Source organism: Euleptes europaea, chromosome 1, assembly GCF_029931775.1.
Source record: "Euleptes europaea isolate rEulEur1 chromosome 1, rEulEur1.hap1, whole genome shotgun sequence".
Classification (NCBI taxonomy): domain Eukaryota; kingdom Metazoa; phylum Chordata; class Lepidosauria; order Squamata; family Sphaerodactylidae; genus Euleptes; species Euleptes europaea.
Window position 1 is genome coordinate 100,305,665 of NC_079312.1, and position 288,358 is coordinate 100,594,022.

A 288,358-nucleotide genomic window follows, 5' to 3' on the forward strand; every position below is an offset into this window, starting at 1 on the left:
TTATACTTCAGTGGACGTTGTTATTATATTTCTACATTTGGTCAGCTGAATAATAGTGAGGCAGAGTACATGTGCAGCCGATTTAAAGGAGGTCAGCTCTTACAAGTAAACACCACTTATGAAAAGGTCAGTGAGCAAGGCACAATACAGTTACACAAAGACACTGTCATTCTTAAAATTGTCTCAAATACCTCTCTGCAAAAATTTTGTATAAAGAAAATCTCATGATGGGGAGGAAAATAACTAAGGTTCATCTTCAGTCATTCAGTGCAGCCCCACATTGTGCAGGGGGTTGGACTGGATGGCCCAGGTTGTCCCTTCCAACTCTATGATTCTATGACTGCTTCCGAGAAGGCCTGCCTTCGATAGACTTTTTTTTAGCAACAGCAGGGGCCGCCCACCCCTTAGCTTCTATTGGACAATTTTCCTGCCCAAATTTTCCTATGACCCAAGGGGGAGCACCCCCTCTCCCCTCAGTTCCTTTTTTTGCCACCTTTGTGAGTAGATGTGTGATCTAGCATTTCTTGTGGACCCACGGGCAAGTGGCTCCAAGGAAGTAGGGGAGTAAATTCAAATAAACACACATACACTGTATTCTTTGGGAAATAAATGGCCAGTTTTATTGATCAAACCAGAATGGAGCGTTGACGGAAAATCATGGGGGCGGATCCAAGATATCGGGTCACCACCCTGTAACCCGATAGTATCGAACCACTCGATAACGCCCCCCAACACCCGTGGGCGGTACCACACCGGAGTAGCGCTTAGGTGGCCCCACCGGACGCACATCTCTATGTGGAGCCAGCGCCACCTGGGATTGTAGCTCCCAAACAGGTCCCCGAGCCGGGCAATGCTGTTGAGCTCCATCCCAAGACCCCTTATGGGGGTCCCCACAAACGGGAAGGAAAAGCCCATCTTCCCTTCTTGGATTAGACCCCATGCAAAAACCGCCCAAAAACTGTGACAAAAGAACTAACAACACAACAACGTAACATAGGGTGGGTGGGCGGGATCCTCGCCGCCCCCTGGCAAAGAGGATGGCTGCCGGGCTGGGACGCATTAAATAGGCGCGGGGGCAGGGCGCCTGATGTCACCTCCCCCCCCCCGCCCTATCCAACCCCAGGAGGAGAAGGAGAAACGCTGGCCTCGCGAGACGGCCCCACGTGCCGTCTGGCAGAGACCTCCCCCCCCTTCCTCTTCGCCGCTCGGTAAGCCCACAACGGGGCGACCTGTTGAATCAGGTCGCCCTTTTTGTGGACCCACGGGCAAGTGGCTCCAAGAAGTAGGGGAGTAAATTCAAATAAACACACATACACTGTATTCTTTGGGAAATAAATGGCCACAGTTTTGTTGATCAAACCAGAATGGAGCGTTGACGGAAAATCATGGGGGCGGATCCAAGATATCGGGTCACCACCCTGTAACCCGATAGTATCGAACCACTCGATAACGCCCCCCCCCCGGTACCACACCGGAGTAGCACTTAGGTGGCCCCACCGGACACACATCTCTATGTGGAGCCAGCGCCACCTGGGATTGTAGCTCCCAAACAGGTCCCCGAGCCGGGCAATGCTATTGAGCTCCATCCCAGGACCCCTTATGGGGGTCCCCACAAACGGGAAGGAAACGCCCATCTTCCTTTCTTGGATCAGACCCCATGCAAAAACCCGCCAAAGAGCAGGGCATCTGCCCTGCTCCCGCCAACACTCCTACTACTGTGACCAACAAAGTAGCGAGCCCCGAACAGCATGCAGCCACAAATCGTGACCCCAGTCCGACAAGTGCACACCATCAGGGCAATACAGCTCCTGTAACCGGAATGAGATCTCTGTGTGGGGAATCACGACGCCCTCAAGTGACTCAATGAAATGGCCCACTGCACGGGACAACTTCCGTCTGGCAAAATCCACCCTCGCCGGCTCCTTCGCGCCACGCCACACCCGCCGTTGCAACAGTTCCGATAAAAACAGCCGGGTGTCCGGCAGCTCTGCATGCAAAGTCCCAAAGTCTCTGAACATCCAAGAGCATAAGTCCATTCCGTTCTGAGCCGGCAGGTCGTTCTCCCCCAGCTGAACCACTATGGCATCTGGAGGTCCAAAATGGGCCACGGACGTCCTTATCACTTGCGAAAAGGAATCCCAACACATCCCACGTCGCCCGATCCACCTCACGGACAAGAACTCCTGCAGTCCAAGCGCTCTTCCCCAACCCGTTGACTCGGCATAGCGCCCGGCCCAGTGCACTATGCTATGGCCCAGGATCCAAACTACCTTCCGATGCCCTAGAAAGAGAAAGAAAACAAACCATCGCCAGGACAGCATCCAGACAAGTCACTTACGGAGGTAAGTGCGAAAGGCCCCGGACCTCCACCGCCCAATTGAGCGGATGACCTCCTGGGGTAAACCGCAATCCACGGCGTAAGAGGCTGCCCCTATGCGGAAGGAATGCATCCCAAATTCCCCAGGGGGCAAACCTGCTGCTCTGAGACAGGACCGTAGAACTGCCATGAACTGGTATCTGGTCAGCAAAGACCCATCCTCATGTAGCAAGAGGGGGTCACCGGCAGAAGGACGAACCCTGAGGTAAGTCCTAAGCATGGATACCGGGCAACATGGCCCACCCTTTACTGCATGAAGCACTATCGTAACCCCACGTCCGGACTGGTCAGTCTTGGACTGTCTTACCGTGATCGTAAGAGAGGATGCACAGATAGTGACATCCGCCAACCTGATGGCACGACCTGAGACATCCCGAGCAGAGGCCGAGACAATCTCGCTGCATCGAAAAGCCCCGTAAAAACCCCGCACAAAAGCAGCAGAAAACAGTTTCACCTCAAATCTCGAGTGACACAGTGAAGGGAGGAGGCCCGTTAGTTGACGTAGGATAGGGAAAGTGATGGGGCGTCTGGCATCGGGAGGGCGGGGGTTGGTCCTCTTCCAACCTTTTATTACTCGTGGTATGGTGAAACCCTGGCAGGGATCATCGTGGCCGTATGCCTTACTAAAAAAGGCCATGGCGGCCATATGCAGGGACATAGTTGTTGGAGCCAGGCCTTGCAGCCTCATCCCAGCAAGATACCGAAGAACCGTGTCCCGAGCCAGAGGCAAGGACCCGTGTCCCCCAATACTCTGGTCAAAGGCCATTACTTTCTCAAAGGCCCCCTCGTAAGCCCGCAGGGTGGAAGGAGCGATGGAATTCAATACTCCCTGCAAAACTATGTCCCTCCAAGTGTCCACAGGTCTGCAGGAAATGGGTCCGATTGAGGGTTCGCCTCCGGGGCCAGCGTCCGGAACCTCTCCTCCTGAAATCGAGATAACACATCTGCAACCTCGTTATTAACGCCCGGAATATGTTTGGCGGAAAAAGAGACATTGTATGTAAGACAGGCCAACACAAACCTGCGCACCAGGCGCATCACCCGCTCAGAGCGTGAGGATTGATGGTTGACCACGCGAACAACAGCCTGATTATCACACCAAAAGGTGACCCTTGAATCAGCAAAGAAAGGACCCCAAATCACCACCGCAACCAAAACAGGAAAAAGCTCCAAAAACGTTAAATCCCTCAGAACCCCGGAGCCCTGCCATTGCAGGGGCCAGTGCTGAGCACACCATCACCCATTAAAGTAAACCCCAAACCTGATGCTACCTGCCGCATCGGAGTGAACCTGCAGAGCAGGACTAAGTGCCTGGGGAGTCTGCCACAAGGAAACTCCATTGTAGCTGGCTAGGAACGTCTGCCAAACCCGCAGGTCAGCCTTAATGCCTCGAGTTACCCTCACCCTATGGTGCGGTGACTTAACCCCAGCAGTCGCCCTTGCTAGCCTGGCGCAAAAGGCCCTGCCCGGACGGACCACCCCGCAGGAGAAGTTCAAGTGACCGAGAAGAACCTGTATCTCCCTCAAGGTGCAAGAGCCAGGAAAGAAGCGCCCTAAGGGCAGCTAACTTATCCTCTGGCAGGCTAGAAGTCCCTCGAACCGAATCCAGTAGGATGCCCAGGTACACCAACTTAGTGGCGGGGCCTTCCGTTTTTTCTGGGGCCAAAGGCACCCCCAGCTCCCCAGCGAGCTCCCTGAAAATCCTGAGGCCATCCGCGCAAGCCATAGTCCGGCATGGCCCAGCGAAAAGGAAGTCATCTAAATAATGGGTCACCCAAGAGGTGCCCGCCCTTCTCTTAAAGGCCCATTCGAGGAAAGTACTAAAAGTCTCGAAGGCTGCGCAGGACACCGAACAACCCATTGGCATCGCCTTGTCAACGTACCAAGCCCCATCAAGTTTAAAGCCAAGCAAGCAGTGGTCCCGCGGGTGAACTGGGAGGAGTCGGAATGCAGATTTAACATCACATTTCGCCATAAGGGCCCCCACTCCGCAAGCCTTTACTATGTGTATGGCCTGATCGAATGACGCTTACTGCACCGAGCAAAATTCAGTGGGTATGGCATCATTCACGGAGGATCCCTTAGGGTATGACAGGTGGTGGATCAACCGGTACTCACCAGGGGCCTTCTTAGGAACTACCCCTATCGGAGACACTCTGAGATTGGGAAACGGCGGGGAGGGGAAGGGGCCAGCCACTCGGCCCGCGTCACACTCCTTCTGAACCTTAGCTGCCACTACGTCAGGTAACTCCCGAGCTGAGCGCAGGTTAGGTGCATCAAAAGGAATGCGAAGGCCACTAAAGGGTATCCTGAAACCCGCAGAAAAACCTTCCAACAAGAATTTCGCCGCTGGACAGGAAGGGTACAGTGCAAGCCATTTTTCAAAGGGTCGGAGGCGAACAGGAGTCGGGCAAAGGGGCAAGAAACCAGTGATACCTGATGTGCTATTTACTGGCACCGGCATTGTCAGGTACTGCGGGCCCCTTTCCGCCCTCTCCCCGGCCAGCAATTGGGAGGGGGCAGGAATGGCGAAAGGGCTGCTGATTATGCTGCTCCTTGTTACAGGACAGTCTGGCATGGGGGCCAAAACAAACCTCACAGTCATGTGCATATCTGCACCGCACACGGTTGCACCGCCCCTGATTAAACTCCCAGCACACCTTCCGGTTGGGGCCCCCTTTAAAACCACCCTTGAACGGTCTCCGACCATCCAACCTGCCCTTCATCCGAGGCCCCACCAAACGCAGCCACAATTTATCATTCACTAGATCCCACCTAGTGTGCTGACTGTGTGAGGCTCGCTTTCTAAACGCCTCATCGTAACTAAAGGCCGCAGCCTCACCCGCCAGCTCTACAGCGGACAGTACATTGGCCATATGATTCGTCAAGTGCCAGGCTCGCTCCGGGAAAGCTGCCTCGACCACCCCACGAAATACCGCGAACCCAGCCATCCAATTAAGCAAGGTACTCTCCGCCCCTCCAGCCTTGCCTCTCTTCTTACCGGATTTAGGCCCGTCCTGCCCGTCATCTGACTCGGGTTTGAGCAGCGAGAAGACATCTACAAAGTAGCCTTCTAAAATCCTTTCCCGGACCTTTCTAGCCAGGTGAATGCCCGGGGGGTCCTCTGAATCTAAATAAGCCGATGAAAACTGCCTCGATCCAGACAGAGCTTCTGGGACCCAACCCGCCGCAGGGGAAACCTCCTGCGCCAACCTATGCCTCCTAATCACCCATCGGGGGAGCCCAGGAACCCGCGCCCCCGCCAACCAATACCGGCCCCCAGTGTGCAGAGTCCTCATCCGAGGAAGACTCACCAGTGGAAGACCCATCCGTAGACGATTCCCTGGTTCGCCGAGCTCTGCGTCTCCGTCGCTCTTTCTTCTTAGCCGCCGCCCGTACCTCGACCTCAGGCATCACCGAGCCATCGGACGAGTCGGACGACTCGCCCCTCCGCCTTGCCGCCGACCTTGTCCTCTGCACAGCCCTGGGCCCAGGAACGTCAGACGAGCTGGAAGACTGATCCCGTCGCCGTGCACCAGCCTTGGTCCCAAGTGCGCCCGCGCTCGTGGAAGGAGCCTCGGTCGAGGCGGAAATTGCAGACCCTGGCAACCCCTGTGGAGATTCCCATCTCTCCATCCTCTCCACCAATCTGGCTACAGTAGTGGTCAAACCAACCAGTATATCTGGTGCCTGTTGAGCAGCAGCGGCCGCCGTAGGGGCAGCAGCCCTGGAACCAGAACCCCGCCCCCCCATGGAGGCAGTCGCCTTACTGGACTTGGCCGGAGCTTTCGCCCCTGCAACCTTAGGGGCCGGCCGGGCCGAAGCCTTAGCCAAAGTAGCTGGACGTGAAGGTGCTGTAGTTAGGGCAGACTTCCGTGACGGCCCTGCAGAAACCGCACCTGGTCCAGGCAGGGCCCTCTTTGGCTGCGGAGTAGCCTTGCCCTTCCCTTTGCCAGCATTGGCCTTGCGCTTAGGCCCCCCAGCTTGCGTTGGTGCCATGTGGTTGCTATCTATGTATGCGTTTAGTTAAAGCGCAAATAGCCTCTGCAAACAGTGCAAGCAAACCCAACTAATCAAGTGCCAAAAGAACAGGCTGAGAATTACCACCCCGGCCCCTAAAGGCAAGCAAATCAATCAATTGAATTAAACAAAGTGAGGTGCCCAATGAATTCACACTCCCAATTGATTACAAACACAGAGACTACCTTGATAAATAACCAAACATAAGCTATCACCCCCCCCCCAGAAGCAAGATCCTTTAGCCTACAACCAAGTAAATCCTGCTCAGAAAAGAATGGGTAAGAAGAACAAATTAGCAGCAGCTCAAGACAAAAGTGGGAGGGGGTGGGGGGGTCGGCGATGAGTGGGGATATAAGCCAGCGAGACTGCTCACACACACAGCTGCAACCACCCGGGTAATAACGGAGACCAACCAGGAGCCTAGGAACAACATAGGGCAAGTAAATCCCTAACAAATAGAAGGGGGGGGGTAGAAGGTTGCTGACGCCCAAAAAGCTATCCAACACCAACCGGAAAGCAGGGGCAGACACACCCAAGCCCCAACCGAGAAGGGGACCCACTGGTGCCGAGGGGGGGAGCTTCAAAGACCACCCGCACTTGTTCCTCAAAAAACTGGCAAACGCCCTTAATCAGACCCAAACGTGGAGGGAGGGGGAGCTTTATTGCGCAAGCTACTCACCCAGCCCTGGCCGCGGCAAGGAGAAAGGGAAACAAATCCTTCCCCAAGGGGCTAGGATCCACAGAAGGGAAACCGCAGAAACTGACCAGCAGAGCCTCCATGCAAGCCTCAGCACCGCCCAGCTGATCCGTCCCGCGCCACGTGGTCCCTGCCCGGCTCTGCTCCGTTCGCTGCAGCCAGCTGCTATCCTCACCGTCCCCTGGCAAAGAGGACGGCTGCCGGGCTGGGACGCATTAAATAGGCGCGGGGGCAGGGCACCTGACGTCACCTCCCCCCCCCCACGCCCTATCCAACCCCAGGAGGAGAAGGGGAGAAACTGTGAGGCCAGCGTGGCCTCGCGAGACGGCCCCACGCGCCGTCTGGCAAAGAGACCCCCCCCTTCCTCTTCGCTGCCCGGTAAGCCCACAACGGGGCGACCTGTTGAATCAGGTCGCCCTTTTTCTATCCAGCGTTGAATTGACTGTGAGTTTGAACTGCTCCGTTGGAAATATTTTGAATTCGGGTGAGGTAGCTCTGCTGGACTACCCGAAAGGTCTTTCATCGACCTCCGGAACAATATTCATTTTACAATGGCTTCTGAGGCCCTCTTTAAAAAGTGCACCCATTGCTCAACAAAGATACCGCACTTCGATGAACACCAGGAGTGCTTGCTATGCCTGGGCAAGGCACATAATGTGCAAGCCTGTACTATTTGTAAAAACTTTACCGCAAGGGAATTTTCCAATAGGGCTTTTAGCCTCAAAGCAGTTCTGTTGAAGGAAAGCCCTCACACTCCACTCCTTCAGATAAGGAGGTTAGATATTTGGATTCAGTTGGCCAAAAATTGTATTCATCTGCAGCCTTGAGTTTCCACATCGCCAACTACCAGACTATTATGAAGGGGCTCCCAACTCTTCTTGTGGGAGAAACTGGCCTTCCATGTCACGCTACGGCCGCAAGCCGCAGTGTCACGGGCCCTTGTCCCCCAACACCACTTACCGGAAGAGGGCACAGCCCGATCCCGGGAGCCGCCAAGGGGGCTGCTCCCCCGCCGTCACAGGCAGGAGAAGGAGGGCCAGCCTGCAGCAGGGATGAGGAGCCTCCACCCACTTGTCCTTCCCTGGAGGTCGGGGAAGGGAGGGGCCATTTGGGAGCCAAAGAAAGTGGGCGGCCGAGCGGCATCTTACAGCCGCGTCCTCTCTCCCCAGCAGGAAGCCCTCCAGGAATAGGAAGAGGAGGGCTTCCTGCTGAGGAGCCTCCCCACAACCCACAGGGGAGCTGGAGCTGAGCTGGGCAGGCCTCGGCAGGGAGACGGCGCAGGTGTCGCCGCTTCTCGAGCAGCCGGCCAGCTGAGCAGCGGGCGGGCTAGGCGGGGAAGGGGGCGAAGTGGCTGGGTGCGGGCTGTAGCTGCCGGAAGCCCGGACCCGGCCTTTGTAAGATCGGGGGGGTTGAGGGCAGGGAGGCCTATAAAAGAATGGTGGGAGTAGAGGCAGAGGAGGATAGCCTTGGGAAAGGCGCGCTCTGAGTAGCCCGCAACCCTGGCTGACTCGGAAGGAGAAGGGAGTTCCTACTTTCCTAATGAGTGGTCTGAGGCCGAGGAAACCCCACTGGAGCGAGGGCAGACCAAGAAGCCGCCACAAGGGGGCGCTATAGGGGACCTCGGGCCCTACACTCCATTTTGATAGCATACCTGAAGAGGCTAAAAAGGCCATTCAGCAGGTTCAGTCTTAGGCTTCCAAGCTCCAAGAGGTCGCTGCAGGAAAACATGCTGTGGATATAGGTACTAGGTAATTTGCATCATCAGTCATCCTTAGGAGACCCTCCTGGTTGAGGACCACTGTCCTCCCTATTGAAACAAGGGCTAAAATTGAGGGCTTGCCCTTCGAGGGCCTTATTCTCTTTGTGTCAGGGACTAACAAGTTCCTCAAACAAAAAAAGATGGACAGGTGAAATCATATGGGGTCTTCCCCTCTGCTGCTGCTCCAAGAGACCATTATCAACCACGTCGCCAGGGTTTCCATAATCCCTACTACCAGTCTCAGGGATACCAGCCCCAGTATTCACAGCAGTATTCATACCAGCCATATGGAAATAGGCATAGGCCCCCTAATAGGCCTATACCTGGGTCTATACCTGGCCTATACCCAGGTATGCTCCCTCTCAGAATGTGCCTAAGGACCAGCACCAACAAGAGAGAAAGTTCTGACTGTCCGCCTACGCTCAAGAATCTTCTCCCTTTTTCCATGACAGATTAGCCCTTTTTTTACCAGGAGTGGGAGCAACTATGTCAGGATTCTTGGGTGTTACATATTATAAGTTCTGGTTACTCTTTAGTGTTCACCCAGTTACCCCAGTGTAACTTCAGTTTTTGCTGTTGATAATCCCATGGCTGAATTATCAGACCAGTTACAGGAGCTCCTCCACAAGGGAGCTGTCCAAAGGGTCTAATCCCTCAGGATGATTGGGGTTTCTAATCTAGGTTTTTCCTAGTAGATAAAAAGGATGGGGGCTGTTGCAAATTTGATTTGCGTGGTTTGAATATTTGATAGTTAAGAAATTCAGAATGGTTTCTCTCCCTTCTATTATGGAATTACTACCACCGGATGTGTGGTTCAGTGTTATGGACCTAAAAGACGCATATTTCCATATCTCTGTCCACCTGAATCACAGAAAATTTCTGAGGTTCAGAAGGGCCCCTAACATTTTCCAATATACTTCTATGCCCTTTGACCTCTCAGTGGCTCCTAGGGTATTTACTAAGTGTGTAGCGGTGGTCATGGCCTTAGGCTGTACTGTATTCCCATATTTAAATGATTGGCTTATCTCAGCCAGATCCTGGGACATCGTGGAACAGCATATACGCTTTGTGGTGACACCTGCACTAGGCTTGGATTGTTGATTAATTGGGAGAAGTCCCACCTGGTTCCTTCCCAAAGAATTGCCTTTGTTGGGGCCATATTGGACTCCACCTCTGCTAAAGCCTTCCTTTTTAAGGATAGAGCTGTATCTAAAAGGGCTGCTGTCCACACTGTTCAAAGGATGAGATGACAGTGAAATCAATTCTGCATCTCTTGGGTCTCATCGCATCCACTATGGCAGTGGTACCCAATGCCAGACTACGCATGCAGCCTTTGCAGTTGTGGTTTTTCAGAGGTTTAACCCTCACAAACATCCCCCTTTTCATCATTTCTCAGTCCCTAGAGCAGTCATAGTGGTTTCATGGTGGTTACTTGATGAAAATCTTTCCCCAGGTATTCCCTTTGGGTCACCTGAAAAGGGGGTGTCCAGTGATGCATCCCTGTTAGGTTGGGGTGCTCAGTGTGCTGGGTTCTCAGCTCAGGGGTTGTGGGTTGGTGCACAAGCCTGTCTCCCTATTCATGTATTTGAAATATTGGCCATCAGGTTTGCCCATATCTCCTTCGCAGATGTTCTTCAGGGATGCAGAGTACTTATACAGTCAGGCAAAATGAGTAGTTTTCTACGTAAACAATCAGGGAGGAACCGGGTCAGTGTCCCTTTGTCAAGAAGCCATCAGACTTTGGAACATTGCATTGGTCAATGGAATTTCACTCAGGGCTATTTATGTGGCAGGAGTACTAAACACTCTAGCAGACGACCTCAGCAGGACATATGCTACCAACCATGAGTGATCCATACACCGTTGTGGGTCTTTGTTTACATGCCCATTACCTTTTTTTTCTTTCTGAGTACCCACTACATTTAGCACAGAAGGCCCATCTGTATCCTCTGTAAATGTCCATTTCATTGCATTTCATTGCAAGGTCCCGTTGGTAGACATCTGCAAAGCTGCAACCTGGTCGTCTATGGATACCTTTGTGAAGCACTATGCCTTGGACCAGCAGGCAAGAAAAGAGGCTGACGTGGGGGAAGCGGTCCTGCAGTCCTTGTTCCAGTAAGGTCGCCTCCCACCTCCTACAGTGAATAGCTTGCTAAAATCCCATATGTGGGATTGCACTGAATGAATGAAGATGAAAACAAAGTTGCACTTACCTGTAACTGTTGTTCATCGAAGTCTTCAGTGCAGACACACATCCCTCCCATCCTGCCCCGTGGTGGGCTCTCTTACTGTCTTTACTGTTTTGCAGTAGCTCACTGCAGCAACCAGGAACTGAGGGAGAGGGGGCGCCCCCCCCTTTTGGGTCATAGGACAATTTGGGTGGGAAAATCATCCAGTAGAAGCTAAGGGGTTGGTGGCCCCTGCTGTTGCTATGAGGCTAGAAAAAAATTACTGAAGGCAGCCCTGCTTGGAAGCAGGCACCATATGTGTGTCTGCACTGAAGATTTCGATGAACAACAGTTACAGGTAAGCGCAATTCTGTTTTGCGGTCCTGAGACCTCTTGGAAATAAACCCTAATGAAGCCACTGGGACTTGCTTCTGAGTAAACATTCCTTCTAAAACCACATTATTCAACCAGCTAGAGATTTTATGTTTTAGCACTGATAATTATTAATAACTAATAGTTGATGTGGCCCCATCTGCATATAATTAAATCCATAGTTTGGGCCATATTTCTACACACTGGGGGGACAGGTTTTAGCTTGGAGTTGGGTTCTGATCCATTCCTCCCTGCCCCCCCCCCCCGCAAAAGTAGCAATACAGTGAAGTTGGAGCTAAGAAGATCAGCTTCTGATTTTCCCATTGCAAAAAGAGAAGAGAGTTTCTCTTTCATCCACTATAAACTGGCCAGTGACAGAAGCAATGCCTCAGATTCCCCCCCCCCAATTGCAAAAGGGAGAGAGGAAAGAGATTATTTCTCTTTCCTCTCCTCCAAGCTGGGCAAGGACAGAAGCAATACTTTGGATCTCCCCACTGTAAATAGGAGATGAGAAAGAGATACTCTCTTTTCTTTGCATTTCAAGCAATCTGTTTGTTTTCTCTGCAGCATAAGCCAACAGCTTAAAGTAGGGAGAAGAGAAACAATATGTTTCTATTCCCCACCCCAAAATCAGAGCTTGGGCTGCAGAGGACAGGAGCAATCCCTGGGAGTAGGAAGAGGGGCAATCAGCTGAGTTTCTGATTATGACACACACACACCCCAGCTAAATTTGCTACATCTCATAAAGTCTGGGATGCAGTTAAGTTTCCAGGATGGGACATCAGAAGAGCTGGACCTTCATCTGATCCCCACTATCAGCTGGAAGCTCCTGATCCCCGTTTGCTAGGTACAGAGCATAATTTTCCCAGCATGGAATCAGAAGCTGACTCCTAGCTGATGAAGAATCTGAGGCAAGTAGCCTGTTCCTGCAAATAAAAGTGAACAAGTTGCAAACAGCCCACTGATTAATTTGCTGCCTGATCACTGCTGGAGAACTGGCAGATGTTCGAGCAAATTAATGAAAGTTAAAGTAGTACGTCTTTTTAGGAGCTTGTCTGTTCACATGTTGCTTGTTGTTAGGGATGTAACAGAACCCTAAAGCCCTTTAAAAAAGCAGCTTTGGAGGGGGCTATGAAGTGGAAAAGTAGCTGAGAGAAGGGGTTCTTCCTGCTGTAAATTACTGTCCATCGGTATCTCTCTGTATGTGCAGATGATCAGACCCATATATGTGTACCTTAGCCACAAAAAACAGCAGTGGGGTGGTGGATGGCAATTTGGGGTATAGCACTACAAGAGGGAAGTTTAGGTCTTTCTCCCCACACATCATTCCTTAATTTCACATTCTGGTTCCCCCTTCAGAAATGTTTCTTTAAACCCTGGAACAGGGGAAAGGGCACAATATGGGTATCTGTTTTTTCCCCTTCTTGATGTTAAGGCAGCCTGGAGGAGGACATTTCAAATGGTGAAAACAATGCAGGGGAACAGTAGCCCCCCCTTGCCCAGTGCCATGGGCTGATCAATATAAAAAAAAACCTTCCGGGGCATGCTGCATGAGTATGCATGTGGAGATTTAGTCACAGATCTGCAGTCACAGATCTGCATGGTGACATGTGGCTTGGCCCTCTGCTGCTCCTCTGCTGCTATTTTTCTCCCCTCGTTCCCTAACTTGACGTCGTATTTCTCTTACAAGCATTGTAGTTAGTACCTAAGTCACATCTTTAACTGGTTGAAAATATACCAATTTATGAGATATATGTAGTATATGTGCTGAAAGAATTGTGTCACTAGATAATAATAACAGCTTGGAAGAGACTGGATATTTTCTTACAATAATGACTCTCTCAGTTCTCTGTTAATCTTTTGTAGGATTGGTTACTTCAAGTAATCTCTAACAAAATCTGGATTCGGGACAAGAGTCCAAGTCTCCAGGAAAAAAAGCAGCAGTTTCCCATGAAAGGAAAACTAGAGCCAAGGTAAATTAATTTAAGCAATATTCATTTAACAGGTTCTTAAATGTTCTTTTACTTTTAAGAGTGATGATGTCAAAAGCAACTTTAATGTAAGCCATGTATCTTATTAACCCTAAGGGTTGCCTTCTTCCAGATAAAATCAGAGTGAGAATATGCAGAGTGCTTTCCAGTCAAAGTTCTTGCATGTCTGTTTCAGTTCTCCCTGACCCAACCAAAGATATAGCCCTCAGTTGCTACTGTCTAGGATTTCATGCTGCCAGAACACCTTTTTCTGGACTACAGGTGACTAGCAGTATAGTCCTGAGCAACTAACTTCAGTGGACTCACAAGGGTGTAGTTCTGCCAAAGATTGCACTGTTAACTTATTAAAAGCCTCCTATACAAGAAGCAAAATAAACTCAGTATTAACAAGGAATCCGCCTGGTATGTATATGTATAAACGTGAATAGGTGCAAGAAGGCAGGACAGCATCCTAAAAATTCTGGCACGTAACTAATAAAATTTAAAAAGATTTAAAATAGAAGGAAATCAGAATTTAGATGGCATTTATAGGTAGAAAACAAAAACTGTTGAACATTTTAAAAGGCAAAAGAGATGGAAAAATACATCCACATGCTAACTGTTGTCAAATGTAAGACCAACAGGCTCTCAAAACTTAGTTGTATTATATTACAGTCTTTTTTGGGTTAAGACATGGTTCAAAAGTCAAGTCAGACCATGCAGCTTAAATGAAGAAGCAGGACATTTATTATTGCGGGCTGGATCTTCTGAAGAACTCATATGGCTTTAAGTCCCCATGTTTCCCACATTCTGACTACTGGGAAGCTCTGAAGAAATTTGTTTTCAAATTTGCTGGGTCCTTGGGGGAGGAATGCAAGGTTGTGTGCCCAGTAAGGGAACTAGCCCTTATGCATTGGAAAGTGACTTCATTAAAGCGTCTGAAAATGATGGAGTTATTATTTTGATGAAAACATGCCCATTCCTTCATCTGGGCATGGAAAATGGAGGCTTTCTTCCTATTCCCTTTCAATTAGCAAAACATTTAAACTAAAAAGGAATTCTAGGTTGCCTCTCTGAGTATTGGACACAAAGGAAATTCCCCATTCCCATACCAGTATACAGACTACCGTATTTTTTGCTCCATAAGACGCACTTTTTTCCTCCTCAAAAGTGAGGGGAAATGTCTGTGCGTCTTATGGAGCAAATGCCGGCTGGGCGCGTGTGTGTTGGGACGGCGCAAGCCGGCGTTCCCCGCCCCGACGGCCAGCTGGGAGGCTGGTGGGGCCGCACAGAGCGAGCCGGTGCACGTGCCCAGCCGGCTCTGAGCCCCGCCTGCCTCCCAGCTGGCCGTCGCGGGGAACGCCGGCTCGCGCCGTCCCAACGCGCACGCTCCCAGCCGGCTCTGAGCGCCCCATCCGACTCCCAGCTGGCCGTCGGGGCGGGGAACACCGGCTCGCGCCATCCCGATGTTCACGCGCCCAGCCGGCTCTGCCAGAGCCAGCTGGGCGCGTGCGCGTCGGGACGGCGCAAGCTGGCGTTCCCCACCCCGACGGCCAGCTAGGAGGCGAGCGGGGCCGCACAGAGCTGGCTGGGCACGTGCGCCAGCTCGCTCTGTGCGGCCCCGCCCGCCTCCCAGCTGGCCATCTGGGCGGGGAACGCCGGCTCACGGCGTCCCGACGCACACGTGCCCAGCCGGCTTTCACTCCATAGGACAAGTTTTTAGAGGAGGAAAACAAGATTTTTTCTTGTTTTTCTCCTCTAAAAAATAGGTGCGTCCTATGGAAAGGTGCGTCCTATGGAGCGAAAAATACGGTATTTTAAACTAAGTCAAAGGGATGGGGGGGATGTCCTTGGCTTGTAGACAGAGGGAATTTGGTAGAAAACTAACAGTGCTTATCTTTAGAGGTAGCACATCTCTGACTGTCCCCACTTTCTGAGGTATGGTGAGGGCATTTCGAGAGAGAGAGAGAATTCCTTTTGCGAATCCGTACCATGACTTTAGATGCCGTCTTACCCCTTCTCAACATTGTGCACAAGTTAAAAACTCTGTTTTAAGATTTAATCACAGTACTCTTACTGTTTTAGAAACAATGTATAACATCTGTTTCTCCATTACCTTTTAATCTGGTATTATACCTTTTCTGTGGGAAAACAATACTCTGGAGATTATATTAAATGATATCAAATTAAAGATGTTTAATAGCCAATCCAGAGCTTTAATTGATAGAATGGATATTTATTATGTTTTGTATTTAAAACATTTTTATGCTGCCTTCTCAAGGTACACAAAGTGGCAAACTTATAAATATTAAAACAATTAAAATACAGTTAAAATAATAAAATTCAATTACAAACACAAAACAACACTAGAAGGGGGAAATGTTTAGGGTGTTAAGCCATATGATTCATGTTGTTATACCACCTGACCTTTTGGTAGCATTACTTGCAGGGCAAGTAGAGAGGCCAGAAGCAGAAAACGATAAAGCAGAATGGAAGAGAAAAAACAGAGGTGCAGGACTGTCAGTAGTGTTAAGGTTGATACAAATTTGTGACTATTGCTGTATAACTATTACAAAGGACAAGAGTTGTTTTTTTCAGAGGAGCTTTTAAATGTTAGAACAGCATGGCATGATAATATTATAGTCCTGTTTTCTGCGGCATACTAAAATCTTAGATTTTCCAGCATAATCAATATCTATATGAAATAGTGTTTTTTATGACCGCCGGCTTTTACAGAAGCTATTATTTCAAAGATAAATTCTTTAAAATAATAAAAGGTGATTAGACAGATACATGGTCCATCAATGGCTACTAGCCATGGTGGCTGAAGGGAGCCTCCATATATAGAGGCAGAAAACCTCTGAATACCAGTGGTGGGAGGCAGCATCAGGGGAGGGCCTCAGCCTCTAAGTGCTGTATGTTTGGCCCTCCAGAGCAACTGGTTGGCCACTGTGTGAAACAATGTGCTGGACTAGATGGGTCACTGGTATGATCCAGCAATCTTTTCTTCTTACATATCTTTGTTACAAGTCACACACCCAAGAGCAGGACCAAGACCTTTCTAACTAAAGGATTTGATGTAGATATACATTGAACTGTACAATATAATATTAGGACTAGACTGTCCACTGATTTTACAAAGTATAAAGTGGGTTATTTGTCCAGCTACGAGTAGCTTAATCCTACTTTGTCTTTCAGTCATGATCACGAGTTTGAGGAACCATGTCTGCATTTGGATCCGAAGACAAAACATTTTGTGTCATCTCCATGTACAGATTCTGCTTCATGGGTCTGTGTGGCCCCATTAGGTATATTAACTCCTTGCCTCCAATTATGAATCTGAATGTTTGGCAACATACTGGCATCTGGAAAAAGGCTCCTCATGTTCTTTTATACTTCCAACAGTGATTGTTTTTCTGCTGCTGGTATTAACCTGCACCAGGTCAACTTCTTGTATTTATTCTAGACGTACATGAATGGAGATGTAAAGAGTGAATAATTTTAATTACTGAAAGTAGCACTAAAGCAGTATCTATAAGGCATTTTCTTATTATTGTTCTTGTTGTTAGCCAATATTATCAGAGCATTCTGTGGGTTAATTCACAACCCATTGACAGGCATGAAGCATCCACAGGCATACAGTGTAGGCAGTCACTACATGTGATAAATGCCCTACATAAATACTGGGTTACACCATTCTCAAGCCTATTTTATAAACCCAGTGAGATGCTAAAAGTTTATATCAAATTTCATTTTTAAAAGTATGTATCTTACAGTCATGGTGATAAAATTAATGGCACTGTGAATGAAAGATTCAAAAACGAAAAGGCAACTCAAAAGAACCTCAAGTTTAGTAGGTATGCATTGAAATCTTACAATATTGAGGACTTTGAACACACAAAGCTGCCTTATACTAAGTCAGCTTTCAAGGTCAGTATTGTCTACTCTGACTAGCAGTGACTGTCCAGAATCTCAGGTAGATGACTTGCATATCCTACTAACTGATATTTTAAACTGGACATGCTGGAAATATAAAATGAGACCTTCTTCAGTGCAAATCAGATGTTCTACTACTGAACCATACCCCTACACCAAACATTTACAACTTTTTGCATTAAAAATAGAGGTGCTCTTGGTGACCTTCTCTGAAAAATTGAATCTGTTACCCTCTCTGGTATGGCAAAAATTATTTCTTTTAAACAATTAATTAACACTACAAAGATATAAGTGGCTGTAAAACCTATAAGCAAAATCAGATCAAAAATATGTCTGCTGAGTAGTTATGTTTCAGTCAATGGAATTGGAGGCCCTCAATCAACTACTGATTTTAGATATACTCTGCAACATGCTGCAGGCTTAGCATCTTCCTCTTTCCTTGTTTTTACAGCTTCGGAGCCAGTGGAGGTTTCTTACAAGTGGTGGATGTCAATGGCTTTATCTGGTACAATAACAACAATTGTCGTGATTGTGACTGTGATTTTAACATATAAAATTGGACACTGGATTCCAGAAGCAGCAGATAAATCAACTCAACAGTCAGTCACATTCTAAGAGCATGGGTTCTGTAATCAGAAAAGCCTTCATATGAAGATCAAAAACTAGTATACACTGGTGGCAGGCTAAGCAACAAAGTCCTGAGTTTTTATTGCCTTGCTGTTAAAAAGTTGTGGGCCATGGAGTTAGGAGTGAGGGTTTTGAAGGAGGAGAAAGCATATGGAATAGTAAATGGAAATGGCGTTTGTTCAGGGTCTTCACAGAGTTTAGATAGTGTGTAGCAATACGAATAAGGTTGTATAATCTTAGGTGAGCCTGCAGTCGTTCAGAAGGAACGGCTGTCTGCTTCCAGTACTGAACTGGCAAAACAGAAAAATACCAGTCAGTACAGAATTAGTCTAATTCGCCTAACATAGCTTTTAGGACTGTTTTGCAATTATCAAGAAATCTTCCTTGCGGTGTTATTGTTTGTTAAATGGTTAAATAAACATGTAAATGTAAAGTATGCATGTGTTCCATAGTAGCTTATTTGTGGATAAAGAATTATCAAATTTCTCCTAAAATTCGTAGCAGCAAAGAGACTGGGTCTGTTATTTCATGCACTCATTGGCAGGAATAGTTCTCAACACAAGCCACCCAGATGGACACTTGGGCAACAAAATAAGAGGACTGTTGCCTGGAACAAGCAAGTTGGTCTGTGCCCGCCTTTGCCTCTTTTGTCTGTTCTTGCCTTTGCATCTATAGTCCCTACCTCCTTCTCCCCCTCCATCAGGCCCCCTCTAGACATTTCTTCTATGCTTTTCCTTTAGTTTTCCTTCCAGTTTCTGAAGGAAGCATTCCCCCTCCATAGCTTCGTTTTTGTGTGCTTCTTTTGTGTATTGGTATGATTACGGACAGACACCTTTTATTTGTAGCATAAAAGGTATATGAAAGAGCAGGACTGCAGCCACCAATATTTATCATCAACCAATCAGCACAGGAACTTAATGGCAGGCAATAATAAGTCTTTCATACTTCTTTATGTCCAGTAGAGGGCACCAAAGATTTCCAGAAAAAGCAAAACTAGGGAAATTGCATTATCACAAATTACTCCTATGGTGTAGTTTTGTACTACACAACTGTTATGAAGATGTTTACTTCATTGCATTCAAATTTTATCTAATTATATCTCACCATGTACTTCCTGCATTTCAGTGCCCTTCGATCCAACTATTTACAACTTTTTCTTTATACCCTCTTTTAAGCTCATAATTTGGCTTCTACTTACTTTCTGCCTTGTGCACCAACTGAAATTAATTTCCAGCATTGTCCGTACAAGGACTACCACATTTTCCCACTGCTCTCAGCCTTTAAAATGATCCATGTGTCCTGTCTGGTGGTAGAGAGACTTTGACCAGCTACTGGCTTTTGTATTTTCAATGGGATACTTTCATTTTTTGTATACCAGGGGTGCAGTCGGTAACCAGCTAGTCACACCCTTGAAGTATCCTAGTGACATCCTACATGACACACAAAGACCTACCACATGCATCTGATCAAGTGAGCTCTTGTCTAGGAAAGCTAATGCTCCTAGAATGAATACTTATTTATCTTCAAGGTGTAAGAAGACTCCGGTTTAATTTTAAAACTGCTTGGGATGAAGATTCTCAAAATCTTGTTTGGTAGAACTTTTAATGTGCAAAATACTTGACGTAACACTCCTGTGAGGTAGATTCTTCTTATTCCTGTCTTTAATGAGTCACTTACACTGCAATCCTAAGAATACTTTTATAGGAGTACGCCCCATTGAGTAGACTTTAGTAAGATTCTGAGTAGACCTGCTTAGGATTTTGCTGTAAGGCTGATTGTCAGGCTCTCCAATAATGCACACATGGCCAAGTAGGCATGTGTGTTGGAACTGTGCCAGAAGAAATCCAACAGGATATTCAGCAAATCACACTGGTTCTCTTTGATGCACCCTTTTGTACAACCAAGCTAAGGAAAATACTGTAGTCTTATCTGTGAGCTGAATCTAGAAGAAAGGACTGAACTAGTTCTGAGTCAATCTTTGCATTGTCCATTTTCTTCATCTATGGCAGGGGTGAGGAACGTCAGGCCTGGGGGCAGTATAAGGCCCGCAAAATCATTTGGTCTGGCCCTTCAGGGTCCTGGCAGATCTCTAGCTCAGAAGGATCTAAGACTGGTGATCTGCCCCCTCCCACAGACAGGAATGGCCTCTATTCAAGGCAGATGTGAGGATGTTTTGCAGAGAAAAGGAACCTATGGAGCTGCTAGGACCGCCCAAGAAACTGTGTTAACCCTTTCCCCCTGGGCCATGGAGAAACATATTCCCTCTGTACTACAAGAGGGCTGGGGCGGAAGGGGCAACAATGGAGGGGTTAAAGGGGGCAGGGCCAGAATGCACGGGAGGGGTGTTCTTAGCCGGTGTGTCCTCATTTCATCCCTGCAGGCGGAGGTAGCAGGAGCCGGCTGTAGAATCTGGTCCCGACCATGCAGAGCAAGAGCAACTCTGGTGTGAGGTTGGACGGTTACGCCCAGCTGGTGCAACAGACCATCCTGTGTCACCAGTTGGATGCCTGCCTGCTTGCCCGCACCGGGGGGGCTGTCATCTGGAGTAGCTGCCTGCTTGGGGCTTGGTTGGCTAATTTTTAAGTTGATAATTTTGTATGGCCCGCTAATGAAGTTATAAATATCCAAATGGCCCTTGGTGGAAAAAAGGTTCCCCACTTCCGATCTATGGTAACAGCTGTGAACCCATGAAACTGCCTTATATTGAATCAGATCATAGCTCCATCAAGGTCAGTATTGTCTACTCAGTCTGGCAGCGGTTCTCCAGGGTCTCAGGGTCTTACACATCACTTATTACCTGACCCTTTCAACTGGAGATGCTGGGGATTGGACCTAGGACTTTCTGCATGCCAAAAGATGTTCTATCTCTGAGCGACGAGCCTTCCATGCCTCTCCAAAGGCAAGCCTGTCATGATGGGAGAGAGGAGAAACAACCATTCCTGTGCCCAGTATTCCAGTTTCTTGTGCTGAAGCACAACAACTTGGAGTTCTGAGGAGACTTTCTTGAAATGAGCGAGCCCTTCCTTCTCAGATTCACTTGGGGCCTGTGTTAATATCATTTAGATACCAGGTAAAGCCTCTCGTGTTCACCTATGTTTGATATATAGGGGTAGCTGTTTTCTAAAATATATGGTTTTATGCTTGTTTTATCCTTTCTATTTTATACTGAACAGTTGTTTTTAATTATTTTGATTACTAGCTGCTTTTGAGTACATTTATAATAGAAAAGCAGGATAGAACTATCTTAATAAATTCTGCAAAGACATGACATTTTCTTTAATGTTACTAGAAGTCTCCCCCCGCCCCCTAAATCTGAGGCCTGGAATTCAGTGGTAGAGTGCTGAGGCAATAGAATGGCATTTACCACACTGGAGTGCAAGTTAGGCCACATTTTTAGTATACCATGGCACTTTTCACACACACACATAAGACTTAGGGCAAACTAGCACACCAGTGAGTAGATTGGTTTTAAAATGTTCTCTCTAGTGTGTGGTTCTTTTACTTAGAGCAATTTTCTTTCTATACACACACACACACATTTATATGTATACTGTACCTCCAGTATGAAATGTTCCTGATCACTTTGCTAATTCTGCATGCCTAACTCAAGCAATTGAAGAAATGTTCTCTCTAGAGTATGGTTCTTTTACTTATAGGAATTTTCTATATCTGAAATAAATAAATAGATCCTGTACCTCCAGTATGAAGTGTTCCTAATCACTTTGCCAATGCTTCATGCCTGACTCAAGCAATTGAAGAGGTGACAGGACTCACATTCCATCCCAGCGTGGAACACACAATGATGGACACACACACAGTGTCTTGTATCAACAGAGATCAGTTCCCCTGGAGAAAATGGCTGCTTTGGAGGGTGCAGTCTATGGCACTGTACCCTGTTGAGGTCCCTCCCCAAACCCTGCCCTGGCTGCACTCCCCAAATCTCCAGGTATTTCCTCAGCTAGAGCTGGCAACCCTAGACACCATGCATTCCATTGTTCGGTGCCACACTGTATTACGATACACCCTACATATCTAACACCACGAAGATTTACAGAGAACATTCTTAAAACTACAGTCTCTGTCCAGTGAAGTGTGTGTGGGGGGACAGATTCACAAGGCCTAGTGATACCCTGGGATAGACTTTTACAGGAACAGGTAACAGAACACCATTTATTATCTACACTTCCCAACTAAAACTGCTGCATCATATCACCTGCCCATTCTGAACAATGAAGTTTGACACCCCTGATCTAGATTCTATAACAAAGGAAATTTAAAGGAAGACTGCAACACAATATCACTGAATTAAAATTTATCAGTAGATCTGACAGCACCGGCCAGGGACTCGTTGAGTCATAATTCTTTGAGGAGTCTAGTGGCACGTTAAAGATTAATATTTTCTTCCAACATAAGCTTTCTATTCTCCAGATTCAAGGAATGGTTGCTCATTTTTATGTAGGAGGTATGAAAAAGAAATGCAGGATATATAAGATGATGTGTATAATTCAAATCTAATCAAGAAAAATGCAGGAACCATTCATTAATTTTGATAAGTTAGTGAATACATGTAATGGGTTGGGAGGACCAGATTTTGCTAACATAGCCTTCCTATGTAGTCAGGGTTTTTTTTGCCACTGTGGTTGATTCCATATGAGTGTTTAGTCTGGAATTGCTATGATTTGTTCACACTGGCCATTTATGCAGGGCTGTTTCCCCATAGTCACCCTGACGACTGCTCTGATGCTTAGGAATACCTTTCCTGCCTGTCAGAGGTTGCCTCGCTCTCCCCACGCCTTTCTGCGCATTTTGCCCGTGTTTTCCAGATTCTCACTAAAATATAATCCGGAAAACATTGGGTGCCCCTGAGATCTAGTATTACTGGAGAGGAAGAAAAATAATAACTGTCCACTTCCTCTACCCCATGCATAATTTTATATACCTCTATCATGTCCCCCCAGCTAGGGTTGTGCATATCGATATACCCAAACTGAAAATAGACCAAAAATTAGCCATTTTGGCAATATTTAGGTTTTGGGTAGACAGAATACCAAACCCTGGGAATCTAACCGAAGCCGAATAGGCGATTCCCAAAGGCTATTTGCCTTTGCTCAGATGCACAGCTCTGTGCTTTCTCCCATTTTTCTATCTTTGACTGGTTTTGTTAGGGCCCCAGGTATGTGGCCCTTTTGAGGTAGGGGGTTGTGTAATCGGAGCCAACTTGGTCTGATCAACCATCACCCATTCAGTGGGTTAATCTGGATCAAGCATAAGGGTTATTTAAAAGATGGGGCTCACCCAGTCCTATCCGGAGGGATATACCCTCCAACTAAAAAGAACCGGCTTTGACAGCTGCTCACACCACCAGGCTTCCAAAGGAGACTTCCTCATCAACACATGAGCAATCTCCTCCAGAACAGCCCCTGTGGTCGAGACTTCAGCTGGCTCCGATATCACACACCCTTGAAAACCTGCTTTCAAAAAGAAGGTTGCCTCGAGTAGTGGCTTTGTTTCCCCACACCATGACCATCTCTTGAAATCAGATTTTTTATGACTATAATAGAAGACTGTTCACAGGATGTCATTTGCCACCAAAAGGAATGTTTTCTGTGCCTTATTTTTCTTGCATTTAAGCCCTTTCCCTCAGTTTGGAAGCTAATTTGCATGGACATCATGTTATGTGCCCCAGATAAAAGGGAGCCCCAGACTTTGAGGTGCCAGCCTGCCAATCGGCTCTTTCTGCCAGTCCTCAGCAATGGTGAACTTCTGAACCTGAAAACTGATGGGCAGCTCGGCTGGCAAATGCCTGGAGGATGGGGGAGACCCCTTTCCTGGCCCATAAAATTGGACCCCCTGTCCCAAAGTTCACCAAACTTTGGCAGGCATCTAAGGAGAGTCCCTTGCAGCCACACTGCAAATTTGGTGACTCTACCTCAAAAAATGCCCTCACTGGAATTTTGAAAAAAATCCCCATAGACTACAATGGACCCAATTTTTTTCAGTAAACCTGGAAATAAAGCTGAAATACCTTTACTGGTATGGGTATCCAGCTTATTCTGAGTTTACTGAAAAAAATTGGGCCCAATAAATCCAAACCCAACATTTAACCATTATTATTTTTTGCATGACCCTACCCCCCAGCTGTATTTTTTCTAGACTGAACAGGCCCAGGCTTTCAGCCTTTCCTGATAAGAAAGGTGTTCCAGCCCCCTTAATCATTCTGGTTGCCTCTCTTGTGTTCTTCTTCCAGCTTGTCAATATCATTTTTTGGGATATGGTGACCAGAACCGCACACAGTATTCCAAATAAGCCACACCATAGCTCTATACAAGGACATTACATTTTTATTTTCAATCCCTTTCCTAATAATTCCTACCATGGAGTTTGCCTTTTTCACTGGTGCTGCACACTTGGTCAATGTTTTCATTGAGCTTTCCACTACAACCCCACGATCTCTTTTCCTCACAGGCTTAGCCAGTTAGGCTCTCATCATCTGCTATGAGTAGGTGTACATTGCTTCCCTGGAGGAGGGAAGAAATTTTTTAGCATTAGATCAAGGGAAGTGATCCAAATTATAGCAGCATTGTAAAACATAGGTAAGATGAAATGTAGATCAATCTTCCAGCACGGCCATCAAATCATTTCAGAATCGCAGTAAAAGCAGAATACAGAGCTAGTGAAGTCAACCTTAAAGATTTTCCCAATCATTTGGTTATCTGGATTTTAATTGATAAATCAATTATCTGATTAGATGTAAGTAAATATACACATTTCAACATCTCAGTGTGCCTCACTGAGGCTTATAAAGAAACATTGTGGTTTCTCTGAGGTTTGCGCAAACCAAACCTTTGCAAGTTTACTTATCAGTCTGTCTCACTGAGGTGTATGGAAGTTACTCCCAAGTAGCCCAAAGTTACCCAGCTTTGACCTATTGAAGTGATTATTGTTGTGGCATATTTCACTTACAATTAGCTCTTATTTTCAGAAGGAAGCCCACAGTTGCGTAACTGTCTGCTAGCTTGCTGTACAAACTGGAAGAAAAAAAGAGTAAAATGCAAGAACTGAAGACACTGATTTGTGCTTAGCTCAACCAATTAATGAGAGAATAAATTTTAATCTGCACCTGCAGTTTTAGCTGATGGATCGCATGGATAAATTGATGAAACTTTTTCAGTCCCACAGAAAAGTGAACACTTACAAAATTAGTGTAATAAATGTTCATCTTCGTGGCTTCTGTGCAGTCCCACATGGGAACTGCCCTTGCGGAGGCCAGCCGCGGAGATTTTTAACAAGCTTCTTAGTGAGGTATATCTCTTTAAGAGCAGTCTCCCCCCCCACATCCCCTCGCTCCATGCCCGAGCCCAACAGCTCTTCCCGCCCAAATAGACACGTGACCGGGGGGGGGGGGAGCGCTCTTCCTTCAGTTCTTTCTCTGCCACCGTGGAGTTAGGACGAATATTATTGAGCTTCGTGAGTTTTTCCTCAGAGAACTCAGTGAGGTAAAATATTTCCATTCTTCGACGAGCCGGTCTTCAGAGGCATGGCCCTCTTTAAGAAATGCTGCGCCTGCGGTTCCAAGATGGCTCAGAGCGATGAGCACGAGGACTGCCTTTTTTTCCTGGGCAAGGGCCATATCCCCTTTTCATGTAAGGTGTGTGGCCTATTTACCCCCAAGGCCAGGCAAGAGAGAGCGGCCCATCTAAAATCCTCCCTATGGGAAAAGACCTTGAAAGCTCTGGATAAATCGACACAGCCGGGCAAACCCAAAGCCCCGTCCGTGGTATCCACTCCGTCCTAGCCAGGTCCCTCTCAGGACAAGCCCTCTGAAACATGGGCGACATCCGAGCCTTCGGGAAGAAGGCAAAGAAAAAAACTAAGCATCTTTTGCCGCCAAAAGAAAAATTGGAGCCGAAAAGGGACAAGAACGACAAGGCGCCAGTGGGCCGATCCGGTGACGTTGTGAAAGACGCGGACCCAAGCTCCATTTCTCAGGTTACCTCCGAAGGGGCAACAATGCCGGTCGAAATCGCCTTGGCGTCGAGATTCTACTCCAGCTGGCTCACCTCGATGTCGGTCGTAGGAGCCAAGGGGCAGGTCGCCTCCGAGATCCCCTTGGCGCCGTGCTTCAGATCCGGGCGCACCCTACTTGCCTCGGCTGGAGGACGCCCGTTTTTCATCTGAAGAGGAGGAGGACATCCCAGTGAGGGATGGGGGTCTGGCTTCGGGTGACGCGTCTGGTGCAACCACGTATGGCCCGTGGGCCCATCACCACCAGTTCTGGCCATGTTGTCCTCAGCAGCTGGGCTATGACTACGGACCCTGGTCCCCTTCTGCCAAAGCGTCCCGTCATCGGAGGGAGTGCGACTGTTCACCGGGACTGTCCACTTTGGCCCCTCAGAGGTCAGCTCTGGACATTGGTCAGGGGTACCCTTCAGATGGGGAGGACGGGGATTATATAGTCTCATGCTAGGCTACGCATGAGACCTCTACAGTCTTGGTTTCTGCGGAAGTTCACACCTAATGTGGACCCACAGTACAAGAAACTCTCTATCCCTCGGATGGTCCTCGCTCCTTAACCTGGTGGGGAGTGGAAGCCAACCTTAGAGAAGGTGTCCCATTTGGAGTATTCCCACATGACATCCAATTATTCTCTGACGTGTCACTCACAGGATGGGGGGCACATTGTGCGGGAGAGAGGGTGAATGGTTTTTGGTCTGCGCATGAGTCCACGCAGCACATTAACCTTTTGGAGCTTTGGGCCATCAAGTTTGCCCTTGCTTCTTTTACAGAACTCGTGTCGGGGAAGAGTATGCTGGTTGCCACCGATAACACGTCTGCAAAATATTACATAAACACAGGTTCACAGGTTCTTCGAATCTTCCTCAAGTCTGCGGCCATATGGGAATGGGCCATTGCTCACAGGGCCTCCCTCACGGCCATCCATATTGCGGGCACTTCCAACATAGAAGCGGACACCCTCAGCAGGGAATTATCTTCCCATCACGAATGGTCCCTCAAGGACCATTACCTGTCACCAATTTTCCAAGTCTGGGGTTGGCCTCAGATAGATCTGTTTGCATCTCAGCAAAACAGGAAATGCAAGTCTTTCTGCTCAAGGGCAGGAATAGACAGGGGATCACTTGGGGATGCATTCCAAATGTCCTGGCGAGGCCTGAAGATATATGCATTCCCTCCTTTTCCCCTGCTCAACAGGGTAGTAGGGAAGCTGAAAGGGGAAGGGGCTTTGGCTATTCTCATAGTCCCATACTGGCCGGCCAGGCCGTGGTTCCCAGTACTGTGGAAACTGGCGAGGGGTCGGTTCATCCACCTCCCCTGCCAGGCAGATCTGATCTCGATGGGTCACATATTACACCACAACGTGACCTCTCTGCACCTGACAGCATGGTTGGTAGGTCCCTGAATCTTTGGCCCCAACAAGTGGTGGAGGTTCTGTTGGCCTCCTATAGGCCATCTATGAGAAAATCATATGGTTATAAGTGGAGTAGATTTTCAAACTGGGCAAAAGACGGGGCCTATGCCTGGAAACCTGCCCACTTCCACAGGCCTTGCAACATTTGGTTTCTGTAAAGCAAAATGGACTGGCCAATTCCTCTGTGAAAGTTCATATGGCTGCGATATCAGCTTCTCACAGGGGCATAGATCAAGGGTCCCTTTTCTCTAATATACACTGTAAAATATTTCTGAGGGGTTTGAACAATTTGCACACACACCCGTCAGGCCCCTAGTTCAATGGAACCAAAGGTGGTTCTACAGGGCTTGATGTGCCGTCCCTTCGAACCCATGGCCACCTTCTCAGCTAAGACTGCATTCCTAGTTGCCATTACATCGGCCCGTAGGGTGAGTGAACTTAGGGGGCTGAATCACGACCCTCCGTTCCTCAATTTTCATGACAACAGGGTGGTTTTAAGACCCTGTATTTATTTCCTACCCAAGGTAGTTTCAGATTTTCATCTGAGGCAGGATTTGATACTGCCAGTGTTTTTCCCCACTCCCCAATCGGACGTGGAGAGGACCTGGCATACGCTAGATGTCAGATGAGCCCTTCTGTTCTATTTAAACAGGACACAAGAGTTTAGACAGGATAAAAACCTCTTTATTTGTTTTAGGGGAGTCAACCAAGGTAAGGTAGTGTCCACCCAATCATTTTCCAGGTGGGTGGTAAATGCCATTAAAATGGCATATTTGGCCACAGGGAGAGACTGCCCTCTCTCCATCAAGGCACACTCCACCAGGGCGCAAGCAGCTTCTGCAGCGGTGAGAGCCCGTGTTGACATCAGGGACGTCTGTAGAGCAGCCACCTGGTCCTCTGCTTCCACGTTCGTCAAGCATTACTCGATGGACGTTGTGTCAGCAGCAGAGTCATTTGTGGGAAGAGCTGTATGGCAGTTAGCGGTACAGTAAACAGCCTCACACCCGCCTCCATGGTAAGTGAGCTTGCTATTCTTCCCATGTGGGACTGCACAGAAGCCACGAAGATGAAAACAGAGTTGCACTTACCTGTAACTGCTGTTCATCTGGTGGTCTTCTGTGCAGGCACACATCCCTCCCTCCTGTCCCCGCTATGGGCTGTTGGATGCTTGCATTTGACCTCCACGGCAGCAAGAGAACTGAGGGAAGAGGGCTCCCCCCCCTCGTCACGTGTCCATTTGGGCGGGAAGTGCCGTTGGGCTCGGGCACGAGCAAGGGGAGGGGGGGAGACTGCTCTTAAAGAGATATACCTCGCTAAGAAGCTTGTTAAAAATCTCCGTGGCTGGCCTGCGCACAGTTCCCATGTGTGCCTGCACAGAAGACCACCAGATGAACAGCAGTTACAGGTAAGTGCAATTCTGTTTCATCTGACCTGGATGGCCCAGGCTAGCCTGATTTCTTCAGAAATCAGAAGCTAAGCAGGGTCAGCCGTGGTTAGTATTTGGATGGGAGACCACCAAGGAAGGCCAGGGTTGCTGTGCAGAGGAAGGCACTGGCAAACCACCTCTGTTAATCTCTTGCCATGAAAACCCCAAAAAGGGGTCGCCATAAGTCGGCTGCAACTTGACAGCACTTTACACACACACAATCTACAAATGGAACGGTATAAATGGATCCTTTAAAAAGTCCTCCAAAATCTATACAGTCTGGCTTCCTTCTCTAGATCCAGGACTGATCAGTTGCAAATAGGGTTGCCAACCTCCAGGTGGTGGCTGGAGATCTCCTGCTATTATAACTGACCTCCAGAAGTGAGTTCCCCTGGATAAAATGGCTGCGTTGGCAATTGGACTCTATGGCATTGAAGTCCTTCCCCTCTCCAAACCCCTCCCTCATTCTCCAGCCCCAAAATCTCCAGGTATTTCCCAACCAGGAGCTGGCAACCCTAGTGCGGTCCCACACTGGGACTGCGTGCACAAGCCAAATGTGTGCCTGCACAGAAGATGCTTGATTCCCTACAGTTAAAGGTAAGAGCAACCCTGTTTTATCATATGGCTAAAGCAGGGGTGGGGAACCTTTTTTCCTCCAAGGGCCATTTGGGTATTTATAACATTCGCAGGCCATACAAAATTATCAACTTAAAAATTAGCCGACCAAGCCCCAAGCAGGCAGCTGCACCAGAAGGCCCCCCCGCCACATGTGCGGGCAAACAGGCAGGCATCTAACCAGTGGCACACTCACCCACGTGGTGGCACAGGATGGTCTGTTGCACCAGCTGGACGTATCCGTCCAGCCGCACGCTGGAGTTTCTCCTGCTTCGCATGATTGGGGCCAGATTCTACAGCTGGCTCCTGCTACCTCCGCCTGCAGGGATGAAATGAGGACACACTGCCTAAGAACTCCCCCCCCCCACACACACACACACATTCTGGCCCTGTCCTCTTTAATCCCTCCATTGTCGCCACTTCTGCCCCCAGCCCTCTTGTAGTACAGAGGGAATACGTTTCTCCACAGCCCAGGTGGGAAACGGTTAACCCAGTTTCTTGGGCAGTCCTAGCAGCTCCATCACTAACAACTCTTCTGCAAGGGGGGTGGGGAAGGTTCCTTTTCTCAGCAAAACAAACTCACATCTGCCTTGAATAGAGGCTATTCTATCCATGGGAGAGGGTGGATCACTAGTCTTAGATACTTCTTAGCTAGAGATCTGCCAGGACCCACAAAGGGCCAGCCGAAATGATTTCACGGGCCTTAAATGGCCACCGGGCCTGAAGTTCCCCACCCCTGGGGTCAAACATATGCTTTGGCAAATATGTGTTACATCAATGAATGGTGAGACAAGCTGGCTGCTGACACAGACTGGGCCTTAAAAAAAAGAAAGAATCTAAAGCCCCTTTTTCATTACCCCCTAGGTTTATGTAATTTTTTTCTGTTGGAAAATAACAGATACACGTATAACTGTGTGTGGATAAAGCATTCACTTGCACAGTACACTACTGGTTCAGCAAACTGCTTCCATTTGTAGTGGCCTCGGTGCCTCCAAAGTAGTAGAATTTGAGGGTGGGGAAACACTTCGCACCAAAACTCGAACTGCCCTTGATTGGGACGATGGAGTGATCGCTCTGCCCTCCAGGCGCTGGGTGTTTGCCTGGAAGGCGCGAGGAAGAACAGGCAAAAATGTTCCAGACCCCACACAAAGAGCAGGCCCTTCCACTAAAGGCAACCATCCAGCAAATGAAGTAAGGGGCTAACTCGTAGTTCTAAAATTAAATTTACTCCTGGTTCTGAGCTCTGTTCTGATTATTTCAGGCGTTGAAATAAAAATACTCTTTGGCCACTTCTGCACGGGAGGTTTTGCCTTGGACTTGCCTCTCTCTAGATGCACATTTTCCTCATCCGAATTCTCAAAACTCTGCATGGGGGTAATTCGCAGTGGGTCGCCGTGTTAGTCTGTCTGCAGTAGTCGAAAAGGGCCAGAGTCCAGGTAGCACCTTCAAGACTAACAAGAATATTTTCTGGTAGGGTAGGAGCTTTCTGCATAGGGGCTTACTGTTGAGTTTGGAGAATTCGGATGGGGGAAAACTCCATCTAAAAGTGCAAATCCAAGGCAAAACCTCCCGTGCAGAGACGGCCTTTGATATGTTGATGCGCCTCCTCGCGCGCGAAGCAAGCGACCCAATTTGCCAGAAAAAAAGAGCTGCGTAGAGTTCATTCGGGGATCCCTCATCCCCACAGCTTTTAGTCCCGCCTATCTTCAATGGCAGAGCCGGTTTAGTGACCCCGCAAACTTGTGGGCTCGAGCGCATGGCTAGACCCACGCCATCGAGCTAGCGGAGTTGCACCAGAGCGGGTGGGACGAAATAAGCGGCGCATTAAATGCATGAATTTAATGTAGGGGTTTTTTTGGGGGGGGGGCGCGGAGGGTCTCGTTCTACCACACTGCATCTCCTTTCATTTGAGAACCAGTAAGAGTCTTTGCAGTGTCGTTTGCATTGTTCCATTTGTCGGGGGGGGGGAGGGGAAGCAACGCTCCTACGTTAAAAAACAAACAAACCCCGGGTCAGAAAGGACGCTCCTTGCGCTGGACGTAACGCACAGAAACTTGTTCAGGGATCTCCGAAAAGTGCTGATCTGCATAAAGCCCTGAAGCGACACGGGCCCTTTATGCACGGGAGGTTTTGCCTTGGGTCTGCTGCTCTTTAGATGCCCATTTGGCCCGTCCGTGCAGAGTCCTGAGCATTTGGATGGGGAAAATGTGCATCTAGAGAGGGGGGGGGCCGATCCCAGGCAAAACCTCCCGTGCATCAATGGCCAGGGTGTTTGAAGAACCAGCCGGCGCGCCTTGGGTTCGTCTGCAGTTGGGAGAAACGCTGCCAACTCGACCGGCGTGGACGACTACGGCTGCAGAGGCTCCCCGTCCGCCGCTGGGCACAGTCGCCTCCCGCTCCTTGGTGCCCTCTCCCCTCCGACTTTACTCCCTGTCCTCCGGGCGCGCTGGCGTGCGTCTTTGCGACCGCAGCTGCTTGTCTGGTTTATGCCCAACCGCCCCCCCCCCTTTGCGATTGCTGCAGGCTCCTCCTGCAATCTGCAAACGGGAAACTTCGCTGCAATAGAGGCTCTCGGCTCTTCTCCCAAGTGTCCTTGTCTCCAACCGGCAGCCTGCAAAAAAAAAAAAAAAAAAGAGGCACCCTGACGTACAAAACACACACACACACACACACACACAAAGTGCAAAGCTTGATGGGCGCACTCACCCCCCGACGGGTTTTCTCTCCCTCCGCAGCTGCAGGTTGTTAGGGCTGTTTGGTCGTGGCTGTTGTTCTGCGTCCCGGTCGCTGCCTTCCAAAGACAAGGTAAGAAAAGGTGGTTTCGTTCCTTTAACCCCCTAAAGGTTCCCCCAGCAAATCGCGCGCCCTCTCTTGCCTCGGCTCTGGCGCAGGAGGCAACTTTTACTTTGGGTTCGCAACTTCCAGGGTTTCACATCGCCCAAGCGATGACTCCGGTGTAGTTAGCGCAGAAGGACGAACGATTGCAGCTTGTGCGTGTGTGTGTGTGCGTGTGGTCGAGGGGAAACTAGAGTGGATCCAGCCCACTAAAGCAGCGTTTTGAATTGCTTTCCTCGTAATGCAGGGGATCCTCACGACAAGGTCACGAAGCAGGGGGACACAGCATGGAGCTGTCTAGGAGGCGAACCCCTGAGTCCCAAATGCTGTGGGTCGTCCAGATTTAACTGCTTTAGAAGACTGAAACAAAATTAATCAATGACCAGGTTTCTCTCTAAGCTCCGGCATTCAGCATTTACGAATATATGTATACTCAGCTCTTTCAGAAATTTGCTTTCCCCCCCCTAGATAGGCAAAAAGTGCGTTTTTAACGTTACTGGAGTTGTTTAAATTGCGTTTTCCCCTCCATATAGCATGTTTGGCATGGCTTCAGAGCCTGTGGATGACTATTTAGTCATCTCATCATATTTGTTTCTTAGTTTTTCACTTCAAGCACTTGAATAACTTTTTTTTTTTTGACGTAGGGAATTTATTTGCCCTCTTGGCATGAGATCTCAGTAAAGGCACCATCTCAAAAAAATTGTAGTGATTATGTCAATAACTTGGATTGATCCGCTCCATGCTAAGTCCCCCTGTGCTTTTCTGTATCTCTCCTAACTTATTAGTCTGTTTATGGTTCCCTTAATGGAGCCATGAATATTGTGATCGATAAAAGGATAGTGTGGGGAGGACTAAACAGCTGGAACCCTGGGGAGCTGTGCATTGACCGATTAATAAAGTTCAACAAATGTTTTGAAATGGAATAAAGGGCTATAGCAAAGGTCAGAACAGCTTATAGATTCCTGTCCCACAGTGACTTGAACAATGTATTATATTTTATCCAAAGAAACACACGGTTTAATTTTTAAGATTTGCAAAACCCTGTCATTTTACTCATGCAGTCTTGGCACTGGTTTCACACCTCCATGAACCATTTGCTTTTACGAATAGAGGAGAACGTTAATCTTTCAACACATTTCTTGTTCTCAGCCCCTTTGTGATTTAGCTATTTTGATTATCATTTTATTCAATAGAACAAGCCAGTTCTCTAAAAAAAATTTTTTAATTATTTGAGCCAGGGTGGTGTAGTAGTGAACACATACATGAAGCTGCCTTATACTGAATCAGACCATTGGTCTATCAAAGTCAATATTGTCTACTCAGACCGGCAGTGTCTACTCAGACCAGCAGTGTAAGCCTCATGGAGAGAAAGGAGGGGTATAAATGAAGTAATTAAAATGAAGTAAATAAAAATAAATAGTGGGTAGTGTATTGGCCTAAATAAAGAGACCTGGGTTCAAATCCCCTTTCAAGCAGAAAGCTGACCTTGGACCAGTTGCTCTTGGTCCCATCAACCTCACATGGTTGTTGTGAGGATAAAATGGAAGGAGGGTGAACCATGTATACACCACTCTGAGCTCCTAGGATGAAGATGGTAGATATTTCCCAGGTTGAAGCATCATAGAGAACATGGTAAGTGGCAATGGGTAAATTTGGTTGATAGGAAGGAGAGGGTTTTAACAAATGTGTGCGTATTGGAGTTGCATGAGTTGCATAGGGGGATGCTCGCTACCCTTAAAACTATCCAAGCTTGGTGAAAAACCATTTGGAACCTCTCTGAATCCTTTATTCAACATGTATTTCATTGTTATGCCAGTAAGGACATAGGTTTCTATATAACAAGTTGTGCAAATGATATGGTAAGTAACTTTTATAGCTGCTTATGGTGAGGCATAATTTTAGCATCTTGGGTTATGGGTTTTATCACCCAAAATGTCATGCTTGCTGTCTGTTCCCCCCCCCCCTTTTGGTTATCTGAGTAAGAGAAATACCAATCTTCATTGTATCCTTCCACTGCAAAGAGAAAGTGTTGTTCTTCCAGTTGCTTGTTTCTCACTATGAAGAAGAATATGTTTGTTAAAAAATGCCTATATCATTTTGTTCATGTTCCCCCGTGTGACACTGCCTTAACTCAAGATACTGCAGGTCCATCTAGGGTAGTAGTCTACTATGACTGGCCGTGGCTCTCCAGGGTCTCAGACAAAGAAAGCAAAGCCTTGGCAAAACTTGTCTGAGATCCTGCCTCCTTTATTTTATTGAAATTAACATACAGATGTTTAATCAATGCTTAAGACTGTTTTTACTGAAACCACTTTACAAAAAACAAACTTTGCCTTTCTCTGTTGAGTCAGATGCATTTTTAATAGGGAGCTTCATTATGGACTTAATAAGTATTTAACTGAAGTCTGTAACATGCTTTCAAGAGAACTTGCTGGTGAGTGATAGTAAAAGAAGATTTGGCGTTGTACTGAGCATCTTTAGCTAGAAGTCAGTTTTGTTCTTTGCGTGGTCAGGCCCTGTGAAAACAAGGCGATAGTGGCTTTGTTTTATTGCTAGATCAATAATGAGCGTGTTTTATGCTGCCATAATCTTTGCTTCAACAAATACGCCTTGTTAAAGACGTTTTAGGAAATTGCTTCAGCGGTACGTTTTCTTTTTCACGCAAGCAACAGTTTTTCACGCAGCAACTGACTGTTACTGGGTATGTATTTTTTTATAGGCAATGTAATATGGGAAATGGGAAATGAGATTATGGACACAGCTGACCGCAAGAAAAAAGAACACATATAAATTCCTTTGAGTTCCATGTCTGTGATTTCCCATTGGTATATGCCAGTGGTGGCGAACCTATGGCACGCGTGCCAGAGGGGGCACTCAGAGCTCTCTCTGTGGGCACGAGCGCCGTTGCCCCAGCACAGAGTTCGCCTGAGTTCGTTACTAGAAAGCCAGAGGGATGTGGGGCCGGGCTGCTCCCCTCCTCCTCTCCACACGCACCTGAGGGCATTTCTCACATCACCCGCCCCTCTGCCCAGCAGCCTACTGGGAGCGCTTCCTCCCTCCCCTGTCACATGCGGCAGGGTGGCTCACATGCCGGGTGGCTCACATGCGGCGTGAGGGTGCGGCATGGACGGCAGCCTGTTGAGTCTGTGCCGAAGGTGATTCCCGTGGTGGGGTTGGAGAGGAGCTAGGTTGGAGGGGAGCATAGCTCATAGCGTGGCATAGATGGAGGGGAGCAGAGCGCTCAATAAAAAGTTGTTTGTATAATTGAAAGCTCTGTTATTGTGTTTTTCTTTTAAGACAAAAGATGTTAATGTATGACTTGTTTTTTCTAACTAAAACCTCAGTATTCAGGTTAAATGGCCGTGTTGGCACTTTGCGATAAATAAGTGGGTTTTGGGTTGCAGTTTGGGCACTCGGTCTCTAAAAGGTTTGCCATCACTGGTATATGCCAATGGTGAGGACTATCTATGTGCCAAGTACAGGAATTGAATGGATAGCCAACAAATACTATGGGAGCCCCTGTTCTTGGAGTAGATTTGATCAGTCCCTGGATAGACACCCCCCCCTAAAAGCTACTTTGAATCTTCTACAGAAAACTTACAAGTATAATAAATAATGTATTGTGCAAAGACCTGGTCCTCATTGTGATGGAAATCGTGACTGAAAGGAAGCACAGTCAACCCATCATGAACAAAAAACATGTAGTTTATTGTCTGGCCTCACCACAAATTTTGGACATTATAGGGGAGACTTTTCCAACTGCATGTCTTTTTTTTGCTAATATTTCTGCAAAGATGTCATGTGGAAAGTTCCAGTTTCTTTAGCCCTCTTAATCCTCCTTCTGATCCAGGCCTCCATAACCATCAGCTTCTGACCCAAATGTCTAAACATATCCAGGAGTATGAGCAGTCGTTCACCTTCCCTCTGACTCCCAACACAAGCTTCCCTGGGAAAAGCCAAAGAAACTGGATGAAGAATGCTCCCTTATACTTTCATTCCATCCAGTGTTAAGGAAGGAGCAGTCCCTTCTCTTTGAGTGGGCCTACATAGAAACATGCTTGGCTTACTGGCTGGTACCTTTTCTCATTTTCTGGCCGCCATCTATTGCACCATTATGTACACAGTCAATATACAGTCAATATACAAATATAAATAGCAGCCAATACAAAAAAAATCTAAAAATCAGAATCTATAAAACAGTACAGTTGGAAGCAGTAAAACAATGTCTGTCTACTCATATTAAACAAGTAAATAACATGCACAGGATCTAAATGTAGAAAAGAGCAAGAGTCCAGTAACACCTTAAAGACTAACAAAATTTCTGGCAGGGTATGAGCTTTTGTGATACCTGAAGTATCTGAAGAAGTGGCTCACAAAAGCTCATACACTGCCAGAAATTTTGTTAGTCTTTTAAGGTGTTACTGGACTCTTGCTCTTTTCTACTGCTAGTGACAGACTAACACGGCTACCCATCGTGATCTGTCTCCATGGAAGGATCTAAATGGTACAATTTATCTTGGTAGACATCTGCAAACTTTAGAGTTACTTAAACCTGTTCAGGAGAAAGGTACTTAGTTCATTGTCTAGGGATAAAGTTATAGATAGATGCACTTTTAACAGCCCAGTACTGTGCAGAATACAGTCTAAGCCCACTGAAATTATTGACTTTAGTCTGGAATAGCTGCATAGGATTGCCCTGCAAAATATTTGCTAGTCATGGTCTAGCAAATAAAAGTAAATTGAACTGAAACATAGATTTGATTCTTTGTGATCCTGGAAATCTGGTGCTGGATTTGAAACCTTAATTTTGCAGGTATGGATCTCTGGAAAGATCGCTAAGGTTATATCCTATGAATAGGAGATATTTATATTACATTTGGCAATATATGCTTATCTATCTGTTTGTCTATCATTTATCAATCTATCTATCTAGTATTGCTCATACAGATATAGACGAGCAGAAAATAAAGGAATAAAAAATGCCTTACTTATTATTATTGTTTTGGTATTTAATTATTGCCCCTATAAAGAGTAACAGGATCATTTGTATCTGATAATAGTCACATCACCTGCACCCTCGTATTGCCAGATGCCTCGTTGAACATTTCCATATTTTTAAATAAAGGAGTAATTAAACTGACCCTCAGCTCATTAAATATAGGACACTCCATGATCATATGTTCGATAGTTTCAACTTTGTCATGTGAACATCTACATGTTCTATTTGAGTATGACATTTTTTAATATCTGCCCTCCAAAACTGCCGAAGGAAGGGCATTCCTTTTTGCAAAAGTAAAAGCTCTTCTGAGCTTTGGTATTGTCAGGCGATAGAAATACTTTGGCAGTTGCATCGGAAGGGCAGTACCCAAAAATGAAGCTGAACATACCCTACGGGGCCCAGAGATAGTATCAAATGCTGAGTTAAGATCCATAAAGGCAACTGCCTTCTCCAGAGCTCATAACAAATCTATTTTAGCAAGGTTTTCAGCCAAGCTGTTTGTTTGTCGTCCTGCTTTGTTTCCTATTTTCATGTTTTATACTGAAAACTCTATTCATTACTGCCTTTCTAACTTTGTAATGATTTTCAGCAAGCTAAAGGAAACCACTGTCTGAACTTCCACTAGTTTTACCGTAATCCAACCTTTTTATTTAACTTTCTGTATACTGAATAATGCCTCAGAGGGAGAAAGAAAGGGAAGCGCCTGAGGTCCATTCCTGATACCTTAAACAGGATTACGAACTGTGCATCAGATATGCTTCCAGCTCCTGCTGTGCATACTATACCAGGTTCAGTGTGTACCAGTGCACTGAGTCATTGTGTGTGTGTTAAGTGCTGTCAAGTAGCTTCTGACTCACAGCGACCCTATGAATTAATGTCCTCTGAAACATCCTATCGTTAACACTGTTGCTTAGGTCTTGCAAACGGAGGGTGGTGGCTGTCTTCACTGAGTCAATCCACCTTATGTTGGGTCTTTCTCTTTTCCTGCTGCCTTCCACTTTTCCTAGCATTATTGTCTTTTCCAGCAACTCTTGTCATCTCATAATGTGACCAAAGTACAATAGCCTCAGTTTAGTTGTTTTTAGCTTCTAGTGAAAGTTTGGGATTGATTTAATCTAGACCCCCTTATTTGTCTTTTTGGCGGACCATGGTGAAACTCTCTTCTAACACCATATTTCAAAGGAATCAACTTTTTTCCTGACAGTTTTCTTCATTGTTCACCTTTCACACCCATATGTAGTAATGGGGAATACTATGGCAAGAATTAACTTCATCTTGGTCACAAGAGACATATCCTTATGGTTAGGAACCTTTTCTAGTTCCTTCACTAAGTCATTACCTGGGCAAAAACCTTTCCTTCCCATTCCAGTAAAGGTTGGCGGCCCAGGAGTAGTATAAGAAGAGTTGGTTTTTATATGCCAACTTTCTTGGCCAGTTGAGGAAGAATCAAACCAGCTTACAATCACCTTCTCTCCCCCTCCCCACAACAGACACCCTGTGAGGTAGGTGAAGCCAGCCCAAGGTCACCCAGCTGGCTTCATGTGGAGGAGCGGGGAAACAAATCCAGTTTCATCTTCCCTAAAAAGTAGTGGCAGTTGGGCAAGGCATCCCTTCTCCTCGTCACTGGGCAAACAGTTCCTTTTATCCAGCCAAGACGTAGGGGCAGAACGAACTTTCTGTTCCTCTTTGAGTGAATGCATCATCGTTTGCATTGCATACGCAAGGTCAAGACCATATTCGTTATATTTACACTTAAGTGCTTTAAGTTCTAGTATTGCTTCCAAGCGCAGTAACAGACAATCCTGCAGCCCACAGACTGCAGGAGGGACAATGAATCAGCCCATCCTAGTGAGAGTATTAAGTCTGATAACGAATTCCTTCTGCATAGCTATCTCGTAAAGTAGTTACTAGATGTTTGGGTAGTAGAAGAGGGGGGGGGAAGAGGCAAATATGAGGCAACTGTGTATTGACATGCCTGGATTTGCTGTCTCTCCTAGGGGAGTTTCAGGGAGGTATTATTGCCACAATGGTTTGATGGGCTTCCTTTCAAACAAATCTTTATTTTTCTGTAAACTGAATTCTAGTTCAGGATTGCAGAGGGCAGAGGTGGTTTAATAAAAAGTATCGCACCCTTTACCTATTACAGTTGGTACCAAGCTGTCTCCAGGTTTTTCATAATGAGATAAAACTTGTACCAACTGGAGAGTAGCTGTTTTGAAACAAACCAGGAAAGCCAAAATATTAGCAGCAGCATGTGATGAGGCAGAAGTAATTTTACTGCTGTCGTCAACTGGTCTGTTTATAGGGGTAAGGGAAAACTGTTGAGTATGCAGTTGTGTATCCCTTAAGGATCTGTCCAGTTTTCCTTTCTTTGTCAAGGTGTGACAAATGTGTGATTTGTTTATTTATTTACTTGCTTCTTTTAGACTTATACCCCGCCCCTGGGTCAAAGGGCTCAAGGCAGCTCACAACATTGAAAAACAGTATCAATAGATATAAGGCATAGTTACATAATCTTAAAGTACAACCCGAATAAAAGTATTCTAACTCAGGCATCTCAATAAAACATGATCAATTGACACCCAACAACCAACATCCTCGACTGATGTCAAAAACAGGCGACACCGCTAATAGGTGGTAGAAGACTAGCCTTGACTGTCCTCAATGGAACACCTGGTGGAAAGACTCCATTTTAGAGCCAGCGTGGTGTAGTGGTTAAGAGCGGTGGTTTGGAGCGGTGGAGTCTGATCTGGAGAACCGGGTTTGATTCCCCACTCCTCCACATGAGCGGCGGAGGCTAATCTGGTGAACTGGATTTGTTTCCCCACTCCTACACAGAAAGCCAGCTGGGTGACCTTGGGCTAGTCACAGTTCTATTAAGACCTCTCAGTCCCACCTTCTTCACAGGGTGCCTGTTGTGGGGAGGGGAAGGGAAGGTGATTGTAAGCTGGTTTGATTCTCCCTTAAGTGGCAGAGAAAGTCGGCATATAAAAACCAACTTTTCTTCCTCCTCCTCCTCCTGATCCTACAGAATCCAGAAGGATACCCCAGGGCCTGGGTGTCATCAGACACTGAGTTTCACCAGGCAGGGACCACTACTGAAAAAAATCTTGCCCTCGTTGAGGACAGTCGAGTCACCTGTGGGCCGGGCACCACCAGCAGACTGCATGATGGAGAACAAAGCATTCTTAGGTGGGAAATATAGGGAGAGGCAGTCCTGTAGGTGGGAAAGACCCTGACTGTTTAGGGCACTGGTTCCCAACCAGGGGTCCGTGGACCCCCAGGGGTCCGTGAGAACTAAATTAAGGTCCATGAAACAAAGTTATAAACCCATAATAAATTAATATTTTCAATTAAAAGTTCTCTATTATAAAAATATATATTCAAATATTCTAAGTTTAATGTTTAACTAACAGTTATGATTAAAGTTTATTTTCAAATTCTCAGAATTTTTATTTTGAACCTTGGGTCCCTGCACCGAACAAAAATGTCCTAGTGGTCCCTGGTCAAAAAAAGGTTGGGAACCACTGGTTTAGGGCCTTAATGGTGACAATAGATGATTGCTAGCTGTTGCTGGTGTGAGTCTGTTATTAATTATCGTGATCTTCACATACTGTAGATTCTTACTTGTGACCACAGCCTTGATCCTGTTTATTCCTTTATTTTTTCTTTCTTCAGGGTCCACGGTCAGAGATTAACACTGCCCTTAGTGCTTTGTCGTACAGAATGATGTAAGTGCAGAAGAGAGTTTCCAGCCAAAACCAGTATGGGTGCAAACACCTCCAGCAAGTCACCAGCCTTTGATGAGAACGAAGAAAGTAAGAACATTTGAACACAGCTGTGTTCGGAATAGCTTGCTCAATTAGAAGAGAGATGTATGCCTATCTGTGAAACTGTGTGATGCAGTTCCGGTTGAAGAATAACCCCTTGGCCCTTCATCTTCACAGAACAAAAGTTTCCTTCTAAGACAGAGGCAAGAGATAACAGAGGGCATGGTTATGCTGTCACTGTTATCTGATGGGCTCTGCCCCGAGTGAGGTTTTTTAATGTCTGTCATGGCAGCATATGTACATTCCTACAGTAGTTCCCCGTTCTAGGGCTTCTACTGCTTTTCCCAGGTGTCCACAATGTGCCTTGCAGTAGCAGTCCAGCTTAATCCTGGCTTTCCAAAATTTTTCCATTGAAGTGACTCATTTGTTTAATGTTCATTACTAGATTAGATTCCTCTCTGTTTGTTTGCGGAATTTTCTCTCTCCTTATTCTTGTGCCAAATGTATGGGGACCCGAGCATTTGTTGTACCTTTGCAAAGAGGCTTTTAAAGTGTCTCTATTGAGTGATGCTCCTTTTCAGTACAAGTTCTGGCTCCGTAGGGCCCCTCCTCCTGCCAACAGCGAGGCAGCTTAGGAGTTAGCCGCTCTTCACAACAAAGTCACAGCTGACGCTGCAGTTTTTTGTCCTCAGTCTAATTGAAAGGGAGTGGATAATGACTGCTTAGGGGAGAACCCACACGTCATAGGCTCACTGTGCTGGCTTAGAGGTCTAAGCACCACCTTCCTTACAGCTCATGCGGCGAGGTGAGACTGAAGGGTCACAGCAATGATCTGCGTACAGTTTGACTCAGCAGATAGTATTCCCGTGCGCTTTGGTAGCTTCTTGTCCTGCAGAGCCCCATGTAGAGGATTCTGATTCTCCCTTTCGGTGCCTTCGCTGCCTTGGAGAACTAATCAAGAAAGTGGCCTTCCTACCCGATGACAATTCATGAGGACGGGTTTTCATGGAATCCAGGGGTGGATGTGCGCTAGAGCTTCCCGCAGTTTAGCCCCGGAACCAGTTTTGCATAATGGCTCAGCCCTGGAAGATAACCATAAAAGCCTCAGAGCATGTGCAGAGGAGTTTTGCCTCATAGTAATCATAGTCAGCATATTTTAAGGGAAAGGCTTAGGCCCTGATATCTCTTGTTATTTTTATAAATGACCAACGAGATCATTTTATGGCTATCTTGTGATGACGGAAAGTGAAATTGGAAGTGCCCTGTGATCTTCGATCCTCAAAAGGGATTTTTTTTCCTAGCAGGAAACTGTTTCACATCTGACAAATTTCCTACGTTGATGTTGCTTGCTTGTAGAAAACTGTGTGGACCTTGTAAACTGTGATATGTGATAAATACTATGACTGTATTCTGCTACACCTTGAAAGCAGACAGCCTGAGATAGTTAGAAAAATATGATGAAGCAGAGCAAGGGAGATTAACAGTCACCCCCAGCCAGGAGACAAAAGGGATTTGTGGTTTTTCTTTTGGGGCCAGCAAATTCTTTTCTCCCAAACCACCTTCTTATGATGCTGTAATAATCGTTGCCGCCAACTGCCACTCCATGTTCCTTGTATCTAGGACCAAACTTCATTCTGAAATACTCTAATCCTCATTACACTTAGTAAGAATGAACCCTGGTTTGTTTGTTTTTCAGGCGGGCAGGTGCTGACACATATTCTTTAAGGATTAGGTTCATTGTGTACTTAGGAAATTTATGGTGATGCCCTCTAAACGACGTAATTTCCATTACTGCCTGTCGTTCTGCTGGACCCCAGGCCAAATGCTGAGCAAGTTTCCGGAAGGCTGTAATGGTCACATTTGGCTAGAATGCCTGTTGGCCTTGTTCCAAAATGAATATTGCTATTGTTTGGGTTTTTTTTTTGGTATGTGTGTGCATTAAAGTAATTGAAAAATATGATGTGAAAATGCCACCCTGAAACTTTCCTGGAGACTACAAATTACAGTCTTGCATGCACAAGCACTTTGTATTGACATCTGTCATAAACAATCCCTGGTGTTGCCTCAGCAGTATTAGTAGCTGGTTTTAATTCTGCCTCCTCAAAATGGGATATTTATAAGGGAAACTATGTAATCTTTGTCAATCTTTCTGCCTCTGTCATATATATTATCATAGATTAATAGGGTTTGTCAGCATAAACGTTATAGATCAGGGTTGTTGAGAAGATTACTCATCCTGAAATATGGATAAAATATGAGCTGAAGACTGACCGTATTTTGTGGTTTAAAATCATATTTCTTTTGTCCCGTTGTCACCTTTGGTCAAAGAGTTGAGTAGGTTTTTGAAACAGTGTTAACCCCCCCCCCCCCGCAAAGCCTGTTTTCCAGTGCTAAAAGTAGGGTTATAATTTATTTATTAACACATTTATACCCCACCTGTCCTCATGGTTCAAGGTGGCTTGCAATAATAGTTAAAAAAACCGAAGGATGAATGCACACCATGAGCAGCAATCCCTCTTTCAAACTGCCTTCAGTTGTCTGAAAAAGACAAACGTTGTCTACCTCTAGCCATTAGTGCCTGGAGATAAGAAGATGGTTCAGCAGGAGGTCAAGCAAGGATAGAGAGTCCATAAGCTGTTTGATCTGTGCCTGAGCAAGAAGCTGCTCTGATTGAAGAGGACAGAGCTTTATAGGGCCAGGACTGGTTTCTTGTATCACCTGATCTCTAATGAGCAAGTAGCTGCAATACCAGCCCCTGGCAATCTGCATTTGCAACGGCTTTGCCATGCAGGGATCACTCTCTGCCTTCTCTCCATCAGCAAGTTCCATCATGGAGCAGGAAATAAGGTTTTATCAGGGTTGGTCTTATTCTTTAAAAAAAAAAATCAGTGCTACAATATTGTTCTATCGTTGTATTATAATACCAGTATGTGTACCAGGTTCTCTGAATAGCTAGTTTGTTTGTTTTTTAAATCTCTGGACCTTTCCATTGGGGAGATATGCCTTTCTTCTTACATCTGCATAGGGAAGGAGCTAGAGACTTGAAATATTGGTACGACATACACATATTGCTATAACATTATATTGATATAGTCTAGTATTGTTGTTTTTCAAAGTAGAAAGCCCCCCCCCCCACAAAAAGTGAGGGGAGGGGGGCTTTGGCCCCTACTCCTCAGTCTTCTGCTTTGAGACTTCCTAGCACCTTTTGCAGAGCGGCAGTCCCTGGATAAAATATCTGCTGATACGTTTACTGGTCTTGGATAAGCTTTGGGCATTTAGCTCCATCTTTCTGAACTGGAGCTTTGAAAAAAATCTGCAATATTTCACTCTCAGCATCAGAGGTAGTAATACCAAAATTAAAATGTTAAATATTAGGACAGGTGGCATTTTAAGAAGAATCTGTTATGTGGTAGGGGAAATGATACAAATGAGGGAAATCCATAATGTTTGCTGAGTCAGTGATCTTCTGGATAGAAGGGATATTCTTTTACAATAATTCACATATAAGCAACTACTTCGTGCCTCTTGTAATATGTGACCTGTATGGCAATGGTATTCAAGATTAATCTTCTACCAGGGCACCATTAATCTTATCCCTTGAAAAGGGCTAGCTCTTTATCTGACATGTGGTTGATTTTAGCATACTTCAAGGAATCATAAAACAAAGCCTTTCTACCAGCCTTTGTACTAAACAGTGCTTTTATGATGCCTTTGAGCATTTGTTTCTTGATCAGTAGAAAAGACAGCTTGATCGTGGATGCTTTATTCTGGAAGATGTGCAGAGCAACTCCATATTGAGTGGTGCATACACCATAGGTGTGTCACCACCAATCCTCTTGGTTTCTTCTCCATCCTACAGGTTGTTCAGCAAGCAAGCACTCCTTGCCCTGTAGTTTGTTCCTAAAGATCTTGTCTCATCTTTCCGTGCCCTTTCTTGTCTTCCTGTTCCTGTCATGATCCCTCCAACCAACCTTGTCGTTATTCTGCATCTACACTGATATCAGGCTGTTAGAATCTTGACACCTGCTGTGGCTCAGTGGTAGATCATCTGCTTGGCATTCAGAAGGTCCCAGGTTCAATCCCCGGCCTCTCCACTTTAAGGGACTAGGCAAGTAAGTGATGTGAAAGACCTCTGCCTGAGACCCCAGGGAGCCGCTGCTGGCCTGAGTAGACAATACTGACTTTGACAAACCAAGGGTCTGATTCAGTATAAGGCAGCTTCATGTGTGTGTTCATGTTAAATTGCCATGGAGCATTGCCCAGTGTGGTTCCAGACTTGTATCCAGAAATCCCTGGGCAATCTTAAGATGGCCAGAGACATTCATTCTTTCACCCTCCCTACAATTCTTCATAGACAGATGGGTTTTAGCTTATGAGTAGTTGTAGGATCAGGTTGTTGCTGTGTCTGACATCTTTCAAGTGAGAGACATTGATCCTGGATAATAATATACCACAAGCATGACAACCTAGAAAACACTGTTACATATGTAGCTGTGATGTGCTCTTTTTTTTTTTGGCCAGTGATCCATTGAGCAGCACAGCATTAGAAAGAAGCAGGTTGGAGCATCTGTGCCATTGGCCGAGTGACCTCCTGTCCAGAAATGACACAAACTCTGCCAATGCACCTTTGGCACCTGCTCGGCAGGTGCCAAATCCATACTTTACAATATTCAGTAGTATTTTATGTGGCTGAAAAAAATTCTGGTAACACTTTGTGAGTCTCTTACTCCTGTTGTCTAGAAGCCACAAGGTGTTTTCCAAATATGGCTTTATTTTAGATAATAATGGCTGTGTAATGTATAGCTGGGAAAACGGGAACACAGAAAGTGGGGCATTGATTTTTTTTTAAAGCTTTGTCAGTAAAATTAGCATTTCAACAAAACAAAAATCCAAACCCCGACTACCTGTGTTTCTTCTTTTGCTGTTAATGTAACAAGCACATACTATGTCGGACTCAAGCAAAAATTAATATCCTAGTAAAATGTTTTAAATTTAGATTTACCGTTGAATTCACAAGTGCCCTGTCTTCTTTCAACATCTTGGCAAGGCAAGTCATTATCAGCATACATTTATCACTTATGTCAACGCTGATGCCCAGGCTGCAGTTATCGATGGATTCATTATTCATGTCGTTTAGGTCGGTATATTGAGGGGAGACCTGAAATGGAGATGGAAACTAACAAAGGAATGCATTCCTAGCAGAGCTTAGAAGCTAATGAATTCCGTTTTGCTTTCTCTGCCTGCTCAAATCTACAAAAATAAACTTTGTTTCAAATAAATGATTACAAGCAACTTTGCAGGTATGCTGCTTGTCTCTGTGCTTGGAGGAGGTCAGTAGTCATCTGTGGGGGGGCATGGCAGAGGGTGGAAGTTGGACTGGATACCTGGGCTCAGATCCCTACTCAGCCACAAGGCTCATGGTGTGTTCTTGGGCCAGTCACTGTCTCTCAATATCACCTATTCCACAGGATTACAATAAGGATACAATGAGGTTTTCCTTCCACCCATACCAAATATATGTCACCCTGGGTTTTTTGGGAAAAGATTTTTTAAAAACAAATTTAAGAAATAACAATGCCATATTTAAATCCCACCCGTCCTCGAAAGGATGTAGGAATTATCCCATTTTCTCCTTCCATTAATGAGAGAAAGAGCTAACCAAGGCCAACGAGTCAGATTCATGGCTGATCATGGGTAGGAAGAACCAAAAGGGCACCATCTTCCATAACTTCCTTGTCATTTCATGAACACATGAAGCTGCCTTATACTGAATCAGACCCTTGGTCCATCAAAGTCAGTATTGTCCACTCAGACCGGCAATGGCTGTCCAGGGTCTCAGGCTGAGGTCTTTCACATCACCTACTTGCCCTGTCCTTTTAACTGGAGTTGCCGGGGATTGAACTTGGGACCTTCTGCATGCCAAGCAGATGCTCTACCACTGAGCCACAGCCCCTCCCCAAATCCCTCCCCTTCATCTTTGTCTTCTCAGCAGACTGCAGTTACCTTGTTTCAGTGTCTCTTCCCAGAGGTCATAGATGATGCCAGGAGGGCATAATCCGCTAGAGCCCTCCTACCATTCCACTGATGCTACTCAAGATATCTTCTGGCTTCTGATATATCCCAGAGGAGCCAGGAAGTCAAAGCCTCCTCTGAATGTTTGGCTTGAGGGGCATCATATATGGAAGGGACTAGCCAGACCTTTTCCAAAATAGCCCTGATTTCTGATGGGATTAGAAATTCTCCTTATCGTTCAGGTGTCTGCTAGGAGTGTTTCATTTAGTGTGCGAGGGAGGCTTTGCTTACTGTCTACCTTTCATGCCCTCGATCTGGAGAAATGCATAGTAACCCACTCCTGCCTGCTAACTCCAAGGCTTTACACAGACACAAAGATGGATTCCAGGGTCCCCTGGAAGTGTGGTTCACCCTTGTGCAGCAGTTCCCTGCTTTAGTGTCAATCTTGGTTCTATACGCCTTTATGGCATACCAGGTAGCTGGGGCCATCCGGGCACCAACAGTATTATCTTGGATTACATGATCACTTCAGTGTTAAAATGTCATCCTATGGTTGCCATCCCTCAGAGCAGTGGGAACATCTAGTCATTCAGCATTGCTGATATAAGGTATCAGTAAAATTGTCAAGCCCACAGGACCAAATTCATTAGAAGGTGCTTGTTACCTGTGGTAAATAGTGGCACTATATTTCATGAGTGCTGCTAATTTCCACAGGCCACGGTACTTGGGATTACCCTGATTATTAATATAATTGTGCTGCTCATCAGCCTATAAGTTTCTGGCCTGGTTAATTACGAAAAGGCAATTTATAGTGACATTTCTAATTACTTGCCAAGAGTAATTTATCTCACTATTGACAAGTCAAGACCTTTTCACTGTTTTAAATGTTTTTGTTTTCCCACTGATTGAACCCAACAATAATCAGTGTGAAGATACATTTGCAGAGGGATTTACCTAATTCCCAGAGGGTATTAAAGTCCAGTTATGTGCAATACCGAACATCTCTAGAAAGTTTGTAGGTTCTCCATCTTGTCAGGAGCCTGCTTGATATTGTGAGCAGGTCTGAAGCCTGAGTTATAGTTGTTTATGGAGGGTCCATTGTGTGGTTTTTAGATCTGGGCAAAAGTAGACAGGCACATAAGACAGGAAGAGTAGGCAATGAAAGTAGCACATGAGACAGTGTGAGTGGAGGTGCAGCAAAGCCAGAAGTGCTAGAATTGGGGGTTGTCTTGACCCACCGAATTGTTGTAGATTGTTGGCCTGCTGTCTGCCGTGCTTCACTACCCATGTGCAGATGGTGTAGGGCATGGGTGGGGAACATCAGGCCCGGGGGCAGTTTAAGGCCTGCGAAATCATTTGGTCTGGCCCTTCATGGGTCCTGGCAGATCTCTAGCTCAGAAGGATCAAAGACTGGTGATCCGCCCCCTCCCGCGGACAGGAATAGCCTCTATTCAAGGCGGGTGTGAGTTTATCTTGCCCAGAAAAGGAACCTTTTTTCCCCCTTGCAGATGAGTCGTTAGCTATGGAGCTGCTAGGACCACCCAAGAAACTGTGTTAACCCTTTCCCGCCCGGGCCATGGAGAATACGTTTCTCTCTGTACTACAAGAGGGCTGGGGGTGGAAGTGGCGACAGTGGAGGGGGTTAAAGGTGGCAGGACCAGAATGCGCGGGGGTGGTGGTGGTGAGTTCTTAGCCAGTGTGTCCTCATTTCATCTCTGCAGGCAGAAGTAGCAGGAGCCAGCTGTAGAATCCAGCCCCAGCCATGCAGAGCAGGAGCAACTCCGGCATGCAGCTGGACGGCTATGCCCGGCTTGTGCAACAGATTATCCTGTGCCACCAGGTGGGCGAGTGCGCCACTGGTTGGATGCCTGCCTGCTTGCCCGTGCAGGGGAGGGTCATCTGGGGCAGCTGCCTGCTTGGGGCTTGGTCGGCTAAGTTGATAATTTTGTATGTTATAAATATCCAAATGGCCCATGGCGGAAAAAAGGTTCCCCACCCCTGGTGTAGGGTGATGTTCTGGCTGCGAGTTGACTCAAGGGGTGGATGTATTTTAGTTAGTCCCATAAACCTTCTGGCAGCATGATGGCTTTTCATTCTAAGCCATTTAACATTTATTTATATAAAATGGAGCGCAATCTTGAGAATTCTTACATCAGCTATGTAAAGCAGGCCGTTGTAACCATGCCCATATTGTAGATAGTGGGGGAAGGGGATGAGGCTAAGAAAATACCTTGCCAAACATCACCAAGTGAGTTTGTGGGTGAGGTGAGATTTGAAATGAGGAATTCCAAGTTTACAAGCTATATAGCACCAGCTCTGCTGGAGATACAAGCAACTTTTCCAGAGGAAGGATTAGCAATCCCACAATTATTCCAAGTATGCTTCTGTTGTGTACTATCATATTTAAAAGGCTAACCCAGAAGGCCTCAGCACAAGCAAAAGAGATTCAGCTCACTTCCCTGCTAGCAAGCTGCAGGACTGCTGGGCCTGTATAAACTGTTTGAGAATAGGCCAGCCACTGCTTGTAATCAGAGCAACACCCACAACTGAGTCCTTGTCCTTTTATGATGAATGCCACTGTTTGGTTTTGGGTAGAGTTGCCAACCTCCAGGTGGGAGGTTTTTGGGGTGGAGCCTGAGGAGGGCGGGGTTTAGAGAGGGGAGGGACTTCAATGCTGTCGAGTCCAATTGCCAAAGTGGCCATTTTCTCCAGGTGAACTGATCTCTTGTCGGCTGGGGATCAGTTGTAATAGCATGGGATCTCCAGCTAGTACCTGGAGGTTGGCAACCCTATACCTTGAGAAGGTGGCGTTTGGGAAGGGCAGAGCTCAGTAGGGCTGTTGAAAAAAAATTCAGTAAAATTCTGATTCGGCAAAATTCGGCCCGTTTTTATTTGGGAAATGCCGAAGTCCGAACTCCCCCACTTCGGGTCCGTGCAATTCGGCATGAGGCCCGGAGTTCGGGGAAAAATTCGGCCGAATAAAGCCATTAAAATCACAACCTTTCTGCGGCTCCGGGGGGCATTTATGGGGGTAGAGGTCCCAAACTTTCAGCGTAGCTTCAAAGGACCCTTCTTGCAATAACCCCCAAGTTTTGTAAAGATTGGATCAGCGGGGGCTGAGATATGGGCCCCGAAAGGGGTCCCCCCTTCTTCATGTACATTTGCAATTAGCAGAGCTTGCCTCCCACTAAAAGCTCCCAGTCCTGACAAACAGCTGAGCTGCTGGGAGCAAGGGCGGGGCAGGTGTGAAGAAGTTTGCAAACCATGCAAAGCAACACAACCATGCAAACCATCACGTTTGCAACCATGCAAAGCAACACCTGACGCCTGGGAGTTTGCAAACCATGGAAAGGGACAGAAGAAGTTTGCAAACCATGCAAAGCAACACAACCTTGCAAAGCAACACCTTTGCAACCATGCAAAGCAACACCTGACGCCTGGGAGTTTGCAAACCATGGAAAGGGACAGAGGCATGCTAGCTAAGCATCAGGAGTAGGAGGGGTGGAATTTCCCCTTTTGCATCGGACTCGGGACCAGGAAAATGCATTCTTTAAGTCACAATTTGAAAACAATTTTTGAGCAAGCATCAAAATAGACCTAACCGATCTTATGAATGAGGGAAAACCTGAGGACACACAACTGAAGCCCCCCCTCAAACCAGGGAGAGAGAAACTCGAGGGGGCACACACACCCCAGCCAGAACAGGCGAAAGCCCCCTTTGGCTTCCCCCCCACCCACAGAAACTGCTCCCTCCCCACACACACACAGACTCTGCTTCCCCCCACCACATACACACAGAGGAGAAAAATTATAGATTAAAGCTCCAAAAGGGGTCTTACTGTGGATGTCTTCTGTTCCATCAGGAGGGACTGGGAGGACTGGATAATCCAATATAATTCCATTTAAGCACGGGAGGTTTTGCCTTGGATTTGCTGCTCTCGAGATGCACACAGGATTGGCTGATCCCATTCATCCCAATAGGGAAAGGGGGGACCCCATATCTTGGGACCCCCTGACCCAATGTTTACAAAACTTGGGGGGTCACACAAGAAGGGTCCTTTGAAGCTCCGCTGAAAGTTTGGGTTCTCTACCCCCAAAAATGCGCCCCCTGCAGCCACGGAAAGGAGCAAATGTGTGCTTTAAATGGAATAAAAATGCACATTAATGGGAGGACCCCTTTCTGGCCCCATATTTCGGGACCCCCTGACCCAATGTTTACAAAACTTGGGGGGTCTCGCAAGAAAGGTCCTTTGAAGCTCCGCTGAAAGTTTGGGTACCCCAAAAAATGCGCCCCCTGCAGCCACAAAAAGGAGCGAATGTGCACAAGCACCCCCCCACAGGGATTTCTCTCTCACACACAAACAGATACTCTTTCTTTTCCCGGGCCGCGCAGCAGCTGGGCTCATGCACTCAGTCGCTCAAACTGATTGGCCAGAAGAAGACCCAGCTTGGCCTCCGATTGGCTGCAGGAGAATGCTGCTTACTAACTGACGGTTATGCTGCTGCGCCGAACCCCGAATTTGCCAAATTTATTCACTGAACACCACGAATTCACTGAATTCGGCTCCCCGTTTTCCCGCCTTTTTTGAGTTCAGTTCCTTCCGAACTATAAACCGCCAAATCAGGGGAAATTCGGCTGTTTTTCGGTTCGGGACGAACCGAATCGACAGCCCTAGAGCTCAGCAAGGATGCGGAACCCATTTGTGATGTTATGTCCTATGATGTCACTTCCAAGTTAAAGGTCAAGTGATGGTACATCATGGTATCACTTCTGGGTGAAAGTATAGGCCCCAAACCCCTTCCCTTCCTATGAGGTTACTTCCTCCTTTTAATATTCAAGTTTAAATTCCCTGTCTTACATCACTTCCTGCTCACCTTACAGTACATGTATTCTAGGGAGTTTATGGCTGCAGCAAGATTTGAACCCAGAACCTCCCTGATTGTAGCTCCGTTTCTACATTCCATTATGTCCCATTTCAGAAAGCATATTGCTTCTGAAGCCTTAATTGTAGGCAAGGTGAAGGCCTGTTTTTCATTGCCAGGCTGTAGCCCTAGAGCACAGGATGCGTATAACATGAGTGAGTGAAAGCTAGTGGTTAGAGCTCCTGACTAGTAACTGGGAGTCCAGAATTCAAATTCAGTTCCATTCCGAATAGATAGACACATGCAAGAAGAAAGGAAAATGGACATCTCTCTACCCCGGAGAGCCTTGCTTTCTCTCCCTTTGGGTCCTCCCCCTGGGTCTGACTGTCCTTTGGGGACATGCCTGCCTTTGAGCCAAATGGATAACACAGGGTCACTTGCTCTCTTCTTGAAGTCACAGAACACTTCCCACCACCACAATCTTCAGAAATGACAGTAGTTGGCACTTGGGCACGGTTGCTTGAGAGGAGGGATGAGCAGTGGGGACAGGGTGGAGGAGAGGCAAACGAGCTGTGCCCATCTCCCACAGCAATACTCCCCTCACTGCTCTGAAGCCAAACTACCACAGTCTCCATGACTATAGGTGAGAGGCGACTGCCCCCGGGGACTGTCTGCCTCATTTCCTCCTGGCGATCATCAGAGCCTCTTCCTGGTCCTGGGTTGGCTGGCTTGATGGTGCTGGCGAATGGGGACAAGTGTCCTTGCATAAAGCACCAAACACCCCCTTCCTACCACCACCTCTCCATGGTGCCGTGCCATCCTTTAAGGAAAGATGCTGTGGGCAGTGCTGTAGATTATCATAGAGACTAGGAGGGGAAATTCCTAGAGCATTGTTTTGAGGGTGCCATTCTCTCCCCCATACCATATTTTCCTGTCACTCCTAGATTTCCTGAGGATAGGAGTTTGGGCCTGGGCATAGACAAATTGAAGCCTTAAACCTGAAGATTGCTGGTATGCCAGTCACGTGCACTACGTAACAGGCCTGCTGAATAACTCAGCTGAATCGCCCCTGGTTATTCCTTCAATGTATATGCTTAATTCTTAAATGCTGCTTGATAACCTTTGTGATACCTGTGAATCAATACAAAATAATAAATGGCCCTAAATTGCACTGTAGTGAAAGCAGGTACTCCCAATTATTAAAGGTATTGAAGAGCTGTTGTCTCACTGTTTTCTGTTGTTGTTTTTTGCTTTTCGGTTGGTGAACAGTTTTGCTCAGGCTGTTATCACTTGGGTGCCAAACTTTCTGGGGGATAAAATTGTAATATAGTATTAATTGTAATATTGAAATGTGTACTATTTTATAAAAGCATCCCATAAATTTAAGGCAGTTAAATCATATATATGCCTATGGATTCTAGGAAAAAGGAATCAAATCTTTTTTTTGTAATCCAGCTTCCTTCCAATTTCCAATCTCATTATTCATCTAGAACACTTTCTGGAATTATGCAATGCCATAACTATTTAAAAAGATAATTGCTTTCTTTTAAATGGGTGTCTCAAGGGCTTCAACTGCCTGCAAGTGGGGGAAAAAACAATGATGGCGTTATTTTTCCATGGTATTTACTCAAAGATGGCACAGCTGCTGATTTACAGAAAGGTTAAAATTAATAACTCAAGCAAAAGCATATCTTACAATATGATCTCAGGCCCCATGTTATTGGAATCAGGAGTTACAAGATTATTCCATTGTCTGACACAATATTCCATATGTTCTACTGTTAATTTACACCTACAGAATGCTAGTTAGTCTGGACTTCATGGGATTTAATGGACCTGAATGACTATAACTGAGGAACAGATAAAATATCATCTTTATGAGTTACCAAAAATTAACTTCAAGTCTACATGTTTCATTCTGCCCGAAGAAACACAGTATGTGCGATGCTTCTGGAAATCTTCAATCAGCTCTTTCCCGTTCTGAAGGAAGGTCATCTTGGAGCTTTGGATGTTTCTCGTCCCATTGCTTGGAGAGGCAGGACTAAATTTTTTTTTAAAACGACTTCCTATCTCTGGGCGAGAAACGCCCATACTTCCAGTTACTCTCCTGCCTTGCTGGAGAGAGGACGATCCAGCCTTAGCTGGAATCTTACCAAGGTAGAAGATAGTCTAGCTTTGCCTTCTGTCTCTTTCATTTCGTTCCCCCCCTCCCTCCCACCGTCTCTGTTCGTGTCCGTGTTGGACCTTTCGCTGGCCGATTAGCAGCGGCTCTGCCGACTTGCCTCAGGCTGAGAGCGATAGTGAGAGAGGGAGACGAGCCAAGATGGCCGCCCCCGTTGTTCTTTCAGAAGAACTTCTTTCCGATACGGACCACGACGCTACCTACCACAGGCAAGCACAATTGGCCCCTTCTGCTAGCCGCTCCAACAGACCTTCGGAGAAGGAGTTAGGAGAAGCTCGCCCGTCCCGTTTCCCCAAATCCGAAAAAGACGGCGCGGCAAATGGCGCGGCAAAAAAGAGCAGGAAAAAGACGCGCAAACGCCATAATAAACAGAGTGCTGCCTCGATGCCGGTTCCTCTGCACATCGGTCTAGCAAACGAACACACAAGACTTCTAAGGGAAAAGTACCTCCACCCTCGACTGGGAGTGGGGCCCCAGTCCAACACACATTAACTGAGGAAAGAGTGAATGCCTTAATTGAGCACACCTTTGAAACCCATTTTCAGAATCTGCAAGCCCTGATATTGACAGCCCAAAGGCCAGGAGGGAGCACCACTGGGGGGGCCCATAACACTGATTCAGCTTCCCAGTCCTCCACCTTGTCTGAGTCTCTGCAGGAGGAACCAAGCTGCATTCATGCCACTAGGCAATGGCTAACCAAGGCTGCTTTAAAATCACAGTCCAATAGGACTGACTTGACCATCGGGGATGATACCTCTTCAGTCAGCTGGACATCCGTGACTGACGAATTAGAGGAGGGAGAGTTCGTTTCTGATGAAGAACTACCTATTGTGCAGGAACAACAGCCTAGGCTGTTTAATAAGGATGATTATCAGTCATTTCTGGCCAAGGCCCTGTTTGCCTTGGACCTTTTAAGTGAACCAGAGGTTGCAGAGGAGCCCAAACCAAAGTTAAAGCGCAAGGGCTCCAAGGACTATTTCCCTCAGGGCGATGCCCATGTACTTAAGGTCCCCCTACCAGAGCACTTTGAGAATTTAATAAGATCTGAGTGGGACAAGCCCCTACACAACAAACAGTTCTCAGGTGCTGCAAAAAAGCTATATGACATGGTGCCTTATGCTATGAACATGCTAGAGCTACCCGTGGTGGACATCATTGCTCTCCAGTCCTCCGATTTCTTCACCGAAGATGGGGGAGGATTCATTAAGGACATGCTAGACAGGAAAATGGACTTTTTATCAAGAAAAGTACATGAAGCCTCTTCCCTGGCTATCCAGGCCAATACAACCACTGCTCTCATTGCCAGAGCCACTAACGCATGGACCAAAAAACTTATAAAACTTCTCCCAACAGCAGACAAGAGGGTAGCTGAAGGACTATCTTACAGGCCTCTTCTTTTATGGCCGATGCATCCCTTGATGCTCTGTTATTTGCTTCCAGAGCAGTAGCCTCCAACACAGCCATACGTAGAGCCCTATGGCTAAGGCCATGGCAGGTGGACTATAGATCCAAGGCCATACTGCTCGCCCACCCATTTAAGGGAGGGAAGCTCTTTGGGGATAGATTGGATAAGATGTTGACTGATACCAAAGATAAGAACAAGTACATGCTCAAGAACCAGAGGAAGGAATTCCGACATAACTAATATCCCCAAACCTTTCGTTCCTCCCACACCCTGTCTAGGTTTAGGCAGGATCAGAGGTGGCCATCCTGGCCATCACAGCGAGGTTCCTTTCGTAGGTACAACAGATTTGGCCGTCCCCCACAATCTCAGCCCTTTAAAGGGGATAAGTTCGACAAGTTTCCCAGAGGGAACAAACAGTGACGCCAAAATCATCATAGTGTGGGGAAGGCTCCAACGGTTCCTCCCACAATGGATCAGATCTCAGGCAGATGCCTGGGTTCTACAATCAATCCAACTAGGTTATTCAAAATTTCAGTCAAAACCACCAAACCGGTTTCTACCCTCCCCTCTATACCGAAGCACAGTCAAGCACAAGAGAACTGTGGATGCCATCTCACATCTCGAAATAGGGGCCATAGAAGAAGTGCCTGGAACAATACACCGGAACGATACACCGGAGTCTACTCCGAATTCTTCACTGTCCCAAAGAAGAACGGGGATTGGCGAGCGATTCTAGATCTAAAGTTGGTGAATCGTTTCGTCCAGAAGAAAAGGTTCCGTATGGAGACCCTCAGATCCATCATAGAGGCTCTAAGACCAGGCACACACATGACGTCGATAGACCTCACAGAGGCATATCTACACGTCCCCATCTACACCAACAACAGGCGGTTCCTTCGATTCAACTACATGGATCTCCACGTGCAGTTCAGGGCCTTACACTTTGGACTTGCCTCTGCCCCGTGTGTATTTTCCAAAATCCTAGTCACCCTAGTGGTGTCGTTGAGGAGGGAGGGAATCCAACTGCACCCTTACCTCGATGATCTGCTCATCTGCACCCCTACCACCGCGCTGGCCAAGACACACACTGCCCGTGTCATTCAGACCCTCGAGAGTCATGGGTACCTGATAAACAGAACAAAAAGTTCACTGGAACCGACTCAACACATATTATATCTGGGAGCCATCATCGACTCCACACAGAACAGAGTATCCCTTCCCCGGGACAGGGCAATCAAGTTGGCCAACACAGCTAGAACAACGGCCAAGGCTCTACATCATTGACTCATGGCTCTCACGAGACTCCTTGGCTCAGTGATTTCATGCATCGGCTTAGGGCCTTGGGTCTGATTCCACTCCAGACCGCTTCAAAACGTACTGCAGCCCTTTCAACTTCTTATATCTCACAAGATCGACAAGCGCATCACTCTGAATGCGGAAGCCAGGGCCAGTCTAGCTTGGTGGACACACACAGCAAATCTGACCTCAGGACAACCTTATTTGCACGAGATGCCCATACAGGTATTCACCGATTCCAGCCTAGAGGGATGGGGTGCAACGACCCCAGGATCCTTTGCCCAGGGTACATGGACCCCCTCGAAGACCAAACTACATATCAACCTTCTGGAATTGAGAGAAATTCACTTGGCCCTCCTGAAGTTCCAACACATCCTGCGGAATCATCATGTTCTCATACAAACAGACAACGTGGCCTCCAAGGCCCATATCAACAAACAGGGCGGGTCGAGATCCAAACGACTAAACCAGGAGGCCATGATCATCCTAACATGGGTGGAGAAACACCACCTCTCTCTTAGGGTGGAGCACATACGAGGCATTCACAATCTCGAGGCAGATTGGTTGAGCCACCAAGCGATCCAGGAAGGGGAGTGGACGCTGGACCCACACATCTTCCAGACAGTAACAGATCGATTCGGAGTTCCAGACGTCAATCTCTTTCATCCGCGCAGAACCGACAGGTACACCGATTCTTTTCCAGGTTCTTCCACCCGAGTTCGGAACAAGTGGATGCCTTCATTTTGCCATGGCCTCAGGGCCTCATGTACGGTTTTCCACCTCTGCCTACACTTCCGAAGGTGATCAGAAAGATATGATCAGAGGGGGCGGAGATCATCCTCATAGCTCCGAACTGGCCTCGCCGGCCATGGTTCCCGGCCCTGATGGAAATGTTCATGTGCCCACCATGGCAGCTGCCAATAACACCGAACCTCCTGAGACAGGGCCCGATAGTACATCCAAATCCAGGATGGTTCCAGCTGACCACGTGGAAATTGAGAGGACTAGGCTTTTAGAACTCGGTTTGTCTCAGGAAGTGACTTCTACTATTCTACAGGCTAGACGTCCCTCCACCAGAAGAACATACAACTACACATGGAAGGCCTATTATAGATGGTGTAACCGTAAGTCTGCCAATCCCACATCCCCAACCTTACCACAACTCCTGGAGTTCTTACAAGACGGGGTACGACAAAATCTAAAGGCCTTCACTCTTCGAAAACAGATTGTGGCCATTGCGTCAATCTGCCCTACCATAGATGGGATCTCACTGTCTGCACACCCACAGGTTAGGGCTTTCGTCAAGGGAGTGGCCCAATCCACTACTCCCGTAGTACACCGTTTTCCCACCTGGAGGCTCAACACAGTACTGTTGGCCTTGACCAAGAAACCCTTTGAGCCGATGAGAGAAGTACCCCTGCGTCTCCTCAGAATGAAAACTCTTTTCCTAACGGCTATCACTTCGGCCCGACGTGTCTCAGAGCTAAAAGCTCTTTCCATGCATAAGGACTTATGCATTTTCCATAAAGATAGAGTGGTCCTCCAGACTGATCCATCTTTCAACCCAAAGGTTAGGTCTCTATTCCACCAGGCCCAGGAAATTAACTTTCCTTCCTTCTGCCCCAACCCAGCCAACCCTAAGGAACGAAGCTGGCATACATTGGACTTACGCAGGGCCCTGCGAATTTACATTTCAAGAACAGCCACCATCAGGAAGACGGAATTCCTGTTCATATCCATAGCAGCACCCAACAAGGGGATGCCAATGTCCCGACAAACAATCAGCTCGACCATCCCCAGCTGCATTAGGGAAGCATACACCGCTAGTGGCATACCAGCGCCTTCAGGCATCACAGCCCATTCCTTACAAAGCGCTGCCACTTCGGCAGCCTTTTTCAAACAAGCGTCAACAGAAGAAATTTGCAGGGCGGCCACGTGGTCCAATCCATCCACATTCATTAGGCATTACTGCATCAATACCATAGCCTCTGCAGAAGCCATTTTCGGCAGATGCATTTTGCAGCATGTGGTGGAAGATGAGTAACAGATTCCCACCCAAAACAATAGCTCTTGAACATTCCAAAGCTCCAAGATGACCTTCGTTCAGAGCTGGAAAGGTACATTGTTTACTCACCGAGAAGGTCCTTTCCACTCTGAAGTAGAAGGTCATCTTGCCCACCCGGAGATGTAACTCATCTTCCAAGGGTGGCTGCATACGTTCCTCAGCCAGAGGGACAAGCTGATAAATTATACACTACTCACATGCTCTTATTTACAAAATTTTATTAAATTCAAGTTATTAATACATTCTTGTTATAAGGTTTATACAGTTACTATGTGGTTAGCTGTTGTGTTGTTTTTACTTGTTTTTACCTGTCTCTCGTGAGCTCTTAGTAGAATAACTGGAAGTATGGGCGTTTCTTGCCCAGAGACAGGAAGTGGTTTTTAAAAAAATTTTTAGTCCTGCCTCTCCAAGCAATGGGACGAGAAACACCCAAAGCTCCAAGATGACCTTCTACTTCAGAGCGAAAAGGACCTTCTCGGGGAGTAAACAATGTACCTTTTTGAACAGCCTAACCTGTTTTTCCTTGGAACTAAGTCTCAGCTCTCACAATAGTGGTAACCTTGGGGTCTGGGCTGTACCACATCACACTGTAAGAGGGAGTTTCCCTTCTCCCTCCTCCGCAAAACACTAGAAAGCTTTCATGTTGGTGAGCATGCTGGGCTATATCCATTCTCTCTTACATCTAGTTTTCAGTGTGCTAGGAATTGTATTTAACTATGAGCTCACATTTACAATCTAAAGTGGAACTGCCCAGATACAGGTTTACTATGGCCACTTCCATGTAGGTTATTTGCTCTGGGTTTGATGCTATGCGTAGAATTATGGTACATTTGTGTGCCTCTTGGGATTTCCTTGGCTTTCCCCAGATCTTTCCCAAATCTGCAAAGTTTTAGGAACAATCACAGAAAAGCCTGTATGGCTGCTGCGTGGATAGGAAAATTTGTACTTTTTCGGTCCCACTCACACAGCAGTGATATCCCCACAGTGGGAATGTTGTTTTATTGATATAATGTTATAACAATATATATATAAAATAGGTTTTCCTGATTCCAAGTTTTCATAATAAAAAAGTAAGTCTAACTCCTTTAGTTGTTGAGTTACAAGGGGCAAGGCATATTTGCTCAACTAAAGGGGCTGGAACAGTGATCCCCAACATGGTGCCCGTGTGTGCCGTGGCTCCTGCAAACACCTAACCTGGTGGGGCCAGATGGGGCTTGTGCCCAGCAGAGCTTCTGATTGGCTGTGCTGATTTAGAGGCATCTTGTTAAAGAGAGCTTTTGTCAGAAGAATTTAAGAGTTGCTATTAGAAGGATGCACGTCTTCACTCCCTAACATTTTGTGGTTATCTCCGCCTCCTCTGGCAGCCATTTTGTGGTTTGCTCCTCCTCCTGCAGCAGCCATTGCATTGATGGTACTCATTTAGTCCCTGGCTATGCTCCCTCTAGCTGTTAGAATAAGCAACAGTGGAGGAACTTGGCTGATATTTCAGTACTGCCATATTCTGTGAATTTAAAAGTTGGCTTCAACAACTAGCGTCTTCATCCTGACATTCTCCCATGATTTGAGACTTGCTTCACTAATAAGTACGTAAGTAGTATTTTAGAAATTTAGAAAGGTTTGATCTTGGTGCAGGAAATATTACTTTTTTATTCTCCAGTGGGTTTAGGATAAATCACGTTAGGTGGCTAGGAGTACTACAGCTCCATACTCTGTTGAATGTACAATAAGTTGTTTTGCTTGCTGTCACTTTGCGTCCATCATAGATATGTTGCATTGTTCCTTGCAGTAGGGGGTTTGGCAAAAAGAGGTCAAACATGTGGATCGTTCCCTTCCGCTTCTTAATTGGTTGGAAATGAGTGGATGAATGAGGCAAATTAACTCTGTAATTTCAGGTCCTGTCACTTTGTCAGTGCCTGACAGTTTGGGGGTCATGTTAATTAAGGTCGGTGTGTTGTTAGCAGTCTGCATTCTTGATTTGGTGCCTGCAATCAGCCCCCTAATGAGATTTAAATACCATTAAGTTTGTGTCTGTTGCGAAAACTGGGCTGCTTGTTATGATCATTTCTTGACTAACTGCGATATAGTTTTAGTCCTTCCTGATTTCTGTCTCATTCAAGGCACTTGAACTGCTATAAGCAGAATTCAGAGAGGGTGAGTTACGAACCGTAGTGATCATGCCTTGATAGAATTGTTTCCGAAGTCTTGGGAATGCTGGATTTTCAACTGGTATTTATTTGTTGAGTTATTTATACCCTGCTTTGCTCCCCAGTGAGGATCTAAAGCAGCCAACATCATTCTTCCCTCCTCCATTTTATCTTCACCACAACCCTGTCAGATCAGTTAAACTGAGAGAAAATGACTTAACTACATTCATCCAGTGAGCTTCTACAGCAGAGAGGGGATTTGATCTTGGGCTGTCTGATTCTAGTCTGACACTCTAATTCAGGGGTGAGGAACCTCCGGCCCGCGGGCTGGATCCGGCCCGCAAGATCATTTTATCCGGCCCCCATGCTGATTCCAGGAGCTCCAGGGCCATGCCGCTCCAGCTCTCGCTAGCTAGGCTCTCTCCTCAGCAGTTGGGGCTTTGTCGATTGGGTGATTGTGGGGCCGTTTCTCCCAACTCTCCTTGCTTCCTGGAGAGACTCACAACTTCTGCCCAAAAAGTGCGCCTGGCCAGAAGCCCCCCTCCCCTTTGTCTAACCTGCTGTTTGCAGGTGAGTGGGTGGCGTGCCCTGCTCCTCCAGCTCAGTGGGCCCCTACGTGGCCTTCCCTTCGCTCTTTGGCTTGAAGCTGCTTGGTCGCCCGGAGCTTATGCCACCATCTCCCCCCTCGCCTGCCTGCCACTGGCTGCTCCCTTCGCCGGCTCGGTGGGCCCCTACACGGCCCTCCCCTTGCTCTCCCCCGGGCCGAGGGCAAAAGGTAAAGCGGGCTCTCCAGCCATGCCAGCCTCAAACTTTCCTCCCCCCCCCAGCTTGCCTCTGACCAATGCAGCGGGGTGATCTGGTGAGAGCGTGCATGCGCAAGAGAAATCCCCGGGCCGCTGTGCAGCCCGGTGAGTGCGTGTGTGTGTATGTGTGTGCACGAGAGAGAGATCCCTGGGTCGTTGTGCAGCCCGGTGAGTGTGTGTGTGTTTGCGTGAGAGATCGCCGGGCCGTTGTGCAGCCCAGTGAGTGTGTGTGTGTTTGTGTGAGAGATCCCCGGGCCGCTGGGCAGCCAGGTAAATGTGTGTGTGTGTGTGTGTGTGTGTGAAGCCTCTTTCCCTCCGTCTCTTTCCTTCCTTCCTTTTTTTTCTTCCTTCCTTCCTTCCTTCCTTCCTTCCTTTCCTTCTTTCTTTCCTTCCTTCTCTATCTGACTGAATTGCAAGTTATATACTTATCTCGGGATAAGCAGGTTTTTTCCTGCCTGTGAAGCCACATAAGCAGTGTTGCTGTTGTTTTTATAAAGTGGGTGCTTATTCCACAGTGGGGAATCTGTGTATACAAAAGAATATGGCGTAACAATCTAGCTAAAGCAAAATGAACAACTAGAGTCTACAACCTAGCATATTACAATAAAATGGGCTTTCCTACAATGAAACTGTCATTTTGAATGTTGAATGGCTAAGGCTTTCATTTTTAAAACTTTTACTCTTCCTTACAGTCACCTTTGACCATTTTGAAATTTTGAGAGCCATTGGAAAAGGCAGCTTTGGAAAGGTACGTTTTGCAGACTAAACTAATGGTTTATATGATGGAGACCAAAGTGCTCCATAACGAATAAACTCTTAAGATAACTCGGTGGAAACACAAGAAGCAGTGTTTATAGAATATTGCATCGCCAGTGGTAAAACCTGAGCTTTATCTTCTGAAAAGCTAGGACGAATTTAAGCCCTGTTCCTTACAGGCTCAGAATCTTCAAATTATATTACAGGATATTAAACTTTTCTTATTGATAAACCAGAGCTGCTGCTTCAATTATATGTAAATATCCGGTAGAGAGAGACCTTTTGCTAGGGCAAATCAGGACATGCTAGCATTCTGCCTCTATTCTTCCAGCCCCATGACTTTGCTCTTTGGGAAATGGTGTTGTGAGGAAAATGGAATTATTCTTCAGGAATAATAATATACAGCCTCTGTATTTTTAGCAAAGCAGAACCTTGACTGTATTAAACAGTCACTATTTCAAGGTCACTGTATTCTCATAAGCTCCCATTTTTATAATTAGAAAGCGCCAAGGCAAGTTTGCCCCGAACACTATACAGGTGTTTGGTGCACATTGTAGGGATGCCAGCCAGCGGCCAGGTTTCCCCTGGAATTGATGTAATGCTGTCATGGTGTTGGCAATTTTAAATATTTTTTTGTTCTCCCACTGGCCACCAGAGTGGTGACAGGTTTCATAGGCCATTTATGCAGAGTCCATTTTGATGCTCGCTCAAAACTGTTTTTTTTTTAATGCGACCTTTAAAATGCTTATTCACGGTCCCGATGCAAAAGGAGAAATTCCACCACCCCCACACACATTCACCTGCTCCTTTGTTCCTTCCATTAATGGCCTCCGTTTGCTTAGGTAACACACCGTTGTGAACTTTGCATGGTTCCTTAAGGGGATTCTTCGCGGCAAAGGCGGAGCAAACATAAAAGGTCACATTAAAGGGGCTCTTAAGAAATGCGAAGCAGGTCTGCGCCGGCTTTGCAGTCACTTCCTAAATGACGTTTTAGCGTGAAAAACTCATAAAAAGCTGCAGCGCACTTCAGCCTGGAACGTTCTGCTAATTACCAAGCATAAATGGCCATTGAGTTTTCAGCAAGTTCTACAACAACCTAACATCACTTCCCCCACCCCCAGTAGGAACTTACCATCCCTAGGTGTAGGCTGTTGTGTAAGACCTCTCAACATATATCAGGTAAATCAGTTTGGGATTAAAAAAATAAAAATAATTGGCTTACCTACATGATATTCATTTACAGTGGAAAAGTATCATTTTATTGGTTCTTGTAGGTTATCCGGGCTGTGTGACCGTGGTCTTGGTATTTTCTTTCCTGACTTTTCGCCAGCAGCTGTGGCAGGCATCTTCAGAGGAGTAACACTGAAGGACAGTTTTAGTTGCTGACTCTTAGGATAGTTGACCAGGGGCTAGCTTGTGCTAGAGAAGAACAGGGCCTTTTTAATAAGGCAGAATCTTAGGGAATATAAAATTTTATATTTAATTTTACATTTAGGGCGCTTTCACACATGCCAATTAATACAATTTCAATCCACTTTCTGTACACTTTGCAGCTGGATTTTACCGTGTGAAATGCACAATCCACTTGCAAACGATCGTTAAAGTGCATCAAAATTGGATTGAAAGTGCGTTATTCAGTATGTGTGAAAGAGCCATGTAACATTGAATTGAATCTTCCATTCTGTAGGATATACTGTCTTGATTTCTTTCTACAGGTATGCATTGTACAGAAGAACGACACCAAGAAAATGTATGCAATGAAGTACATGAACAAGCAGAAATGCGTCGAGCGGAATGAAGTGAGAAACGTCTTCAAAGAGCTGCAGATCATGCAGGGCCTCGAGCACCCTTTCCTTGTTAATCTGTGGTAAGCAGAGCATGTCTCCTTGCAAGCATGTGCCTGCCACGTATTTCCAAAATGTCATTCTGTAATGATGTAGCCATGGCTTCTCTGGAAGCCTAGTCCTGTTTGGTTTGTTTTATTTGCACCTTGTTGCAATTATTTGTTTGCACAATGCTGCTTCGTTTACCTTTTCCATCAAGCACCTGCGAGTGCTCAGACAACCTCGCTTCCTTTGAGAGAAACAGCAGGTGCCAGGACTACCTGCCGTTTCAACTTGGGTCTTATTTAGCCAGAGCCTTTATTATAGAGTCTCTGTTCAGTTCTTTGCCTAGCTTCAGGCAGTAAGTGCCATGCTGATTGATTTTATTTCTTTCAGAATAGAAATTGTAGCATGTTGTATAAACAGATGTGCTAGTTCTTGTGATGGAACTGCTTTGGCCGGGAAATAAACTTCGGTAACAAAAGGCATTCATAGAGACTCGATAGATAAATGAACAGTCCCTTGTGAAAAACTATTCCCAGAACAAAAAACAATCTCGCCTCAGAAAGAAGGCTTGGCGCCTTCTCCTGTTTTGATGGGCAGGAATATTTTGCCATGCAGGAACATGTAAATGTTCTGTTTCTAGCCTGCAGTATCAAAAAGTGTGGTCCTAGGTAGTCTATATGATAGATCACAATGTGCAAATAGGCCCTTGTACAGAACTGGATATCTGTGTAGAGTCTCCTGATCTGCCTCAAGCATTTCATCATGTAACATTATCATCATTATTCTCCTGTACTGATATGATTGATATCCTTGAAGAAAGTAATTTGCCATTGTTCAATCTAGCAGCAGTTCCCTTAAAAAAAAATCAAATATTGAGAAGAGGAGCAAAATATCACCCTATTAAGTGCTCCAGGAAACCAGCCATAATCACAGTATTACTCGTATCCTTGTGCTTTGCAGCCTCGTTTCCTTTATTGTTTCTGTTTTGTGGTGTTTGCTGTTTACCAGTTCAACCGAGACAGACGTGATTTTCAGCCCTCCACACATCGGAAACCCAGCCAGGACAGCAATGATTTTAAAACATCTGCTGTATTTCTGTTTTCTTGTAATTTACATGACTCTGCTAGTTACAGGTCAGGGTGCGGGTATCACAAAACAGCTGCCTGACAAAGTTGTATATCATTTTTAATGTGTATTTTAACTTTGCTGGAGGGGGGAAGTGAGCAGAGGGCGACTGGTAGGGTTGCCAACCTCCAGGTAGTAGCTGGAGATCTCCTGCTATTACAACTGATTTGCAGCTGATAAGAGATCAGTTCACCTGGAGAAAACGGCTGCTTTGGCAATAGGACTGTATGGTATTGAAGCCCCTCCCCTCCCCAAACCCCACCTCCTCAGGCCGCACCCCAAAAACCTCCCACCTGTGGCGAAGAGAGACCTGGCAACCCTAGCAACTGGCCATTTAACCTGTTAAATGGAAATTTCCCTATGGGCCACTGTCCTATAGGGCTGCTAGTGGCCAAGCACAGTCGGGCCCCAGCAGCTTTGCTAACCTCTCGGGGTGCACTTGGTTCAGAACATTCATCAGCAATGACCATTGGTGTCAACTCACGAATGGGTTTCCTCCTACACTGCTGCCAATTTGGGGGGAAATGTAACGGGCCCATTGGGGCCCCCACTCAGCTAAGTAGCCCTGAAGCACTGGCTTGTCGTGCTGCTTGGGGTCACTCAGCTGGCCATTGCTCTAGACCATTTTCCAGTCCATTCCTGGAAGTGAGAGGAAAACTAGGAATGGAGTATGTGGGGGGGGGGGTGCTGGTGCTTTAATCTGTGTGGGAGGAATGCCGTTGTTCTGTAGGCCCTGTTTCGCCATTCTAAGCGTGTGGGAAAAGAGAAGGCTGTAGTTACTTAGTAGTAAGTAAAGGCACTTTTCATTTGCTCCGATGCACAGTGCTTCTTTAAGTTTGTTAGTATGACAGAAGATGCCACAGTTGCTCACTGGTAGTAAAAAAAACCATTTTGCATATGGTCAGAGGTATTATTATCTACCTATGATTTCTTTTAAAGAATTTTCTGCCACAATCTTTGGCTAATTACTTATGAACATGCCTTAGTGTTCCAAGGTTATGAAATGCAGTCAGTGCCTTCGAAGTAGTATCAACTCAGTATAGTATATGACTTGCCTCGCCTGCTTTTTATCTTCTAGAGTCGTTTCTTTGCATGCTTTTGCTGCTTGAGGCTAGATTGTATTGGCCTTACCACTGTCAGTTGAACTACATTGCTGGGTTGCTGGACTCTGCCACTAGTAGGCTATGAGCCTCAAGGCTGGGGGCCTGAAGTTCTCGTAGAATTACAACTGATCTCCAGACTAGATAGAGCAGTTCCCTTGGAGGAAATGACAGCTTCAGGGAGTGGATATCCCTGCTGAATTTCTTCCCGTCCCTGAACTCTGCCCTCCCCAGGCTTCACCCCCAAATCTCTAGGAGTTTTCCAAGCCAAAGCTGGCAAGCCTAGGTCACCCCACCCACTCATTTCTGTGTTTACGAAGGGAGGGGAAAAGGAATTTCATTTTATTGCTGAAATCCAGAAAGATGACTCTGGAAAATGTGCATGTGGAGTAGTCTTCTTTCTCTGATTAATTGGTAGGTTCAGTGTTATGCACTTCATTCATTTTGTGTAGCTTTCTGGCTTATCAACATGGATCGATTCACAAAATTATAAAACATGTTAATCCCTCCATCTTTGCTTGATTTAGTGTTTTTTTATTCTCCTGAAGCAGGAAGGATGAAATAAGTCTCAGTTAGCATTGAGCACAGAGCATAATTATATTAGACTCGCAGTAATCTTTCAAGTAATGGAGACTGGGGTTATTAGGTAATTTATCTTTCATTTTTTAGTGTTTTTGTGGGAAGCCATTGGTAAACAGTCTGTAGCAAGAAGCTCATTCATTGTTAAGGGATAATGTAATGACTTTAACCAGACGTATGTAGTTCAAAACAAAAGCTGAAACTAGAAGGGAAATATCATTATTTATTATGGTTGTTGCTCCCCAGCTCCCTGGCCCAAATTAATGGGAGAATACCCAATATTTGTTAAAAATGCTTTATGACTTTTTGATGAAATCTACTGAGAAACACGATGCGAACTTATTAGGTTTCTGAAGCCTTTGACTTTAGAATAACCTTATCATGGCATGTATACATTTCCGTTATTTTTTTAAAATAAGCCAATAAGGCAGCTGTCATGTAAGAAGTATGCTATTTGCTTCATTTTATGCACCATGGTGCCGACTGTTACTCCGACTGAAGACTGATAAAATATTTTATTGGCTTATCTATTGGGGAAACGAATATTCAGATGTTATGACACAGAACTCTTTTGTAAACTGGAAAGCTTGTTTATTCCTATCCTGAAATAGGTTGGTGCAGAACAAAATGGATCACTGAATCATTTTCTTAACGTTTGCTCTTGTTCTGTGTGGGCCATGTGCATGGATTGCTTTAAATCTTCCATACAGTTCCCAAATGCCAGCATTGCTGAAAGATTTCCCAAAAATTCTTCCCAAATTCTGCTTTGCAATTTTTCGTTCGATTTTCCAGACATTGCCTTCTTGAGGACTTGACAGATGTTTGCTCTCTTTAATTGTTGCTCAAGAGATTTGTCATGATAGTCAGTTGACCCGTCAGATAGTGACAATTGATTCATTTATTGACCGCTCATTAGTTGAATGCAGTTAAATAATGCAGACAACCAAGAGAATCACTATGTAGGTGTCAGATTAACTTTTAAAAATGTCATTATTGGATCATTTGTTAGTAGGGCATGAGCCAGGGCTGCTTAGCCCTGCAACAGTCAAGGGCTGTAGCTAGGGTTGCCAGGTCCCCCCCTCTCCTCCCGCGGTGGGAGCTTTTTGGGGCAGAGCTTAGGCAGGGATCACGTGTGTGTGGCTGCGTTGACGCAACTGGGAGCTTGAGTGGTAAAAAGGCCCATTGTGATGTGGCGCTTCCAGGTGTAAACCGGAAGTGACGCGATCATGTTGGCGCGGGTATGTGATCCCTACTTCCTTGCCGGGCAATGGATTGGCGGGCAATTGCCCGCCAATCTAAGCAACTTGATAACCCTAGCTGTAGCATAGCAAAGCTTCTTCTCCTGGCCCCTTAGAATTAAAGAGATCTCAGATAGTTCTCACTTTGTTTTATTTCTGTTTTAAGTTCATTTTTAGAAAACGTGGAACTGTAGATTACGATACCACGATTAAAACCAAAAGGCGAGGAAAAGTTCAGTGAACCACTGACATTTAGGGAAACCTAACAGAACTTTGATAAAAGTTCAGCCAATTTATGATAATTCACAAAAAATTAATTTCATTCTTTCACAATAAGAGTTAACTACTATAATTTGGATTTGTAATTTGCACTGGTATCAAACCTGCTGATTTAAATATCCTTTTTGTTCTGATATTGTTAAAATTTGTGACTGTATTTAACCATCAGTTGACAAAATCTTTTGTGCTGTCATTTGGCCAACCTTAATACCCAAATTAGATATTACCGCGATAGTTGTTATTTGACAGTACTTGCTAGTTGACTTGCAATATGTAGTACTATCGATAGCTGATAATGCTGTTGCATATCACAGTGGTGTTGAAACTTTCTTCCTTCAGAGAATACTTCCCACGTTGACTTGACTGCCAATAAACATTTGTGCTCTGTACACAACCCCTGAACATTAACTGCACACTCTGGGTCATTCTGTAGGATCCTGTTCATGAAGGGCACTGTTTGACCTCACTGTCATCCATTGTGAACTGAGTGTATGCCATAGAACGCAGCATGACTGTGCATTGCAGAGGGAGATCATTAGGAAAGGGCAAGCTGTCAGTCTTCTCATTGCCATGTGTTTAATAAACTTGCAAAGAGACAAAGGTTCCCTGTAAGAAAGTTTATAAACCATATTTGATAGATGACATGTAACCTTTGTTTTATCTGACAAATTTTGATAGAGCATATGCAGTAGTATTTGTTTTACATCATTTTACAGATAATAACACGCAATAGTAATTTCTGTTTAACATTTAACATCTTACCGTATATACTCGCGTATAAGCCGAGTTTTTCAGCCCCAAAAAAGGGCTGAAAAAGCCGAACTCGGCTTATACGCGGGTCAATACGGTAAGGTAGGGGAGGGGGGAGGAGGGAGGAGGGAACTTACTGCTGCCGCCGGTCCCACGCCGCTTCCTGCTGCCAAGAGCAGCCTGGGGTGGCCTCCTGCAGCTGCAGGGAGGTTGCCCCGGCCCTCGCCCGCCCTCGCCGCCGCTGCTAACGGCCGAGGGCGGCCTGGGGCGGCTGCCCCGGCCCTCGCCCGCCCTCGCCGCCGCTGCTGGCGGCCGAGGGCGGCCTGGGGCGGCTGTCCCGGCCCTCGCCCACCCTCGCCGCCGCTGCTGGCGGCCGAGGGCGGCTGCAGGGCGGCTGCCCCAGCCCTCGCCCGGTTGTGTCGCCGCCGCCGCCAGGCCCGCGCCGCTGGCTGCCGGGAGCCCAGGTAAGCCTGCGGGGGGGGGGGGAGGGGTTATAAGCCGACCCTCGGCTTATACGCGGGTGCCTAATTTTTCCCCATTTTTGGGGAGAAATTAGGCACCTCGGCTTATACGCGGGTCGGCTTATACACGGGTATATACGGTATATTCTAATTGAAGCTTGCAGAAATTGAAATGACAGATGCCTTGAATGTCCAAATGCAAAAAATTTTTTTTAAAAAAAAATTGCAATTGAACGGCAATTTTTTTTTACCAAATTAGAATATGTTCAAGTATTTGGTTCAGTTGTAGTTTATTGATTCACTTATTCCTAATGATAATCCCTCATTCCAAAATGTCACAACTCTGTAATACAAAAAATGAATGTTCCTGTAATGCCTGTGTTCTTACCACTGGGCTTCATCTGTGAAAGGTTTTAGTTAAGCTTTGCTAGTTTTGTTGTTTTAGTCACTGGCTAGAAGGTGAAATGGAAAGCAATGGCCTATCATGAAAGAGGTGCTGTCTACAAGTGTTCCCTGAGAGTTTAATGTAGGATGCTTGGGAAGCAGATTGCATGATAAATGAAGGCATTTGATTGATGGCTCTCGTTGAGCTAGAGAAATAAATGACATCTGCAATCCCTTCCTTTCTGCGCCATGGAGTCTAGGCTATTAATAATGTATCTTTGACAGCCAATGCTAAAATAAGGGAGGGGGGAATTAATTTTCTTGGCGCAAACAGCACTGAATAGGAGATTAATTATGATTTTGAGTGCATCACACACATCACTTTAAATTTTAATTCCTGCTCAAACTAAACTCGTGGGGGAATGCCTGGATTTCAGCTTCCCCAGTCTTGCAGTTGTTTTTTTTTAAACGGAACACTTTAGGTTCAGCTAGGAATTTCTTGTGGAGTAGGGCTGAGTAGCCCATTAGGCTGGAAGTACACTGTTAACTCAAGTTTCCATTGTTGTGAAAGTGATCCAGCAATAAGCTTCCAACTGGGCATTTGTTCATACTCTTCTGGCTCAGGCTTATTCGGACATCACAATAATAGGTGATTTATAAACAGTGGCTTGATTAAACTTCAGTTCATTGTTTGGGTACTAATATGGGATTCTTGGGATGTGGAATGGTATAGCCCGATCTTGTTGATCTCTGAAGCTAAGCAGGGCTGGTATTTGGATGAGGGACCACCGAGGAAGACTGCTTCTCACTTGCCTTGAAAGCCCCTTGCTGAGGTTGCTGATACGTTGGTTGCCACTTGATGGCACATGCATATATATGGGATTCTTAATTATGATTTATATTGGGTTTCTAAGTACTAACTGAGGTTTGTGTTCAAAAGCAAATTCTAGTTTGTTTGCTAGAGACGTTTCTGAGAGCTGCTGAGCAGCATTCAGATATCACTGGCACTTCCTCAGGACACATCCCTTCCTTTTGTCTTCCTCTGAGTCTTCTCTGCATGCTGCCCTCCTAGTAATGGCTCACCAGGCACGATTGCAGTGGAATATGTTAGAGAAATTGCTCCATACCAACAGTGACATGAGCAGATCCTCTCAGAGGTCCAGAGAGGCCTGAATCACTTCCAGCTTTTGAAGCCCCTGGCCATAATACAAATAAAAATGACAACTCATGATACATGTAAAAAAATTGAGCTTGAGGCCCAGGCCAAGTGATCCTCCTGCCCTCCCACCCCTCCCCAATTGGCCTTGGGCAAGAGTATTTCACAGCCCTTTTACTGACATACATTCTTCATATACAAGGAACTTCATGTTCTGGGCAAGGAGTCGCATGTTGGCAGGGGAAATGAATTATGGGAGAGAAGCTTCCTAATCTGGCTATAGAAACATAGTGTCAAGTAAGAAGGGATGGCTCTCAGAAATGGTCAAACTAGTTGTATTGTGGGGAGGAAAGGAGGAGGTAATCAGATGGGGCAAATGAACTGATAATATGGGTGTGCTTTTGGTTTTTGTATGCTGTATAGTCATTCTTCAGAACCTAGGTGCATAGTCTCAATCACAGCTCTTCTCTTTCCTATACCATGCTTGTTCTGGCCTCATGTAAGTGGGTCATACTAAAAAGGTATATATTACAGTCATGATTCAATGGCCCACTATGATCATGTGTTTATTTCAGCAAAAGGAAATTTAGAAAAGACTATGATCCCCTATTTAAACAGAACAAAGCCCCCTCTAATTACCTTAAGGAGCTGGTAGAACCTGAAAAGAGGAGAACTTTTGCAGCGGCCCGGTTACAAGTCAGCAATGCTGATTCTGTAACCTTAGGCAGATAGTGAGAGGGAGGGCATCTTGGCCATCTTCTGGTCACTAGGGATGTGGAGGGGGGAGGTAGTTGTGGATTTCCTGCATTGTGCAGGGGGTTGGACTTGATGGCCCTGGTGGTCCCTTCCAACTCTATGATTCTATAAGTGTTTCCATCAGAAGTTATTAAAGGTAGACATGGTAGAATTCCATATGGTCAACGGTTTTGCCCCTGCTCTGCTGACCAGGTAGAAGACCTGCCACATGTTCTTTTTTACTGTGCCCTGTACACCACGATATGATCTAGATTGATTCAGTGCATACCACAGATGTTGGTCTCAGAAGAAGAGCGAGTAAGATTCTTGCTGGCTGATGTAAATTTATCGATTACACAGAGAGTGGCCTCTTTTTTCGTTATAGCAATTAAACTAAGGAAAAGTTTTAATAGGTCTGATACAGGAAATAGAATGGCTTGATATGGTCCACAATATCCTGGTAAACGATTTTGATGGAGGGGGGGAGTCTTTATCTCAATGTGTAGTAGTAGATGTTATTGTGATATTGAACTAATACAGCTGTGGGTTGAATTTTATTTTATTCTATTTTATTTTGGGTGTAGTTGGATTGTTAAGGTCTGTGACCACAACATGAATAAATCTGACTCTGAAAAGATTATGAAATTGCTAGTCAGAAAAGGGAAGGAGCCAGCTGAAGGCTATGAAAGATACCTGTGAACAAAAATGGAATGGGGCTTATGATTGGCTTTGTTGAGGGTGCCCAAAAAACTATAAGAAGGCTAGCTTTGTCTTCCCTGATCATTTGATGTAGCCAAACTATAGCAAACAGCTTATACATGTAGAGACACTGCAGTAGATAGGCAATCGGGGCACTTAGGCAGCATCCAGAGGTTCCCCAAGATATGGGCGAGCAGTGGACTACTAACCAGGTTTTATTGACACACCGTGGTTTGTTATCTTCATCTGCAGCTAGACCAATCAGGGTTTGTGCAACAAGACACAGTTTATCGTGACACCTGAACACAGCCCGAGAATCAAACTGTGTCAGAAAGAGTTTGCAAAGATATCACAGTGGAATCTACTGTCTTTCTAAGGATACAAATGAATGAATATTCCTCTTCATGTCTTCTGGGCAGTCCAAATGATGCCAGGACCGGGTCCAGACTTCACTTTAAAACAGGCTGCGACCTGTAAAACAGGTAGACTTTTGACAAAATCCATTCTCCAGGGAAATGGTGTCCTTAATCAGGTTCTCTTAAGCACTTTCAAAAGAGGAATATATGTTTGGGAAATAAAAGCAAGGGTGTTACCACCACTTTCCAAAATGCTATCAAAGTAATTGAATGGGTGAGTTGTTAGAGGCACTTTCACTGTGACCTGCAGCAGTCCTGTGTGTAGGTTGTTACATTATCCCCTGCTGTCTGTCCCTTGCTAAAGTGTGTTCAGAATAATAACTGTAGAGTTTCCCAGGATGGCATTCCTAAGTGGAAACTATGTATTAGCAGATATAGATCTGCTGGCACCAGTTGATGAGTGGTAAACTGCCGAAGTCAGCACTTATTTTAATACAGGGTATTGGAGAAACACTAGCAAGCTAGTCCTTGCAACATAAAAGTGAAATTTAGAGTTCTGCTTTGAATCAGTTATATTTGCGATTCTGTGGGTGCAGGTTGTATGTTTATGATTTTTTTCCCCAGGCCAAATGGCTGCATTGCAAGTCTCAGTTGCTTCTGCTACTGCCAATCTAAGTTTTTCGTCAGCATCACTTTTGACCAATTCTTGTATTATACATGAGATGGTCTGTAACTCAGCTGATAGACTGAACTCATCTAAACAAACTTCCTACACTTCTGGTTTGTCACTGAAGGGCACAATTGGAAGTATAGAAAATACGTGCAGAATATTTTTTTCCTTTCTTGAGAAATCATTACAATTGCTGTAAGCAATTCAGAATACCAGGCCTTGTCCTTGGTGTGAGTGAGCATGGCATCAATTTATACAGCATGCCAAATCAGATGAGAAACTGGGCATTAATTTATTGTTAAGTAGTCTTAGGGGGGGAGCCCAGTTGAAATGAAGAAGATTTCTGGTTAGGTTTTAATAACAGTTAAGTATAGGCAAGGGTTTAGAGATTTAAAAAAGACACAAAACTAATTTCAGTTTAGGTTTCAGTTTGGTTAGGGTTCCCCAAAAAAGTAAGTCCAGTATTAAAAAAAATTACTTGAAACACAGGTTTTACTTTAAAAAATACAACACAGCTTGGCTTGCTGTGAGCGTTGCCACTCTTTTCCTGCCTCATATAGTTTGGCAAGCCAGTGGCAAGTGGGTTGCTGATGTAATGGAATTTTGCCAGGAGAAGGGAAGACGCTGGTTTTTACATGCTGACTTTCTCGACCTTTTAAGGAGAATAAAACTGGTTTACAATCTCCTTCCCTTCCTCTCCCCACAACAGACCTTGTGAGGTAGGTGGTGCTGAGAGAGTTCTGAGAGAACTGCGACTAGCCCAAGGTCACCCAGCTGGCTTCGTGTGTAGGAGTAGGGAAACTAACCCGGTTCACCAGATTAGAGTCCGCAGCTCATGTGGAGGAGCGGGGACTCAAACCTGGTTCTCCAGATTAGCGTTCACTGCTCGTAACCACTACACCACAGCACAAAGGCACTTCACTCAGGGATTCTGCATGGTGATGGGAAAGGAACCATGCCACTGACAAACAGAGCTTTCTTGTCTAGTTTGGTCCTGATTTAACCCACCCAGTCCGGCCTCTGGAGGGAAGAAGTGCCTGAAGCAGGACTTTGAATCTCCAAAACTTAGCAACATAAATACGTCCCTGGGCTGATAGAGTCAGTGAGAGAACTTGGATGTAAATTATCTGATTTTCTGAAGTTAAAATGCTGATGCTCAGGAATTGTTCCAACTAGTACACAAGAACGGCAAATGCTTAAGGCCTGGAAGGATGCAGTTCAAGAGCTGCTTGAACTCTTTCTTCCTAAAAAAAATAAAACAAAAACAGACCACCTACTCTTTGAGAATTATGGTGAACTCTGTAGGGAGCATTATTACCAAATAACAGCTCAATTGGTCACTAGATTGATTTCTTGCATCCTTTCGTCAGCAGGATTTTTAAGTCACTCCCCAAATCTAAATTGATTCACACTCCTAGAGCTGTAAGAATGCTACATTCCTTGTGGGCAAACTGGTATTTCTTAATATTACTACTTGCACTGTTAACTAAGATTTTAACCCTAGCACTGCAGAGCCAGTACATCTGTTTGCTGACATAACTCTTCCAGACATTTGGAGGAAATATTGTACTTCTTGCTGCATATCCGGTCACAATTTGTCTCTGACCTGTAGCCTATCTAGAATTTTTATGCTCTTTGAAAAGGAAATCTGTTCAGCTGATATTTAAAAAGGGCTTGCACACATTGCAGCTTAATACCCCTGAATAAGAAAATTTTGCTAGGGCTAATTTTTGCATCTGCAATTTCGGGGAACATTGATAAAATAAGGGTTTTAGGCTAACTACTCACTCGCAGATGTTCACAGTTTCAAACATGGAGGTATCCTCGGGTTCCACAGTCCCTTCTTTTATATGGGAGTGATATATTAAGAAGTATATTTGTGCCTGCTTGTGGTGTTTGTGACAATCGTCTGTTGCACCAGATAGAGCGACTAACACTTATCTGATCGCGTTGGTTGCTTCTGCTTCTGCATCTTGTTTTGCCCATTGACTTAGAGATGATGTGATTTTTCCTGGTATTTAATTATGCTGGTCCCTCAGGGAAGCTCTTGGCACAAAAGCAGCTAATTTTCCTTTCTGTTTTCAAAAGCATTGACTTCTCCAAGTCTAAAACGTATTGATTTCTTGAGCCCACAGTTAACTCACTGTTATTTAAATGAAGGCAAGTAGAAGTGGCTTGTGAAGAAAACTTAAAGTGATATGAAAAGGGGGTGTGAGATGCCAGCAGCAGGGTTTAACTTGAAGAAGAAGTCATCAGAGCTCTGTTCCGGCATCTTTTTTTTTTTTTTTTTGATGCCAAGGTTTAACTTGGTATTTAGGAAAACAGGAATAGCTGAAAGCACTTTTGAGTAGGCACAGGCTTCATTTCCTCCACATGTCAGAGATTATTAGGAAGAGCTCCTAAAACAGAGGGTGATGTCTCCAGACAAACTTCATACTTGGATTCCCCCTGGCTAGAAAGCAAAGCATTGGCTAGAAAGCTTTTTTGTTTTTGTTTTTAATAAATTTTTTATTATTTTTCTATAGTGATCAAACAGAGTATTCAACAATCAATATAAGTAAACATCAGAGTATAGATTCTAATTAATAATTGTTGAAAATACATCCATATATAGATAATAAAAAATAAAATATAAAAACTTCCCCTACACCTCCCTCAATCTTGCCATTTATTTGTTATCTCCTTTGTTTAAGATTCTAATCCTAATATTATTACAAACTTTTATAAACATTTACTATTTCATTTACCTATTTTAAAATAAAGAGGGAAAAAATAAAAAACAAAGGAAAAAAGAACAGATATATAAAAATTAAAAAAAAATGGATTAGATAATATGTAACATTTTTAACCTTTAGAAATGAATATTCTAATTTCTCCATTTCTCCCACATATCTAATGACTGTCAATTATGTTAATGTCATTAATTATTCTGTTTTTATGAAAGACAAACCGTTTAATCAGACCTTTTTGGTTAAATCCCCCCCAAAAAACTAAGCCCTCTGACCCAGTCTCTTTATCTTAAATTTCCAGCATCTTCCTCTCTTTCCCAGAAGCTTTAAACGATGAAGGGCATCCATGGAAGTTGTTAATGTAGTTCCCTCTGTGAAAATTGATGTAAGATCGTGAATCTGCAACAGATTTTCTTCCATCCCCAAGGCGAAGAGAAAAATCCCGGTGTTTCCAGCTGTTTGCCCTTTTAAATTCTCCCAGTTAACTTTGAAAAGTTCCTCAGGTAGTACATACAACCAAAAATCCAAGTTGCTTACATTCATCTCCATGGTTACCAGTCGGGTTGATTCGGTTTCTTCTTGCAGGTATATATCCTTCGGAAATCCTTCGTAGCTCTCCATCTCCTTTGCAGTGTTTAATTCTTCATTTAATGGTTTATCATTTGGGGAGCTTCCTTCTCTCATCTCAGATCTCATTGTCATAATCCAGACTTTAATGTCCTTAAGATCTCCCAGAATTTCATCCAATTTCCGAACAGCAAGTTCATAGGTGTTGTTTGTCAGAGAGAAGAGACGAACCATGTATTTAATCTCACTTTCCATGGTTGCCACTTCTGGTGGTTAATTGAAGTTTAAAGCTTTTGTTGAAGGGCTGGTTTTTGCTGCCTTTTCCCCCTCTTGTTTCTTTGTCCAATCAGGTTGTTCTTATTTAATCTAGTTGCTTTTTTTTATTTCATGCAAGTGCCCTTCTTTAAATACTCTTAATACTCTTCTATAAAATATATTGTCATAGGATCAGTTATCCAGTTCTCACCAGACAATTGTCTGCAGAGATAGCATGCCTCTTCTTCACTGCAAAAATGTTATAAAATAAACATACAGAATTAAGAAGAAGACCTTAATCTCATTGTTCCTTTGCAAATCTATGTACACAGAATCAACCCTTTTCCTCTTAAGGGCTAAATTTGAAGAAGTTTAATGAATAAAACATTGTTTGGAGTGGAATAGATTTGCACAAGAGCTAAGTGTAACGAGGGAGGGGCAAACAGTAAAAAAGTGAACCCTTTTGAGCAGAATACTCCACAAGTTTTGGAATTTTTGTGTGGATAGTCTGAGGTTTATCATATTATTCTCTCCCTGGAGGAGAAAATCTATGATGGCAGCAGGCCTTAAAAGAGACCCAGTTTTTCATGTGTGGACCTGGCTGATAGTCTAACAGCACAATCCTGAGTGGGGGGATAGTTGGGTCCGGGGGCTGTGCCACCACGTCGCCTCCTGAGCAGCTTGCTGGCCCGAAATATTGTTTTTGAAACTCCTCCATAGAGTTTCACGGGGCTACTACATCTGTTTTTTTGCTGGTGTAAGTTCTCACTGGCTAAAGGGGGTGTTCCTGGGGCAAAAGGGCTTTGGCAGCTGACTAAAGTCAGCTCCACCCCAGGAACGCCTCCTTTGACGCCCGCACAAGCCCTTGCACTGGGAAAACACTGCTACAGTGGCAGCACCAGCAGCAGAGCATGACACTGCTGCACCGCTCCCCGTAAGTGATCCTGCACCGACATAAGTGGTCCTGCACCGGCATCCGTGCCAGTTTAGCTGGCACAAGGGACACTTATGTCTGCACCTGGGTTGGGGTAGGCTAACCTCGCAATAATTTCATAATTATCTGTGTATTTCTAATGCTATAACCAAATCAATAATTTTTGATATAACTACAACTAATCTGAAAAGTTATTATTCTAAAAATGAAACTTTCATCTGGTTGTAAATATTAAGATTAATCAAGCAAAAATGAGTCTTTATATAGAAAACCATGATTCAAATCCACCTTGAGAGGAAGTATAATCAGAATAGTGCCTAAGAGAACCAAGTTTGTTTACTATGCAAATATGGCACAAATCCCTGTTAACCCCCCCCCCCAACACACAGCTGTTTCGGTACTTGAAAAGACGCAAAGGTGGGACAAGATCTCCTGGTGCTGCCACAGCACAAGCCTGATCAGGCTCTTGTGGCATTTGTTAAACAGATAAATTGTCCTCTGAAATGGCATCAGCAGCCACAGGTCTGACCCATGGCCACTGTAACATGTAGTTCGGTTCTTAGGGTTGTCCTAACACTAGAATCAATTCCTCATACATAATTTATGGTATTGTGTTGTTCTTCCATGCTACTTTGTCCTTGTGTTGACACAGAGAGGATCTTAGTGGCAGAATCATAGCTCTCCTCGCATGTACTCTGACCACTGCACTAACCAAGTTGCACCTTCTGTGTGCCATGCATCATTTCAGGTACTCCTTCCAGGATGAAGAAGACATGTTTATGGTGGTGGATCTACTTCTTGGAGGCGACTTGCGTTACCACCTACAGCAAAATGTCCGTTTCCAAGAGGATGCTGTGAAACTCTTCATTTGTGAGCTGGCCTTAGCTCTGGACTACCTCCAAAGCAGATGCATTATTCACAGGTGAGCACGGGCTTGGGACATTCATTGATATTGTTCACATGTACTAATGTTACCGTGATGAGCTTTCATGAAGCTTGTAGTGCCAAAGCGTGATGGCACTTAATTGCCTGTTGTGGTTTAACAGACAGTGCTAACTTGACTTACCAGTATAAAAGAAAAATGCTGGCAGCTTGAGTTACTATTTGATAGATAAAGCGCTAGTATGTGTGTGTGCCGTCAAGTCACAGCTGACTTATGGCAACCCCGTTGGGTTTTCAAGGCAAGAGACATTAGGAGGTGTTTTGCCACTGCCTTCCTCCACATCTCCTGGTGCTAGTAGAGTATGTGATATAATCCAAACTGGATTTTGAGATACAGGGGTCTCGCCCCGAGACCATATTCAGCCAGTGATCCACCAACAGCACTGGCTCCAGATGGAGTATCAGATCAGGTTCAAGGTGCTGGTTTTGACCTTTAAAGCCTTACATATCTTCGGGACTGCCTCTCCTGGTATACTCCCCAAAGATCATTACGATCATCTGATAATAATCTACTGGTGGTCCCCAGCCCTAAGAGTGTGCGGCTGTCCTCGAGGAGAGCCAGGTCCTTTTTGGCCCTGGCGCCGGCCTGGTGGAATGTTCTGTCTGGTGACGTCAGGGCCCTATAGGACCTTAAAGAGTCCCGCAGGCCCTGCAAGACCAAACTATTCCTCCAGGCCTATAGTTGAGGGCAGCTGGAGGTATTAGGTTTGCTGGACTCCATACCCCCCCCCCTTCTTGTATGTTATACGCTGTATCGATCTGAAGGGGTAGCCTGACTGTTTGTCTTGGTCAACACAATTGAAATTGGGTGCCATTTTGGGATTTTAATATTTTTAAAGTATAGGGTTTATTATTAAATGTTACTGATTTTAATGTTATTAATGCATGGTTTTAAATGATGTTACCCGCCCTGAGCCTGGCCTGGGCTGGGGAGGGCGGGTTAGAAATTTCAAAAATAAATAAGTATTACCAGAAATGTTTTTTACCTAATCAAAATTTATGTCTGTATCTGGGATTCCTTGGGAATGGTATTTCTGGAACATACAAGAAAGACATTAAAATAAATGTAATCCCTTCAAAAATAACCCTGTGTAGGTCCAAAAACAGTTACATTCTTCTCCAAATAAAACAAACAACCCTCTTATTTTTTTAATTTTACTTCATTTATACCCCACCTGCTTCCCCAATAGGAATGCAAAGCAGCTAACATTGTTCTCCTCTCCTCCATTCTATCCTGACAACAACCCTGTGAGGTAGATTAAACTGAGAATGTGTGACTGGAACAAGATCACCCAGTGAACTTCCACAGCAGAGTAGGATTCATACACTGGTCTCCCTAGTCCAGCTCTCTAACCATTATACCACCCTGGTTTATTGATACAACTATAGCTGTACAAATTCATGTGGAGATGGGTGAATCTGAAAATATGTTTTAAAATTATCTTTATGTAAATGATACTGTGCTAATATTATGTCACTAAAATGATGATTTGAAGTTTTATTTAAAATTCTTTATCAATTCCATTTGATCTTGAGTTACGAAGTGAAGTATAAAAAATTGGTTGGATGAGATTAAAGATGCAGAGTGCTGAAGGATAAAATCACTAGAGAATATTGATACCCAGGATATCTAACCTTATTAGGTGTCTTGCGATCTGGTTGCAGGATATCTCACTATAATCATATGAAGTTACTCCTGGAACTTAATTAGAGAGATGCAATCGTGACTGAATTTACCATTAACTATGGACAGCCTTATTTAAAATGAATTTAGGATTTTATTTTTATGTATGAATGTTACTCTGATCCCTCATTTTATTTTGATAAGTGATGGAAGATCATAAAGACGTTTGTGTGGCAAGATAAGCCTCTAAGAACAGTAGCAAACTCTGTACGTAAACATAAACTAGAGGGCAGTGGATAGGATTACTCAATAAGATTATATTACTAAGCATCTAAACTTACTGTTATAGTAGATTGGTTTACATTAGATAAGACATTTTCTCTGAACAAGAAGAATTTGGTCTGCCACTTATAGTTAGACAGGTATGTGTGCATCCCCCCCTCTTTTTTTTAACAAATTTTGTACCATGTATTTGTTAGACTGCTGATCTTTCAGTATATTGAAATAAGAAATATAGTACCTTGTTTCATAAGTATTTTTTGGTTCAAGTCCAAATCATATTGTGAAATAGTAATTATTAAAAATACACAACAAGGGAAACAGCATTAAATGCTGTTTATATCTATAACAATTTCAATTTTTTATTGTCAACCTTAAAATTGCTTAATTCCCCAGTAGTCATTACTTTTGTCTTCTTGATGTTCAGCTGTAATCCTGCTTTGGCACTTCCTCCTTTAACCTTCATTGGTAGTAGTTTCAGGCATTCACTATTTTCTATTGTCATTTGCATGACATCAGCAAAAAAATCTTCATGTCATCTGCAGACAGAAAAGCTATTGGTGATGGAGTGGCACCTTAGAATCCAAGTCCATGTTATTAGATTATTTGAAGAATATATATAATGCTATATGGTGACAGCAATTGTGTGTGTAATGTGCATCATGCCGTTTCCAACATATGGCGACCCTATGAATTAATAACCTCCAAAACATCCTAGCGTTAACAGCCTTGCTCAGGTCTTGCGAACTGAAGGCCATGGCTTCTTTTATTGAGTCAATCAATCTCATGTTGGGTCTTCCTCTTTTCCTGCTGCCACTTTTCCAACATTATTGCCGTTTCCAGTGAGTCTTGTCTTCTCATAATGTGACCAGGCACAGAGCTGGGGAAAGGAGCACCCGGGGCAGGGGGGAGGGAGGGGGTGTGCCACGCACATGTGCACGTGCTGGAGCCAGTTGCTGATGGCCCCAGGAGCAGTTGTCGCGCCACCGCAACAGCTCGCCCACGCCCTGGCCTCGCATGCAGCTGCTGTAGGCATGGTGCTGGCGACGAGGAAGGGCGGGCGCATCAGCCAGGCCACAGGCAGGCAGCTGCGCTTGTGCCACACCTCTTCTCCATGCCCTCGCTGGCATCCCCTCCTTGCACCTGGGGCACTTGCCCTTCCAGACCTTCCCCAGGATCCAGCCTTGAATGTGACCAAAGTACGATAGCCTCAAGTTTAGTCATTTTAGCTTCTATGAGGAGTTCAGGTTTGATTTGATCTAGAACCCATTGAATTGTTTTTTGGGGCGGTTCGTGGTATCTGTAAAACTCCAACACCACATTTCAAAGGAATCAACTTTCTTCCTCTTTGCTTTCCTGCTTTCACACCCATACATAGTAATGGGGAATACTATAGTATGTATTGAACACATGAAGCTGCCTTATACTGAATCAGACCCTTGATCCATCAAAGTCAGTATTGTCTTCTCAGACCGGCAGCGGCTCTCCAGGGTCTCAGGTGGAGGTCTTTCACATCACCTACTTGCCTGGTCCCTTTAACTGGAGATGCCGGGGATTGAACCTGGGACCTTCTGCATGCCAAGCTGATGCTCTACCACTGAGCCACAGCCCCTTCCTTGATCCCTTCAAGATCATTATCTTGGTCACCAACAACATATCCTTACACATAAGGATCTTTTCTAGCTGCTCTTCCTAGTCTTGGTGGAAGGAGCATTAACAATTTGAGATATGCAGATGACACCACATTACTGGCAGAATATAGTGAAGACTTCAAACTACTAATGAAAGTGCCAAAGCAAGATTTCAGCTGAAGAAGACAAAAGTAATGACTTTTGAGGAATTACACAACTTTAATTGACAATGATTACCTGTCTTCTAATAGCTGTAAGAATATGCATAACTCTTTACTAGAAAGTGCCATTATCACTACCTTTACTAGACTGTTAAAAAAGATTTATTTTAATGTGGCCTTTTAAGGAAGAATGAAATACAGTAGAAGAAATACGGTAGAAGAATGAAATATGGCAGAAGAAATACCTTCCTTACGTATTTGTAGAAAAATGGATTTTACTTAAAATGGAACAATAAGTTTTATGATAACATGCCACCATCTACTTTGTTTTCTTCCATAAATGATATCCTGTATTTATTGATGTATTGGGTTGGGACACGACAACCATGAGTGGAGCTTGTGGAAAGACACTGCTTCCCTCCCCTTCTATCTAAAATCTCCCGCGCCTCAAAAAGCCACTCTAGAGATTTGGGTGATCCTTGAAAATAGCATTGGACAAGTGGGGACCCACAAGGAACTTGTGGGAGCAGCCATCCCATTTTCCTACATTTGCTTATTCCCCTCTCTCACCACTCCATCTCTCAGTCTCTCTCTTTCTCTCCCCTCCCACTCCTTCTGTTACTTTTATGTTTCTCTCTTACTTATGACTTTCTCTTTCTCTCACCAGTATGTCTACCGTCACTCCTCTCATTTTCTCCTTCTGTCTTCCCCACCCATATAAATCTCTCCCCCCCCACACACTTATTATTTCCTTTTTCTTTTTCTCCCCATCACTTGGATCCTGCCTGCTGGCGACCCCAGCGCTTTCCCCCTCATGCTTTCTCCCTCATCCTTCCCCCTTCAGACGCCCTACAAGCACATATTGGCTGGGCCAGGGAGCTGGCTGAAGTGGTCCCAAGACGCCTGCCTCTCTCAGGCCCAGCCTCCGCAGCTCCCAGCCTCCCCCACACATTTCAATTTCAATTTGAGTTTCAACCTTTAATGGCATCAGTAATATTACAATTGTTACAGAAAGTTCAAAAAATATGAAGTCATTAAGATAAAAACATAGACCAATAGAATCAAATAATAGAAATTACAAACTTTGGGCTTTTTGAACTTTCATCACATCCACTAGAACATTGGCAACATCTACAGTAACCTCCGGATCGGAATCATTCAGTAAGAATTGACGTTTTACGTAGGTGATATTTAGAAAGAAGGTGACGTAGGTGATATTTATCACCTATTGATGTAGGTGATATTTAGAAAGAAGCCAATTTTTTAACCATTTCCCACGGGGTGTTTCAGAATATGATCAATTGAGTCCAGGGAATAGGTATCACAGGGACAAATCCTTTCCTGGATTGGTATTTGTTGATACCTTCCATATAGCATCCTTGAAGGAAAGGCATTAACCCTAGCAAGAGAGAAGGCTCTGCGGAGGGATGGGATGTCCAGAGTATAAAAATAATGGGGAACATTGTCGGTTAAAATCTTGAGACCCAACATTGCTGGGGAGCAGACCAAGGGTTGAATGGGAAGTAACTTCTGACGCTCCATGTCCAAGAAACGCTGTTTAACAATTTTAAAAATATGGGCCTCAGTAGTTAAAAGCCAGGTCTTCCACAGAGACTCAAGGTGATCTTAATTTGGACAGAATTAGACAATCCCAGGAGGTATTATGCAGTTCTTTTAGCAGCAGTGACATCAGAGAACCACGCTCTGTTCTAAAAAACAGTTTAAGCCAATAGCAAATAGTTAGCAGCCAGGCCTTGGTTTCACACAAGCTTTGACCAAGTTCAGAGGTAATAGCATAATAAGAGACATGGTGAGGGAGACCAAGAATTTTTCTTTAAAAGTTTGCTTGAATGGATTCTAAGTCCCAATTGAACGCATTGGCCCAGATAGGTACACCATACAGAATCTGGGGTAAGATTTTAGAGTTGAATACCTTAACTGCAGCGGGGACATACTGATTACCCTTATAGAGTAAGAAGGACATCAGTTGATTTGAAGAGATTCTCCCTAGTTTGGTAATCCTAGTTCTATGAACTGCCCATTTAAGGTTATAATTAAAAGTAATGCCGATATTTAAAGCTCTTCACCTGTTGTATTTTGGTCTGACCAACACGCCAGCTGGTGGGCGACCATTTATTTGAAAAAACCACGACATTGGACTTAGAGTAATCTCCCCCACACATGAAGGGTGATGTTGCCAGGACTTCCATGGCTCCCGGCTTCCCCAACACATGAAGGCCTTCCCCTCACTGCCAAAAGAGGAGGTGTGTTGTCTGCCCATGAGCAGTCAATGCTTTTATTTTCAGGGGGTACATCAATGTATTTTTGTAGCTTTTCAGATTTTTCTGCAAGCTTGGGGAGTCCTCTAAATTTGCAGAACTATCTGTTTTCTTCCCGTATGGCCCCAATCCATGAATTTAGATATCCACAGATATCTGCAGATGGGGGCCACACTTGGGATATAGATATATAGACGTGGTGTGGAATGCTGCAGTGGGAAAGAGGAATCAGCAGAAACATTCTTTGTCTCAATCCCTGCACTTGTTCTAAGTCTTGCACAAATGGAACATGAACTAATGCAAATATGGGGGGATGGAATGGATTTCCACTCATTTCTCCACTACAGTGGGCTACAATGGAAAGGAAGAGGCAGTGGAAATCTTGTCAGGATATGTAAGGCCTGCAGGGAAAAAAATGGCACATGCTTTATGTGAGTTAACCTTCTGAAATGTTAAGTTACAGTGAATAATCACATCCATGTGTTACTTGTGTTTATTACAGGAAAATGTCATTTGTAGGAAAAAGGGTTTCTGGCAGACACATATAGTATAAAATAAAACACATTTACAAAATTGGTGTGAATATTCTAACTCAACTAATATAGCTGTTTTCTTAATGGTTGGGAAAGACAATGTGTTGTTAAAAGTAGAAGAGACTCCTGCTAACATAGCATACCACGTTTGTTACATTTTGGCACTTTGCCAAAATGATCTGTAAATACAGTTAGTATCACACAGGTTTATTTATTTAAAACATTCATATCGTTTATTTCATAATCCAAGGCTACAGATATGTGTAAAAACTATCCTGTCTTTCAATATTAATTCACTGTTGAGCTTATGGGGGGTGTTGATGGTTGGGATAAGGGGGTGCTGCTATTTTAACTGCTGGTTGAGCTTAGCTAGTTAGGTAGTTCTCTAGTTTTTGACCAGTATTAATAATATATTCCTTTCAAAGTCACCAATATGTACAAGGTTGTATATCGTCCCAAGGACAAGTTCAGTACAAACTCTTTGGAGGACTGAAGTTCAGTCAAAATGCATCTGATAGAATTATGGCTTGAGTAAATACTGAAGGATTCAGATCTAAATGGATAATTGCATCACATTAAAATGTTATGGCTTTCCTCTTCATCTGTTTTTATGCGGTATGATTGCCATAATACCCTAGAGCTGTAGGAATAAGAATCTTTGTAAGAAAAATGCAAATTAAGAAGTCATAAAAGTGATGAAGTTTGAAGAACAGAAATACTGATATACTCAGTGTATGTAATATTGAATGTATCTATAATCATAAAAGGACCCCCGTGGCACAGAGTGGTAAGCTGCAGTACTGCAGTCAAAGCTCTGCTCATGACCTGAGTTCATTCCTGATGGAAGTTGGTTTCAGGTAGCCGGATCGAGGTTGACTCAACCTTCCATCCTTCCGAGGTCAGTAAAATAAGTACACAGCTTGCTGGGGTAAAGTGTAGATGACTGGGGAAGGCAATAAACGTAAACATAGTCTGCCTAGTAAACGTTGTAATGTGACTTCACCCCATGGGTCAGTAATGACCTGGTGCTTGCACAGGGGACTTACCTTTACCTTTTAAAAAAATATCACAAGACCATTTCACCTGTTTCAGTTGGAGTGCCAGCTGTGTGTCCTTCTGCACAGAAATTATCCCTAGGAAAATGATAATGGTTTAGCACTTACTTCCTGTGTCTCAGCCAGAAAACTGGTTCCTGGGACAACTAACTTATTAAAACAAGAACAATCCCTATAAAAATACAATTCCAGTTTAAAAACATAAAACAGCAGAAGAGTAAAATGATACGAAAAGGTAAGCTGCAAGACACAAATTTGGTGAAACCAACAATTAAGTAGAACTAACATGAAAACTGAAACAGAAATAACTAACTACAGGTTGAGTATCCCTTATCCGGACATCCTGTATCTGGACTGACCCGAAAACCAGACTGTTTGAACTGGCATGCAGGCAGATCTGCAATGCCCGGAACAGGGGACAGAGGAGACAAGAAGGAGGAAGGGTGGGGAGATAAAAAAGGGAAGCCAGCTTTCCTTCTGGGGAGGAGGAGACTACCACTGGCATGCCTGCTAGAAGCTGCTTCACTCTCTCTGCCTCAGGCTGGGGACCAGATATTCCAGAATATTCCAAAATACGGAAAGATTCGAAATACGGACATTTGGTCCCAAGCAGTCTGGATAAGGGATACTCAACCTGTAATAACCATAATCAAACAGAATGTAAAAGCACATACGCCAACACAATGCTTCTCACTCAGAAGTCTCTACAGGGGAAATGTGTATTCAGTCAGCATCAGAAAGACATCAGATGTAGTGCCAGGCAATCTGCAAGGGGAGAGCATTGTAAAGTTGGGGTGCCACAACTGAAAAGGCCTTTTCCTTCCCTGAAGCCATCTGTCTCCCTTCCAAAAAAAGGAAGGAACTAAAGCAGGGCTTCAGCTATTGTAGGATAGGCAGGAATGTGTCAAAGAAGACCCTGGTCCAAAGTCATTTATGGCTTTAGAGATAATAATCAGCACTTCAAATTATACCCAGAAGCAAACAGGAAACCAGTGAAGTAGTTCTAATACCAGTGAGTTATGATCTCTGTAGCTGGAACCAACCTTACCATGACATTCTGTGCCACTTGAAGGTACCAAATTGTTTCCACAGGCAGCCCCATATAAGCCCTGAACAAATTAGCATAATGCTTTATTGGGAGGGAAATTGTGATGCTTAAAATTAAAAAGATATCTCAATGCATCATTGCCTGAAATTTCTAAATATAAGAAAGAAAAAATTGATGTAGAATCCTTTTTGCAAATTTCATTTACTCATTTTCTGTCCTTCATAGCCTTCCTTTTAAAATTTACACCTTTCTATTCTTCTAATGTGTTTAACTTTTGCACCTAGATGAATTCAACTACCTATTTCATGCTTGTGTAACCAGAGAAGCCTTCAAGGCAAAACAGTGTGGTAATGAAGGTATAAGGTTAGCAATTTCTGCTCTGCACCTGTTCACACAGCCACCAAATAATGAATGAGGATGAATTACACTGGGTGAAACAGGGAATGGAGTCATTTTGTATTGGATAGCAGAATGCTGGAAACTTTATTGGTTGTATACTCAAAGATGGAGGGATCCTCCTATTTCAACGTTAATTGCTTTCATTTATATCCTGCCTTTCTTCTGTCATGCAATTCAAGGTGGCCTACGTGGTGTTACTAGGAGTAACCACTGACCATTCTTAGATTTGCTTAGTTTCAGCAAAGTTGCTGCATCCTATACCTTCTAACCATACCATGAATGCACAAACTTCTGGTTGGTCAAAATAGATTTATAAGTGTCAAGGGCCAAAATCCTTTGTGGAGATGGTAATTATTATGCAGACATTGATCAAGCAAGCTGTTGATAGTGTGATCAAGTGATCCATCCAACTACCACCCAGTGTCAAATCTTCCTTTTGTGGGTAAGGTAGTTGAGAATAGTGGAATAGCTCCAGGTTTTCCTGGAGGACATATCGGCTTTGGATCCATTCCAGTCAGGCTTCCAACCTGGCTACAGGATGTAGATGGTACTGGTTCCCTTCACAGATGATCTCTGGAGTCAGCTGGATTGAGGCAGGTCAGTGCTGCTGGTGCTTCTGGACTTAACAGCAGTGTTTTATGTGGTCAATTGTGAACTACTGTTCCACCACCTTGCTGATATTGGTATATGTGGGACAGCCTTGAAGTGGCTGATCTCATTCCTCCAAGATTGGGGAAAGAGGGTGGCGCAGGGGGACAAGGTGTCACCTCTGTACCCCTTGGTATGTGGAGTCCCTCAAGGGGCAATCCTCTCCACAATTCTATTTAACATCTATATGCATCCCCTTGCCGAACAGGTCCGGAGTCTTCAGCTGGGTTGTCATCAGTATGCAGATGATACCCAGCTATGTCTGTTGATGGGGAGCCATCCGGATTCTGCCATAGAGGTATTATACAGGTGTCTAGTGGCCTTGGTGAGACAGTTGAAGCAGAACCGGCTGAAATTGAATCTGTCGAAGATGGAGGGTCAGTGCCAAGGAGGTAGGGGGATAGGATGCCAGCTCCCGGCTCTTGACTGTGTGCAATTAACATTGGTAGCATCCGTCAAGAGCTTGGGTGTGATTCTGGATGTCTCCTTGTCAATGGAGGCACAGGTCACTAATGTGGCCAGAGAGGCATTTTACCATCTTCGTCAGATCAGGCTACTGGTGCCCTACCTCTCTTGCCCAGACCTAGCTACAGTTACCCATGCAATGGTCACCTCCAGGTCAGACTACTGTAACTCGCTGTGCGCAGGGCTTCCCTTAAGGCTGCTCTGGAAACTTCAATGGGTCCAGAATGCTGTGGCATGGGTCCTTACGGGGGGCCCAGATTGAGTACCGGATCAGGTTTAAGGTTTTGGTGTTGACCTTTAAAGCCCTAAATGGTCTGGGACCATCGTACCTGTGGGACCGCCTCTCCCAATACACCCCTCAAAGAGCACTTTGCTCAGCAGGAGAGAACTTACTAATGATCCCTGGCCCAAACAGCATCTGACTGTCTTCAGCCAGGGCTTTTTTTGGCTCTGGCCACAGCCTGGTGGAACGCCATGCAAGTGTGATCAGGGTCCTGTGGGACTTGAAACAGTTCCACAGGGCCTATAAAACTGAGCTGTTCTGCCAGGCATATGGTTGAGGACAGCGACTGTTTCCATCCTGCTGGTCCCCTTCCCTTTCCCTCCTTTCTGGTGATTTATTCTGTTGAATTATGTGGTTCCCTTCTCCCTCTGTATGGTTTTCCTGCCATTGTTTTATGCTGCTTATGGTCGAGGGCGCCTGGTTTTTTAACTTATGTAATTTAGTTTCAATTGTAAATTATGGTTATTTTAATTGTTTTCCCCCAAGATATTTTATTAATTTTTTAACAAGAAAAAAACACCACATACATACATTTACAATCACACAGATTCTATTCCTTCGGGGAATAGATTTCTTCTTACATCTAATACCTCTTATAAGATTATTTCAGTGTTATACAATATACTTAATAAATCCTGTATCTATATAACCTAATCATTATCTGTAGTATCGCTATTTATGAAATTTTAATCTATTCTTTCCATTTTAAAATAACATTGCCATTTCTTCCGTGTTTCTTCGATTGGCTTTTTTTCCCATCATGTTGGTTAATCTGGCCATCACTGCAAATTCTTCCATTTTCTGTTGCCACTTTTCCAAATCAGGAATGTCTTCTTGTTTCCAAAGAGCTGCCAATACTAATCTGGCCGCCTTTGTCAAGTATCCAAATCGTTCTTCATGGTTACTTTGCAGATTCTGTGGTTCCATCCCTAACAACATAGTTTCTGGACTCAAAGGAAATTTGATTTTGAGTATTTTCTGTATTTCTTGATGTATTTGTATCCAAAACTTCTTGACCTTTTTGCATGACCACCACATATGAAAATAAGTTCCATCTTTATCTTTACATTTCCAGCAACGGCCATCATAAGAGTCATCCATCTTTTTAATGTCCATTAGAGTAATATACCATCTGAAGAATTGCTTATACCAGTTCTCACGTAGATTGTTGCTGGCTGTAAATTTAATTGACTTAGTCCACAGTCTTTCCCATTGTTGCATAGTAACCTCCTTTTTAAAGTCTTCCATCCATTTTATCATGCATGACTTGACTTGCTCTTGCTCTGTTTCATATTTAAGTAGTAGTTTATATATCTTTCCCAAAATGTGGTCAGATTCTTTGCTAATTAAATTTTCAAACTCAGTATTCTTCTTTATAGTCCCCTGTTGGTAGCAGTCTTGTTGTATTTTCATAATCATCTGGTTATACATCAGCCATCCAATTTTCCTTGTCTTCTTTATCGCATTCCAAGATTTTATTTCTCCTTGATCATTCATCATGTCTTGATATGTTATATAGTCTATGTCTTTTTTCTCTCCCTTGCTTAAATAAGTATCAATTGGAGACATTATCCATGGAGGTGAGGGGCTCAATCTACTTTTATTTCTTACCCAAATCTTCATCAGTCCATCCTTGATTATATGCTTCTCTCGAAAGATCTCTGAATTCTTTGCCTTCCAGAGGTAATAATGAAATCAACTGTTCCACAGTCCTTTTTCGATCTTCAGGCTTTTTTGCTCGGGGTTCTTTATCCAGTCCGCTATCCATGATAGTCCTGCCGCTTGAGAATATAATTTAATGTTTGGCAATGCTAATCCACCTCTCTTCTTCTCATTTTGCATGATTTTGAAGTTAATTCTTGGTTTTTTCCTGGCCCACACAAATTTGTTAATTTGTCTTTGCCAATCCATCAACGTCTTAGCTTCTATTTGAATTGGAAGCATTTGAAAAAGAAAAGTTAATCTTGGTAACAAGTTCATCTTAATTACTGCTATTCTCCCCAACCAAGACAAGTTTAGTTTTGTCCATCTCTTCAAATCTTTCTGTATCACCGACCATGTCTTTTGGTAGTTGTCCTTAAACAGTGTTTGGTTTTTCCCAGTAAGATAAATTCCCAGGTATCTAACGGGCTCTTCTGACATCTTACATCCTGTCAACAACTGAATATTTTGTTTTTCATAGTTATCGACATTTTCCAGTATAATCTTAGTTTTGTTTTTATTTATTTTATATCCCGACAGTCGACCATAGTTTTCTGTTTCCTCCATAAGATGCTCTATCGATTCTGCTAGATTCTCCAAGGTTAACACCACATCATCCGCATAACATTTCAATTTATATTCTTCTCCTGAAACTTTCAGCCCACCATTTTTTTTATCTTGCCTTATTCTGGTAGCTAAAACTTCCAGTGCCAAGTTGAATAAAAGCGGTGATAGTGGGCAACCTTGTCTGGTTCCTTTATTGATTTCAAATTTTTCAGATAGTTTCCCATTGATAACTAGTCTTGCAGATTGTCTCTGATATATGCTCTGAATCCATTTAACATACTTGTTGCCACAGTTCAGGTTTTGGATCGTCTTTAATAAGAAGTCCCATTGAATATTATCAAAAGCTTTTTCCGCGTCCAAAAAGATAAAAGTTGCTTTACTTTTCTTCTGTTTTACATGTTCTATGGCATTGATTACAAAACGTACATTGTCCCGCATAAGTCTTTTTGAAATAAAACCTGTTTGGTCAGGATGTATTTCTTGTCCGATTTTCTTTTTTAATCTATCAGCCAAAATAGAAACAAAAATTTTGTAATCCACATTTAACAGAGAAATCGGTCTGTACAAAGCTGGAATTTGAGGGTCGTTTCCTTCTTTATGAATTAAAGTGATAAGTGCTTCTTGCCACGTTTCTGGGCATCTGCCGCTTTCTGGAATGTCATTCATCCGTTTTTGCAGGTGCAAAGCTAATTCTTCCTTGAAGCATCTATAGTATCTCGCTGTTAGGCCATCTGGTCCAGGCGCCTTGTCCATTTTCTGCTTAGCAATAGCAGTAGTTATCTCTTGCATAGTGATATTCTGATCCCACCATTTGTCATCTTTTTCAAATACATTTAGCTTGGAATCCTTGATAAATCTAACTCCTCTTCTTGATTGTGTCGATTTTTATGAATTTGTTTTATAAAATACATACATATTAAATAAAAAATAAAATATAAAGACTTCCCCTACACCTCCCTCAATCTTATCATTTATTAGTAATCTCCTTTGTTTAAGATTCTAATCCTAATATTGTTTATAATGTTTGCTATTTCTTTTACCTATATTAAAATAAAAAGAAAAGGAAAAGGAAAAAGAAAGAACAGATATGAAAAGCATTATTTTTATAATATAAAATGGATTAGATAATAAGTATCATTTTTGACTTCCTTTAAAAATAAATATTCTAATTGCTCCATTTCTCCCACATATCTAATAAGTATCAGTTATGTTAATGCCATTAATTATTCTATGTTTATCAAAGCCAAGCCATTTGATCAGTCCTTTTTGATTAAATCCCAAGAAAAACTAAACCCTTTGACCCAGTCTCTTTATCTTAAATTTCCAGCTTCTTCCTCTTTTTCTCAGTAACTTTAAACGTCGAAGGGCATCCATGGAAGTTGTTAGTGCAATTCCCTCTGTGAAAATTGATGGGAGATAGTGAATCTGCAACATGTTTTCTTCCATCCCTGTAAGAAAAAAAATCCCGGTATTTCCAGCTTTTTGCCCTTTTAAATTCTCCCAGTTGACTTTGAAAAGTTAATCAGGTAAATCACACAGCCAAACTTCAAAGTGGTTCAATTTATTCTTGCAGATGTATATCCTTCGGTAGTCCTTCACAACTCTCCATCTCCTTTGCAAAGTTTAATTCTTCTTTTAATGGTTTATCGTTTAGGGTGCTTCCTTCTCTCATCTCAGATCTCATTGTGATAATTTGGTCTTTTATATCCTTGAGATCTCCCAAGATTACATCCAATTGCCGAATAGCCAGTTCATAGGTGTTATTTGTCAGAGAGACTAGTCGATCCATAAATTTAGTCTCACTTTCCATGGTTGCTACTTCTGGTAGTTTGTTGAAGTTTAAATTGTAAAATTCGGACAGGTATACTTTGTACGTTGTAAAATGGTATTACGGGGGGCAGGATAAAAGGTCGCACATCTGCTATTCCTTCCTTTTGCCTAGGAACTTGGGAAGTATTTGCCAGTTACACAATGGTGCCACACATCCGGTCTCAAATCCCGTAGTATTCTCGCGTTGGCAGACGATTGCTGATACTTCCGGGTAAGACGTGGCATAGGAATTTGTTTACTCAGAAAAGCCTCCTCCCAGAAGTGGAGGGAAATCTGCTTGTCCCTCCCCTTTACACTTCTGGATTTCTGATTGGTGGCTATAACGTCATTCAAAAAGTCCCAATTATTATGTCTATCCACCGATCAATTTGATTAAGATCCTGCCGGCTTATCCAATGTTTTTAAATGTCAAAGAGTCATCCAAACCTCAGATGGGGAGATAGGGATTCTACAGATATTTTTTTCCTCTCCTTCGGAACTTCCAATTCCAGGTAAAACAAAAGAGTTCTTGTTACTTACTCAGATAAGTAGGTACCTACTCTAGAAGAGTAGGTATTTTTGCTTGTGTATCGTTGCTTAGATGGTAATAGGTAGGGGAGAGCTGAGCCTAAATCCAAAGAGACGTTCACGGCAATGGTTTCCCCTCAAGCCAGACAGGACCTCATCCAGGATTCCAAGAGTCGCCCAATGGCTCTCTCGGCAAAACTGGGGGTCAAACCGCACTTCTTGGGCAGCAGGAGAGATCCTGTTTCCCAATCCACTATTTAGGATTGGGTAGGGGTGCAAGATTACACCCCAGATTCGAGACAAATCTTGGTTCTCTTGGGAGCCCCCAAGAGACGTGGTGCTCAGCTCAGCGTCCCTAGCGGAAGTCTGATTTTTATGAGTTTTGTATTGGTTTTCAAACTATTTTACAAATTGATCTGTTATGTCTCTTTCCTTATAGCTGACATTATGCATTATTTTGACTCCTGTTATTGTCTTCTTATCCAGTTATCTCCTAAGAGAATATGCTAAGCATTTTCCAAGTTTATTTGCGTGTTCAAAAAACTTTTGTTTTGCAAATAAAATTTTCTTTTGCATCTCTTCTGTATCAATCAAATCAATTTCTGCTTTTCCCCTCTTGATCTCTTTCAGGATACTCCTTTTTCCTAATTTAACATGCTGCTCCTCTAACTTCTGAAGTTCTTCTGTAAGTTGTTGTCTCCACTGTCTTTTTTGTTTTTTAGGTTTAGAGTTAATGGCAATCAATCTTCCTCTCATAAAAGCTTTACTTGTATCCCATACTGTTGCAAGGGAAATCTCAGGTGATAGATTTAGCTCAAAAAATTCTTTCAGATCTTTTTTGCACTGAAGTATAACTTCTTTTTTCAGTAAAAGGTTATTATCCAGTCTCCATCTTCTGGCCCCTGGTGTACCATATTTCCATATCAATTCAATTGGGTTATGATCTGACAGTATCTTCGGCAATATTTCTACAGTTTCTAAATTGATTAACAATGTCTTTGAAAGCCAACACATATCAATTCTTGAATACGAATCATGCCTTTGAGAATAATGCGTGTAACCTCTTTTTCCATTATTTTTACTTCTCCAAGCATCTTGAATCTGCAATAAGTCTATATATTGTTTTACTGATTTTGGAAGGCGACCTCCTTTGGGATTCTTAGACCTGTCAATTTTAGGATCTATGACGCTGTTCATATCTCCAAACATCATTATTTCTCCTTCCTGCTCTTCTGTCATTATTTGAAATGTTTTTTCAAAAAATTCTTGTCTACCATTGCTTGGTGTGTAAATACACATCAAAGTCCAAATTTTCCCCTCCATCGATCTTAATTTAATCAGAAGGTATCTACCTTCGGGATCCTTGATCTCTGTTATTATTTGAAGCTGTAAGTTCCTTATATAAATCACCGCTCTTTTTTTTCCTTTACCGATGCAATGACTGCATGACCTAATCTTTTATTCTTTAATAAATGGTCATGGGCTTGTTTGATATGTGTTTCTTGGATACATATTATATCCGCTTTTTGTTTAATCAGTTGGGGAAATACTCTGTTTCTTTTGGATCGTGAATTCAGTCCATTTATATTCAGTGAGACTATCTGTAGTTTCTCCATGTTGGAAAGTTTTCTAATACGCCGCCGCTTCACTCAATTTGGATGACTCTCCGCTCTCTGTCTTCTTCTTCTGTTGCTGCTCGTCACCGTTTTTCCTCTTAAGGCTGGTTTTTGGTGAGTCTTCTTCCCTGGGGATCTCTCTCTGCCGTTTCAGTCTTCAGTTTGCAACTCTCGTAGAAGTCTGTCTGCTTGTTGTTGATTTACAATCTTCTTCCTTCCTGTAGGTAAAGATATATCCAGTCCTGCAGGAGCAATCCAACAATATCTTATACCTCTGCTTAGTAAGAATTGTCTTAATTGATTAAATTCCTTTCTTTTTTCCACGACAGAACTCGGTAAATCTTGGAATATCTGAATTCTCTTGCCTTTATATTCCAATGGCTTGTCTCTTTGCAAACTTAGTATCAAGTCTTTCGTTATTTTTTTGTGTGAATCTTACCAAGATATCTCTTGGTACATTGTTCCTTGCTGCGTATCTGGAATTGATTCTATAAATATTGTAGATTGAACAGGGTTCGTCTTCTAGCTGAAGATAATCTTGAATCAGTTCAGTAAAAGTCTCCAACAAGTCTCTTTCCCGAAATCTTCAAGGCCACAAAAATGTAGATTAGCTTCCCTGTTCTGAATCTCTAAGATCTCAATTCTAGTTTCAGCATTAGATTTCTAATTTTCATGTGCTTGAACCTTATCAGCGATCTGGGAATTGGATGCTTTAAGATCTTTGATGTCTTTGGCGTTCTCAGCTATCTTCACTTTAGTTTCCGAAAGCACACAGAAGCGGCGCGGGAGGCTGGCTCAGCAAGCCCCGAGACCTCACGCGCGGGGAGGGCGCAGGGGAAGGGGGGGTGGACACACAAGGTAGGAAAAGCAGCCCGATACCTCTGGATGGGAGGGCCGGGCAGGCACTTTGCGAGCCGCCTTTCCTCCTCCTCCCCCCCGCCGATCAAGTTTTTAAAGGGGCGAGGGAGCGGCCGAGGTTTCCCAGTTGCACGCTGTGAGGTTGGCCATTGGAGTGATGCAGGCGCAGGTCCGGGTAGGAGCCACGGCGAGGCAGGCGGGCGCGCGCGGCACCTGCATAGCCATGCCTATCACCATGTCTTATTTTCGGGGTATGGCTTATATTGCACAAATGCTTAGAAATCCTGCTACGGCTTATTTTATGGGTATGTCTTATTTTCGGGGAAACACGGTAGCTGTCAACTTAGGCCTATAGTGTTAAATAGAATAAAAAAGACTTTAGGATGTTGTTACTTCAGTGGCCAGTAGATGGTGCTCTTGCTTCAAAATACTCTTGCTGCTCAGTGTTCTGCATCATGGTAAGAATCGATCTGTTCAATGGTTTGGGGGGCTTGCATTGTAGATTTGAGGTTGTAATCAGTGTTCTTCTAGGGTGGGGGGAGCCCAGTTAATGCCTTATGAGTTAAGGGATGGGGGTCTTTGGTAGCCTGGATTTTTAAACTGCGCAATGTTTTAACAATGGCGCCCGCTGCCCGGCTCCCCATCCGCTTTTACTTTTGATTTTGCAGCCGTGAACTTGAGCCTTATTTTGCTTATTTCCGCACCTCTTGTCTTCGGTGTTTACAATCTTCCCCTCTCCCCTTTGCTCCAAGACCGTCTGTCCTTATATTCAGGTTATAGATCGTCAGGAAAATCTATTTTTAAAGTGCTTGTCTTCAGCTCCTCTCCCCCCTTCCGTCACGCGCCTTCACTTCCCAATTCCTCGTTCTCCGATTGCCACTGCTAGACAATTGCACAGCCACTGCCTCTCAGGGATCTTCACACACACACCCCGATCTGTATCCCTCGTATCCCTGGAGGACGCCTTGTTTATTTCTTAAAAAAACTAGCCCATTCACTCTCCTTTCATTCCACACTCACACAAAGATGGTGGAGGCCAGCCTGGTCGGTCTTCGCCACCGTCCCCCTCACTGAATTCACTGGATCGCGCCTTGTCTGCACGATTGCCGGTACACTTGGCTCTCCAAAGGAGGGGGGAGTCCCCAAAGGGGGTTTTCTCCCGGCCCCGATGCTCGGGTGGGTGAAAGTAACCGGTGGGGGGTGAAAGTAACGGGAGCGCTACTGGAGTATTCTCTCTGGCTCGCCAAGCTCCACCGGAAGTTCTTATTTTAATTGTTATTGCAGTGTTTGTGAGCCTCTCTGAGCCTGACCTGGTCAGGAATGTGCGGCATAAAAATCTATCAAACAAAGAAATAAAAACTGTCATATGACAAATATGTGCGTGTGAACTGCCCCCTGGCAACCAACAAAAATCATCTACTTGTGTTGTATACTTCAGAGACACTTGTGATTTTTTTTGTTCAGATATACGTGTCCTTTTTTGAGCGCACCAGTGATTATTTTCATGAGCTGGCAGTTGACAACTTGAAAATGGGTTCGAGGCCGTGTAAAATACTATTATATCTTGTTATATGCTCCATTCTCTCTGATTCATTGATCCCATTTCCAGAATTGTGAGCAGTGTTAGCTAATGCCATGCAAAACTCCGCATTCTTTCCCATACCTAGAGGTATTTTGAAACATATGTTGTTGATGTTGTTTTGCCATCAAGTGGCTGCTAACCTATGGTGACCCCACAGGCAAGAGCTATTCAGAGGTGGTTTGCTATTGCCTGCCTCTACAGCAAATTGTCTTTTTGATTTATTTGTTCAAGTTTTGTGCTGTAAATTGCAGTGATGGGACCCATCCATTCTGGGTTATATAAGGCTGAGCTCCATTTGGAGAATATGTTATTTACTGTTCTGTATTCAGTATACACGTATATGTACCCACAGATCCAGTAACTCTGAACCTTAAATAGTCTCATACTTTGTGGATATGCATCACAGTATGTATGTATAAGAGTTGCTATTCTGACTACAGTCCTAAAGTCATAAGTTATAGAGTCTTCCTATCTATTTCAGTGCCCAAACTATATCAGGATTGTATTTGTTTCCCAGAGTACCTATTTTCCCCACCCCAATGTCTCAGATTGTCTCATCATAGGGTTTTCAATGAGAAAACCCAATAAGAGATAGTTTGGCAGAGTAAAGGAAGCCACAGCTCTCAATTTGCAACATCTGAGCAAGGCTGTAAATTTTGGAGGACATTGATTCATAGGGTCGCCATGAGTCGGAAGCAACTTGACGACACTTAACACACTGGAATGTCTCAGATACTGTTTTGATCACAGCTGAGACTGCAGGTACACTCTAGGAAATAGGCATATAATACCAGCAACAAAGTAAGCACAATGGAAGGGGTGGGGGTGGGATGGTATAACAAGAAATTCTTTGGCTCAGTTATACAAACTGAAAAAAGAGAAGATCTCTTTGAGACCCTGAGCTTTGTGTTCTGAACTCTGAAATGACAATAACACCACTGGTTTTTAACGCACATAGAAAAACAGTAGCCTACCTTTCTTGACATGCTGAGCAGGGAATAATTTTGACGTGGAGTGATATGTGAGCGCTTCACCTGCAGCCTGAAAATAGAGTTCACCACCTCCTTGAGAGAGCTACACCTCAGAATACTGCGCTCTTAATTCTGGTGGCAGGAGAAGCATCCAGTCAGAATCTGAACGTACAGTAGCCCGGCTGCCTAATCCAATTTTTCAAAATACCGTTTCAATATGCTTAGTGATTCTAGGCCTGATTTTACAGAGTGTCCTGGTGAGTCATGCCCTGAGTTTCTCCAACTTTCAAGGCCAAGTTCCTGGCCTATGATATTTTTAAAGAAACAGAAAACATCTAGGCATTCTGAAGTGTTTCCCATAGTGGAACTTTTGCATGGTCCTCTTTATATGGTGTCAGCTTTTTTTTTTTACTTGTTCACCAGATTACTGTGACTTTATAATGGCCTGATGTGCTAAATAAATAAATAAAATAGCAGGTGGGAATTCCCCCCCCCATTGTGCTATGCAGATGCAACTTTATGTGCTAAGGTTACACAGGTCAGGTGGTTGGTACAAGCACAGGAACTGTGCCAGAAACTGAGTAGGTAACCACATGAGCCCAGCTCTCTAATAGTCAGTCAGGTTATTTCTTCCCCTGAAGGCACTATGTATTAAATACATTGACCCAGATTAATGCAATTCAGCAGGTTTAATGAGTTGGGCCAATTTGTAAGGCAGTATTTCCTGCTGGAGGTTAGGGAGGCTGCTTCATGTCCTTCCCAGGTGTAGCTTTTGCACCTGTGTGTGGAAATAGGCATTGTTTTCTTCATTGATATCTGTAGACCTTTTGAATTGTAGTCTATACAAAAGAATTTGGCCTACAAGCTTAAACCTTTGGGATTGGATGACGTTTCAGATTTCTCTTTTCTGTACAAAATGAGCTTCTCTGGGAATTTCTCACAATGTGTGTCTTGTTAGGAGTTCTGCATGTAGCCTGTGTGAAGAAATTATTGGGGTATGGATGGACAGTGGATAATGCCTGTAATATTCACATTTGCATAACAGTTCTGTTCTTAGGGTTCTGATCAGGGCAATTGAAGAAGAAGGGTTAGTTTTTATATGTCGACTTTCTCTACCACTTAAGGAAGAATCAAATTGGCTTATAATCACCTTCCCTTCCCCTCCCCACAACAGACACCCTGTGAGGTAGGTGGGGCGGAGAGAGCTCTGAGAGAGCTGTGACTAGCCCAAGGTCACCCAGCTGGCTTCATGTGTAGGAGTGGGGAATCAAACCCCATTCTCCAGATTAGAGTTCACCGCTCTTAACCACTGCACCACGCTGGCTGTGTCATCCTGAGTAAAATTAGAAAAGAAGGAATGGAAATCAAGTTGGTCAGTTTAAAAGGCTACTGAAATCTTGGCGACTAACTCCCAAGGAGCTGTGCATGGTATTGCAGCCTCAATGTCGCTTTTACTGGTTATGAGCCCATTACGTGACCTTCAAATCAATACTGACCTTTAGAAGCAAAAGGTTTTGTGTTTAGTGCAGAACAACTGCCAAAGTTTCAAGGTCTGGAAGTAAACTGAAGAACCTCTCCTCATACTTGGAATGTTTGCTTTCACCAAAGAATAGTGTACTTGGAGTAGGGGAAGGAGGAAACAGAAGCTTGCTATCTCTCTCTCTCTCTCTCTCTAGCTTTGTTTCAAATGCAGAAAGGCAGGCAGAGCAGATGAGAAAAGCCTCTCTTTCCTGGCATGAACAATCTTCACTTAGCTTTCCATTGTACCTTCTTCAGCTTTTGTGGTACGTGCCAGGAATATATAAATCAAATGGTAGAAAATACCCAAATTAATCTGCTAGATTTGTATAATTAGCACAGTTTTGCATAATATGAAATTAGACTGTCCAGATTTGGAAAGCTACAATAGGACAATTGTTTTTTTTTTTTTAAGTAAGTCCAGTGCTTCCCCTAATGCCAATGTCTAATTGTGTCTTTGCTCCACTTCACTGGGATGGGAGGTGCTTCAGAAGGGACCAGCAGGCATCACCTTCTTGTCCATAGAAGAAATGTCAACTGGGGGCAGGGGGAGCCAGCGTGGTGTAGTGGTTAAGATCAGTGGACTCTAATCTGGAGAACCGGGTTTGATTCCCCACTCCTCCACATGAGCGGCGGATTCTAATCTGGTGAGTCGGGTTGGTTTTCCCCACTCCTTCCTACACATGAAGCCAGCTGGGTGACCTTGGGCTAGTCACAGTTCGCTCTAAACTCTCCTTATCTCACAAGGTGACTGTTGTGGGGAGAGGAAGGGAAGGAGATTGTAGGCTAGTTTGATTCTCCTTTTTAAAAAAAGGTAGAGAAAACCGGCATATAAAAAACAACTCTTCCTCTTTTCCATATGCACTGAAATCAGTAATGGGCAATCTTGATAGATCCCGCTTGCTCGTTCAGGCATACCTCATTTTATTGCACATGGCTTTATTGTGCTTTGCAGATATTGCCTTTTCAAGCCAGTCTATCAGCGCCGTTTTCCCAACAGCATGTGCTCACTTTGTGTCTGTGTGTCACATTTTGGTGTTTCCCCCAATATTTCAAACCTATTCATTATTATTACAGTACATTTTTAACGCATAATGCTATTACCCACTTAATAGACTACAGTGTAGTGTAGACATAACATTTATATGCCCTGGGAAACCCAAAAAGGTTGTGTGACTTGCTTTATTGCGGTGGTCTGGAACCAAACCCGCATTATCTTCTAGGTATGCTTGTATTATGGTCGCTTGCTCATAGTAGCTTTGGTAGAATGGTCATTTTCTGCTTTAGCTCCCTGGTTATGTAACCAGCTTCTACCAGGGATCTATGGGTTGACTGAAGACATTTCTGTTTGCACAGGGCTTTTGGAGTGTGGTTTAGAAATGAAGACTGTAGGTGCTGATATGGCCTTAAAATGTTTATGTTTATGTGGAATGATTGCTGTTTTATAACTGTTCTTTTATTTTGCTTTAAGAACAGTTGAAAAACAGAGTTAAAAATCAGATCAATTGTTCCCCAGGACAGGTATATTACAGCTTGGTGAGTTCTTGTTTCTCAGTAAAAAAATTGCATTATGCCAATAAGATGTCGCCATGTTAGAAACATTCAGCCAACGAAACAGCAGTTTTGATTTCACTGCATAGGCATGACTATGTTGCTGGACAATCTAACACAGAGTTAAGCAAGCTTAAAGCCATTAAGCCCTCTGATATCCATTAACTCTTTGCTGGATTGTAGCCTTGGATGTCAAGTTTAAAATGCTGAAATACAAAAGTTATTGGTAGTAGAACCATTCTGGAAACCTTGACATTTGGAAAACAATTTGTATAAATTAGATAAATGTAACATGATGAAATGGCTTTGACCACCTGGAAGGTTTTGCTAGTCTTATAATTACCAGTATTCCCAAAAGGGGTGGCATTAAATTGATAATGCAACACTTTTACTGAAGAGTAGAACATCTGTACTTGAAATCCTCAGGAGATGTGCAGACAACTGTTTACTTTGGAAGAATAAAGCTCTGTGGAGGCAGCTCTGTTTTAAAAATATCGGAAGACTTATGATCAAGTGAAGTCACTGGAAAATCACTGAACAGACTGGGCCTAGACAATAGATGTTGACATGTGGCCGCAGTTCTCTTGCTGGTACAATTGCTTGTACCTTGTTGACTGGTAAAAATATTGACCCCCCCCCTCCTTTTATCAGAGAATGGGTGTCAATATGTTTGCATGGTGTTTTCCATGCTCTCTGTACTCTATTAAATTACAAGGCACTTGGCTAAGTCCCATGGCAGGTGCTAGGAAGCGATGTAATTAGCCTATTAAGCTCAGGTAATGTCTTGTAAAGTCAATCAAGTGTACAGAGTAGGCATATCAGTTGCAGACCTACTCCAACAAAAAAGGATAAAAGGAGGAGGAACCTTAGTTTTCCTCCCTGATTTTGGAAAAATGAGTTTCCTTCCCTTAATGAGAAATAAAATCTTACTATTTAAAGAAAAACTCAGGTTGGCTGGTATATCTGTGGCTTTTAAAAACTTATCCAAATAAAGGAACATCATACTATTATCAACTGGAATTTATTTCCATATGCTATCTGCTTCGGGAAAAATTAACCAAATCAACATATCTAGTTTTCAATGTGTCCAAATCTGTGGATACTTAAATCAATAGACTGGAGTCATAAACAGATAAGACAGATATTTTTACAAACTGAGAAAAGCCCCAGGTTTGCAAAAAAATCTGAAATTAAAAAACACACACGTGTGTGTGTGTTAGAAACCCCTCAAAATAATAGAAGCAGCACCAGTAGCTTTTAGAAATGAATGCCCTCTGCAGTGACCATTGTGGGGCTTGCTAGGCACAACATTATTGCTAGCCTTCAAGCCTTGGTTTCTGTTAGTAAAAGGCAGGGGGCATGGCCCTTTCCAGGGTTGTTTTGGCCTTTGAGGGAAGACTCATTGTTCTTTGGTCCTCCAACATTTTATCTGCACATCTAAATATCCGCCCTCTGGAGACTTTGGAAGTTGTGTGTGTGTGTAAAGTGCTCTCAAGTCGCAACCAACTTATGGCAACCCCTTATTGGATTTTCAAGCCAAGAGACTAACAGATGTGGTTTGCCATTGCCTTCCTCTGCATAGCAACCGTGGTATTCCTTGGTGGTCTCCCATCCAAGTACTAACCAGAGCTGACCAGGTTAGATCAGGCTAGCCTGGACCATCCAGCTCAGGGCCTTTGGCAGTTATCCATAGGAAAATTAACTCCATTTTTTTCTCTTTTTCTGCGTTTCACTGTGCAATTTTGTTACATCCCAAAGATGGCTTCATTTCAAAGCTAAATGAAATTACTTCTGCAGTTATTATGTGAAAGTTCTAGATTCATATAAATATAAATGTTAATTTTCTGTTTTTAATTGGACAGTTCAAAGTTGATTAAATTACCACCCAAGGTTGCGTAGAACAATGGCAGTGACTTTTTTCTTGCTACTTATCATAGTTGAACCTACTTTATCTTATCATTGTTGACCCTACTTTAGTGGATTGATTATCCTAGCAAGACCAGGCTAGATGGGAGATCTGTGACCAGGAGATATATATCTTACTTATTCTGGGCACCTGTGTGTGTGTTGGGGAGGGGGGTGAAGATTAAAACTGGTTAGTTGGTACAGTTCTTGAGCCAGTGCCAAACTGAAACTCAATCCAGATGAGACAGAAGTGATACTGGTTGGAAAGGACATTGGGCTTCGCACTTTTGACGGGGTTCAGCTGACTCTGTTAAGAGCCTAGGGATTATACTGGATCCAGCTTTGCTATTGGAGAAACAAGTTAATGCAGCTCCAGAAAACACTTTTGTCCAGCTCATTCTAGCCCAGAAGATGGCCCCCTACTTTGACATGGCCACCTGGATCCATGCCACAGTAACATTGAGACTAGACCACAGTAGTGCACTGCACATGTCTCCCCTTGAAGTCAACTCAGAGAATCCAGTTGGTGGAGAATGCCACAGCTCAGTTATTGGAAGAAGAAGAAGAGTTGGTTTTTATATGCCGACTTTCTCTGCCACTTAAGGCAGAATCATACCGGCTTACAATCACCTTCCCTTCCCCTCCCCACAACAGACACCCTGTGAGGTAGGTGGGGCTGAGAGAGTTCTTAATAGAACTGTGACTAGCCCAAGGTCACCCAGCTGGCTTCATGTGTAGGAGTGGGGAAACAAATTCAGTTCACCAGATTAGCCCCTGCCGCTCATGTGGAGGAGTGGGGAATCAAACCCGGTTCTCCAGATCAGACACCACCTCTCCAAACCACTGTTCTTAACCACTACACCACGCTGGCTCTCAGGAGCTAGGCAGAGCAGTCATATGACTCCCATTCTGCAGTCACTCCATTGGCCGTCCATCAGTTATTGAGCCCAGTTCAAAGTATTGACTGTCGCATACAAAGCCATTCATGGCCATGGTCCCTCATATCTCAGGGCAGCCTATGCTCTGCTGTGACAGCTTCGCTTATCAGAGCAGGACCTTTTGCAGAAGCCACCCTGCATACAGGCAATATCAAGAACTACCTGTACGTGAGCATTCTCTGTTGTGATCTCCACTTCGTAGAATGGCCTGCCTGATGAGGGTCAGGAAGATTTCAACCCTCCTGGCTTTCCACAAACTATGCAAAACTGAATTATCCAGGAGAGCTTTTTCACACAGGTAATTTGGGCTGTACTGTCACACAAACGTTTCAGAAAGATACTATGGTAAAGGGATAGGGACTGTGGACTGTACTGCTGTGTATAGTGCATACTGTATTGATGTAAGTATGATACTACTATGTAATTTTTGCATCATTTAACACGTCATGTTCATGCTTGTGCTTTGTGTCAGCTTTGTTTTCAGATTTTCTGCAATCCAAATGTTAATTGTATTTGACCTACACTGTGTAATCTCCCTTGAGTCTCAGTAAGAAAGGAGGACTATAAATAACGCAAATAACTAACTAGCTAACGGAATAAAATAACTCCTTCAGAATTTCTGAAAATGTGTTGTTTACACTTACAATCCTAAGCATATTTACTCAGGTCTATTCTGTAGAGAATTAATGCTCATGGGTATCTGTGAAAATGTTTTCAGATTCCACCTCCCAACACACATTTTTATGTACGTTTTGGGGTGGAGGTGAATGCCATTTACAAATATTTAGCCTCAGCTGTCCTATAGATTCAAGCTCTTCCTGCACGTAAAACATGAGCATGCAATATGTGACTAAGGAATACTTTCTTACTGCTGAAAAATTATTTTGCCATCTGTCTGAAAATCCCCTCCAGCTGTTTCTCTGAATAAAGCATTTATGGACAGTTTCTAGGCTGTTCATTTGTAGGAGGAAAAAAGCTAGAGACTAGTGGAGAATTCATGATCTGAAATTATTTGAAAGGGCTAAGTTTTGAAAACTACCCTAGGCAGTAAAGTAATTAGTTACATGAGACTAACAGCCTATAACAAACCTCTCTGAATGGTAGTGAATGCGGTGTCGTTTTCTGTACCCTCTCCTTGCCCTTCCTGTAATTTCAAATTCCTATCAGGTTTCCCCCTTGGATTTGATGGTAGCACAAAAAAGCCTCATGAGCCTAGCCTTGACTGCTGCTTCAGGTGCTGTGGTAGAACAAACAAAAGGCTGCTTAAACAGCTGCATGGAAGAAGGGCAGGGAGCAGAGACAACCAGCTGTTCCTTTTAGATGCCCTGCAAAAGAGGTTTTTTGAATGCTGCTGTGAGCCTTTCCGAAAGTACCTTTTATAAAAGCACCACTTATATGTCTCAGCCGCTGCTGCAAGTAGGGTTGCCAACCTCCAGGTACTAGTTGGAGATCTCCTGCTATTACAACTGATCTCCAGCCGATAGAGAACACTTCACCTGGAGAAAATGGCCGCTTTTGCAGTTGGACTCTATGGCGTTGAAGTCCCTGCTTTCCCCAAACCCCACCCTCCTCAGGCTCCGCCCCAAAAACCTCCCACCGTTGGCGAAGAGGGACCTGGCAACCCTAGCTGCAAGCATTACAGCAGTAGTTGGGGACAGAGGTGACTTACCCTCTTTCAGTGGTAGGAGCCAGTCATGTGAGTACAACTCATACGATTTCCTGGAGATAAAATTGTGATGGGGGGTGGGAGGCAGTTACCCTTATTTTTTTATTTTAGGCCCTACATAAATACACCTCAGAGTCCTCTGTATCTCTAGCGATTAGGGCTTTCATTTTGCAGCTCAGCCATGAATATATCCAAGACCAGGACTTGCTGTGAATCTTCCTGCCACCCTCAGAATTAATTGCCTTAGGCATTAATTTAGGTGCTGGAGCTCCTAGGTACTTTATAAATGGAGGCCTTTAGTTACCAAACCCCATAGGGATGAACTGGATCTAAAGCATGCATATATTCAAATTTTGAATCTTTACAAATCCAAAATATTGAGACGTTTGAGTGAAAATGCCCTTCCCAGTTTGTTACAGCTCTACCTAAATTCTGTATAGCAACTTACACTGCCACACTGGGTGTTATTTTATTATTTTCATTTATCGTTCACCTTTCTCACTGGGATCCAGGGTGGATTACGAGAATGATTTTAAAAAATAAACTATTCAGTCAATCAGTAAACAGATTACAAAATATAACATCAGGCAATCAGTGAGCAGAATACAAGAAGGTAGTATAATATCAATATGACAGCAAAGGTTTCTGTGTGTATTTTAAATGCTGTCAAGTTACTTCTGTCTTATGGTGAGCTTGTGAATTAATGACCTCCAGAATGTCCTATCATTAACAGTCTTGCTGAGGTCTTGTAAGCTGATTTGAGACTCCTTATGGTAAAGAAAATAGGGTATAAAAACCAACTCCTACTCCTCCTTTTTTGATTGAGTCAATCTATCTCATGTTGGGTCTTCCTCTTTTCCTTGTGCCTTCAACTTTTCCTAGCATTATTGTTTTCTCTTGTCTTCTGATAATGTGACCAAAGTGACCAAAGGTTCCTAATAAGACAAAATAATGTAGTTGAGCTGGGACTGTAGAACCCCACCGGACCAGAACAACATATGCAAACATATCTGTTTAAAATAAGACCATAAATGTAGGAAAAACGTTATCCCTAATTAAAGTCACCTTCTGAGTTGAACCATTTCTCTGTAGCTTTACTCCTACAAGACTACCCTCTTGAAAAATTCTGTTTTGCACATTTTGCAAAATGATAGAAACATGGGGGTCTTCCTAATAGCTTCAGTTAGACTGTTCCACAAGGTAGGAGCCACCACAGAGAATATGTCTTGGCCATTTGTAGAGGTGTGGGGAAAAGGGGTGGGGGGGTTTGCAGCTGGCAGAAGGGAGAGGGGGCTAGCCTGACACTGCTTTCTTTGTGTATGGAGTCAGGGGAAAGAAGGCCATATAGGGGCTGGCATGTGCCCCACCTTGTGCTGCCATTGGTGCCAGAAGTGACTTCAATCCCCTCGAGGAATTGCTGGTTTTACCATAGAGTTTCCATCAATTCCTAGAGAGGCATAACATCACTTCCATGTTTTCCTGTAACAAGTCATGCCGTTGCTGTAGGGCACCTCCTCCATGTCTCCACCTCTCTGGCCGAGGCAACCCTAATTGCACCCCCATTTTTTTTGACCATCAGCAGGGAAGAGAAACAGAAGATGGCAAGGAGCAGTTGGAAAAGGTGAGGGGTACAGCGAGGTTTTAGCCCTTTGGGGGGAGTCTGCCCAACCCATCATTCGAAACCAGAGAGCCAGTGTGGTGTAGTGGTTAAGAGTGGTGGTTTGGAGTGGTGGACTCTGATCTGGAGAACTGGGTCTGATTTCCAACTCCTCCACATGAGCGGCAGAGGCTAATCTGGTGAACCGGGTTGGTTTCCCCACTCCAACACACAAAGCTAGCTGGGTGACTTCGAGCTAGTCACACTCTCTCAGCCCCACCTACCTCACAGGGTGTCTGTTGTGGGGAGGGGAAAGGAAGGTGATTGTAAGCCGGTTTGACTCTTCCTTAAGTGGTTGGGAAAGTCAGCATATAAAAACCAACTCTTCTTCTCACTGCTCCTCATCCTTCTCACTCCTCCGGTCCTGTGAACCACCTTCTTGCTCTTCTCTTCCTCCCACTTACTTAGTGCTGGCTGCAACTTGGACTGTTTAGCTGGTTGTAATAAATAAAAGGTAATTAGACTGCTATTACGCTTGAATTCATTTTCTGTTACGTCAGTACAGCACATCCCTTATTCCCTACTTCTATCTCAAAGCGTTTTTAGTGGGGTATACCTTGTATTGAGTCACAAGATCTCTCTCCACAAATGCGGGGGCAGGGACTGAAGGGTTAACCCCCCCCCTTCCTCCCCACAGCTCTGATTCCAATTGTGACTGCATGTATGCACAATTTATCTTTTACAGACTGATGATCTTCATCACGTCTGTTTTGGCCCTTCATTTTCCAAGTTCTAATACATGGCAGTGAATGTTGTCAGAAGGTTGTCAGAAGGCACATACGTTGTTTGTATGAAAGCATTCAAGTTAAAAGAAAAGGATACTCAAACTTTGTTCTCTATACTCTTAGTTTTGTTGCTTTGGAGTCAGCCTGGTGTATGCCAATCGATAAGTTTAAAAAAAATAAACAGAGCTTTTTTTTACCGTTATATGCTTCCTGTGATTGCACCTTACATGATGGAAGCTTTTTACCTATTGTTGTAAAAGCTCCTTCAGTAGACTAAGCAAGTCCTAAATGCGTCCCTAAGGGTATTTCACTTTTGGCTTAAAAGAGTGCGATGCATTAAAGAAAACAGCTTGAAAGTCAAAGACAATTGAAGTGCTTTCCTGTGGTGTGTTTGGTTCAGGAAATTGTTGCAATTGGGTTCTCTCTCTCTCTCTCTCTCTCTCTCTCTCTCTCTCTCTCTCTCTCTCTCTCTCCACACTCACACACACACACACACACACACAAATTCGTATTTGGAGAGAGAGAGAGAGAAAGATGTACATTTTCTGGAAATTTTGAAGCTGTGGGGAAAAATAGACCTTTTTTGGGAAAATTGAGGTATATGCAATATTTATTTTCTTCTCAAACTGATTTTACTACTTGAATATAATAAAGGTCATAACTTTGTTGGCATGTTTGTGAAATTTAAAAGTCCAAATGCCTTCATTTTGTTCTACCAAAATTGCAAATATATGCAATACTATGGTGCCTGAATGTTAGTTTTTGGCAACTGAAAAGTAGGAGAACATAAAAATTATGAAAGTTGTCATGAGGGGGAGGTGCTGTGATTCTGAAGTGGAACATCTGCTTGGCTTGGAGAAGGTCTCAGGTTCAGTCCCTGGCATCTCCACTTAAAAGGATCAGTGGGAAATGATGTAAACTCTGAAGCTCTGGAGAGCTGCTGCCAGTCTGAGTAAACAATACTCACTTTCATAGACCAATGCTCTGATTCAGTATAAGGCAGATTTATATGTTCATATATGAGAAAGTCATAGTGAATGTGTTTTACAGTTATGGAAACATGGTGGGGGGGGGAGAAGAAAAGTTATCTATAATATATGGAGAGTCTTTGAGATTAATTCTTAAGGTACCGGTAGTGGTTCTTAAACTGTGTGGGTCAAAACTGGTGGTGACGCCTATGTAAAATCACAGCGGAAGCTTGATTTGGATCAGGACTATGTCACGGAGGGAGGGGCTCAGGACTTCTTCCTGTGTCATTTTTTATTATTATTTTATTATTAGCTGAAATGGCCCAGGGGCTGCAGGGGCTGCTATTTGCCCCCTTGCAGCTGCCGCATGGCTGTCAGTCCCTCATGCAAACTCGCCTCAAGTGTTAATGTGTACTTTGGCCTGGTATCTACCACCTTTCATGTTACATGTGGCTGGGAGCAGGCTGAGCCCCTGGAAATGAATGGGCCTGCAGGGTGAAGGAGGAAAAGAGAACAGAATACGGCAGCTCTGCCTTGCCTTCTCCTTTTCCTGCCCAAAGCCTCCTCTACCAATGCAGAAGTCTGAAACTTGTGATTCACAGCCGTAGTATGCCTGCAATTTCCTGTGGCCAACTCATGCAAAGCATAATATGTAGTTTAGCTCTCAGTCAATAGCCGTTGCTTAAGTAAGTCTTAGTTCAAAAGCCATTGTCTTAAGCCCTTTTAAGTATGTTAATGTGTTAACATGTTTTATTGAATTATTTCATATATTATTTTAAATGCTGCTTTAATGTTCAAATGTTTGCATGTTCACCAACGTGCGGACCCTACTTTTGTGGAAAGGCATCATAAAAAGTTTTAAATAAATAAATACCTTGTTCTCCAGCTTCTGACTCATAGGATGATTTTGCTAAAGGACTGAATTTGAGCACACTTGAGACCGAAAAACTACCTTGTAATTTCCCACTTCTTAAAAAGCAGTTTAGCTTTTAAAATCATAACCCACTCATAATTTACCTCAGTTTCCATACAGTGCTGAATTTATGGTGTACACGAGAAACATGCTGAAAACAATCCACAGTGTTTTGTTTCAGGTCTTTATTTGTTCATTCCTTATACCCTTTCCTGTTTTCACTTATACTAATTATTGATAATATCAAGTTCTATAATTTCATTTTGTTAGCTAAAAGGACTTAGAATTTTCATTTATGATTAGCATTTTAAATCCAGCTTTTTGCCCTTAATGAGACTTTAAAAATATGTATATAATGTATATCTTATGTTGTCAATACATTTCATCATTATAAAATTTGTTCTTGGTGATAAATATGCAGTGAACTATGACTTGAGCTTGCCCCACACACAAGAATTTGCACTTTAATGGTATAGAAAGACTTCTTTGTTCTCAGGGTAATTTTTGCTTGTGGAATCCACCATTCTTTAATATCTTCAAGCACTGTAAGCTTGGGGAAGGCCGTAGTATTTCTATTGGAATTATCAGGTGAGTCTACCTACCTGCATAGAGCATCAGTACTAATGCCATGCCTCAGTTGGCATAGAGACATTCCACACAATTATATTGATTAGCAAGTCTAATGAATGTTATACCCGTCACATGGAGTGCTAACATGATGAAGCATTTTTCAGCAACTTCTTTATGGAGCAAGTAGTGTGTGCATTACCCCAAATGAGAGTTCCTGTGCATAGCTGTTATTGAAGAGAAGCTATAATTGCCTTGACCTGGATGGGCCAGGCTTGAGTGATCTCATCAGATCTCAGAAACTAAGCAGGCTCAGTCCTGGTTAATATTTAGATAGGAGACCACATAGGATGTCCAGGATCGCTACAGAAAGCTGGCAGTGGCTAACCACCTCTGAAAATATCTTGCCTTGAAAATCGTATGAGGTGACCATAAGTCGGCTGCAACTTCCATAAGGTATAATTATTCCAGCTTAGGAGTGCAATGTGTGATCATGTATTATATTGTTACATTTATTCAAACAGAAAACTTTTCTGAAGAACTTGGATTTACCAGCTAATGACTTGTTTTTTATGATTGAATAAGAAATGAGAAATATAATTTGTTTTGCTTTTATTTGGTTTTTATATATATATTTCATGTAGCTATGGCAATTAAAATAGATGGTGAATGTTTGGCCAGAATATTTTCCACCTCTACTAGTTTAATCTTCTGGCCAAGAGAAAAGGGCATAGTTTTATATGTCAAAACTGTCTTAACTTCATACTAAAATCTGGAAATGCTGCTACGAAAAGACACTCAACATTCTAATTTTTAACACATTTCAATCTAATTATTTTGAAAATATTATTCATCACATGTTCCTTGGGATGTTTAACATTTACCAACACAGTGGGTAAAACCAAAAAGGACAGCCGTATTGGTTTATTAGAAAAAAGTCCAAACAGGGCCATACCACAGTGCATTTAATATAATCTGCTAAACACCGCAAAAAAGGAAGCTAGCCTTTCATAGACCTCTTTATCAGGAGCTATGCTGAAGAACAGAAGAGGGGTGATAGAAGGTACGGTGGAAACACAGTTTGCACTATATTACAGGTTTTAACTGGTAATTGTTGCAGACCTTTTCTATTACATTTCCCCCAGTACAAAGCATTAACAGGTTAAACCAAAAATACAGTGGGACAAAAAACGATGACCAATCTCCCTTTTGAAAATATAAAGGCAAGTAGTTAATTCTGTTAACTAGTATTAATTCTGTTTCCAGCATTAATCCGAACTCTTTTGTGTCCCTTGATGTTTTTTGTTTGCTGTTTACAGGTAAGACTGCAACCAGTGGGTAGCATGAACAAGAAGCTCTTGGGGACTGTACTAAAGATTTAAACATTATGAGGGAGGTGATCATTCAGCGGTAGCCTTTTACAGTCACGATACTGACTTTGTTTTCTACTGGTCTCTTTTCTCTCTCTTTCCAACCTTTACTTTAGGGACATCAAGCCTGATAACATCTTGCTGGATGAATATGGTAAGCACTCATTGTTCCTGGCTACAGTAACGTGCATACAAATACAGCCATACCACAAAAGGTATCTGGGACAGCATAAATGAAATATAGGTCATTTATGCATGGTCGCTTTACCCTCCTTTATTTTGTTTCAGCCAGGATCAAATTTTTCAGTATGCACTTCAGCTCATTCCTTGGAAGCTCAACGCTGTTTCAATGCAAAACGAGTACTGTGAAGTCAGCCAATTACAGAGCAGCATTTAAAGGAGTGGGACTTGATTTGAACTTAGGAGACCTCCATTAGCACACAGTTTCGTCTTTAATCATTCCTGCCAATGCATACAGTTTCCCCCAACCTGGGTCACTTTGATCCTGGCTGAAACAGGGAATAAAGGAGGTTAAAGCGACCATGCATAAATGACCATAGACTTCTGGGTGTTTGTCACAGGCTTAATGAAGCCTTATCTTTGTGTGACAGAAGACAAGGCAAAAACCTACCCTTAGCTCTGTGCTGTTCAGCAAAGGTATGTATCATAGGTTTTTACATTTAACCTAGACATTTGTATAAATTTTAATGCATCTTTTATAAACTGACATAGTGCTTATGTCAATAAAAATCTCAGAATAATTTTAATATATTTTTAATTGTAATTTTGAGGTGGTGGTGGAAAGTGCCATCAAGTTGCAGCTGACCTGTTCGTGACCCCATAAGGTTTTCCAGGCAAGAGACGAACAGAGGTGGTTTGCCACTGCCTGCCTCTGTGGACCCCCTCGGTGGCTTCCCATCCAAGTACTAACCGGGGCTGACCCTCAGCTTCCGAGATCTGATGATAGCAGGCTAGCCTGGGCCATCCAGATCAGGGTGTAATTTTGAAAACCTCTTATTTGGGGCATGAGGGTGGGATATTGGTGGACATTGTATGCATTTCCCCTTTTGCAAAAAACAAAAACCATTACCCCCTCCCCCATACAAAACATGGCAACTGCATTCTGTTGGATCTATTCTGTAACCTCAATACACAGAGGATTTATTGGAGGCGTGGTACATGGTAACTCCCAAAGACGCCTTAAGATTCCTCTTTGCCATAGGCTAACCAGGCAGGTAGGATTGCCAATTCTGTGTTAGGAAATTGCTGGAGATTTGGGGGTGGAGCCTAGAGAGAGTGTCGTTTAGTGGAGGGATGGGACCTCAGCAAAATATGCCAAAGTTCACCCTCTGAACAGCCATTTTCTCCAGGGGAACTGATTCTGTAGTTTGATGATGTCGTTCCGGGAGATCTTTAGCCCCTACTTGGAGGCTAGCAACCATGCAGGCAGACAAGCTGCCAAGTTGGCTGGTCTATAGAAGATAAAAAAAGAGAATGCTCTCAACTGTAATCCAGTTTGGAGTGTTGGGCTGTACAGAAGGTGAGCTTGCTCTTGGTCTCAGACATTTTTCCCCAGGAACTAGCAAAAGTGCCATGCAGCCTGATCCTGATCATGCTCATTTTAAAGTAAATTCCACTTACCGGTAGTTCAGTAGGTCTTATGCTTAGGTGCACAGGAGAGCAGCCTTAGTTTCTCAAATTATTGAGTCAAGGGTTGCATGCCATATTCCTCACATTCCTTTCTCAAGATGTGACCATCCTATAAGTTGTCTTCTACCCACTATTTCTAAAGCTCTATTCTCTGTGGTGGATTGAGGTGCTCTGAGAGGGAATGTGGAACTTATTTTGTTAACATTAATATTAATGAACGTTGTGAGTTGGGATCCATGTTTCCATTCCACAGTACGTGTCCAAATGTTATGGACATTGGAGCGTGCACGATCATTACGGATGTATCCTGGTCCTAGGCATGAGCTCAAGGCAGCCTTTGTTGAAAATAAGAATTCCTTCAAGGGTTTTTCAATTTGCAGTGTGGTTTATGGGGTGATAATAGAATTTATTTGGAGTTCTATATGTGTCCTTGAAGTCTGTGTCCTTTGGACTGTTTCCTCTTTGCATTTTCCCTGTGTGTTTCTCCAACCGTGGCATGGGAGGTGTGCGATTCTATTCATGCGTGTAAAGAACCTTTTACCTTTAGTTCAATGTTGGCTTTTCCGTGAGCCATTGTTTTTGCAGCATCTCTATATTTAGACTGTACTTGTTTTCCAGCAGCTTCCCCTCCTTGGGGATAGTGTTTCAAGCTCTCCCCCATTCTCTTGCACTTTAGCTAAGTTTATGTCCAACTATATGAGAACTAAAAGAGCTTAATAATGACTTGATTGAGGATTAAGTAGCCAAATGGTGGACAGAAGAGCCTCCTTTAAAATTCAGCTACTTTTGCAAATTTTCCTAGTGCGATTTATCTTTTAACTTTTGCTTGGTAAACTCTTTGTGTACTTCAATAACACACTGAATCCATCATAGGAGAAAGACAGGTAAAAATTTACTTAAGTAAAATAAATGTTTCAGTAATGTCCATTTAAAGTTGAGACATGCACATGTGAATGCTGGCAATCCTGGATTAATTTTGTGAATGCCCTCAAGTATATTTATCCAAGTTTTGGACTAGTGACTGCAAGCAGTCTCACTTAGGTGACTGTCAGCATTCACAGCTGTTATCTCTGATTTTTCTGACATTTGCAAAGTTTGCCTGCAGTTGTCTGTATTGCCATCTGAATGTGGAAATTCACATATGAACATATGTGATCCAAATTCTAGACATTTGTTATAACATTCACAAACAGAACCAGTGTGTTTTAATGGTTTTAATGTCAGACTAGGATCTGGGAGACCAAGGTTCAGCCCCCACTCTACCATGGAAGTTTGCTGGGCATCCTTGGGCTAGTCACATACTCTCAGCCTAACCTACCTCACAGGGTTGTTTTGAGGATAAAGTTTAGGAGAGAAAATGCAAGCCATTTTTGTCCTCATTGGGGAGGAAGGCAGAGTATAAATTTAAAAAAATGAAATAAAATAAGCATCATATATCTAATTCTGAACATGGCCCTGGAATTCAGATAAAAACCCCACAAAATAGGGCCATGTTCAGAGGTGGGGGATTAAAAACAAAACAAAACCAAGGAAATCTTCAGGTTTGCAGAAAAGTCCAAAAACTTTAAAATAAAAATCAGGGATTTTTAGGAAGGCCTCAAACCAGAGAAACAATATCTGTGCTTTTTTGTTTTGTTTTTGAAGTTTTATTTTTAACAAACAAACAAACATGCAAGCATTAAAACATGAACATAATATAACAATATACATGGAGCTTGCCATTCAAAATTACAACTCAATTATCAACTTCTTTGAATTACATTACTCTTTGTTCTCAACATATTCTTCCATATCTGTCAACATATTTGCCAGACTAGTGCCTAGTTGTGTAGGGGGCTCCCTGGCCTGGCTCCTAGCCCCTGTTCTCTGGAGACCCTTGGAGACCCTTCTTTGTATGCAAAGAAGACTCGGACAACCCAGTTTGGATGGGAATGGCACAACTTTATTGATTGCAGCAGCAAGGCATTGGCATGGCATGGGGGCGTTATCCTTCCATCGACCTGCCACCTCTGCAGGCCGATGCACAACTCCCAGCACCCCTGCTGGGACCAGCTTGAGATGGCAGTTCCTGGGACCCACGAGGACGGCAGCCAGCTGTGTGGCCCCCTGCCACTTGGAGGGAGGCCATCCTGACAGACCATGGCAAGGCATGCCCCCTGACAGCCCGGAGCTGGGCTTGTCCCCGGTAGCCCTCCATCTTAGCATGTCCCCTTCCAGCCTCCCCCAAAATCCCTTATTGGGATCCTCCATGTGGGGAAAAGGGGCACGCAGGCCGGCTTTCCCCTCAAAACTGGATCCAGCCCCGATTCCAAACCGACAGAGTTGTGACGAACCAGCATAACATTCAACCAAAACAAAGGTGTGCCGAACCAATATAACATTCAACCGACAAACATATTATCCAGCAGTGGGTGGGAGGGACAAACTGAAGCTGACTGAGGGCCAGAGCAGGCGAGGCCTCCTTCAAGCAGGGAAGCCGGACCTGAGTGAACACCCAGGTCTGGCCTCAAAGAGCCCCCCCCCCCCCGGGAGCCTCGAGCCCTGTTGGCTCATTCAAACTGAGGCTCCCAGCAAACGGGGCAGTCACGTGGCCAAGCACATGGGCGTCGGCTTGAAACGCCACATCTGCCTGCTGCCGCCACCCTGAACAGACACGGGGAAGCCCGCTCCAGCCAGCCTGAGCTCCCCACACCCCCGGCAGCCGCCGGCCCCCACAGACTCCGGCTCACCCGCGCCCTCATTGGCACACTCCGGCAACCTGGGGCTCTGGAGGTTAGCCGGAGCCGCGTTTATTACTGGTTTATTACTCATGTATAACCTAGATCTTTCTTGTTCTGGTTTAATTTAATTTTAATTCTGTTCTTACATCTATGCTTGTGATGATGTAAGTTAGACATAGCCAGTCTTACGACAAAACATCATGAGATCATGACCGCCATTTTGGAGCAAGCTAGGGATTCAGGCAGGCTGGTAGCAGTGGCCAGGGCTGTAGAGACATCAGAAAAGGGAGGACCAGGTGGCATGGATAGACGAGTGAGTGAAGCAGTGGGAAAGTGAAGAGAAGCCTGGAAGAGCAAGGAAGTGGCAGTGCTGCAGGCAGGGGAAGGGAGTAGCTGGTGGTGTTGCAGGTGGGTGGGTCAGGCAGTGGGGAAGGGAAAAGATGGCAGGGAAGGAAAGGTGGAGGAGAAATATGAAGCAGTGGCGGAGGAGCAAGAGGAAGAAACGCAGGAACTGAAATGCTGCAAAAGGAAGCGGGAGCCAGCAGGGTAGGGTTGCCAGCTCTTGGTTGGGAAATACCTGGAGATTTGTGAGTGGAGCCTGGGGAGGGCGGGCTTTGGGGAGGGGAGGTACCTGAGCAGGGCATAATGCCAAAGAGTCCACCCTCCAAAGAAGCCATTTTCTCCAGGGGAACTGATCTTACCTGGAAGTCAGTTATAATAGCGGAAGATCACCAGGTGCTACCTGGAGGTTGGCAACCCTACAGCAGGGGTGGGGTGGGATTTCCCCTCCCTTGCAGGTTCCTTGCTGGTCCCCACTTGGATTGAAACAAAATTTCAGATTATCTAGAAACAAAATTTCTGTTATACATTTGTGCATCAATGTATTGGAAACTTCAACCAGAATCAGAATATGATACTACCAACCCTCAACTTAATAGTGACTTTAATAAACGTAAACAAAAGCTGATTAGTGTGAGAGCATTAAATTGGGCATTTTGATCACTCTTCCAATTTGTGTGTTTATTTCTAAAATGTAGTTCCAGAAACTACATTTCGTTTGGAGCAGGGATGGAATGGGAATGTTTAACTCTTTGCCCCATTTCCCCAATCAAAACAGTCTTCCTACCCCTATCTCTTGGCTGTTGGGCCATAGGGCTAAGAATTCTCTCTCTCTCTCTCTCTCTCTCTCTCTCTGTGTGTGTGTGTGTGTGTGTGAGTGTGTGAGTGAAGTGGCATCAAGTTGCTTCTGACTTACGGTGACCCTATGAATTAATGCCCTCCAAAATGTCCTGTCATTAACAGCCCAAAGTTCAGGCTTGATTTGATCTAGAACACACTGGTTTGTCTTTTTGGAGGGCCATGGTATCCGTACAATTCTCTTCCAATACCACATTTCAAAGGAATCAACTTTCTTCCTGTCAGCTTTTTTCATTGTCCAATGTTCATACCCATACTCAGTAATGGGGAATATTATGGCATGGGAATGTTTAACTACTAATACTACTTCTCCAAAATATTTGTTAAAAGCCACTCCTTTTGAGGCAAGCTGCACTGATGGAGGGATTTTGATTGGGAAACGTGTGCAGGAGGAAGAGGACACGTGTATGCTGCCTCTCCAAACAAACTGGTCCTCCTCACACAGCTGCACTTCTGTGTGTGTGTAAAGAAGACAGGAGGTTGATCCCGGATCTTCTGTGTAATGTTTTGCAACTAGGGTAGCTAATGCTGGGTTGGGAAATTTCTGGGATTTGGGGGCAGAGCTTGGGAAGGGCGGTGTTTGGGGAGGGGAAGGAACTCGGCAGGGATGTGATGCCCTAGAGTTCACCCTCTGAAGCTGCCATTTCCCCCAGGGGAACTGACCTCTGTACTCTGGAGATCAGTTGTCATTCTGGGAGATCTCCAGGCCTCACCTGGGGGTTGGCAGCCCTAGTTGCAACTTTTGCTCTCTCTCCTCCTTCTGCATCTTGTGTACAGGCTGTGTTCTAGGGGGTTTACACCATAGGGATGTGCCGTGGCTCTTGCTCAGACTCCATTCACCTAAGGGCATAACCCACTCAGTGGGTGCAAGCAGGTGACAGCAATAATGGGCATCCCACCACTGCGTCTCTGGCGCAGCAGCAGCAGCCGTCAGGACGGCTGTCCTTATGGCTTCTTCCACTACCCCTTGTGAATGTTAAGAACATAAGAAAGGCCATGCTGGCTCAGACCAAGGTCCATCAAGTCCAGCAGTTTGTTCACACAGTGGCCTAACCAGGTGCCTCTAGGAAGCCCACAAACAAGACGACTGCAGCAGCATTATCCTGCCTGTGTTCCACAGCACCCAACATAATAGGGCATGCTCTTCTGATACTAGAGAGAATAGGTATGCATCATGACTAGTACCCATTTTGACTAGTAGCCATTAATATCCCCCTCCTCCATGAACATGTCCACTCACCTCTTAAAGCCTTCCAAGTTGGCAGCCATCACCACATCCTGGGGCAGGGAATTCCACAATTTAACTATGCTTTATAATATAATATAAAGCTACTTTATATTAGTTGGCATTAAGTGGAGCTACAATACAAGAGAGGGGATTTGAAACAATGGCTTTTGTGCTCTTTGAAAGAGCTCGTTGTAGCCTGTTTTGAAGCATTTTAATCCTCATGGCTCCCCTCAAGAAATAATAAGCGTCTCTTAAAATTGTTATCCTTTTACAGGGATCCCTCCTGTGTCTAACATTCTTGGATGACTTTTTCAATCTTTTCAGTTCAGTGTGCCAATTAATTCAGTTCTGTAAGAAACTTGGGATGGCATTTGAATAATTAACTTCTGATAAATGATACATCCAGATCGCCAGTGGATTTTTTTTTCTTTTTGCTTCAAGTAGCAAAGGCTGAGTAAAAATACTGGCATCTATAATTCATTATTTTGTGAAAGTGATTTCTCTTGAGATGAGCAATACAGAGGAAATGAAAACGGATGCAAGAATGGGATATTGACTTGTCCTCTCACTATTTTCTCTTTAAAGAATTCTCTGGAGTGTCACTCTTTGCAGGGGGGGTCACTATAAGGTGAGAAGGGATATAGCAGGATGCCTTACACAGTTTTAGGTTGAATGCTGAGTAAAAGGATGTATTTTTTGCATGTAGTTTCCCCCGACTATTTCCACGTTTAACTCTTACTCTGCATCCCTTGGTATCTGACAAAGAGAGCTTTGACTCTCAAAAGTTTATACCCCGGAAGTCTTGCTGGCATTCAAAGTATTACTGTACTTGAATCTTGCTGTTCTATGGCAGGCCAGCATAGCTACCCACCCAAAATTATCTCCATGCCTTCTGCCGTGTCCTCTCCACCTCCTTTGCTCTCGCAGGGTTGTTTATACTATGTGAGGGGCTGATGTGTAAACTGGCTTACTTACCTGAGCCATCTAGATTGTTTTACTAATCATTTGACTGATATTTCTCATTTTTCTTCCTACCAGAGCACAAAAGGTATGAAATTCAACAGGAGAAGCTTGCCATTACTGCATACCTGGAAAAGCTGCTTCTGATGAATGTCTGCCATGCAGCTATGAAATGCAAGCCCTTACACCAGACAAATCAAGAAGACTTTGCATTATTTTTTTCTATTCAGGAAAAGGCCCTGCATTTTTAGCTGCACCTAAAGTCTGCAACTAAATGATGGATAAAATAGTGTATTTAAATAGAAAGTTATGGCTACTGTTCTAGGCATACTTGGATGTACATAATAGTGTAATCAGTATAACCTCTTTCTGAGTAAATATGTTTAGGACTGAAATGTGAAATATAAAGATATTTCTTTTGGGGAAGATTTATATGTGAAATACAATCTAGTCTGGCGCCTCAGTGTCTGCTTCACCTAGGGTTGCCAACCTCCAGGTGGGACCTGGGGATCTCCCAGAATTACAACTGATCTCCAAACAGCAGAGATCCTTTCCCCTGGAGAAAAGGATTGTTTTGAGTGGTGGGCTCTATGGTAGGGCTGTTGAATTAAAAAAAATTCGGTATAGTTCGGATTCGGCTGAATTCGGCCCGTTTAAATTCGGGATATGCCGAAGTCCGAACCCCCCCCGCTTCGGGTCCGTGTAATCGTCAGGAATTCAAAGTTCGGGAAAAAAATTCGGCCGAATAAAGCCATTAAAAACACAAGCGCGCCTTTCCGCGGCTCTGGGGGGCATTTTTGGGGGTAGAGGTCCCAAACTTTCAGCGGAGCTTCAAAGGACGCTTCTTGAAAGACCCCCCAAGTTTGGTAAAGATTGGGTCAGGGGGGGCTGAGATATGGGCCCCGAAAGGGGTCCCCTCCACCCTTAATGTGCTGCTCACGCACAAAGCTCCCAGCCCCGACAAACAGCTGAGAAATTTGCAAAGCATTGCAACAGACTGAAAAGCAACACAACTGAAAACCAACACAACCTTGTAAGCAACACCTTTGCAACTGTGCAAAACAACACCTGACACCTGGGAGTTTGCAAACCATGGAAAGAGACAGAGGCAGCTAGCTATGCATAATGAGCAGGAGGGGTGGAATTTCCCCTTTTGCATGGGACTCCAAATGCATTCTTTAAGTCACCATTTGAAAACAAGTTTTGAGCAAGCATCCAAATAGACCTAACCGCTCTTATGAATGAGGGAAAACCTGAAGACACACAACTGAAACCCCCCCTCAAACCAGGGAGAGAGAGACTTGAGGGGGAGCACACACCCCAGGCAGAACCGGCAAAAGCCCCCTTTGGCTTTCCCCGCACCCACAGAAACTGCTCCCTCCCCACACACTCACAGACTCTGCTTCCCCCCCACACACACACACACACACAGGAGAAAAATTATAGATTAAAGCCCCCAAAGGGGTCTTACTGTGGCTGTCTTCTGTTCCATCAGGAGGGGCTGGGGAGGACTCGGTAATCCAAGACGATTCCATTTAGGCACGGGACGTTTTGCTCTGGAGATGCATACTGATCCATTCATCCCAATAGGGGAAAGGGGAAAGGGGAAAGCCCATATCTTGGGACCCCATGACCCAATGTTTACAAAACTTGGGTGGTCTCTTAATAAGCCTTGTCTGAAGCTCCGCTCAAAGTTTGGGATCTGCACCCCCAAAAATGCGCCCCCTGCAGCTACAGAAAGAGAAAAGGGGGGAGCCGATATTTCTGCCCCCACTGAACCCATCTTTACAAAACGTGGGTGGTATCTTAAGAAGGATTGTCTGAAGCTATGCTGAAAGTTTGGGGGCTGTATCCCAAAAAAAGCGCCCCCTCCAGCCACGGAAATGGAAAAGGGGGGAGGGAAAAGGGGTAGAGCCCATATCTCGAGACCCCCTGACCCAATGTTTACAAAACTTGGGTATCTTAAGAAGGCTCATCTGAAGCTCCACTGAAAGTTTGGGGTCTGTACCCCAAAAATGCGCCCCCTACAGCCATGGAAAGAAAAAGGGGGGAGCCCATATCTCGGGACCCCCTGACCCAATGTTTACAAAACTTGGGTGGTCTCTTAAGAAGGCTTGTCTGAATCTCTGATGAAAGTCTGGGGTCTGTACCCCAAAAAATACGCCCCCTGCAGCCACAGAAAGGAGTGAATGTGCACAAGCACCCCCCACACACACAAGAGGATTTCCCTCTCTCTCTCTCTCTCTCCCCGGCCGGGCCGCACATCAGCTGATTCCTCCAGTACTCAATCCTGACTGATTGGCCAGAAGAAGACTCAGCTTGACCACTGATTGGCCGGGGAAGGAGAATGCTGCTTACTGACGGTTATGCTGCTTACTGCAGCCCCAAATCGGCCGGATTTATTTGTGAACTCCCGAACTCGCTGAATTCGGCTCCCCGGTTGCCGGCCATTTTTGAGTTCGGTTCGTCCCGAACTAAAAACCACCGAATCAGGGAAAATTCGGCTGATTTTCAGTTCGGGCCGAACCGAATCAACAGCCCTACTCTATGGCATTATACCCTGCCAAAGTCTCTCCCCAGGCTCCACCCCCAGTTCTCTAGGAATTTCGTAACCCAGAGATGCCAACCCTCGGTGAACCCTAAGAGTTCAGTCTTTTCTTTCCTCACACTCCGAGATTTTTCCCCCCTATACGTTCACTGGCCAAAACATTGCACACACACATATATTAAAATTAATTGTTCAAGACTGCAGTTGTGCTCTTGTGTATCTTCTATGGCAGGGGTATCAAACATACAGCCCAGGGGTTAGATCCAGCCCCTTGAGAGCTCTTCTGGCTCGTGAGACAGCTGAGACAGCCACCCCCACCCCCCAGTCCCAGTCTGGGCTGGCGAACCCAATGCAGGCTCACCAGCTGAAGCAGCCACCCCCACCCTTCACTCTCGATCTGGGCTGGCGAGGCATGGCCCCACCAAGTGACATTTATGTCATATCCGGCCCTCATAACGAATGAGTTCGACACCCCTGTTCTATGGTTTTCTGTGAGATTGCACACAAAATTATCTTGGTGGATTGTGATGTGAAACTTCAGAACATTCATTAATGATGGAGTGGAGTTAATAGGCTTACAAGTGTATAAGTGTTTTACGCCCTTCATTACATCAAATGACTATTGTCAGCTTTGGGCCAGCCTGGCTGATGATGAAAAGTAAATGTTGCTGGGGGGGGGGGGGAAATACCCCAGAAAATTAATCTTATAAATTCTTTTAACTTGCCTGAAAGGGAAGAGCTGTTTCATCAGTTGATAAAACTTCCATATGTTCAATATCTTTTGTCCCCTCATAAAATCACAGTTCCCAGAGTTTCTTGGGGTAGAGAAAAACTTTTACAGTGTAGTTAGGCATGGTTGCTGGATTTTGCTGTGCACTTTAGCAGGAGCAGCCCACAATACAGAATCCCTCCTCTCTTCTGTGTATATTACATGACCTGCCACCTCTCCTGGTTCCATGATCACCTGCTCATTTGTAAACCTTATTTCTACTCCTCTGTTGGGCAAGCAGAATACTTCCGTTGGATCAAGATTTCAGTCTGGATTTCTTATCAACAGTACTTACATGGATCACAGTCCAGTTAAACAGGGTTCACTGTACTGATTTTATTACAGCTTCTCCCCAAGCCCCATTTTCTATTTATTATTATTCATTTATTACTTCATTTATACTCCACCGTTCTCCCCAGTGTGGACCAAAAGCAGCTTATATCCTCCTCCTCTCCTCCATTTTATCTTCACAACAACCCTGTGAAGTAAGTTAGGCGGAGAGTGTGAGAATGGCCCAAGATCACCCAGCAAGTGTCCATTAGCGAGGATTGAAAAACTGGGTCTCCTAAATCCCAGTTTGACACTAACCACTACACCATACTGGCTCTCATTTCTCCCATGGCAGTTCAACATGATCCCTTGTTTATATATGCAGTACTTTATGAAATCTGCACCACAGTATTTAACAGGGGAAGTTAAGAAAGTGATGATGACCTCTTCAAGTGATGTGAAAATGATTGATATTGTTGCTCAAATCCTTTGCTTCCCTGTTTCTGCATAATTATTCATAATGCTGTAAAAGTCAAAAGAATGTAGGTGATCATAGTGTCTAATAACCATCACCAGAATGGAGTATTACCTACAAAGTGAAACATTGGATTTTGGTTTTTTTTTTACAGCTACTGCTTTGATTCCCATGGGTTGGGCGAAAAGTGAAATAAAGTTTGAAATAAATTCAGTAAACCATTTTCTTTACTTCTCTTTTAGGACATGTGCACATCACAGATTTCAATATTGCCACAGTGCTAAACAAGGACATGCAGGTGACTACTATTGCCGGAACAAAGCCATACATGGGTGAGTAGTTAAAAGCTGAGATCTGGGTTACTTACTTGTCCATAATTTATCATATATGTATCTCTTTGGATCTTAAACCGAGGATATAGAGTGTCAGTGCATCTTTGAACTATTATGCTACACCTCCTCAGTCTTTTTAAAACGCCAATTGCAACCGGAACAATAGATATTTTAAGAAGAAGGAAAGTGCTAACTGATAGCATTGGTCTGTCAGGTGTGATAGCCATTTTAATGTCTACTCGTTAATTTGCAGTGCATTCCTAAGAAGAGTTACCTCATTCTAAATCCATTGAAGTCAGTAGACTTAAAAGGGTATAGCTCTGCTTTGTATTGTACTGTAAAAGAATGAGCTGATACTGAGGATAAACATGAATTTGTATAAACAGGTCTTTTTAAAATTGTCTACATGGGGGCTGGGCTTTTGCTTAAGATAATGTTATAAGGTCACTTGGTGGTCTTCTACTTTAATCTTCCACTTTAGATAAGGGTACCATTTCTGTGGGCCAAGTTGTTAAATGTAGCATTTCCCCTTCTTCCAAAACATATGCTGCTACTACTAAAGATTCAGATATCATGAATTATGGTACTAGCAGCTGTGTGATTGCACTTGTTCAGTACTTGTTCTGCAGGTGCAAGCGTTACGTTGGCGACAAAGATAAATACAGAGAACAGTTTTCATGCTTGATTTTTATATCGATGAATTTGTGACCCGGTTGCGTCAGACAGTTACTCAACATGTGATCTGGAAATTGTGTAAGAGTAAAAGCTTGTAATGAACAGGAGAAGAAGAGGAAGGTGATTAGTCAGTTCCCCAGTGCTTGGTATATTTGTGCAGTGACTTTTTGAACTTCCACATATACCTGTAAAACATGTCTCTTGGCTCCCATTTTCTTGATCATAGTCTTAGATACCATGGTGACAAAAAAGTAGAACAATATGGTATTACCTTCATCTTTCTTTTAGTTAGGTGAAAATTTATTCTTTGTCTAGTTTTTGAACAGGTCTCCTCTAAGTCAGAAATTCTAACCAAGTTAGCTCAGTAGCATGGTCTCTGTCTGATTAAAGAATTAGTGGTCCGATAATCTGTTGAAAGAATGTTAGTCTTAGACCAGGGAGGTTTTGATTTGGGCTCAGGTTCCCTCTTTGTCCATGAATAGCTTTCCGTGTGTAAAAGGGAAACAATGGAAACCAATTTTAAAGTGTAGAAGTGGGGAAATCAACACAAGAAATATTGTGAAATGCTTCACAAATGTAAAACATAGATCCCTGGTAGTAATAACAAAAAAGAGTGGCTAGATTATTTAGAGTGTGGCTAGATTATTCGCACTGCCTAATCCCTTCATACACAATAATGGAAAAGGCCATTCTGTACCCCTCTCTTGTAGAGACAGGGGGAGGGGTGGGGTATACCATGGCCATGAGAGGGGAGAGAAGACCTTCACGCTGCTGCCTTGTACTTGCTTCATCAAGGGTATGGCAGGGGAAGGCTATCTAGGAGTCAGTGGTCAACCCCCCCCCCTGTGGTGGCAACAGTGCAGGAAAAGTCACGTGAGTGGGCATGCCAGACACCTTAGGTCAGGGGTGTCGAACTCAATTGTTTTGAGGGCCAGATATGACATAAATGTCACTTGGTCAGGCTGGGCCATGCCTCGCCAGCCCAGATTAAGAGTGGGGGGTGGCTGCCTCGCCTGGCTCGTGGGGCAGATAAGAGCTCTCAAGGGGTTGGATCCGGCCCATGGGCCTTATGTTAAACACCCCTGCCTTAGGTGAACAATCTAAGGAATCATTTGGAGAGTGAAGTATTCCTCAGACCAGGCATGGGGCCTAAGTGCTGTCATGGACATGGGACAGGAACCCTTTGAAGGGTGTCATTATCCTCAACCCATAGAGCCAGAGGGCATACCTCCCTCAGGCGTTATGAAGGTTTGGCAAGAAGGACCCTGAGCCATACACATGCGATGGCTCAAGGCTCAGAGCCAGGGTGTTGTCTATAAAGTTGGGTTTGCAAGAACAGAGGAGGCCAGGCTGCTCTGCATCCCCCCAGCTGCCTGTGCTGTAACTGGGTGTGCCAGTGGGGCTGGCCTGTGGGTTCTGCAGATCCCCACCTTTTTGGTTCAATGCAAAAATGAATAAACTTGGCCTTCTTAATTATCTCATATGACAGTGTTGGCTATCCTCATTTCCATGCCCACGTGCAAAATATTTGTGATTAAGAGGGAGGGCTTCTAAGGCTTCCTTTGCTTCTCTGCTGGGAAAGCTGACCAGCTCCATTTAATGTCATCTCCAGTCTGCTTCCCACTGGAGTTTGTGTTCATATTCCAAATGCAGTTATCACAGAGAGGTTTGGTAGCTCCACGTCTCTCCCCTTGTGGCCCCACTCCATTCTCAACATATTCAGCCCCCAGATATACGGGAGAAGAGTTTTTCTTCCCCACTCTCAGAAGTCTAAAAGATAGAAATGAGTCCATGGGCTAGGTGGACTGAAAATACAAAGTACTAAGAACATGTGAGGGAGCCTGACAGATCTGTTTTTGCATGTAAGGTTTGATTACCTTATTTATGATCCAGACGGTATTAACTGTGAGTTTAGACCACCCAAGTTAGGGTGCTTCCAAACTTTCTCTTCTGTGGGATAGTTTGCTTGGTTGAGCCATTGTGTAATGTTTTATGACTAAAATTATGAGCAAAACTCAAATACACACTTTCAAAAGTCTGAATTTAAGTGACTTCTGAAACAAGGTACGTTAGTAAACTGACCGGAACAAATATTTTCTAAAAGAATTTTAGTGAATGCTTGATGCCACAATGGATCTTGTCGCGTTTATTACAGAATTGTGCAAGTAAAAAGTAAAATTCTAGCTCCCCTGCCAGAAATGTAACTTTCAGAGGTCAATAGAAGGGGCTAAAATCTAAAAAAAAAAAAATTGTTAATGTGTACTCACTAACAGTGTTTTTAAAAGGTATCTCCAGTCTCCAAGATCTTCTCGAAAGACAAAGCAAAATGTTGTGCAAGTAAAATATTCAGTAACATTTACTGTCTAGAGAAGAGATTACACAAAGATAAAAGTGGAAGAGAATTTCATTCACGTTCCCTGAGCGTGCATTTATGTGCAGGTGCCCTACATGTCAGATTTATTTATTTTACATTTTTATCCTACCTTTCTTCCACAGACCTCACATTAGCATGCATTGTTTCCCCATTTTCCATTTGACCATCTCGACAACCCTGTTGAATAGGCTAGGCTGAGAGAGAACGACTGGCCCAAATGATCTTCCTGACAAGCAGGGAATTGAATCTGGGCCTCCCCAGTTAAAATTCTGTACTCCAACTGCTGTACCATGGTGGCTTTCTCCACACCTGCTCCCCTGCCAGAAATGTAACTTTCAGAAGTCAATAGAAGGGGCTAAAATCTTAAAAAAAAAAAAAAACACCTTTGTGAATGAATGTGCATTCACTAACAATGTTTTTAAAAGGTATCTCCAGCCTCCAAAATCTTTTCAAAAGACAAAGCAAAAGCAAAAACAGTAGCAGTGATTGACCATAATAAATTAATAAAATAAATGAATGAATACCACATACATATAGCAGAAAAGAAGAACTGTACCTGGTAAATAAGAACAGTTTAATTATCTCCTTACACTATGGAATATGTGTTTATTTTCACAAGGGAAAACAAAGCCAGTAGTGTTGATTATTAAGATTGCAGTTCGAAGTAAAACTTTTTTTTTCAGCGCCTGAGATGTTCAGTTCCACAAAACCTATTGGCTACTCCTATGCTGTTGACTGGTGGTCATTGGGTGTTACAGCCTACGAACTTCTTAGAGGCCGGGTACTGTACCATTTGTTTACGTATGTTCTATGTGTATCGTTTTTAGAGCGTCCAGAAATCATCTGTATCCATTTTATGATGTACTCATTAAAATTCCAGACAGGCTAACTTGAGTCTAGCAGGGAAATTGTCTATCTGATACATGTCAATTTCAAACATCGAAGTTGTCATAAAACTTCAGGAGTTTATAAATTGCAAGGGGGGGAAAATATGTCTTTAAAAAGACATCGTACAGTCGTAGAATGTCTTTGCCTGTGGTTTGAGGAAGAAATGGACCAATGTGTGTGAATTAGAAATCTAACACATTTCATGCTGTGACATGTTTTGCTTGTGGGTAGTAACTCATTTGCAAAGTTTGCTGTGTGTTGTCTAGAAGAGTTTAGAAGTCTGGTAGGCAGCAGTGGTGAGTTTCTTGTCCCATGAGCTCCCAGAAGGTGTGGGTTTTGGGGTTTTTTTTGAAAGACTTTTGTTGACTGTAGTGTCACATTGAATGTCTACTCCTCCGGAATATTTGTGGTGATTGTGTGATGTTGTATGCACAGGTAGTTCCTTTGACTGGAATCCTAGAGAACCACATCTGCAAGTGTGGGAGAAGCACATGTGCCGCTGAAGCTGTCACTCAGCACAAATTGCAAGCTGATAGTCAGCTGGATGAGCAAGGGCAGTAGAAACCTTTCAAAATGTTTCCAGCTGAGTGCAAGCTTCTCCCCTGCTTCTTCGTGTGGCTGCCTAGAATTGTAGCCTGGTCCATCATCTAGCCTTTTTTTAAATAGGTGAAGGGTATTTGTGTGTGTATTTGCTGGATATAAATAAATATAATCAATAATCAATGAAATTTGAGGCAGAGCAACTCTTGACGTTGAAGATCTAAGGTCCTAAGAAAATGGGAATAAAGAGCATGTACCACCCAGCAATTATCATTCCAGAACCACTAATGGAGTAAGATCTCAAGCAAAACATGGTCCCTCATGAGCCACATTTTGTGAATCGTTTTGGACTATAGCGAGAAGGGAGAGGCAAGTCCCATCCACTGACGAATTGCTTCGTCATTGACAGAGCCATTGACAGAGCTATGTCACAGTATTCAACCCTATATGTCCACAAGGGTTTTAACTACTTATTTTGCAGTCTTTTCTGTCACGCATAAGCATTATTAATTGCCTCTTGATAACATTGTTAACTGCATCTGTCAGGTGTGGGCTACTTAAAAAACATTACTGAGTTTCAGGGTTTTGGTGTAATACAAAACTCAAATGTTCACAACTAGCCTCTGGAGAGGAATTATAAAGTATTCAACAGTCATCTTTGTAAAAACAAAAACAAAAAAAAAGTTCCTGGGAGTAAAGGTTGCTAATAATTCTGAAATGTGAATATCTCTAAAACATTCCTTCCTCTTCCCTGGCTCTTTCTGCACCTCTTTCTACCATCCCTGATGATTTAGAGATGTGGTAGCCAACCTTTCTGGCAAATGGGCCCGCATGAGAGAGTGCTGCTCTGTTGTGTGTTACAGTACATATGAAGCCTTTCATGTTTACAATGTGTGCCTGTAGTCTATTCAGTGAGCTCAGTGGAGGAAGTCCCAAATGCCTATTGAAACTGTTGCTGCTCTTGTCACAAATTCCCATAACGAGGCCCGGTTGTGGTGCTTGGGTGGCCCCCCATGGCCTTAGTAATTTAACTTGCTCTTCTGGAGGCTGTTGACTCAGCCACAGTATACTAAGTGATTCTGCTTTAATGCTGCATTTAGTGACAGTTCTTCCTGCTGGAGAGCCAGTGTGGTGTAGTGGTTAAGAGCTGTGGTTTGGAGCGGTTGGCTCTGATCTGGAGAACTGGGTCTGATTTCCCATTCCTCCACATGAGCGGCAGAGGCTAATCTGGATTTGTTTCCCCACTCCTGCATACGAAGCCAGCTGGGTGACCTTGGGCCAGTCTCAGCTCTCTTAGAGCTCTCTCAGCCCCACCTACCCCACAGGGTGTCTGTTGTGGGGAGGGGAAGGGAAGGTGATTGTAAGCCTGTTTGAGTCTCTCTTAAATGGTAGAGAAAGTCAGCATATAAAAACCAACCCTTCTTCTTCTGGAGCACCCATTCTCAAGCTACATTTTAATGTTTTCATGTTTAAAATTATGTCTATTGAGGGGTCTGTCACTGTCTCAAAGGAGATTAAAAAGTGGGAGCATATCTCTGCGCTAGTTAGAACTCTTAACAGATGTAGCTCCAACTCTGGAAATAAATGAGATACTTGATATTTAAATATTTCAAGGCACATGAGAAGGGGTTTGTTTTGTTTTTTTTAAAAGAACCCCAGCAGTAAATTGATTTCTTATGAATGCAAGCGGTTAGTGAAGTGCCAGTAGGACAACAGTGCCGATCCATTTGGTTTTTGGTTTTTTTAAAATGTAGCTTTGTCGTTGTTGCCAACCTTTCCTGCACTGATCTATTTGCTTCAATTGAATTAGGCTCCCCAGTGACAGTAATTCAAATTGAGAACGGAAAGGCCTGGGGATCTTAGGGTGGGAGAGTGTGAGCTCTGCGTAAAGCAGCACGGTGAATGTCTGTTCGGGGATCTCTTTCTAAAATAGCTCTAAAATTGAGAGATTTGCGTTGCTGGATAAAGTTCAAAATTGGGGGGTGTTTCTTTTTTTTTCTTTCTCTTTTTTGCTTCTTTCCCCTCACAGAGGCCATACCATATCCGCTCCAGCACTGCTGCAACGGAAATTGCCCACGTGTTCAAGACAGCCACAGTAATGTATCCTGCTGCCTGGTCAAAAGATATGGTGTCATTAATCCAAAAGGTGAGTGTACTTTGGAGACAGGTCAATCCCAAACAGGGGTTAGAATTTTGTACTTGAATGGAAGCCCAATAAGGCAGGAGTGAGACATGTTCAGGAGTCACAGGACTACTGTTAAAACACTAGTCTTGCATCTCCTTTTCCTCTTCTTTGGCAATGCATGATCTTGTAATACTGAGTTTCTTCATTGGCTCCCACAGCTAGCAGCACAGTTACTTCACATCATGTTACTTCACATTGTGATTCTGGGCAGATGATGAGAGGGAGGGCATCTTGGCCATCTTCTGGGCATGGAGTAGGGGTCACTGGGGATGTGGGGGGGAGGTAGTTGTGAATTTCCTGCATTGTGCAGGCGGTTGGACTAGATGACCCTGGTGGTCCCTTCCAACTCTATGATTCTATGTGTATTACTAGTCATTATTAAGGAAAGGGGAGGAAAGGGACTGGGCTGTTCTTTTCAGTGGTTGCTTTGTGTCTCCTGTAATATATAGTTCCATCATGAAGTCTACAAGTCTTTTGGAGACCTCAAAAGGCTTTCCACTGAGGGGGAGCTTCCAGGTATCACACTGACCCTGTGGTAAAGTGGCAGTGAAATCTCTATAGAGATATTCACTTGACATCATTTATTCATAACAGCTGTTCACACAATTTTACATGGCGATAGTACTCTGGCAGGTTGCCAGCAACGATATTTTCACCAAGATAAGAATTCTCAGATAATATGCCAAAAGGCATTTCTCATTAGAACAAGAGGAAAGATTGGAATGAGAAGCAAATTTGAAGAGGTCTGTTCACTTCTTCATAATTGCTCGGAGGACCAGATGTTGACCAAAATCTTTACAGAACCACTTTTCCAGCCTATTTTGGGAATGGAAATACGTTAGCAGTGATTGAAAACATAATTTAATGAAAGCTGATGTTAATTTTCAGTGAAAAGTGCAAGGACAGAGTGGCTGTAAGCAGGACGTCTTAGTCCATATGTAAAACCACACACATAAAGAGCCCGTCTTGTTCTTTTCCAAGAGCTGCGCAGTGGGCAGAAGCCATCAAAAATTATTCACAACTAATGGTGCAGTCCTCAAGCTACACCATCTATGTAAGGATGGGATTGCTGTTGAATACTTACGAGGTTGTGACTCCAATGTTGTTTATTTGTTGTACAAAACATTTAAATTCTTTTTAATAATAAAATATTAGAATTGCCTGAGATGGCTCACAGCACTGCTTGAGATGGTCCCTTTTGTCTACCTCTATATGAGTACCCTCAAAACGCATTCATTTGTAGGTTTAGCCCCCTCATGGATTCTCCATGGAAGAGTTTCTCCATCTCAGCAGGCTCACCTCCAACCTATTTTCTGTTCCTCGGTGTTCCTCAGTGTGGACCTGTTTGCCTCAGGGGCCAACACCAAATGCACCCTTTTCGGCTCCCTGGTGGGTTTGGATCCAGGCTCTCTGGGGGATGTGTTCCAGATTAGTTGGACTGGTACCCTTTTCTATGTTTTCCTTCATATTCCAATACTGAACATGGTCATCTCCAAGGTTAAGGCAGAGGATACTGAAAGCCAGTGTGGGGTAGTAAATTCAAATTCAAAAACCTTTATTGGCATAACAAGTCATTCAAAGCATTTCAGAATTAGTCAAATGATAAAGCATCAATATCAAAATCTATATCAATAAACATGGATGAAATAGAATATGCCGGAATGCAGTGAATATAAGGTATATATAGAAAACGAGTATCTAAAGTAGCAGAAATAATGGCTATTATATTTTTTGTTTGGTGTGGGGTAGTAGTTAACAGTGGTGGACTCTAATCTGGAGAACCGGGTTTGATTCCTCACTCCTCCACATGAAGTGTGCCAGTTGACCTTACAATCGCCTTCCCTTCCTCTCCCCACAACAGAGACTTTGTGAGGTAGGTGAGGCTGAGAGAGTTCTGAGAAAACTGTGACTGGCCCAAGGTCACCCAGCAGGCTTCATGTGGAGGAGTGGGGAATCAAATCCAATTCTCCAGATTAGAGTCCACCGCTTATGTAGAGGAGTGGGGAATCTAATCTGGTTCTCCAGATTAGAGTCAACCACTCATATGGAGGAGCGGGGAATCAGACTCAGTTCTCCAGATTAGAGTCCACCATTCTTAACCACTACACCATGTTGGCTACAGGTGAGTGCCAAGAAGAGAAGGAAGCAGGGAAGGGGAGAGGCTATGAGGGCTTCTAGAAAAGGGAAAGAGGAAATAGTGGGGAAGGCAGATACAGGGGAAATGAGATGCCCCCTGCAAGTCCTTGAGGTTTTCCTGCTTGCTTTTTTAATTGTATGCCATGACATTCTGAAAATTGCATAGACCCCTTTTTTTTTACTTCTTGAATTAATGGCAACGTTCACACCATTATTTAAATTTCTGCTTTGGCTCTGCTTCATCTGTTTTAGCACCAGTATGTATTATAGATGAGACCAACTGGGATGTCAGGCTTTGCCCTGGGCCTTGCGTGTCTGGTGCATTTCATAAGTAAAGGTTCATTGCTTCAGGTCAGACAGTTTCTGCATATGAAGTAAAAAAAAAAAGCCGCTGGTGCAATGTGTGACTGTTATTGATTCAGGACAGAACAGGGAACAGAATGGAAATCAGATTTTCACTGCAGCCCACGTAAGCTTTACGTTTGCATTACAGGTGGATTAGAGGAAAAACCAGTTCAAGCTTCACATGTGAACACATGAAGCTGCCTTATACTGAATCAGACCCTTGGTCCATCAAAGTCAGTATTGTCTACTCAGACCAGCAGCGGCTCTCCCGGGTCTCAGGCAGAGGTCTTTCACATCACCTACCTGCCTAGTCCCTTTAACTGGAGATGCCAGGGATTGAACCCTGGGACCTTCCGCATGCCAAGCAGATGCTCTACCACTGAGCCACAGCCCCTGCCCATATCAACTCTTGAATGTAGTAGTATTGGTGGGGGGGGGGCTTTAAATGAATATCAACACACAATCAAAAAAGTGAGACCCGTGCTTAGAAGTAGGCATCTAAATGTGCATTGAGTGTGGATGCAGATGCACATTTGAGTGAGCACCTGCATCATGATGCTCAGCTGAGCCCCACCGAACTGGCTGGATTGCATCTTTTGATACAGATGGGCTTCAGCGTCTCCATCTGGGACTGCTGTTGCATGTGAATGGCTGTGTGCAGTTCTGCCTGGATCAGAGCCAGGGTATATTAGAGCAAGAAGTAATTGTGTTTGACGTTAGCAGCTCACTTACGTAACATTCAGGTGCTGACTGTGTAGCTTTGGGCACCCTGGAATTAATGCCTCGCACACACCGCTTCTCACCCTTGACACTAAAACGATGTGCCAAGCCATTATATTAAATATATTGTGTTTAAGGAAGTGTTTCTTATCTTGTTTACAGTACTTGGCATCAAATGTTGAACTAAATGACAGAATCCAATTATAATCATTGACACATTTTGCACAAAGAAAAAGCAGTGTCATATTACATAAAGTCAAATGCCTGTGCTGTTTATGCATTATATATGCACATGCTGAAGAACTAGGTTTTTTTCGTTAGATCTATTAAACAAACAAAAACCCTCACCTTTCATCCATTTAAAAGTAATGTATGCTGCATCCTGTACAAAAGTTCAATGTCGCTCTTTGCAGCATTAAAAATGTTGTACTGCAAAGGTCCGGAACACACACATGGACACACCAAAGTCCACGTGGGCATATGCATCAAAACCAATATGAAGTCCTTTCACTGGGATGGTGATTGCCAGTTACATGGTCAGGCATTACTATGCTTTGTGGCTTATAGTAGGATGTCTCCACGTTCTTTAGTCTTTTACTCTTCTAGGTTTTTATTTCCCTGAATGATTTGCAACTTTAGAAAAAATAATTGTTTTGTATTCCTGCGTTACACTAATCATTACATTTCAATGGGATTTTCTTTGCATTAAATAGAGAGTAGCAGAATAATAAAAGAGTTACTTCTGCAAAATCTTTTTTTGTGAGCAATCTGTTACAGCAGGAGACTGGATGATTTGTTCAAATTCAGAAAGTACCAATAGAATGATTTGTCTCCGCTTATAATAAGGAGCTCATTAAATTACTGCTAAAAGGGAGTGCTTTCTAGTTGTCAGCCAAATAAGCACTGAGTGGAAAAGTCATTAGTAAGGAAGGGAATGTGGTTCTGTACCCAGTCATAGCATATGTGATGTATGGGAATGAGAAAGAAGACTGAAAGTTTTGTGGCAGCAGCAGTTATTTTTTTGGGCTAGCATAAATTAAATTGTTTGACCTGTGGAATAGAACCAGAGGTCTAGAGGTTCACTTACACTGGCTTAAGGAAGAAAACTAGGTAGAGTATTTTTCATTGTCAAAAACCTGTACCTAAACCTTTTTTGAGAGTATAGTACTAAAACGGATTTCCCTTGCAAGGTTCTCCAGGCAGTTTCACATGATTTCCCCACTCCTGGAATGATATGGGACCATACAAATGAAAGAACAATGAAATTTGTAGTGTATCACGTAAACTGGGTTTCACAGTTAACAATATTTTAATAAACTGTCTAGAAAGGGCAGGTTAGAGACCTTCCTCGCCAGGGTGATTTTTCTGTGGTAGGCTGGTTGATGATGCAATTCGATATGAAATTGCCCTTGCAATGAGATTCCAGACATCCCAGGGTAATCCATTTTCTCTCCATTAATCAATTGTTCCTATAACCATTTCTTTATTTTTCAGTACTGCATTAATTTCTATCTCTACCATTCAATTAGTGATTTGTTATGTAGTTCTCTTATACAGTATTTTACGGAAAAGTTGGATAACTACTTTTCATGTTCCTGGAAACTCCATTATCTTTTAAAAGAAGGATACAAAATTAGATTTCTTGCATGGTGGGCTTACATGGGTCACAATCCAGCTAATTAGTCATGACTCATAGTGCCATCCTATACAGAGTTACTCCAGTCTAAGTTAATTGATTTCAAAGACTGGAGTAATTCTGCACAGGGTTGCACTGTCAGTCCCACTCGTACTAATGGAGTAAGCTAGCAGTGTTTCAGTCATTTCAACGGAGATTAATTACAGCTCATTTTAAACTGGACTGGGGTTTAGATCATCCAAGGCTCTGTATATATCCTGTCCGATTTCCTAATTATTGTAAATATCTTTTATGTTCTCTTCCATTTTGACCCCCCCCCATTTTTATCATGTTTATAATGCTGATTAATTACCATTTCTAGTTGATGGAAGTAAATCCAGATGAACGGTTTTCTCAACTGAGTGATATCCAAGACGTTTCTTATTTGTCTGATATCAACTGGGATGCAGTTTTACAAAAGAGAATAATGCCTGGATTCATTCCTACCGTAAGACAATCTATTATGCTGCTGCTGTTTTTAATTTAAGAAGCCATAGATGATGGTGATGAACATCTATAGTGCCTTTTGGTATAGAAAATCTTGAATGCTGTTTAGGATATGTTGGTGGGAATTCCATATCGTAGTAGAAAGAGAGTTTATAGGTTATATAACCTCCTGAAGGGGACTTCTAAATAGAAAATATGGGGAGTCCTAGTCTCCGATATGAAAGATTCAGTGACTACTCATTCTCTAGTAGCGATGTTCGCTAAAAGTTCGTCCCTTTTAGGGAAGGGTTCATTCCAGGGTTAGGGGTGTGAACCACACTGGAAGCCACACTCTGGTCAGTTATGCATGGTTGGTTTAGCCTCCTTCGTTCCGTTTCAGCCAGGATCAAGTTTTTGAAAATGCACGTTACCTCATTCCTTTTTGGCTCAACCCCATTTCAACCTTAAAAGAACTCGGCTTTTCCCATTCCTCGTCTTGCCTGAGTCAAACAGTCTTTCCTAGCTCATACCAGATTCTGAGAGCGTGCATACACTTTCCTTGCGTTGAGCTTCCTCCCCCCCCTTTCCAAACCCCTCTTCTGTTCTGTTTGCTGATAGCCATACAAGGGAAGCAGCAAAGATTGGCTTCTCTCACAGCCAATCAAGAAGAAGTGTGTAAAGAGGCAGGGATTCAATTGCTTCCTGCTTCCTGGGAGCTCTTTCTGGGAGAAAGAAAGGCTTTTTTAAAACAAGGCTTGGATTTCGCCCCCCCCCTTTCAAATAGCTCCATTTATTGTTTTTTAAACTTAAAATGCTTTTTTATGTGGCAGTTGGGTCTGGGGGGAAGGAAATATTCTCTCACGAGGTGAGCCAATCACAGACCAGCAATTAAAGGGGTGGGACTTGATTTGAACTTGGGAGACTGCTTTTCTGTATTCATTCCTCCGATTTGCACACAGTTTATTCACTGATCATTCAAGCCAATGCATACAGTTTTCCCCACCCAGGCTGCTTTGATCCTGGCTGAAACGGGGAATAAAGAGGCTAGCCTGATCTCGTCAGATCTCAGAAGCTAAGCAGGGTCAGCCCTGGTTAGTATTTGGATGGGAGACCACCAAGGAATACCAGGGCTGCTGTGCAGAGGAAGGCACTGGCAAACCACCTCTGTTAGTCTCTTGCCATGAAAACCCCAAAAGGGGTCGCCATAAATTGGCTGCGACTTGACGGCACCTTACACACACACACAAAGTGAGCATGCTTAATCAGCCTCTGTTGTGTTAGAATGTTCTCTCTACCCTTTTATAGAAAGGCAAGTTGAACTGTGACCCAACTTTTGAACTGGAAGAAATGATCCTGGAGTCGAAGCCACTTCATAAGAAAAAGAAACGCTTGGCCAAGAAGGAAAAGGAAAGCAGTAAAGATGATTCTATGGAGGTGAGACAGCTTCCAATCGTTTTTTTTTGTCTTCCATTCCCTTTGTGCATTCCAGTGGACTTCTTACCAATTAAAGGTGCCAACATCGTAACATCTTTCAGCCTCATTAGTGGTCACCTTGTGATTTTACTTTGAAAAGGTGGAGATGGTCAGACTGCTTATCAGGTGCAATCACACTGATCTTTGTGGCAGTTCTCCGGAAGTGCAAGCAAGTAGGCAAGACAAGCACGGCCCACGAGATAACCGTATGTGAGGGTAAATCCCATCCTTCCCCCCCTGCTTGCCCACCAAGCCATCCACTTCCCAGTCAGCCTGCCCACCTGCAGCACTGCTGCCCCCTCCTCCGCCTTTCTACCTGGTCCACACAGTGGGGTTTGGTGGTGAATCCCACTCCCACTGCCTGCCTGCAGAGAAGAGGTAACGTTGGCGGAGGTAGTGTTGGCAGTCTTACCAGTGGTGTGGGTGAGCAGCAGCAGCTCCAGGTCTGCCTCCCCCACCTGCTTCCAGCGGTACCATTTCAGTGGCGGAGCGGGTGGCAGGGGGGCGGGGTGGGTCCCACTCATTCCTTGCCCACAGAGGAGAGGCAGCAGAGGCAGGGCTGTCAGTGGTGGGAAGGGCAGCAGCGCCTCCCACTCCACTGCCCACCTGCCTGCCTACAGAGGAGAGGCATGGTGGCAGGGTTGGTGCCCACAGTGGACTCTCCCATAGCTCCATTTGACTGGCTCCTCTCTCCTGCTCACAGTAGGCTCACAATGTTCCTCTCTGTTTAGGAGGGATTTAAACCCTCCCTTTTGGTTCTCCGGGTCTGCAGAAGAATTTCCCCTATCTGAACCTGCTCATCTACATGGGGGCAGCCAGTTTATGGCTATAATGATACTTCCCAGCCTTGGTGTTAGCTTTGTGTTATGTGTGTGGCCTGAACAAGAAACCAGGGTTTTTACTCTCCTCTCCTACTGTAGACAAACTGTGAGTGTTGTATTGTTGCTTCACGGAGTTTCCCGTGTTTTGAAAGGTGGTGAGAACCGAAACAAACACTTGTGCTGCCCTTGCAGCATCTTGCTGTTTGCATGGCAACCATCCAAGTGTTTTTCTCTAGGCTCATTCTTTCATCCTTCACCAGTCAGATGGAGGTGATGAGTGGATCCCTGTGGGATTTTTCAGGGGGTACAAATAATGCCTCTTTAATGAGATAACAGTCTCGCACATCAACCCACAAGTGGAGGTACAGACTGCATCAGCTATTCCAGGAGCATATCCTTGAAAAAGCAGGCAACACGGATGATCCCAGTGAGGGGGACAGGCAATATGGTCGCTATAAAGAACAAAGATAGAAAAAGAGAACATGGAATTTCAGTATTTATGAAACTGATGTGTTATGAGAAACTGTGGAGTCTTTGAACCAGCATCTAAAAATCTAGATTCTACCATAGTGAGATAGCCCAATATGATAATTTGCTCTGTGCCCATACTATAAAATGATAGCCAAATACTGGAGCTGCTGTATTGCTCATTGGATGTCCCATCCCAATGACTGTGTGTCCCATCCTACTGACTTCCACTGTGCAATCTGCCCTGGGGCTCAGTGTAAAAAGCTAGACTATAAATACCGCAAATAAATAAAGGGAATCTTAATGGCAGGTGGGTTCCTCATGGATTTTAGCCTCCCTGAAGCGAATGAAAGCAGCTTTCACATTAGCATCAGTAACGTTGTCAGCTGGCCTTGGAACTTTTTTTTTTTTTTTTTTAAGGTCAGGTTATATTTGGCTCCTGATTGGAAAAGATCTCATTATGAAATTGGTTTACTTCTAATGTCCATTTTCAATGGACTAAAATGATTGAACTGTGGGTGAACTGATTTGTCCTCCCATAGAACTTTGAAAGTGCTTGTATTAACATGTTGCACTGATTTTTTTTTTTAACACGGTACACTTTTTGCGCCTGACACCCCTGAGGGTTTTTGATTAGAAGTCTTATTCTAAGAACTGAAAGTAAGCCACAGCCATGACAGATGAACAGGACAGGCCCCCTACCCCTGTGAGGCTCCCACTCTAAATTAGAATACTGGGAGTAAATGACAGAAGGTAGTTAAATACATACTTAAGAACATAAGAAGAGCCATGCTGGATCAGACCAAGGTCCATCAAGTCACATGGACACATGAAGTTGCCTTATACTGAATCAGACCCTTGGTCCATCAAAGTCAGTATTGTCTACTCAGATTGGCAGCGGCTCTCCAGGGTCTCAGGCTAAGGTCTTTCACCTTACCTACTTGCCTTTAACTGGAGATGCCGGGGATTGAAGCAGGGACCTTCTGCATGCCAAGCAGATGCTCCACCACTGAGCCACAGCCCTTCCTCAGTCCAGCAATCTATTCACACAGTGGCCAACCAGGTGAATCTATGAAGCCCACAAGCAAGATGACTGCAGCAGCACTGGGAACAAACACACACGCACAAACACTCCAACCGCATTTTGTACCCGTTCCTCTCCACACAACTTTCTCTGATGTTCAAAACACCAATTATGGTATTTTTGAGCCTTATTTTTAGAGCTGTTTTGTAGATAAGACTGTCAATGTGAGACTTACTGAAGGCGTGTGTGATACCTAGCGTTCACAGCTGCCATGCTCTTGGGGATGGTTCATGTGTTGCTGTGCTGCCTGCAACTGGGAAAGCTGGAATGGGAAGGAGTCCTGTCACCACCTCCACTCTTGTGATCACGTGGGTTCAGCAGCCACATGACAGTGGTTTCCATGGCACTGCTTGTAGCATATGAAGTGGCCCAAGCGCTTGGGCTGGGATAACGTGGAAAACTGTGGCTACATTATTTTTTGCTGTCAAGTCACGTCTGACTTATGGAGACCCCTGTTGAGGTTTTCAAGGCAAGAGACCTTCAGAGGTGATTTGCCATGGCCCACTTTCGCATCACGACCCTGGTATTCCTTGGAGGTCTCCGATCCAAATACTAGCCAGGGTCGACCCAGCTTAGGTTCTGATATCCGATGAGATCAGGCTAGCCTGGGCTATCCAAGTCAGGGTGTGGCTGCACATTGACAAGTGTTTGGGAAGGAGCAGCTCATCATGATGTGTGTCTAAACAATAATTAATCTGTATTCTGCCAGAAGGTGAGAATTTTACCATCCCTCTGTTTCCCCAGATAAATGTGGCACCATGCTCTTCTTCCCTTTCAGGATGAAACAGATAATAGTAATTTATCTTTATTCACCTTGCATTGAGACAAAGGGAAGATATTCCAGAATCTAGTGATTTTCCTGAAAGGATTTACTAGAGCATCCTCTGTTTTTGCCACATTTACTGAGATTGCCGTCTTTAACTCTATAGGCTGTACTAGCTCCAGAAACTAATTGCTGGCAGCCTAGCAACACCCCTCATACCTGCCTCTTGTTATTAGGGACACAAGTGAATTCTAGGACCATTCACTGTCATCAGTACAGCTAAATTTCAGAGGTAAGTAGGAATCTGGTGGTGGAGGAGAAAGGACATTATACCCCTAGGTCAGTTATCAGTGCACCTTGATTTTTCTGTCGCTTCTCTATTTGCCAGTAAAACCTTTATTATGGGACCTTAAATGCCTTCCTGAGCCATATGCTGTACTGAAGATTTCTAATCTGATATTTTTTTTCTTCCATAATGACAGGCTTACCACCTTCAGAAAAACCTGGAGTCACTCCAAAGGGACTTCATCATTTTCAACAGAGAAAAGTAAGTATTGACCTGAAAAAGTAGACTTTGTCTTGGCAAGTGTGCTATACCATGTCAATAAGACTCTCTAGTTATAATGAAGTCCGATTAGTGTTCCTCAGATAAATAAGAGATGAGGTTGGCATGGCCTATAGGGAAGTACTGAAGATTAGGAAGTGTTCATAGCTTTTAACTGGTTCACGGCTGAAATGTATGAATTTTAAAGCCAAAACCAGACAACTTCACCAAAGAAGTCAGTCCTGCCACATTGAAATTGTGAAGACTATTCACACAATAAAAATAAGGCATGAAAAAAGTGGGCTTGTGTGTCCTTTGGGGAAGGAATTATATAGTTAAAGAGTGATTTTTCACTAGCAATGAAAGGTAGAAGTTATATGAGCAGAAATAATCTGTTCTTGTAGAGACTTTTGGAAAAGGTAGCCCGCTCATTCCCCTTGCGCCTTGAGAGTCCATCACTGCACATGTAGTCTTGCCTAGCGATGACTTAGCCCTACTTTTGGATAATTTGGCAATATTATAGTGGCAGGAATTTCCTCACCATTTTTTAGCCCAGGGGCAGTGTAGTTGTATCAGAGTTTTCTAGAAAACACTGGGTGTTGTGGCTACATCTCTACAGTGCTAGTAAATATGGTGCTGTATTAAGAGATAAGACAGTATGTACTGGAAATTAATAGTACATGTGGGGAAAGGCAAGGACTTGTGGGGGCATCTCATTCCCCCCGCAACTATTTCTTGCTTTGCTTCCCTGAGAGCCCCAATAGCCTCTACCCTTTTCCTGCTTCCTTCTCTCCTTCCCATCTGCAGCCAGTCTACCTTTATCTGCTCCCGTCTTCAGCTTTCCTACCTTCCTTCCTTCTTTTTTGCAGCCTCTCCCTGGGAAACTGAACAGTTGCACCCAATAGTGTAGTGTCAGCCAATGGGCTGGGCCCAGTTACGCAATGGGGAGCCATCAAGGACTTGCTGGGGATGGGGACTTACTTTCCCCTGTATTCCCCTTCCCACACTATTTCCTCTTTTCCTCCTCCTGGCAGCCCCTATATCCTCAGCTTTCCCTGCTTCCTTCTGTCTTTCCCACCCACCAACTTTTATCTGCCCCCCATCTACTACATTTATTATTTCCTTCATTTATACCCCACCTTTCTCCGTGATGGGGACCCACAGCAGCTGGCATCATTCTCCTCTATTTTATCTTCACAACAACTCTGTGATGTAGATTAGGCTGAGAATGTGATTACCCAGTGAGCTTCTGCAGCAGAGTCGGGATTCAAGCCTGCGTCTCCCAGATCTTACTCTGAAACTATGCACTACATCACACTAAAGTTTGTGGGGTGGCCGTTGTTGAACAGTAGCAAGCAGCCAGGTCTGAGTGATTCATGTAAGTCACGTAGTAGCAAGTCACCCAATGCCTGGCTTAGCTGGGATGAGTCTTCCTTTAAAGGCCGAACAGACCTGGAAGGAACCCTCTCCCATCTATCTTCCTTTTACTGACAGAAACCAAGCAACTGGCATTACTGTTGTGGTTGCCTAGCTACCTCCATAAATACCACTTGGATCTCCTTTCTTAAAGGTACAGGTACTGCTTCTATTATTTGGAGGGGTTATTCATTCCCCAATTTTTTTAAATATTTCAGATTTTTCTGCAAACCTGGGGCTCATCAGATCTCAGAAATTAAGCAGGGTCAACCCTAGTTAGTACTTTGATGGGAGACCACCAAGGACGTCCAGGGTTGCTACGTAGAGGCAGGCAATGACAAACCACCTCTGAATGTCTCTTGCCTTGAAAACCCTAAGGGGCCACCATGAGTCAGCTGTGACTTGATGGCAAAAACTCACAGCTGCAGTCTCTGGATGAAAGTATCCACAGATTTGGCCATGTTGATAGTTAGATATAGTGATAACACAGATGGCAAATAGGAGACTCATAAGTTGCTGGATCTCACTGTTGCATCATTACGGACCAGTTTCTCTTCCTTTTCTTTCTTAGGATGAGGAAACAACATAATGAAATGCAAGAGAACCTGACATTGGTGCAAACCAAAGACGACCAGGAAGAAGACGACCAGAATAATAATCTGTGAAATCGATTTAGCTTCAGCTCTGGTGATACTTTTGAAGGTCCTGGTTTGCACCTTAGCTACTTCATGGAGCTCAAATCAAAAGCTGCTACCATGTCAAGGCAGATGTCTTGCACTGAGCCTTCCAAACCTGAAGCTGAGTGTCTCCTTCTGCCGTAAGGAGTTAAGCTCTAGTATCTTGCCTCAGTAAATAAGGCACAGATTTTCTTTTTATGCCTTTTCTAATTTTTTTAAATTGATCACAGACAGCAAAGAATGGTCCCCCCCCCAAAAAAAAGTACACAAAATGGTGGAAGGTCAATTTTATATTTCCTTTATGTAGCATTTCTTTCGGCAAGGCATTGAGATACTGACATCAGATCCAGTCAAGTGCTCATAGGAAAACATAATGTCTATATTAAGGGTTTGCTTATTGGGTGGCTGCATATTTTAACTGATGTTTCAGAACGAAGGGCTAGTACCACAATTGCACAAACACAGTGCAGTAGATTTCAGTGGCAATACTGAATGTTGTTAGTAATAGCAACTGCTCTGTCCTATGGCTTATATTCAATGCACCACCTAAAAATGTACAAAAAGAAGCACTCTTTTGTTATAGGCTCTTTCAATATTGACAATATATGTAATAAATAGCAATTCTAAGGCCGGACTCACATCCTCTGCCTGCGGTTGCACTGAATTAATCTTTGCTATGTGAGAAAGCAAATCAATTATCAGGGTATAACAAATTCCAGAAAGGTAGTTGAGCCTCATTAGTCTGCTGTAGCAAAGAACAACAGAGGTTTTTGGGCACCTTGAAGCCGGACAGATTTATTGTGACTTAATTTATATAATACATAACTCTATAAGGTCTACCACTAAGACCTGCTTATAGATGGAACGCACCAGCAAGCTCAGTAGCCTACTTCAGCCATTATATTGGACAGGAGGAATGATTATAAACATTTTTAAATAAGGGCGACTACTAGGAAAAAACCAGAGTGCTGTTTACTCAGGTTACCTGCTAAAGGTTGATGTTGTGTGGTTGGTGACCATAAGGTCTGTTCTTTATTTTCCATGTTGTTAAGTGTTATATGTAGCTTTGTAGCCTTAGCCATTTGAGTCAATATAAATTCAGATTTCTTAGGGGCTGCCAAAAGACTAAGGTGTGGTGTGAGAGTTATCGAGCAATAGGTATGCCTCACATTATTAAGACTGCTACTTGTAGGGAAATATAGTCTGTAGCTATCATTAGCCCCACCCTCTCAGCTCTTTGAATCTCTTCTTACACTATCGACATGGAAACAAAGCCAGAATTTCAAAATGGATTCTTCTCCAAGGCATTTGTAACTCTAGTTAAAATGGAGGTAAATAATTGTTCACCTCTAGAGCTAACCTAAATCAAATGGTAACAAATGGCCTTTCATTTTCAAGTGTGTTCATTACGATGTAATGAACTTTCTCAGAAACTAGCAGGCATTATTTTAAAGTCCCACTGTCTTCAAAGGGAGAGTTAAGCCCTTCCCATTAAAATTAAGAGGAGTGTTTCACAGATGTGTTTAACTCTGCCTTAATAGTAATTAAAAGATGCTGGGCACAATTTTGAAGGTGGTCATGGAGTCTTTGTTCATTTGTATAACCTAGCAAGCAATCCAGACTTTTCTGCAGGCTTACTGCAAACCTTCTACTGCCAAAGGCTTCTCCTGTATTCACTTCTGGAATGTGTAGTTCATCTGTATGCACTAAAAAGTATCTGCAATGGAGGAACAGGGTGATAAGCCCCCTTTAAAAAATAAATAAACCACATTACTGGACACTAAAGTAGAATAGCTGTCTTGGGTATTACAGTAAATAGAGATTTATTCGCTAAATCCTGTTGACCGCATCACACTCCATTCTTTATGTATGCAGAAAATAATTGTCAGTTTAGTTTTGAGGTAAACATTCTGTCACTGTTTTAATAACTCACTCCCGAGTTCAGGCTAAATGGCAATAGTCCTCTTGAGAGGTAATCATTCCAAAAAGAGACAAGATTCCTGTAGAATTCTCCCCAAAACAGCTGAAATTGTTTTGGAAAGGTAACTGCAACTTTGACAGTGCCACTAACAGCTGTTGTGATCATTATACTCAAGAAAAGGTGCTGCTTTATAGAGATGTTTCATCTGAATCTCTACCACAGCCTTGTAAGCAGGAATATCACTAGAGTTCATCATAGGACAGTGTCGTCCTGTCGAAAAGATGGTCTTTCTTCAGTCCTGACATAGTTACTATCACAGATGACTATCTGAATTGATTTTTTTCAAACTGTGCTGTACTTTGTCTATCCCGTATTGCAGGGACACCTAGTTGACGGTACTGGCATCAGCTGTTCTCTGTTGATGCAGAGATTATAGACAGGACAGCTGAACATACACATATTGTTTCTTACCTGGCAGTTGCCCAAATCAAGAGAGATCCATAGTTTTCAAATATTATAACAAATAAATTGGTCCTTATTACTTTACAATATCAAGAAAAATACCTACATTCTTTAACAGTTTCTATCCCACTTATCAGATACTACCTTGTAAGCCTTAGCACTGTGTAAATGTAGCAGTTTCACTCCAGTTCCATTGGAGTGATGTGTGAAAGGGACAGCCTGCTTCCGGCAGATAGCTCTGGGAAGCCAGGTAATTGGAAGAAAGGGGGGTGGGGAAGGTTTCACAAAACAGGTACTGGATAGGGAAGAGATTTGTCAGTGTTTGCTTTTTTCAAAAGGCTGCATGAGAGCTACCCTATTTGAATGGTAGTGTCAAGTGTTCTACCTGTACCAGCTGAAAGTACCTTATTGCATCACCAGCGATACCAAGTAGGTTCCCAAGACATGCAGTTAAATTCCGCACAGCACTTGCTAGCACAACAGGCCTGCTACACCACACTACTGTCTGAGTGCTGGAAAATGTGTTTCCCAACAGTTGGCATGGGGGGGGCGGGGCGGGGAGGATGCCTCGGTGTTCCACTGTGCATTTAATGTATAATAAACTTGTGTAGAAAGCCTCATGTCCAATTTATATCCCAAAGTGATTTATACCATGCTTAGGCCAGGATCCAAGGCCCAATATTCATTTTCAGAGTGATCAACAACGGACAATCTTTGGATTTAAAAGGGCATATACTGCTGGCTATTTTGGTACTGCTACCATAGGATGTTCGACAAAAAATTATAAATGATTTGTTAAACGGATTACAGGGTTTATGGGTGTACTTTTGCCCTCTGGTTACCTTTGAGCAATAATCTTCCAGGAAAAGTTCTGAGTAGTGAACTTCCATCCAGCACGCTTCAGAGCATTGTTAGAGGAACGGAGCACCTGTGCACAGGTGCAGTGGTAACACAGACCAGCTATCTGCTCACCAGAAGCTAAATTTATCTTTTTCCCCTCAATTGGAGGTTGGCTACTACATTCTTCTCTCTTGAACCAAAATGGAGCATGAAGAATAGACTGTAAGAGCATGGATACTAGTGACAAGTGGTTAATAGTTTTATCAGGTTTAGTTAAAATACATAACAGAAACAGTTTTTCTCTTCTGTTTCCTAAATAGTCTATTAAACTTTTTATGAGACTTGCTGCATGTGCTCCTTTTCTTTTTTTCAAAAGAATACAATCGATTTGTTAGTTTCTTAAAAGAGTTTTTAATTACTTATATAGGGCCACCAAGCTACAGCAAGTTTTTTTTAAATTTAAATATCACCATTCCTGTTAGTTTGGCAAAGTCAGCTTGTTTGTCCAGTCAGTCAGAGCGGCAGACAAAGGGGGAAATTCTGCAAGGTCAAAGTGTGCAGAAGGGCTGTTATTTTACCAGCAATCACTCTGCCGAAAGGGAAACTCAAAATATAAACAGCATAGTGGGCTTTTGGTGGTAGCTGTGCCTAGTTGGCTTAAGGCAGATGCATCTTGTTTGTTGATTGAAGGGAGATGCATTAGCCACCCTGCCAACCTCTACTGCTGATTATGCCCTATTGCATTCCTGCCAGAAGCAGCCCAACCTCTACATCCAGTATGGACTATAGTCACTGCCCAGAGAGACTGACTTCTAGATTCTGCACAGCACCTAACATGGTGGAGTAACAGTAGAAATATGAGATCGTTTAGAAGACCAGCTGTTTCTATTGTAATAACCAAAAGGAACAGTTTTTCTTAAGACAACCCGAATATAAAATGAAGGAGTGATGACATAAGCTGCTTTGGGGAGAAAAGCAGGATATAAATATCTAAATAAATAAATATAGGACACAAGATATGTTCTTACGTAGCATCCATCCGTGCATCAATACATGCTCTTATGCAGCATCTTGGAAGTGCAAGAAAACCAGAGTATTTGCCATGCACTAAAGAGATATTTTGTTATAGAAGAGGCTGAACTGAAAAGGCTTGCACTGCACTGCACTACTCAATCTACACATCCTGATAGGCTTGCTAGAAAATAAGATTAGATTTCCCTATATTTATTCCCTACATATATACACATATACACGCACACATTAACCAATTTTAATTTTCACAATGGGAAGGCATCTCAAGACAGGAATAAAATGTTCTCCCCCAACCCCCAGTTGTGATCTGGACAATTAAAAAGTCAACAGTTGTGATTCACCTTGCAGCTGCTAAGAGCGCATATACAACAGCATCCTAGATAGAACAGAAGCCTCCCGCTGCCATTTTTCATCCCTGATAAAGCAAGAGTAACTGATTTGTGGATCAAACTGGAAACTGACTGAGACATTCTCTAGCCTGCCAGACATCAAGGCTGGCAACTAGGTAATGCCAAAAGCAATCAGAAATATATGGCAGGTTAATGAATACTACAGGACGAGTTTTACTACACACTGCACAGCTGTGTGCAAAATAACATGTGCAGGCACATCAGCCGATCTGCAATCGCTGTTTTACATACACAGCTTTGCTTTCTCACGGCTACAGCCAGTTTTGATAACACTACACATGAATTGGTTTTATGCCAGTATTACAAGCTCAGGTTGCTAAAGAAGAAATCAAATAGTTTCTCTTGACTGAGTTGTACTTTATGTAAACGTAACTTGAAATGTGGCTGTAGGGTAGACACAGCTGCCAGTGGAAAATGGAGCCTTGATTACTCACCGTGAAGGCTCCTTCTGTTATGAGGCGACAGGCATCTTGAAGCTGTGGGTGTTTACCAATGCCCTCCGGGGAAGCAGGACCAAACTTTACTTCCTGTCTTCTCTTGGCGGGAAACAGCCCTCGGCTTCCCACTTTCAGACTCGCCAAGCCAAAAAACTCCAGCACAAGGTAAAGAGGAACAAAAAACTTCCAACAATATAATTAGTATTAATAGAAACTGGATAAAGTCAGGATAAGAATACAGCCTGATAAAACTGAACTCCCTATAAGAAAAACTAAGGGAATTAAATAACCCAAACCACTGTGTGTGTCCTATAATGCATATAGCGTAATCTTATGTTTGACTGGGTGGGCAAGATGCCTGTCGCCTCACAACAGAAGGAGCCTTCACGGTGAGTAATCAAGGCTCCGTTTTCTTCTGAGGCTAGGGCATCTTGAAGATGTGGGACGTGCAAGAGCTTCGACCCAGATGGGAAAGGAAAACTGTTTATTCCACTATGTGCTGCAGAACCCTGCGGCCAAAGGCCGCATGAGCTGACGCCCAGGTATTGATCTTATAATGTTTAATAAATGTGGAAAAATTAGACCAGGTTGCAGCCCTACAGATCTAGTCTACTGGTGCCTGTTTGTCAAATGCCGCTGTGGTGGCGGCACTGTGCAAAGAATGAGCAGTGATACCGTCTAGAATTGGGGTTTCACTTTGTATGCCTCAGTGATGCAGAGCTTCAGGGTGTAGCTGATAGCTGCCGCCCACATCTTCTGAACTTTATTCAGATTAGAGATGGCACTGAATATAGCGTCCAATTTTCTGATCTCTGTGGTTCTGTCCATGAAAATGCGCAGAGCCCTGCGCATGTCCAGGGTATGCCATTGTTCTTTCTGGCATGACGGCTTGGGACAGAAAGATGGTAAATTGAGCTCTTGTGCCCTATGGAATGAGGAATTCACCTTCGGGAGGAAGGTGGGATCTGGTCGTAGCACAACTTTGTCCTTATGAAAGGTAGTACATAGTCCTTTGCGGATGGAAAGAGCTCTCAGTTCGGATACTCTTCGGGCCGAAGTAATAGTCATTAAAAACAGAACCGTCATTCTCAGATACTTCAAAGGAACCATCCGTAGAGGCCCAGATTAACGTTCCACATAGGAAAGCGATGGATGGTCGGAGGTTTCAATTGTGCTACTCCTTTTAGAAAGGCTAGAATGTTGCAGTGTCTAGATGTGGGCAAACCTTCAATCGTTGGGATGACTGTGGTAATGGTTGCAATTTGTCATCTCAACATGGCCGCAGAGAGGTTCATTTGAACTCCTTCTTGTAAAAATTCTAGGAGTTTCCCAACTCCAGGATTGAGTGGAGACACCTTTCTACGGCACCACCGAATGAAGGCCTTCCAAGAGGTGCCGTATATGCGCCTTGTTGCAGGCCTTCTAGCCTCAGTGATGGTATTTATGACTTCAGAAGAATAGCCGTACTCTAGATGTCCCCGCTCAAGTTCCATACGGTTAAACAGAACCATAGGGGGTCTTGGTGAAGGAAGGGACCCTGTTGGAGGGAGGCCAGTTCCGGAGGGATCCTCCAATGCTCTTGTATGGATAGTTGTTTCAGGGTGACGAACCGTCTGCGGGGCTAATAAGGAGCCACAAGAAGAACCCTGGCCCTTTCCTGCTGTATTTTCCTGAATTCCCTGGGGAGGATGGGTAGGGAATGCATATAGCATCCCCTTGGGCCAGGGGGTCAGAAGCGCGTCGATCATCTCCACTTTTGGGTGGAAGTACTTGGAGCCGAATCTCGGAAGTTTGGAATTGCTTGCCGAGGCGAAGAGATCTATTACTGGGGATCCGAATCTGCTAGAGATTCCTTGGAAGGCCTCCTGGGTGATGGACCACTCGCCCTTGTCTAACGTCTGGCGGCTCAGCCAGTCTGCCTGCACATTGAGTGATCCCTTTATGTGCTCCACTCGGATGGACCTGATGTTGTTCTGGGCCCACTGGAAAATCAGCTCGGTCTCTTTGTGGAGGGCTGAGAATTTTGAGCCCCCGTTTGTTCAGATGAGCCTTTGTGGCTATATTGTTCGTTCTGACAAGGACGTGGCGGTTCAGCAGGGCAGAGCTGAAGTATAACAAGGCCAGTTTGACGGCTCTGATCTCCAGTAAGTTGGCGTGTGATCTCTTGTCCTGTGAAGGCCAGCGTCCCTGCGCTATTTGGTTTTGCAGGGTGGCCCCCCAGTCCGGCATCCATGAAGATCTGGACTGGTTCCTCGTGCAGATATTGCGTAGCCTGACATAGGTTGCTGGTGCAGTACCACCAGGCCTGTCTAATTTTCGGGTTATGTCCCTTTGATATGGGCGTAGGAGCCACTGAAGAGGCCTGGAATGAAAGCAGTCCCATGGCACGATTGCTATGCAGGATACCATGAGTCCCTTTAGCTTTGCAAGGAGCATGAGTCGGGCTGACCTGGTCTTTGAGATGGCCCTGGATATTCTGGAGATCTTGTCTATCCTCTCCTGTGGTAATGACAGGATATTTGTGGTCAAATCTATGACCACCCCAAGGTGTAACATAACTTTGGAGGGAACTAAGGAACTTTTTGCTGAGTTTACCAAGTAACCATGTTCCTCCAGGACCTGTATGACTCTCTCCGTATGTTGTAAGGACTGGTTTTGGGAATGCGCGCATATGAGGATGTCGTCCAGGTACGGGTGTACCTGGACTCCCTCCTGCCTTAAGGTGGCCATGACAGTCACCAAGACTTTGGTAAAAATGCGCGGGGCAGAAGCCAGACCGAAGGGGAGGGCCCAGAATTTATAGTGTTTGTGCGCGTGCAGAGAAACCTTCTATGCGTTAAATCTATAGGAATGTGTAAATAGGCCTCTGTGAGGTCAACAGCGGTCATGTATGTGTGTGGTCTGAGAGACTCCACTATAGATCCGAGGGTCTCCATACGAAAATGTTTTGGAACTATTCTGTTGACATATTTCAAGTCTAGAATAGCCCTCCAGTCTCCGTTGCGTTTTGGGACTGTGAAAAAAATTGAATATACGCCCAGCCCAACCTCCTCTGGGGGCACCTGCTCTATGGCCTTTATGTTGTAAAGGTGTTGGATCACCCTTATGATTCTTAGGTATTTTTCCTTTTTCAGTGACACGGGAGACTGAACGAAACGATCTAAGGGGATCCTTGAGAACATTATGAGATACCTGGTGGAAACGACCCTTAGGACCCATTTGTCCAGGTTTGAGGCTAGCCATCGATGCAGAAAGTGTTGTAGCCTCCCCCCCCCCACCTGTAACATGTTGGCATCACTGGGGATTGGTTTTGGAAAACTTGTCCCCATTTTCTGTTCTGAATTGCCCTTGTTTCTGAAACTTCCCCCCTCTGCGAAAGGAGCCTCTATTATTAGACCAGGAGCCCCTTCTATATCTGGGAGTTGGTCTGTAAGGACAAAAGGATGGGTATGAAGGTCCCCTATTGTCCTTTCTTACTTGTTTAGGGAGTGCCTTTTTCTTATCCCTGGTCTCGACTAATATGTTGTCTAATTTCTCACCAAACAGGCGACCGCCCTGTAGGGAATAGGCCATTAAAATCACCTGCCAAGGACTTAGCCATAGGGCCCTTCTGATGGCGGAGAGGGATGCAATAGAACTGACAGAAAAAGACATGGAGTCAAGGGAGGCATCAGCCATGAGTGAGATCGCCTTGAAAACTCGGTCCAAACCAACAGTAACCCTGCGGTTGTCTTCCGAGATCAGTTGGATAAGTTTTCTCATCCATATAGTGGATGCTCTGGCGAAAATTGTAGTAGTGGCACTGGCCTGAATGGCCAAAGCTACAGCCTCATGGGCCTTATGAGTGAGGAACTCTGTTTTCCTGTCTAGGTGGTCTCTAATGGAACCACCCCCATCCTCAGAGACTAGGCCGGGGTTTTTAATGTCTACCACTGGGGCCTCAACTAAGGGAATCTTCAAGAGATCCATGGCATGAGGGGCCAATCTATAAAGCTTTCTTAGATTAGCTTGGAATTGTCTGTTAGAGGCAGGGCTCTCCCATTCCGATTTAACAGCTTTTTGGAAAAACCCAGGGAAGGGGACAGTGTTATTCTGAGCCTCTGGGTAAACATTCTTTAACTCCTTTCTTTAACATAGGTTGACGTTCCTCTACTAACTCTGTCTCCTTATTAAGATCAAGAGCAACTAAGGCTCTGGCCAGAAGTCCCTGGAAATCCTTGGCGGAAAAAAGTCTGGGCTGTTGTTCTTCAGTGATAGGATATCCTCATCGGAATCAAGCTCTCCTTCCTCTGATTCAGTCATCTGAGTCAAGAGGAGGAGAGGGAGGATCCTGCTGGGGGTTAGGGACCTTTGCAGGGCGCAACTTCATGGCTGCTTTAGTGGGCCACAGTCTAGGGGCAGACTGAGAAGAACTAGCCTCCCCACAAACACTGCATCCTCAGCAACCCTGGGAGTTTGAGGGGAGGAAGAACTGCCCGCAGAACTCCATTGTTGCCCTGTATTGGGGTACTGGAAGCAGGGCAGCATAGACTGCATAAATTGCCATTGACGTTCTAAGGCAGTGTTGAACAACACAGAGACTTGTTCAAGGGTGGCTGGGTTCCCAACTCCAGACTGCTCTGGTAGAGAGGGATTCAAAATTGCCGCCACTGCGTCTATATTAACCTGAGCTTCTGCAGCCGACTCTGGAAGCGGAGAAGGGACCATAAACAGTGGAGGAGGAGGCTTTGGCGCGGGGAAGGGAGCTGCCGAAGCAGAGAGCCTTACTTTACCCTTCCTGCCGGTGGCCATTTGTAACAAATTCCCGACCTTTTTAAGAGAAATAATTGGCTCTGAGACTTGCTTTTTCTTTTTTACGGCTTCTGGCAGAGGCGCGGTATTTCGCGCCTTTTTTCCTTTGCCGCTGGCCGCCTCCACCTCCTCGCCCATCTTACAAAGCTCTCGCGGGCTTCTCTCCTCCAAGGGTCCGCGAGAGCGGCCGTTGGGAGCCTCGATATCCTAGCGGGCAGATTGGACCAGCCCCGCTTTTGCAATCCTCCACAGAGAGGAGATCGTCCTCTTGCCTGTCTCCCATCCGCCATTTTGCCCGCCCAAAGGAGAAGGGGAGGAGAACGGGAACAGAAAGGAGGTTAGAGAAGGAACTTCCGTTAGGGCAGCGGAGCGGAGCAGTCATCTCCCCGGGGGCTCCCAGAGGGGAACCAAGAACGTCGTAAATAGGGGTGCAAACGTGCCCCCCCCCCCGATTCCTAAAGAGTGGAACAGGTATCAGGAAATCTGCAGCCTCGAAGTGCGGTTAGACTCCTGAATTCTCTAAGATTTACGACTTGGAGACTCAGTAGCAGTCCTGCCCGCTAAGGAGCAATAAATCGCCGAAGACGTCTCTGGAATTTTGGCTTCGCTCTCCCCTATCTATCAACATCTGGCAACTATACAGAAGTAAAAATACCTACTCTTCTGAAATCTGAGTAAGTTTGAAAGAACTCTTTTGTTTTACCTGGATTTGGAAGTCCCAGGAAATTGCTAAGTTTATCTGTTGAATCTGTATCTCCCCACTCAATGACTAAATGACTCTTTAAAAACAAGAGAAGATCAGATAACCCGGCAGGAACCTTATCAATTTGATCAGTGGGAAGACATAACAACTAACTTCTGAAAGACGCTTCAGTTACCAATCAGGAACTTTCACGTATTAAGGGGAGGGATGAGTGGAAATCCCCCCCACCCCGAAGGGCAGTCTTTCTAACTAAATAAAGCCTTCCTGCCACGTCCTTCCTGGAAACAACTTATCATCGCGAGAGAGTCAGAGAACTTGGAATCGGAAGTGTGGCATCAGTGTGTAACTAACAAATGACTCCCAAGTTCCTGACTACAAAGAAGACGGAAGGTTTACGATTTTGATTCCTGCAGTATCTCCTTGTTACTTATTACACTGGAATGCCTGGATTTTATTAACTGAGCTTTAACAGGAATAAGTGCAACCATGGAATATTTGCTTAAACATACGGAACAACTCTCGGCTTTGATGAATACTTCATTTCAATGCCTTAATCAAAAACTGGACATCATCCTAGAAGATGTTAAAGGCATAAAAACCCAACTTATTACAATGAGATCAGAGGAGACACCACAGGGATCTCTAGCTGACAAGAGAGACGAAGAACAGAAGAATCCTGCAAAAGAAATGAGGAATTATAAAAAGCAATCTGCAGCAGCCCATCTCATAATAATGGATTTGAAAGCGACTGATCTTGACTTTTGCAACCTGGACCTGTCTGATGAACTTTCCAAAGTGACTGATTTTGACCTTTTCTACCTGGATCTGCCTGATGAACTTTTCAACAGCTGTCTGGAGGACTTGAGGAGTAGAAAAATTGGGACTGTCAGGATTTCCTTTTTTGATGGGATGGAAGATAATGCAACATGGTTCTACTATGGTCCATCTGCAGAAGAGATTTCACCAACAATTTCCAAGGATGCCCTTCATCAATTATTGCTAATGTGGAAAAAAAAATGCTGGAAATTCAGGACAAAGAGACTAATTTAAAAGAGTCTTGTTTCTCTACTGGTTAAGTTTGAAAAGCAACTGGTTAAAAGGATTGGCTATAATGGCAACAGAACTACATATGATATCAATTTACTAGAAAAATCATATGTATTAAATGAGTGTTAGGGAGAAATGGAGGATTTACAAAATAATTAATTTTTAATAGAAATAATTAAAGGCTTTTTATTATACTAATCCATCTATTAGGGAGATTTACTATTTCTTTTTCTTTTCTTTTCATTTCTTTTTTTCTCTCTTTTATATGATATTATTAATTTTTTAAAAAAATCTTTCTTTTTTGTTCTGCTATGGAAAATACAATGCTAAAGAGATTAATAAATATTAACAATAGTATTAGGATTAGGATTTTATGCAAAAGAGATTACAAATTTATTGCAAGATGAAGGGAGACGTAGGGGAAGTTCAAATTTTGATTATATACATATATTTTTAACAAAGCTACCTATCTGTTATTACTCTTTACTGTTTATATCTTTGTTATGATTAACGTTGTGATTAACAATCTTGGGAAAATAATAAAAAATTTATTTAAAAAAAGAAAAAAAGAAAAGAAAGTAGGTTAGAGAAGGAGCTGAAAGAACAGATGGAGGATTAGAGTAAGGTAAAGGATAAGGAAGGACAGGTAAGTTTTGTAGAAAGAAATAATAGCTAACACTAACACCTAGCACAGAGCTGTGCAAATACACTGCTCTCCCCTCTAAGGCAGGATGGAAAGTGGGAAGCTGAGGGCTGTTTCCCGCCAAGAGGAGACAGAAAGTAAAGTTTGGTCCTGTCTCCCCGGAGAGCATTAGTAAACACCCACAGCTTCAAGATGCCCTAGCCTCAGAAGAGAATTAAGAATCTTTTTACTCTTATCACTAGATGGACTCATTTTGAGGATGGCTACATCAGCTTACTAATGCAGCCAGCTGTTCAATGTAGGTTCTCTCTCCAACCTCCTGCCCTTTTGCATCTCTTTTGGTTCCAAGAACTGGTTGTCCTTTAGGTCTCTGTCAAGCTTTGAACCACCATCCTTGCCTCAGTTCAGAATATGAGATATAATAGAGCTATTCACCAGTGATTTTAATTTCCAAGTAAATCACAGGAAAGAAATGGCAGTGGTGGTATTTAAGTTTACCTTCTTATTGAGGTAGAAACTGCATCTTTTCCCCAGGTAACATTTTTATGTTTCCTCACCATTGGCTACTATTTGTGAGGACAGAGGAACTCAAAACACAACATAACACATTCTACACTGCTAAACATTACAGAGAAAAGGAGACACAAGGTTGCTGCTAAAGGTATGTCGGCTGGGCCTTGCCAAGCATCTAGTTCTGCCCTGAATGGTGCTAAAAATTACAAACAATCTCAAAGCCCCAAATATCTACTTCTTTGGAGAATGACAAGATTCCTGGATCTAGACTGTCATGACCATTACCCATATTTCATCAGAACAATTGATTTACCTTCTCTTAAGACCTTGTCTCTGCTATCTACCAAGTGCTAGTATACAGATATGTGTACAAAAAAAGAAGCCCTGTGGCACAGAGTGGTAAGCTGCAATACTGCAGACCAAGCTCTGCTCATGACCTGAGTTCGATCCCAACAGAAGTTGGTTTCAGGTAGCCGGCTCAAGGTTGACTCAGCCTTCCATCCTTCCGAGGTCAGTAAAACGAGTACCCGGCTTGCTGGGGGTAAAGGGAAGATGACTGGGGAAGGCACTGGCAAACCACCCCATAAAGCAAAGTCTGCCTAGTAAACGTCGGGATGTGACGTCACCCCATTGGTCAGGAATGACCTGGTGCTTACACAGGGAACCTTTACCTTTTTACAAAAAAAAAAAAAAAAAAAAGTAATGTATTTCAGACTATTTTGTGCTTGTAAACAATTAGAGCACCAATATCTGTATGATAAAATTAAACCTGGAGATTTGCACCGGATGATCCAACTGGTAAAGCAGACAGCAGTCAATATTTTCATCATCTGAACAGGTAACTCATTGATTAGCTGATAGAATGACTGCACAGATGTGTGTGTGCATGTGTGTGTGTAAAGTGCCATGAAGTCACAGCCAACTTATGGAAATCCCTTATGGAGATTTCAAGGCACAGGTGGTTTGCCATTGCCTTCCTCTGCATAGCAACCCTAGTATTTTTTGGTGGTCTCCTGTCCAAGTACTAGCCAAGGCCAACCCTGCTTAGCTACCAAGATCTAGACAAGGGCTATACCATGCTGCCTTCTTTCCCGACTGCACAAATGCTGTTAAGGAAATTGAAGGTATGAAGATACACCAATAAGTTTCCTGAAGGACATGTGAAATGTCTAATCGTGCTGGGCATACTAATCTGGCCAAAGGATCTGGAAGACCCAGGTTCAAATTCCCACTCTGTCATGGAAACTCACTGGGTAACCTTGGGCCAGTCGCTCCATCAGCCTAAGCTATCTCACATAATTCTTGCTGTAAGGACAAAATGGAAAAGGGGAGTCTGCTGTCATAAACTGCCATGGGTACCCATTGTGGAGAAAGGCATACTATCTAACAAACACGCGAGAACATGTGCTTTGCTTTCTTTCATTGGAACCAGGCCTTAGAAATAAACAGTATCCAGCTGTCTGTTGAGAACAGATTTCTGACTGTCAATCAATCATCTATTTGAGATGAAGTTTTTTATTTGGTTTCTGAACTAATGTTCAGAAGGCAACCAATCCTTTAAAAAATTGTTTTCACTATTTTTTACATATACCTAACCACCCTTATAGATCACAATAGGAGTTATGGCCCTGTATTTTGGGAATTTGGCCCCACCTTGTGGCAAAATGGAAGTACAACAAAGATATCAGTCACAAAACTTGAAGCTACCATCTGTAAAACAGCTCAATTCCTGAGCGAACCATGCCACAGGGACCCCTGGAAACCAGTCAGCACCCTCCAAGTAAATCTCAAGCTCTCCAGAAAATAAACAAGCCTTAAGGCTATGCCTAAGTGGACCCCCAAGACCTCTCCCCCAACATTTTGTGCAGGGGGAGAATCTTTTTTTAATTTCAGCAAATGATGTAGGGGGTGCCAGCTTGTGGCAGGCTTTCTGCCTGTCCCTCCCAACCTCAGATACCAGGGTTCAGAACAAGAATCAGAATCCAGGGAATTGTAAGCGCGTGAATAATGTTTGTTGAATAAGTCAGGCCTAAGATTGCTAGAACTGTTATCTAGTTGCACATTCTTCATGTTACCGGGTTTGATGCCTGTGGTGGCACATTTACATTTTTATCTCCTTGGGGAGCCAGTCCAATCGATTATATAGCATGAAATCAAATGCATCACGAATCCACTTTGTAGGCTGCATGGCTCATGCTGGTCCCACAACTGGGAATCCCCAGGGATAAATGGCAATGGGCTGGCATGGGTATATTACAAGTGTGTGGGCTTCATGAGGGCTGTGGTGCACTATGCCCACATTCAAAATTACCATGGGGCATGTCCTGAATGTCAGAGAATTGTGCAGACTCAAAAAGCCTTAGTTAGCACCCCTTCCAGAATTCATGGAGCAGAGGAAGGAACCTTAAAGGATCACTGCGTGTCTCAACAAGGCTAAAAGAAATGCTCACTACAACTTTGATTAATTATCTGTTTTTTTAAAATGTGAAAACAAGTTCAGACGACGAGTGTGAGAAGCTCAATCTTACACAAGTCCGGAGTATTTGTTTTTTTGAAATCCAGGATTGCGTTCTATCTGTTCATCTTCCCCAAAAGAACAGAAACGAATAGAAGAATAATTTTAAAGAGATGGAAAATAAAGTTATCTTGCCAGAATAAGACAAATAGAAAAACGTTAGTTTCAATTTTTTTTTAATTCAGTAAAATGTACGAAGTAATAAAATCTCTAACAGGAGGAAGTGATGCAACAGAGCCACTACAAAGATGGCTGAGCTTCCCAATGGGCCTCGTGTACTGCTTGGAGGCAACTGCCTTGTCAGCATTGAGTGGAAACAAAAACAAAAAAAACATGGACACAATGATACACAGATCTACTTGGTCCCCCCATCCTCCTCCCTCTACCCTGCCCCGCCTCCTTCTGCTCCCACCCGTCCCCAACACTAAATGCCTGGGCTGACTCCGCCCGAAGTCACCTGCCTAAAGAGCTTGTTCATGTCATTGATCGCCCCCACCTTGCTCCAATCCCCTTCTTACAGTTTGTCATCACACAAGCACTCACCATGGACAATTACATACTCTTAACTAAGTCACCGGTCAGATTTGCATGCATGTAAAAAAAAAATTGGGAAAATATTAAGGCTATGAATAAACGTAAAAGAAACCCGCAATATTTTTTAAAGCTAGGTAGCGAGTAGCATTTATGAAACATAAGGCTTGAGGCTTATTGATTCTTCCAAATTTGAACACTTCTCTGCCGCTCTTAAATTAATGTACCATTGCTTAGTTTATCGAATTACAAGTTCCCCTCCCGTTCCCTGATTACTGGGACGCTTAACTCAGAGATGTTATATTAGAGCGGCCTCCTGGGGGTGCTACTATGCGCTTGCTGGCTGAGCGAACCCCTTCATCAACCTGGGTACCTGCAGTGTATGTAGAAGATGGGGAGAAGAAAGAGAAGAAGAAAGAAAAATTAGAAGCTTTTCTTCACAGGGCTGTGAGAATCCGTCTCATGGGAACCCATCACCTAGGCCAAAGCTTCTTAAACTGTGGGTCTTAAACCCCATATGGGGTTGCATAACTGAATGGGGGTTGCGAAAAATTTGACAACAATAAATGGTAAAATTATATGTATACCAAAGAATTGTTTTAAAATAAATTTGTTTATGATTTATTTTCAGTAAATGTTTAATTTGTATACCTATATACCTGGGGTCGTGTAAAAATTTCTCAGGCGAAAAGGGGTCGTCAGTGGAAAAAGTTTAAGAAGCCCTGACCTAGGCGAGGTGCTGCTGCTTTTGAAGGAGTCAGGGAAATTTTTACATGAGTGCCTCACACTGGACCAAATTTAAGCAGCATTCTTGAAGGTGATTTCCTGCGCCACATTCTTATACTTACCTGATAAGCTAAATCCAGACTGATGAAGATTCCTGACCGGAGGTGTTTGCCGGGTGGGGGATCCCCGAGTAGATCCTGCAGGGGTGCCCCCTTTAGGTGTAGTGGTCAAATCAAACACAGGCCCGTCATACATTCCTCTTGGCACAGCATGCATTTCAGCCATCTGTCATTAGAAGGAACCAAGAGAAGTAATGTTAATGGTTACACAGGGACACGTGTAGGGGAGCTTAAGTTTCTCTTACAGAGGCCCCTCAAATTGTTTTATTTCATTCCCAAGGTCACTACCACATATTTTTCTATAACATTTCTTCCACACGTGGGTGAGGGAGACTGTTTGCTTAGCTTGATCTCTCACATTTGTGGCACTAGTAGGACCACAGAGAACTGGTTTTCTAAATAAGGAAGGCAATTTGAAAAATGGAATGAGAAAAAGCACCATGGGGAAAAGCATAACCAGGGTGCCTATGGACAAGTGGGAGGTGCTCACCCCACACTAGAAGAAAAAGAGTTGGTTTTTATATGTCGACTTCCTCTACCTTTTAAGGAGAATCAAACCGGCTTACAATCTCCTTCCCTTCTTCTCCCCACAACAGACACCTTGTGAGGTAGGTGGGGCTGAGAGTTCAGAGAACTGTGACTAGCCCAAGGTCACCCAGCTGTGCAGGAGTGGGGAAACCAACCCAGTACTCCAGATTAGAGTCCACTGCTCTTAACCACTTCACCACGCTGGCTCACTAGTAACGCCCCTCCCAGAAATGGGCTTGGGGAACAGCAGCTTTGTGGGTTCTCCGTATGGCCAGGAAAGGGGTTGTGCTGTTAGTGGTTCCCCTGCCATATGAGAAAAAGCTTCCAAATAAATGGATGGATCATCTTTTGTTACAACTCTCCATTCCTGAAGGCTTCTCCATCTTACCTTCCTTCTTGCTTTGATGCGCTTGTAGACATAATCTGAGAAAGGAGCACAAGGAATAAAACGCCCTGTCCCTTGTGTCACATGAAGGTTCCCATCCTCCATCATTACTTTTCCCTGGCATATGACAACCAGTGGGGCTCCACGCAGCTCCATTCCTTCAAAAATGTTGTATTCAGCTGCCTACAACACATAGGGTTAAACAGGTACATGAACAAAGTCACTGGCCCATTCAATACAATGCCCCATCTCCAAATACAATCTCGGAAGCTTGGTGGCATTGTGACATAACCAACTAGAGAGGAAAGGAGTGGCCGGGTGGACTGTGGAAAGAGTCTGATGCAAGAACACCCAGAGGAACCAGGCACTGTTTGCATTATATAACTGGCTAAGACTTTGAGGTGAGGCAACTTTAGAGTTAAAAACTGAGAGAGTACAAAGATCCAGGACTGACACCTTTTGCCACCCCCTTGGCCTGAATGTATATGGATGCAATTTGTTCTGAAAAACAAATGCTCAGTACAATGCCACAAGCTAAAGACAAAATTTTGTTTTCTGTACTAGAACCTCCAGCCTTCACCTTTTAAAGTTTGCAGATACACATTCTATTATTTAACACTACACACTGTTCTTTCTAAAACTATGCTTTTTTGCTTATTTCTATCTGCCACAAGACAAAGAAGACGAAGAAGAGTTGGTTTTTATATGCCAACTTTCTCTACCACTTAAGGGAGACTCAAACCAGCTTACAATCACCTTCCCTTCCCCTCCCCACAACAGACACCCTGTGAGGTAGGTGGGTCTGAGAGAATTCTTAATAGAACTTTGACTAGCCCAAGGTCACCCAGCTGGCTTCATGTGTAGGTGTGGGGAAACCAACCCGGTTCACCAAATTAGCCTTCGCCGCTCATGTGGAGGAGTGGGGAATCAAACCCGGTTCTCCAGATCAGACTCCACCGCTCCAAACTACTGCTTTTAACCACTACACCACACTGGCTCTCAAAGGGGAGGTATCAAAATATTTAAAAAGCATTTTGACAATTCAGATTCACAACAGTCAGTTCATGCTGCAGCAATTCTGTTAAATGGCTTCCCTAAACCTTCTGGGTGTTTTAAAGGATGAATCCCTGAGAAGACAAAGACTTACTGACTGATGACTTTTGGCAGACACAATTTTCACTGCGTCAGGATCCCATATCACCAGGTCACTGTCCGATCCCACGGCAATTCTCCCCTTCCTTGGATACATATTGAAGATCTTTGCAGCATTGGTGCTTGTCACAGCCACAAACTGATTTTCATCCATTTTCCCAGAAGCCTGTTAGGTATGAATCGTGTAAAAGAAGCTGAAGTACAGACAGTGAACAGCCAAATGTTTTAATGCAGCAGGAACACAAGAAGTTGCCTTATACCGAGCTATATTCTTGGACCAGTTTCCCTAATGTGATTGGCACTGTTGCCTATACTCAAGTGCTCAAGTAGTCTTTGGCATCACCTACTTCATGATTCTTTTAGCTGAAGGTATGGGAAACAGAATCTGGGACCTCCTGCGTGCAAAGCAGATGCTCTACCACTGTGCCGCATCCCCATCCCACGCCAAAGTAGGATCTAATTGGGTGGGAGTAAATGTGTGTGTTGGGGGGAAGGGATTTCATTAACTCCACATTTCATTAACTCCTTTTTACTGGAGAAACTCAGCACTCAGAACAAAAGCCTACTACTGAACGCTACCAAAAATTCATGTGCACCATCCTCTCCTTCATTATCCTCTCTCTTACCACTGCTTTGTCCCAGATGACAGACATCCGTTCCTCAATACCGTTGGTACCCTCTGGGATTGCTGTGAAGTTATCTTTTCCAATTGCTTTCTGTGCTGTACTGAATGTACAGTGTGCACTTCCTGAGACTTGGAGGTCACCACTAGGTAAGAGGCAAAAAGGTAAGAAGGTGTTAACCATGTATTTGGTTGACTTATACAAGTAGACAGGAGCGCCAAGAGAAGGTGTGTGTGTAGGTGTGTATCTCTCTTTCTCTCTCTTTACCTGTATTATTCCAGGGCAACTTTCTTCAGGCTTGTTCACACAAAAAGCTAAACTTGCACATTCCTCTCTCTCTCCAGTGCACCCATTCATAGTTTACGTTTGAGCTGGCAAACTAGAGTTTGAGCTTGCCGTTTGTACCAGGATTTCAACTGAAGCTAGTTTACAGTCCTGGTTTAAGGGAAAGCTACAACACACAAACTGTGGTTTGCTGGTTTGAAAGCAACGTTTGGTTTTAGTACTGACTGTGACAAAAGGGTATGTGAATCTCAGGCAGTGTCATGTAATGCCAAACCACAGTTTTGTTTTACGTATGAACTGATCCTCTGAGAAGAAGAGCAGTTTTTCCCTAAATAAAAGGGTGCTGCATGCTTTTCAGCGACAGGAAAGGCACAAGCAATGTATCCTCTCCACAACAGAACTGAATGGAGGCAAAGTCTGCACCAGACTGGCTGAACACTGAAGTTAACAGATTAACTCTGGGGGGGGGGGGGGGAACCTCGTCATTTTTCATGTTCAGGCATCTTGAATGAATTCTGTAACAGAAACTAAAAAATATCATACTTGTTCAAAGCTCATACATATGGCCTAACAACGACAAAAGAGCAAAACGCTGAATTATAAACTCAGTTACAGCATTCCTCACCAGCCAAAACACAGAAATATGTCAGAGCTCTTGAAAGTGTATGCAGGAGGGAATTATCTTGTTTTAAAAAAATAAGCAATAAGTCACACCAGTCTTTTTGGTGATTTCCTTCTAACCGTTGCATGGTCCATTTCTTTAGTAAGTAAAGACGCAGGATGAATATACCCTCAAGCACTTCAAGCTTCAACATGTGTTTGTTTGTATGCAAATCTTAAGCTTCTTTCATTAAGACTTCTTCAGTGTTAGACACGGAGGGAAGAAAATCCTCTTGTTGGGCCCAGATGCATCCATGTTTTGACTGCAGATGCTCAGATTTGAGAGCCACTAAAAACAATAGGAATTGGACAGCTTGCATTTCAGGTTGCTGAAGATAGATGATTCCATCGGACTACAACTCAATAGGCAGTGACCCAAGTTCTAACCAATCTCGCCCCTTGATTGGAAGGGACTCTGCACTGGACACATAGAAACTTCCTTTTTAGTTAAAAAAAAATCAGTATCTACATCAGTGATACTCATTCTATGGCTTGTGGAGAGCCACATTCACAATTACCATCAACCAAAAGAGCACAGTACTATTGTATGCCTTGTGTGCCACCCCACCAAACACACACATACAATTATATAAGGAATAACTGTTAATATTAAGTATCGTTTCAGAGGGTAGCCATATTGGTCTGCAGTAGAAACCTATAAATGCCAGTCCAGTAGCTCCTTAGAGACCCACAATATTTTTAGGGTATGAGCTTTTGAGAGTCAAAGTATCTGATGAAGGGAGCTTCGACTCTTGAAAACTCACACCCTGAAAATCTTGTTGGTCTCTAAGGTGCTACTGGAATGGTATCCAAATATTAAATAAGTAACTATAACTATTACCTTTTAAAATACCAGAATACCTCTGCATATTTCCTCTCATCGCTATTCAACCTTAGCCAGTCATTGTGAATCCAGAGGGGAAAGGGCTTTCCTCTCTGCCTTCCCACTCTCTCCTCAGCACAAAGCCAAGCAACTTAAGGGAAAGAGCGAGACCGCCAAGGTGCCTGAAGGAGAGCAAGTTGGTAATGGAGAAAGGGGAATAAATCTGCCACCAACCCACTGTGGCCAGATTGCTTTTTTTCCTGGGTGGCTGCTAGGATTATGATGGTGGTTTTACTATCTCTTCTCCGTGGCCATTTTGCTCTCCTCCCAGCTGTAGCCCAGGACTCAGGATGCGAGCTTAGATGCTGCACAGAAAGGTTGGGGCCCACAGATCGGGGAGGCTTGTGGTGAACCCAGCCAGCCCTCAGCCCTTTCAGCAGCAGCTTTCAATATGGGAATCACCTGCCAACCACAAGCCCAACCACGCAATGGTTTTGACCACTTTCCTGCAGGTGCTACATTGAGGAACAGTGCCTGGAAGAGCCACAGTTGGCATGTCAAAAGAGCCACTGAGTATCACTGATCTAGACAGAGACTAGATAAACAGGGGTGGGAAGGCGCCTGGATAAACAGCCAAAGAAATTGTTAAAAATACTCTCATCACACAAAGCCTGAATTTCGGTATTCAACTGAGTGACCTCCATTAGCTATTATTGCCTATGGACACTGAGTGGCATCTCTTGATCTCTATGAAGAACTCTTTTGCACTGGAAAACAGGGTGAAAACCAATTCATTTTTATACCTTAAGTAACTATGATGGCTGTATTGGGACAGCACTTCTTTAGTATCATGGCGTTCCTATGGCTAAGCTATTGGTTCCTAGCAACTGCTAGTTCTCTCAGGTGATGTGGAAGCTATGGTTGGTAGCAGGTCTATAACTTCTGCCTTTCAAAAGAGGGAGAAGAGAAGCCAATTTCATCCTCCTAGGAAAAAAGTACCTGTCTCCAGTACTAGAAAACTGAGAAGGCTCCATTTTCACATTATCTGGATGCACACAGAAGGGCTCGCCCTCTGTATTTACACAAAGTATTCTCAATGACCTGTATGGATCCTGGGACTCCAGTCTGAGAAACGCTGGTGGTAACTATTTCCTTACATGTTGTGAAGCACCTAAAGAAAGACAGCTCCCTGCTCTGGCCTATTACATTTAAGTGTAGTGACACCAGAGGGCAGCAAAAAGCAGTGGTAATGGCTTAACAATCACATCAAGTCTTGTACACCAAATTCCATGGAAATTTCCTGCTTCCTGGCGTCTGCTAGCTGCCAGCAACTCATAGAGCTGAAAGGACTCATGGTAATTAAGGGAGAATTTTTTTTTTTAAATCCCTGAAAGCCTTGTCTAAACACTAACAAAGGAAACTATAGAGGATCACCGCCTTGCAGACAAACCCCATGTCTGACTTTCAGATTCAGAGACACTGAGTCTCATTGCCTCAGTCTGGGTCTCTGACCCAAAGTCCTAATCCAATTATAATCTCTAACTCCCTTTAATCATTTGGTGCCATATGTCTACTTTATTGAGCAGAGAGATTTGTGTCAGTCTGATTTGTTCTAGTAAAAAACAAACAAACACCAAACAGGCAGAAGCAGGGACTCCCATCACCCAAAACTCCTGAGGACGGCACCGAAGAGAGGAGAATTTATGAGAAGCAGGTGGTGTTCCTTTCAGCCAGGCGTGTGCTACTTTAAAAACAGAAGGGGAAAAAACAAGCTCAATTTGTAAAGGAAGCCAATCACAGGATTCACACAGGAGAATGAGCAGTGTCTCATGATGTTCCCTTCTCCCAAAAAAAGGCCAGCAAAAATCTTTATCTGCAACTCGTGCTGCTATTCCATTTCTGTTCTATTCAGCGCTGGCCAGTTCTAATTAACTCACAGCTGCAAATACAGCCTTTCTTCATGACACCATGCAAAGCATGCACTTTGAAATCAGAGATGTACAGCACCCCAGTGCTTCCCAGATAGATTCCTACTTTACAGCTGCCTACTAATCCAGTTCTGCACTGACATCCAGCTCAGACAAATACCCTTGCATCAATTGCTTCTTCTTGCTTTTGTACACGTCTCTTTTGTGCATAATGGTCATATCTTTTGTTCCTAATTTGAACACACAATCACGGCGTCATTCTATATGTTAAATATATCCTTTCAACAGTAATAATAGCTCAGCATCCACTAGGTGAACAAGGCAAAGTGTACACGATCTGCACTGTCCCACTTGGAATTTCTCCACATATACATATATGTGTACATAAGCACATTTACATTCTGGTTTGTGCCTATGATCTACTTTTTCAACTGTTTCTAGACCTGCTGCTGGTTAGTTGGGTGTGGCACCATCTTATTGTTCAAAAAAAGTTATTGGGAGAAGCCAGTTTGCATTTTTTGTCATCACCAACCTGGCCAGTAAAGAGTTGATATAATCAGGGGTTGTTGGATCTGGACTCAGAGGTGGAGAGGTCACAAATGCAGCAGCCTTTGCCCAGTTCTTGCTCCAGTAGTGTGTTCCATCTGTTCCAAGACTGGATGTGATTGGCTCGCCAAACACTACATTACCTGGTGAGGAAGAAAATAAAAACTGAAAAAGGACAAGTCGCATAAGACGTTGTGAGCTTTTCTGCATGAGTTTTTCCCCGGTGGTTCTGCTGCTTCAGTTTATCCCTTGATTTTCATCCACGTTTTAGTGCCTTTAGTTGTCTCTTCAATTTTTTTGTTTTCCCCACGGTTTCCCCCCCGCCCCCCGGTTTCTTTTGAGACCACTTTTAACCCAATCTTTTTCTGGAAGCCGATTTTAAGTTGCCTTTTCCCTTTTATGTAACGTTTCTGTCAGTTTCCTTTTTCCCACCCACTCCCACGTAACTCCAAACCACTTTTTGATGACTGGACTGTTATCATCATCAAACCACTCCTCCTCCCCCCATGCTCTTAATATAAGTGGTTGCATTTTTTAAGTTATTTTAAATGGCACCAAAATATCAATATATAAATATACTGCTGTAATGATAAATACACTGCTGTAACGATAGTTCAAGCAGATTCTCTGAAACCCCAGCTTTCCTTTAAAAAAAGTAAGTCCTTCCCTTGTGAAGATATAGGGAAATAGGCATATATCTCTGCAAAGACATGCAATAGAGACTTGCCTTTTTTAACAATGAAAGCTAGGAATTCAGAGGACCTGTCTGACCTATCATTACAGCAGTATATCAATATATCAATATTTTTATGCCTTTTTAAGAAATGCAGCCATGGTATTGATGTATTGATATAAGCACGCACAAAAAATAAAACTGGGGGGGGGGCGGTGTGATACCACCGATGATGCCACTGATGATGGCAGCACATTACCTTGAAAATACTGATTACTTAAAGGCATGTGCGGAAGAAAATAAACTGACTGTACAACAGTTAACATGCAAAGGGAGGGCAACATGCAAAAGAATCATGCCCAAACTGATTCCAATGCTTGTGGGTTGACTTCAAAACAAATTAGCAGTAAGTTGAGCATGCAGAAAAGCCCTACAATAGGAAGGAAACAAAAAGAGATATATGGCTGCTGTTTTCACAGCAACCTCACATTTATAACATCTAATGATCTGGTATGTGGCAGCTACCTTTCTAACTGGAGCTGGCTATAGACAGCATATATCACTGGTACATAATTGTGTGCACACTGGCCTTTCGTTAGTTTCTGTCCACACTCTGGGACCCCAAGTTTCATCTCCTGTGTGTACCTTCATGTTATATAAGGTAGTCAGAGGTGGTCTGCTTCAAGTGCACTTATTTTCTGAGGTAAGGCAGGTAACTACACAGAACCACCTTCTTGGTGGTTGCACCATCCTTCAGTTACTCTCTTCCTTATATTCCTCCTTTGGTGGTTTTCAGAAGACTAATGAAAACTTCCTTGTTTAGAAGAAGAGTTGGTTTTTATAACCTGATTTTCTCTACCTTTAAGGAGTCTCAAAGAGGCTTACAATCAACTTCCCTGAGAGGCTGAGAGAGTTCTGAGAGAACTGTTAATAGTATTATTAACAACAACAACTTTGTCCTATGGGTAGATGTTGCTTGGAGTGATGTCATATGAAAGGCAAAAGGTGCAAAGCAAGCCTGTAGACTGAACTGACATATAGATTTGAAGGTACAAGGATGGATTTGCACACCTTTTTTCCTGGCTTGTGAAATTAGGTCAGCAGCACTCTTGCTCATCACTTTAGTCACATACAGGGGGCAGTTGGTCTGGCTTGCAATGGTGATAGCACGGAAGACAGCCTCAGCCTCCAGCTGAAACAGAAGAACAACAGTGAGCTCTCAAGACCTCATATGGCACAATGAAATGCATTTCATGGCATTATTCCCCCCCCCCCAAGTACTAACAGAAAAGTCATCAAACTGCACACAGCAGGAATATTTAATCACAAAATGCTTATCTGGCCAACCATGTCCAAACTAGTTATGCTCAAGACACCTGCTGCTTCAACTCATGTCCTGCTCGTGAGTGGTGAACAGGGAGCCATTTGTTAAGTGAGCTGTTCAAATGCACCCAAATTAATTTGCACGTGCCCATTTTATCAATTGCAGTCTCTCTCTGTCTCTCTCACACACACCCCATCTGCCACTGCTTCCAATTTGTAAAAGGGCACAACAGTAAAATGAAAAACAGTTTGAGACCTGAGCTGATACTTTCTATTGAATATCTCTGTGTGCCTTCAGTGTCTATCCATGAGCTCAGCTACTCTTGCCATCAACTCTTGTGCCACTCCTCAAACCTCAAATAGATACTGCTCACTGCACAGATGCAAGAAGGACAGACACAAAAAGCAGGCAATGCAAACTAACAGATGTTGGTCACATGAACAGATGAAGTCACATGAACAGATGAAGTCACATGAAGTTATGGTTGCCTGGCAAGCATATTCACTGTGGAATTTTCAGCAGACCTACTCTAAACCAGGGGTCAACATGGTGAGGACCCACTTTGATTACAAATTACTACAGTTAATTTAACAACTAATGCTTGTAGCCCTAACAGTATATAACATAACTACAGTCGAGTTAAAGGAGTCTTTGCATCTAGTTATTTATTCAGGATTCTCCAGTCCCAATTACAAGGGCTTTTTTCCCTGCCTCTCATCAGTTTGGCCACTTTTGCCTCCCATGACATCATGGGCCTGTAACTCTGATATCTCATTTGCTGTTAGAACTTTCAACACTTCATTAAGTAAGATATTTCTGGAACATTGCATCATCCGCTATGTAGCTTGACAGCAGCCTAACATGACTTCTCCCTGCCTGGATGCCGGCCAGAAAGTTGAGTAATGAATACTTCTGAACACAAAACAGAACAGGGACATAAGTAAACTGTTTCAGAACCCAGAAAGTACCTATAATTCCCAAAGTTTAACAAATGTTTGGGCCTCAACACTGAATACTATTGTCTTTCTAAAATGAAATTAACAGCAATGTGAATACAAATCCTTTGGCTTCTTCTTTGAAGTCAATCAAACCCAAATGGAAATATTTTAAATTCGATCTGAAATGGCCATAAAGGGAATGCAGATAAGGTAACGGAACCAGAACGGACAGTTTGAGGACATTCATTCCAAATATTTACATGTTGAGGCATGGAGCAGGAAGATTGAAAATTCAGCATGAGGACCTGTGGGAACTTAAGTAAATGCACTATTTTCAACCTGTAGTTCCCCTGTGTGCAAGGCAATGGAAGGATAAGCATTTACTCAAACAGCGCTTGGTGCTCACAGGGATGACTTTCAAATGGAAATACCCACAAAAACAAGAGAAGCACATGGATTCCACCATCACAGCTGGCTCTTTTAAGTAAGAGGCTCTGCTAGAAATGAAGGGAAAGCATAGCAAGTGATTCAGGACGTGCATTTCATTACACGTTTGCGTCAGGCAGCTGGAGGAAACGCAGTGGAGTTCTGCAGCTGTTGCCTATGTGCAGTCTCTCACTCTCCTGGCAAAGGAAAGAGCCCAGACACTTTCATAGAACAGTGGGCAAGGAAGGGGGACTGGCGTGGGAGGCTCCTCATGCGTTATTTATAAAGGTGTTCATGAAGTGTTTAGCAAAAGCACGGAATGCTCTGCAAACCAACATTGTGCAAGTTTGTGCGGTAGTATGTTGCACTGCACAAAATCCTTGCTTCCTTGAAGAAAAGCAGAAGATGTGCACTTTTGCAGCTCAAGAATTAAGAAAGTATGCAGCTAACATCCACAAGGAATTTTCAATATTACTTTTCAATGACTTAGTACATAATGGCACAGATTCAGATTTCTCTGGACTTGAAAGTATTTTCTCTCTAATGTTTTATTTGTATATTTAATTCATGTGTACCCTGCCTTTGACTCCCCATGGGGACCCAAAGTGACTTATATTGTTCTCCTCTCCTCCATTTTATCCTTACAACAACCCTGGGAGGTAGGTTAGGTTGAGAGAGTGGGACTGGCCCCAGGTCACCCAGCAAGCCTCCATGGCATGAGTGGGGATTCGAATACAGGTCTCCCAGATTCTAATCCGACACTCTTAACTACTACACCACACATTCCAAAGAATATTCTAGAATACATACAGCTTTTTCTTGCAACATTCCAGATAACCAAAGTGGCATAATATCCTAAATGGCTGCAAATATTCAGCAGTGACTGAGACTTATTGTCCAAAACTGTTCCATACAGTTAAAATAAAATTATTAAAATAACCCTGTTCCATATGTACCATTACGATGTGCCCTCAAAGAGCAAAGTATCTGGTTAACATGTGATTCCCCAAATGACCAGAACAATCAGATTGTCCAGGATGACTGACAACACTAAAATTACAAAAAAAACCCCACACAGACATTGGTATGCTACCTGGGAAACAAGTTATGCAAACTACCCTCCTCTGCCTCAAAAATACTCAAAATCAGCTATAAAAATAAAGCAAGCACATAACATGTGTAACAGAATTTCATCCATCATCTGTCACAGATTCATGTTAGAATTTAACAATAACTGATCAGGCACCCTTTCCTGTTTAAGAACACTTAACAGTAATGAAAGTGTTGTGTTCGAATAATAACGCTGACCATGTTTGACCCATGTGGGCAGAGAATAATAGCTGCTAACTTTAAGTAATCTGCACTCCTCTCAGAACTACAGAACCATAACAGCCAAGGATGCAGTGTTATGGATGGGTATGGGGCAGGGAAGGTAGTATATTTTAAGGGAAATCAATGCAAGATGTAAATTATTTAAATTAAAATGAGCTCAAATTAATAGGTCAACAAAGAGCTGAGACGTTAATATTAGATGTCATCCAAACAGTATTTTGATAGCAATTTCTAATTAGGAAAACCTTTATTATGAGTGCTCAGGACTGTTTTTTTCTTCTTTAAGATTTATAAATCAAAGATTAGAAACTGGAAAGGTTCTGACAATTATTTTCCAATGTAGATCCATTGTTGGCTGCACCACTGAGCCAACTTTCAGTACACTGCATCTGGTCAGAAGCCAAACTTCTTGTATCTCAGAAATCATCTGCCAAAAGCGAAAGCTTCAGAAATAAGATACAGAATGCAGGAGCACCCAGGAAGTATGGAGTTCTTCTGGAACTGCCATCAGTTCACATCTGCACTGACAGCATCAATCGTGGGACTGGTGTTGAATTTTTTTTTTCTTGCTCTGTATGCAATATAACTTCACAGGCAGCCTTTCTTGGTTCATCCAGTGTTACCTCACCTCTTCTGGCCTACTCAGCACATGGCCCTCTGGACCAGTTATTCCCATCTCTAGCATCCTGGCTTGCTCCTAAATTGAACACAAAGAATAAGTATGAGAGGCTTTATTAATAAAACACTGATATAATTAAAGGCTACTATAAGCAAAATTGAGTCATTTTCTCTCCCTCCCCCCGCCCCCGTTTTTTCATTTCTCCTTTAGTCTTGTTTGAACCCGGTATGACAAATTTGGTGGGTGGTTTATATTGAAAATAAGAAGGATGTGGGTGGAGGTGGAATTGGAATAATATGAATCATTAATAAAGTGTTACATAACTTGGATTGTCAAATGATTAAAGTTTTTCAATTGATTAAGCACATCATTTATAATTATTTGTATAAATTAGCATATTGCAAAACCATTTTTGGAACAGGATTCTGCATAATAAACAACAATGGGGTTCTGCAACTATTATTTCAATCACAGAAATTTATTAACAATAGCAGAATCCAAGAAGGGGGAAACCCTATGTGACACACAAAAGTCCTTAGGCCCAGAGTGTGTTTGTTGCCAGCTCTGCAGATTAATCAAAAGCTGTAAGTGATCAGGCAATCTATATTTTGACAAGACCTTGTGCAACTATTTAACTGGTAGTAAGTTACTGCTAATAAATGCAACAATTTTAAGTCAGGTAGAATAAAAGTCACCTGTGCAATGATATCCCCATTTTCAGCATGAACTTGAGCTACAGCACCAAGATCTCCCAAGAAACTAAATATCTCATAGAGCTGAAAAACAAGATGCAGCAAGAAATCCAGCATTAGGAAACAGATCTTTCATCTTATATGTTTCTAACTAGTACAGAAAATCTGCTTTTAGCACAGGCCAGTCTAACCAACAGAGCCTATAGAAGGTATCAATGGAAAATAAGCATTAGATACGTTTAACAAAGGGAAAAAAGGAAGACTTCAAGTAAAGGAACTGGATATCCTGATGGTGATACATCTAAGATGGTGTATGGTGAAATGCTACTACTACTGGCTGAAACCTATGTCTCCTACTCATACTTATGTCTAATGTTTGCCTCATAAACAGGTATCCAAGGTAAAAAATTGTTAAAAGTTCCAACAAAACAATTAAGCCATCAGAGAGAGTCATTTGCGCATGTTTATGCTCGTTTTAAGTAGAATTTGAACTGTGGAATGAAATGCCAGGTTCTGAATACTGAGTCAATCTTTAAAAAATAACTGACCCTGATTATTCCTTGTCCTGCTCTCTTTTTCTCATAACAGCCCAATCCTGAGGGGAGGGGATACTTACAAGGCACCCAGGGAGGGCGCAGTCGCACCGCCTCCTGGGCATCCAGCAGTGGTATAGAGGGGAAATAGAATTTTCTCCTAGCCCCGTGAAACTCACCCATAGAGCTTCACGGGGCTATGCCAGGGGATTTATGCCTGCAAAATGGTGTGTTCCCAGAGCAAAAGAGCTGTGGAAGCTGCTTAAAGGAAGCACCCCTCCTGGGAACATCCTGGGAAGGCCCCCCCAGACAGCGGCACGAGCTCTCACACTGGAAAAACACTGCTGGAATGGCAGTAACGGTGCACAGGGCTCGCACTGCTCCCCGGTGCTGGAGTAAATCGGAGTAAATCCAGAGTGGCATGGATGCCAGTGCTGGGGTCACGCCGGCTCCTAAGCGGCTCCAGCCCCCCCCCCAGTCAGGATTGCACAGTAAGTAAGATATCCAAAGGTTTATTTTACTGTGTTTCCTGTATTTATCAACTGATCAGATATATTTTCTTCAAAAGCTTAAAGATCTACATAATATGTAAAAAGCTTAAATACATAAATACAATATTAATAATGATACACCAATCAATAACATTGTGACTCAGAATGATCTGTTTATTACAGGCTAAGTATGTAAGAAATATTTGCTACCATTTTTAAAGCTTAACTCACTAATCATGTGAGTAGAAACCTGGTTATTACAGATCAGTTTCTAACAGCTCATGGAACAGACAAAATAGTTTTGGTGGTCTCATACAGACTGTGTATTCCCCTCCCTACCAAAATATGTCACCAGGGGACCTGGAATACAAAAGCTTGAATATCTGGTAATCCTACTATCTATCCACCTCTGATAAGCCCAATGTTCATTTCTTCATATTATCTTTGGTCCCCTTAACAACACCAACAGTGCCATCCTAAGCAGATCTACTCAGCTTCTTACTGAAGTCTACTCAGAGGGGATAACTTCCAGGAAAGTGTTTTTACCCTTGCACTGTAAACCTAATAGTCCAAGGCTGTTCCCTTCTACCTGAAATTATTCCGCTCAGTAAATTTCACTGCTATAAAGGTCAGTGTTTTCTGTCAAACAGGCCCTCCCCCGGGGTGCAGTTAATAGAGCTGTATTAAAATTTAATGCGTCTTTCACTTAAGAGCATCCAAAATGCCTATGTGACTCGTGTCTGCTATTTATCAGCATAGCTCCACATATTGAGTGTAACTGCAGAAGACACATTTATAGTCCCCACCCACCCTTTCAATATTCAAAATGGAATGTACTCTGCAAAGGCTGAACATTCCAGCAACCCACCAGGGATCTAGGAAAATCACTTCATCTTGGGTTTGAGTAGCTTCTATATAATGCATAATATCAGCCTTGCTGGATGAGATTAAATATTTACCTACTCTAATATTCTTCTTGTAACAGCCAGCCAGATGCCTCTAAAAGTTCATATGCAGGCCGTGAAAGCCCCAACATCTGGTTTTCTGAGATACAGTGCCTTGGAATATGGATGTTCTTTCTACTTATGGTTAATAGCCAGTGGTAGATCTTTTCTTCATGAAGTGTTATAAAATTAAACAATGTCCAGACGACATTCAGGACTATACCCTAATGTGTTTTGACAGAGGTTTCAACCTTGCCAAAGGGTGAAAAGATACTTTTCTACACACCCAGCACAAGAGACCAGTATAACTCTTACCTCTGTATTTGACATCTGGTACAGATCCTTATAGGCCATGTAAACCATGAAAGAATTAATTCCTATAGGAAAGGAAAACTGCGTAAGAGATGTTACTTTGTACTGCATTTTATTCAAATGGTTATGCCTGCAAAACATGTGAGAAATTACTCATGTACAATCGAATGGGGTCTTTTGGCAAGAAATGGCAGCAAATGAAAACTTTTTGTTTATTCTTCTAGAGCAGATTCTGTGGAATGCTGGACTTGTCTAGTGATGGAAAATGTTAAGTGAGGTCAAAAGCTTAACACATTAAACTAGCCACACTTTGGAAATAATGCTAGGTGGGACTCTTCGCACTTTGTCCTGTTTACTGGCTTTCACAAAATTACAGAAATCATCCTTGTACTGTGGTAATAATAATAATAATGAAACAAAGCTACACTTAGATGATGAACAACAGAAAAAGAAAGGGTGAAAACGCATGATCGCTTTATCCTCCTTTAATCCTTGTTTTAACCAGGATCGAACGCACATTAAGCGAAACGCATGCGTTCGATCCTGGCTGAATCCTGGCTGAAACAGGGATTAAAGGAGGATAAAGTGACCATGCGTTTTCACCCAAAGAGTGCAATGGGTAACTGGGATAGTTATCTACCAACATATGTACAGTATTAACAGCATTGATAATTACTTTGTAAACCCCTTTTCACAGAGCAAAGATCATTACCATATTATACCCTCCAGGCACTCTTCTGAAACAGACAGTCTTCCCATTTTACTTAGATCAAAGTGATAGGAGTACATGGTTATTTCCAGCAGTGATCACTAAGATCAGTGCAGAGTTGAGCTGAAAATTCTTCCAAATAGTAACAACAGAAGATGCTATTCTTCTGACACATCTGTTAAAAGTCACATATATGCACTGGAGTATCTTCCAGCAATACTATGGCATTAATGAGATGCTAAAATAACATAATAATTTCAGCACTGCACTAGTGCTGCAGCAGGTACATTCCCCCTTACTCGACTGTACATGTAAGTCTTGGAAACAGGACAGACGTGCCAATAATTTACATGCCGCACCTTACACTGCAATGATATGTAGGCTATTCATAAGTAAATCAGCCTGCTCTCACTTCAAGAAGAATTACATAAAAAGGAACCACAGACACATGCAGGGTCACAACATCTCATACTTAATGCAGAAATGCAAATATTAGGTTCACGAATCCAACAACTCGGAGCATGTAGCCCAAAAAAGTTGTAGTCCAAGGAGAATTACATGCACAATATATACACTATTCACAGATTATGTAGATGTAGATTCTGATTAACCAACACAAGAATGAGGCGTAAGAAAAAGCAAAACACCAGGTACAAAAGAAAACACCTGGCTTAAGGCAGTGACAAACCTTTTTCTCTGATGAGCGTCTGCACTTCCTGTTTGACACTGTCATTCCAATGGGTGATGTCCACATGGAGGGAATAGTCACAGCAAGCCTTCCCATCACCCCACTCACGCCATTTCTCACAGGCTTCTATCAGGCTGGACTCCGGCTCCGGGACAACATGGTCAACTATTTTTAAAAAAATGCAGCAAGCTGTAGTACAACATGAAGGCCTTGTAAACTTCCCACTGTCCTGCCTGGAGCAGGTGTTCATTAGCAGTTTATGTGCTCTGTCTTCAAAAGGTCTGCTGTCCTCCCACCATACAACTCAACGCAGGTAGCCAAGAATGAGCACATTAAAAAAAAAGGATTCTATAGCACCTTAAAGATAAACTGTAGCATAATCTTCTCTGGGCGAGAGCCACAATCACAATCACAAACACATTTTCACAGATCCAATGTCACCCCAGATTTCCACATGCTCAACAGGCCTTCACAAGCAGAAGTACTAAAATTACTCATGACTCTGTCTGCTTGTACTAAGTGAAAGTGACTATATCTTCACTATCTTTTCCATGTGTGCAACACATAGCACCAAGCACTTCTTCTGAAACTAACCAAACTAAATGAAATCATGTGAAACATCTGTTCTACATTCCATGGCTCCATATGCGCATTGCTATTTCATTAAATATTATATTAATGCACTATGGCTTGGATCCAGACTAGATTTCTGCGAGAGCAGGGGGCAATAACTACCAATCCCCCCTCCCACAGATGACCTCCTATTCCCCCCAAGCCATTTCTGGGGGTCTCCTAATGCCCAGAAACAGCATTTCTTGGGGTGTTTTGGGCTGCTGTGAAAGGAACAGGTGAAAAATCACCCAACATTCTTGTGCCTGTGGAAATCTAGGCAGGAACCAAGCCTATGGGTTGTTGCAGCTGTGCTGTTTGAGTAAGAGGAACTGAGCAAAGCACATTATGCTGTCTGCTCGTGTGCTGCAACCCTGTATTTGTCAGCAGAGGTGCCACTAGTCTGACCAACATGGCTACTTTTCTGAAACTTGTCATGGTCCACCACCCCTTTACCAAACCACCAAAGTATACCACTTATCTCAAAATAAATGGCACAAGTGCTATAGAGACTGGCTAAGTAAATGCTGCCTCATAGTCTCTTAGGCACCGCAGTTGTTGCCTGATGAAAAGAGAACCATCAATTATTCTTTCGATGCCCATCTTTCTGGTGAAGCAAATTCTGTGCATGTGTGTGCATATAAAAAATCCCAGAGAGAGTGTAAGAGGGTACAAGGGCACTGTTGAAGAGGTTTAGTAATGGAACTAGAATTTGGGAAGCGTTGGGAATACTTTAGAATGGAGCCTTGGATACTCACCCTGAGGGCTCCTTCTCTTCCGAGGCAAAGGGCATCTTTATGTGTGGGTGTTTTCCCGCTCTTTCCAGGAGGCAGGACCAAACTTTACTTTCTGTCTCCTTGGCGGGAAGACCGCCCTTGTTCCCCAGTTACAGGCTTGTCTAGCTACTTAGAGAAGTGTAAAAACATCAAACTGGGAACAGTAGAAACAAGGTAAGGTTAGGAAACAGGAACTTTAATGCATTATAAATTGACCCTGACTGACCCTGGTGGGTTGACGGGTAAACTGAAACACTAATACTAACACAATGTTATAACCTAACATTGACCCTGGCTAACCCTGGCAGGTGGACAGGTAAAACTGATATGATAACCTATTCTGGTCCTTCTGTTATCCGTTTTAGCCCGGGTGGGCAAGATGCCCTTCGCCTCGGAAGAGAAGGAGCCCTCACGGTGAGTATTTAAGGCTCCATTCTCCTCCGAGGAAAGGGCATCTTTATGTGTGGGATTTCCAAGAGCTCCCCATATGGGTGGGTAAATTTCCTTCGTCCACGACATGTTGAAGAATCCTGCGTCCAAAGGCCGCCTGTGCGGAAGACCAGGTAATTATTTTGGAATGCTTGACGAAGGTGTTAACGGAGGACCAGGTGGCAGTGCAACAGATCTCGTCAACTGGAGCCTGTCTGTTAAATGCTGCCGTTGTAGCTGAGCTACATAGTGACTGAGCGGTAATACCATCTGGAACTGGGACTTTGGAAGCTTTATATGACTCCACAATACACTGTCTCAAGGTGTAGCTGATGGCAGTTGTCGACATCCGCAACCCCTTGTTGGGGTTGGAGATGTTGATGAACACTGAGTGTGACTTTCTGAACTCTGTCGTTCTGGTGATGAATATGCGTATGGCTCGTCGAAGATCCAAGGAATGCCAGGCTTTTTCTGTTTGGCATGATGGTTTCGGACAGAAGGAGGGCAGAGAAATCTCTTGGGATCTATGAAAAAGGGGATTTACCTTTGGGAGGAAGGTAGGGTCCAGTCTTAAGACTAATTTATCCTTGTGGAATACGCAGAAGCCTTTGCTGATCGATAGTGCTCTCAGCTCTGAAACTCGGCGGGCCAAGGTGATCGCGGTCAAGAAAAGGACCTTCATCCGAAGAAATCTTAGGGGTACCGTTTTCAGAGGTTTAAAGGGGTCTGAGGTAAGGGCTTTTAGAACTAAATTAAGTTTCCATGTAGGGAAACGATGTACCGTAGGTGGTCTGATTTGAGTAACGATGTCCCGATGTTGACAGGTGGGAACACCTTCAGAAAAGGGAATCACCGTGGATATAACCGCCACTTGGCATCTGAGGGTGGACGCAGCCAGATTTAAGTGTACTCACTCCTGGAGGAACTCTAAGATCTTGTTGACTCCCGGCTCTAGGGGATCTAGACCATCGAACAAAGGCCTTCCAAGATGCGGTGTAGATGCGTCTGGTAGCCGGCTTGCGTGCCTCCAGGATGGTGTTCACCACTTCTTCCGAATAGCCGCAAGTTAAGAGTCTCCTCCGCTCAAGACCCAGACAGTCAAACAGTACCACTGGGGGTCTGGATGGACTAGTGGAACTTGCTGCAGCATGCTCCGGGTGGTTGGTATTCTCCAAGGATCCCGAATTGACAGTCTGTGCAGTGTTGTGAACCATGGCCTGTGGGGCCAGAACGTGGCTAAAACCAGAACTTTGGCCTTCTCCTGCTGAATCTTGTGGAGTACTCTGGGAAGGATAGGGAAGGGTGGGAAGGCGTAGTGTAGCTCCTGAAGCCAGGGGTTCAGAAGAGCGTCTGCTCCCTCCGCCAGTGGATGGAAGTACCTGGTGAAGAAGCGTGGGACCTTGTGGTTGCTGGCTGATGCAAATAAATCGATTGCCGGGAGGACGAATCTGCATGTGATGCTCTGGAAGATTTGTTGATCCAGGGCCCATTCTCCTTCCTCTATGGTCTGATGGCTTAGCCAGTCCGCCTGGATGTTTAAAACTCCTCTGATGTGTTCCGCCTTCAATGATTTCACATTGAGCTGAGCACACCGGAAGATCCGTGATGCCTCTCGGTGAAGGGCGGACGATCTTGTGCTGCCCTGCTTGTTCAGGTAAGCTTGGTCATTATATTGTCGGATCTTACTAGCACGGAGGTCTGTGGAGAACGTTAGTAGTGCAAGTCTCACTGCCAGGAGCTCCAAAAGGTTTATATGAAGCTTTTTCTCCTTCACAGAAAGAGGCCCTGGACCACTTTCCCATTGAGGGTGGCTCCCCAGCCCTCGAGGCTGTGGTCCGTGAAAAGTTGCACAGGATCCTCGTGGATATATTGCTGGCTTCTTCCTAAGTTTGAGGGATTGGCCCACCAAAGTAGGCTGTGTTTCACCTTGAATGACACCTGAATTAGCTTGTCTCTCTTGTGGGTAATGTCTCTCTGAAAGGGGTGGAGGAGCCATTGGAGTGGCCTTGAATGGAACCTTCCCCATGGTACTATGGCTATAGACGACACCATGCGTCCCATGAGTTTTGCCAGGGACATGAGGTGAGACCTCCTGTTCCGTATTGTGGCATTGGCTAGGGCGACTATTTTCCCTATCCTTTCCCGGGGTAGGGACAGTGAATTTTCCAGAGAATTTATTTTGAAAAGACAGCATTAGAATCAGCACCTTACAAACCTACAGTCTGGTTCAGGTTCGTAGATGATACATTTACCATTTGGAGCCATGGTGAAGAAAAATTAATGGACTTTCTAAACCATCTTAATAATATCCATCCAAACATTCAGTTTACCATGGAAAAGGAAATTGAGGGTAAACTCCCATTTCTTGATATCCTTGTCATCCGTAAATCAAACCTTCAGTTAGGTCACAAGGTCTACCGGAAACCAACTCACACAGATCGCTACTTACACAAAAACTCCAACCACCACCCCCGACAGAAAAGAGGAATAATCAAAACATTAATGGACCGTGCAAGACGGATCTGTGAACCACAGTTTCTCAAGGAAGAAACTAACCATCTAAATCACGCACTGCTAGCAAACGGCTACTCCAAGAATGAAATCAGAAGGGCCATTGAACCAAACAAAAATCAGAAAACTCAAGAAAAACAGTCTCCCATAGGAAAGGTATTCTTGCCATTTATTAAAGGAGTCACTGATAGGATGGAGTCACTGATAGGATGGAGAAACTTTTGAAAAAACATAACCTACAAACAGTGTTTAAACCCACCAAGAAAATACAACAAATGCTACGATCAGCAAAAGACAAAAGAGACCCCCTCACCTCTGCAGGAGTATATCGTATACCTTGCAGCTGTGGAGAAGTTTACATCGGGACCACAAAACGCAGCATACAAACAAGGATAAAAGAACATGAAAGATACTGCAGACTTGGCCAACCTGAGAAATCAGCAGTGGCTGAACATGGACTGACACAAACAGGACACAGGGTCTTATTCCAAGACACTGAAAGACTGGACAATTCTACCAACTATTTTGTCAGATTGCACAGAGAAGCCATTGAAATTCATAAACATCAGCACAACTTTAACAGAAAAGAGGAGAGTTTAAGAATGAATAAGGCTTGGCTTCCTGCCCTGAAAAACCTCCAGACAAAGACAACATTCAACAATAGCCATACAGATTAGTTTTGGATTACACACATTAACAGATCACTTCAGGATACAATGGTTCCATATTAACATACCATACCCTCATTAGCACATTATCTTGATACTTACAGGACAATACTTTTGCAGGACAATACTCAGCTCAAACCCAACCCCTTTCTGACTATATATTACTCTTCCTACACCCTTGACACTGAGAGACACTGTCCTTCAGTGTTACTACTCTGAAGATGCCTGCCACAGTTGCTGGCGAAACGTCAGGAAAGAAAATTCCAAGACCACGGTTACACAGCCCGGATAACCTACAAGAACCAATGAACTCTGACCGTGAAAGCCTTCGACAATATCCCTTTCTGAAGTCTGCCCTGTATCGAAAGGGTGTCCTGGGAGGTCGAAAGGACTGATATGAGGATTGTTGCCATATGCGCTGCCTGACCTCCCGCCCTGGTCATGGCAACCACACCAGAGACTCGCTGAACTGTTTAAAGCGCTAACAGCCCGCTGCTCTGGGCTAGCGCTCTGCTGCATTGCCAGGCTGTCCAGGACAAGAGACCGGGTCGCCCCTGCAGAACCAGCAAAAGGGAAGCCAGGATCCTGACTGTCTCCTGATCCAAAGGGAAGCCATAACGCCTAAGCGAGAACGTCACGTCGCTCTCTCTCTTGCATCCCCCCTCCAGTATCCTGTGGGAAAAACATCCGCCACTATCTACATTAAAGACTGCTTTGCCGCATCCCTGGAGTGTAAAGATTTACACCTTCCTGACATGAGAAGACCGGATCGAGCCATCCCGGAGATGTGCAAATCATTGGTGCCAGCTTGGTTTACAAACTGTCACTTTGCCCAGTCTATGGATCCAAAGTCTTTGATCCCTATTGTTTTAGATAGGAGCCATCTGGGAAGTCTCAACCTTCCCTCCCCCCCTTCCCAGAGAAGGGTATATTTTGCCCTCCCAGACAGAGCAGTGAGCTTCTTGTCCTTCTTTGCTAAAGCTTGTGCCGTGTGTGTTGAGTTTTGCGGAGCTCCACACCCCCCCTCCTTTATGGTGACTTGGCTGGCTCAAGGCTCCGATACATCCCTCGCCTAACCCCTGCTATATTTCATTTTTGCATCTTTATGCCACGGATTTTGGACATCTCCACATCTAGATTGGTAACGTATCACCTAATCAACAAACCTCCTCAAATGTCTCTAGCCTTACCTCCTTTTATTCTTAGTTTCTTGTATGTATGTATTTGCAACACTGAATGAATATACATAAATACTTTTAATCTGGAAATCCTTGGTCTGTCGTTATTCTGAGAGTTATCGAAAACAATCCTGGTATACACTGGGTGATTCAGCTATATAAATAAATTAGTGCCACTGCTCATGCTAATTTCCCCAATCAAAGAGCAGTTTTGGTAACAGGATGGACGGCTTTCCTTTCTAAGCTGTCTAGGCATGACATGTTTCTTGTCTCTAGTTTCTACTAGAATTCCATCTAGCTTTCCCCCAAATAACCACCCCTCCTGAATGGGGTAGGCATTTAGGGTTGTTTTGGCCTTGAAATCAGCTGGCCAGGCTCTCAGCCATAGGGCTCTTCTTGCCGAGGTGATGGATGCCATGCACCTGGCAGTGAAGGATATAGAATCCAAGGAGGCATCCGCCATCAGGGTAGTGGCTTTCAGTACCCTTTCCAGACCTACCAGTGGTTTTCCTCTGGTACCAGCTGTAGAAGCTTCTTGACCCAGAGGTACAAGGCCCTAGTGAAAATGGAAATGGTGGAGCTAGACTGGATTGCCAAAGCAGCCGCCTCATGAGCCTTCCTGGTTAAGGACTCTGTTTTTCTGTCTAATTGGTCCCTTATGGAACCTGCTCCATCTTCGGGTACCAGCCCAGGGGTCTGGAGGTTAATTATAGGAGCCTCCACTAATGGCACCTTGAGCAGGTTCATAGCGTGAGGCGCTAAGGTGTAGAATTTCTTGACACTGGTAGGGATTTGCTTGCCAGAAGACGGGTTTTCCCACTCCTCTTTAACTGCCCTTAAGAAGAACTCAGGGAAGGGAACAGAATTACTTTGGGTCTGCTTCCTAGGGAAGAATTCCTTAACCCCCCGCTTTCGCTTTGGGGTAGGTTCCTCAGATGATTCCTGTTCCTCATTAAGCTAGTCCAGAGCTAGTAGCGCCTTGGCCAGTAGACCCTGGAAGTCTTCCCCCGCAAACAACCTGGGTTGCTTTTTGTCTGAAGGCATGAACTCCTCATCGGAATTGAACTCGCCCTCTTTGCATTCCTCTAGATCAGATTCCTGTTCAGAGGAGAGGGGTTCTGATTGTGCTGTGGAAACCTGATTTGTGGCTTTTTTGGCTGCCTTGGTGGCCTATTGAATGACAGGGGCTGTAGGAGACATGGGGTCCTCCTGTCCAACACTAAAGGAGTGGGAGGAGGAGGAGGCTGGTGAAGGCTCCTGTACTGCCGAGGAGAAGTGGGGGGGGGGAGCCTCATTTGGAACGCCTGAAATGCCTGCTACTGCCTCTGGAGGGCCAAGTTAACCAAGTCATTGGCCTCCTCGTTAGAATAAACCCGCCCGCCCGGTGCTACATTGGGAAAGGGGGGGTTGCCATCTCCCGTCGGGAGCGATCCTACCGCTAAACCAGTGTGGATCAAAGGCTGCGCGATGGTCGCAGGCTGAACTGAAATCACTTTTTCAGCAGGCGTCGAGTAGGCGGATCTTATGGAGCCGGCTCTCGAGAACTTACTGTGCTTCTTTTTCTTGTGCGCTGGAAGCGCCGCGGCTTTTGGGGCTGCTTTTCACTGTTTTTTCCTCTGCTGCGTCGGCAGCGGGGGCTCCATTTCTTCTGTGGCTTGTGCCGCCGCATCTTTCCCCTTCCCTAAAGGTCCACTGGCGCGACCATTGGGAGAGCTTTCCCTCTGGGCAGAATGGACCAGCCCACTCTGATAATCCTCAACCGAGAGGAGATTGCCCTCTCTCCCGGCCGCAGCGTTGGCCATTTTGTCTGCTCTTAAGCTGAGATCAGCTAAAGGCAATGGGAGGGAGAAGGGGGGAAAGGACGGGGGGGGGGATAAGACACACTGAGGAAGATGCTGGAGAACAGAACAACAAATATACTGAAGGATCACAACGATTATATCTAGATCTGAAGCCGGAGCTGAACGTAGTCACTGCTCTCCCGTTAAAGGCAGGACAGAAACTGGGGATCAAGGGCGGTCTTCCTGCCAAAGAGTCAGGAAGTAAAGTTTGGTCCTGCCTCCTGGAAAGAGCTGGAAAACACCCACACATAAAGATGCCCTTGTCTTGGAGGAGAAGACCCTTCATTAATCTAGAGTTTGCAACTCATGAGTGTTTACCACAATGAAGAAATTCTATCCACCACTTCACATTTTACTGTCTGTAATTTCTCAGACACATTGAGAGTGCATTTACCAGGAGAAAAAACTAAGGCACTGCGATGCTGTGGATTAATAGTTCTGGCATTGTACCAGGAGCTTTTAGCAAGCTGCTGCTGAGAAGTGAGCAGGAAGAAGTAGGTTCTCCCCTCCTTCTCATCTCTCTCTGCCATCCATTAAAAAAAAAAAAACTAAGATACAGCCTAATGTACCTTTTTATTGCCCCTGATGTAATCCTCAAGGTCTGCTGCAGTTATTTCATGCAACTGACTCTGCGGCACATACTGCAGGTCTTTCAACCAACAATGGAAATGGAGGAGCAGGAAAAAAAGAAGACTGATGTTTTCCGCCAACTGCATTCATACTTGAAACTTGTTCTAAAATTATCGTTACTGAATAAAAGCCACAGGAAACATGCAAGCAGGACTGCTAAGCAAAAATCCCCATACTTCAAAAAAAAATTCCGGGGGGGGGGGGACAAAAATAAAAATTGTGCTTCCCATGGCAGTTGCAACAGCTCTAACACAAACCAACTTGAAGTTTACTGAAATTTATTTGCCATAGTGACAAACAAAATCAATACTACTTCAAAAGTTACACCTTTTTTTCCTTCAGCTCCACCTATCTCACATGCCGCATTTAAACTTTTAAAAAACCTATTTATTCTTTTTTCTTTTACAAAACAGTATAGAGTAACTGTATATACTCATTTCCATTCTCACTGTGTTCAGATCATTCAGTACTAAAATAACAAGCTCACTGTTATATCAGTACAGTCATCCATACAGAAGTGTACATGGCTTAATTGACAGAAATGCTGTCAAAAGAGTGAAATGCCATTTCACTGCAGGAAATTAGCTTCTGAAGAAGCCCTCAGTATATTCCATAGAAAGAGGTTAAGAAGATTAGGTTGAGCTTTCTGTGAGTAGCAAAGTACTAATCCGTACCTAGCCCCTAGTGATTACTAAGTCATTGATGATAATATTTAGAACTGTAAACTACTAGTACAGTCACCAAGAGTGGTACTCCTTGCACTTACTAATCATGGTGGTTCCACCTGCCAATGCTGCTTTTGTCCCTTGGAAGAAGTCGTCCACTGCTGTCATCCCTTTGTATGGCATCTGCAAGTGAGTGTGGACATCTATTCCTCCAGGTATAACCATCCTGCCACTGGCTTCTATGGTCTTCACTCCTCCTGGAACTATTAAGTTATCTCCAATTTGCCTGATTAAACAGTAATAGAAAAGAGTCAGCCAAACATCTTTATAACAGTGACCCTGTTACATGGAATAGGTTCTACTTTCATTTCATTTCATTAACCTTTATTGGCATACCAAAAGACAGAGATAGAAAAAAACAACAATATACCTCCAAAGGGCAATACATATAAGTTACAGTCGGGTTAATAAAACTTTTCTTGTTCTTTAAGAACTCCTGTAAGAAATTCAGCCACGGTAGCCGTAATTTTAGGATCATGGTCACTCAAAAGAAATTTGCATTTCACTTCATTACTCCTGTATGTCTTGTACTGGAGCAAAGTAGATAGCAGTTTATCCCGCAGAGTCACATAGAAGGGGCAATCTAAAAGGATGTGGTCAATTGTATCTAACAAGTTTAAACCGCATGTGCATAGGCGTTCATGTCTAGGGATCTGGAGGTATCGGCCTAAGAGCATCCTAGATGGGAATGCATTAACCCTAGCTAATAGAAAAGCACGGCGTTGAGAAGGTATCTCTAGGTTATCTAGATACCTAGCCATTTTACCCGATCCATTATTAAGGCCTAAGGCCGCCGGAGAGCAGATGGGGGGAAGAGCTGGGTTAAAATTCTGCAATTCAACATCAAGGAGACGTTGTTTGATTCTTTTAAAGATGTAAGATTCATTGGCCAGAGCAAGATTATCTAAATCAATTCCAATTTGGCAGAGTCTAGATCTAATCAATATGTCCCATGAGAAATAATGAAGTTCACTTTTCAAGAAATATAAAAGGGAACCTGGCTCAGTTTGAAAATATAATTTGAGCCAATATCTTATTGTTTGAATCCAGGCTTTGGTGGCAATCAAGTTTTGCCCAGTTTCATGACAAATTGTGAAATATGAGACACATTTAGGTATCCCCAATATTTGTCTAAGAAATATGGCTTGGATGTTCTCCACTTCTTGATTAAGAGTTCCAAGCCATAAGGGAACTCCAAACAGAAGTTGGGGAAATATTTTCAAATTCAGGATTTTGTATAGGTTCTACTTAAGGACAAACTTTTCATCAACCATAGCGGTGTGCGGACTGGTTTAAGCAATTTTCTTCAAAGCACATTGATTAATAACGGATATACGCATAAGCAAACCCAGAATCTTTTTCTAGTCTAAAGATGAATGCATTTCCCTGCATTTGACAAATCTAAATGAATGAAAAATGGCTGGGTCCTTGTTTCTGCACTGATTTAATAACATTTAAATTAATACAGCATTTGCATGTATACTTTCCCTTTAAAACTTGATCAATTTCTATACCAACGTTTTCAAACGTTTTTGTTAAAAAATAATTGGCTGTTGTCATGAAAGGCTGGGAGGTAACAAAAGAAGTTTTCAAAAATCTTTAACCACACATCTGCACCCATACATTGACACATCCCATAGTTCTTAAGCTCTTGTGTCAGTTTTCCACACAATGGGAAAAGATTACCATTCTCCCCACCATATTGACATCCCCCTTCAAACTATATTTTTTTAGAGCAATCCGGACAAAGAATCACTGTACATATGGCATGGTTATATCCTAAGACCTAGCATTACATTTTGCAAAGAATGACAATTTCCAAACAATGACTAACAGTCCCTGCTAACAGTCCCTGAGTTTTGCCAGAATTTAGGAACTCCAATCACTTTAAAAGTTCTGCAAAGCAAACAAAAACCTTTCCTGGAAGTTTACAAAGAATCTGCTATGTATTTGAACACCAAGTCCACAATTTTAATAGCACATTAACTGTACATAATAACCCACGAATCTTCTTTTTCTAAACAGGAGGACACTTTTTTGGGGAACATTGGATCTATTGTGATTGTTCCTTTTATTCAGAAGTTTAGAGGGCATCCTTGACTGATGAATAATTCCTCTCTCTGGGCCAACCAGTGGGAGGCAACTTCTTTCCCCTGAGGCAAAAACTACTGGTAACCAACCCAATACAGGGAAGAACTCATAGAAACTCTGGAACTAATTTCTCTGCTCTAGAAGCATAAATGGTTGAACATCAGCCAGGGCTTAACTATACACAGAAAATCATTTGCATAAAGTAAATCACATGTACAATAAGAAAAACCAAAGGAAACACCAATTAGATGGTAGGATACACTACATAATTCCTAGTTGGCAGTAGTGATGATCTCCTCTTTAAGACAAGGTAAGACAAGCATATCCTACACACCCCGAGAAATAATCACGATAAGTCCAATGTTCCATTCTCACTCAGAGGAGGCCCTCTTTAACTGACAAAATATCCAAAAACAGTATTTCCGTCTAGGGATGGTTTAGGCAGTCAAGAAGTGCTACAGGACCTGCTGAAACACCTGACACCCCAAGGACAGAGGAGCCAAGGAAATTAAGTCAATCTTATAATGCCTCACAAACACTGAGGAGACACACATACTGTTGTCAGATGCAGTACTGATGTACTCCCAGAGCCACCTGCTGAGGGATAACTTCAACCCTTTCTTTCCTTTATGGAGAAGTGATACAGAACAGAAAATGTGATTTGCTGCAACTTGCAGTCCTCCTCCTGTAGATTTTTAGAGCCCTATTCCAGGGGTCTGCAAACTGCGGCTCCCGAGCCACATGCAGCTCTTTGGCCCGTTGAGTGTGGCTCTCCGAACTTGGTTCGGAGCCCCTGCTTTTGCGCCCGCTCGCGCCGGCAGCCAGGCTGTGGAGCCGGCGCGCCTGAGAGAGAGAGAGAGCGGGCAAACGGATGCGCTGTCTCCCCCCCCCCCCCCCCCGCCGTGGAGAATTGCCGGGTCCCCCTTTCCCTTGCCCTCAATGGTTGGGAGGCTACAGCCTCCCCTCCCCTCTAGCCGCGCGGGCGGCTCGGTGGTTCCTGGCCCCCCCGCCTATCAGCTGTTGGGCGGGGCAGGCTTCCTTTGGTAGACCTGGCTTCCGACTGAGTCCCATTGGGAGGCCATGTCTACCCACTGGCTTTCTTGGCGGTAGACATGGACTCCGAGGAGGGGAAAAAGTCCCCCTTCAGAGGCCAGGTCTACCAATTGGCTTCTATGGGCCTCCGGAGGCCAGGTCTACTGCCAAGAAAGCCAATGGGTAGACCTGGCCTCCCAATGGGACTCAGCTGGAGGCCAGGTCTACCAATAGGCATTTATGGTGGTAGACCAGGCCTCCAGACGAGGACCCCGGACGGGGAGGAGGAAATGGCAGGGACTTACAATTTAATTTTTATCAATAAATAAGATCACTATTAAGTATGATATCAAGTTTTATTCAGTGTACCTATAGTTTAATTAAGACTTAAAACTTTAATTAAAGTTTATTAAGTTAATAAACAGTGTACCTACCTATATAGTTTAAGTTTAAGAAATTTGGCTCTCAAAAGAAATCTCAATCGTTGTACTGTTGATATTTGGCTCTTTTGACTAATTAGTTTGCCGACCCCTGCCCTATTCAATTCCGGGGGGGGGGGGAGGACTTTTCTTCTAATGAACAGGAGTCAGGCAGAAAGAGGGAACACTGACCTGAATCCTATGAAATTGAGTTTAGGCATGTAGGTCTGATGAGTCCTTAAAATTACTTAACCCTTATGAAAACACGTACTTCCTAATGAAAACACACGGAGACAAGCACTCTAGCTTGGAAACGCCTAGAACTGAAGAAAGCCACCAGAAAAGGAATCTTAAAGACATCTTCAGAAATCTTCTGCAGAGGCTCAAAGAGAGCTTGAAGGACAACTTATAGCATCCATGAGGGGCAGTGATGCAGCGAACGTTTTAGCAAGGTCAGCCCATGAAGTAACTGTTTCAATTACCTGGTACCTGGATAGAATGATGCTATGTGTCAGTGACATAACTGTTGCCAAGGCCACAGTCTGTTTCTGCACTTTGATTCTACTATTAAAATTTGAGAGCTGGGCGTAATGACTGTTTCTGCTTGATCTCCTTCAGAAAATAATCTGAAAAGGAAAACATTTGATCCAATCCTTTGTTCTCAAGTGAATATCTTTTTGACCCCTTAAAGAGTTTTTTGGATTTTATGTTGAGAGTTCTCATCTGGTGGATCTCAGAGTTCTAACACTCTCATTGGCAATTATACCAGGAAGATCTTTCTAAGGAAACAGACACCTAGGCAGATCTTGTGTTGGCTCTTGTTCCTTGGGCAGTTTCCCCAGTTTGCTGTCTGGAAAATACTCCAAATCCTTCAAATCCAAGGCGTTAGAGCAGTTCCTCAGTAGAACAGGCTTCCTCGGGAGGTGGTAACCTTTCCTTCCATGGAGTTTTTAAAGTAGAGGTTAGATGGCCATCTGTCAGCAATGCTGATTCTATGACCTTAAGCAGATGTTGAGAAGGAGGGCACCGTGGCCATCTTCTGGGTGTGGAGTAGGGGTCACTGGGGGTGGGGGGAGGTAGTTGTGAATTTCCTGCATTGTGCAGGGGGTTGGATAGATGACCCTGGGGGTCCCTTCCGATTCTATGATTCTATGATTCCTCTGCATCAAGAAGCAAGTTCCCTACTTCTGATCAAGACTGCATGTAGGATCTATACAAGGCTGAAGCACCTTTCTAGCTGCCTTGGTCTGCCAGGATGACTGCTGCTTCCACTGGCCATACATTAGTCTTTAAAGGGACAACATCAACTGCATGAACGTCTTGAAAGAGATGATGGGTGGTGGCTCTGTCTGAGGAATTTCTTCTCTAGAGTGTAAAGCCTGTTCTTTTGGGGGCCCAGAACAGAGCTCGAAATCCAAGATGCCAAATTGTCATGGCGCCTAGAAATGTAATTGTGCTGCCTTGTGTTTTCAGCAATGAATTCATTTTAGTGTCTCTTAGCAATTCTCAGTGGAAATACTAAGGGCTGAAACCAACCAGCTTTTCCACAGAGGAAGGGCTTCCTTTTCACCAACAAAAAGGCTATGTTTGGTATCAAGGGACCTGCATGGACAAAAGCCATCTGGAAAGGGGGCTGTAATAAGAAGATGAATTGGCCAAGACTGAGTACAAAAAGGGGTGGATTCAACCCAAAGCTTATTTACCATTTTGTATCAGATTATTTTGTTATATAAATGTGGATAAGTTCTTGTCATTATTTTTACATCATTCAGTGGTAGTGTATCAACACATTTTTTAACCAGTTGCTTTCTCTATTGGCTCCAATATTCACTTAAATTGAGCTTTTTAAAGCAATAATGGAACTATGAGAAATTGGGGAGAAGTTAGGCTAGGGTTAGACAATAGCTTTTTTGTTGTGATGATTGCAACCAGGACTACCCCATGGGTTTATATGCTCTAACACTTTTGTCATAGCCTTAATAACATTACAAAAACTGTCACGATGTTAGGTCTGGTGGTAGCAATAATTAGAAAGTGTGGTCATTCAACATGAAACCCTGAAGGCAGAAAAATGAGTGTAGCTCCTACATTTTTGGGCTGGCTCCTAGATCCAAAGAAAATTTGCCAAGGCATGCCCTAGATGCCAACTCTTGGGTCATGAAATGCTACAGCCACTGATTAACTCCCAGGTTAACGCAGTGAGATGTTTCCTTGTCCTGTGTGTGTGTGTGTTGGGGGGGGTTAAGTAGGGTCACATTTGGTGAACTTACTCCACTGTTCAGCATTGTTCTCAGTCACCCAGAAGTTACTGAGATTATTGTTGGGACTCTGCAGCTACACAGAAGAGTTTGTTGTGAAAACTGGCTGTTGGCACACGTTGAGTGAACTCCTCACTCTTGGAATCAAGCAGGTTAAGGTCCCACTTGACTTGACCCGGTCTCTGCCACTGGCCCTTTGGGAATGCAGGACTCTCTTCTGGGCCAGGGGAAAATTTCCTAAAGCTCCCCCACTGAGGAGTCAAAGGCTTTTTCTAAGGCTTCTTTAGAGTACATCCCCTCAGCTTATGTGCAAATGCTGCGGCTTGTTTTAAATACAACAGTATGAAGGAAAGGAGGGAGAAAGAGGATAGTAGAAAGAAGGCAGAAAGTTGAGGCAAAACTGAAGAATGCTTGAATATCTCAATCTCCTTTTAAAGTACTCTAACACACACCAAGAACACCTATTACGTCAGTACCTAACCTAAGCAGTTCCTAGCATTCACCACATTACTGCTTACATCAGAGAGTCCTTCCCATCAAAACTATCTCCTAATAGGCTGCATCTTTCAGAGATAACAGAGAACTTTATGTAGAACTGTTTTAATTATCTCGTGACATTTATTAAACTATTTGCAAACTTGTTTTATGGCAACAAACCAGAAATTAGTAAATTCCTTTTTCCTTAGGCATCAAGAACTTGGAAAAATTCCTCCCCTTAAATATTAATTTCCGTATTGCTGCTTTTCAAAACATTTCCTGCAAGGGGAATCAAGATTTTTCCCCCTGTTACGGCCAAAGTACACTCTTTCAAAACATTAAAGATCCTGGCTATGAACTCTCTCACAACACAAACCTCACAGCATTGGGATTTAGTCCTAATTACATCTATTCATCCAGTAGAAAATTTCATCCTTTAACCACTGCAACTATTTTAACTATTGCAGTTATTACTAGCACTCTATAAACACAATCAGAAGTCAAATAAAAAGCAATGTCCTAACTTTTGCCTAAAATCTCTCTTGAAGCTATAGATTCTTAAAACAAATTTCTACTATCCTGAAGGTATCTGAAGAAGTGAGCAGTGACTCACAAAAGCTCATATACTGCCATAAATTATTTTAGTCTTTGAGGGGCTACCGGACTCTTGCTCTTTTCTACTTCTACCATCCTTAGTAGTTATAAAAGCAACAATTTTTATGATACAGAAGGCAAGCCAGAAAACAGACATAATTTATTCTTCTCCTCTTTTCTGTTTGGTGACAAAACTCTCACTACTATGACATACCAGCTTAAATGCATGACATGGGCATGATGAATTCTGCAAATGCAGTTACTGCAGATTTTCTGAGATGGAGACAGTCTACACCCAGGCACTATTATGGTACGGGAAAATACTTAGAATCTCTCTGCTCTTCTCAGGGGAGGAATATTTTTTAACCACTAATAAAGAAACAGACTGCAAGCTGTGAGAATTGCATACTTACTTTATAAGGCCATCTTCCATATAAATGTCAGCATAGAATGACTGATCATCATTAACTATCCTCCCTCCTTTAATAAGGAGCCGGTCACTCTGTGAAAGAGAAACAGAATCATGAATGCCAGAAGTTGTGCAGATGTTTATGCATTCTTTTACATAATGCACTCTCTCTACAATGAGAGTGGAAGCAGTAACACAAACCAACTTATTCAGGCCAGTTAAAATCAGCCCACAATCTTGTTCAATAAGCTCTGAACAGTTCAGCATTACAGGGGAATGGCTTGGTGTTGTGATGGCCAGCCCAGGTTTAACTGGGGAGGATGAATGACTTACACGAGAAGGTAACAAAACCTGGGCCAATTTGGGTGCCTGAAGCCCCTGAGGCCAGGAAAACTCACCCATGAAATCTGCACTTACCCCCATACTATCATCAAGTCCTTACCTAAGATCAGCCACATGACACATCCTTCATTCACCCTGTTTCTATTTTCACTTGTTTTGCTGCAAGATTTCCCAAGCCTGGTTTGCTGTGATCTTTTTGGGAATGATTTCAGTCAAAGTGCCTTTGCATGCTGTGCAAACAGGATGGTGTGCACTTTTGCCTAAGCATCAACACCATCTTCCTTTCTACAGCCCCAGCAGCTGCCATGCCCATACAGGTGCCAACCACACTCCGGGGGGCTTTTCTGGACTCCTTTAAAAAAAACTGGAATTGCTAGACCACAGAAATAATTTACTCCACTTTTACCTCAATGGCTTTAAAAAAATTTTGGGGAATTTTACATCTCCAGTCCTTGGTGGCCAAAACTATGTGCACAGTTTGCTTCCTACACAAAAAAACCTGTATTATATGCAAATGTACTTGTTTTTAAAGCCCAGGTCAACAGTCTGGAATATAACTAAGCCCACAGATGTACGGATCTGCAATACAAGCCTTTATACTTCTGAATAACGCTAGGATTTTCAGAATCACTACTAGAATTTCTTTTAGTATGCAATACACTACAGTAAACAGAACACAGTCTCTACCCAAAGCACTTGCAAAACTGATTCCAGTGGGCTTAGACTGGAGTAACTCTGCATACAATTGCACTGTTAGAGTAGTACCTATAGTCTCAGAAGTATGTACATACCCAGACTGAGAACACTGGAAAGGGAGGGTCAACATTTTGAAGTTTATTTCTGAAAGGTGCTGCTGTATATTATTACCATGTCAGTACAGATTGGTAGCCAACGCTCAATTTAAAACCCAAAGGACTTTTGAGTTCTGCTCTTCCCTCTGCCCACCCTTTTCTCAAAAATGCAAGTAAATGTACAAAACAGTGATTTATTTTGCTATCTTGAGAGAACTCTCTTCTACTTTTTTGTTGTTGTTTTTTTAACAGAAAGAAGAGACAAAGTCAGAAATCAAGAGAGGCATTAATGTGCCTCCACAGTTCTGTGTAAGCCAGAGTTCCCCCTTCACTTTAATATCACGTAATACACTGAATGTGTTCCAATGCTAGTATGAATGGGGCAGCCCCTCCTTCGAAGCACCCAGTAATTGGAGCCAATGTGTTTCTGTTGCAGAACAGTCAGTTTAGATTTACTGTGTGAATAAAGACTACATAAAAGTTTAACAAGTTTCCTAGAAAAGCTTGTTTCAGCTATTCCTATCTTCTAAGGTCATTCTGAACCTACAGTTTACAAAGAAACTGAGCTTGTTTACATCCTCTATTTTACATGGAGGGAGCTACGCAATTTGTGACCAACTTAGAAAGCCTTTCCATCATCTACCTTGTTTAACATAATTTCCCCCCCTGAGAAGACAGAAAATATGCTAGTGCAAAATTTGAAGCCATTAATTCAGAATGTGGAACTTTCTTTCAGAGGTTAATTTTTTTATTTATGGCTCTTCATTTGTATGCACCACAAGAGTTACTGAGGAAAATTCAGTTAGCACTGGATAAATTTATCTGGTATGACAAGAAGACAAGAGTCCTAAAGGACATCATGTTTGTTTCAGCAGATAAGGGTGGCTTGTCAGTACCTGATATAACAATGCATTATCAAGCTGTCTTATTAGCAGCAGTGGCTAGCTGGTTCTGGAGTAGTTCGACCTGGGCACTGGAACAAGAAGGTGTACAAATACCACTGAGTAGATGGATTTGGCAGAATGGGAGGCAAGGAGCCACTGGTTTGAATCCAATTAAAGGTAAAGGTAGTCACCTGTGCAAGCACCGGGTCATTCCTGACCCATGGGGTGACGTCACATCCCGACGTTTACTAGGCAGACTTATGTTTACGGAGTGGTTTGCCAGTGCCTTCCCCAGTCGTCTACACTTTACCCCCAGCAAGCTGGGTACTCAGCTTGAATCCAATTAGGGAGGTGTTATTTTAAAATCGAGATAGATGTGTCAAGAGACGAGGAGGAGGAGGAAGAAGAGGAAGAAGAGAGAACTGTGACTAGTCCAAGGTCACCCAGCAGGCTTCAAGTGTAGGAATGGGGAAACAAACCCGGTTCACCAGATTAGCATCCGCTGCTCTTAACCACTATACCACACTGGCTTTCTTTAAAACCTTGGGTATATGTTAAAGAGTTTCAGGATATGTTAAAATCTGGGAAGACTGGTGGACTCAAGCAGGGCTAGTAAGATTTATCGATTTGAAAGGAAAGAGAGATTTAGAGTATCAGAGCAACTCCACCCCTTCAGTATCTTTAATTCAGTCATGGCATGCAGTCATTATTAGGTTCCATGAATATATTTTGGTCATTAAACAGTACAGAGAAAATATTGTGTGGGCACAGTAATCCCAATGGGATGGCAAAAATGTATGCAGCTCATGAGGAGGGGGAGAAGATAGAACTGTAAAATTAGGTGGGAAACTGATTTAGGTCTGCCCTTCTCATTGAAGGAATGGGGGAAAGTATTTTAAAAGGTATGTAAGGTGTCGCAGAGCGGTAAGCTGCAGTACTGCAGTCCAAGCTCTGCTCACGACCTGAGTTCGATCCCGAATGAAGTTGGTTTCAGGTTGACTCAGCCTTCCATCCTTCCGAGGTCGGTAAAATGAGTACCCAGTTTGCTGGGGATAAAGGAAGATGACTGGAGAAGGCATTGGCAAGCCACCCCGTAAACAAAGTCTGCCTAGAAAACGTCGGGATGTGACATCACCCCATGGGTCAGGAATAACCCAGTGCTTGCATATGGGACCTTTACCTTTTAAGCTGTCAATAAACGTTAGGATTAGAGAAAATATTCTGAAAATGGTATTTTTCATTGGTATTTGACTCCTACAAGATTAGCCAAAGATTCAGGGGGTTGTGTCGTTTGTTGGAAGTGTGGAAAGATGAAAAGATTCTTTTTTTATTTATGGTGGGCCTGTCCAGTCATCAGAAAGTACTGGAATAGTGGGCATAATGAAATGGAAGTTATCTTGCAAAGTAAATTTAACTGCTCACCGAATATTTATTGAATGATTGGCCTACTAGTGTGAATTTACCTCAAAAAAAATCTATTACTTCAGCTGGTTACTGCAGCTAGAACAACACTCGCAGGACCAGAAGGACCAATCAGTGTCATTTTTGGGACTGTGGCTAAACAAAGTGTGATATGTATGGACAGTGAACAAAATTTCTTCATATAAGTATATGTGGACTTGAACAGGTTGCTCTGTTGCTAAATTTTTTGGCATTGTACATTGTATAGGACCAACCACCAAGATTATCAGGATGTACAGTAACAGATTCTGGAATTTGTATGAGGAAATTTTTTGTGCGCTTAAGAGACTGGTAAAATATGAGTGGTAGTCTAAATTATTAACTTCAGTTTAGAGTTTGGTGATAAAGTAATAGAAGGAAGACAAACAGCCCATTCCTGAGTTTTTGGCGTGCAGAGACGGCGGAGAGGAGGTGCTGCAGTGCCTCCTAAGCCTTTCCCTGCCCACCGAAAGCACACAAAAAAGCCTTTTACAAGCTTTTTTCTTTTTAAATGGGGCTTTTTGCCCCATTGAGAAGAGCCTTGCTCTTCTCCCTGCCAGCATACCCAGCGCAAAAGGGGACAGGAGGCTGCCTACAGGCAGCCCCGCCCTGGGAACGCCCCCCCGGGATGTCGGGACGTCCCTCGGAATGCCGGCACAGGCCTTTATGCTGGTGGGATGCTGGCGGAAGGCCCCACTGGTGTCCCAGAGTGATGCTGCCGCGGCATAGTTGCAATGTTTATCTTTTTTTTAATGTTTAAAAGTATCAAAAAATGAAAAGCAGTACATAGAATTAATTAAAAAGGAAATAAAATTGGATGTATATGTGTGTGTATGTGCAAATAATCCAATACACATTCACTGATGCTACTCCTATATTTTTATTACTGGCTCTGTAACAAGTCATTTATTTAGCATGTATTCTGGGATTCCTATAGTGATGTGAAAAACAAAAGACCCAGTCCACTTGCTGCAAACATGTAATCCCGACACATAAAGATACAGCCCTCTTTTTCCCCTTCCTTTACCTGCATATGGACAACCCCAAAGGACATTAGGGGAAAGGAAGAGAGAACTGAGTGCATCTCTGCCCCTCTCTCATATCCAATCTTCCCTTTCTAACAGATACAAATTAATTATGATCAAGACACTCTTCTCCTAGCTAAGATTCAAAAATGGAAGTAATTGATAATACAAATTTAACATAAAAGCACAGTAGTTTCACATGGAAATTTATTTTGGTCTGCTCTTGTCATAAAATTATAATGGAAAAAATTAAACTGTTTCTGCTGCAGATGGGGGAAAGTGATCATTGGTGGATTACTGCCTATGCCCTAACAGTTTCATCTGTATACTATGTGGAAGATCATGAATTTTAAAAATCCAAATTTAGAAGATGTGCATATATAATCCTTTGTGCCTGGTCCTGGTGCAAGACAAACTTGCCAGAAGAATAAGAGGAAGTTCAGCACTGACTCTGTCATTAGCTAACTAGTAGGAAAGAGGGGGGCAATGACATCATGTCTATTTTGGCACAGAAGGTTCAGGATGCATTCAGATACAGGAGGAACTAAAGAGGAAACTGAAGTACTTATCAGGAAATGGGCCTGGCTAATGCAAAGGCTTTTACTTGCTTACCAAGAGCTCTCAGACTGTAACAATAAACATACTGTTCATCCTGCCAAAGCCCATTTGTGCTTCCCCATACCCAACCATGTCTTCCTGCCAACCCAGCATTAGGCTGCATCATTAACTACTGGTAGTCTAAGGGAAATGTTACAGTGAGAACATCACAGCCATAGATCTGCAGCAAGAACACCAAGAATCCAAGTTTTTCTTCTGGACTTCTATTGTGGATCCTGGGCTTTTCTGCATATATCTTCTGAGAACCACTGCAAAAACCATATGTCTTTCTATTACAGGTTAAATATCCCTTAACCAGAATGTTTAGGACCAGAAGTGTTCCGTAAGAACATAAGAAAGGCCCTGCTGGATCAGACCAAGGCCCATCAAGTCCAGCAGTCTGTTCACACAGTGGCCAACCAGGTGCCTTTAGGAAGCCACAAACAAGACGACTGCAGCAGCACCATTCTGCCTGTGTTCCACCACACCCAAAATAATAGGCATGCTCCTCTGATACTAGAGAGAATAGGTATGCAGCATGACCAGTATCTGCATATTTTGGATCTTTTCTGTATTTTGGATCTTTCTGTATTTTGGAATATCTTCCCCAGCTCCCTCCCATCCTTATAGTTTCACCTTTCCCATCCACCTTCATGTCTCCAGCAGGTAGGTAGGTAGGTTCCCATGGTGAAAATCCAGAGAGGGCAGGCGGCATGGATCTGACTCAGATCCGCGCTGCCCGGCCTCTCCGAATCAGATCCACACCGCCTGCCCTCTCCAGACTTTGAAGAGGCCAGGCAGCATGGATCTGACTTAGATCCTCGCTGCCCAGCCTCCCCTGAAATCCGGAGAGGGCAGGCTGCAGGGATCTGCCTGCATGTCGACTCAAAAGTCAATCTGGTTTTTGAATGTTTGGTTCCTGCTTAGAGTGAAAAACATGAGGGAGGCTTTGAAAGCAGGGGATCTGAAAGGTGGTCAAATGAATGCTTGGAGCACTAGGTTAAGTCTTTAGGAAGGAAAGAGGTTCAGCACTGGAAGGGAAGGCAGGGTAGCTCTTTTTAGAAAGCACTTTGCTTAACGGTGGTTGGAAACGGAGCCTTGGCTTACCTGTGAGGGCTCCTTCTTCTCTGAGCAAAGAGGACATCTGATCAGCGGGTTATTCTGTTCCTATGCTCAGGGAGAGGCAGGATTCACAGACCTTTACTTCCTGTCCCTGTGCTAGGACTGCCCCCTAACTTCCAGTTCAAGGACTTCCAAAGCAGAATTGTAGACAGGAAAAAACATCAATATAAGCATGCGTAAAAGAACAATCAATGATAACATCTTCACAAACCTGAAGATAGAACATTAAATTAGTCAATATCGACCATAAACATTGAAAACACACTAAGGAAGGGACAAATGTCTTGTGGAATGGCAAAGATTTTTCCCTTTTTTTTTTTGTAGTGTTGCTGTTGTTGCGGCTCTTCACCCTGGGTGGGCTAGATGTCCTCTTCGCTCAGAGAAGAAGGAGCCCTCACAGGTAAGCCAAGGCTCCGTTCTCTCTCTGAGCTTCAAGGACATCTGATCAGCGGGATCTTCAAAAGCTGTAACAGAACTTGGGTGGGGTCAGACCTCAGTTGCTACGTGTTGAAGAACTCTTCTTCCGAAGGCCGCATCCGCTGAAGAGTAGGTGTTAATTCTGTAATGTCTTATGAAGGTGGACAAGCTGGACCATGTTGCAGCCTTGCAGATCTCCTCTACCGAGGCGTTTTTGTCGAAGGCTGCTGATGTGGCGGCGTTACGAACCGAATGAGCCATGATTTTTGGTGGTGTGGGAACACCTGAAAGTTGATAGCAGAGCTGTATGAATTGCCGAAGGCATTTGCTGATGGAGGTGTTTGACATTCATAGTCCTCGACTAGGAGAGACAGATATGAAGAGAGATTCCGACCGACGGAATGGATTTGTCCTATTCAAATAGATGCGCAGCGCCCTCTTGACATCCAAGGTGTGCCAGTTCTTCTCCTTTGGATGAGTGGGGTGAGGGCAAAAGGTTGGTAGATGAAGCTCTTGTAGCTGATTAAATTTAGAGTTGACTTTTGGAACGAAGGTCGGGTCGGGACGTAGCACCATTTTGTCCGAATGGAAAACACATAGGCTGTCTCTGGAGGAGAGGGCCCCGAGCTCGGATACTCTCCTTGCAGAAGTTACAGCCGTTAAAAAGAGAGCTTTCATGCGTAAAAGGGCTAGGGAGACCTCTCTAAGTGGCTCAAACGGCGGCTTGGTTAGAGCGTTCAAAACTAGGTGTAGACGCCAGGTCAGAAACCTGTGGACTGTAGGAGCAGACAAGTAGGAGACCCCTTTCAAGAAGGTCGTGATGTGAGGGTGTCTAGTGGTAGACTATCAGTCCAGATGAGGGATTATTGTGGCGATGGCAGCCATCTATTGTCGAAGGGTTGATGACTTGAGGTTTTGAGCCAGACCATCTTGAAGAAAGCTCAGGAGACTAACTGTTGTAGTGGAAAGTGGATCCAAATGTTTTCTATTGCACCATTTCAGAAATGCTTTCCATGTGAAGCCATAGATACGCTTGGTGGAACTTCTTCTTGCTTCTAACATGGTGGAAACCACTTCCGTGGAGTATCCCAGATCTAGCATCCGTTGCCTCTCAAGTTCCAGGTGGTCAGTTTTGGCCACGCCGGATCTGGATGAAGTACTGGGCCTTGGTGTAACAGGTCCTCGGTCACTGGAAGCTTCCATGGATCTTGAATGGAGAGTTCTTTCAGCGTTGGAAACCAAGGACGACGAGGCCAATGAGAGGCAATCAGGATGACATGGGCTTTTTCCCTCCTCAATTTCCAAAGTACTTTCCAGATGATTGGCAACGGAGGAAAGGCATATAGTAGTCCCCTTGGCCATGGGGACTCCAGGGCATCGACTCCCTCTGCTCTGGTGAGCAAACCTGGAGAAGTACCTTGTGACCTGGTGGTTTTGGTCGGAAGCGAACAGGTCTACGGACGGAAAGCCGAACCTCTGTTGGATCTGATGTAAGATGTTCTTGTTGAGAGTCCACTCCCCTTTGTCCACCTGCTGTCTGCTTAGCCAGTCGGCCTGCGTGTTCAGGGTGCCCTTGATGTGTTCCGCCCTCAGTGAGGCAAGGTGTTTTTCTGCCCAAGTTAAGATGACCACTGCTTTGGCGTGTAGGGAGGAGGAACGAGACCTCCTTGTTTGCTGAGAGGTCCTTTTGCTGATACGTTGTCCGTCCTGATCAGGATGTTTTGCTTCTTGATCATTGGTTGGAAATGGACAAGAGCCCTTTGGATCGCCCTCAGCTCCAGTCTGTTGATGTGAAGTCGGCTTTCAGATGACGACCACTTGCCCTGGGCGATGTGTTGGTGAAGGGTGGCTCCCCAACCTTCCAGGCTCACATCTGTGAAGATCTGAGTCGAGGGGCCTTGAATGTAGGTAAGGCCTCTGGATAGGTTGAGTTTCCTGGTCCACCATCCCAGGCTGTGTCTTACCTGGAATGTCAGTATGAGGCGAGGGTTCCTCTTTTGAGTGATTTGAGTCTGATACGGTTTGAGGAACCATTGAAGATCTCGCATATGAAGGCAGGCCCAAGGAACCATACCAATGCACAAGACCATCAGACCTTGGAGTCTGGCCAGGATTGAAAGTCCGATGGTTTTCGAGAACCTGGAGCTCTTTGCTAAGGCTGTTATGTTGTTGACCTTGTCCGGTGGAAGAAAAACCATGCTCCGTGACGTGTCGATAATTGCCCCCAGATGGTGTATCGTTTGGACCGGGAGGACTTTGCTCTTGGACATGTTTATCTGGAATCCGTGATGAGACAGAGTTTGAAGAACCACCTGGGAGTGCTGTATCGCTAGAGACTCGGAGGGTGCGCTCACCAGAATGTCATCGAGGTAGGGAAATATGTGTATTTTCTTTTCCCTTAGATGGGCAACAAGGGTGACCAGGATCTTGGTAAATGTCCGTGGAGCTGAGGAAAGGCCGAATGGGAGGGCCCAAAACTGGTAGTGGTTTTCACCCTGTGTGAAGTGGAGGTACTTGCCAGACGATGGATGTATCAAGACGTGCACGTAAGCCTCCGTCAGGTCTATGGATGTCAGGTAAGCCTGTGGTCTCAAGGCTTCGATGATGGATCTCAGCGTTTCCATCCTGAAGCGTTTTAAAAATACACAGCGGTTCAGGAATTTCAAATCCAAGATGGCGTGCCAGTCTCCATTGCGTTTTGGTACCCTGAAGAAGACGGAGTAGACCCCCGTGCGCTGCACTGTGCAAGGTACATGTTCTATGGCTTGGATTTCCAAAAGATGACGAACTGCGGACTGGGTTCGAACGCGGTTTCTGGAGTTTGAGACGTAGGAGAGAAAAGAAAGCGATCCGGAGGAATGCTTCGGAATTCTATATTGTAGCCTTCTTGGATGACCTTTAAAACCAGGCGTCGGAGTTTGACGCTTTCCAGGGGCGCGTGAAGGCCTGAAGTCTCCCCCCCACCGGGTCGGACTTGAGGTCATTGTTTGTTTTGTTTGTCGGCAAATCTGCCAACTTTGTCGGCTCCCTGACTCTGGAACTGGGAGCCCTTGCCAAATCTGGGGCCTCTTCTAAAGGAACCACGGTCGGAGTTCCAGTTGCTGCCATCCTGTCTGGGGCGTGCCATAGAGTGAGATGTTCTGAAGGGCCATAGTCCAAGAGCCAGCAGTACCCCAAGTTACAAATATGCTTCTTCAGAGGAAGAGCAACCCCCTCTGGGACAGGTTTCTCCTCAATCCTCAAGCAGTTTTGCCAATGACCAGTAGCATCTCAGTCTTGTCTGAACTGAACTTCCTTCACTGCCTCTCATCCATGCCATTATTACCTTCTCCAGGTACCTGTTTAGAACCTCCACTGAGCCACTTGCCTAAGCTGTTAAAGAAAAATGGGGGTACTATCCACATATTGGTGACACCTTACTTCAAATCCATTTCTCATAATACTTTTGAAAGATCTAGACAGCCTTTCAGGACATTCCTCCATATGCAAAGATCTATGGGAAACTGCAACTTGGGCAGTGCTGATTAACTAGTGCAGGGGTTGGCAAACTCATTAGTCAAAAGAGCCAAATATCAACAGTACAATGATTGAGATTTCTTTTGAGAGCCAAATTTCTTAAACTTAAACTATATAGGTGGGTACACTGTTTATTAACTTAATAAACTTTAATTAAAGTTTTAAGTCTTAATTAAACTGTAGGTACACTGAATAAAACTTGATATCATACTTAATAGTGATCTTATTTATTGATAAAAATTAAATTATAAGTCCCTGCCATTTCCCCCTCCCCGTCCGGAGTCCTCGTCTGGAGGCCTGGTCTACCGCCATAAAAGCCTATTGGTAGACCTGGCCTCCGGCTGAGTCCCATTGAGAGGCCAGGTCTACACATTGGCTTTCTTGGCAGAAGACCTGGCCTCCAGAGGCCCATAGAAGCCAATTGGTAGACCTGGCCTCTGAAGGGGGACTTTTTTCCCTCCTCGCAGTCCAGGTCTACCGTCAAGAAAGCCAGTGGGTAGACATGGCCTCTGAGGAGGGAAAAAAGTAAGTAAGGTATCCATAAAATTAAATCATGACAATGACTGACAAACACTGTACATTTTCCCCATCTGCATTCTCAAAACTCTGCAGGGGGGCTTATTGTTGAGTTGTGCATCTGAGTGGCAAATCCAAGGCAAAACCTCCCATTCATAAATGGGCAATAACCCCCCATGCAGAGTTTTGAGAATCTGGATGGGGAAAATGTGCATATGAGTGGCAAATCCAAGGCAAAACCTCCCATTCACTGGCAGGGCGAAGGTCTCACCTGTCCGCGCCGACCCCCAAGCCACGGTTCCTCCCAAGAAGCCGGCTCCGCTATCTCTCCCCCCCCCCGGTCACCAAACGTCCACCCACGCTCAGCCAGGGATGAGGATTTTGTCCCGAGTCGGCAGACTTACCGGCCGATGCGGGACAACAAACCGACGACTCAGCCGACTCTTCCACTCCTCGCAGACAACGAGGGGAGCTGAGGGAGGGGGCGGGCTCCCAGCGGAACAGCAGGCCAGGAAAGAGGCGCGGGCAGCCGGGGAAGCAGGAGGCGGGGCAGGGAAACAGCCTGGTGCACCCCGCCTAACAGCTGGGCAGGCGGAGCCCCGCCAGCCTCGAGACGGCCCAGCACGAGGCGGAGCCTGCCTCTCCCCCCACTTGCAGCAGCAGCCTGGGCGGCCGGCCGCCGCCTCTCCCCACCGCCTCTGATCCCTCCCCGCCAGAGAGAGAGAGAGAGAGGAGGGGAAGCCGGGGGAGGGGGGCGCCGCCTCCCGCTCGCCTGCTGGCTCCTCCCACCTGGGGAGCACTGGAGCCCGGTGGGAGTGTGGTACCTCTGCCTGGCTGGGCGTGGGGATGCGGAGGAGCCGCATCAGCCGACGGACAGGGGGGTGGGGAGGCGGGGAGCCACACTCAATGGGCCAAAGAGCCGCATGCGGCTCGGGAGCCGCGGTTTGCCGCCCCCTGAACTAGTGACCATGCAACAAAATTGTCAGAACGGCTCCATAGTTGGCTTACTTTATCTCCTACATGATGATGTCCACATATATATTTAAGGATAGGAATAGACACAGGTACGATTTCTGGGAATACACATGCATTTCAAAAGAACAGATGAACAGCCAATAAACTATTTCATATAAAAAATGTACATATATAATTAGAGCCATTTCTTCATTTGACAGAAGTATGACGCATATGTACAACTGCATACAATCACTCAGTACGATGCAAAAAAGTAACCCAGAAAATGGTTGGAAGTCACATGGAGTTCTAGTGCTGAAACAAAGTGATCTGAGCACTACCAACTGGCTCACTGCCTGCAAACCATATGTAAGCTATTCCGAGCTCCTCAGTGGGAGATATAACTGTAAATAAGAGTACACATCTTGGAACCAGCACACCCACATTACTACTTTTCTTCCCATTTGAACTTGTTTAAAGACAGCTATTCTTGCTCCTCGGCAGCACTTAGCACATCATCTGATGTTCAAAAACAACTGGGTATTTGCTTCATGATGCAGGGCAGAAAGGAATAGGCTAGCTTCAGAGAGACAGCAGTTTCTTTACAATTCCACCAGACACAGCTAAAGATTGGTTGGAGACAGCCCATTTCTCTTACTGAAAGAAATTTGCAAAGGTCATGCAACCACAATCTGTATCCCACTAGAGGAGAGGTCCTTCTCTGTTTACTCACAAAACCCTGTGAGGTAAGTTAGGCTGACAAGAAATGAATGGACCAAGTGAGCTTCAAAGCAGACTGGGAATCGGAACACAGGCCACCCAGATCCTATGACTGTCTAACGACTATTCCTTTCAATCGAAATACTAGTATCACTGGGAATTGAAGGGGCAAGTGGTTCAAGCCCACTTCACTTATTATTCTAGCAGCATGGCTGCTGCCAGAAGCATGAAATCTTGAGTGCTTTTATATTTGGTTAACCAACTGTGTACATATTATGGCTACTCCCTCACCTCATATTCTTACACATAGGAATGTATTGTGACAATGGGATGTACCCAGTGTACACCAACATGAGAGGAAAACTAAAAACTAGATTGTTGAATGCAGATGTACCTGAACAAATCACTTGACTTTTTGACCTTTTTTCTCTTTCTTTTTTTTAAGACAGGAGACAACTTTCTACTAACACTCAAAATAGGAAACACTAACATTGCATTCCTAAGGAGAGTTACTCCAGTCTAAGCCCATTCATTTCAATGGGCTTAGACTGGAGTACCTCTCCTTAGGAATGGACTGAAAATATTCTAAACATGAACAGAATAGGATTTTCTCCTGGCACTGTATCAAAGACACAGGAACTCTCTAGTAATAACCACTTAACTGTAACATGCTTTAAGTTTTAAAAATATAGTATAAACTTTTATTTTAATTCCTAACACAATAAATCTGATGTTGCAAGTCTTATTTTTTAAACTTTCTAAATATTATTTGCCCCATGCCTTTGTCTAGGTACCTCCAGACTGTAACTTCAAGTAGCCACAACAGCGTCACAATCGGAAGCTCAGCTGCAACGATGGCCAACACTGTGTTACTTGCAAATCATTGTGTAGAACCCACAACGACAACCTGCCTAAAGGCTTATAGGTGAGGTAGTAATACAGAACCTGAATAAGCACTCACAGAACATACCAGAAGTATTATTTATTTATTTATTTATTTAACTCCGTTCCGCCCCATCTTTCTCCCCAATGGGGACCCAAAGCGGCTTACATCCTCCTCCTCTCCTCCAATTTATCCTCACAACAACTCTATAAGGTAGGTTAGGCTAAGAGAGTGTGACAGGCCCAAGGTCACCCAGCAAGCTTCCATGGCACAAGTAAGGATTCAAGCCCAGGTCTGCCAGATACTGGTCCAGCATTCTTAACCACTACACCATACTGGCTCTTGCTGCTCATAAGCAGCAGTAATGAAAACAAAGGCAAATGAGAACATTTGCAGGGATTTGAGGGGAAATGGTGTGTGTTTGTGAGGGTGACACACAACACATGAAACTGCTTACACCAAGTCAGACCATTTGTCTGTCAGGGTCAGTACTGTCTACTCTAACTGGCAATGGCTCTCCAGAGTATCAGGTTGAGGTCTTTTGCATCACCAACTGCCTGACATGGGTTTTGTAAAAAGAAAAAACAACTGAAGTAGAATTTTTTCTGGAAAAATTTCCAATACCTTACACAGAGCACAATCTGATTTAGTGTATTTGTTTTGATACCTTTTAGCCACCAAAATCCTCCATTTAAATTTTATACCCCAATAGCAACAGATATCTGCTGAAATATTTCATGGTATAATCAAACAAATTCAAAGCTTCCAGTGTGGAAGTTACTGTTACTGGACTGCTATTCACAAAAATTTAAAGACAATATTGCATGTTCCTCCCTTACATTGTTTAAATTTAAGGGGTAAAACACTGCCACTGAAAACTGTTGACACAGTAATTTTAGCACACCCAAAGAACTGTGCATGGATATGTTGTAGACCTGACTTTCTTCCACTGAGATCACTGTGCCAGCTCAGTTTCACTATCACTCTCTGTAGAATTGATAGATCTCTATATGATTGGAGGTTGTGATATCCCTTCCACCATGTGAGAGGACAGGTCAGAATTTTAGCGTTGGTTTTGATCTTACCTGCACAGCCAATCAGGTGAATTCATAACTTGATTTTTACATTTTGGATTATATTAGGTCTTTATCCCCACCCCCATCCCCAATGAAAAATTAATAAAACACATATGCATTCTCTCACACAATTCCTATGGATAATCACCTGAAAAATATTAAATTACAACTCTGAAACTGCCAAGCTTGCCTAATATTGTGTAAGTAGTAGCTTCCATTCACTGCTATTAACTTGATAAAATAATCTTTAGAAATGGAAACTTTTCTTTGGAAAAATAAAGCCTTACATATCTGTACCTGAGGATGCTAGGGATTGCACTTGGGACCTTCTGCTTAGAATGCAAAAGCAAACCACTTTGGGGGATTCTTTAACTGAGCGTGAGGCATATTTATTATTTTTAAATGTATATATTTATTATTAAATAAAACAAAGCAAACAACACAACCATCTTGCAAGATTTCATCCTGTTCCTAATGATCACATAACCTGTTATGCTTTGCTTCAAGCAAAAGCTCTACACATGGAACCACGTGACACTATTTGTGCAAGGAAACCACTATCTTTATATGAAAATTCACTACCAGCAGTGGGATTTATTACCATCTGTGTCAAGGGGACTTGGGTTACTGACATAGCTACTTATTGGCCTTATTCCTTAGAGTGATTTTTTAAAGAGTCTCAAGCATGTTCCTTCTGTAACGTTCCCTCTCACCCCAGCCTACCTACCTGCCAAATGTGGGGAAACTGTTGTGGATAGCCTGCACTCGCCACACGGCAACCAGTGTTGGAGGCATATAAAAGCCTAATAGTCTACATTCTAGAATTACTTTTTGTAATGTAAAAGTGCATACAGGGAATAAGGTGACGTTTCCTGTTGGGCATGCTTTCCAAATCACAGGGCACTAAGAGTGCAATACTAGGGAGAATTACTCCAGTCTAAGCCCATTGATTTCAATGGGTTTAGAATGGAGTAACTCAGCATAGGATTGTGCTCTTAGGTGACAATCCTGAATTGGGGGGGGGGCGAACCTCCTTAGGAGCCGGCATGACTCTGCCAACACAAGTGCCCTTTAACCCAGGATAAGGGTCACTTACGCCATCCCGGGGGCAAGCATGATGGCGTCGGGGAGGCGTGGAGCTGTGCCGGCCACTGCCGCCAGCACAATCCCGCCGTCAGGGAATTCTCAGAAGGGAAAGCCCGCCCCAGCATGGGGGGGCATTCCCTGGGCGTTCCTGGAGGCGGAACTGCCTTTAGGCAGCTTCCTAATCCCTTTTGCCCCAAGAACGCCCCCTCACGCTGCAGCGTTTCTGGGCCACCTGTTTTGGTGGCAAAGCCCTGTTGTCTGCAATTGGGGCATTTTATTTTATTTTATTTTAAACTGTTTGAATTTTCTTTTTGGAGGCCAGAAAGCCTCTGAGGAGGCAGAGCGGCTGAACCACTCCCGGCTGCTGCGGATCTACCCCGCCCCCTTTTCAGGAATGGGCTGCCTATCTCCTTAAAAAGCAGAGCAGGGGCTCCTAGCATTTCTAACATATAATCCCTGAGACTACCATCCATATCAGCAAAGGAAAAACATCCCCATTCATATTAAGCAAATAATGTTTTTCAACAGTGCAACCTTTCTATTGTGGTACACAGACACATAGTACACAATTGACAATTATTGACACTACATGCCGAATAGTATGTATGACAATATCAGGAAGTATATTCAGATTTTACAAGCTGTTTGCTAGCTATACCAACTTCAAAATGACCCTTAAAATGATAGTTTGAGATTGGGTGCATACTAGCTGGAAAGGGGAAAAAACCGTAATAATTATTTAAAAACAACGCCAAACCCTGAAGGGCACAATATTCACATCTGCTGTTTTCCTAATGTCCCAAAGCAAAGGGCACAGCACAGCAGTGAACATAATATAACCCCCAATGCTACTGGACTTCCTGCTATTTCAACAAGAGCACAGCATATGCTGAATACCAACTAGGTGTGGCCACTCTGCAAAGAACCTCGGAGAGGAAAAACTACTGCAATCAGGTGCAACAGCACAAAAGAAAACAGTATCGTGGGATTTAGCTAATGTAGGTCACACCTTGCAGACCCACAGGGAAAAAAAGTAACGCACTACTTTCATTTAACTGCCTCCAGTGTTTTGTGCTAGATTCATACTTGCCTCTTTTCATTGAAAGCAAATAAGAACGTGATTAAATATTTAAAAACTTAATTTCCAACTGCCTTTAATGCTAGGAAACAAGCCAAATGATTCAGTAGTTATTCAAAAGTAGTTCTTCTCAAAGCTGAATATGCAATGTTTGTCTCATTCCTAGCATTAGTCCCAAGCTTCTGAACTAGGATCCTCCATGTATTATGCCTTAAAAGAAAGACATCTGATCCAATCAGGATTCAAGAAGAGTGCTGTTTCTCCCTGAGGGAAAACAGCATACAAACTGGCATCTCTGGATAAGGTTAACTCCCTTATTTAAGCATACAGGTAGGAAACAGCATCTCACACAAGACAAATGTTCACCAGTATCATTCTGATCAAAATGTTTTAAATCCAAGAAACCTCTATGATGAGCTAACAAAAGAAATACCCCCAAAAAATCCTATCCATTTTTTATTTTTATTTTGCAAAAAATAAAGGTAACAAAGAAAGATGCTATTTTGCAGAAACCTCTAAACACATATATTTAGAACACTTAGAACACAGGATATCTGCCAAGCTTCTCTCCTACCCCCCACCCCCGCCTGTGTCTGGTTGTGCTTCCTTTGTTTGCCTCAAAGATGGAGTAGCCACCCATTTCCCCAATGCATACCCTATCCCACAAAAGGTTTCATTAAAATGCATTGGAAACAAAGCACAGCTGCACTCCTCGCATCTGAAGCCAGCAACAATAAACCCCAGGCTTACTGAAGAGCAAGGGGGTACCTTCACTGAAGAGCGTTTCATTGCATCAACAATAAATCAGGGTGGAGTATGAAGCTACTGGGGAAAAAGCATCTGCAGGGCACACAAGAAGCAGCAGCATGAACACGCTGCTATTTTTTTCACAGCATTCTTCCTGTGTTCTCCATCAGCCACTTTCCCCCTCATATTAAAAAAAATCCCTTAACTGGTTTGTAAGCCTGAGTTTCCATTTTTATAGAAGAGCTTTTATCCCCGTGCCAGTCAAAACAGATGACGCACCCAAAATATGCAGCAAACAAAACTATGCAGCAGGCAATGTGGGCATGCTAGTGTCCCTGCTTTTAAAAATAAGGAAGGGAAGACTAATAACAGTTTTCAAACTGTCTAGTTTAACAGCCAGTTGTGGTGAGATCAACTCCTCCCAAAATGACAAGAGACTGTCCAAAGCATGGCAAAAATTGTTCAAACTGAAACTGGTCAAGGAGGGTCACCGTTCCCACCACACAGGTTTGTAAAAAAAGTATGTCACTGAATTCTCAATGTACCCAACAGACACAGACCAGCAGCCACTACCCCAGCGGAAGGAGAGGATAGGAGCCCATCACAACAGTTTGAGCAATGAAGATTGCAGAGACTAATATCACTGCCACTGCAAATGCAAGCCAACAGCGACTAAAGATCCAGACACCAGTCAATTGTACCAGTTACAAAAGTCCAAGATTTCTCTCTCGAGGTCACCTCTGCACGCACCCCTCCCTTTCAGCTATTTCCTGCCTGTATACATACGCACACACCCCAAAATCTCTGAGGCGAATCCGCACTGGCTCCTTGCAAAACAGAGTGACATGGAGAGGAGGTGCAGTAAATCGTTACAAAACAAGCGAAGAGGACAAAGTGGGGGGTGGGGGAAGAAAGGTTAAAAATGCCTCACATAAATTGAATAAATAAGGGGACAGGGGAGGGGGGTTTGGAGAAGAGGTTAAGCCACTCACCGTTATCCGGGGGATGTTCTTCTTTCCTTGGTAACCAGACATGATGTGCGGCAGTTGCTGTAGGGGCAAAGCCGGTTTCTACCCTCCAATGTGGAAGCAGCACCAGATTGTAAAACAGCTCAAGATCAGGTGGAACAAATGGAGCTTCCTTCTTTCCTCCCGTTCTTCCACTCCTTTTCCTCCCTCTCTTTCTCTCTCTCCCCCTTCTGTCTTCCCCCCTCCCTTCAGTTCCACACAATAGTAAATCCTGTCCCTCCCTCCTCTTTTTTACCAATGACAGCTGGGACCCTGTAAGACAAGAATGGCTGATGAGGCGACTCCTCCCTTCTCCTTCTTCCCAGTCTCGCTTTCTCTCTGTGTATTGATTTCTCTCTCTGCTTGCTTCATCTGCCTCACCCACTTTATGGGGCTGTCACTGCAATAAGACATAACGGCCACTAGAGGGTAATAGCGTAAAAAATTCCAGCTCTCAGCTTTTCCACTGGGGCACTAAGGAGCCTCAGAAGCTCTTTCCTTAGTGATGTCTGCTATTGAAGAAACTGAACCACACTAAGCACAGACAAAGCAATGAAACATTCAGAGAGCACAGATTTCCAGGAATCTACAGCAAATAGGAGCCAGGGCTTTCTGCATTGATCTCCATAGACACATGATGAAAGAATCTGGAGAAATTCCATCTCTTTGTGTGAGAATGGATTTCAGAGCTCCTTTCCTTTGTAGAGAACATGATCGTTCAAAAGAAAAATGTGTTATAAGCTAGAACAGCAACCAATCTTACATATGCGGCATACTAAAACCCTGAATATAACATTCTGGGTTAAGCCAGCCTTCCAACTCTTTTTCTTTTGAATGTCATGTATTTATATAATGCATTTTTATCCTGCCCTTTCTTCAAGAATTTCAGAGTGGTGTACATGGTTCTCTCCCTTCCTCCATTTTATCAACACATTAGCCCTGTAAGGGAGGTTACGCAAAGATTATCTAATCCCAAAGACCCTCAGTAAATTTCATGTCAAGCAGAGATTTGAACTCAGGTTTCCAGATTCTTAGTCCCGACACTCTGATATGCCCAACTGACTCTGGATGAAGTTCTCATTGGCCTTTTATGCAGGGATGTTTCCCCCAGTCACCCCCGCCGACTGCCCATGTTTTCCAGATTCTGTTTTAGCCAGAATCTGGAAGATGCGAGCAAAACACGCGGGGACAGCGAGGCAACCTCTGACAGGTGGGAAAGGCATGCATTATCAAAAGTAGCCCTGAAACAGTCAGCGGGGATGACCGCGGGAAACGTCCCTGCATAAAAGGCCATTGAAAGCTCTGTCAACTGGAACCATCCTCTCCAGACTTTATACACTGCAGTAATACCCCCCCCCCAATTTTCTTCTAGACATCAAGACTGCAGGTGCAAGGTTGGAAACCTAACTGTACTTGATCCCAGTTAGCTGGGGGGGGGGGGGGGTTGTCAGATTTTCAGACAACCAATTTTTTTTTTTTTGCTTAAATCGTTTGATTGCCAGGAAAACATCAGCTGTATAGAAAAGGGAAAAGGTGAAAAAGGATTGTAAAATGTCCTTCTAGAATCCTACTACAATTCTATAATGACAAAGCCAAAAAACTAATCAAACTTTATTTTTACTCAGTCTCAATCAAAATATTAGACCCCAGCCCACGAACAATATATATTCTATAAAAATAATTTACACATACAAGCACAGAAAGCACAAAATAAAAGGAAAACCTCTCCATCGCGTGTTCTCTTGGTTCTAAGGAGTTTTTACTATGTGGTTAGAGTGACTAAAATCACTGAAGTGGGTTTGTGGGCCGTAACGTGCTTCTGAGTGACTATAATCTCTTCCATTTGCTAAACACATCTATGCATAAAAAGTATTTACTCTAGCCCTGTTCACAGGTTGCAGAAAACACACATACAATCTATGTATAGAGCATGTACATGATTTTTCTTCATATGTGCACTAAATAATTCTCATGTTACATTCACACATGTACAGCTGAACATGTGCTTGAAACCACATTTATCCAGGTACTGGTTTCATTTGCCAAGTGAATGCATGTTGGCTGTTTCTTACCAACAGATGTACACATGTTCATGCAGGATGGACATGTCCATGCATTCACCGTAACATGTGAACAGGGCTAATGTTATCTGGGAATAAAATAGTAATCTGTGTATTTTGCCACTGGTGCAAATGGAAATACTATAATTACTGCTATAGGTGTTATACAGTGTTTGAAACAAGAGATTTCAGGTATGGAACATGACTTTCTAGCCTTTCCCCTCCCACTACAATCCAAATGGGCTTCAGCAGGAGGTTTCAGGAGAGGAAGTTCCATTCAACAAGGCGAAATTCTTCTGCCCATAAAAACGCTCCATTGGATCCCATGCCTAGTCGATGACCTACCGATGGTTGAGAGTGCTCAGAGCACCTCATGCAAGCAAATAATTTTCCATTACAGCAACCATCAACTTAAAACACACAGAACAAAGCTAGCGAAACAAGTCACACAAAGCAAATTCATGTGACAGTCTATCACAGGGGTTCCCAAACTTTTTCAGGACTCCGCCCCCTTGGTTCCATAAACTCTTCCCCCGTCCCCCTACCCTACCCTATAAAAAGCATTATTCAGAACAGCGGTTTGCACGACCCACTAAGAAAGTTAAAACAATATAATTCAAAACAATTAATTGCACGTTTATTCAAATTGTTTAGTTTAATTAAGTCAACAAAATTGATGAACCTGATCCAGCGATACCAGCTTTTCTAAGTCTGATAGCCGTTTAGCAGGAATCTTAAATACCATGTTTAGTAACGACTTCACTATTCAGTAAATTCTTAATGCAATGGATGGATTGATGAAATGATACCAGTTTCCCCAATGTCTTATTTAAAGTCACTTAGCAGGAGTCTTAAATCACCACGTTTACTAATCTGGAGTCGATTTCTTTGCTTAGAGAAGAGACAAAGGTTTGTCTAATTGTTTTTGGGCAAAATATACCTACAACTCCTCCAATATTTATATTTATTGAAAATAAATTTTCTTATTATTACTGGAATATTAATCATTTTACCCTAAATTTTGCCTCAATTACTCAAATTTTTCCTTCTACCATCTAAATTTTTCCTTATTTTTTCCATTTTAAAAACAGTTATTGAGAAATTTTAAATCCTTATATAACCCAGAAATATTCATATTGGGTGATCTGAAACAAAAAATGACACTTGCAGCCCATTCCTGAAGGGGGGGGGCGAAGCTCCTTAGGAGTCGGCGCGGGGGGAAACATGCTGGCCCGTCACCTGCGCAACCACGCTGGCAGGAATTTCCTGGAAGGGAAAGCCCACGCTGGCATGGGGGAGGCATTCCTGGGAGGGGAACTGTTTTTGGGCCTTTGGGCAGCTTCCTAACTCCGTTTGCCCCAGGAACACATCCTTGCACAGCAGCATAGCTACAACATCTTTTTTGGTATCGTAGCCTCGCTGTTCTCAGTGGGGCGTCTTTTCCCTTTTCTGTTTTTTTAATTTTTTAATCCCTTTTTTACCTCCATGGCGGCTGGAAAGCCTCTGAGGAGGAGGAGACGCTCCCGGCCACCGTGGAAATGCCCCCCCCCCCAAGGAATGGGCTATTACATAGATAAAAAGGACATTTTATAATCAACAGGTTCAGTAACCAAGAACATATGAAAATAAATACCACACTCAATACTATTACGTTAAGGACTTAACAAAACCTTGAAAAATGACTGATACAAAAACACATGGTGACAACAGTTTCTCAAAATGTGGTATACTGGTCTAGCTTGAACTCTAGTGGTGTATTTACTTTAAAAATTCAGTAGTTTCCTGCAGATTTCAGCACTATGCAGAGAAGCTTGGAGTGCCTGGGTGAACTGTAAATAAGTGAACAACATGGTCAAAGAGCCTCCCTGCTGCCCCCTTGCCTCTTAGCATCCCCCTAGGTAATGCCAGTGCCGCCAAGGGGGTGGTACCGCCCACTTTGAGAACCACTGGTCTAATATATACCCATCTCTACTGCTTAGGGTTTATTTTGATAATATGGGCCAAGAATTTTCACATCCAAAAACTTTCAGACTGTCTCACTTCTACAAGGCTTTGAACCCATTTAAAGAAATCAAAGCATGCAAGGGGATAGGGACATATTTGTTTTTATGTTTATTTATACTGATGATCCTCTGCCCTTCTTCTAAATGGATTTCTGTCACATAGTGTCAGAAATCTTGCTGCTCACTCAGATCCTGTGTTTTGCATTCATCTCACCTGTCATGCCATAGTAAGCCAATTCTTTTTTAAGATTAAAATTGAGCCAAGGAGATTCATCAACATTCAGGGGAGCAGTTTATGCTTAAGGACTAGGAATTAGAAGAAATCCTCCTCCTTTTCTCTTAGAGCAGTTGGTTTGTTTAGCAAACAGAGCAAGTCTTCTGACTTCAACGAAAGAGGTACCATTAAACACACAGACAAAAAGATTATTTGAAGTCAGCTCAAATTCCTCACTAAAGTTTCTCTTCAAAGAGAGTACAAAGACAAAATCTACACCTGTACAGTCTATTATTTAATGCAAACTCACTGTTTCTGCAATGCACATGCAGATGTAGAGCTAGGAATAGAGAAGGGTTCAGTGACCATTTCTATGGGTCCAATGTGTTGCGACTGAGCCAATCCGCTCAGATGTTGAGAGACCCCTGGACATATTCTGTTCTTAAGGAGGAGAGCTGAAAATAAATCTTGCAGCCTCTCACTGCAGAATGCGGGAGTGAGTATCTCCTTGCTGATTCACAAGTGTCTTCGCTGCTGTGTTCACCATCAGAATTTTGTCCCGAAAATGCAGAAATGGTAAACAGATAACCCTGAGTTTCAGACATCTGATACTTCTGGAGGCCTCTAGAGGTCTCCAGGTGCCTTGGACATTACCCAAGGAACAACGGGCTCCCCAGCCTGAGAGACAAGCACTGGTAGTGATCTGCACATTTGTCATCACTTGCATCAGCTTACCCCTGAATAGATGATCCTCCACAAACTACCATTTTAGATCTTGCCAGAGGAGCAACTTCACCTCTACCTGAAGATGCCTCTTGAGGACAATGGCCTTTTGGAAAGGCAGTTACATCCACTGCAGGATACAGCAGTGAGCCTTTGCCCAAGAAACTGAGTCTATTTTGCTATCATCAGGTCCTGTAGCTGTACTAGAAACATTAAATTCACTGAATGGAACTTTGGCTTACCTGTGAAGGTAAGGAGTACTGAGGGAGGAGTACATCTTCAACAGCGGGTTTTGTCATTCCTATGCTCAGGGAGGCAGGATCCAAAAAACCTTTGCTTCCTGTCACATGTGCTAGGACCGCCCTCTGATATCCAGTTTGAGGACTTCCATAGCAGAATTTTTAAAAACAGGAAGACAGATGTGCACCCAAAAGAACAAGGAGCAGCCACTGCAAAAAACACAGCTTAAAACCAAGAATTAGTAACAAGTAGAACATGAAAATACTTTATTGTAATTCCCCTTATTTATTATTCCTATATATAACGTATTGTTTTCTCATTTTTAATTTTTTTTTTAATTCAGCTTTATCTGGACACTTGACATTCTTCATCTTGATCCATTCTTCACCCTGGGCGGGCAAGATGTACTCCTCCCTCAGAGTAGAAGGAACCTTCACAGGTAAGCCAAGGTTCCATTCTCCCACTGAGTTTGGAGTACATCTTCATCAGCGGGATCTTCAAAAGCTGACGTTCACTGGGAGGGAGTCTTCACTGATCATTTGATACAACATTCTGGAGGACTCTCCTGCCGAATGCCGCGTCAGATGAAGTACAGGCATTTATCTTGTAGTGTCTTATGAACGTAGAAGGGCTCGACCAGGTCACAGCCTTACAGATTTCTACCATGGATGCATGGCCATCAAATGCTGCTGAAGTAGCGGCGCTGCGGACTGAGTGAGCGGTAATTCCTAACGGCACTGGTATGTTGCTAAGTTGATAGCACAGCTGGATACACTGTTTGATGCACTTGCTGATAGCTGCCTTTGACATTTTGCAACCTTTATTGGGTGATGAAATAGAAACAAATAAAGACTCCGAGCGCCGGAAAGGTTCCGTCCTTCTCAAAAAGATGTGTAAAGCTCTTTTCACGTCCAGAGTGTGCCAGTTCTTCTCCTTCGGATGAGAAGGGTGAGGGCAAAAGGATGGAAGACGGAGTTCCTGTTGTCTATGGAACTTAGAATTTACCTTCGGGATAAAGGCCGGATCTGGATGTAGTACTACTTTATCCGTGTGGAAGACGCAGAGGCTTTTTCTAGATGACAAAGCCGCCAGTTCTGACACCCTTCTAGCTGATTTAACAGCCGTGAGGAAGAGAACTTTCATCCTAAGGTGACCCAGGGAAGCCTCCCATAAGGGTTCAAATGGGTGTCCAGTCAGAGCCTGGAGTACTGCGTGAAGTCTCCAAGTTGGAAATCTATGAATTGTTGGAGGAGCGATGGCCGAGGCTACTTTCAAGAAAGTGACTATGTGGGGATGCCTTGACGTTGGGTAGCCATCCAGTTGGGGAATAACCGTCGCGATCGCTGTCACCTGTCGTTTGAGAGTAGATGCCTTCAGCCCTTGAGCTAATCCCTCCTGGAGAAAGTCAAGCAAGTTGCCAGTGGAAATGGTCACTGGATCAGTATGTTTTCTCCCACACCATCTAGCGAAGGCCTTCCAGAAAAATCGTATATGCACCTGGTGGATTGTTTCCTGGCTTCCAACATGGTGTCGATGACCTCTGAGGTATAGCCCGTCTCTAGCAACCTTGTGTCTCCATCCTGAAACGTTTGAGCCGGATAAATTTGTTGAAGTGCTTTAGATTTAGGATTGCGCGCCAATCTCCGTTTCTGTTCGGAATGGTAAAGAAAACGGAGTATACCCCGGTGCACCGTTCTGTCTGGGAGACTGGTTCGATTGCTCTGATTTGAAGCAGGTGGTCTACGGCTGCTTGATTGCGGGCTATCTTGTCCAGTTTGGAAGAGGAGGGGGAGAGAAAGAAGCGGTTTGGGGGGGATATGTGTAGTTCTAGGCTGTATCCCTTGTGAATAATATTCTGCACCCAAGTGTCTGGGTGAAGGGAGTCCCAGGTATTGGCAAAAAGCTGGAGTCTTCCCCCCACCGGACTGTCCCAGCCGTCATTGTTTCCCGGGTTTCTCACTAAATCTGTTGGACTTGTCCAAGTGTTGTTGTGGCTGGAATCCCTTGTTAAACCTGGGGCCCTTGCGAAAGGATCCCCTTACAGAATTCCAGTTGTTCCTTCTGTTGTCGCTCTGCCCCTTGCCAGAGTGTGAGAGGTTCGGAAGGGACGAAAGGAAGAAGAGTAAGAGGTCTTACCTTCTTTCCTTATGTATTTTGGCAAGGTCTTTTTCTTGTCTTTCGTCTCGACTAGTTTGTCCTCTAGTTTAGAGATGAAGAGCCGATCACCCTCGAATGGGTATCCCAACAGGATGGATTTGGAACCCAAGTCAGCTGACCAGGACCAGAGCCAAAGTGCCCTCCTACAAATAGAGGAAACTGCCAGTGCCCTGGCCGACATAGTCACGAAATCAGGAGTGGCGTCCACCATAAAATTTACTGCTTTCAGAACTCTGTTAAGACCTCTCAGAACCCTTTTATTGTCTTGTGGAGTCAGGTCAATTATTTTTCTGATCTACATGATGGATGCCCGAGCCACCAATGCTGCCGTAGCCGATGCTTGTATGGATACGGCCGAAGCCTCATGGGCCTTTCTGATAGCATAATCAGCTTTTCTATCTGGGTCCCTGATGTTGCCAGCCCCATCCTCAGAAAGTAAGCTGATGGATTGCAGAGCGGCGACTGGTGCTTCAACTAAGGGAACCTGAAGGAGGTTAGAAGCTCGGGACTCTAGATTATACATTCTTCTAACAGCAGTGGGGAGCTGTCTGTTAGAGAGAGGCTTCTCCCATTCATTTTTGAGAAGGTCCTCAAAGTATTCAGGAAAAGGCACAGCCCGGGTATGGGTCCTCAGTCTGGTGAAGAATTCCTTCATGCCCCTAAACTTAAGCCTTACTTTTGGAAGCCTCTGAGTCCTCATCCTCATGAAGATCTAAGGCTGCCAATACCTTGCTCAGGAACTCCTGATAATCTTCCCTGGCAAATAACCAGGATAGTTGTTCCTGATTTTGAGTCTCCTCCCCCTCCTTGTCTTCTCCTGAGGAGAACTCGCCCTCTTCTCTATCGCTAGAAGAGGGAGAAGGGGACCTGATCCTGCTGGAAGAGGACAATGGTACCTTCCTTGCTGCCTTAGTTGGCCAGGCATGGCGTGTGTCGCTGGAGCATTCCCCACGTTCTGACTCAGAGTGGATGGAATCCCTGGAACCCGGGGATGAGGCTCTGGATGTTGTGACGTCCCCACAAGAATGGTCGCTAATTTGGGCAAACTCCTCTCTCAATACCTGCTGCATTAAATTTATCAGACTTAAGTTGCCCTCCCCCACTTCCGCAATTAAAAAATGAACATTTTCAACATTACCCGGGGTAGTCCCAGTCACATGAACTCCAGAGGAGCCGGCATCACTGGGATCAAGTTCGCCCTCGTAACCTCTATAGGCCGAACAGGGAGTTGCGGCGGCCATCTTGTCCGTGCGCGTCTTTTTTGCGTCGTTTTGAATGTCTCCCGGCTGGAGGCTCCTTTTTTGTGCCGTCGCCTGCAAATCGGGCCGATTCACCCGTTTTTCCCCTTCGCGGCTCTTGGACGCCGCTAGGGAAAGCTGTCGGGGGGGGGGGGAGTCCTTCAACTTGCTCGTCACCTGACATTAATTCCTCTGAAGCCCTATCTCCACTCTCAGACATATTGTAAACGGAGGAGGGGGGAGGGGGAGACAGAGGCAAAGACAAGGAAAAACAGTAGATACAAGAAGAAAAGGCTGCTGGGTGCACACAGACCAAGATTAGGACTAAGAAAAAACACAAATAAAGTTAGACAGGAATAATTATTGAAGTGCAAAGGCTAGGAAAGAAGGTTTGCTACAGAGCTAACCACAAATGCTGCTTCTCCCTCTAAGGCAGGAAGAGAACTGGATATCAGAGGGCGGTCCTAGCACTTGTGACAGGAAGCAAACGTTTTTTGGATCCTGCCTCCCTGAGCATAGGAACGACAAAATCCGCTGATGAAGATGTACTCCGAACTCAGTGGGAGAATGGGCTGCACACACCATTTGAACTGCAGCCATAATCTTTGTTCCCTTGTCCTGAGAAAGGAAATGTTTGCAGGAACTGAGTCTATTATGGTTCCCAGGTGTAGAACCAACAGAAATAGATTGAGTTGAGTCTTTTTGAACATCCTGAAGAGCTCCCAATTTGAATGGTAACCCATTGAGAATATTGTCTAGGTAGGGATTTAGATGTATCCCTTGGGTGCAAAGGTTGGCTATCACAGCAACCAACAACTTTGTGAACACTCGAGAGCTGACATCAAGCTGAAAAGCAGATCTCTAAATGGAAATGCCTTCCTTCAAAACAGAATCTGAGAAAGCACTGGTGATCTGTCAAGATCAGAACCTGTAAGTATGCTTCTGTGAGATATACTGACATAATAAAATCCCCTGGGTTTCAGCTATAACCTTGACTGCTTCCATTTTGAACTTTTTGTATTTCAGAAACTTGTTGAGAAACTTGAGGTCTAATACGCCCTCCAGTCTCTGTAGTTTTTGGGAATTGTAAACAAAATGGAATAGACACTGGAACAACTTTGTGATCAAGGCACATGCTCTATGGCTTTTGTTTTTATTTTCAGTGGATGAAAAATAGCATCTCTTGTGATTTGCCATTTGATCTAACATTTGGAACTTGGGGACAGCCGTCCCGGAGGGGACAGAGAAATTCTAGGGAATATTGCTGTTAGACGGTGTTGGTGACCCATCTGTCTGAGGTGGACTTCTCCAGGGCCTGAGAGAAATCTGCAGATGGAACCCCCCAGCAGTGAGCTGGCATCAGTTGCGCTGCTGTATGCCCCCCTTGGACTGCCCAGAGGATTAAGGTGTTGAACTACGGGCACATATTACACCAGTGCTTTACCAGCTGCACTGGCTCCAGCTGGAGTACTGGATAGGTTCAAGGTGCTGGTTATGACCTTTAAAGCCTTACACGGTCTGGGACTTTCATATCTGCAGGACGGTCTCTCCTGGTATGTTCCCCAGAGAACTCACCGAACATCGAATACCAACCTTCTGGTGGTCCCCGGCCCAAATTGTGTCCGGCTAGCCTCAACCAGGGCCAGGGCTTTTTCTATCCTGGCCCCTGCCTGGTAGAATAGCTTCTCCAGTGACACCATGGCCCTGCGGGACCTTAAAGAGTTCCACAGGGCCTGCAAGACAGCGCTATTCCACCAGGCTTTTGGTTGAGGCCAGCTACGGTTTCTTTCTCTATAAATGCTGGCCTCGCCAACCCTCCACTGCCAATCCCAGCTTCTTGTGGGGGCTTATTCATTTTTTTGCCCCACTGTAACTACATGCTGCAATCTGGGGGGGGGGTGCCATCGGACACTTTTTGTTCTGTATTTATCTATTTTATAGGGCTGTTTTAATTGTTGTTTTTAAATGTTTTATTCCATTTTAATATATGTTATAATGCTACAATGCTCTGGGCCCAGCCTTGGCTGGGGAGAGCGGGGTAGAAATGTATTTATTTATTTATTTGTTTGTTTGTTTGTTTAATAAAATAAGCCTGCAGGAGTTTCCCATTTCTTAGTACTCACAGTCTCACTGGATTCCACCTGTTTGCTAGGCTAAGTTCCGGCAGTCACCCCCTGCCATTCTTCCATCTCTGAACAGCCCTCCTGAGTTTTGGCTCCAAAATAGAGCCCTCCTCCTCACAGCCTGACTCAATGCCATGGTTAGCTGCTCCTTTCTCCCAAGTATCACTTCACTCATGTGAGCAAGCATGAAGCAGCCATTTACTGCAAGGCCTTAGCACAACCATCTCCCTCTCACCAGAAGAGGACGTACCATGCAAGGCATCCAAGGCCTAGAAAGCCAAAGCCATAATGCTGGCTGAGAGTGGTGAGTTAGCAAATGGCTGAGCCAGCAGTGAGGGGGGAAACAGGCAAGATGGCACAGGACGTTTTTTCCCCCTCTTTTTTTCGACACACACACACAAAGAGGTTAGGTGAAAACACAAGGGTAGAAAGACAGGGGGTTTGGGGCACAGATCAGGATGTCATCCAGGTACGGGTGTACCTGGACTCCCTCCTGTCTGAGGGTCGCTATGACTGTGACGAAGGTCTTGGTGAAGATCCTCGGAGCTGATGTCAGACCGAATGGGAGGGCTTTGTATTGGTAATGGTTTGTGCCGTAGGCGAAGCGTAGGAAATGTCTGTCGGAGGGGTGGATAGGGATATATAGATAAGCCTTGGTGAGGTCCAAGGCAGTCATAAAGGTGCCAGGGAGAAGGGACTCCACTATGGATTTGACCGTTTCCATGCGGAAATGCCGGTGGGCCATCCTCTTGTTGATATATTTTAGGTCCAAGATTGCCCTCCAGTCCCCGTTCTTCTTTGGGACGGTGAAGCAAATGGAGTACACTCCCTGGCATCTTTGATGAGTGGGAACCGGTTCGATAGCACCTATCTTGAGCAGGTGCTGAATGGCTGCTAGTGTTCTGTGGTGTTTTCCCTTTCTGTAAGAGATTGGGGAACGAAGGAATCGATCTGTGGGGTGTCGAATAAATTCCAGGAGGTAACCCTGTGACAGGATTTTGGAGACCCATTTGTCCGGATTGGACAGAGCCCATCTTGTGGTAAAGTGTTGGAGTCTCCCTCCTATTTGGGGGTGAATGGCGTCACTGTGGATTGTTTTTTGAGAAGCGATCCGCTTTGTCGGATCTGGGTTGGAATCCTTGGGATCTTTGGAACCTTCCTCCTCTATGAAAGGAACGGCTATTGCCCCATGTACCCCTAGTGGGCCCCCATGATCCTCTCCTATAGTCTGTCCTAAATCTAGGCTGCACTTTGGAGGCACGAAAGGAAGGGTATAAAGTGGACCTGTTTTCCTTTTTGAGTTGAGTTGGGAGAACCTGGTTTTTATCCTTGGTCTTCATCAAGATGCTATCTAGCTTTTCTCCGAATAAACGACCTTCCTTTACTGGGTAAGAAATGAAGGTGGTTTTGGCTTTAAAGTCGGCCGGCCAAGCCCTTAACCAAAGACCTCTCCTAAGGGAGGTAACCGAAGCCATGGATCTAGCCACAAAGGACATTGTGTACAGCGAAGCATCTGCCATTAAGGCTATGGCACTAAGTACCCTTTCAAGACCTCCTATGGCCCTGAGGTTGTCCTCAGGAACCAATTGAATAATCTTCTTAACCCAGAGGTAAGAAGCTCTGGCGAAAATCGAAGTGGTTGTGCTAGATTGGATGGCCAGGGCCGAGGCCTCATGAGCCTTCCTTGCTAGGAAATCGGATTTTCTATCTAGCTGATCCCTTAGGGAACCAACACCATCCTCTGGGACAAGGCCCGGGGATTGCAGGTCGAGTACTGGTGCATCAACTAGTGGCACTTTGAGCATGTTCATGGCATGTGGTGCAAGGTTGTATAATTTTTCCCATTCCTTTCTGACTGCCCTTATAAAAAATTCTGGGAAGGGCACCAGATTAGATTGTGGGTGATGTCTGGGAAGCATTCCTTGACACCCTGTTTTAAATTTGACTTAGGCTCCTCATTTGGATTGGCATCCTCATACAGGTCGAGGGCTAAAATAGCTTTGGCCAGTGCCTGATAGTCATCCCCAGAGTACAGCCTATTATGCTGTCCTGTGGGTTGAGCAACCTCGTCATCTGAATCAAATTCGCCTTCTTCCTTATCTTCCTCTTCGTAATCGAGGGAAGAATTAGGGGATTTAGAAGTATCTGTTTGTGATTCATGGGATTCCCCAAAGTTGGCTTTCATAGCAGCCTTTGTGGGCCAAGCATTAGTCCTTAGGTTAGTAGAGGTGCTAGGAGCACCTAACTCCTCTGTTGCCTTTGCAATTGCTGTCTGTGAAGTGGTGGTGGTTGCTCCCATGGACCCTGTCCAAAGAGGGGGGCGGGGGGCCATTCTAGCTTGAAAGGCTTGAAAGGCCATCCATTGGCACTGCAGGGCACAATTAATTAACTCTTTTGCATTTCCCCAAGAAAGAAAATGGCCGCCAACGGATGAGGGAATGGGGGGTTGCCAACTCCCGCCTGTAAGGGTCCCGCTGCCACCATGTTACCCGCTCCGGATTGAGAAGAGGAAGCCGCGATCGCTATTGCCGAGAACGCCTTAGCGCTGGGGACGTAGTTGGTGTTGGTGGGAGAAGAGTCGGGCGTTCCACGCCCGGCTTTCTGGCCAGAGCCGACTTTGGCGCCGTGCTGTCTCTTCCGGGTGCCCTGGTGCTGCGGCACAGCTTTTCGCGCCTTTTTCGTCTTTTGTTGCACCGGAGTCGGCTCCTCGGGCGCGGTTACCTCCGGCTGGGTTAAGCTCCCTAATGGTCTGACTAAGCGGCCGTTGGGAGAGCCAGGATCCTCTCGGGCGGTTTCGACCAGCCCCCTGTGATAGTCCTTCTCAGAGAGAAGGTCGTCCTCTCTGACTCTAATGGCGTCGGCCATTTTAGACCCTGCCAGACTAAAAGCCTTGGGCTACAGACAGAGGGAAAGGAGGATCAGAACGTTAGAGCCTGGAAGGACAGAACCAGTAAAAAAATAGAGGGGAAATGAAACACGAAAAAAAACTGACAGGGTACAAGAAAGAAAGGCTATTCTATCTCTATTCTTAATCTGTGGCACAGAGCTGTGCGAAGATGCCTGCTCTACCCGACTAGGCAGGACGGAAACTGGCTTCCTGTAGGCTGTTTTCTCGCCAAGGGAGACAGGAAGTCAAAGTTTTGGTCCTGCCTACCCGGATGGAGAGGAAAACAACCCACAGCTCAGGATGCCCTTGCCTCAGTGGAGAAAGACAGGTGACGAGTTCTTTGGAGAATAGACGGAAAAACCATGGAGCTCCTTCCTTGCTCTCACAAGGGAGGCAGGAAGAAAAACTGAGGATGGTAGGCACTCCCTCCCATCTGGAGATAGAAAGATTAGCCTTCTTCCTGACTCCAGAGAAGATGGGTAGATGAGTGCTCAAATGTCCCAGAATGCCCTCCTGTCCTCAAGCAAAAATACACTTCTTGCCACTACGCTAAACTCATATATATTTTTGTTTCCTACTCTCTATGCTGAGCCTCCACCTTTTGTTATCTCTGGTCCTCATCAGCAGTACAGGGTCTATCTCAAAGGGCTGCTGTAACAATTAGTGAGGTATGCAAAGGAAAAGTGTCAAATATTTGGAATACACTATATAAATGGTTATATTTACAAGGCAAGGATACCACCTAAGGAGGAATAAAATTTCAATTATAAATACAATACAAAAAATGCTTGATTTCAATGGGGCTTGCACGTGGCGTATTCGCACCATCTTGTTTCTTGCATTACATCCCATGATCAGCTGTTCTCATTTGTACTGAACCTGAGATCAAGTAACTGAGTGGTGCTGCACTTCTAAGATAGCTGTAGAGGGAGCCAAGAGCTAACTACACACTGTACTGCAATGGGTATAGGACAAATTCAATACCATTTTTTTTAAAGTAGCTTCAGGAAAGAAGAACAGAGAGAACAGAAACAGTATACAATATAGATACAATCAAAGTGGAATTTTGTTTGCTTTTTCAAGTATTAGACCAAAATGGCTTGTAGTTTTCCTCACCAAATTGCAGGATATGCAACAAACCTCTCTATAAAGTATGTGAAAAAGCTGTGAACAAACTGAAAAACAACTTCTGCCTTTGTACTCATGCCACCTCCACTAATTTTTGATGAATGTCTTATTTCCTACTCAAATGCAGGACCTGTAGTCAGTCATCTGAAAGTTCCAATTTGGAACCAGGCTACACAGTGTGGATCAAAATATCTGCAAAATAGAAACAGAGCAGGGATTTCTTCGAATCTGAAGTAAGCCCTGGATTCACAGACAAATCTGAACTAATAAAAAATACACTGGATTAAAACTCCCCAAATAATAGAAACAACACATGTTGTTTTAAGGAAAGAACGCCCACTGTGACTACAATCTGAGATCTGAGTGGCCATTTAGGGGGTTGCTAAGCATCTACAACAATATTGCTCATCCTTTTTATAAAGAAAAAATGTGATGGAGTCTTGAAACGCATTCACTCATTCCAAATGCGTAGCATGAAAAAGTCTGAGGACAATCTGTTTTTTCATTAGAAAAATTATGGGGAGAACTAAAAGAAATCCTATGAAATATTTTCTCTCTTAGAATGAGTAGAATGATTTTAAGACAAGGCTTTTCTTACTTTAAATTAATTATCATGAGAAAGTCTGAAGACTTTTTTCATTTTTCCAGTGCTAAAACTGAGAAATCTGGGGCAACACTGAAAAAACCTCCTACAATTTCCCACTCTTTTTCAGTAAGTAAAGTGAAAGACAAGGTTATACACAAACTGTGTCGTCTGAAATTGTTATCTAAGAAAATTGTTATGTGCGCATGTGTGTGTGTGTGTATGTAAAGTGCCATCAAGTTCCATAGTATTTTCAGTGATTAAGCAGAGGTGTTTTGCCATTGCCTTCCTCTGCAAAGTCTTCCTTGGTCGTCTCCCATCCAAGTACCAACCCTGCTTAGCTTCTGTGATCTGACGACTTCAGGCTATACTGTACCATTCTTCATCCCTCATTTGTATGCATACTATAGATATTTGTAACACTTTCAAGGTTTTTTTGTTTGGGTGAAAATAATTTTGGCAAGGATTAAGATGCCATAATGTCTTTAACAATAATTCATCATTAAAGAATTCAGTGTTTTCAATGTTATTAAGTGCAACTTAATACTCACATATGCTGGTAGTCTACCTGTTATAACAGTATGAGAGGGTTCTGTCCATATAACACATCTTTTATGTTTACTACAGAATTTGTTCTCTGCCTTCAACTTTTATTTTTTCCTACCTCTCAGATTACAAAAATTAAGAGGCATATGCTATGGAGGCATAGCGTGCAGCACTTTCTAATTCTTTCTCAAGTATGCTTGCAAGTTTTCTTACAGAAAATGAAGACATTTATACTTTGAAATCCATAAATATGTCAATTAGTACAATTCTATATGTTAACTAAGTTATAAATGGTATGATTTACGTTGTTAAATCAGTAAAAAGTGTTTAGGTTTGATAGGAAAATAAGTATTGCATATATCCTTTTCCCCCAAGGCTTCAAAATTTCCAGAAATTTTATGTCCCTATCTAGGCCAAACTAACAGTTTGATGAAAGAAAGTGTTAATGCTCTTTGAAAAGCTGCAACAAAAGGTTGTAACTGTGCCTCACAGGCAGAATTCCGTAATCTTGGTGTTACCATCAAAAAGGGCCCATCATTCACTGCTTCCTATCAAGCTTCTTCATCTAGAAGTTACCAAATCACATCAAACTAGATGTTTCGACTGCCATGAGTTGGGTGGATCAGGGTAGTCTAGGGTTGCTAGGTCCCTCTTTGCTACCGGTGGGAGGTTTTTGGGGTGGAGCCTGAGGAGGGCGGGGTTTGGGGAGGGGAGGGACTTCAATGCCCTAGAGTCCAATTGCTAAAGTGGCCATTTTCTCCAGGTGAACTGATCTCTATCGGCTGGAGATCAGTTGTAATAGCAGATCTCCAGATAGTACCTGGAGGTTGGCAACCCTAGGGTAGTCCGATCCATTTTACAAACAGAAGCAACATCAGAGAACTAACTATTCCCAAGTGTTCCAGCCCTGCGTCTGCTGATAAGTTCTTTCAATATTTTAAGATGCTGGAACATTCTACCATATGTCTTCACATCCTCAACTTCAAGTACCAGTGATTTATCTTTGCCACATCATTACTTTTGTTAGCAATTTGTTTGCCTTTTTACTTTCATTGTACTAACTGCCACTAAAAGTAAGGAAAACATATTCTGTCCAAACACTTCAATTCAGCAAGAACAAGTAGTATGTGTTAGCAAAATGATTTGGTCTAAAACTTGTACAGATATTGTTTTTGACTGAAAAGAAAGTTTTATGTAAATTTCATCTTTAATCTCTGCTGTTCGATATTCTGCATCTGTGCCATTAAAACAGTCTCACAGACCTCAGATTTTATTTGTTTTTTTCCAAGTGTAAAAGAATCCCCCTGGATGGAGTCCAGCCAACAGTCCCAAAAGTACAGGATGATGACCAAAACAAATGTACTGAGAACCAGAGAAAGCAAACAACTCAAATGAGCATAGGGCTCACAACACAATAACGTTTTTCTCTCCTTCACCCTGTTGACAGATAAACCACAGTGTGGCGTGGGGGGGAATGGAACTTTCAGACTGGAGTGACTACGGCATACATTACTGACCTACTTTACTGATCCTCCCTCATGAGGAATTTTGACCCTGCAATCAAGTCTTCTATTTAATACAAAAATACTGTAACCAAGTTGGTTGTCAACCATTTTGTTTCACCCAAGTTGGAAGTTCTTGCTCTTCTACTGCATTTCGTGTCTGTTGGGTTAAAGAGGAATTCAAAGGACCACCCATCAACTTGAGTTTCAGAAGTGCCTATAACATTTCCATCATCATCTATTACTTTCTCCACCATACCACAATGTAGCATTTTACAAATTATTTGTATGAGGTAAAATCCTCCTGCTTTTCTTCCAAGCTGGTGACCCCTGAAAAAGTGGCTTATGTAGGCTCTTCAGTCCACATGAACTTGAAGGAAAACTTTCATACAACTGTAAATCATATGTTTCACCACATTCCCTTCCAGCATTTAACAGCAGATAATCTTTCCTTAAAGAAAAAAATTATTTACATTTTCCTCAAATGTGGCACCTTGCCCCCTTCTATGGGCATTGTTCCTTAATAACATCAATTCACTTGGCTCATAAATCTAAGAAGTCTGTTCATAATTTTTTTTCTTTGAGTAGCTTTCTCTTGGTGTTTACTAAGAACTTCCAGAGTGGTACACAACTGTGGGGTCCTATGGGCAAGGGAAGCAGAGAAGGGGAAAGGGGGGAGGGACAAACAGATGTACACAGAGTCCAAGATGGAGTAAAACAGGCCACAGTTTTATTGATTACAGCAGGACTATAGGGCGTGACATAGGGCACAGATGCAGGCATTGGCCGATCCGCATGCCAGCAGATAACGTAAGTACGGAGCCATCATTTCTAGCTAGTTAATCTACACAGCACAATTAGAATACTCTTCAGAGGTATCTATCGCATCAGGCAGTCCTGCTGGAAGACAACTTTCCTTTCCAAATATTCTTCCAAATCTCCTCCCGATCTCTTCCTCACAGATATCCCAAAGCCATCAGGAGGCAGGAAGGAATGAAACTTTTACACAGAAGTGTCTGGCAACTTGCTTCTCCCTTGCTACTGCAGACCCCCCAATTTGTCTCACTTGCCATTCCTGAGGGTTCCCTGTCCCCTAGGAGAACCAAAATAGGCTGCAGCAGGAGGAGGGAATCAGAAAAGTTCTGTTCTGCTGACAGAAGTGCCTTTTATCAGTGGAAAACATAGCCTGAATCAAATCCATTGTTTTGGGGAGAGCAAACAGAAGTTCTTCATCCTCAGTTCACAAGTTAGAGCTGAAAAGATGTCCTCAATCGTACTATGGGTAGCTGATGATTTTTTCTCTTTTGAGCCAGGAAGAGGGGAGGGAAGAGTTCACTGTGCAACATCTCTAACCTCTCTTCTTTCAACATGCAGACATTGCCTAGGCAATACAGTACACAAAGTGTCTGGCATTCCTACTGTAATAATTCAATAAAAAGGCTGAAGGATAAAGCCAAGTTTGTAAAAATAAGGCACCTGTCCCATTTTCCCTAGTTACATGTACTGTTGACAATGTAAAGAAACAGCTAAGACTTTTGCTCAGGGCTGCCTCTTGTCTCCCTCATCTTTTGGATTAATAGGAACACATGTTGTTGGATGAAAATCTATCAGTATAACAGCATCAGTGATTTCCCAGCTGAGAGGTGGGGAAGTCATGGGTGGAACAAAGTCTTTAGAAAGGAAGTATAGTTGGATGAGTATGCTCCAACGACATCTTCCTGCCTACTCAATTTGTCTCCAGGAAAGCAGACTGGGCGTTTGTTTTGTTTCTATCATTCTTTTCCACAATATATCCACAGCAACTGTTTCTCATCTGGAATGCAAGTTAGCCGGTCTCAAACTCTCACATTGCCTGTCCCCCTGTAACCATGCATAATGATTTTCTCTCTGCCGCAGTTATAGCTGTCATTTGAGTAGTATTGAGACACAGCAAGACAGCATCACCAACAGCACGGATCACATCTTCATTTTAAGATTGCGTATGTTTTACCTGTGGCTTGTAAGGGCTACTTCACACAAGACATCAGCCACACTAAGGCTGCCTGAAGTCATCAGCATAGTAAAAGTTATCATTGTACAAAAACCAGCATCTTATTTGACAATATGGGAAAATAACCTGGCAACAACAGAGCTTCACATTAAGGCCTGTACATGGATGCTCAACTAAGACCACACAAATTGGGTACAATTTCAATTCTATTGGGTCACCACAGGAGAAAAAATTGAAGTATAAAGGCCCATTCCGATCACATCAGCACTTCCAAATTATGATCTCATAAGCACCTCTCCCTAGTTTAGATACTTTAACTGGACAGGGATGGCGTTTTTTTTAACATTACAGATTTTACTCCAAATACTTTTTATTCAAAGCTGCACTATATTTCAGTCCCTGCTTGCATAATTTCCTGCACACTTCTAACCACCCCCACCCTACACACATATAGAAATACAGATACAAGAAATTCCTGCACTCATCAAATCTACTCCACGGCCTCTCTTAAACACAAATGGCACACAAACCACAACAATCCATTCCCAAAGCACTCAGATTTTTGTAATGCTTTGAAACACATGGAACCCCCCCTTTCTACAAACCAACATTTTATTCTTTTTCAACATTTCCTTAATTTAAACCGATGTTTCCAATGCATTTAATTAAAAGAAGGTGGTCTCCCAACTGTTTCTACCTCAGATTTATTAAATATTCTTTCTGCATATCTATCATGCTGGTACCACAGCGCGCACACACACCCTATCCTGATTCAGATCCAAATGTGTGTGATAGCTATGTAATATCTCAAAGTAAAGATTGTAGCTGCTCTTATTACTCTAACTGTACAACATATAAGGAACTGCAACCAAATACAAACAGCAAGCAGATTCAAACTGTTGGTCGAAGAAGTACATAGTGAAATAGTTAAGATTTAGAAACCAAACTCCCAAAAGATTGTCGAAGGCTTTCACGGTCAGAGTTCATTGGTTCTTGTAGGTTATCCGGGCTGTGTAACCGTGGTCTTGGAATTTTCTTTCCTGACGTTTCGCCAGCAACTGTGGCAGGCATCTTCAGAGTAGTAACACTGAAGGACAGTGTCTCTCAGTGTCAAGGGTGTAGGAAGAGTAATATATAGTCAGAAAGGGGTTGGGTTTGAGCTGAGTATTGTCCTGCAAAAGTATTGTCCTGTAAGTATCAAGATAATGTGCTAATGAGGGTATGGTATGTTAATATGGAACCATTGTATCCTGAAGTGAACTGTTAATGTGTGTAATCCAAAACTAATCTGTATGGCTATTGTTGAATGTTGTCTTTGTCTGGAGGTTTTTCAGGGCAGGAAGCCAAGCCTTATTCATTCTTAAACTCTCCTCTTTTCTGTTAAAGTTGTGCTGATGTTTATGAATTTCAATGGCTTCTCTGTGCAATCTGACAAAATAGTTGGTAGAATTGTCCAGTCTTTCAGTGTCTTGGAATAAGACCCTGTGTCCTGTTTGTGTCAATCCATGTTCAGCCACTGCTGATTTCTCAGGTTGGCCAAGTCTGCAGTATCTTTCATGTTCTTTTATCCTTGTTTGTATGCTGCGTTTTGTGGTCCCGATGTAAACTTCTCCACAGCTGCAAGGTATACGATATACTCCTGCAGAGGTGAGGGGGTCTCTTTTGTCTTTTGCTGATCGTAGCATTTGTTGTATTTTCTTGGTGGGTTTAAACACTGTTTGTAGGTTATGTTTTTTCAAAAGTTTCTCCATCCTATCAGTGACTCCTTTAATAAATGGCAAGAATACCTTTCCTATGGGAGACTGTTTTTCTTGAGTTTTCTGATTTTTGTTTGGTTCAATGGCCCTTCTGATTTCATTCTTGGAGTAGCCATTTGCTAGCAGTGCGTGATTTAGATGGTTAGTTTCTTCCTTGAGAAACTGTGGTTCACAGATCCGTCTTGCACGGTCCATTAATGTTTTGATTATTCCTCTTTTCTGTCGGGGGTGGTGGTTGGAGTTTTTGTGTAAGTAGCGATCTGTGTGAGTTGGTTTCCGGTAGACCTTTTGACCTAACTGAAGGTTTGATTTACGGATGACAAGGGTATCAAGAAATGGGAGTTTACCCTCAATTTCCTTTTCCATGGTAAACTGAATGTTTGGATGGATATTATTAAGATGGTTTAGAAAGTCCATTAATTTTTCTTCACCATGGCTCCAAATGGTAAATGTATCATCTACGAACCTGAACCAGACTGTAGGTTTGTAAGGTGCTGATTCTAATGCTGTCTTTTCAAAATATTCCATGTAAAAGTTTGCTATTACTGGACTGAGTGGACTTCCCATAGCTACTCCATCAATCTGTTCATAAAATTCTTGATCCCATAGGAAATAACTTGTTGATAAAAGAACATGAAAGATACTGCAGACTTGGCCAACCTGAGAAATCAGCAGTGGCTGAACATGGATTGACACAAACAGGACACAGGGTCTTATTCCAAGACACTGAAAGACTGGACAATTCTACCAACTATTTTGTCAGATTGCACAGAGAAGCCATTGAAATTCATAAACATCAGCACAACTTTAACAGAAAAGAGGAGAGTTTAAGAATGAATAAGGCTTGGCTTCCTGCCCTGAAAAACCTCCAGACAAAGACAACATTCAACAATAGCCATACAGATTAGTTTTGGATTACACACATTAACAGTTCACTTCAGGATACAATGGTTCCATATTAACATACCATACCCTCATTAGCACATTATCTTGATACTTACAGGACAATACTTTTGCAGGACAATACTCAGCTCAAACCCAACCCCTTTCTGACTATATATTACTCTTCCTACACCCTTGACACTGAGAGACACTGTCCTTCAGTGTTACTACTCTGAAGATGCCTGCCACAGTTGCTGGCGAAACGTCAGGAAAGAAAATTCCAAGACCACGGTTACACAGCCCGGATAACCTACAAGAACCAATAAACTCCCAAAAGGTTCAGCATATCTAGATCCAGAACTGAGCTCTGAATTGTGCCTGATTAAGGAGAATATAAAGTCATGCTGACCGGGTGAACATATTTTTCTATCATCAAAACACACACTGTGCACCTGGGAACAGAACCTGGAAATTTGGAGAAGACGCATAGAGAATTATTTCATTATATGATTACTGCCGCAAGAGTGACATAGGCAATGTTGTGGAGACAAGAAAATATACCGGAACTGAAAAGATGGGCAAGATAAGATGGCTGAATACGCAGTGATGGTGTTATAGGTTTCAATGTATTGATTGCAGATATTGACATATTACGGCTTTTAATTCATTGTTCTCAGTTCTCATTCATGTTTAGGCTATGTAACTAACGAAGTGTTTGTGAGAAGTGAAACCAAGTTAGCTCAGTGAACAGCTGCGAGCCAACCAGATAACAGAGTGCAGTAAAAAAAATGACAAAACACCTTTTGCATTTAGGCTTTTCTGCCTTTTTATCTGGCTAAACGGATTTTTAAGATAATATTTTGCTTTAGAAATATAATCAAGATGCAATTATATATAACTTTAAGGTTAGAGGGTGTTTATACTTAGTAGCCAGACAATGAGCAGACATGTGTGTGAACCTTAAGAATATTATGAGAAAAGTATGACATTTCCTGATGCCATCCATCAATTTATGACATCAAGGTTAAAGTATATGCTTGAGAACAGACATTTAATCTGATTTCATTACCTTACAAGTCCCTTTCAAGAATAGGAAAATTACAATATTCCCATAATGATATCTCATTGGTTCTCAGGCCAAGAGCCTCCAAAATTGTATAAAAAGAGCTTGAAAACTGCGAGAAATTGGGACATTCCCCCCCAGGCTTGTTGCTAACAGTCTGTATGGGAAATTCTCTACCAGGCTTGCTTGTGTGTTGTCTTGAGAATTTTTCACTGGCATGATCATTGATGGGTTGGTAACCATTTTGTAACTATATTTCATATTAGATCAATATTCTTCAGTTGTATAACTTGTATTATACTGTGCATATATCTTTTCATTTTACTATTTTCTGAAGTATTTACAATAAAAAGGAACTGATTTCAATTCAAAATACGTTGTATCCTCACTTACAGTGGCTGGTTAAATAAGGTAAAGTGGTTTTCAGTGAATCACAAAATCTAAAAACTTACAAATGAGTAACTCCTCACAAATGAGTTTGACACCCCTGCCATAAGGTGTATAGGACCAAGGCTAACAGAAGAAGGAGGGCACTGCTCTACAAAGATGATCCAAGATTCCAGGGCTCTGTGGACTCCATCTTTGTGTGAAACCTTGGATGCTGTGAGGGGTAGTTCGCCCTGGCCTCAAGATGTGAAAGGCTGAGAACAAGAGGGAGTAAGCAGCCTCCCTCGCATACTTAATGAACCACTCCAACCAGATACCTGGAACTGATAGAACCCTTAGCCATCAATGCAGAAAAGATTAAGTCAGTCATCTCCTGCTTCACTCACAGCCTTCTTGGGAAACTTCTCAGTCATCCACACACACAGTTGAAAATCTATACTAAAGTCATCACAAGCCATTAATTAAGCCAGCATGACCTCACAACCATTTCCACCTTTGTCCAAGGTAAGGAGAAGTAATTAGAATCTTTTTCCCCTCGCAAATCTTTTGTTTGTCAGTTATATCATGCAGCCTCAGGGCTCATTTTTACTAAAAGTATTGCCCCTCTCACCATTCATAGTGTGTATGTGTTTCTGGATGCAACACCCACCCCTTACTTTTGGGTAAGATCCTTTTATTTCTGGGACTAACCAAGAAATGTTGCATTTGTACCTGTGCTATTAGCAATATTTGTCAGCAGCAATCATCATTTTGGCACAAACTCAGAACTTACTGGATCAAAATGAGCAAGGCTGGAATAACGGAGAAAATAGTGAAATATGTCATGCAGCTTGTAATCAAGGACAAAACTTCCTTTGTAATCTAATATTTTTTTCCTGTCAGGTGAATTGGGCAGTTATACAATCAGGGCAAAGTGTTTATTCTCATTTATTCTCACTGAGATTCAATTTATTCTCATTGAGCTTCAAAACAAATTACAAAAATATAAAACAATACAATGCAATAAAACTGGATTACACAGAGAACAAAGAACTAAAGTAAAATATACTCCATAAACTGTATTTCACACTCTAGAAGCACACAGAAAAGCTCTGCGCAAAGGCAACATATTTATTGTATTTCATAAGAAAGTAAAATCTGAATTGTTTAAAATTGATAGACTATCAGTTTTATGTGCAGAACAAAACCTTTGTTTCAATATAGTTATAGTAAAGGCCTGATTTTGCTGTCCTTCATTTTCATGGATGCTACACAGTGATTTTTCAGAAATAGCCTAATTTTTTTACCAGCATTACTGTTGACATACCGCAACTCTATATAGCAAGAAATATAAAGTTTGAGTTTAACGAGCTTTAAAACCAGACCATTTATTAAGTGACATGAAAACTATATCAATATCATTTTACAGCAGCATGTAGAAAATTCAAGAAACCCAGAGATCTCTGTAGACTGCAGAAAAGTTAAAAATAGAAAATATCTTTAAAAAGTATATGTGTGGTCTCCCTTTTAAGTCAATGTGGGACTCATTTAAACAAAGAACAAAACATGCTGACTTCAAACATCCAGATTTTAGATATTCAAATGTAACGGTGATGAAGATGTAATCTCATGCTACAACAGATACTGGATACTGAATTATTATTAAAAATATCCCTCTTACTCTGATTGAAGCTTTATTTAGCAACCACTGGCTTCAACTGAAGTACAGAAGCATTTTCTCCTCATAGACCAGATCATCCCTATACCTAATCCTAAAGCAAAGTTGTAATTTGCAATTGCATTAAACCCTGCATTTTGTGGTATTACAGCCAGCTGTCATGGAAAAGACGACTTCATAGAAAAATTACTTACGGGGGGAATTAGATAAAAGACCAAAATAGATGCTGAAGGGACAAATGTCCTTTATTGGAATAAATGCCGTTATTGGAATAAAAGAGAAGAGAAACATGAGATTTAGAACACTGATAATCCTAATTTGGAGGAAGAAAGGTGAGTTTATGAACATTTAAACTACATAAATATATTCCAGGTGTCAATCCCTAAAGTTCAGGTACACTACCTACAAAATTTTGTTTAATATTATAATTATTTTGCTTCCAAGAGATCCTTGTACAAACGTAACTTTACATTACTAGTGAAAACTGTAAACATTAAAACAGCAAAACATGGTTAAAACAATCAGTAAAGATCAAATGAATTTATTGTGGCATAGCTTTCCTAGAATCCACTGCGAGAACCATAAAGTAGGTATTACACACACACACTTGGGGGGCATATTACAAAAGGAGTCCAGCAGAAATAGCATTCCAAGACATAGGTAAATTACGTTACACTGTGGAGTTCAGATAAAAACGAGATGCAGCCCAAAGAGTAAATGACTCAGAATGGGTACAGACTACTCCCAACACCTGATGAACTGACAAAGTAAAGTGAATAGTGTACGTATACTTCTAAGGAACAGTTATTTTCTACTGGGAGCTAGCCATCCAGTCTCTACTGAGCCCAAGTTGATAGTGACAAATATACATTGGAATTCCAACTCAACGGCTTCATAGGGGAATCTCCTTTTGAACTTTTTCTTTTACTTAAGCACAGCAACCTTAAGTCTAATATGGAATATCCAAGAAAACCAAAGTGATCCTCCTAGTAGTTATTCACTAGAGATATACATTTTGCTTTTTAAAAGCAACTGTTTAAACTACAGATTTTTAAATTGTTTAAACATTAACAATTAACATTACCTGGGTCAGCCACCTCAGCTTTCTCCAACCCTCACTTCAGGGCTGGGGTATGCCACCCCCTCCTTCCACTTTTTTTTTCTTTTCCCTTTCTATCCAGCTCTTTCTTCATCTCCCTCATTCCACACCTGCCTGCTGCCTCCTCCTCCCCTCCCAAAAGCTGGTGCCGCTCTAGCTCTCCCCCATGCTCTTTCCTACTACGTATTCACCCCTCCCCTGTTTTATCTGCCCCTTGCTCCTCCCAGGCTGTCCTCTCTGAACCAATTACAGCCCTTAGTCACTCTCAGAGCCACAACCCATCCCCCAAGTGAGTCTAGCCTGTCCTCCTTTGGTCAGGCTCCCTCACTCAGCTGCAATGGATGGCATGTGTCCCAGCTAGGGAGCTCAGTGCCAGGAACAACTGACCTGGTCTGGCTGGCCAGCTAGTCATCAGGCTCAGGGCTAGACATGCTGATAATTCTTTGTTGCGGGCTAGGGTGATGGCTCAGGTAGGTACCTACACCTGCATCACAAGAAGGTGACATCAGTTCCACAGCATCCTATCTGGGGGTACTGCCATGGCCCAATTAAAACCACTGCTGCTGCGACACCAGCAAATAGGACACTATGGAACTGATGTCACATTCTTGTAGGGCAGGTTATCAGTGTTTGGAAAATGCATTTCCAGGGGCACTGGAGAACATTCCCGCAACGTATGTATTAGTTCTCCGGTGTTCTGAGATACATATCCTTTGCTGCAAAAATTGTTTTGTGATGTATAACATATGGCTGATAATTGGAACCTGTTCCTCATATGAAGAAAATGCACTTTTTGGAATACAGTTCTATTGGAAAAAAATGTATGGGACGTAAGAATATCAACAATGTAAAAATGTCAAAAATATCAAGATGGCTAGTTTATTTTTTACATCCACCATGTTCCTAAGCCTTAACTACAGCCGCACAGTGACTAACAGTACAATCCTAAGTGAAATCACTCTAATGGGCTTAGACTGGAGTAATTCTCACTATATGAGCCCATCAGGAAGCCCCTGCTTGAGTCATGAACCCACCTGTCTTTCAGCAAGTCAAACTGGACTGAAAATCCAGCACACATTGTAAAGTACTGCAATTCAACCTTCCTGCATAACCACCAGCTGATCCAGAGGACTCAGAAATTCATTTAGGACTGCCTTTTCCCCTCTCCTCCTCACACAGAAAAACCGTCCAGCAGTAGGCTGGAAGTGTCATGGGACATGTGGAAACTGGGCCTCAGCCCTTCCCCTCCCTCTGCAGTATGGGGATAATAATATTTACAGAATGGTAAGAAGTACAACTCCATAATGTACACAAAGCAATTTTAACAGGATGTGAGTGGTTCTGTTTAAGAACAGAGAAAAGAAAGTTACCTTAGCATTATAACATCAACCAACATTTTATTTCTAAGTACTACAAATTGGGACCCTGTAAATCTGGTTTTAAAAAATCGTGGGTGTTACACACATTAAAACTCCCAGTGTATTATATAGTTAGACCCTGGGTTCCTCAGCCTGAAAGATCAAGAGCTCATTTGCATCTGGATGAATTAATGGCAGGTTTAGGGCAATACTACCCTCATCCAACCATCACATATTACACATCATATATTATTCCCTAATGTGGCCCCCATCTGTGGATACTTAAATCCAGACATTGAGGCCATGAATAGACAGAATTTTTTGTGCAAACAGGGTTTTTGTCAGAGTAAGCACTACAACCAATGATAATGCAGCGTTTAAAGGGGCAGGAACAGGATAGGGACAAGCTAAGGACATTCTAACCATGCATAAACAACCAAAGAAGCAGGAAAAGGGGAAATGCTAGGAGGGCTATCAGATAAGAGAGGAAATAGTGGGGGATGCCCCTGCAAGTCATTGAGCACCCCCCCAGCCATTTATATCCAATGTTTCCTCCAAGGAGCTCAGGGTAATGCATATGCTTCTCTCCCTCCTCCATTTGATCCTCACAACAACCCTGTGAGGTTGGTTAAGTGGAATGTGAGTGACTGGCTCAGTAAATGTAGAAACGTACATTGGCCTAGAAATGGTCAGGAGTAGGGAGAAGACATGTACCTGTAACTTTCTCCATGTCTGTAACAGATTGTATCCTTCATGGCTAACTTTGCCTGCATCTATACAGCAAGGATTATCTGCTTCTCTGTCACCAGCGCCTTGAACACAAGAGGCATTCACTCTGGTTATGAGATGTCTACATGGGAGTTTTGTGCTTACTTTCCTCCGTCAGCCACCTGCATTTGGGCAGTCCATGCCACTTAAAAGTACAAAGTTACCTGGCACCTCCAAAAACAAAATGTGGATTAAAGAAATGATGCCTAACAAAACTCATAACAGATAGCTAAACTCAGGATTGTCAGCTCATTTCCTGTGATATGATATGCAGTGTAATGGACGAGCTGTAAGCCAATTTTTTTTTTGTAGTTTTGACATTTTTCTTCTTAAGAAAGTGTGTGTGTGTGTATGTGTGTTTAAAGTATGGTCAAGTCACAGCCAACTTAAGGCGACCCTCAGTAAGGAACTTGCAAGGCAAGTGAGAAGCAGAGGTTGTTTGTCATTGCCTTCTTCTGCAGTCTTCTTTCCAAGTATCGACCCTGCTTAGCTTCCAAGATCTGCCTATACCTGGGATCCCCAATCTTTTTGAGCCTGCGGGCACATTTGGAATTTCTTAGACAGTGTGGTGGGTGCAGCACAAAATGGCTGCCAAAAATGGCTGTCACAAAGGGTGGAGCCAGCAACAAAAATGGCTGCTGCAGCTTCCTTGCAGCCACACAGTGAAGATCCTTGTGCTGTGGTGGCAGCTGCTGCCAAAGCAACATTGTAAAAAATCTGCAAAACCAATGAAATTTCCAGTGGCCAATCAGAAGCCTTGCTGGGCAAAACCCCCATCCTGCTTGACCTACTTTCTAAAAGCACTTGGTGGATGCCAGGAAACGGGTTGGCACCATGTTGGGGACCCTTGGGCTATACCACGCCACCTTCCCTCCCTCCTGGACAACTACAGATGACCAATGTCAAAACCTAAAAAGGCATCTCCACCTACTGGCAGAAGAGCTCCTAATTTGGAAGCTTCCTCTTAAGAGGCAAACTTTGTTATCCTTATTTTATTTATTCCAGCAGAAGATCAAGATTAAGGTTCTGAAATTCAGACCACTTCAGTTTAAAGGTTCATTCTTTCTTCTATTTAAAAACAGATAGACGATCAACTCTGGCGTACTCTCTTTTAACATGTTTACTTGACCATTCTTGGAATCGCAGCATAAACCTTTCAAGTTAATAACTTCAGAAATGATGCTGACATGCAGTTTGATGCAAGCATGGGCCTTGCTCTCTCTCAAAAAGAAGAGAGTTACACAGTCTTCTCTTGGTTAACCACAACTCTGTGAGCAAGAACGAAGATACCTCATCCACTAGTTAGAATGAGCAACAGCTTTCCACTGTAGGGTTGTTCTTCACCATAATAATGTTACCATAATTGAAATGCGATCACGTGGTCTCTAGGTTTATGCACTGGGCCAGGACAGATTTATTCTGGTCCACGATGCCTCCCGTCCCCAAACCGCAATATTTTATGTTGAACGACCCTCGGGCCTATACAGGGCCGATCAGAAAGTGGCAGGGAAGCCACAGCACGGAACGGACCCCCTCCAAACTTCACACACGGTCTCCAGAGGCCAGGTTTGTTCGTCAGAAGAGGGGCGGGGAAGGGAAGAGCCCGGGTTTTCTGCCTCTCTCGTGAAACAACCGCCGCCGCCGCCGCCGGTTTCGAAGTAGGCCATAAAAACCGCGGCCAAGTCCTCGTGCGGCTCGGTTATTAACTTCTTCGAGGCTCCGCAGCGTGACGAGGACGAGAAGCGGCGAGATGTTTCATGAACGGGCCCTGGCGTTTCTCAGGAGAGCCAGACACGCTTCCTGCGCTGAATAAAGGGGTGTGTGTGTGTGGGGGGGTCTCCTTACGAGTAGAGACTCGGGTCGGGAATCGGCTCCCTCCCTCACCGCTTCTTTCGCCTCACCCCCCCCCACTCCCCAGTCCAACCGGGGCCCCGAGGCACTCCGGGCCGCCTCCCCCGGCCCCTCATCCCTGCCCAGCAACGTGTCAACAGAAGAGGGCAGGGACCTCTGAGGGGATTTATTCCCCCCCTCCCTTCCCGCCGGCGGCCCCCCCCCCCCGCTTTACCTTGCAATCCTCGTGGCCGAGGTTTTGCAGCCGCTCTTTGCCCGAGGCCGCCCGGATTTCGACGGCGCCGGCCGGAGGGTCGTGAGGATGCGCCGGGGGCGGCGGCGGCGGCGGCTCCTGCCGCTGCTGCTGCGCCGGGGGTCGGCGTGCCCCGCGCTGCCCCACGCTGAGCGCCCCGAAGTCCAGCGTCTTGCTCTCGAAGGCGCCCTCCACGCTGCAGAACATCCCGCCGTACTTCTGGCGGGGGACTTGGTCGGCGGTGCCCGGGCGCGCCAGGTACACGGGCAGCTCCTCGGCCGCCGCCGCCGCCGCCTCAGGCGGGCCCCGCTCCCGGCCTCTCCTCGAGGCCATGGCCGCGCTCAGAAGCGGCTGCGGGGGGCCCGCCGGCGGAAAGCCCGCGCCTTCCGACGCTCCGAGGGAGGGAGGGTGCGTTGAGGGCGGGAGGCCCCGCAGCAGCCCGCCGCCGCCGCCGCCTCGCCTCAGCTCAGGCGCGGAGTGACCGACGGCGGCGAGAGAAAGAGCGCCCGCCGGCAGGGAGGGAGGGAGGCAGCCCGGACCGCCACGAGGACTTTTTACACAAGCCGGCCCTGAGGCAGCGTGAGGCGCGCGCGCACACACACACACCCACACACACACACACACACCCCTTCGCCTCAGAGAGAAGGAGGCGGCTCCCCCCCCCCACTCTCGTGTGAGGCGACGCGGGGCGTGATGAGCGTCCGCGGCGAAGGTCTTCTTTCGCCCTCCCTCACAATGTGCCGCCTCACCCCCCCCCCCATTACCTCTTGTGCCTTTAATAGCAGAACCGGGACAACCTCAAGCCGGAATTCCACGCCAGGATGCGCTTCAGGACCAATGCTGGTTCCTCCACACCCATCTCCCCCCTGGACATCGCAGGCTCTTCTGCAGACCACACCTCATCCCACCACGCCTGCGATTCACATGGACATACTGTTAACATGGACACACTGATGCTTGTCTGAATTCACTCTCCTCTACTTCAAGACAGATGGATTCACATTCTCGCTGCATCTGAAGAAGTGAGCTGCGGCTCACGGAAGCTCACACCCGGCCATAAAATATTTTTGTGAGTCTTTAAGGTGCTACTGGGCTCTTGCCCTTTTCTACTAGGATAAGCTTCGTCTGCTCATCGCTGCTCAACACACGAAGGGGGCGGGGGAGTGGGCAACAGGGTCGCCACTTTGCTTTGGGTTGCTTTTGTTTTGCTTCTGACGAGTCTGACAGTACCCCAGAGATCTCCCGGTAACAATTGGCTTCCAGACTGCCGGGGAAGGAATTTCTGCCTCGCTCCAAGCCTGCTCTGTGCACTGGGCCACTGGGCGAAGAGCCATGGAGTGTCACCGTGAACGATCAAGGAGAAACTGGACGAAACGGCAACTGTCCTGAGTCGCCTTTCTGTCTGTAATACAATCAGATCTGCATCACTTGTTGCTGTATCGTCATAACTCGAATTGGGATCCATCTCTCTTCCCCAGTATAATCGGGACTCAGAGATTTCTGCCCATTAGGGCCTCCGAGTCAGCAGCTGCAAATAAACTGTTTTCTTGATAACGATCTTGGGTCTCCCTCTCCCCCGCGAACCCGTTTTACTGCAACATGAGGGAAAGCGTTGCCTCCGGAAAGCCCACACTCTGGAAATCTGGTCGGCCTCTAAGCTGCTACTGAGCGCGAATCCAAGGCCCTTTCACACATGTCCACTAATACACTTTCAATCCACTGTCAATGCACTTTGAAGCTGCCTTTTACTGTGTGGAAGGGCAAAGCCCGCTTGCAAACGATCATTAGAGTGCATTGAAAGTGCATTACTCGGCATGTGTGAAAGCGCCTATAACTTGTTGTACTGCAGACCCGCACGGCTATCCTCTGAGAATAGCTTACTCCTGTATCTTTTATGGAAATAGGACACAGAAAAGGTGATGCCTTTCACACCAATTCTCTGCATGCCAGGAATAGCACATGCTAGGAACGTGCCTGCCAGAACGCTGCATGGCAAGCTGCTATTAGGAAAAGAATTCATATCTGTGTGAGTTCACAGCTCAAGATCCCTCACTCCATTGTAGAAATAAGGGGAAGCCCCTCCCACCAAGGTTTCAGTAATACAATGAGTCTGCAGTGTGATAAACAGGTGCCTCTCATGGATACAGAGGCATATGGAGGGCATTTCACCAACTGAAGGGGGGAAAGGCAGCAACTTTATATTAGTAGTACTTAATTTCTTCAATAAGAGGTACTGGGATTCCAAACTGCCTGTCCTAATTTGCCGGTTGTTGAAGCCGATGGTCATTATTTGGTGTTGAAGGGAGAATGCAAGCACATGTTCTATAAAACTCGTCCTTATTATTCCACATGATCTAGCTGTGAAAACCTGGAACTAAAAACAGTTAGCTGAACGTGGTAGAAAAGAAATGCCAGTCTTCAGTATTATCTGTGAAAAGTACAGACATGCAAGGGTGCTTGGCCTTGCAGCCTTCACTCCCCCCCGCCCCCCGCTTTCAAAACTAAGGTTGAAAACAGATGGTTTTGGATTGCTGTAAACCTCTATAATCATATGACCAGCAATCAAAGTAAAGCTTGTGTGTCTCTAAAATAAAGACATAGGAAGAGAAAGCTGGATTTATATGATTCCAAGAAGAAAAACCATTTATTTAAAATTGCATTCTGAGGACAGTGTTAGGAGCTCATTTGTACATGGCTAGGGATTGCATGAGAAGCAGAAATCAACAGGTACCAACAGCTTTTTCCTTCACTATGTCTCCGTATAAGGAATTGGAAACTATTTTGCTTATCCTGAAAAGCACAGAGAAATACCATCATAAAAATGTAGCAATACTAATTTAGTCGACGCACACACACATATATAACCACATATGAATACTTGCCTTTGGGACTTTTTTACTTGCAAACTCACTATCTGGTTAAAAATATTGTCGAAGGCTTTCACGGTCAGAGTTCATTGGTTCTTGTAGGTTATCCAGGCTGTGAGACCGTGGTCTTGGTATTTTCTTTCCTGACGTTTCGCCAGCAGCTGTGGCAGGCATCTTCAGAGGAGTAACACTGAAGGACAGTGTCTCTCAGTGTCAAGTGTGTAGGAAGAGTAATATATAATCACTATCTGGTATTTGTTTAAATAATATGTGCAAGTAGACTTAGGATGTTGCAAAAGTGATTTAGGGGGCTAAAATAAAACTGCCATTCTATTAGACTCTTGCAGTGATTAAGTTACTTTTATTTTTTGATAACCAAGTTTCTTTTTCTGTGTGACATGCATGCAGGTTTTCTCAAAATCACAACTACATATTCATATCACATCAACAGGCTTAATGGCAAACAAAACTTTGTGTGTGTGTGTTAAGTGCCGTCAAGTCGCTTCCGACTCATGGCGACCCTATGAATGGAAGTCCTCCAAAATGTCCTATCTTTGACAAAACTTTACATGTTCCTAATTGTTTGTCTAGCTCTCTAAGGATCATATTATGCAGGTTTGAATTACTGTAAATCCAAAGCTGCGTAAGTTAAAAGCGCTATCAACTTCCAGCAAATTGCCTGTTCTCCCAGAGGTTTAAAATCCAGCTTTGTTTAAGACTGAAGTTGTATTCACACAAAATGACTTCAGTCTAACAAAATGCAAATCCTGTTGTTCAGCAAAGAATCCTCAAAATACAGGCCAAGGCAAAGCAATGATGAATCTGTATGTGAAATTCACCAAAAGGGAATGCAAATTAAAATGTAATTTGTTGAAAGTAAGTCCATTTTAAGATAAAGTGATTCCTGCTAATGGAATAAGTGGGCCATAAAAGATCGCGTAAACTGAAGCTCAATTAGACAAGTCAGAGTTCACACAAGGATCGTGGCTCGTTGCCTGTTTTGCATGGGGTAGAACTAAGGGACAGGACTGCATTTGGGGGGTTGCTTTTAGATTTGGCCCTGCTCTTCGGTTCTTTGGTGCATTTTGCCAACTTCAGCAAGGAAACCACTTACATGCTTTCCAAAATTCCATCACTGGCATCTCCAGTTAAAGCACCTTTTCTCAGGACCTTTCGGCCATTTTTGCATGGTAATTAGCAGCACTGTTCCAGGCTGAATTGCCTCACAGATTTTTTTGAATTTTGCACACTGAGCCGTCATTCCGGAAGTGACTGCAAAGCCGGCACAGACCAGCTTCGCATTACAAAAGGGCCCACTTACGCGACCTTTTGTGTTTGCTCTGCCGGGGGTGGGTGGAATTTCTCCTTTTGCGTCGGGACTGTGAATAGGCACTTTTAAAGTCGCATTTTAAAAAAGAGCTTTGAGCGAGCATCAAAACTGACCATGCATAAATGGCCTTAAAGTTAAAGACCTTTTCCCAAGATCCTAGAGAGCCACTGCCAGTCAGAGTACACATATGAACACACACAAAACTGCCTCAGACCATCAGTCAATCAAGGTCACTATTGTCTACTCACATTGGCAGAGGTTTTCCAGCATCTCAGGCAGAGATCTTTCACATCACCTACTGCCTGGTCCTTTTTTAGCTGGAGATGATGGGGACTGAGTCTGAACCTGGAACCTTCTGTGTGCAAAGTGGAGGCTCTTCCACTGAGCCACAGCCCCTCCCCAAGGACCAGGGGTCCCCAACCTTGTTGAGCCTGTGGGCAATGCTGGAGTTTGGAAATGGGCACTACCACAAAATGGCTGCCAGTGGGAGGACCAATCACAAAAATAGCTACTGTGGAGACAATTACAAGAGGTTAGAGGTCCCAAGCCAGGCACCCTCCCTTAAGGGATCAGCTGTTTCCAAACAGCTTCTTCAGTGAGGTAGAGGAATGCCAGGATTGGCTCTTGGCTTTAGAGATGAAGTTTTAGGGGAAGAAAGAAGTGAATACCAGGAAACACACTGGTGGTCAACATGGTGCCTTTGGGTGCCACACTGGTGATCGCTGGAGTAGACAATGATCCATCCCGTTGAAATTAGTAGGATTTTAATGTATTTAATTCTGTTTAGATCACCCCCAGTGTGTTTTAAATTAAAATGTGACACCAATTTTATAGAGATGATCTTGTGATTGATGGAATTTTCAAAAATTTTCAAAGTCAAGGATAAATGTACTCTGCCATGCAGTCTTTTGATCTGCTTCACCCACTCAAGTGCACGTGTTCATTTTAGAATAAAGTTGGGAAATTCATAGACTACTAACAAATAGTCTCTGCTAAGCTGAGAAGATAAAACCAAAAGTGATTTTTCTCAAGATTCTAAGGCAATATCAAAGTTTTTGGATAGCCTTTCTAGCTAAAGCAATCCAGCTAGTAACAGGCAGATTTAATTAATATTTTTACAATATGGATACCCTGGACCTTGCACTATTTCCTTGCACTTTACTTTATCTAATATACCTTCTTTTTAATGCCTATTTTAATTGTGAGATATTTATACTAAACAAAGTATCGACCATTTCTGTTTACATGTATAAGCTTCATGTTTTCGAAAAATATTTTAAAAGCATATTACATGCACGATTTTACATACGTATATTTTGCAACTCTTACACAACTTAACTTTCGAACTAAATGAGGATTTCCACTGCTTCTGAAAACTGACCTTTACTGGGGGAGAGATGGGGAGATTGTAGATCTGTTGAATATTTGGGGTTGCTTGGCCGCTTTCTAGGCCATTGACTATGGCATGCTTTCAGATTGGCTGGCTGAAGTGGGTATGGAGAACACTAATTCAGAGGTTTTGATTCTTGTGGCTGGCCAGCTCCAGACGGTTCTTCTTGAGGGTAGCTGCTCAAATGCATGAAACAGGCAAGACAGTTGATATTTTGCATAGATGGAGGTGATAATGAACTGGATAAGGACCAATAAACTGAAGCTCCATATAAGACTCGGGTGCTTGTTGATAATTAGAAGGGCCAGTCCAGGATTTGGAATACATCCAGTTTTGAATCGGATTTCACTCTAAAGGAACAGGTCCATAGCTTGGAGGTGCTGCTAGATCCACGTCTGAAGATCATTACTCAAATCTCATTTCTAGTGGGTAGTGCCTTGAGCCAAATTCAGTTGGTGTGGTAGCTGCAGCCCTCTATTTAAAAGTGTAATTTGGCAGGTGATATCCATACTTTGACTGCTTGTAGACAAGTCTACCCAACAAGTAAGATCTGTATCAGAGGCTGTGCTTTGTGTCTCTTCCCCTTCCCTGCCCCAAGGTAAAGTGAATGCCATAAAAGATACAGCCTTTACTGTTGTGGCATCTTGTTCATGGAATGCATCCCCTATAATCCTTTACTAGATGCCAAACATGGTGACACTTTGATGTCAGGGTAAAATAGTGCTTTTTACCCAAGCCGTTCTGATTGTTGATTAAAAAAAAACAACTCACTCCCCTCCTCCTGTGTAGTGATTTTGCTCTTTCATATGTCCTGCTGCAAATTAATTATTATTGTGCTACTGATTATTCTCTTGTTCTGCTATTTTTGTATTTATTGAATTGTTTTACTGTATTTTATTGAATATAATTGTTTTAATGGTGTTAAACTGCCCACTGTCTTATGAACTCTGAGATAGCACTGTAGCATTAAGTAAATTGTCAGGGGTGCTCTAGGCTGATCCTGCATTAAGCAGAAGATTGGACTCAATGGCCTGTATTGGCCCTTCCAACTCTAGGATTCAATGACTCTATGAAATAAAATAAATATTAATCGCTCAACATCATAGGAAGAGAGGAGATCTAAAAAAATAAATACATTTGCCCTGTCTGGAAAGCAGTATTATCTTGTAGGATAAAACACATATTCACCTCTTCCAGTATTAAGAAGAAGAAATTTTAATAGCATTATAAGGAAAAGCCTCTTTTTTTTTTGTATTACAGATTTTTACCTGGAGATCACTGTGTCTGATAGTAGTTGGCTCCCATTCCAATCAAAAATGCAGCAAAAGCCGACCATTCACAGACAAGACAGGGGTTTCAACACTTCGTATGTTAACCAAACCCCAATGAAGACTGAATGTGCTCCAGGAGCCTAACATGTTGACAGCTTCTGAGAACCAAATAAAAGGTATGGGGGGATTAGCCTGCTCGAGCCCCTGAAATGCCTAGAATCTGGGTCCAAGTAATCTCAGTGAAGGGAATATATCCAAATGGTCCCACCCTCATGATTCCTCATGGGCCCTCAGCTTGTTTGTCACTTAAATACTACAACTAAGGGCAGTACATTTATTCCAGGCAGGCTACAGTGCTCCCATAACCTTTTAAGAGGTGTTTTAACACTAGGTTTTTAATAATGTCATATTTTCTCTCAGACTATCATTTACTCACCAAGTGCATGCCAAGATCTTAGTCATCTTTCAGTAATATATGATTTATACAACTGAGGAGACATCATAATCTGTACATGCATTTCATCATCATAATTAAGAATAGTGGATTTTGAAGTTGCTGTGCTGGTAATTTCAGAGTACTAGCCAATTTATGACAAGGGAATATATACCAAGAAGAATTTATACCAATATGTGCCAACATTTGAAGTACACAGTAGCCTCTAAAAAGGTATAGACTCATCCATTCAAAACTTTTGTCTTTCCAGTAACATTTCTTCAGTAGTGTATCTGGTTTCCCTATCTGCTGCTGTGCTACCTCAACAGTTCCCGATTCCTTTCATTGAGGTCAGTGAAACTGATGTTAGACTCCACAGTGAGGTGTGTGTAGGAAAGGTCTTTTGGTTATTAATGAGACAAGCTGGAAAAAAGGTCCCTGAATAACTCTTACACATCATTTTCTATAAAATTGATTCCAAAACCAATGATGTTTGGGGGAAAAAATAGAATGAAAAAGAATTATGATCGAACAAGCATGGAATCCGCAAGGACTTGTAGGGGGGCATCTCATTTGCATGAGGAAGAGATGTGCGGCCTTCTTAAAACTATCCTTTAGGCAAATCCCTTTCAGTTGGAGGATTAGTTGATGAGATGTAACCAGTCTACATGGTATAGAATTTTTGTAATTCTGTAGTCTAAGGCCATTTATGCTTGAGAAGTTTGTGTTTGGTTTGCCACTCTCCAGATGCATGGTTTTCTTATCCAAATTCTAAAACCTCTGTGCATGGGGGCTTTTTGCCCCGAAGAAATTCCAGGAGTATCTCGTGATCAGTTATGCATCTCCAGTGAAATACGGAGCTTCCGAGTCCCTCCCCCGACAAAGCTGCTTTGTAATTGGCTGTAGTGTATTTTTAAAAATACGTTGCCAGCCCCGCAGCAGGATTCTTTCATTTGTAATTAACTGAGTGGCCATTTTACAGCCAAGGTAGAGAAGGACCCCCACACACCAATTTGTTTCTGTCTGTTTCACTACAAAGATCATAAGAAAACTGTTGTGAAATTGATCAAGGGGGGGGGGGTCAGCCCAGCCTTGTTCACTCCTGGATGTCTGCAAGCACTTGTGTGAAATTGACCAAGAGGACACTTATGAGGCGAGAACTGGAAATAGTCTTTCTCAGCCAGCAACCCCCTTGTTGTGGTTTTGTTTCCAGTTCAATTTTAGCAATAAAACAGTAAAATAGAAAATATAAATGAAGATTACCCAAGGGAAAGATATGGCACTCCCCCGCAATTCAGACAATTTACTATCCAAATTTCCCAAATGCAAGACAGGGCCAGGGAGTACTGAGTCTTTCCCTCAGCTACTCATAATTTATATTATTTTACAATTTTATCGCTGAAATTCCACTGGGAAACAGAAAAGGGGGTGCAGGGAGCCCTGGGTTACCAGACCCTGACAGCTCCACAGTGGGATTCTTACATTTGAGTGGAACCTAGTGGCCATTTTACAGCCAAAGCAGAGAAGGAAACCCCACACACACACACCAATTTGTTTCTGGCTATCTCAAAGCAGGGGTCTTGTGCTATCAAACTAAAAAGAACTCTCGCTGCTGAAACTGACTCGAGAGGATGCATCTGAGGTGGGGGGAAAAACACCTTGCTCTGTTTCCCGAAATCTTACACTCGCTACTGAAACTCACAAAATGGCTTCTAGGGGAGGGGTTGGAGAGGGAGGGACAAGCAAGAATGGGTGTGGGGAGAGAAGCCCGAAGTTAAGGACATGCACAGAAATTGTATCGATTGGCTTCATTTTGGGATCTTAAATTTGTGGCAAAACAGGTTCCTGAAAACGCGGAACAAGTGTGCAGCGGTTGCGAAGTGACTTCTGAAGGTCGGACAAATCATGAATAACTCCAATGAATCCCCGAAGCAGTCCGGCGGAGAAGGCAAGGCAAAGTAACCAAGCATAAATGGCCTTATAGTCCATTGTGTGTTTCTTTCATTGATAGCTGCAGGTCTACTAGATGCAATGAAGAAATACAGGCTAATATTCATATGGTTTTAACCACAACCCTAAGAATGCTTTGAATAGAATTGGATTTCTGAATAGACGTGTTTAGGATTGCTTCATTTGTCACAAGGAAAAAAACTTGTTTTATACTGTAATCCTAACTATAAGGATTTATGAATTTTTTTTTTTTTAGGATTTATGCATTCTTGTGTTATGCATCATAGAAACAAAGTTAGTAATAACTGGTTTTTATTAGGTTATTTATTAGTCCACCCCTGCGAGGGAAGGTTTACTGAATGCTACAGCATATTTTGTGGTGTTTTGTCAGGTTTTAGTGTCTCCCATAACTATTTGATTAGATGATTCACTAAAACATATGCTTATCAAGCTCCTCTTCAGCAAGTCTCTTTTTCCAACCTCTCTTCAATAAGTCAAACTATGTGATTAAACTTGAATGGTCCTGAGCACAGAAAGGGGAAATACTGCAACCATCAGCTTCCTGTTTACATGCAAGCCAGCTTTCCTAACTGGAAACTTTGGTGTATCTGGACATTAGGATCCAGTTTTCCACGATGTATATTTTAAAGATCTCTTCTGTAAAGTTTAGTTCTATAAACAAGAAAAGACTTTAATTAAAATAGTTAACAACTATTTGCATAGTGTCCACCTGCCGTCTGTTCTGCCAAGAGCTTGCCCATTGGTCAGGACCTAATCTCTCCATTAAGCTTTGGGGGTAGACCAAAGGTACAGTCAGCTCATGAGTGGAGCGGTCTCACACAAACAAAAAGCTGAATCAGATCTTGGGCTGTCCAGCCAAGGGCTAGTATGAATTCTGTCTTGAATGGTCTACTTTTTGTTGCTGCTAGAATCTCTGCTTTGTTATAAAATTTACAAAAGGAGAGTGAATGTTCAGATCTTTAAACAGTCAAGACCTGACTAATTTGTGCTCAGATCTTGGGCGCCCTTGCTTAGAAGTCAGACCAATGTCTAGCAAAGGCAGCATTATTTGCAAGAATCTTAGTGGACAGTATGTAGAAGTTGGCCAGTGATACTCCAACGGACCACCTTTCACTCAGCCCACTACTTTCTAATCTAACAGTTAATTCTCTTAACAGAGGCCTTTCCAAACCTTACTCCCTAGTATCCTTCAGCTGCTGAGGCCAAGGATTTTCTTAATGCAAACTATGTGCTCTGCTACTGAGCTACAGTCCATCCTCTGGATGATAGGTTTCAGATGATAGTTTCAAGCAACTATTTTGATTTGCAATGATTTATTGATATCCCAGCACGGAAATTTCAAGTGACTTCAGTGGAAGTACAGCACAGCATAATGGTGCAATGAATCCTGATTCTCATTGTCCTAGCTCTGTTTTACATAAGGCATGATGAGAATTATTCACAGAGACTGAAGTGTGTTTTTTTCCTTCAGGGGTCTATGTTGACTTACAGGGTCAGATGCTTAAAGGATGAAATATTTATGTGATGGCACAGCCGTTTTCAGTGCTATTGTCTCAATGTGTCCCTTACAGTCGTAGAAGAAGAAGAAGAGTTGATTTTTATATGCCGACTTTCTCTACCGCTTAAGGGAGACTCCAACTGGCTTCCAATCACCTTCCCTTCCTCTCCCCACAATAGACACCCTGTGAGGTAGGTGGGGGTGAGAGAGCTCGAAGAGAGCTGTAACTTGCCCAAGGTCACCCAGCTGGCTTCATGTGTAGGAGTGGGGAAACAAATCCAGTACACCAGATTAGCCTCTGCCGCTCATGTGGAGGAGTGGGGGATCAAACCCGGTGCTCCAGATCAGAGTCCACTGCTCCAAACCACCGCTCTTAACCACTACACCACACTGGACATTGACAACCACCAATTTTTTATTATTGATATCCCTAACTTTTGTCCGTTGCACACATTAAAGTCTAAGCTCTTTTTATTGTTTTTTTTTACTTCTTTCCCTATAGCACTCCAGAAATTGCTCTTTCCCTTCGTTCCCAAACAAGCAAAATAAAAAGTAAATACTGACCGTTCAGTATTTGTTTTTCAAATACCTTTGTCCAGCACTCCAGATTCTTCGGAGAGACTAAGAAGCAAGAAAGTAATGCAGAACTTGCAGGCTTCTGTTTGTTTTCTTTTCACATCAATCAGAAATATATTGTGATGGAAATGCTATTTTGTTGTGTCAAGGGAAGAGGACTGACTCAGGCTTTTGTATAGCTTGTTTAATGGTCTTTGACAGATGGTGGCTAATAGCTAGCCCTGCCGGCTTGGGCTGGGATGGAAGGAAACAATCTGGAATGTAAACAGCAAAGAAGAAAGGACCCTTGAGTTTTGCAGCTGGCTGATACCAAGAAACCTCAAAAGGCTCCAGTGGTAAAGTGGTACCTTTAATACCAATCAAGTTTATTCCAGCATAAACTTTTGTAAGTAAGACTTTCCTCCTTCAGAGGCATAATAGGAAATGGACATTTTACATGACATTTATGAGTCAAATCACTGGAACGAATGCAGTTGTTACATTTAATGAATGATGAGAGGTCACAGGATTCATCCTCCCCAAACTCAAAATCACCCGATTTCTGTTTTACTTTGCTGTAACACACTAATCTTTTGAAATTACTCTAAATAGCAAGGAGACATGAGGCACTTTAAAGACTAACACAGTTTTGGGGGCATACGCTTGTGTAGGCAAGAGCCCATTTGGGGCCAAATGACACGAGACTAGAAGGAACTCCAAGTGTGTTAATTGACATGTGGGGCGGTACCTGGTGTGGATCATGTCCATGACATTATGGACGGGTAGGTTAACTCCTACCATTTCCCCAATTACTCTCTCCTCCCCCTGCTTCAGTCTCTGGTAAGGAAAAAGATGGGAGGGAAAGCAACATGATCTTGTCAGATCTCGGAAGCTAAGCGGGGTCAGTGCTTGGACGGGAGACTGCCAAGTAAGACTCTGCAGAGGAAGGCAATGGCAAACCACCTCTGCTTCTCATTTGCCTTGAAAGCCCCTTGCTGGGGTTGCCATGTGGCAGTTGCAACTTGACAGCACTTTACACACACACACACACACACACAGAGAGAGAGAGAGAGAGAGAGGTACCCATATGGTACCTGTCTCTTCTCCCTTCTTGGGCAGGCCAGCATGGTGTAATGGTTAGGAGCAGCGGACTCTAATCTGGAGAATCGGGTTTGATTCCCCACTCCTCCACATGAGCGGCAGACTCTAATCTGGTGAACTGGGTTTGTTTCCCCACTCCTCCTCATGAAGCCTGCTGGGTGACCTTGGGCTAGTCACAGTTCTCTCAGAACTATCTCGGCCTCACCTCCCTCACAAGGTGCTTTTTGTGGGGAGAGGAAGGGAAGGCGATTTTAAGCCGGTTTGAGACTCTTTAAAGGTAGAGAAAATCGGGGTACAAAAACCAATTCTTTTTCAGGCAAGAAGAACCATTTTTTAAATCAGGAAAATAGTAAGGAAGTGTTAAGATCCCTTTCCTAGTGTTGAAAACCTGGTCCATATTGGGTGAGGGGCTAACTGCTATGTAGGGCCAAATAATTTCTTAGGAGTTCCAGTCACATAAATCCAGTATCGTGTAGTTCAGCCCCATGTTAGATGCATCTGAAGAAGTGAGCTCTGGCTTATGATTAGGGTTGTCAACCTCCAGGTACTAGCTGGAGATCTCCCGCTTTTACAGCTGATCTCCAGGCGATATTGATCAGTTCACCAGGAGAAAATGGCCGTTTTGGCAATAGGACTCTATGGCATTGAAGTCCCTTCCCTTACCAAACCCTGCCCTCTTCAGGCTCCACCCCCAAAATCTCCCGTCAGTGGCAAAGAGGGACCTGGCAACCCTACTTATGATGGCTGATGCCACAACAGATTTAAAGTGCCAGAAGACTTTTTGTTCTTGTGATTGCCACAGACTATCATGCAGAGGCTATCCCTCTGGAATTTGCTCTTGCTTTAAAGTCTAGCTGTCTACCTAGCTTGCCTGCTGCTTCCCCTGCCAAACATATAATAAACTGATATTACAAGAACACCATCAGTCTCCAGTCCTGTCTCCATTCAGAGCAGTTGACGGTGTAAAATGTTGTCCCTGTAACTTCCTGTTGGTGCCGAAGTAGGCAGTGCAAAGAATTATTTTGTGTGAATGGAAATAGCCTGTTGTTGATAGCTAAGATCTGATACACATACACAGAGACAACCCTGTTCATCCCAAACTGATCACCTGAATGTTTACGTCTTTAGTGAGGAAATCCCCCACCCCTTAATATCATATTGCTGGAAAATGATATTAAGATGGTTTTCCGGTGGGCCTGGAGTCAGGCCTTTTTGTAATTGCTTGCAGAAGAAACATAATGATGGGATAACGCAATTGGTGTCGCTGATATACAGCAAGCTTCATAGATCATCTACTGAAAATGGAATAAAGAAAAAATTAGAGAGGGAAATATATTACAATTATATCTTTTGCCTCTTAAAAACTCGGCTAGTCAGAATTGCATCTCTCCATAAGACGAACTGCTGTTAAGAAGAAGATTAACAATAATTCAATAAGAGGCACAGATCTCTTGTCTTGTTACTTCTGTTTGCTGTATGTTACTGATTCGTTTTAAATAGCCAAAGTAGAATGTATTAATTTTTTGCTATAAGGCAACAGAAATACTAAGAGAATTTGGTGAGTTTTAGAGCACATCTGCTTGAATACAGCCATGCATAGTGAACAGCCATACATACTGCATACAGCCATACATACCGAACCATGGGAAAATCCTGTTTTATTCTCTCTGGGTCAGAGGTATGGAATCATAGTCTGCAGTATAATTAGAGATGTAAAATATCCAGAACTTTTGAAGCCATGGGGGAAAAAACCATTCCCCTCCTTTTTGGGGGAGGGGATGGAAATTTGGGGGGAAATTGGAATATATGCATTACTTACTGTCTTATCAAACCTAAACTAATGTTACTGCTTTAACAACATAAAAATGTATAATTTATAACTTAATTAGCATATCAATTTGCAATATTTGACATATATATATAATTTGAAAGTTATAAAAGCCTTAGTTTTGTACAAGCAAAACTGCAAATAGACCTAGTGCTTGAGAGAAAACTGCAAGCTGATGCACCCTGTGCTATTTCAGCACATGTACCTTAATTTTTGCAATCTGGTTAGAGATAGATAAGTTCTCAAATATATCTCTGAGGCTTTGCTGCAGTTTCTGCCCCCCTTCCTTATGATTTTTTTCTCCCTCCTGCAAGGTAGGGCAATAAGCTACTTTTTACCCAGTCTGTGAGTAAATGTGTCACAGTGGTTTGAGGGAGAGGTGAAAAGGTCAACCATATCTGGTCAAAAGGACAACAGAAGACATACAACTGTTGTGAAGCAATGAAAACTGTGTATGCTCCCCTCCTGAAGATTTGGTATCCTTCTAGGGCAGTGGTTCCCAACCTTTTTTTGACCAGGGACCACTAGGACTTTTTTGTTCAGTGCAGGGACCCCAAGGTTCAAAATAAAAATTCAGAGAATTTGAAAATAAACGTTAATCATAACTGTTAGTTAAACATTAAACTTAGAATAATATTTGAATATATATTTTTATAATAGAGAACTTTTAATTGAAAATATTAATTTATTATGGGTTTGTCACTTTGTTTCGCGGACCTTAATTTAGTTCTCGCGGACCCCTGGGGATCCACGGACCCCTGGTTGGGAACCAGTGTTCTAGGGGCATAAACACATCTTGCATTTAACAGCTGTATATGTCTACGACATGCCCACCTTGTCTTAAAAGCATTTCACTCATTCTAAAAGAGAAAGTATTTCATAGCAGGTTTTTTCTTAGTACTCCCCAAAATTTCAAATTTTTCCAGCAGAAAGAATTGGAAAAAAAGGCCTTGGGGAAATGGTTTTTAAAAATCTTTTTAGTAGGGTTGCCAGCTCTGGGTTGAGAAACACCTAAGATTTTCAGGGTGGAGCCTGGGAAGGGCGAGGTTTGAGGAGGGGTGGGACCTCAGCAAGGTATAATGCCCTAGTGTCCACCCTCCAAAGCAGCCATTTTCTCCAGGGGAACTGATCTTGATTGTCTGGAGATCAATTGTAATAGTAGGAGATCTCCAAGTGCCACCTGGAGATTGACAACCCTGACACATTATGTTCCCATCAAAATTAAGGGACACACTGGAGAGGCAGTGGCTTGCCTAAGGCCACCTAAGTGAGTTTATGGCATAGTCAAACGGGGGGGGGGATCCTGGATCAAAAAATATTCTTTTAGCCTGTAGACCCACTTACTACCAGGGTTGCCAGCTGTGGGTTGAGAAATACCTGGAGATTTTTGGGGTGGACCCTGAGGAGGATGGGGTTTGGGGCGAGGAGGATTTCAATGCCATAGAGTCCAACTGCCAAAGCAGCCATTTTCTCCAGGTGAACTCATCTCTATTGGCTGGAGATCAGTTGTAATAACAGGAGGTCTCCAGCTACTACCTGGAGATTGGCAACCCTACTTACCGCAGTTCGTAGTTGGTGCAAGCCATGGCTGCATTGGTGTTAGGAGCTTGGCTCCCCTTTGTAAGCATTAGGACAGAACAAGCACAGCCCCCATTATGTTTCCCTGTCCTGTCCCTTCCCTGAAAAACCCAGTTGTTTACTGCATCAGTGCCGTGCCTCATAGGGTCTTCCTGAAGCAGCGTTAGTGTTGCATCATCAATACTGTGGGCATAGTTAGATACTAGCTACGGCACAAGGTGGCAATGCTAGGAATGTCGCTGTTATCCTCTGCGCCAATGGGATTCATCCTTGAATGAACCACTTGGTGAGGTGACAAAATGTAGTCAAGTCACCAGAATCCCTTTTGGCCTTTCTAAGGAGATCATCAGATTAAACAGCTGCAGTACTTGTGATTTCTTCAAGCTGTGATAGTAATTATGTTGCTGCCTGCTCAAATGAATATTACATTTATTTGGTAGCTTAAGGGCTCAACTTGAAAAGGAACTCAAGGGTATAACAATGCCTGGGTCCCAGCTGGTCATGGATCACAAGCTTAAAGCATTGCGTATTAACTGTATGTTAGCGTGAATTTCTTTAGAACCCGTCTAAAATGCTTTATTAATTATAGTTATTGACGTTATTATGGTTTGTTGCATGCATTTCTTGCACAGGGGGTAGTATTGCACAACAGCAAAATGAATTCAAAAGATCCTAATTTTCCATGTGATATGGTATATGAGAAAAATTTATAGTGCAGCTATACCAAACTGTTTAAGAGTGTCTCTGTGAGGAAAAAAGCAATACATATTTTATTTTACAGAACATTTTATTTGATTTATTTTAATCTATGTAACCCCTTATTTCCATGTGACTTAAAATAGAAATATAAAACCATTACATTTTAGAACTGTTCTCTCTCAGTAGAAGATAAATTGAGAATAGTGATCCCTTCTTGTATACAGACAGTTTTAAGATGATTCACCTGTGGTACTTGTCCCCATGAACTCTCTCAGAAGAATATCAAACGTTACCTAGAAAATGCGGGAATTGCTCTTTTAGGAAGGGTGACATATGTGGGTTATGTGAAAGGGTTAAGGAGTATTGGGAAATGGTGAATTAGACTATTGCAGTGGTGTTGTTGGTGGTCTTGCCCTTTAAAGCTGAGGTCTTGCTATTAAACTATGTAGGGATGGTACAAAACTGACATCAAGAAATAATGTTAAATTTATTGACTTAAGCTCTAATTGTTTATGCATGCTTCTGAAAAGCTTGGGTTTCTTTAAAAAAAATGGATTGGCTGATGAAAGTATAGGAAACAATTAGAATGGTCACACTTACTTCATTTCAGAGGTTTAAGGAGATTAGAAATTAGGAAACAGGCTGGTGCCCCATAGTATGTTATATTGAAAATGATTTGATTGTATTGTGATGTTATATAATTATATGCAGTTGTAAAATCAGATATATATATCTGATTTTACAACTGCATATAATTATACAACATCACAATACAATACAATCATTTTCAATATAACATACTATTATATGTAATCTTCATTTTCTAAAATAAAGAAATCAAAACCAAACAAATATTACATCTAATAACAACTTTGAAAAACAGTTCAAGTCTATTAATGTTTATAAAAGAGGAGTGGAAAAGCAGCAAACAGAATAAAAAATTATTCTCCAAGCATTTATTGAAACCGTCCTGGCCTTTTTCCCAAAAGATAAGCAGTGAGATGACCCCAGGGCTGGCTGTCTGTACAAGTGACCCACAGGAGATGATTGGGGTGTCACAAGTTGAAGAGGGCTGTGGTGCTCAGACTCGCAGGCCCTGTTCCACTCCTGCCCTCTCTCAGGGATTCTCAACCTCTCCTGGAGGGGGGGTTGCCTCTCTCTCTTTTCAGGTATCTGCTGCCATCACCTGACCATTGTAGGACTTGCCCCCTGGGGTGGGGGTCAGGATCCCCCCCCCCCAACATCCCTTTCAAACCTTGAGGCCTTGCCTTGGTGTTTCACGCTTACTCCACTTCTAGGCACCACAGGGACGAGATACTGCCCGGGGTTGCCACTGGAGAAATAGCTGCTTGCCAACTTCTAGCCTTTTCCCCTCCTGCCCCCCCACAATAGTGTGTTCAGAGCTGGTGGAGGTCTATGTGGTACAGAGAACTACGGTCAGCATTCAAAATTAAAAGGTATTTATTAGAAGTAAAACGTTTCCAAGCATACTTTTAGCACAGCAACAGGTTGAGCAAGGGATTCAAAAGAACTGAGAAAATTGCAGTCCTTCTGTCCCTCTCTCTATACATGCCCTATCAGATGGTGGAATATAGGACAGGCTCTTTAGCTCAAATCACACCTTTATTTGGCATTTTAAAAAGTACATAATGAGGTTAAAAGGAGATTTATAAACTTTTGATGAAGATCTTCCTTACAACATTAAAAATCTTTAATATAAATCCCAGAAAGCTAGCAACCCCTGCAGTAACCTGGGGATAAATATAACTTAAAAGAAATCAAACTAGCTCCTTATTAGTGCCACCAGGGCAATCTGTCAGTAGGGATTTGATAACCTGTTCCCGTAAAAGTGAGCCATGCTTGCAATGTAGTAGTACATGGGCCACGGTTTCGACCTGTCCAGAGGCACAAGAACACAGCCTTTTCTCATAGGGGACTCTGGCATATCTGCCCGTGGTCCAGGCCGTGGGGAGAAAATTTAGACGAGCTTGCATAAAGAGACGTCTCAAGAAAGAGGAGGTCAGAGTGCAAAAGTAGCTGGGTAGTGAGTCCGGGGCCAGATAGATACCAAGAGCTAACGGTGAGCAAGAATTAGCAGCTCTAGCAAGGAGCGTTTGTTTTTCAATATCAGTAATCCTTAGTTCTAGAGTTCTAAAGGCTTGTGCCTCATTTAGGGGGAGTAGCGCCTCGAAGAATACCCCCATGGATTTGATTTTCTCACTGATATTCTGGCTAAAGGGTAAAACAAAGTGATCCGATCGCATATGCCACGTCAAACTCAAAGGGGTGGCTCTGAAATGAAGCCTCAACCAGAACTTAAAAATAAGTAGCCAGGCCCTAGTTTCTAGTAGACCTAGCCCTGTCTCTAGACAAAAAGCGGGGTAAGGGACACAGTTGGGAATTCCCAAAATAGACTGGGCTGACTCTAACTTCTGGTTGTGAGTTACCCCCCAAATAGGAATTCCGTAAAATAACAAGGGGAGCAGCTTCGCTTTATAAATTCTAAGAGCAGCTGGCACATATTGGCCATCCCTGGAATAAAAGAAATTTGTGACTGCACCAGATCAATGTCTCATTGCATTAGTAGCCTGGTTTACCTGGCTATTCCATTTTAAATTGCTCTGGAAGTTGACAGCAAGGTACTTGAACACTTTAACCTGCTCAATATTATTTCCATTCAGCACCCAAGACTTGATCTTACGGGACTTAGAGAACACCATAATTTTAGTTTGTCAAAGTTAATAAACAAGGAGTTTTCATCACAAAAAACTGCAAAAGCCTGCAGAAGGCGATTTAGGCCTACTCTGCAGAAAAGGGCAAGAGTACAGTAGCACCTTAAAGAATCACAAAAATATTTTCTGGTAGGGTATGAGCTTTCGTGCGCCACAGCTCACTTCTTCAGGCTGTATCTGAAGAAGTGAGCTGTGGCTCACGAAAGCTCATACCCTACCAGAAAATATTTTTGTTACTCTTTAAGGTGCTACTGGACTCTTGCCCTTTTCTACTACTGCAAACAGACTAACACGGCTACCCACTGTGAATTAGGCCTACTCTGGTGCAGCATTAAAGTACTGCATCATCTGCGTAAAGAAGTATGGGGATAGCCTGGGCATTTAAAATAGGAGGCTCTTGAGCTTAGGATATTCTGTGTCTCCACTGAGTTTTCTTTAGCGCCTGGGGCCAGCACATGGTCAAAAGGGCTGCCTCCTCCAGACTTCAGATGATCTCTGTCTTCCCTGAGTGCCCCAGCCAAAAGAGACCTCTCTCCTGGCTCTCAGCAGTTTTAATCCTTCCCTTTCTCCACCCACTGACCATATCAACCTGGGTCAAAGAAGATTTTCCTGGAGCCTCCATGAACTTTCTTCCTGGAGCCCTTTCTAACATTTTATAACCTCCAAGTCTCTGATCCCTGCTTGGAGAAAAGGGGGGGGGGAGCTTGACCCACTGCTTTGTCTCCTGACACCTCCATCTGCATTTCTAAGAAGGTGACTGAGGTGGGGCCAGAAAGCACTTGCCATGCCTCCTGCCTTCCTTCTGCCCAAGGGAAAAAATGGTTAAAAGATTCCCTCTAAACCTCAAGGGGAAAGTAGCCCATTTCTTCACAAGGGCAATGATGCGGAAGGCAGCAATGGGCCTGGCTTGAATCATGTTAATGTCTCAGACCCACTGTGTTACCACACTGTCCAGGCCCAAGGTGAGCTCCAGAAGCACTGGGCTCAGGGTTTCTTTCTTTCTTTCTTTCTTTCTTTCTTTCTTTCTTTCTTTCTTTCTTTCTTTCTTTCTTTCTTTCTTTCTTTCTTTCTTTCTTTCTTTCCAGTGATACTCACCAGTACTGAGTACCAGCACTTTTTTTCCGGGGCTCTCCCAAGTCCCGATCCTTGTGTGCTGGCCGGCCCCACTCAGCCAGGGAAACAGAGTGGACCCTCAGGAAAAGTTTAGTGGGCATCTTTAGAGGGAGAGGAGAATTGATGGAAATAGGCACAGTCTTACATATGAATACTGGCACTTGTTCATTACCAGGTCCTGGCTTTCAGCAACATCGATCAGGGAAGTGACTGGACAGTTACCCATGGATTCCTTGACCCATGCCACCTAGACCTGCTTGGGATGGCAAAATACCTTAAGCCAGCCTTGGCTGACCCAACACACTTCATGGGGCAGAGCATTCCATAATTGCCACTACAGAAAAGGCTTCTTTGTTCCATTAGAGTGGTATGGAGGTTCATCCTTTGCTGTACACATTATCATTGTTTAGCATCACCAGTATATGCACAAACATTGCAAACAGAGGAGTACCACCACCATCAGCTACTGGTTGAACCAAGTAAGTCAGACATGGTTTCTTACTAAGATTGCCAGCCACTGGCAGCAAAATTTCTGATGACCTCATACTGGAAAAAAGCAAAATGCCTTCTACTGGGCAGTGGTATGAAAAGGTGTGGAACCTTTTAATTTTAGATAAGGTATCTTCACAACTCAAAGTAGCAAATATCTTACTCTACAAACTTTTTAAATAGATGGCTACCTTCTCTAGAATATGTGGAAAAGGGGGCATCACGAAGTAAATGATGCTCACAAAACTATCATATGATTTGCATTGATTAAACTCTGCTAAGTGAATACAACAAATGGTATGATTTCTGTAAAAAATACTGATGTATATTATTGGAACATATATTGGAACCAAGTATTGAAACATATCTCGACTGTACGATGTTTAACCTACTGTTGTTTCTTTATTTTGTTGTTGTTGTTATAAAATAAACTTAAAGAGTTAAAAAAAAAGATTGCCAGCCACTGGCTGACAACTGGCGGGAGTCTGAGGGGATGGGGCTACCGGGGGGGGGGGGCTGCTTGGCGATGGCATGTCCCAGGGGAAATCCAGAAGTGATGTCACACCATTTGCCAGGAACTTGTTTTTCCTGGAAGTGGGGTAACGTCACCTGATGATGATTTTAAAAAAAATCCCTCCTGCCAGTGAGGGTGGGCGATGGGAGCTGGGAAATCTCCCACTCCCAGTGAGCAAATGGCAAGCCAGTTTCTTACCTATATGTTTCCCCAAGTTCTTATTTCTACACAAGCTCATGGAGATGTTCCAACCCAAGATTAGTGTTAACTACTGACCTCAAATCAGTATCAACTTTTTCCATGTAAGTCCTGGAAGGGAATATGTTAACAATGGTTTATTGGTCATGCTCAGACAGTCACAATGCACGACATTATTTAAAACTGTCATACATGCAAAATAAACTGCAGGGTTATATCATGAACAGAAGACTGCAAAAAGACTAGGAAATATATAATTTATTTCAGTCAAAGATAGTAAAAACAAAGTAGATCCCACTTTCATTGTGTGTCTATAAAAGGCAATCGCACGGTATCTCCATTCCAGAAGGAACACAATTGTACGTCTAGCACTTGTGGGCTCTTTTCCTATGCCATGCACTTGAAAAAATAAACAAGTAGAGGAAAAACTACAGAGACATACTTTTGACCATGAAATGAACCTAGATATTGGCTGAGGTTTGTTTTGAAAAACAACTGCTGTTGGGCTAAGTAATAACAGATGAAAATATGTTTTAGCTCTTAAGTAAAATATCAAGGGAAACAGATGTCCTAGATGTTGTGCGTTGAATCTCAAAGAATGTGAAACAAAAACATTTTTTTCCTACTATTTTTGTTTCAGGTGGAGAAACTACTAAATTTCATCATGCAGCATTCTACCACCTGCCTTCTTATCCAAACTGATAACATATTGCCAGTGAAGCACAAAAAATATTTCCGGTTTCTGATTACCCACATGTCACTTTACACTGTGGAGAACTGAGGCAGCTGTGGAGATCTGTGAGATATAGATGGTGAGCAAAAGACAAGTGGACAGAAATAAAAAGTGCATTTTATAATCGTTAGCCTAAAGTGGAAGAAGAAACATGAACCAGATGACTTCAAGAGATTGAAAAGAAAGAGCTGCAGAATGTTTTCTCCTCAAGAATTCTGCTTGGCTCCTGCTTTGCAGATCGTCTGAGAACATATTGCTTTCAGCTGGCCTTGAATAGTTGCCCCCCCTTTGCTATTTCAGCGCTGCTGTTTGTGTTGTGCAACGCCGGCTGTGCTACTTTTTGATTATGGTTTTAAAATTATTTAAATTGTTTTCTCTTGTTTGCAGTTAGCCACTTAAAGAACTTAAAGAAAGGCTGTTTGTGCATTTCAAAAGGAAATAAATATACAAACAGTACAATACTTTGGTTCTTGTAGGTTATCCGGGCTGTGTGACCGAGGTCTTGGTATTTTCTTTCCTGACATTTCGCCAGCAGCTGTGGCAGGCATCTTCAGAGGAGTAACACTGAAGGACAGAGTCTCTCCTCTGAAGATGCCTGCCACAGATGCTGGCGAAACGTCAGGAAATAAAATACCAAGACCACGGTCACACAGCCCGGATAACCTACAAGAACCAATGAACTCTGACTGTGAAAGCCTTCGACAATATTTTAGTACAATACTTTGTTCAGAGAGAGGGTAGTGAAACGATGGTTGGCTATCATGTGAGTCCTGCGGAACCACTACATGGAACAGGGTCAAAGAAGAGGATTATTGAAGACCATGATCTTTAATTATCTATTCATAATTTAAGTGTGTGTGTGTGTTTGAGAAACCCTTTTGGCCTAGCTCATTTTGTTGCTCATTTTGTGTTTTGGTTTTTGGTAAAAATCTCACCTCCTTCATGGATTTACATCAAAATTGGGATAACAGATTCTTAATCAGTGCAAATATAAACACTGGGGAGGGTACTCAGTAGCTTAGCTCCTTACTATGCTAGCAGGAGGAAATTGTCTGCATTCATAAATCAAGCAAGAAAGCAAGGGCTCCAGGAGATAACAGGATCAGTTCTAGGGATGAATGAGCTCTATGACTTTGGCCATCCGAGGAAGTTGCTAGCGTATCGTGCCAATGTAAGGCACAAAAGCTTCCAAGCAGAATAAAAGAAATAGCATGGCAAACACAAGAATTCCCACATGATACACTTACAGTCAGCAGTGTTTTACTCTGACTAATGTTTAGACTTTATGTGCGAAGGTTAGCATTCACATCTATTCTGTATTCATTTACTCTTGGCTTCTTCCTTTGTACTGAGTGCCAAATAACCCTAGGGGATGGATTTTACAGAAAATCCCTGTCAGCAGAATACACCAAATCCAGAAGATGGGGTGGGGAGAGAATAACCCTCAAAATATCTACTGGATCAATCGTGAAAAGTAACGACAAACAGATGACCCAATTATGAATTCTTGTTCCCAGTGATTACTAGGCTCTTTTGCTGCTAAAGACCGGAGGGTGCACTTGCCAGTCTATTTCTCCTTCACAAGTTCAATAGGAGGATGTAAGTATGAGTGGCAAAAGTCTTAAGGACATTTTCTGCTTGGAAATTTCTGGATTCAAGTTCAGAAAAACTGTCAGGATGAAACATCAGGAAAATAAATCCTCATCAGCCATTTAATGGGGTAGGTTGTGCTAGGGTGGCCAGCCTCCAATGGGGCCTGAAGATCTCCTGGAATTCAACTGCTCTCTGAGCTGGGGACTACAGGTAGGGGTGAGTTTAAACTTTACCTTTCTTAAAAAGCTGGGAAGCCTAACTAAACTGAGAAATTAATTGAGGTTTGCTGGGAGAGGGTTGTGATTGTTGTGCCAGTGAGTGATTAAGGTTGATTGCTGCCTGAAAGCTTGATTGTTACCCTGTTAAGTGGGGTTGTTGTGATTGGAGCTTGTGTGTGAGAGGTGAGGGCTGTAAGCATTTAAATTCCAAGGCTCTTGCTCGCCAGAGGCTCTTGCCCTGTGGCTCTTAGCCTGTGGATCGTGACTGTGGATCTGTAGGGTGAGTATAAAATCTTGTTATCTTGGCAGAGTAATTCTCTCCATCCAGTTGGAGTACCGAGCAACTTGAATATCTATGTGAATTAGCAGCAGATAGCTGCAGGGCAAGGAACTTCGGCACTCGGTTCTTATTTGGTACAAGAGTGCAAGAGAATAAAAGGCAGGGTTACAACACCGAAGAATAATATAATATAATTAATTAATTAATTAAATACCAGTTATGAAGGTAGAAAGCCAGCAGGGGTTGGGGGGCTATCCAGTGTACTGCATGGAGTGTCACATGTATGATTAGCTGCCTGCTGGACAGAAGTTGTGGGTGTGTGCTCGGTGCAGGGAGCTCCTGGCTCTCAGGAAGCGAGTTCATTTCCTTGAGGCCAAGGTAGTTCAACTGGATGAGCTGAGGCAGGCAGAGAGAGAGGTGACTAAGGACTCCAGGGATGAAACAGTCACATCCCAGTCCCAAGGTGACGACAACATGCCAGTCACAGATGATGGAGCCCTTGGGGAAGGAGGCCATCTCACTGAGGGAGGGGGATGTGGTACCTTAGAAGGTATCTCTTCCTTGGTGGATGAACTGATATCCTCTCGTACCGAGGATATGCCTCAGAGGGGAGGGGGGCTTCTTGTAGTGGGGGATTCAATCCTTAGGAATGTAGATAGCTGGGTTTCTGGTGGGTGCATGGACCGCATGGTGACTTGCCTGCCTGGTGCAAAGGTTGCGGACATTACCCGTCATATAGGTAGTCTGGTAGATAGTGCTGGGGAGGAGCCAGTGGTTGTGATGCATGTTGGCACCAACGACATGGGGAAATGTAGTCCGGAGGTCTTAGAATCCAAATTTAGGTTGCTAGGCAGGAGACTAAAAGGTAGCTCCAAGGTAGCTTTTTCAGAAATGCTACCTGTTCCACGTGCAGGACCAGCTAGGCAGGCACAGTTGGTGAGTCTCAATGTGTGGATGAGACGGTGGTGTAGGGAAGAGGGCTTTAGATTTGTAAGGAACTGGGCAACATTTTGGGACAAGCCGGGCCTATACAGAAGGGATGGGCTCCACTTGAACCAGGATGGAACCAGACTGCTGGCGTGTAATATAAAAAAGGTGGCAGAGCAGCTTTTAAACTGAACCTGGGGGGAAAGCTGACAGGAGCTGAGAAGCATCAGGTTCGGGCAAACTCAGTGCACATGGACAAAGGGAAAATTGCTTCAGATTGCCCACATAGGAATTAGACATGAAAGGGAATGGGGAAAAAAGGATGGCTAGCCACTTAAAGATGCCCAAAGGCACATGCCAGGCAAGTCGAAAGAGAGAAATAGTGTGGAGGTGTTTCTATGCTAATGCTAGAAGCCTCCAAGCAAAAAATGGGGGAATTAGAGTGCATGGTTTTAAGAGAAAACATAGATATAGTGAGCATTACAGAAACCTGGTGGAGGGGAGAGAACCAGTGGGATACAGTCATCCCTGGTTACAAACTGTATAGAAATGACAGGGAAGAGCGTATTGGAGGGGTTTTTGCTATGTATATCAAGGAAGGCATAGTGTCTAATAAGCTAGAGACCATAAAAAGGGCAGATTCGTCCACAGAATTCTTATGGGTGACAATTCTGGGCCCCAAAGGAGATTTAGTACTGGGGACATTCTATCGGCCCCCTGACCAAATGGCTCAGGGTGATCTTGAGATGGAGAATGAAATTAAGGATGCATGTAAAGGTAATGAAGTAGTAATAATGGGAGACTTCAACTTCCCTCATATTGATTGGATAAATGTATGCTCCAGTCAAGCCAAAGAGATAAAAATTGTAGGTATCCTAAATGACTGTGCCCTTGAACAATTGGTCATAGACCCAACCAGAGGGGAGGCGATCCTGGATTTAATACTCTGTGGTGCTGCCAGTGACTTAGTGTGGGATGTGGATGTAGTTGAGCCAGTTGGCAATAGTGATCACAATAGCATCAAATTTAATTTATATGTAAGTGGGAAAGTGACTGGGAAATCTCACACAATTACCTTTGACTTTAAAAGAGGGAACTTCTCTAAAATGAGAAAACGGGTAAAGAGAAAGTTGAAAGAAACAGGAGGGTTAAATCTCTTGAAAAGGCTTGGGGGTTACTCAAGTCCACATTACTAGAGGCTCAGCTAGCTTGTATAACGCAGGTCAGGAAAGGTAGTAATATGTCCAAGAGGTCACCACCATGGCTAACGGGTAAGGTGAAGAAAGCAATTAGAGGGGAAAAGTCTTCCTTCAGAGACTGGAAGGTTTGCCCAAACGAGGCGAACAGAAGCAAACACAAACTTGCACAAAGGAAATGCAAGCAGATAATTAGAGATGCAAAAATTTTTTTGAGGGGCATATTGCTAAACACATCAAAACAAACAATAAGAAATTCTTTAAGTATATTAGGAGTAGGAAACCAGCTAGGGAAGCGGTTGGACCATTGGATGACAATGGGAGTAAAGGAACTCTAAGGGAGGATAAAGTGATTGCTGAAAAACTAAATGAATTCTTCTCATCTGTCTTCACTGTTGAAGATACAGGGCAGATTCCTTCTCCTGAACAGAGATTTTGGAGAGGGGAAAATGAGGAACTGAGGCAAATAGTGGTAACAAGGCAGGAAGTCCTCGACCGTCTAGACAAACTGCAAACTAACAAGTCACAGGGACCAGACGGTATTCATCCTAGAGTTCTTCAAGAACTCAAATGGGAAATTGCTGAACTTCTAACAAAGCTATGTAATATGTCCCTTTGATCAGCCTCTGTACCAGAGGACTGGAGAATGGCCAATGTAACACCCATTTATAAAAAAGGTTCCAGGGGGAACCAGGGAAATTACAGGCCAGTTAGCTTAACGTCTGTTCCGGGTAAATTGGTGGAAAGCATTATTAAAGATAGAATTGTCAAGCATATAGAAGGGCAAGGTCTGCTGGGCAAAACCCAACATGGCTTCTGTAAGGGTAGGTCCTGTCTCACTAACCTATTACGAGTTTTTTGAAAGCGTCAATAAGCATGTGGACAGGAATGAGCCTGTGGATACTATGTATTTGGATTTCCAAAAAGCTTTTGACAAAGTCCCCCACCAAAGAATGCTAAGCAAACTTCATAGTCATGGAATAAGAGGACAAGTCCTCTTATGGATTGAGAGCTGGCTGAAAAATAGGAAGCAGAGGGTAGGAATCAATGGTCAGTTCTCACAATGGTGGGATGTGAGCAGTGGGGTGCCTCAGGGATCTGTGTTGGGACCGGTGCTTTTCAACCTGTTCATCAATGACCTGGAGTTGGGGTTAAACAGTGAAGTAGCCAAGTTTGCAGATGACACCAAATTAGGGCGGTTAAAACAAAATCGGACTGTGAAGACCTCCAGAAGGATCTCTAGATACTGGAAGAATGGGCATTAAAATGGCAAATGAGATTCAATGTGAGTAAGTGTAAAGTGATGCATATTGGGGCAAAAAATCCCAACTTCACATATACACTGATGTGATCTGTGCTGGCAGCGACAGACCAAGAAAGGGATCTTGGGGTGGTAGTGGATAGCTCAATGAAGATGTCAACCCAGTGTGCGGCTGCTGTGAAAAAGGCAAATTCCATGCTGGCCATAATTAGACGCGGAATAGAGAATAAAACTGCTGATATCATACTGCCCTTGTACAAATCAATGGTGAGACCACACTTGGAATACTGTGTACAGTTCTGGTCACCGCACCTAAAAAAGGATATTACAGAGCTTGGGAAGGTGCAGAAAAGAGCAACCAAAATGATTAGGGCACTAGAGCAACTGTCCTATGGGGAGCGGTTAAGACTCTTAGGGCTGTTTAGCTTGGAAAGAAGGCGGCTAAGGGGAGACATGATAGAGGTCTATAAAATTATGCATGGTTTGGAGAGAGTGGACAGGGAGAAGCTTTTCTCCCTCTCCCATAATACTAGAACACGGGGTCATCTGCTAAAGCTGGAGGGTGAGAGATTCAAAACAGATAAAAGGAAGTATTTTTTCACACAACATATAGTTAAATTGTGGCACTCCCTGCCCCAGGATGTGGTGATGGCTGCCAGCTTGGAGGGCTTTAAGAGGGGAGTGGACATATTCATGGAGGAAAGGGGGTATTCATGGCTATTAGTTAGAATGGATACTAGTCATGCCGCATACCTATTCTCCCTAGTATCAGAGGAGCATGCCTATTATTTTGGGTGCGGTGGAACACAGGCAGGATGGTGCTGCTGCACTCGTCTTGTTAGTGGCTTCCTAGAGGCACCTGGTTGGCCCCTGTGTGAACAGACTGCTGGCCTTGATGGGCCTTGGTCTGATCCAGCAGGGCCTTTCTTATGTTCTTATGACAGAGATCAGTTCCCCTGGAGAAAATGGATACTTTGAAGAGTGAACTCTGTGGCACTATATCCTGCTGAGCTCCCATTCCTGTCCAAACCTCACCCTCCCCAGGCTTGCCCCCCCCAAAATAAATCTCCAGGAATTTCCCAACCCAGAGTTGATAACCCAAGTTGTTGCATACGCATTACTTTGATGCAATCAAGACTAGGCAGAGCCATAGGTGAATCTGGACCTGGAGGGTGTGTGGATCCCTGACTTTGGTAATGGAGTGGATTGGTAATGCAGCCGCAGCAAGTAAAAGATGTTCTTTCAACCAGGCACAGCCAAAGGCCAGAATCCTAGCGTTTATAGCAGAACTACCAGTTAGGATTTTTGTCCTTCTCCTCTTTTAGTTATGTTTTCAGTGTTTTTATTTGTTCGTTGAATATTGACTGTCCTTTAAAAATTTTTATCCAGATCCGGGGCATGAGAAGGCAGTGTGTCTAGTCCTCAAAGCCTGTTTTCTAATGTTTCTAGGGACGTGTATAGCTAGGCTTGCCAACCTCAAGGTACTAGCTGGAGATCTCCTGCTATTACAACTGATAGAGATCAGTTCCCCTGGAGAAAATGGCCACTTTGGCAATTGGACTCTATGGCATTGAAGTCCCTCCCCTCTCCAAACCCCGCCCTCCTCAGGCTCCGCCCCCAAAATCTCCAGGTATTTTCCAACCCAGAGCTGGCAACCCTACCACCAGTTCTGAAGCTATATAATGCCTGTCAATACCAAAAGCTGACATTACGTGCTCCTATTCTCCTCTGTACCTGAAGAGAGGATCAGTTACACTCCTCCCGTAGAAGCTGAGGTTTAAATCCTAAAACGTCTAATAATAGTTTTCCATTCAGAATTGTGTGCATGGATTTGAATATACTCCTAAAGTGGTAGGAATTTCAAGGCAGTATTTCCATCTTTCAAAAAGCTTAATCCATGCAAGGTCAACACATTTAAAGGAAGGAAACAGACACAGTTTTCTTTTCCTGCCAAGAGAGAATGGTTGAATAATTTTTCAGAACAAAGGTCATTGATAACGTTACAATTGTTCCAGCATGAATTTAGCAAGAAATAGTGGAAGAGCCGGTTACTTATAAGCACCCTGTTCATATACAAAGGAATTCATGCAGCTTATCTACCATAGGCTGTGGGGTTTATACTATAAATATTTGGAAGATATTGCCATTCCTATGGTCTTAAATTAAGTCTCTTGGATGTGTCGTATCTCTTTCATGAAATTATTTTCCAAAGTTATAAATACAGCAAAACCCTATGCATGCCAGATTGGTCTAAAAACAACAGAACTGTTGAAAAGGATATGTGCCTATGGGGTGGGGGAATGATGTGTGCACAAGTTTCTGAACATGGAACTTAGAAGTAAATCAAGTCTGAAGAGTGTGTTTATCTGCTTGCATAATTCTCCACTGTCCTAGCCTGTTGAAAAAGCACATTCAGTAATAAGCCAAAGAGGCTTTTACTTTTTTCAGAGTGAGTGTCTCACTGCATGTTTCTGCAGAGAGCTTTACAGCAGCTTTACAGCAGTTATGCAGCACTGAAAGGTCAGCAAGGTACATACTGCTTTCAGAGCAAGGCCTAGGGTTGCCAGGCATGGCACAAGAACTGGTGGGGTGCTGTTGAGAGGTTTGCCAATTGCCTGGTATTGACTAGGCTGCCCGCCGACCCTCAGCTGGTCAGTGGCGGAAGAGGGGCCAGCTGAAGAGGGGAAGCAATTGCCACTTCCGGGAAAATCCAGAAGTGAATGGGATGCTCTAGTACTCTCCCCCTAAAAACTTTATGGTTTCCACAGAGTTTTCATAGGAGATTGCTAGAGTGTTCCCCATTACTTCTGGGTTGACCTGGAAGTGATGCAGATGCTCTGGTGCACTCCTCAAAAACTCTATGGAAACCATAGTTTTCAGAGGAGATTGCTAGAGCATCTGTGTCACTTCCGAGTTGCATCATCTCAGCCCCAGAAAGCTCCTCCTGCTGCCAGAGGGGCACCTGGCAACCCTAGCTGTTGAGCAACTGCATGGCATAATTTCTAGGGGAAAGTGGAAGTGGCATGCCACGCGAACAGCTTTTTAAAAACATTTTTTCTCCTGCTAGCTTAGGGTTGCCAGGTCCCTCTTTGCCACCAGTGGGAGGTTTTAGGGGCGGAGACTGAGGAGGGCAGGGTTTGGGGAGGGGAGGGACTTCAATGCCATAGAGTCCAATTGCCAAAGGGGCCATTTTCTCCAGGGGAACTGATCAGTTGGAGATCAGTTGTAATAGCAGGAGATCTCCAGCTACTACCTGGAGGTTGGCAACCCTACCTGCAGGAGCGGGAAAACCTGGGATTAGCCAGTTGGTTTTTCATCCAGGAGAAACAGTCTGAGTTAGGCCCCAAATACAAGAAAAAACAAGATAAGTGTTCAGCTATTTATTACACCAGGCTAAAGGCCAGTTTACACATGAAGAACTGGGAATTTGTCAACAGAGCTCCCAGAGGGATTCCTACCAGGATTGCAGGTGGGGGATGTGATTGAGAACCCTTTTCCAAATCTGAAACTGCCCCAGGAAGCCACCATTTGCTGTGTCAGGGCAAATTCATATACTGATGCAGGCAAATGTTTTTTAAAGGGAAAAAATGCTGGGAGCTCTATTAATGAAACTAAATGTTGTCCCGGATCTTCCAAACAGTTTTTAAAAAATATTATCTGTCATTGTAACTGCTGTTCCCACAACTCCCCCCCCCCGAATTCAAAAATTTCCATAATCATATGTAACGGTGCCCACTTTCCGCCATCCCCAAGGAGCAGGATTTGGGTGGCATTTTGGGCTGCAGTGGCAATAGGGTTGCCACTGGCTGGCAACCAGTGGGAGTCTGGGGGGGAACATTGGGGGTGCCATCAGTAACTGCATGATGTCACTTAAGGGGAAAGCCTGGATGTGATGCCAGTCCTCTCTAGAAATCTCTGGAACCTCTGTGGTAAAACCACTGAGTTTGAAGCAATTCCTGAAGAGGACTAATGTCATTTCCAGACTTTCCTGGAAGTGACGTCCCACCACCAGCAACGCCCTCCCCCCCAGGTTATCTTTCTTCCACTGGCTGCAGTGCTAGTGGGAAACAGGACCAGAGTTGGGGGATGCCCTGCCCCTAGTGGAAAACTGGCAGGCCTGAGTGGTAAAAAAGTTTTGCTAGAAAGTTCCAGCAGGATCCAAGTCTGTTTTGTGTGTGTGTGCACCCAAGATATTGTTTGTTTGTTAACTGAAAGTGTTGCTGCATAGACTAGCAAGTTGTAAGTGAGTAAATGATACTACCGATATTTGTCATCTGTTGTGTTTCTATGTCAGATGTTAAGGTGGCAAGCTTACATTACATTGCAACAGAAGTGACTTTGTAAATGCCAAACTAACAGCCCATTCCTGAGCCTGGGGTCGAATGGGCTTAGGAGGTGCCCAGGCCCCTACGCCGGCATCTGTGCCACTTGTGCCATGCAAACTGGCAAGGATGCTGGCGTAGTGCCACTTGCACCAGCCTCCCAGGACTGCCATGGTAACGCGGCCCTGGGACGCCGGCTCAGCCTCCCGCCAGTGTCTTAGTGCCGCAAGTCCTTGCACTGATGTCCTGGGAGGCATTCCTGTGGTGTTATGGGGGTGGGGCTGCCAGTAGGCAGCCTGCTAACCCCTTTCAGGCTGGGAACACCCCCTTACACTTCAGCGATGCTGCACCAGGTTTTTGCTGGCGCGGCATCACTTTTCTCTGTGGGGCTTCCTTTCAATATGCATGCACACCACTTTATGTCTGCAGCACCTAGAGGTGCTCTGCACACCGCCATCATGGACCATGAAACCCAGGCAAACCTTCGTATCACTTCATGTCTCAAACACAATGGTTTTCAGTTGAGTAAATGTGCATTAGTGAGGACCAAACTAAGCAATATGGCACCTCTGGAAGTTTGGGCTCCTGAAAATGGGATGGGCAGATGACAGGCGCCCCCTCCCACCATGGTCCCAAACAGGATTGGACTGCTGTGCCATTCATCAAGTGAGGGAATTCCAACAGTAAAATGGTGGTGGTGTCCCTAGGGATGCTGTATCATCTTCTTTGGCCCTGAGTCATCAAGTGTTGAGTAAGTGATGAGAAACCAAGTGCTGGCACCTGTACAAACCAGCCTATGTCAGGTTAAAATGTGTTGCTTCGGCCTACTTGTTCCAGATGCCACCTGTTACCCTGTGGCCCACCACCTCTATCAAGTTTAAGAAAGACCACTCTCAAGTCGGTATTTCTTTGTCGTATTTCAGCACCAAGTATATTTACAGTGACATGCTGAGAGTTCATCAAAGAATTAATAAAATTATAGTTTTTATTAATACCTATTATGTTTTGGTCTGTTAGGTTAATGTTAGTGTTTATGATACACATTGTTTCTAAGACTGGTATTAACCTAGAGCTTGGGTATGGAGTGGGCTAAAATGTCAACAAATACTGCTTAAACTCTTTGTTTGGGGGTGGGGAGGAAGAGATAATCTTTTTGTTTTATTCTTTTTATATGAAGTTTGTGATTAATGATTCTCAACAAAGTGCTATAGGAACTTCAACATGCCTTTCCTCTCCAGTTATTAAGGAGACAGGGGAAACTCTAGATAGAACTGCCAGCAGTCAAAGACTCAAAGCCTGTTTTTTGAATTTGACTCTGAAAAGAATGTCTGGATCCAAGGGTGGGAGACAGGTTGTCTCTTAAAATTTTTGAAGGCCCAGCATGCAATTAACTGAGAAGAATAAGTCCTGTTATTTATGCAAAGAATGAATGATGTATGAGCTGACTCACTACCCACTTATACAAAAGCAGGGCGAACACATTGGGACGGACATAGGCTTTTTGTGGAGAGGTCCCAGGCTGAATTTATGATGTAAAGACATAGTAAAAGAGTTAGGTCATCATGGCAATGTGGTCCTGAGGCCTCCTTCTTTTGCATGTGTCAAAGCTTGGGGGTATTTTGAAGAACATTGTTCAGATGCTATTCCCTCCCTGCTGCTAACAGAGTCCTAATAGAGTGTAGGATTCTTGGAATGGCACTGTCTTTCGGAGCTATGAGTAGGGTTGCCAACCTCCAGGTACTAGCAGGAGATCTCCTGCTATTACAACTGATCTCCAGCCGATAGAGATCAGTTCACCTGGAGAAAATGGCTGCTTTGGCAATTGGACTTCTGAAGTCCAATTGCCAAGCTTTTGAAGTCCCTCCCCTCCCCAAACCCTGCCCTCCTCAGGCTCTGCCCCCCAAACTTCCCGCCGGTGGCAAAGAGGAACCTGGCAACACTACCAGTGCGTGAAGCTGGTAGTTCTGCTGTGGTGGCTGCCCGGAATGCTGCTCCTGTGTGCTGCCACCCACTTTCACTTCTCCATCAATGCTGGGAAGTTGGGTGCCTCGATGGTGGAGTGCGTGCAAGCGAATGGTCAGGGAGGGGCACACAGACAGGTGGCAGGGGAGCATAGGCGTAATCTTTGGGGCGGCTCCAGGGCTCGTGCCCCCCAACTTGGCAAGGGGTGTGTGAGCCCTTTCCAGCAACCAGTGCCCATATGGGGGGCTCAGTTACAATGGCAGCTAAAGCACAGTCCTATCCTACCTTCCTGTTATATCATATTACAATTTCCATTATTCTTAGGAGCTTTGTTCCAGTTTGCTAGTATGTATAATATGTCAAATTGCTGACCCAAAAGAAGTTACAACTGGCTTGCATCAGAGAGGCACCAAGGTGAGAAAATGCCTGGGGCTCTCTGAGACAAGATAAAGCTATTTGCAATTGACCATCTGTTACCTTGACAACAAATGGCTTCCTGAGAGGAGCAGGGGGTTACTCAGTTCTCACACAGATGTAAATCGAGTCTGCATTCCAAAAAAGGTAAAGTTCCCCATTGCAAGCACCGGGTCATTCCTGACCCATGGGGTGATGTCACATCCCGACATTTACTAGGCAGACTTTGTTTTATGGGGTGGTTTGCCATTGCCTTCCCCAGTCATCTGCCCTTTACCCCCAGCAAGCTGGGTCCTCATTTGACCGACCTCGGAAGGATGGAAGGCTGAGTCAACCTTGAGCCGGCTACCTGAAACCGACTTCTGTTGGGATCAAACTCAGGTCGTGAGCAGAGCTTGGACTGCAGTACTGCAGCTGACCACTCTGTTAGTCTGTAAGGTGCAACTGGACTCTTGCTTTTTTCTACTTCAGACAGACAAACACAACACAGCTACCCATTATCTATCCACAAAGGGGGGAAAGTGAGTATTTTATTTTACTTTTCAGTTATGTTATCATTTCATTGCAGTTTGGATGGAACACTGGGGATTTCCTTGTTGAAATAGCTTTGTTTGCTTGCTTGCTGCTGTTGTCATTTTTTGCTAGGCATGGGGTGGGGCTATCATATGCATCCTTGACTGAGAACATTTTTTTTTCATGGTACTAAGGGGGGGCTGCTTCAGGTACTCCTAAACTCTTATTTCAATTTCTCCCCCTAACAAGGGAGTTAGGTTGCAGCCACAGCCTTAGAAAAGAAGGAGGCTGAAGTAAGTTGGTTCCCAGTTCATTCCCTATTCCCAGTTCCTTATTCACATTTCCTAGTTCCTGAATGGTATTCAGGACAATTTAAAAGCTCTGCATCCCAAAATAAGGATTGGACCATGACATATAATACACCCCCACATTCAGGTGGCTGTGCCCTCCGAGGAGGAGTATGCTGGTCCTGAGCCAAAGTCCGGTTCTTGTGCCAGCTGCTCCCAAGTGGGGTGCCCCCAGGACAAATGCACATACAGACACTGTATGTCCTCTTGAAATGCCTCATGTTGGGGATCCAAATATTGTTTTGGGGTGCAGCTGAGCCTCAGTGTGCCCCCTCAGAGGGCACAGTCTCTTGAATGTGTGGATGTATGGTATGTGGTGGTCCAATCCTTATTTTGGGTTGCAGAGCTTTTAAATTGTCCTCAATATCCTCCAGGAACTAGGAAATGCGAATAAGGAACTGGGAATAGGGAACGAACTGGGAACCAACTTCAGCCTCCCTAGAAAAGAGCTGTTCTGAATTTGGAGGCTCCGAGCTGACACAATTCTGAAGTGTCTTTTTAAAAGGTGTTATGGATCAGGAAGTTTTTTGTGCTTTTTAGTTGCAGCAGCCTCTGCCTGTTTGGACCTTTTCAGCCCCTGTACTTTTTGGAGAATTGCTGAAGTGTGTGTAGTTTCCTGTTCTTGTGTTCTGAAACAACAAGGAGGCTCTCATTTGTGAGGAGGGCTGGATACAACATAAATGTCACTTGGTGGCTCCCCACCACCACCACCACCGCGGAGTTCAGGTCTACTCATTGGCTTATTATTCAGTTCAGGACGACCCTGGGACAGAAAAGGGATGCTATTTTGAATCATCCTTATGTGCTATGGGGGGCACCTGAAAAGGCCTACTGGTGATTTTGTAATGTTTGCTGAACTGGATGCTGAACCAGTTCCTTTTAAAAGTTAATTAATGGCCCCAGCAAGTCTGTTAAGCCTTCTTTTTAAAATGTCTACACTCTAAAGAGTTGTTCAAGTAGGTTCTGCATTGGCAATGGTTCACCACCTAGGCAGCTACAGCTAACATGGACTGGTTTCAAACATATATGAGTATTATTACACTGTGGCTTACTTTGCATGGTGGTTGTTTGGATAAAAGGCTTTAAAATACTTTGGCGAATTTGAAATGCTATTACAAAATGTTAGAAGCTGCAGGGATTACACCTGCTTTCACAACCCAGGCAAGCTTTTCATAGCAGATGTTTTAATATATTTGCCAAGGACCTACATATAGCATCTAATGTGTACATGCCAGAATATTTAGACTGTGTCCAAGGTTCTTTTGTATTTTAATTTTAGGTAAGTTTGTTTTGTATTATTTCTAACTTTTACCCCCTTCATGAGGAGGTGGTAAATCTCTGTTCTCTGATCTTTTTAATATATAATTTCTCCTCCTTCAGAATCACAGTGTTTTCCTTTGCATTGTTTTCAGTCCACCATCCAGAAAAAGGAAAGTCCTTTCTGATGCTGAAGATACTTCTTGTACACCTGCATCCAGCAGTATAGAAGGGAAGGACAGGTGGGATATGGCAGGAGTGAATGCTTGTGCAGCAGCAGAAGGGGCAATATGGGATTAGGAGAGTATTTGATTTTACTGTAATTTTTAAAATTTAAAGAAATAAACAGTTTGCATTTTTAATTAAAAGTTAAAGCTGTATTTCAGCTCTCTGAAGATAATTTGTTGAAGCCCCCCTACATTTCTGAGCATCCCCTCCCTAAATTCCCCATGGCCCTGCCTCCATAGATAGTGGCAACTGAGGCTCCTCCCTGTGATGTCACTGGCTCCTCCCTGTGATGTCATAGCAATTCCTCTGGCCCAGCCCCAGCCCCCGCCCTGGGAAATTGGAAAGTCTACGCCCCTGCAGGGGAGGTACATGGGTAAGTAACAGTGGGTCCCATCAGAAGCTCTGGACCATGGCAGCTGCTACAACTACATGTATGCTGATGCTGGCGCTGCCTCTAATGATTCTTGGGAGCTGCTGTTTGCCCTGGGGGAAAACATACAGCGTGGTTGTAAGCTCATAGCCCCTGGTGGGTATTTGAGTTTGGGAAAACAATACAGGGTGTAGAATTAACCCCCACTGCACCACTGCCCAAATCCAACCCCTCCCCCCATTGCTATTTAGCAATACAAATGTGGAGATCTGCTTACAGATTCTTCAGTGTATCAACTAGGTGTTTTTGTTGTTGTTGGTATTACAAAGACTTTCTAAACAATAACATTGACACCTGTTCAAAAATAATTATCCAGGGGTAGGGTTCTTAGTATGTAAAAAGTATTGTTAGTATGTTTTAAAAACAAAATTGAAAAGGATGCAATACATTTTGCAAAATGGCAGATGGTTAAAATGGTGTATGTAAATTGCTCTCAAGTCGCAGCTGACTTATGGTGACCCCAGAGGGCTTTCAAAGCAAGTGAGATGCAGAAGTGGTTTGCCATTTTCTTCCTCCACAGAGTCTTCCTTGATGGTCTCTCATCCAAGTACCGACCCTGCTTAGTTTCCAAGATCTGACATGACTGGGCTAAAGTATACCATTCCACATCCCCTATTAAATTTAGAATATACAATTAAAAAATTTAAAGCCTGCTCAGTATAAAGGAATTAAGCTTGCTAGGTGACCTTCGATTAGTCACACACTTTCATCCTTACCTACCTTACAGGGTTGTTGTGAGGATAAAAGAACTATGTAAGCCGTTTTGGGTCACCATTGGGGAGAAGGTCAGGGTAGAAGTAAATGAACAAAATAACTATTTTTATTTTAACACTCAAAAGCATGTGTGAAATTAATACAAATATTAAAATAGTGTCCCAGCTTACATTATTTAAATTTATTTCTTGATTTTCTCTGAAATTTGTGTGAGAGCTTTTCTTAAGGAAAGCCAGCACGTGGCTGCAGACTGTTCCTAATGGGAAGAAGGACTTCCAGGTCAAAGGCCATCTGGTGCTTGCTTAGAATAGATATGATTGCGTCTGCCCATTTTATCTCTCTCCACAATATAGCTGTAATCAGTACGTAATTAGGGAGACTTTAATCCACAGATTATCGACTTTTCTGTGTGTAGCCCCCATCTGTTGTGCAGCAGCTCACAAAGGAAGCTTCCCTTCCCCGGCCCTTTTTTGAGCTGGGCTGCCGTTTCCACAAGTGCTTTTCTCTTTATGGAAAGTGGCCTGCAGTGTCCGCCAATAGCAAAAACTACAGGCCAAAGATTACTTTCGTTGGGCTATTTTGTTTATGCCCCTTGTAAAAAAAAAAAAAAGGGTTGCTTTTTTCAGGTATGGTGAACAAGCATAGCAATCCCTGAAGTGTGCAGAAACTGAGCATGCCTGCTCCCAGCCTCCCTCTCCATCATCTTCCAGCCCACCAAGGGCCAGCAGGGGGAAAATGTTTAAAAAATCAGTGCCACATAGGGTTGCCAACCTCCAGGTACTAGCTGGAGAAATCTCCTGCTATTACAACTGATCTCCAGCCAATCAGAGATCAGTTCAGCTGGAGAAAAATGGCCACTTTGGCAATTGGAGTCTATGGCATTGAAGTCCCTCCCCTCCACAAACCCCGCCCTCCTCAAGGTCACACAAAATGGGAAATGCACATATCAGGGCAGCATGCCCTCCCATTACATGCAGCTGGAGTACTAAAACTGAAGGTCTGAAAAAAGGTTCACTATTGTCATTCTCAGTCTTCCAAAATCTCATTTGATTCTTAATTATTACCAGTGAGCAGTGGTGGAACTGAAGCTCAAGGAAAACTGTCTGTCAAAGGCCATGCAAATGAGCCCCTCAGTTTACAGAACAGAGCCTGTGTCTTTTTGCCTGCATGGTTTTTTTTTTGCCTGTACATGATTCTCTCAGCAGCTGTCATAATCAATTTGGAGACCTGTTTTTTTTTTAAAAAAAAAAACAGCTAATTTTTATTTTGGCATTAAAATTTCAGTTTGTGTTTTAGGAAAAGGGCATATTCATATGCGCAAGTGATGATGTCCCCCTCCTCCTCTGACTGATTGACAGTGTTAAGTATCCTTGGTGGTGGTATTGCAGAAAGTGCAAGAACTGCCTTGCTTTGTAAATCCCCAGATCTCTTAATATATTATATGTTTATTGCCTTAGCAACATACACTTTTAGAATCTCTTACAAAGTCTTACACACTACTTTAAGAATGTCTTAGAAAGATGGCCTGGACACTGCAAAACCTCGGTGAGGTTTAGATGAGCTCCAGCCCCCACATTATGTGTTTTATTGCCTTAGCAACATACACAGTTACACTTTTAACTCAAATGCCAGAATGATCCGCTCTCCTTCAAACAGATATCGTTCTTTTGATTTTATATAACTTCCTTCTGGTTTACCGTAAGGTAAACGACATCAGATCATGCCTCCCCATCTTACAGTGAATCATGTATTACACATGTACATAGAAAACACACACACATTTGTCTCCAGTTATGGTCGATGAGGCATTTTTGTTTGATCACGGCTATTGCAATAGATCCGTGTTGGCGAACCTATGGCACGCGTGCCGACTCTGGCGTGCGTAGCCCTCTCCATCGGTACGCGTGGCTCAGCTGAGGCCGCAGCTCAGCTGTTCCTCGCCCCTCCCTCTCTCAGCTGAGCTGTGGCCGTGGCTCAGCTGTTCCTCCAAGCCACTGGCCTTTCCGGCTCTGCCCCGCCCCGGATGGGGGAGGCTGTAGCCTAGTGGTTCCCGGCGTGCCTAGCGGTGCCTCGTGGTTTTTCTGGTTGAGGCAGGAGCTGCCTGCCTGCCGCCCCCGGAGGCTCTCCCACACCCGGCAGCGGCAGCAGCAGCTCGGCGCTGTAAATCCGGCGGTGTAGGAGGTGACTCCGGCGCCGAGGCATGCAAAGGGAGGGGGGGGAGCAGGCCGAGCCGCCCGGTAAGTTCGCCTCCTTCTTTCCTGCTTTGACCGTGTACTGCTGCTTCCTCCCGATGCTGCCGCCAAGAGCCGGGAAACTTTCTTGGGAGGGGCTGTGGCTAGGGGGTCGGCCCTGGTTCTGGGATGGCTGGGAACAGGACAGCAACGGCTGCGGCAGCGGTGGGTCCCCCTTGCCGCCGGGCACGTCCAGCCCCCCGGCCGCCCAGCAGCGGAATGAGGAGGGCCAGCCTGATCCTGGCAGGCTCAACGGTGTCGGGGAGAGCCGCCGGGCCGGCCCGCCAGGACCCCTGCGTGGATCCAGTATGGCTTGGGGCATCCCCGGGGTAGGGGGCGCGGGGAGCCTCGGTCTCTCGGCGTGACCTTGAGCCAGGCGCTGGCGGGCTGCGGGAACGCGGAGGTGATGCGGTGGGAACGGGGGCGGGGATCCGGCTGGCAGGAAGGAGTCGCTGTGGAGCCAGGTGGGGGGGGGAGGGGCGGCGTCAACGTCCATCCCTCCGCGGCCGCTGCGGGATGTTCATCTTTGATGGGTGGGGTGGGGGGGAATCCAGTTCAAGGGACTGGGCAATTAGGTGATGTGAAAGACCTCAGCCTGAGACCCTGGAGAGCTGCTGCCTATCTGAGCAGACAATACTCACTTTGATGGACCGAGGGTGTGATTCAGTATAAGGCAGCTTCATGTGTCCGACCAGCAGGGAGAGTCGGCCGGGCGGACTGGCTCCATCGGGACCGACGGCGTCCCTCCCCAACCTCCAGGCTCGCAGGGCCGTCCATGTGCCGCGGTAGTGCCCTCCTGCTCGAGTCCAGCCGTGCCGGGGGATTGCAGTGACCAGCGAGTAAGTGCAAGGGATGGGGGCGGGGGTGAGTGGGGGGACACTAGAGGAGGGGAGGCACCAAATGCATGCAACCCCCCCAGGGATTTGGGGCAGGGGGAGTCGCCGCCGGTGGGCCTCTGGGCCCCCTCTGGGTGTGGGGGACATGGTTCAACGGTAGAACACCTGCTTTGCAGTACTGACCTTGATAGACAAAGGTCCATGAAGCTTCAGGTGTCCCATGTGGCTGGTACTACAGTGGCTTTGTTCTCAGACGTGGGCCATATCTTTGACCCTCCTGTCATGCCAGGATGTATCTCTGTCTGTCTACCTAGCTTCCCCCAAGCCTCATTTCTAGAAGAAATTTCCAACTCTATGATTCTGTGATCATAGAGGAGTCTTCCAGGGCCAGCCCAGCTTTAAGCCTCTTATTTATTCAAATTCCCCAAAAAGGGAATATCAATTTCTTTAGTGTTAACTAATAAATGTTTGCTATTTTTGGTGTAGGGATAGATTTGTATTGGGTACTTCATTTTTTTAAATTTTTGTCTTTTTGTAGACTCCAAGTCTTGAACACCCAAAAATGAGTACAGCAAAAAAGGCAAAACCAGATAGTGGAAGATCATTCCAAGAGGCCTGGACAGAGTCATTTGGAGTGATTGAACGCAATGGGAAAGCGTTATGTATTCTGTGTAATGAAAGTGTTGTGTGTCGCACATCAAGTGTCAGACGGCACTTTGACACCAACCACAAAAGTGTTGCTGAACTTGGTGAAACTGAAAGAAAAGAGTTTCTTGAAGGGAAATTGAGGAATCATCATTCCCAGTCTGTTAGTTTTTCCAACTATCTTTCTAGAACAAATCATCTAACAACTGCCAGTTTTCAAATTTCACTGTGCATAGCAAAACATGGTAAGCCCCTCTCTGATGGGGATATGATCAAAACAGCCATGTTGTCTGGGAATAATTCCCTTTTTCATGATTTCCCAAACAAGGATAAAATTATTCAACGCATCTCTGAGATGCCACTTAGCAGAAATACTGTTAAAGATCGAGTCCAGCGCATGGCAAGTGATGTTAGTCAGCAGCTCACCACTGACTTACAAAAGGCAGCCTGTTACTCCATGTGCTTAGATGAAAGCACAGATATAAATAATCATGCAAGGCTAGCAGTAATTTTGCGTTATGCTGTTGGTGACATAATGAGAGAAGAGCTGGTGAAACTGGTGTCTTTGCCTAAAAGAACACAAGGGATAGATATCTACAATGCTGTGATGGAGGCTTTTTTGTCACAAGACATAAGACCAGAAAAAGTGGTTTCAGTTACTAGTGATGGGGCACCTTCTATGGTGGGGGCAACATCTGGTTTCATACAATTCTTTGTTAAAGAAACAAAACATCAGGTTATTCAGTTCCATTGTATTATACATCAAGAAGCTCTTTGTGCCAGGGACAGCAGCAAAAAATTGGACCATGTCCTCAAAGATGTCACAAAAATGGTGAATTACATCATGGCTCGTGCTCTGAATTGTCGACAGTTTCAAGCACTTTTTGAGGAGGTTCAGGCACAGTATAATTGTCTACTTATGTACAATAATGTCCGGTGGTTGAGCAGAGGACGAGTCCTGGAGAGATTTGTAGCCTGCTTGGATGAAATTAGGCTGTTTATGAATGAAAAAGGGCAGGAATATCCACAGCTCACTGATATGGCCTGGCTTACCAACCTCATGTTTTTTACAGATTTTACACAACACTTCAATGTACTGAACAAACAACTACAAGGTGTGGGGAAAACAGCAGAAAGGATGTTTTGTGATATCAAAACATTTGAGAGAAACCTGCAGGTTTTTGAAAGAGACCTTGAAAGTGGGCAGCTGAAATATTTTCCAAAACTAAAAATGCATTTAGAAAATTCTACAACATTTGCAGACAATCCTACAAGCCATCAGGAAATCTACAAGGAATTTTCTAGCATTGTAGCAGCTGCAAAGGTGAATTTTAGCAACAGATTTTTACAGTTCCGTAAGATGGAGACAACCCTGTGTTTTCTTACTTCTCCAGATAAAGCCAAATTTGAAGAACTTGATCTTTCCTGCCTACACTGGTTAGATTTAGAAAATCTGGAAATGGAGCTAATAGAATTTCAAGAAAGCTCTATCTGGAAAAATAAATTCTATGACCTGCGTGAAACACTTGAGAAGATAGAAGGGATGCCAAAGGACAGCACAGTTAGTTCTGAAAATGAAATCCTTAAAGCGTGGAATTCTCTGCCAAATAATTTTAAGTCTATGAAAGCACTTGGGATTGCTTTCCTTACTTTGTTTGGATCATCTTATGCTTGTGAGCAGCTGTTTTCAGCTTTGAATTATATCAGATCTGACACCAGAAACAGACTAACAGATGACCTGAGTGCTGCATGTGTTGCTCTCAAACTTACAAAGTATGAGCCAAGGGTAGACAAATTATCAGCATGCACACAACAGCAAAAATCACATTAATTGTTCAAAAGCATGCCAAATGCAAACTTTTACCTTTCAATAAAAAGTTGTTTGTATCATTGAAAGCTCTGTTATTGTGTTTTTCTTTTAAGGCAAAAGATATTAACGTATGAGTTGTTTTTTCTAAACTAAAACCTCAGTATTCAGGTTAAATTGCCGCATTGGCACTCGGCGATAAATAAGTGGGATTTGGGTTGCAGTTTGGGCACTTGGTCTCTAAAAGGTTCGCCGTCACTGCAATAGATACATCTGTTCAATTGTTCTAACTGGGCAGACAGAAAAAGACTGCAAATTAAAACAATTAACGACACCTCTGCTGTTATAAAATATAATTTATGTTTTTCCTTTGAGCCTTTTCTTGGCAACTCTGCTTCCCAAGGCCTCTATGATGCAGCCTGGCTTGACTCCTCTGTGCTGCCCTTCCACCTATGGGATTATACCTTTTGCCAGAAAGATAGAATAATATTTGGTCTCTTTGACAACACATGCAATAAAAGCAAAACTCTGCCGCCACCCAAAGAAGGAGCATAAAAACTACCATTTTTCTCAACTGGAATGAATTTTTTTAGCAAAAGCAGGATACACCTAATTCATTCAACACAAAAGAGAATATAGATCTCCATAACTTGGTAGTTCATGTCAAGATGAATAAGGGTGTTCTTTCCGGATTGAGTCCTAACATACTATTTTATAAAGTATTCAAATATTGTTTCCATATATTTATGGAAATATACCAACATTGTGCCATGGGTTCAGGGAACATTTGCTCTACAATAAGTAGTGTTGGCAGCTCTGGGTTGGGAAATACCTGGAGATTTTGGGGGTAGAACCTGGGGAGGGTGGGGTTTGGAGAGGGGAGAGATTTCAATGTGTCCACCCTCCAATGCAGGTATTTTCTCCAGGGGAATTGATCTCTGTTGCCTGGAGATCAGTTGTAATAGCAGAAGATCTCCAGCCACCACCTGGAGGTTGGCTACCCCAACTATAATGGTTTAAAATCTAAAGAATGGATCTAATCTCACATTAATTCTATTTGAACAAATGTCATGTTGTTGACTTCTTTATTATTATTTTTTAGATTATATATTTTGAAGAAAGGAGTTCTTCCTGGGGCACATGACAAGACAGGCATTCAATTGGCAAATATCACCTCAGTAATTCCACACGGGAAACCAAAAGATACCAGCTTCTATTTGGTAAATTTTGGAGAAGCCTACTGCATAGTAGGTACTTCTACCACATGGTTGCTGGGTTGTATCTAGTACTACGGATCCGGGCTTGGATCCACTGGAGATGTTTCATGGGCAGAATGATTTCCATCAGCAGAGCATGGACTTTCTCTCATCACCTCTCTCCTGCTGTAGTCCAAAATGCCCTCCAAAATGCTGCTCCCGGGGGACCGTTTACTTCGGTAAACAAAGAATAAGAAAGTATTGCCAAAATGCAGCAAAGTATGGAGGGATAGCAAGAATTAATCCTTTCATTCCATAGCAACAGAGTAAGTCATTAACTAGGGGCGGAGCAACAGCAAACATGGAATATTAAAGAACCAGCCATGACTATCTGTACTGCAGCACTTTGGCTCATTTTAAAAAGTTAGCACATTTCCTCGCTAGGGTTGCCAACCTCCCGGTGGTGGCTAGAGATCTCCCGGCTATTACTTCTAATCTCCAGGTGACAGAGATCAGTTCCCCTGGAGAAAATGGATGTTTTGGAAGGTAGACTAAATGGCATTGTACCCTGCTTAGGTCGCTGCCCCCCCCCCCGCTC

The 288,358-nt window shown here is 43.9% G+C and overlaps 2 protein-coding genes across 2 annotated transcripts; one reads left to right on the top strand and one right to left on the bottom strand.

Moving 5' to 3' along the window:
- The first annotated feature begins 40,924 nt into the window (after window positions 1-40,924).
- Window positions 40,925-144,700, top strand: STK32A (serine/threonine kinase 32A). The gene is made up of 12 exons (XM_056860809.1): window positions 40,925-41,046; window positions 62,461-62,516; window positions 64,240-64,391; window positions 79,119-79,292; window positions 113,244-113,281; window positions 125,187-125,276; window positions 129,009-129,106; window positions 131,783-131,899; window positions 137,137-137,262; window positions 138,546-138,674; window positions 142,332-142,396; window positions 144,381-144,700. The coding sequence occupies exons 1-12, from the start codon at window positions 40,995-40,997 to the stop codon at window positions 144,472-144,474; spliced, it is 1,191 nt and encodes a 396-aa protein (XP_056716787.1). The 5' UTR covers window positions 40,925-40,994; the 3' UTR covers window positions 144,475-144,700.
- Window positions 144,701-160,547: 15,847 nt separating this feature from the next.
- On the bottom strand, window positions 160,548-212,992 carry DPYSL3 (dihydropyrimidinase like 3). Its single transcript, XM_056852124.1, has 14 exons — window positions 212,621-212,992; window positions 194,439-194,527; window positions 187,196-187,380; window positions 177,788-177,952; window positions 176,394-176,455; window positions 174,114-174,194; window positions 173,428-173,496; window positions 169,851-169,971; window positions 168,093-168,249; window positions 163,868-164,009; window positions 163,237-163,407; window positions 162,093-162,272; window positions 161,180-161,342; window positions 160,548-160,704 (listed from the first exon to the last, which is right to left on the bottom strand). Exons 1-14 carry the CDS (start codon window positions 212,660-212,662, stop codon window positions 160,616-160,618), a joined length of 1,716 nt encoding a protein of 571 aa, XP_056708102.1. The 5' UTR covers window positions 212,663-212,992; the 3' UTR covers window positions 160,548-160,615.
- Between the last annotated feature and the right edge of the window lie 75,366 nt (window positions 212,993-288,358).

Excerpts from the sequence above, each read along its gene's own strand:
- STK32A (XM_056860809.1), top strand. The coding sequence starts at position 40,995 with ATGGGTGCAAACACCTCCAGCAAGTCACCAGCCTTTGATGAGAACGAA. Across the intron at positions 62,517-64,239 it reads GAAAAGGCAGCTTTGGAAAG|GTATGCATTGTACAGAAGAA; the intron begins GTACGTTTTGCA and ends TTCTTTCTACAG. Across the intron at positions 129,107-131,782 it reads ACGAACTTCTTAGAGGCCGG|AGGCCATACCATATCCGCTC; the intron begins GTACTGTACCAT and ends TTCCCCTCACAG.
- DPYSL3 (XM_056852124.1), bottom strand. The coding sequence starts at position 212,662 with ATGTCTGGTTACCAAGGAAAGAAGAACATCCCCCGGATAACG. Across the intron at positions 169,972-173,427 it reads TGCTGAGTAGGCCAGAAGAG|CTGGAGGCTGAGGCTGTCTT; the intron begins GTGAGGTAACAC and ends CTTCTGTTTCAG. Across the intron at positions 160,705-161,179 it reads GTCTGGATTTAGCTTATCAG|GTACCCAGGTTGATGAAGGG; the intron begins GTAAGTATAAGA and ends CATACACTGCAG.